This window comes from Bombina bombina, chromosome 2 (genome assembly GCF_027579735.1).
Source record: "Bombina bombina isolate aBomBom1 chromosome 2, aBomBom1.pri, whole genome shotgun sequence".
Lineage (NCBI taxonomy): Eukaryota > Metazoa > Chordata > Amphibia > Anura > Bombinatoridae > Bombina > Bombina bombina.
In genome coordinates, this window is record NC_069500.1 from 842699012 (window position 1) to 842987369 (window position 288358).

Genomic DNA, 288358 nt, shown 5'->3' on the forward strand with positions numbered 1-288358 from the left:
AGAACAATGTCCATACAAATACCCCTTTAGGGGCAATGGGTAGCTTAGGTTTTTTTAGAGTTAGGTTTTTTTATTTTGGGGGGTTTGTTGGGTGGTGGGTTTTAATGTTGGGGGAATATGTATTTTCTTACAGATAAAAGAGCTGATTTCTTTAGGGCAATGTCCTAAAAAAGACCCTTTTCAGGGCTATTGCTAGTTTATTTAGGCATTATTATTTTGGGGGGGTCTTTTATTTTTATAGGGCTATTAGATTAGGTGTAATTGTTTTTTTTTTATATAATTTTGTTTTTTTTGTAATCTTACGGCTAGATTTAGAGTTTTGTTGGTAACGACCCGCGTAGCTAACGCTGGCTTTTTTCTGGCCGCACCTTTTAAATAACTCTGGTATTGAGAGTTCACAGAATGGCTGCGTTAGGCTCCAAAAAGGGAGCGTACAGGCATATTTAACGCCACTGCAACTCTCAATACCAGAGTTGCTTACGGACGCGGCCAGCCTCAAAAATGTGCTCGTGCACGATTCCCCCATAGAAAACAATGGGGCTGTTTGAGCTGAAAAAAAACCTAACACCTGCAAAAAAGCCGCGTTCAGCTCCTAACGCAGCCCCATTGTTGTCTATGGGGAAACACTTCCTACGTCTGCACCTAACACCCTAACATGTACCCCGAGTCTAAACACCCCTAACCTTACACTTATTACCCCCTATTCTGCCGCCCCCGCTATCGCTGACCCCTGCATATTATTTTTAACCCCTAATCTGCCGCTCCGTAAACCGCTGCTACTTACATTATCCCTATGTACCCCTAATCTGCTGCCCCTAACACCGCCGACCCCTATATTATATTTTTTAACCCCTAATCTGCCCCCCACAACGTCGCCTCCACCTGCCTACACTTATTAACCCCAAATCTGCCGAGCGGACCGCACCGCTATTATAATAAAGTTATTAACCCCTAATCCGCCTCACTAACCCTATAATAAATAGTATTAACCCCTAATCTGCCCTCCCTAACATCGCCGACACCTAACTTCAAACATAAACCCCTAATCTGCCGACTGGAGCTCACCGCTATTCTAAGAAATGTATTAACCCCTAAAGCTAAGTCTAACCCTAACACTAACACCCCCCTAAGTTAAATATAATTTAAATCAAACGAAATTAATTAACTCTTATTAAATAAATTATTCCTATTTAAAGCTAAATACTTACCTGTAAAATAAATCCTAATATAGCTACAATATAAATTATATTTATATTATAGCTATTTTAGGATTTATATTTATTTTACAGGTAACTTTGTATTTATTTTAACCAGGTACAATAGCTAAAATAGTTAAAATAATTACAAAATTACCTGTAAAATAAATCCTAACATAAGTTACAATTAAACCTAACACTACACTATCAATAAATTAATTAAATAAAATACCTACAATTACCTACAATTAAACCTAACACTACACTATCAATAAATTAATTAAATACAATATCTACAAATAAATACAATGAAATAAACTAACTAAAGTACAAAAAATAAAAAAGAACTAAGTTACAAAAAAATAAAAAAATATTTACAAACATCAGAAAAATATTACAACAATTTTAAACTAATTACACCTACTCTAAGCCCCCTAATAAAATAACAAAGACCCCCAAAATAAAAAAATGCCCTACCCTATTCTAAATTACTAAAGTTCAAAGCTCTTTTACCTTACCAGCCCTGAACAGGGCCCTTTGCGGGGCATGCCCCAAAGAATTCAGCTCTTTTGCCTGTAAAAAAAACACATACAATACCCCCCCCAACATTACAACCCACCACCCACATACCCCTAATCTAACCCAAACCCCCCTTAAATAAACCTAACACTAAGCCCCTGAAGATCTTCCTACCTTATCTTCACCATACCAGGTTCACCGATCGATCCAGAAGAGCTCCTCCGATGTCCTGATCCAAGCCCAAGCGGGGGGCTGAAGATGTCCATGATCCGGCTGAAGTCATCATCCAAGCGGGAGCTGAAGAGGTCCATGATCCGGCTGAAGTCATCATCCAAGCGGGAGCTGAAGAGGTCCATGATCCGGCTGAAGTCTTCTATCAACGGCATCTTCAATCTTCTTTCTTCCGGTTCCATCTTGCAGACCTCCGACGCGGAACATCCTGCTGGCCCGACGGACTACCGATGAATGAAGGCTCCTTTAAGGGACGTCATCCAAGATGGCGTCCCTCGAATTCCGATTGGCTGATAGGATTCTATCAGCCAATCGGAATTAAGGTAGGAAAATTCTGATTGGCTGATGGAATCAGCCAATCAGAATCAAGTTCAATCCGATTGGCTGATCCGATCAGCCAATCAGATTGAGCTCGCATTCTATTGGCTGTTCCGATCAGCCAATAGAATGCGAGCTCAATCTGATTAGGAGCCTCTAACGCTGGTTTTCACGGCTACCGCCAAACTCTTAATCTAGGCCTTAGTGTTTTTTATTATTTTGGATTTTAGTGTTAATTATTTTTGTTAAACTTAGATTATTTAAATACATTTTTGTAGGATTTTCTTTAGTTGTAATTTTGATTTTGTATTTTTTTTTTAGTGTTAGGTTTTTTTAAATTTGTAATTTAGTTATTTTAATTGGTAGTATTTTTTATTTTATTATATTAGTTATGTTTGGTTAATTTATAGTTTAATGTTAGGTTTATATTTATTTCACGTTGGGGGGGTGTTAAGTTTAGGGATGTAATAGTTTAATTTAGTGTTTTGCAATGTGGGGGGCCAGCAGTTTAGGGGTTAATAGGTTCATGTAGTGGTGGAGATGTGGGAGGATGGAAGTTTAGGGGTTAGTAGCTTTATTTCGTGACGGCGATGTTGGGGAGCGGCAGAATAGGGGTTAATAACTTTATTATAGTGGCAGCGATGTCGGGGTGCGGGGGAATAGGGGTAATATATTTAAATAGTGTTGGTGATGTTGGAGGCAGATTAGGGGTTAATAACTTTATTGAATAGTTGCAATGTGGGTGGCAGCAGATTAAGGGTTAATAGGTTTAATTTAGTGTTTGTGATGCGGGAGGGTGGTGGTTTAAGGGTTAATAGGTAGTTTATGGGTGTTAGTGTACTTTGTAACAGTTTAGTTATGAGTTTTGTGAAACATTTTTGTTACACAAAATCCATAACTACTGCTCTCAGATGGCGGTATGGATCGTGTTGGTATAGGCTGTAACACAAGCATTTTAGCCTCTCCGCACAACCTGTAATACCGGCGCTATGGAAATCCCACGCAAAAACATCATTTTTTTTTTAAATGCCGCAACGCAAAACCCGTGTTCTAGGTGTATGGTTGTTAAGGAATGGCTTGTCATGGAAAAGTCATTTCTTTAAAATTTTCATGTTGGGAGTTCTGTTTGATTCTGAGAGTCTGAGCTTACCCCTAATGATTTGGGGCGCTTCCTGGAAACTTTGCTCCACTCTTGTCTTTGAGGTTTCTGCCTGAACTTTGATCTTAGAACAAGTATTCACTGCTTAAGGTTGCCAAAGTGGGTCGTGGGATATTGAGGCTACTGCAAAATTGTTCTAAAACTTCTGGTGAGGTATATATGGCCGTCACCTCTCCATTTTAAACCTTAATAGCAAAATGGAATCTCCAGCGATAAGAAAGTCCAAGGTCACATAGGTCGTCTGTTAGATACCTTTCTTCTCTTCGTTTAGATAAATCAGTAAACTAACATCCGCAAATACCTGGATCGTATTTCCCTTGGTGGTGCAGAGTCTTTTGGCGGTGGCCTCAATGTCCTGTGCATACGAACCAACTGAATATCGGGGACACTTTTCAAATCCAATAATTTTTTCAAACATACCTCTAAATCTGAGGTTCTACCTCCTACCACGGTTGTCTAGGTCCTCCACCTGAGATTGAAGTTGTTGAATCAAAGTAGACTGCTGTGACAGTTGCCTGTCTGTCCTCTCAGTTTAATTATTTATGTGATCCATGTTTTTATTAACTGTCCCACCTGCGTTAAGAAGAAAAGTCTGCTTTTGTGGCAAGAAACTGCAGGTCAGCTTTTGTTATAGGGATTGCATCTGTATTAGGAGATTATCTGATGTTAAAGAAGAATCAGAGTACTCTCAATAGGAAGGTTCATATGAGAATGGTAGATAAACAGGAATATATCAGAATTAAGATGGTAATGTATGCTGGTTTGATAGGAAGGAAATACACCTGATATACTCCCAAGACAAACCTGCAATTTATATAGACAATAGTACAAGCAACCTAGAGGTATGTAATAGGTTGTAAATATATATTAAAGTCAGGTGGCGAAAGGAGAGGAGCATAACAGTATGTAATCCACAAGAAAATATAATTGAGCTGGAGCAACTGAGCAGTCCAGTATACAAGCTCACAAATTAATTCGCAAAAGTTATTGGAGTAACAGATATACACAACCACTGTAGGCAAGAAATGGAGACAGATCCAAATACCTCTGATCCCTGAAAAGTTATCCAGATTGTGAGAAGTTGATAAGCAGAGGCAGTACTGTGGTTGGCAGCGGATAGAGCCAGGAGACTTGGAGCAGCAAGCAATGACAGAGATCAATGCACTACCTGGAAAATAGATCCGGTCGATGCAACAACACAGAAAGGAGGAATAGATCAAACTCAGGCAGAGAGGTCAGAGAGATCCTGATATCTAGAAATGGAGCTAGCACACGGGAAAGGACAAGGTAGAAAGGATATGCGATCCCAAGGAATTTTATAAGATTAGAATCCAATGCAGGAAGCAAGTAACACAGCAAGAGCAGAATACACAGCTTCAGTGCACAGCAAGACTCAGATATGAATGATGATATCCAAGTACCCCCCAAATGGTGCAGGTGCTATTTATTAGGAAGGTGCTGCCAGGTAAAAGTGAAAAGAGGTTTTAAAGGGGCAGGCAGCAAAATACAGAAAATATGTGACAGAGATACATAGGCCCCTAGTTATCAAGCCTTCAACCTCAAATACGCTGGAATTTCGCAGCGTATTTGTGGCGAGGCTGATTCGCTGTAGATATCAAGCACTACAGCCCGGCAAAAGTAGAATTTAGTCACGTAAGCTTCGATCCGCCGGACTCAGTCCGACACAGATCGATTCTTACGTCACTCCAGATTTTCTGAACTCAAGTTCGGCACAATCTGACTACTTTTGCTAGTTATCAAAAAACTAGCAGGTACGCTCTGCACTTTTCCGGCCCAGTGTACTTGGTTTTCAATCCGCCGCCCTGGAGGTTGCGGATCCCATAGGAATGAATGGGAGTCTGACCATAGCGAAAATTCATGTTCGCTGCTGCCTGACATCCCATTGATTCCTATGGGAGCTGTCTACACCTAACACCCTAACATGTACCCCGAGTCTAAACACCCCTAATCTGCCACCCCCCTACACCTCCGCAACTAAATAAATGTATTACCCCCTAAACCGCCGCTCCCGGAGCCCACCACCACTCTAATAAACTGATTAACCCCTAAACCGCCACTCCCGGACCCCGCAGCCACTACAATAAATATGTTAACCCCTAAACCACCACTCCCGGACCCCGCCGCCACTATAATAAATATGTTAACCCCTAAACCGCCGCTCCCGGACCCCGCAGCCACTACAATAAATATGTTAACCCCTAAACCGCCGCTCCCGGACCCCGCCGCCACCTACATAATACCTATTAACCCCTATCCTGCCCCCCTTACACCGACGCCACTGTAATAAATTTATTAACCCCTATCCTGCCCCCCCTACACCGCTGCCACTATAATTAAATTATTAACCCCTAAACCTAAGTCTAACCCTAGCACCCCCCTAACTTAAATATTAATTAAATACATCTTATTAACAAACGCCTAGATTTAGAGTTGGGCAGTAGCTGTCAAAACCAGCGTTAGGGGGTCCTAACGCTGGTTTTTACCGCCCGCTGGTATTTACCGCCCGCTGGTATTTGGAGTCAGTCATTAAAGGGTCTAACGCTCACTTTGCAGCCGTGACTTTTCCATACCGCAGACCCCCCTACGCCAATAGCGTATCCTATCTTTTCAATGGGATCTTTCTAAAGCTGGTATTTAGAGTCTTGGCTGGAGTGAGAGTTAGAACTCTAACGACAAAACTCCAGACGCAGAAAAAACCCAGGAGTTAAGAGCTTTTTGGGCTAACGCCGGTTCATAAAGCTCTTAACTACTGTGCTCTAAAGAACACTAACACCCATAAACTACCTATGTACCCCTAAACCGAGGTCCCCCCACATCGCCGCCTGTCTATTAAATTTTTTTAACCCCTAATCTGCCGACCGCACACCGCCGCCACCTACATTATCCCTATGTACCCCTAATCTGCTGCCCCTAACACCGCCGACCCCTATATTATATTTATTAACCCCTAATCTGCCCCTCAACGTCGCCGACAGCTAACTACACTTATTAACCCCTAATCTGCCGACCGGACCTCGCCGCTACTCTAATAAAGTTATTAACCCCTAATCCGCTTCACTAACCCTATAATAAATAGTATTAGCCCCTAATCTGCCCTCCCTAACATCGCCGATACCTAACTTCAAGTATTAACCCCTAATCTGCCGACCGGTCCTCACTGCTACTCTAATAAATGTATTAACCCCTAAAGCTAAGTCTAACCCTAACACCCCCCTAAGTTAAATATAATTTTTATCTAACAAAATAAATTATTTCTTATTAAATAAATTATTCCTATTTAAAGCTAAATACTTACCTGTAAAATAAACCCTAATATAGCTACAATATAAATTATAATTATATTGTAGCTATTTTAGGATTAATATTTATTTTACAGGCAACTTTGTAATTATTTTAACCAGGTACAATAGCTATTAAATAGTTAATAACTATTTAATAGCTACCTAGTTAAAATAATTACAAAATTACCTGGAAAATAAATCCTAACCTAAGTTACAATTAAACCTAACACTACACTATCAATAAATTACTTAAATAAAATACCTACAATTATCTACAATTAAACCTAACACTACACTATCAATAAATTAATTAAATACAATACCTACAAATAAATACAATTAAATAAACTAACTAAAGTACAAAAAATAAAAAAGAACTAAGTTACAAAAAATAAAAAAATATTTACAAACATCAGAAAAATATTACAACAATGTTAAGCTAATTACACCTACTCTAAGCCCCCTAATAAAATAACAAAGCCCCCCAAAATAAAAAAATGCCCTACCCTATTCTAAAATTAAAATAGAAAAGCTCTTTTACCTTACCAGCCCTTAAAAGGGCCATTTGCGGGGCATGCCCCAAAGAATTCAGCTCTTTTCACTGGAGAAAAAAAACATACAATACCCCCCCAACATTACAACCCACCACCCACATACCCCTAATCTAACCCAAAACCCCCCTTAAATAAACCTAACACTAAGCCCCTGAAGATCTTCCTACCTTATCTTCACCACACCGGGTATCACACCGATCCGTCCTGGCTCCGATGTCTTGATCCAAGCCCATGCGGGGGGCTGAAGACATCCATCCTCCGGCTGAAGTCTTGATCCAAGCGGGCAGAAAAGGACATCCGGACCGGCAAACATCTTCATCCAGGCGGCATCTTCTATGTTCTTCCATCCGATGACGAACAGCTGATCTTCAAGACCTCCAGCGCGGATCCATCCTCTTCTTCCGACGACTAGACGACGAATGAAGGTTCCTTTAAGGGACATCATCCAAGATGGCGTCCCTTGAATTCCGATTGGCTGATAGGATTCTATCAGCCAATCGGAATTAAGCTAGGAAAATTCTGATTGGCTGATGGAATCAGCCAATCAGATTCAAGTTCAATCAGATTGGCTGATCCAATCAGCCAATCAGATTGAGCTTGCATTCTATTGGCTGTTCCGATCAGCCAATAGAATGTGAGCTCAATCTGATTGGCTGATCCAATCAGCCAATCGGATTGAACTTGAATCTGATTGGCTGATTCCATCAGCCAATCAGAATTTTCCTACCTTAATTCCGATTGGCTGATAGAATCCTATCAGCCAATCGGAATTCGAGGGACGCCATCTTGGATGACGTCCCTTAAAGGAACCTTCATTCGTCATCTAGTCGTCGGAAGAAGAGGATGGATATGCGCTGGAGGTCTTGAAGATCAGCCGCTCGTCATCGGATGCCGCCTGGAGGAAGATGTTTGCCGGTCCGGATGTCCTCTTCTGCCCGCTTGGATCAAGACTTCAGCCGGAGGATGGATGTCTTCAGCCCCCGCTTGGGCTTGGATCAAGACATCGGAGCCAGGACGGATCGGTGTGATACCCGGTGTGGTGAAGATAAGGTAGGAAGATCTTCAGGGGCTTAGTGTTAGGTTTATTTAAGGGGGGTTTGGGTTAGAATAGGGGTATGTGGGTGGTGGGTTGTAATGTTGGGGGGGGTATTGTATGTTTTTTTTTCCAGGCAAAAGAGCTGAATTCTTTGGGGCATGCCCCGCAAATGGCCCTTTTAAGGGCTGGTAAGGTAAAAGAGCTTTTCTATTTTAATTTTAGAATAGGGTAGGGCATTTTTTTATTTTGGGGGGCTTTGTTATTTTATTAGGGGGCTTAGAGTAGGTGTAATTAGTTTAAAATTGTTGTAATATTTTTCTAATGTTTGTAAATATTTTTTTATTTTTTGTAACTTAGTTCTTTTTTATTTTTTGTACTTTAGTTAGTTTATTTAATTGTATTTATTTGTAGGTATTGTATTTAATTAATTTATTGATAGTGTAGTGTTAGGTTTAATTGTATTTAATTGTAGGTAATTTATTTAATTAATTTATTGCTAGTGTAGTGTTAGGTTAATTGTAACTTAGGTTAGGATTTATTTTACAGGTAATTTTTTAATTATTTTAACTAGGTAGCTATTAAATAGTTATTAACTATTTAATAGCTATTGTACCTGGTTAAAATAAATACAAAGTTGCCTGTAAAATAAATATAAATCCTAAAATAGCTACAATATAATTATAATTTATATTGTAGCTATATTAGGATTTATTTTGCAGGTAAGTATTTAGCTTTAAATAGGAATAATTTATTTAATAAGAGTTAATTTATTTTGTTAGATTTAAATTATATTTAGGGTTAGGGTTAGACTTAGCTTTAGGGGTTAATACATTTATTAGAGTAGCGGCGAGGTCCGGTCGGCAGATTAGGGGTTAATAATTGAAGTTAGGTGTCGGCGATGTTAAGGAGGGCAAATTAGGGGTTAATAGTATTTCTTATAGGGTTATTGAGGCGGGATTGAGATGGATTAGGGGTTAATAACTTTATTATAGTAGCGGTGAGGTCCGGTCGGCGGATTAGGGGTTAATAATTGTAGGTAGCTGGCGGCGACGTTGTGGGGGGCAGATTAGGGGTTAATAAATATAATATAGGGGTCGGCGGTGTTAGGGGCAGCAGATTAGGGGTACATAACTATAATGTAGGTTGCGGCGGTGTACGGAGCGGCAGATTAGGGGTTAAAAATAATATGCAGGGGTCAGCGATAGTGGGGGCGGCAGATTAGGGGTTAATAAGTGTAAGGTTAGGGGTGTTTAGACTCGGGGTACATGTTAGGGTGTTAGGTGCAGACTTAGAAACTGTTTCCCCATAGGAAACAATGGTGCTGCGTTAAGAGCTGAACGCTGCTTTTTTGCAGGTGTTAGGTTTTTTTTCAGCTCAAACTGTCCCATTGTTTCCTGTGGGGGAATCGTGCACGAGCACATTTTTGAAGCTGGCCGCGTCCGTAAGCACCGCTGGTATTGAGAGTTGCAGTGGCGGTAAATTATGCTCTACGCTCCGTTTTTGGAGCCTAACGCACTGAAAACCCAGCCATTCTGTGAACTCTAAATACCAGCGGTATTTAAAAGGTGCAGCCAAAAAAAAGCACGTGTAGCTAACGCACCCCTTCTAATGCAAAACTCCAAATCTAGGCCTATATTAATCCTATTTAAAACTAAATACCTTTAAAATAAACCCTAATATAGCTACAATATAAATAATAATTATATTGTAGCTATCTTAGGATTTATTTTTATTTTACAGGCAAATTTCAATTTATTTTAACTAGGTACAATAGCTATTAAATAGTTATTAACTATTTAATAGTTAGCTAGTTAAAATAAAGACAAATTTACCTGTAAAATAAAAACTAACCTAAGTTACAATTACACCTAACACTACACTATACTTAAATAAATTATTCCTATTTAAAACTAAATACTTACCTGTAAAATAAACCCTAAGATAGCTACAATGTAATTAATAATTACATTGTAGCTATTTTAGGATTTATATTTATTTTACAGGTAACTTTGTATTTATTTTAACTAGGTAGAATAGTTATTAGTTATTAACTATTTAATAACTACCTAGCTAAAAGAAATACAAAATTACCTGTAAAATAAATCCTAACCTAAGTTACAATTAAACCTAACACTACGGGGGGCGGAGCTAGCCACAGATCTGACTAGACGTGTGCAAGCTGAGCTCCGTAAGCAAAACACTTAAAAAAGATATATAAAGTGTGGATTTCGCTATAGTTTTAGCAAATGGACATTAATTTAACGTGGGGAGACCTCTTCCACCCATTCCCACTAACACTAATAGCCATTTTAGAGGAGGACGGCTATATCGTGGTGAGCGGACCCGTTTACTGCGGGAGAGAGTGCAGGCCAACGCCAACTCTAATCTAAGGGACTGGTGCTTTTCCTACAGGCTTGCTAATTACCATCAGCCTGGTCATCCCCATATAGCCACTCAACTATCACCATCACTATTACCGCCACCCGAGCGGTCATCGCCTACAGTAGTGCCTCACCGTTGGCCGCAGCAGTCTTCTTACTCCGGAGGGTCGGGGCTCCGCTCCGGAGTAACCGACACCCCTCACATCAGCCAACGCCTGATCTCCACTGCCAACAACTAACTCCGCTCCAGAGGGTAGGGGACCCGCTCCGGAGCGATCAACCGCCATCAGCTCCTGTGGAAGAGCAGCAGACCTCTGGCCGAGACTTGTACCTGGCAATCTTAAGGGACATCGGCGATCTCACGGGTGAGACACTCACCCCCCCCGCACACCTCAGGCTGCAGGCAGATCCAGGGAGAGTGCCGGAGCTGCAGGGACCCAGGAGTGCAGAAGCAGTCAGGCCGGACAGGCCAGTGAGGAGAAAAAGGGCGCGAACATCCGCCATCTTGAGGCCCTCTTATTCCTATGCCGGGCTAGAACAGGCATCCAGCAGACAGATCGATCCGCCGGCCCCTCTGCATCTCGTACCGGGTAAGATTTAGCCAAGTTGTTTGACACTCCACACAGCTCACTCAGACCCGGGGGTGTAAGCAGCACACTATCGACATTTGAGCCCTACACAGGCTAACATCCAGGCCCTTTTAGACACAAACCCCTTATCATCCTGCCTGTTAGCACGACTGACCACGGAAGGGGGAACTAGCTATACCCTTGGAGCACAGAGTTGGCCGTGATTACTGTTGGCCCCATAAGGCTCGCTACACAGGATTAGCCTTAGCAAGAATAACTCATTTAAAGAAGCCAGCCGGAACTATTTGACCATCTATACCTAAATATAGAAGCAATATTTCCCTGGAAGAAGCAGCCCCTATCACATATGATTGTCCATTGACCTTATTATATCTGGGGCCTACAACACACTTTGCAGTTGCTCTACATAGCAGGACATCTGTCTTCAGCAGTTAAGGAGGCAGCATACCGCTACCTCACCCCCCATATCTGAGGTATAGGTCTGTGGGACATATCCATAACTATAGGGACTGGGAACTAGACTTTGCAGCCACATTTTTGAATCAAAGTGCCTGCAACACTACACAATTTTCTTGTTGTGGCGGGAAGGTTTACAGCTCCTGCTTCAGGGATATTTTCAGTTTAATCTCTCTGTCATTTATACTGGCTGCTGCGTCAGCTTCATTGTACTTAGGCTCATAGCCTAAGGTGGAGTGTATTCTCGTACTTCTGACCTTTTTTCCTTTTCACAGGCTTATCAGTATGTAATATAACAAAGTGTTAATACAGTTTCTCATTCATATGGTACACCAGCAGTTAGGTTAGAAGACACTGCTCTTTTACTGCAGGGTACTGAACTCCAGACTAGTCCATATACCTGTCCAAAGCTATTCTATATTTCTGCATACCTGGGGCCTGGCAACCTGTGTTAATCACACAATTTCATCCCATATAATCAGCCCTAGAGTTAATTCACCATAAGGCTGGTATTGTGTTTGGCGATAAGTTATTTTTATACCCTATAAGTGAGTTAGAATTATTGCAGTTTAAGTTTCAGTCCCAACTCTAGTGCCCCTGCCAGGGCCCCTTACTGACTAGACTACTAGTCGCCACACTAACTCTTTACAACCAGCTTACTTAACTTAGCTGTAATATTAGTCTGTTTCTAAGTCTTAACTTCTCCATTATATGTCTGTGTTTATATCTAAAATGTGAGTGCTGCTACTTTTAAGGCGACCAGCCCCGCTCTGCAATTTCTAGAGTAATGTCTTAACCTTTGCGTATGTTATGATTCATTAACCATACTTCCTCCCAGCAGAATAGTGCAGCCTCTTGCAAACACGCCCTGAGTTCCTGGGTTTAGAGTATCTTGTCTCTATCTACTGGCAACAGTATGCCGCACATGGCTAGAAAACCCCTTAAATCTGCATCGAAATCTAAAAAGACAGTCTATGACCACTTCTCGCAGCAGCCTAAGGGCCCTGACATGGAACCCCAAGGAGAGTTGAGTGACCCGGACTCGCAAGATGAGGAGTCCCAATCTAGTATCCAATCCGCATCTGCCTCACAGCACTACATCACCGAGAAATCTTTAAAGAATTTGTTGGCCTCACAGACTAAATTCATCACGCAGGAAATTCAACAAAGTTCAGCAGAACTTAAAAAAGAAATTTCGGAGATTGGAGAAAGGGTGGATGCCCTAGAAAGGAAACAAGACGACGTGGTGGTAGATCAATCCAATCTATTAGCCTATTCGGAGAGTCTGGCTGACCAAATCTCGCAATTGGAACTCAAAGTGGCGGAGGTAGAGGACAGATCCAGGTGCAATAACATCAGATTCCGTGGCATACCGGAGTCGGTAGCGCCATCCGACCTCCAAGACTTCTTGAGAGAACTGTTCCACTCCTTGATTGGCAGCCCAGAGGGCCTTACCGCCACTATGGAGCGGGCACACAGGGCACTGAGCTCTAGAAACGTGGCACAAGATAAACCACGGGATGTAATAGTGTGCTTCCATAGTTTCCTATTTAAGGATAGGTTGATGCAGGCAGCCTTCAGGAAACCAACTCTGAGCGAGAGATTTCAAGATATTCAGCTCCTACCTGACCTCTCGGCTCATACTCTACAACAGAGACGCCACTATCAATCTGTCACTCTTACTTTGCGGAAGAACAACATTAAGTATAGATGGGGATTCCCGACCCGCCTTATCATTACCAAAGACAACCAAAATTATGTTGCCACTACCCTGAACCAGGGACTAACCCTCCTCACTAACTGGGGTCTTAGGCCGGAACCGCCTCCCCAAAGAGACCCTCCATACCCGAAGCTACGGGCCTCCGCCCCAGAGTGGACGGTCAATGACCAAAGAGCTAAAAGGGCAAAATTACCTCAGTCCACAACTGCCTTTTGACTCTTGAGGCCTGCCCTTTACAGCCATACTACGGGACGAATGTTATATCTATTTCTAGACATTTGGAGGTTCTCTGTTTTCTAGGTTCTTAGTTATGTGTTTGCAATACCTGTTAAATGTGTTTTATTTAAGTTTATTCTGCTGGTTACTATATCATTATTCTATAGTAAATTACTTAGTACAAATTCAATGTTGTTTTTTTTCTTATAGCAGAGCGGGGCTGTTGATATTGACACTAATGTTATAAATGATGCTCCTAATTTTGTGTTCCTTAGATTAATTTTCTCCTCTGCTCCGCCCTCGCATAGAAGTCCACCCTAGGACTCCTTGAGGTGGACTACTTCCACCACACTCTTGAGCGCTTTCTCTAGTGCTCTCTATCCCCCTCTCATTCTCTCCCTACCCCCCCTCTATTCTGTCACTCACTCTGCCCTCCCCCCTGATCTACAACACAGTCTAAGTCCCCCATAAGAGCTCCCGTGCCACACCCCCCCCTACTTACTATGACCACCATTAGGCTCATGACGCAGAATGTTAGAGGCCTCAACTCGCCCCATAAACGTAACCTTTTACTTAGGATGCACAACCCAGACGTGGTATTTCTCCAGGAGACCCACTGGCTAGATAAGGAGCCTCTCAGGCTCACCTCCAAGTCCTATACCCATATCGAGACCGCCTCTTTCACCAAAAAAGCTAGAGGAGTAGCGATATTACTACACAAGCGTCTGGCCTTTGAAAGTATACAAGTCATTAAAGACCCTCAGGCCACATTTATTATCCTTATCTGCAAAATTAACCATGTCACTTATACCCTAGTATCCGTGTATCTTCCAAATTCCAAGCAACCACGATACCTTAAACACATTCTCCACACTCTCTCTCAAGTCCGACAGGGGAGAGTCCTAGTAGCGGGTGACTTCAATATGGTATGGGACCATCTATTAGACAGAAGACCCAAGTTTACTGATTTAACGCCTTCCCCAGCTAAACAACTTTCACATAGCTTTAGGCAAATAATGTCGAACTCGGGCCTGTACGATATGTGGAGTGCCTTACATCCTAAAGATCGCGATTATACCCACTTCTCACACCCTCATAAGCTTTACTCAAGACTCGACTATATCTTTTCCACAGCTGACACCCTTGACTTAGTTCAGAGAACTAAAATTTCTCTCTGCGCCTGGTCTGATCACGACCTGGTTCAGGCCGACATCACTTCTTCCAACACTACTCACATTAGACCTAAATGGAGACTACCCGATCAGATTTTAGAGGACATACCCTTCAGAGAGGAACTCCGAAGAGATATCACCCACTTTATTGAAACTAACGACAACCTCAATGTCAGGGATGACACATTATGGGGGGCGGCTAAAGCCACAATTAGAGGTATTTTTATCACCAAACAATCGCACCTCAGAAAACAGGCAGGTCTCACCCTCTCGCAAGCCCATATTAAGTTGCGACAACTATAGAAGCATGCAACAGAAGTGCAGTTACAGCGGAGACCACATCTCAAATTATTGAGATTAAAGATCACATTGCTAGAATTGAACTCCGCAGAACCCAAATAAACCTCACTAAGCTTAAGCACATATTTTACCATAAAGGCAACAAAGCTGATACCCTGTTGGCAAATAAGATTAGGAATAGGTTGGGTGCTTCCCGAATTCATTCTATACGGTCATCAGGATCTCTACTTCAGATCCCGTCCCAGATAGGCAGCGCATTTGCCGATTATTATGCCAAGCTTTATAATATAGCCACCACCGAGTCTCTAGGGGCCTCCTCCCAGGAGGTCCTGGAGACTTACCTTAAGACCCTGTCGCTCCCTACACTTACCTCAGAACAACGAGATGCATTGAGCTCTCCCTTCTCTCTACAAGAGGTACTGAAAGTCATTAGGAATGCAAAGTCTTTTAAGTCTCCGGGTCCAGATGGTTACCCGGCGCACTTCTACAAGGTTTATGCTCAGGAACTGGCCCCGTTACTTCTAAAATTCTATAATTTAGCTAGAGAGGAGGGCCACTTTAAGAGTGAATTTTTAGAAACCAATATTGTCACCATCCTCAAACCAGACAAGGATCCATCGCTTTGTGCGAGTTACAGGCCCATTTCTTTGATCAATACGGATATCAAGTTTTATTCAAAGATACTTGCTACTCGTCTTGCTAAATTTCTTCCTTCCCTTATCGATTCGGATCAGGTGGGATTTGTCCCCCTTCGAGAAGGCCAAGACAACACAAGACGCCTTCTTAATATACTCACTTCTGCCTCACGACTCCGTAGACCGCTTGCGGTCGTATCTCTCGACGCCGAGAAGGCGTTCGACCGGGTCAGATGGCAGTACCTTTGGGCAGTCCTCCAGAGATTCCATTTGCCCCCTGACTTCATAGCGGCCGTTCAAGCCCTATATTCCACTCCCACTGCCTCTGTGTGCGGGTTGGGCTTTCATTCCTCACACTTCCCTATTACAAATGGCACCAGACAGGGGTGCCCCCTTTCGCCACTCTTATTCGCTCTCTCTATAGAACCCCTGGCTGAGCAGATTAGGACTGATCCCCCAAATTAAAGGAATTACCCTGTCGGGCACCCTGCACACAATAGCACTTTTTGCTGACGACGTAACTCTGTTCATGTCACACCCTGATCAGGGGATACCTAGGCTCCTGGATATCCTCACCGCTTTTGGGGCCCATTCTTATTACAAGTTGAACCTGTCAAAAACACAGGTGTATACGCAGGGGTTTACGAGGTCACAATTAGTTTCTCTCACGGAGTCTTATAAATTCGACTGGACGGAACATTCTGTCCTACACTTGGGAGTTAGGATCTCTAGTAATTTTCCTCAAACAATTAAAGACAACTATCTTCCTCTCCTAACCTCCCTCCGCTCTTTACGGAAGGACTGTAATCTCCAGCATGTATCTTGGTTGGGCAGGATCGCGGCGCTGAAAATGTCGTTTCTCCCCAAGTTAACGTACCTATTCCGCTGCTTGCCCATTAAAATACCGAGGCATTTGCTCCTTCAATTCCAAAGTGGGTTCACCAAATGTATCTGGTCGGATAAACCCCCTAGAGTCGCTCACAAAGTACTCCAACTTCCTAAATCTTTGGGGGGCACTGCTTCCCCATCAGTGATACGGTACTATGAGGGTGCAATGCTTACCCATGTCTCTCAATGGGGAGTAAAGTCATCGGATGCCAAGTGGAAGTCTATAGAACAGGCTTCGCTGCCCTTCCATATTTCCTTACGGGATCTAATTTGGACCCCGCCACATTGCCATAGGGAACTAGCCCTAACCAACCCAGTAGTCTGCGAATGCCTTGGCTTTTGGGATAAAATACGATATCATCCCCTTATAGCCCCACACCCTTCCCCAGTCACCTCCATAGCAGGCCTACTATCGGGCCTCCAAGACTCCCACCCTAATAAGTGGGTCCAACTGGGAATCAATAGTGTAGCGGACCTCTGGTCCACGTCTCCTCGAAACTCTTTTAAAAAATTATCTCAGATTGGGGAAGAGGGCCAGATCCCGTCGTATTTATCTTATGAACACCAGAGGATCAAGAGCTTTCTGAGCAGTTGGGGTTTTAAACCTAACCTAGACAGACCATTAACACTATGGGAGTCTACCTGGGCAAGGGGAGACAGGCTATGTAGGCCCCTGTCTAACCACTATATGCTGTTGGGTGGGCCCCAAGACCCAGAAACTCCTCCTCACCTCTCCCGATGGGAGACGTTGATTAGTAGGAGCACTACACCTGAAGAGTGGGAGCAAGCCTTCTCTCTGACCCAGAAAGCCATACATTGCACAACACTTTATGAAACCTTTTTTAAACTACTAACCCATTGGTACTACGTACCCACTAGGTTAGCGAAAATATTCCCGACAGTGTCCCCTAAATGCTGGAGGAATTGTGGCCACAGGGGTAACGCACTACACATATGGTGGGAGTGCCCCGCGATTCAGCCTTTATGGCTGAAGAGCTTTTCGGTACTGCAGAGTATGGGCATCAGGCTACCCAGGCTAGCTGACTCAGCCCTTCTTCACTTAAATCTACACTTCTTACCTAAAAATCAGGCGTTTATTTGCATATACCTATTCATGACTATTAAGTACTCTATTGCATGCTCCTGGAAAAAGGAAAGGGCTCCAAGCTGGGGGATAATCTGCAATAATATGGCATATATCTACACAATGGAAAAGGACATCTTTTACAAACTAAATAAAGCTGACCTCTTTGAATTGACCTGGGCTGACTGGAAGGAGTTTCAAAATACAGACTGGAAGCCTAACGCAACTGCCCAAGACGCATAGCTCCCCATCTATGTCCCAATTTTAGACAGTTACACACCCAATATAAAACATAACCCAAATTGGATGGCCTCCATTCTCCGTCTTCTACTATCCCTCCAACCTTTTCCCCTCTCCCCCCCTCCCTTACATTTCTCTCCCCACTCTCCTCTCTCCCTCCAGGTGAGTCATTTGTAATTTCAGTCACTATAAACCCCCCCCCCCATTCTCAGACCTGTCAGTTATGATTCAAGACATGACAGGTCGATCATGTTTGTTTTTTCTGCAAATGTTGAAATGATGTGTTTATGCGTTGGACGCAGTCCCACCCCTGTTATCTCTGTAAACTTTATGCTATTTATCCTTGGTTTATGTTTATTTCTCTCGATTAATCTCAATAAAAAAATCTTAAACTTAAACCTAACACTACACTATCATTAAATTAATTAAATAAATTAGCTACAAATAACTACAATTAAATACAATTCAATAAACTAACTAAAGTACAAAAAATAAAAAAAAATAAAAGTTAAAAACATTTCAAAAATATTACAACAATTTTAAGCTACTTACACCTAATCTAAGCCCCTAATAAAATAACAAAGCCCCCCAAAATAAAAAAATGCCCTACCCTATTCTACATTAAAAAGTTAACAGCTCTAGCGATATTCCTACAAAGGGTGGTGGAGTGGTCACATAACAACACGGACAAGGCTTGGATTCATCTCGTTAGGCAAATATTTAAACTAAATAATGTGGGTACTTTAGCATGGATTCCTGTAGCACATAGACCAAAAAGTATCTCTAAATTCCTAATAACTACAGAAACACTATCAGAATGGGATAAAACATTAGCAACTAGCACTCACATCTTGTCCAGAATCTCTCCTCTCACGCCGATTATTGAAAACCCTGAGCTTCCATACTGGAAACAGGGCTACCAAATCAAACATCCATACAGTCTCAGAGCAGGGTCAATGCATTTCCTTAGGGAGAATAACTTACTTAAAACTCAAGCACAAATAGCGGAGACCCACGCTGAGATTTTCACCTCATGGCTCAACTTTAACAGACTACTTCACTACATCTCACAATACAAATACAGGAAAGACCTGAGGAGGGATCCTACAACTTTTGAGGGCCTTTGTATCCTTCCGAACCCACCGAGACACCTCATTTCCATATTATATAAAATTGCATCCAACGATAAGGAAACACCACTTCCCTCCTACACCTTAGCTTGGAACACGGAGTTGTCCCAAGATATGGGTGCGGATGACTGGTCGAAGGCCTTTGAGCTCACAAAGCGCTCATCGATCTCCGCCAACATACAAGAGACAAATTTTAAACTTCTGAGCCACTGGTACCTCACACCGGTCAGGCTTCACAGAATCTTCCCCTCTTTGAGCAGCTCCTGTTGGAGAGGTTGTGGAGGAGAGGGCTCTCTGTCGCATATATGGTGGTCGTGCCCCAAGTTAGGAGGATACTGGGAAACCATCTTTAGCACTGTATCAAATATACTAAATATTCATATACCAAACGCCCTAGAAAGCATACTGTTCTGCTCTCTTCCCAATATCAAGGAATCGGCAAAACTGGCCCTATTGCTAATAATGATTACGGGGGCTAAGAAACTCATACCCAAAAGATGGAAATCCCAAACGACTCCCACAGTGGATGAGTGGAAAAGGGAGGTTTCGGATCTGATTTCCCTAGAAAGATACCATTTCCTCAAGATAAATAAGCTTGACACACATGAGATGATCCAAGCAATGTGGAATGGTACTATATAGATTGGGAACCTTCGGGAGTCTCTGGTATTTTCCTCTCCGCCCCCTTTTTTTTTTCTTCCTCCCTTCTACCTTATCTTGTCCCTTCTTTTCCATCTCCCCTTTCTATCTTTTTTTTGCTCTAGCTGATCTCACTAGCTGTATATAGTGCTCTATGTACATATCAGAGCATGTGGCAGTGGCAACGTTGCGGGTTTCACCACACACACTATATATATCATAAACATAAAATTAGATGGTTTTCAGAGAATGATACTTATTTTATTCGAGGCCAAAAACTTAAAGACAATGGTTTCAAATTATATAGATAAAGAGAAAGGCTTCTTATTGTATTGACAGGATTGAATCACATTATGTTGCCCCTGTGTGTAATGTAAATTTTGTTGTGAATATTGTAAACCTGTAAAATGCATAATAAAGCTTCTTTGAAAACTTAAAAAAAAAAAAAAAAAAAAAAAAGTTAACAGCTCTATTACCTTACCAGCCCTTAAAAGGGCCTTTTGCGGGGCATGTCCCAAAGAAATCAGCTCTTTTTCCTGGAAAATAAAAATACAAGCCCCCCAAACATTAAAACCCACCACCAACATACCCCTACTCTAACCCAAACCCCCCTTGAATAAACCTAACACTACCCCCCGGAAGATTATCCTACCTTTAGCCGTCTTCAGCCAGCCGACCACCAATGGAACAGAAGAGGACATCCGCAGCAGCCGAAATCATCATCCAAGGGGCGCTGAAGAAGTCTTTCATCCGATTGAAGTCATCATTCAAGGGGTGCTGAAGAAGTCTTCCATCCGATTGAAGTCATCATCCAAGGGGCGCTGAAGAAGTCTTCCATCCGATTGAAGTCATCATCCAGGCGGCGTCTTAAATCTTCATCCATCCGGAGCGGAGCCATTTTCAGACAAGCCGACGCGGAGCCATCCTCTTCTACCGACGGTCTAACAACGAATGACGGTTCCTTTAAGTGACATCATCCAAGATGACGTCCCTCGAATTCCAATTGGCTGATAGGATTCTATCAGCCAATCGGAATTAAGGTAGGAAAAATCTGATTGGCTGATTTAATCAGCCAATCAGATTGAGCTTGCATTCTATTGGTTGATCAGAACAGCCAATAGAATGCAAGCTCAATCTGATTGGCTGATTAAATCAGCCAATCAGATTTTTCCTACATAATTCCGAGCTGTTAACTTTTTAATGTAGAATAGGGTAGGGCATTTTTTATTTTGGGGGGCTTTGTTATTTTATTAGGGGGCTTAGATTAGGTGTAAGTAGTTTAAAATTGTTGTAATATTTTTTAAATGTTTGTAATTTTTTTTTTGTAACTTAGTTTTTTTATTTTTGGTACTTTAGTTAGTTTATTTAATTGTATTTAATTGTAGTTATTTGTAGCTAATTTATTTAATTAATTTAATGATAGTGTAGTGTTAGGTTTAATTGTAACTTAGGTTAGGATTTATTTTACAGGTAATTTTGTATTTCTTTTAGCTAGGTAGTTATTAAATAGTTAATAACTATTTAATAACTATTCTAACTAGCTAAAATAAATACAAAGTTACCTGTAAAATAAATATAAATCCTAAAATAGCTACAATGTAATTAATAATTACATTGTAGCTATCTTACGGCTAGATTTAGAGTTTTGTCGGTAACGACCCACGTAGCTAACGCTGGCTTTTTTCTGGCCGCACCTTTAAAATAACTCTGGTATTGAGAGTCGACAGAATGGCTGCGTTAGGCTCCAAAAAAGGAGCGTACAGCATATTTAACGCAACTTCAACTCTCGATACCAGAGTTGCTTACGGACGCGGCCAGCCTCAAAAACGTGCTCGTGCACGATTCCCCCATAGAAAACAATGGGGCTGTTTGAGCTGAAAAAAAACCTAACACCTGCAAAAAAGCCGCGTTCAGCTCCTAACGCAGCCCCATTGTTGTCTATGGGGAAACACTTCCTACGTCTGCACCTAACACTCTAACATGTACCCCGAGTCTAAACACCCCTAACATTACACTTATTACCCCCTATTCTGCCGCCCCCGCTATCGCTGACCCCTGCATATTATTTTTAACCCCTAATCTGCCGCTCCGTAAACCGCTGCTACTTACATTATCCCTATGTACCCCTAATCTGCTGCCCCTAACACCGCCGACCCCTATATTATATTTATTAACCCCTAATCTGCCCCCCACAACGTCGCCTCCACCTGCCTACACTTATTAACCCCTAATCTGCCGACCGGACCGCACCGCTATTATAATAAAGTTATTAACCCCTAATCCGCCTCACTCCCACCTCAATAACCCTATAATAAATAGTATTAACCCCTAATCTGCCCTCCCTAACATCGCCGACACCTAACTTCAAGTATTAACCCCTAATCTGCCGACTGGAGCTCACCGCTATTCTAATAAATGTATTAACCCCTAAAGCTAAGTCTAACCCTATCACTAACACCCCCCTAAATTAAATATAATTTTAATCTAACGAAATTAATTAACTCTTATTAAATAAATTATTCCTATTTAAAGCTAAATACTTACCTGTAAAATAAATCCTAATATAGCTACAATATAAATTATAATTATATTATAGCTATTTTAGGATTTATATTTATTTTACAGGTAACTTTGTATTTATTTTAACCAGGTACAATAGCTATTAAATAGTTAAGAACTATTTAATAGCTAAAATAGTTAAAATAATTTCAAAATTACCTGTAAAATAAATCCTAACCTAAGTTACAATTTAACCTAACACTACACTATCAATAAATTAATTAAATAAAATACCTACAATTACCTACAATTACACCTAACACTACACTATCAATAAATGAATTAAATACAATATCTACAAATAAATACAATGAAATTAACTAACTAAAGTACAAAAAATAAAAAAGAACTAAGTTACAAAAAATAAAAAAATATTTACAAACATAAGAAAAATATTACAACAATTTTAAACTAATTACACCTACTCTAAGCCCCCTAATAAAATAACAAAGCCCCCCAAAATAAAAAATGCCCTACCCTATTCTAAATTACAAAAGTTCAAAGCTCTTTTACCTTACCAGCCCTGAACAGGGCCCTTTGTGGGGCATACCCCAAGAAATTCAGCTCTTTTTCCTGTAAAAAAACACATACAATACCCCCCCCCAACATTACAACCCACCACCCACATACCCCTAATCTAACCCAAACCCCCCTTAAATAAACCTAACACTAAGCCCCTGAAGATCTTCCTACCTTATCTTCACCATACCAGGTTCACCGATCGATCCAGATCCAAGCCCAAGCAGGGGGCTGAAGATGTCCATGATCCGGCTGAAGTCATCATCCAAGCGGGAGCTGAAGAGGTCCATGATCCGGCTGAAGTCATCATCCAAGCGGGAGCTGAAGAGGTCCATGATCCGGCTGAAGTCTTCTATCAACAGCATCTTCAATCTTCTTTCTTCCGGATCCATCTTGGAGACCTCCGACGCGGAACATCCTGCTGGCCCGACGGACTACCGACGAATGAAGGCTCCTTTAAGGGACGTCATCCAAGATGGCGTCCCTCGAATTCTGATAGGATTCTATTGGCCAATCGGAATTAAGGTAGGAAAATTCTGATTGGCTGATGGAATCAGCCAATCAGAATCAAGTTCAAACTTAGGGGGGTGTTAGTGTTAGGGTTAGACTTAGCTTTAGGGGTTAATACATTTATTAGAATAGCGGCGAGATTCGGTCAGCAGATTAGGGGTTAATACTTGAAGTTAGGTGTCGGCGATGTTAGGGAGGGCAGATTAGGGGTTAATAAATATAATATAGGGGTCGGCGGTGTTAGGGGCAGCAGATTAGGGGTACATAGCTATAATGTAGGTGGCGGCTCTTTGCGGTCGGCAGATTAGGGGTTAATTATAGTAGGTAGGTGGCGGCGACGTTGTGGGGGGCAGGTTAGGGGTTAATAAATATAATATAGGGGTCGGCGATGTTAGGGGCAGCAGATTAGGGGTACATAAGGATAACATAGGTGGCGGTCGGCAGATTAGGGGTTAAAAAAAATTTGAGTGTCGGCGATGTGGGGGGGGCCTCGGTTTAGGGGTACATAGGTAGTTTATGGGTGTTAGTGTACTTTAGAGCACAATAGTTAAGAGCTTTATAAACCGGCGTTAGCCCAAAAAGCTCTTAACTACTGACTTTTTTCTGCGGCTGGAGTTTTGTCGTTAGAATTCTAATGCTCACTTCAGACACGACTCTAAATACCGGAGTTAGAAAGATCCCATTGAAAAGATAGGATACGCAATTGACGTAAGGGGATCTGCGGTATGGAAAAGACGCGGCTGAAAAGTGAGCGTTAGACCCTTTTTTGAATGACTCCAAATACCGGCGGTAGCCTAAAACCAGCGTTAGGAGCCTCTAACGCTGGTTTTCACGGCTACCGCCAAACTCCAAATCTAGGCCTTAGGGTTTATTTTACAGGTATTTAGTTTTAAATAGGAATAATTTAGTTAATGATAGTGTAGTGTTAGGTGTAATTGTAACTTAAATTAGTTTTTATTTTACAGGTAAATTTGTCTTTATTTTAACTAGGTAGCTATTAAATAGTTTATAACTATTTAATAGCTATTGTACCTAGTTAAAATAAATTGAAATTTGCCTGTAAAGTAAAAATAAATCCTAAGATATCTACAATATAATTATTATTTATATTGTAGCTATATTAGGGTTTATTTTAAAGGTAAGTATTTAGTTTTAAATAGGATTAATTTAGTTAATAAGAGTTATAATATTTAGATGTATTTAATTAATATTTAAGTTAGGGGGGTGTTAGGGTTAGGGTTAGACTTAGGTTTAGGGGTTAATAATTTTATTATAGTGGCGGTGGTGTAGGGGGGGCAGGATAGGGGTTAATAAATGTATTATAGGTGGCGACGGTGTAGGGGGGGGGCAGATTAGGGGTTAATAAGTATAATATAGGTGGCGGCGGGGTCCGGGAGTGGCGGTTTAGGGGTTAAACAATTTATTTTGTTGCGGCGGGGTCCGGGATCGGCAGGATAGGGGTTAATAAATGTATTATAGGTGGCGGCGGTATAGGGGGGGCAGGATAGGGGTTACTAGGTATAATGTAGGTGGCAAAAGTTAGAATGAGAAAGTTGGGATAGCGCTAAGACTAGCTTAGAGATAAAAAATATAAAAAATTGCAAGGAGCAATAATCCACTATATAGTGTTCATAAATTAATGCAAAAGGTTAAAAAAGGAAATTAATATTGATATGATATAAAATAAATTGATTTATGTGAACAAAAAAACTTCCAAATTCATAGCTAGGGACATATGAATTGATTATAAAATACACTAGTACTAAAGCCTGTGTACACGGGCCATTTTTTTCAGAACAGCGGTCCCACCCCTTGCTCTCTCCCCCCTCTCTTTTGCTCTCTCTTCCCCCCTCTCTTTTGCTTTCTCTCCCCCCTCTCTTTTGCTTTCTCTCCCCCCTCTCCTTTGTTCTCTCTCTCCCCTCTTTTGCTCTCTCTCTCCCCTCTTTTGCTCTCTCTCTCCCCTCTTTGGCTCTCTCCCTCCTTTCTTTTGCTCTCTCCCCCCCTCTCTTTGTTTCTCCCCCCCCCCCGCTTTGGCTCTCTCCCCTCTTTGGCTCTCTCCCCTCTTTTGCTCTCTCTCCTCTTTGGCTCTCTCCCCCCCACTTTGGCTCTCCCCCCCCCCCTTTGGCTCTCCCCCCCCCCCCCTTTGGCTCTCTCTCCCCCCTCTTTGGCTCTCCCCCCTCTTTGGCTCTCTCCCCTCTTTTGCTCTCTCTCCCCTCTTTTGCTCTCTCTCCTCTTTGGCTCTCTTTCCTCTTTGGCTCTCTCTCTCCCCCCTCTTTGGCTCTCTCCCCCCTCTTTTGTTCTCTCCCCCCTCTTTGGCGCTCTCCCCCCCTCTTTGGCTCTCTCCCCCCCTCTTTGGCTCGCCCCCCCTCTTTGGCTCTGCCCCCCCTCTCTTTGGCTCTGCCCCCCCTCTTTGGCTCTCTCTCCCCCCTCTTTGTCTCTCTCCCCTCTTTTGCTCTCCTCTTTGGCTCTCTTTCCTCTTTGGCTCTCTCTCTCCCCCCTCTTTGGCTCTCCCCCCCTTTAGCTCTCTCCCCCCCCTTTGGCTCTCTCCCCCCCTCTTTGGCTCACTCCCCACCTCTTTGGCTCCCCCCCTCTTTGCCTCCCCCCCCCTCTTTGGCTCTCCTCCCCCCCTCTTTGGCTCTCTCTCCCCCCTCTTTGGCTCTCTCTCCTTTTTGGCTCTTTTTCCTCTTTGGCTCTCTCTCTCCCCCCTCTTTGGCTCTCCCCCCCTTCTCTTTGGCTCTCCCCCCTTCTCTTTGGCTCTCCCCCCCTTCTCTTTGGCTCTCCCCCCCCCTTCTCTTTGGCTCTCCCCCCCCCCTTCTCTTTGGCTCTCCCCCCCTTTCTCTTTGGCTCCCCCCCCCCTTCTCTTTGGCTCCCCCCCTTCTCTTTGGCTCTCTCCCCCCCTTCTCTTTGGCTCTCTCCCCCCCATTCTCTTTGGCTCTCCCCCCCCCCTTCTCTTTGGCTCTCTCCCCCCCCTTCTCTTTGGCTCTCTCCCCCCCCTTCTCTTTGGCTCTCTCCCCCCCCTTCTCTTTGGCTCTCCCCCCCCTTCTCTTTGGCTCTCTCCCCCCCCCTTCTCTTTGGCTCTCTCCCCCCCTTCTCGTTGGCTCTCTCCCCCCCCCCCTTCTCTTTGGCTCTCTCCCCCCCCCCCTTCTCTTTGGCTCCCCCCCCCCCCCCTTCTCTTTGGCTCTCCCCCCCCCCCTTCTCTTTGGCTCCCCCCCTTCTCTTTGGCTCTCCCCCCCCTTCTCTTTGGCTCTCTCCCCCCCCTTCTCTTTGGCTCTCTCCCCCCCCCTTCTCTTTGGCTCTCCCCCCCCTTCTCTTTGGCTCTCCCCCCCCTTCTCTTTGGCTCTCCCACCCCCCTTCTCTTTGGCTCTCCCACCACCCCTTCTCTTTGGCTCTCCCACCCCTTTGTCTGTCTCCCCCCCCCCCTCCTGCTCCCTCTCTGGCTCTGTCTTCACATCGCGGGACCCCGCCCGGCCACGCCCCATCGCGGCAACACCCGCCGGCCACGCCCCTCGCGATGCCCGGCCACGCCCCTTGCGACGCCCGGCCACGCCCCTATCGCAATGCTCCCGTCGGCCACAAACAGCTGTGAGGTCTGGGGAGCGCGTTGCCGCTTCTCACGCAGCAGACCTCACACCTGTTGAGTAGCTCGGCTCCCTATCTCACAGCTGCTTGTATGCTGTGTACCTCGCGCTCCCTATCTCAAGGCCAAGTGTTTGTCTCTACTGCGCATGACGGCTTCAGACAAACACTTGGCCTTTTATAATATAGGATGTGCTTTTAGCCTTAATAAATTATCAAAGACCCTTATGGAACCAACAAGGCCAGTGAAGCGTGACTATTACCAATGTCATGTTAATAGTCAAAGGAGGTCCAAAGTATCAAGCAAATTAATTTATTGATATTTTTAAAGTAATATAATTAAACTTATAAAACCTAAAATGAAGATGCCGGCATCAAAATTAATTAATACAAGCTTGAAAGATTTACAATCTTATGTAAAAGTGCTACATGAAATGTGAATAAATACAAATATGTTAAAATGTAACAGGGCTAAAATACAGCAGATTCTATAAACCAAGTACCCAGCATTAATAACAATCGGATACTGTCTCTTGAGTATTATGAACCTGTGTCCTTTATATCGTAATAGTGTTTTCTCACAATTTGGACATTTTCTATGAATCAAAAGTAGCAGATAGAACCTGGTTTGTAAAGGTGAGATCCTCTCCGTATATCTGCGTTTTAGCAGATTAAATATCTCTTTAATGTTCCCTTCAAGCGGTTAGGGTAAAAAGCCTCTTTGTTTCTGATATCCTCAAACCAGGAGGTGGCTTGGAGTGATCCATTAGAGCTGCAATCCTCTCTGCGTTAGTAATAGATCCGGGTTAAAGTTCAGCAATGATTCCAATTCAAATTGCACTTTCAAAGTTTAAGCAGGTTTTTTTTCCAATGAATTAGTGAACAGAGGTGGGTTTGTAACAGCAGGTCCTGGGACAGGAATTACACATACAGAGACAGCTATGTGTATTGTAGTAGCTGCTCAATGTACCCTTCCTATCTACTGACGTGACCACACCAAGGTAGTGATAATAATACACAAGAAATAGGCAAATTCTACGCATTTCAACCGCCAGGGGCCTTTATCAAGATCTTGAGAGGATTGCAGCTCTAACGGATCACTCCAAGCCACCTCCTGGTTTGAGGATATCAGAAACAAAGAGGCTTTTTACCCTAACCGCTTGAAGGGAACATTAAAGAGATATTTAATCTGCTAAAACGCAGATATACGGAGAGGATCTCACCTTTACAAACCAGGTTCTATCTGCTACTTTTGATTCATAGAAAATGTCCAAATTGTGAGAAAACACTATTACGATATAAAGGACACAGGTTCATAATACTCAAGAGACAGTATCCGATTGTTATTAATGCTGGGTACTTGGTTTATAGAATCTGCTGTATTTTAGCCCTGTTACATTTTAACATATTTGTATTTATTCACATTTCATGTAGCACTTTTACATAAGATTGTAAATCTTTCAAGCTTGTTTTAATTAATTTTGATGCCGGCATCTTCATTTTAGATTTTATAAGTTTAATTATATTACTTTAAATATATCAATAAATTAATTTGTTTGATACTTTGGACCTCCTTTGACTATTAACACGACATTGGTAATAGTCACGCTTCACAGGCCTTGTTGGTTGCATAAGGGTCTTTGATCATTTATTAAGGCTAAAAGCACATGTATTTTATAATCAATTCCTATGTCCCTAGCTATGAATTTGGAAGTTTTTTGTTCACATAAATCAATTTATTTTATATCATATCAATATTAATTTCCTTTTTTAACCTTTTGCATTCATTTATGAACACTATATAGTGGATTATTGCTCCTTGCTATTTTTTATATTTTTTATCTCTAAGCTAGTCTTAGCGCTATCCCAACTTTCTCATTCTTACTTTTGCAACAGGTAACACTGGAGGTTTGTTTACCTAATCTGGGATAAGCTTATTAGAGACAGAGTGTTGCATCTTATTATCACTTTTCTTGTCTGCTTATAATGTAGGTGGCGGTGGGCTCCGGGAGCGGCGGTTTATGGGTTTATACATTTATTATAGTTGCGGCGGGGTGTAGGAGCAGCGGTTTAGGGATTAATAACTTTATTTAGTTGCAGGGGGCTCTGGGGGCGCCGGTATAGGGGGTAGAACAGTGTAGTTTAGTGTGGGTGCTTAGTGACAGGCTAGCAATAAAACTGGGAAAAAGCCGAAGAGCAGCGAGATCGGATGAGTGATAACTATCACAGTCCGCTGCTCACCACCCCGTACTTGGTGCGCGGCTTTTTGACAGCTTTATTGATAACTTTGGCGAGATTATTCAGGTCCGCGGCGGCGATGGTAGGCGAGCTTAGGTGGGCGTATTGGTCCGGCGAAGGCAGGTAAGTTGACACGTTGATAACTAGGCCTCATAATGTACCTCCATCTCTCCTGAAACATGTTTTTATGTTTTGTTACATCAACAGCAAAGTGCACAGCAACTTTGAACAGTATTACTAACACACGGCTAGATTACGAGTCTTGCGTTAGCCTTAAAAGCAGTTTCGAGAGGTCCCAATGCTGCTTTTTAACGCCCGCTGGTATTACGACTCTGGCAGGAGAGGGTCTACCGCTCAGTTTTCTTCCGCGAGTCGAGCTTACCGCAAAACCCCTTACGTAAATTGCGTATCCTATCTTTTCAATGGAACTTGCATAACGCCAGTATTACGAGTCTTGGAAGAAGTGAGCAGTAGACCCTCTCCTGTCAAGACTCCTACCGCATTTAAAAGTCAGTAGTTAAGAGTTTTATGGGCTAACACCGTAACATAAAACTCTTAACTAAAGTGCTACAAAGTACACTAACACCCATAAACTACCTATTAACCCCTAAACCGAGTACCCCCCCCCCCCACATCGGAAACACTTAAATTAAAATTTTAACCCCTAATCTGCCGACCGGACATCACCGCCACTTTAATAAATATATTAAACCCCTAAACCGCCGCACTCCCGCCTCGCAAACACTAGTTAAATTTTATTAACCCCTAATCTGCCGTCCCTAACATCGCCGACACCTACCTACATTTATTAACCCCTAATCTACCACCCCCAATGTCGCCGCTACTATATTAAAGGTATTAACCCCTAAACCTAAGTCTAAACCTAACCCTAACCCCCCTAAAACTTAAATTCAATTTAAAATAATCTAAATAAAATTACTACAATTAAATAAATTAATCCTATTTAAAACTAAATACTTACCTTTAAAATAAACCATAAGATAGCTACAATATAACTAATAGTTACATTGTAGCTAGCTTTGGGTTTATATTTATTTTACAGACAACTTTGTATTTATTTTAACTAGGTAGAATAGTTACTAAATAGTTATTAACTATTTAATAACTACCTAGTTAAAATAAAGACAAATTTATCTGTAAAATAAATCCTAACCTAAATTACAATTACACCTAACACTACACTATCAAATTAATTACCTAAACTACCTACAATTAATTACAATTAAATTAACTAAAGTACGAAAAACAACAAACACTTAATTACAGAAAATAAAAAAATAATTAAAATTTTTTTAAAACTAATTACACCTACTCTAATCCCCCTAATAAAATAAAAAGCCCCCCAAAATAATAAAAATCCCTACCCTATACTAAATTACAAATAGCCCTTACCTTTTGCGGGGCATTGCCCCAAAGTAATCAGCTCTTTTACCTGTAAAAAAAAATACAATCCCCCCCACATTAAAACCCACCACCCACCACCCACACACCCAACCCTACTCTAAAACCCACCCAATCCCCCCTTAATAAAACCTAACACTAACCCCTTGAAGATCACCCTACCTTAAGCCATCTTCACCCAGCCGGGCACAAGTGGTCCTCCAGAGGGGCAGAAGTCTTCATCCGATCCAGGCAGAAGAGGACCTCCACACGGGCAGAAGGCTTCATCCAGGCGGCATCTTCTATCTTCATCCAAGTCCAAGCGAAGAATGAAGGTTCCTTTAAATTATGTCATCCAAGATGGCGTCCCTTGAATTCCGATTGGCTGATAGCATTCTATCAGCCAATCGGAATTAAGGTAGGAAAAATCCTATTGGCTGATTGGATCAGCCAATAGGATTGAAGTTCAATCCTATTGGCTGATCCAATCAGCCAATATGATTGAGCTTGCATTCTATTGGCTGTTCCAATCAACCAATAGAATGCAAGCTCAATTTTATTGGCTGATTGTATCAGCCAATAGGATTTTTCCTACCTTAATTCCGATTGGCTGACAGAATCCTATCAGCCAATCGGAATTCAAGGGATGCCATCTTGGATGATGTCATTTAAAGTAAGCTTCATTCTTCGCTTGGACCTCGTTTGAAGAGGATGCTCCGCGTCGACTGATTTGAAGATGGACCCGCTCCGGATGGATGAAGACCTCTGCCGCTTGGAGACCTCTTCTGCCCAGATCGGATGAATACTTCTGCCCCTCTGGAGGTCCACTTGTGCCCGGCTGGGTGAAGACGGCTCAAGGTAGGGTGATCTTCAAGGGGGTAGTGTTAGGTTTTTTTTAAGGGGAGATTGGGTGCGTTTTAGAGTAGGGTTGGGTGTGTGGGTGGTGGGTTTTAATGTTGGGGGGTATTGAATTTTTTTTTTACAGGTAAAAGAGCTGATTACTTTGGGGCAATGCCCCGCAAAAGGCCTTTTTAAGGGCTATTTGTAATTTAGTATAGGGTAGGGATTTTTTTTATTTTGGGGGGCTTTTTTATTTTATTAGGGGGATTATATTAGGTGTAATTAGTTTAAAAATCGTGTATTTTATTTTTTTCTGTAATTTAGTGTTTGTTGTTTTTCGTAATTTATTTTATTTTATTTAATTGTAATTAATTGTAGTTAACTTAGTTCATTTATTTAATTATAGTGTAGTGTTAGGTGTAATTGTAACTTAGGTTAGGGTTTATTTTACAGGTAAATTTGTACTTATTTTAACTAGTAAGTTATTAAATAGTTAATAACTATTTAATAACTATTGTGCCTAGTTAAAATAAATACAAAGTTTCCTGTAAAATAAAAATAAATCCTAAGCTAGCTACAATGTAACTATTAGTTATATTGTAGCTATCTTAGGGTTTATTTTATAGGTAAGTATTTAGTTTTAAATAGGAATTATTTATTTAATTGTAGTTATTTTATTTAGATTTATTTAAATTATATTTAAATGAGGGGGGTGTTAGGGTTAGGGTTAGACTTAGGTTTAGGGGTTAATAACTTTATTATAGTGGCGGCGACGTTGGTGGCGGCAGATTAGGGGTTCATAAATGTAGGTAGGTTGCGGCGACATTGGGGGGGCAGATTAGGGGTTGATAAATATAATGTAGGGTTCGGCGATGTTGGGGGAAGCAGATTAGGGGTTCATAGGGATAATGTAGGTAGCGGCAGTGTCCGGAGCGGCAGAGTAGGGGTTAATAATTATAATGTAGGTGGCGACGATGTCAGGGATGGCAGATTAGGGGTTAATAAGTGTAAGATTAGGGGTGTTTAGACTCAGGGTTCATGTTAGGGTGTTAGGTGTAGACATAAAATTAATTTCCCCATAGGAATCAATGGGGCTGCGTTAGGTTAGGTTTTTTTCAGCCATCTCAGCCCCATTGTTTCCTATGGGGAAATTGTGCACGAGCACGTTTAGCCAGCTTACCACTACCGTAAGCAACGCTGGTATTGAGGTGAGATGTGGAGCTAAATTTTGCTCTACGCTTACCTTTTTGCGGCTAACGCCGGGTTTAAAAAAACCTGTAATACCAGCGTTGTCTTAAGGGAGCGTTAAAAAAAAAGGCTTGTTAGCAACGCACCCCTGTTACCGCAAAACTCGTCATCTCTGTGACAGTAAGCAGGTCTAAGCATTGTGATCAGCTTTATCCAGAAGCGTTTGGTTAATCCTAAGATTACCCGGGTAAAGCCCAAAGTATGATCTTTACATTTAGCTTTACACACAGCCGCTGGGCAATGTCCTTTTTACCCGGATTCAGACTTTTACCAAAAATATATATATACACCCTGTTCCAAATTATTATGCCAATGATATCTTTCTCATTTACCTAAATAATTGATGTAAACAACAGTCAGCATAATTCTCATGTTATCAACTATTAAGAGTACAATTCAAATTTTATTGAACAAACCTCCTAATGATAACAGTATTTTTTTTTCAAAATAAAAAACTTACAATGCACTGTTCCAAATTATTATGCACAGTAAGTTTTAAAACACTTTATACGTTGTAAAGAACTGACAATTGTCATTTGTTGTGTTTGCAGCATATTTACTGAAATCAAAAGCTATTTCAAACTTTGAACAACATTTTAACTTTTTAAACATTGTAATAGGTCACGTTACATTTTAACATAGGACCCTTTTGATAGCAGCTTCACAAGTCTTGCATCCATTGAACTTGTGAGTTTTTGGACAGTTTCTGCTTGATTTTGTTTTCAAGATGTCAGAATAGCCTCCCAGAGCTGCTGTTTGGATGTAAACTGCCTCCCACCCTCATAGATCTTTTGCTTGAGGATGCTCCAAAGGTTCTCAATAGGATTAAGGTCAGGAGAGGATGGAGGCCACACCATGACTTTCTCTCCTTTTATCCCCATAGCAGCCATTGATGCAGAGGTTTTCTTTGCAGCATGAGATGGTGCATTGTCATGCATGAAGATGATTTTATTACGGAAAGTATAGTTCTTCCTTCTGTACCAGGGAAGGAAGGGGTCAGTCAGGAACTCCACATACTTTGTAGAGGTCATCTTTACACCTTCGAAGACCCTAAAGGGGCCGACCAGCTCTCTTCCCATGATTCCGGTCCAAAACATGACTCCACCACCGCCTTGCTGACGTCGCAGCCTTGTTGGAACAGGGTGGCCATCCACCAACCATCCACTACTCCATCCATCTGGACCATCCAGGGTTGCACGGCACTCATCAGTGAACAGGACTGTTTGAAAATTAGTCTTCATGTATTTTTCTGCCCAATGCAGCCGTTTCTGCTTGTGAGCATTGGTTAGTGATGGCCGAATAGAAGGTTTATGCACAGTTGCAAGACTCTGGAGGACTCTACACCTTGATGTCCGTGGGACTCCAGAGGCACCAGCAGCTTCAAATATCTGTTTGCTGCTATGTAATGGTATTTTAGCAGCTGCTCTCTTGATCCGATGCATGGATCTGGCAGAAATCTTCCTCAATGTGCCTTTATCTGCACGAACCCGTCTGTGCTCTGAATCAGCCACAAATCTCTTAATAATGCGATGATCACGCTTAAGTTTTAGTGAAATATCTAATGTTTTCATACCTCGTCTAAGGCATTGAACTATTTAACTCTTTTCGGCAGCAGAGAGATCCTTTTTCTTCCCCATATTGCTTGAAAATGGTGCTCTGCTTAATAATGTGGAACACCCTCCTTTAGTAGTTTTTCCTTTATTTGGACTCACCTGGCAATCTAATTATCACAGGTGCCCGAGATTGTTTTCAGTGATCAAAAGAGCCCTGGGACTTAATGCCATCCATGAGTTAAACTGAAAAAAAAAATATTTAATCTTTGTGACACTGAAATAGAATTTGCATAATAATTTGGAACAGGGTGTATATATATATATATATATATATATATATATATATATATATATAATATATATAATATATATCCTTAAAAATATATTGTACCCAAACTATTTCTAACATCCAGATATGCTGATATTTTTTTTCTGACAAAAATTCAAGTAAAAGCTGTTTATTTCTAAACTGAAGCTTACACAGCTGTATCAATAACTCGTGTTTATTGGGTGACAGATACAATGAATGAGTCTTTTATCTAATTGCTATTAGAAGGAAGTTTACAACAGATACTGCAGTATTTGTTTCAGTTTTCATATAAACAACATTTACTTCACATGTTTTACAGACAAAAAAACTCCATAATTAATTCTGCACTTCCCTATGGATAATATAAAAATGTTCAGTACAGTGTTGTATATTTAGCCACAGAAATGTATGATATTCTAAGATAGAAAAACAATGACAATTTTGTTAACAGAATTACAGTATAAATGCTTATAAAACATAAGGGTAAAACTTTCTATACCTTTCCCTCTAGGTAATGACAATTCCCATACCCACACAATAACCCAAAATAATCACTCAGACACCAGTTATGGGAGAAAACCCCTTCCCCCTCCAGGTACAGGGGTTGCATTTATTTAAAACAATAACTTATTATTAACTTGCATATTTAAATAACTGAACGTTGGCTGACAATATCTTACACCTGTCCTACAACTCCTAAGTAAGGGGTGCGACCGCCCTAAAGGAATGGGGGTGCCCCTATTCCGTCAGCCTGGTGGGCTTGCCAGGAGGGATCGTGTAGGGAGACGAGCGTCAGCCCTTGTGGCTGGCGTTGAATGTGCTCTACGTGTCCCCCTCCCCTTACACCCCACCAGGCTGAGCTTAACCCTGATTTGTCACACCCGCTGCCGCCACCCAAAGAGGAAAAGGGACTCTTGTCACCATTAAATAAAAAGGGAAGCCAGGGAACAATGAATTTTTTGCAAAAACAAATCAGTGCCCCTATCTGACAGGCGGACCTCGTCCCTATGGAAGAGTCCAGGGCAGTCAATGCTAATGTTCTCGTGGGTTATAGCCTCTCCACCCACCACTAACACTGCCCTACCTACGTCCCCATTAAGCTTTCTCTTCACCCTGAATCCTGCCTGACTTGAATTCATGTGCCTCCACCCAGTACAAGATATAATGTATGGCCGGATCAACTTAACCCCTTGAAACTGAGCTGCCAACCATCTAATGTCTGCTAACCTGACACTAGCTAAATAACCCATGGGCATAGTCCCGACATCATTTCCTCTTAAGTGTAAAACAATCACATGGGGACAGCCCTGCCTCCTTCTGGCCTCCTCTACCTACATCAGCAAGTCCGACCATTTTACTCCTCTCTTTCCGAGCCAACAAATGCACAGCCTCTGCCATGGCAACCCAACTTTAAACCTCCTGAACTGGATGCCATAAGAATGTCCCCAAAACCATACTCTCTTGCACTGTAGCCTCATATCTGCAACACCATAAAAATTAAACCCTGGCTTCCCAAAACAATAAAACCATGAGCACAGAACCAAACAACTTCAGACCTCCCCTTGCTTCAAAGCCCCTATAAATTTTTAAACCTAGCTGATGTCCACCTGCCCTATGCCTAAATTACACCGTCTGAAGACCTTGACAAAGCCGCATCTATGGCGGCACCAATTTGAAAATAATGTGGAGCTACTACTGAAGGATTTCACCCCAAGCTCGTAACAACCCTGTTCAACACCATTCTAAACTGAAACCTCGAAAGGAAGGACCTATCCTGACGTACTAGCATTATGAATTGGGCAAATAGATGGCTCCATCTGCAAAAGCAAATTGAGCCATCTACTCTTACCCATCTGATCAGTATTGGAGCATGCTACCTATGCCAAAACCGCCCCCCTTATCTAATCTAACATGATCTAAAAGCAGTGCTGACCCTGCCAAACGCTTCGACGGTGCTAACAATTCCAAGAGAGCCCCCTTGTGGACAAAAATCCCTTCCCAATCACTGCAGTTCTCGACGTACAATTGCCAAGTCTTAGTAGCCAGCAACCCCTGGAGTAGCCTTAGCACAGTTCCCCCAGAACACACTCCCTGCCAGAGATAAGCAGGACAATCATCTCCCTTAGCCAAAGCAGCAGGCGCTACCTCCCTAAATCTGTCCAACTGACCCCTAGACAGTGTGTCCGCAATAACATTATTCGTCCCGGGAACATGCTTGGCTGTGAATGCGATGTTATGTCGCAAACAAAGCAAAACTAATTGGAACACTACATTAACTACTAGGGAGAAGAGGCAGACAGCCGATTAATGGCGTGAACCATGCTCAGATTGTCACACCAAAAATTGACACAGTTGAGGATGATAGGGGAGGGAGGAAAAAAGAATGAGCAGGGACAGAGGGAATCGAAGAAATCAAAGGAAAAGATAGAGAAGCAGAAAAAGAGACAGACGTAGCTGCAGATGTAGAAGAGAAGACCGATAAGGAGAAGGAAGAAGAAGAAGGAAGAGGGATGTAATAGGCAGGGAGAAAAGGAGAGCAAGAATCTTTAGAGGCTTAAAGAGAATAAGTGACAAAGGGAAATGGCATGGCAGAAAATACAGAAGGAGAAGGAGAGATAACATCACCCATTGTGGTAATAGGTGCTTTTTCCTTCCTTGCAGGAGCCTCTTGATCCACCACAAACCACCTTGGAGCCTTGGAAGCACGATGAGACCTCTCCATTGTTCCAACCTGCAAGACAAAAAATATGTTAGTGACCCTACTTCCTGCCTACAGTCACTAATATAGGCTCTGCAACACCCCCCTCTGCCAGATCAGTTGATACACTTACACAGACACCTAGCAGTTCAGACAAAACCCTTAAGCCTAGATTATGAGATTTATGTCTACACCTAACACCCTAACATGAACCCCGAGTCTAAACACCCCTAATCTTACACTTATTAACCCCTAATCTGCAGTCCCCAACATCGCTGACACCTACATTATATTGATTAACCCCTAATCTGTGTCTGTGTAAGTGTATCAGCTGATCTGTAGGGGGGGGGTGTTGCAGAGCCTATATTAGTGACTGTAGGCAGGAATTAGGGTAACTAACATGTTTTTTGTCTTGCAGATTGGAACAACGGAGAGGTCTCATCGTGCTTCCAAGGCTCCAAGGTGGTTTGTGGTGGATCAAGAGGCTCCTACAAGGAAGGAAATCTCAAGGTATCCTTCCTGGTAAAATATTTTATAAATAATAATTATAAATAATAATAATCTGCCGCTCCGGACGCTGCCGCCACCTACATTATACTTATGAACCCCTAATCTGCTGCCCCCAACATCGCCGACACCTACATTATATTTATTAACCCCTAATCTGCTGACCCTATCATCGCCGACACCTACCTACATTTATTAACCCCTAATCTGCCGCCCCCAACGTCTCCGCCACTATATTAAAGTTATTAACCCCTAAATCTAAGTCTAACCCTAACACCCCCCTAACTTAAATATAATTTAAATAAATCTAAATAAAATAACTATCATTAACTAAATTATTCCTATTTAAAACTAAATACCTATAAAATAAACCCTAAGATAGCTACAATATAATTAATAGTTATATTGTAGCTAGCTTAGGGTTTATTTTTATTTTATAGCCAAGTTTGTATTTATTTTAACTATGTAGAATAGTTATTAAATAGTTATTAACTATTTAATAACTACCTAGCTAAAATAAAGAGAAAAGTACCTGTAAAATAAAACCTAACCTAAGTTACAATTACACCTAACACTACACTATAATTAAATTAATTCCCTAAATTAAATAAAATTATCTAAAGTACAAAAAACAAAACACTAAATTACAGAAAATAATAAAAAAAATTCAAGATTTTTAAACTAATTACACCTAATCTAATCCCCCTAGCAAAATAAAAAAGCCCCCCCCAAAATAAAAAAGCCCTACCCTACACTAAATTACAAATAGCCCTTAAAAGGGCCTTTTGCGGGGAATTGCCCCAAATTAATCAGCACTTTTACCTGTAAAAAATAAATAAATCCCCCCCCCATAACATTAAAACCCACCACCCACACAACCCACCCTACTCTAAAACCCACCCAATCCACTCTTAAAAAAACGTAACACCTGGGGCGGAGCCAAGCCACGAATGGAGATGGCTGCCTGCTGAAAAAGCTCTGTTGTCCCTGTTGTTCTCACTATAAAACAAATACACCAATTATCACTTTTCACCCTATAATTAGCAATAGCCGAAGTCCTAAAAAGATTCCCCTGACAAAGAAATCATTTTTCTGTGGCGGATTGAAGGGGTCGGTGTGCTGTGAACTGCGAGCCTGTTTGCGGCCTAAAAACCTTACCCAGAGGACTAAAGGAGCAACTTTTGAAAGCTCAGATGTTAGCGATCAGTCGCCCCACTCTGCCCCTTCGCTGCTGTTGCTGACCTGAGATAAGCCGCTCTGACGGATTGCAAGTTCAGCTGCAGCCCCGCGGTAGAAAGTGACGTGGCGATAGCCGCGACGGAGACTCACTCGGAGGTTCACTGAAGGGAGACAGAAGCGGAGCAGTGAAGAAGTCCCCTAAGGGATACAAAAACCTGATAGCTCCGGACTCTGTGAGTACCCACGGCGGGAGGGGCAGAAAAGAAAAGAATAGCCGCAAATCACTGACCGGAGAGGTCGATCCTGACTCACTCACAAATAAGGCGACAGCTTGGGCCTGTAGTTGCACTGATAGATTAGTGGGGGACACTACACCATCGCTACTGAATTGACAAAGGGAAGAACTCCCTGAGTATTGCAGAAATTAGTGTCCTCACTGGTAGTGCACGCAGCTCCCTCAGAGATAGGCCGCACTGGGCCTAGAGCCTGAATCTGGTCCAGTGGGGATTTTCTGATTCTCACTGCGACAGAGTCAATATAGGTACTAGAGAGTGGCAGAAATAAGCTGTGGGATTAACCCAGTGATCTCGAGGGGGCTTCTATTTCATAAAGCACTATATCCCCCATATACTTTTCATTACCACAGAAGCCCTCAAAAATAATTTCATAACCACTGCATGGGGCTACCTCTGCCCTAGATATAAGGACTTAATAGCCTGACTGGGCACACTGCAGCCTCGGCCATAGTATACAGAAATTATTAATTGATAGCAGCGACAAGGGCTGCAATTGGGCTGTGGTGATGACTAGTAAAAGGAATTCTAAACCTGCAAAAAGTACCCAATCCTCTATGATGGAGAACTATTTAATTGCTACAGATCCAGCTACCCCAGCTACCAGGCCTGACCCACATATCATAGCGGCCACGGCACAAGTCCACTGTTCTGAGCCTGTTGTTGGGCAACAAAATTTTGTAACAAAAGAAGACATCAGACACCTCTCTTCTAAGGATGATATAAAGGAGGCTATGAAGGACTTTAAGTCCATGTTTGGTGAGCTGAAGAAAGAAATAGCTGCAGTTGACCATAGAGTTATTCAAATTGAAGAGAAACATGAGGCACTCAACTCAGACCTCCAGCTCCAGGCCAGCTTCATACAGGCTCAAGAAAGCACAGTACATACGTTAATGGACCGAATAGAGGACTTGGAAAATAGAAGCCGCAGAAATAACTTGAGACTGAGGGGAGTCCCAGAAACGGTAGAACCCCCGGCTATCCAGGCCTACATACAGGACTTTGTCAAGTACCTCAAGAATACTGAGGCAGGCCCTGAGATTCCAATAGAGAGAGCTCATAGGGCCTTGCGTCCTAAGCCGCCAAACAGGGCCCCTCCCAGGGACATAATATTAAAATTATTATCCTTTAGGGACAAAGAGGACATTTTATGGATGGCCAGCGCAAAACAACAAATAGAATTTAGGGGATCTGAAATACAGGTTTATTCTGATCTATGTCCTGCTACCCTACAGAAAAGACGTGACCTCCGTTTTATTACTACTACGCTGAAGGACAAAAAGATCCCCTATAGATGGGGCTTCCCTACTTGTCTCATCGTAACAAGGAACAATGCAACACATGTTTTTAGAAACATAGAAGACCTGCCTTCCTTTAATCAAGCCTTGGGACTTCGCATACTACCACCACCGAGAAGGCAGGGAGCCCCAGCGGACCAAGCTGATGGGGAACATGCTGAGATTCAACAACTTCATGGCTGAGTCAGGGTCCTTTAGTGAAAAGTTCCTTCTCTGGACTCGGAGTCAGGTTTGGTCTCAAAACTCCATTATTATGTCCCTCTTGGGATATATCAAGACACTAACATGATTCTGTACCTTTAAGATTTGGACAATTTCTATGTCTAAGCATATTTGTCTCACACATTTAAGCTACAAGTTACTATATAGTTAATGGTTTGTCTTATGGGGAATGTAGCACAGGATATTGAAGAGGACTCACTCAAAAGATAAAGTGGGGGGATGCTATAGACAGGCTTTAGGTCAGGATACACTCTGCAGTTACATGACAATAGCATAATGTTTGGTTCATTAGGGAGTTTAGCAGAGTACACAAGCTCATACACAACGTTAGACCCTGACCCTCTAAATATAGAACTATTACATCATATGACGGGGTCAGAGCAATGTGCAGAAGTAGTGTGACTTGACAAAAGTTTGGGGATCATTCCTGCATCTTATGCTAGTTTGTTACTATAATTTAGTTAGGAATAATAGGTTTAGAAAAACTGAATAAGGTTTAACCTGAAGAATGTATTTGTTAAATGTTTAATGTTTAAAAGTCTATAGGTCTTGTGAGAATACAGGGAACACTTTCCCTAATTGGTAAGTTTAATTATTTAGATCGCACTCGAATCTCTGATCGAGTCTGTATTGTGCCTTACAAGTTCAAGGATTGTAAATTGTTGTTTACATTGTTGCATTAGTCTTGCACTACTTAGCTATATTATTTTGCACTTTCAGGCGATTTTCTTCCTTGATTCTTCTCTTTCCTTTACCCTCCTCGATCACTCTTTCCTTTTTACTCTCTTTCTTCCAACTTCCTCCTCTCTCTCCCCCTCGCTCTTCTTCTATCCCTCACTTGTCTTCGCCCACTTCCCCCCCCCCTTTTTTTTTTTCTCCCCAGGTAACATGGCATATGTACGGCCTACGGCCGGGCACCAGCCCACTGAACTGATTTCTGTTAACGTCAAAGGTCTTAATAGTCCAGGTAAGCGCTCAATAGTGTTAATGGACTTACATAGAAGAGGGGGGGATGTCATATTTTTACAGGAAACTCATTTTTCTGCTGCTCATGAGCCTAAATGGTTCAGTCACCACTATCCTATAGCTTATTTTGCGTCAGGTCCCAAGAAGCAAAATGGGGTGGGTATCCTCATTAATTCAAAAACCCCTTTCCAGCTTCATCAGGCATACCGTGACCCTGAGGGTAGATACATCATCCTTACGGGGTTACTGTGTGGCACACTGGTCACACTTGCTAATATATATTGCCCCAATCAAGCTCAACACCTTTTTCTCCAGAAAATAACACATAAAGTGTTGGAAGTGCAATGTGGCCTTTTGTTTATGGGAGGTGACCTAAACGCATCATTAAACCCAGCATTAGACACTTCGAACGGCCTCTCCAGTGTCCCCCATAGAAACCTTAAACGGATGATCTCCTCGTTGAGAGAATTAGCATTACATGATATTTGGCGTGTACACCACCCTACCACAAAAAAATTTACATTCTATTCCCACCCACACAGGAAGTATTCTAGAATAGATTACTTACTCACAGACTCAGCAGGCCTTACCATAACGACAAGTAGTAACATACACAATATCACATGGTCTGACCATGCGCCAATCAGTTGTACCATCCTATGGCCTGATGTGCCGATCACTCCCTATATTTGGAAGTTGGACGACACTTTATTGGAAGATAAGATCTTTAAGCTGGAGGTTGAAAGGGCCTTAGTGGAATACTTCCGTATACATGCGGATACTGAATCTCAAGATACAGTTATCTGGGAAGCCCACAAATGTACGATTCGAGGTCTCTTGATAAAACAAAAAGCTAGGCTGATGAAACAAAGGAAAAAACAGTACCAGGCCCTGTTGTCTAGGGTGGACATCAATGAATGGGAGCACAAGTTGCACCCCACAGATGAGAAAATTCAGGGAGATTTAGCTTGTGCAAGGTCAGCCTTGCTCGAGTTCCTTCAAGTGGACTATAAAAAAAAAAGCACTGTTTCTGAAACAGCGTTTCTTTGAACAAGGGGATAAGGCGGGCAGGTTGCTGGCCAGAGTAATCTCGCGTAAATGAACAAAACATTATGTGCACCGAATGGTGAATCGGGAGGGTGTTTCCAAGGAAGATGGGAAGTCAATAGCAGAAACCTTTGGTGTATACTATGAGTCCCTCTATAATATTCAACCACGGGCGGAGGAAGATGGTACGATTCTCCCTTTGTCTGATAGAGTACAGAGGATAAAACATTACCTGCTGGAAGCAGACTTGCCCAAACTAACAAAACAAGACTCTGAGGCTCTTGAGTCCCCAATTACGTTAGTAGAAATTAAACAAGCCATAAAGGACCTTACTGCAGGTAAAAGTCCGGGGCCGGACGGCTATGGAGCTAAGTACTTTAAGCTCTTTGTTGATATTCTGGCCCCAGAGATGTTGAAAATGTTCAATTCCTTGACGGAGACCCCACTTTTGCCCCATACCATGTTGGAGGCGCACATAGCTGTGATCCCAAAGCCAGGGAAAGCGGAGGACAGACCGGAAAATTACCGTCCTATATCCCTGCTAAATTCAGACATTAAGATTCTGGCCAGGATCATCGCCAATCGTCTTAACAAGTTCCTCCCACAGCTAATCTTGACAGACCAAGTAGGATTTATTCCTGGACGTGAAGCTAGGGATAACACTATAAGAGTCATACAGTTAATCTCGTATGCCCATAATAATAAGATCCCAATGGCTTTGGTATCAACCGACGCTGAAAAAGCGTTTGACCGGATTGATTGGTCATTCATGCAACAAACTTTGGTTAAATTCGGTTTTGGGCCCAAATTTATTAATAGAACTATGTCACTGTACTCTGCACTGAACGCGAAAGTTAGGGTGAACGGAACCCTATCTAACACCGTCCCTATTAAAAACGGGACACGACAGGGCTGTCCCCTCTCTCCCCTCTTATTTGCCCTCACAATAGAAGTATTGGCTAGCAAAATCAGGGCACATCCACAAATAAAGGGATTGTCTGTGGGGGGCTCAGAACACAAACTCGCGATGTACGCGGATGACATACTCTTAACGATCACCGATCCCGGCCGGTCTCTTCAGGTCGCCCTAGATGAATTCACAAAATTCGGTAGTGTGTCCAATTTCCTGCTCAACCCCTCCAAATCTGAGATCTTTAACATCTCCGTCCCTCATAGGGAATTCGAGGCCCTTAGCCGAGACTGCCGATCAAAGTAGCACACCATACCTTAAAATATCTAGGTATCTCCATCACACCGAAAATAAATGACATAACAGAGATCAATTATAAGCGTATCAGGGATGAGGTGCTAGGATCTAGCAAGTTGGAAGAATAAAACCATCTCATGGTTGGGTAGGGTGGGGGTGGTTAAAATGAATGTACTGCCCAGGGTCCTCTACATCCTCCAGACTATTCCTTTGACATCGGCTTCGCATTATCTGCATCAAATCCAGTCAGCCATGGAGTCATACATATGGAATGGCTGCAGGCCTAGGATAAGGAAAAAAACTACTTACATGCCTACGGAGGGGGGGGGGGGGCATTGGAGTCCCTGATCTGCGGATCTACCAAAGGGCTATATCACTCTAAAGAATAGTGGAATGGTGCCAAAACTCACCGCATAAGGCATGGATTCAATTGGATAATGCAATTTTACAGAGGGGTAACACGGGGACATTAGCGTGGATATCCTCTGCTAACAGACCAAATATAATCAAAAAATGCCCACTACTGGACGAAGTGTTACTGGGGTGGGATAGATTAATTAATAAAGACACCGGATTGTCCACCCTTGACTCCCCCGTCACTCCAATAAGGGAGAACCCTGATATGGGAGTAGAAACAGGGCCATATTTCCCAAATAAGGTATACAACCTAATGGACGCAGCAATGCTTAATATCCTTCATTAGGACAGGATGATTGCTAGACCAGAGCTGATCGACTGGGATGATGCTCTTTTTTCATCTTGGTTTAGAGAGGCGCAAGTTAGACATTACTTTAATACACATAAGAATAGGAAAGCCCTGACCAGAGGCAGGACGTCTTTTGAGATGCTTTGTACCATGTCACACACCCCAACACACCTGATTTCACAGATTTATAAAATTTTGGTCCTGGGTAGCAAGATCCCCCTACCAACTTACACACAGGCCTGGCAGGAAGACCTGAGACAAGAAATTTCTGACAAGGAGTGGTTAAAGATATTTGAGAGAGCGAGGAAGGCATCTGTTTCAACCAAAATTCAGGAATCACATTATAAATTATTAAGCAGATGGTATCTCACCCCTCAAAGACTCAAAAAAATATATCCACAGACTAGTGGGGGATGCTGGAGAGGATGTGGTGAGGAGGGTACCCTCATTCATATCTGGTGGTCATGCCCATTTATAAAAAATTATTGGGAGGCGACCCTGGGGGAAATGAGCAGAATACTGGGAGTAATTATCCCCCCAAGTCCTAACTATTTAATATATCACCACCTGCCCAAGGTTATAGGAGAAGATAAGTATTTGCTTCTCCTCTTAATGCTGAATGCTGCAAAGGGTCTCATCCCCTTATACTGGAAAAAACAAAATACTCCGAATATGTTGGAGTGGAAGGCTAAAGTGGGAGAGCTACTGAGGTTAGAGAGGTATCATTATTTAAGAATTGGTAAGCTCTGTACTCACTAAATGATGCTACTGACCTGGGAGGGCCGTGGAATTTGATTCAGCGGACAGCGGTTGGGTAGTGCATATCAATTCTCCCCCCCCCCCCTTTTTTTTTTTTTTTTTTTTCTCCCTCTCTCCCCTCCGCTCCTTTCTTTATTCTTTCTTCACTCAACTCTTCACACTTCCTCCCTATTCTTTTACGAATTTTCCAGTCTGGTTGACTTTTTCCTTCTGCATCTGCAGAAGAGCTAATATCAGGTGTCCAGATACTCTCGGCAGTGTAATGAGTAAAAGCTGAGGGTCTGCTAAATATTACCTTTTCTATAATGCCTGATAAAATTTGTTTCTTTCAAAGTTTATCGTTTAAATCTTAGAAAAGATATTTATATGTATAGTAAAAGATTCAACTCTAATCATATAGCAGTACGCTATCAAAGAAACAATATAAAAAAGAAGATAAGCTAAAAATAATGTGTATAATTGTAAATGATACTATGTCGTAATGGTTTTCAAGTGCATGTATGCATTGTCAAATCTTTTACCAATAAAGCTTTATTTTGAAAAAAAAACAAAAAACAACACTAACTCCTTGAAGATCACCTTACCAGGATATGTCTTCATCCAACCGGGCAGAAGTGGTCCTCCAGACAGGCAGAAGTCTTCATCCAAGCCTGGCAGAAGTGGTCCTCCAGATGGGCAGAAGTCTTCATCCAGACGGCATCTTCTATTTTCATCCATCCGGCGCGGAGCGGGTCCATCTTCAAAGCATCCGACGCGGAGCATCCTCTTCTTCCGACGGCTACGACTGAATGAAGGTTCCTTTAAATGACGTCATCCAAGATGGCGTCCCTTCAATTCCGATTGGCTGATAGAATTCTATCAGCCAATCGGAATTAAGGTAGAAAAAATCCTATTCGCTGACGCAATCAGCCAATAGGATTGAGCTTGCATTCTATTGGCTGATTGGAACAGCCAATAGAATGCCAGCTCAATCCTATTGACTGATTGGATCAGCCAATAGGATTGAAAATAGGATTGAACTTCAATCCTATTGGCTGATCCAATCAGCCAATAGGATTTTTTCTACCTTAATTCCGATTGGCTGATAGAATTCTATCAGCCAATCGGAATTGAAGGGACGCCATCTTGGATGACATCACTTAAAGGTACCTTCATTCAGTCGTAGCCATCGGAAGAAGAGGATGCTCCGCGTCGTTTGATCTCTTGAAGATGGACCCGCTCCGCGCCGGATGGATGAAGATAGAAGATGCCGTCTGGATGAAGACTTCTGCCCGGTTGGATGAAGACTTCTCCCGGCTTCATTGAGGACTTCTGCCCAGTTGGATGAAGACTTCTCCCGGTGAGGTGATCTTCAAGGGGTTAGTGTTAGGTTTTTTTAAGGGGTATTGGATGGGTTTTAGAGTAGGGTTGGTTGTGTGGGTGGTGGGTTTTAATGTTGTGGGGATTTGTAATTTTTTTAAAAGGTAAAAGAGCTGATTACTTTGGGGCAATGTCCCGCAAAAGGCCCTTTTAAGGGCTATTTGTAATTTAGTGTAGGGTAGGGATTTTTTTATTTGGGGGGGGCTTTTTTATTTTGTTAGGGGGGTTAGATTAGGTGTAATTAGTTTAAAAATCTTGTAATTTTTTATTATTTTCTGTAATTTAGTGGGGGGGTTTGTACTTTAGATAATTTTATTTAATTTAGGGAATTAATTTAATTATAGTGTAGTGTTAGGTGTAATTGTAACTTAGGTTAGGTTTTATTTTACAGGTACTTTTCTCTTTATTATAGCTAGGTAGTTATTAAATAGTTAATAACTATTTAATAACTATTCTACCCAGTTAAAATAAATACAAACTTGCCTGTAAAATAAAAATAAACCCTAAGCTAGCTACAATGTAACTATTAGTTATATTGTAGCTATCTTAGGGTTTATTTTATAGGTAAGTATTTAGTTTTAAATAGGAATAATTTGGTTAATGATAGTTATTTTATTTAGATTTATTTAAATTATATTTAAGTTAGGGGGGTTAGGGTTAGGGTTAGACTTAGATTTAGGGGTTAATAACTTTAATATAGTGGCAGCGACATTGGGGGCGGCAAATTAGGGGTTAATAAATGTAGGTAGGTGTCAGCGATGTTAGGGACGGCAGATTAGGGGTTAATAATATTTAACTAATGTTTGCGAGGAGGGAGTGCGGCAGTTTAGGGGTTAATATATTTATTATAGTGGTGGCGATGTCCGGTTCGGCAGATTAGGTGTCAAAAAATTTATTTTTGTGCTTGCGATGTGTGAGGGCCTCGGTTTAAGGGTTAATAGGTAGTTTATGGGTGTTAGTGTACTTTTTAGCACTTTAGTTAAGAGTTTTATGCTACGGCGTTGTAGTGTAAAACTCTTAACTACTGACTTTAAAATGCGAAACCAGGCTTGACAGGAGAGGGTCTACCGCTCACTTTTTGGCAGACTCGTAATATCGGCAGTATGCAAGTCCCATTGAAAAAAGAGGATACGCAATTGACATAAGTGGATTTGCGGTATTTCCGCGTCTGGCTAAAAAAGTGAGCAGTACACCTGTACCTGCAAGACTCGTAATACCAGCGGGCGTTAAAAAGCAGCGTTGGGACCGGCTAACGCTGCTTTTTAAGCCTAACGCACAACTCGTAATCTAGCCGTGAATTTGCTGCGTGCTTAATCAGCCCTCTACTTTCCTTACATGCAGTGCTTAATTGCAGATATATTTTGTGCATATAAAAAAAATACTTAAATTTCCCTTAACTGTGACCATTCAGAATAAAAATTTAGGTGGAGATAATTAACTTTAATGATCTTTTGTACACAAGAGAATATTAGAAAATATGTCTAAAATAAAACTTTATTAGTTACAATTTTTGTACTTTCTCTAGTTTTATGTAGAATTCCAGCAAATAAAGTATATATACTGTATATTTTTTTCACATAAGGAGCCAGGGTTTTTTAACTGAGAGAGGGCCAGGAACAAACATTTTTTCAAAAATATATATTGAAACAAAAAAAAAAAAATATTCTTCTTACATGTAATCAACCTTTGAAGATCAATTTTTTTTTCTAAAAAATAAATAAAAAAAATTGGCTTTAATAAATGATAATACCTGTCCAGTAATATGTTGTGGTTGCATTTTTTACAGATCAAGAAAGATATATAAACACGCTGTCCCCGATTTTTGGATCTCTTGTGTATTAACAGTAGTACTTTAGTAAAAACAAATATGCTAAATCAAAGTAAACATAAATAGAAAAAACAGCAAATAGCTTACTAGTTTTCTTAAAAATGAACACTTAGAGATGCTCAGTGTAGCCACTGCCCTCAGGTTGATGAGAGAGCTGACATGTTGGTAACTTAAGTTGCATTCTGTTCACTTTCTGAGCATGGGCAAAACTGAGAACCTGTATATCTGGTATTCACTTTATAATAAACCAGCCCATGTTACTCTAGAAGGTTTATAATATCAAGTTATTTGCGCCTTCCTGTAGAGACCCCAGCCCCCTTGTAGGGCTGTGACAGGAAGTAATAGATCCTGCACAAATTAAGTTTAATAAGGTACAATTCTTTTAAAATGAATAATATATATTGCAATGATTTCTATTAAGTATAATACATTTGCTGAACAAAAATGGGCCGGCTCATAAGCTTTACATTCATGCTTTTTCAAATAAAGATACCAAGAGAACGAATAAAAAATGATAATAGGAGTAAATTAGAAAGTTGCTTAAAATTGCATGTTCTATCTGGATCATGAAAGAAAAATTTGTATTTCATATCCCTTTAAAGTGGCTTAAAAAGGACTATTGCTTAAATATTAAAATAATGAAAATATACCTTTTTATGACACATATTCAGTTTAGATGGGTCAAAAAATCCATTGTGGCCCTTAAAGCATTTTGTTTTTTCTTTTTCTTTTTTGTTTTTGCTTTTTGTTATTGTTTTATTTTTTTGGTCAACAGTAAGATTAACATGGGCATTGTATAATAATGCTCCACAAAACTAATTTACTAATGCTATGCCTGGCATTTTTATATTTTCTGCTTTTGTAATACATTCTTATATTCTTATTCTTTAGTTCCAATTCTATTGAAATAAGGATGTTGCTGTTAGTAATCCTTTGTGGTTGGTCCGATTCAGAAACCACGTATTTTGTTGGAAAGATAAAACAAGTTGGCTATAAATTGATACCTGCACATGTTCCCCTTGAGTTCGTTTTGAATTTGCACTCATTATCACGTATGAAACAAAAGATGTATCAATGTCAGACGTTGTCCATCAATTTGTTCCTTTTGTTGAACTGCAAAATTGACAGAGATGCTCTTACCAGATTTATGTCAGTATCTGAGTTAATATCAGACCCCAAACAAACACTGCACCATTTAACATTGAGGTTTGAGCTGTTATCAGCCTTGTTCTACAAATCACAGACTCAAGGTTGCATCTAACCTCTAATAAACAAGCAAACTGTGTTTCTCCCAATTCTTCACTCCCCAGCTGCTGTTATCTCTGCATGACACTGAAAATCAGAGGAAGGAATGACCTACTGATTGTCTAAATCAGTCCGGCTTTAATTTACTGGAATATGGTTTGAGCAGTTAATGCAGCCCCCACTGCGAAGAAGATGGAGCTATCACCAGGCAAGAAACATTCACTTAAAAGGCTCAGTTTGGCTGCAGCTCACTGGAGGGGCATTGCTCCACAGAGAGTCTTTTAACCCTTAAAGTTTTAAAATCAGGTCAAAGGAATTATGTCAGAAGTTAACTTTTCCCTGCAATAGTTGGTACAACTGCTAAATACAAACATTCACAAACTAGCACTAAATAGTTATAGAGTGAATACAATTATTATTATTTTTTTTTTTATTAAATGTATGTGTTATTCTCAAATTACTATACACATATAAAAGTATTATTATTTTTTGTATTATTATTAATATTATCATTATTATTATTATTATTAAAAATATAGACATATCTTTAGTAGAATTTTATTTGCAGAGGGCAAATTCCAGTTCCTTTGAATTGTTTTCCTTCCACAGTGACTTAAATGGAAGTGGAGGGTCCTCTAGTGGGCCTGTAACAAAATTAAGGGATCACTGAGTTGAAGTCTGGAGGGTACTAGGTGCTACAGTGTTGCAAATATGGGGGCGGTGCTTCTGCTTACCTTTATAGGTCCTGCTGCAGTGGATCCAGCCCTCTTTTGTTCCTGGTTCCAGACTTCAAAGGAGTTTTTTCCTGGTGTTGGAGTTTATCTTGGTGTTCTGGTGAAATGGAGCGTTCCAAGAGGAGATCTCAGCCACCATTGCGCTACAGGGAGGTCGTGCAGGAGGTTCCAGGCATGCGGGGAGCTGGAAGAGAGAGTGGATCAGCATCAGAGGATGTGGAACCCCCTTCCCCCCTGGCTAGGCCTCATGCTGCCCCCCTGCTAAAAAATAGGCCACCTGTAAGGAGGGGGCTGAGCCTTGGGGCCTGTGCAACAGGTACTGGGCTTCAGTCCTCTGTGCTAGTGCCACCTTCTAATTCGGATGCCCCAGCTTCGGTAGGGGTCCCCCTTTACTTACTCCACCAACCACAGCATTAGATCCCCTTTCCCCCAATGTGGGTCACTCAGGTCCCTCTGGTGGGCAAGGGCTAATGCCGCAATTGAGCGAAGCTGCTGCGACTGATGCTCAGTTGCAGCAGCTGCAAGCTCTACCCCCAGCAGCCTTGGCTTCTCTTATGGCCCTAGCGCAAACGCTCATGGGGACTATGTCCCCCGTGGTCGCGGGCGCGAATACCGCCATGATGGATGGATGGGCGGTGCAGGCCTGTGTCCATGGCTTCTGTCAGGGCATCGGGTCTTAGCCCCGCCCCTTCCAGCGCTGCGTCCCGTGCGTCCTCCACGCCTGACTCATCAGAGGGGGAGGAGTGCGGGCGCAGTCAAGCCCGGAAGAGGAACAGGGACAGGAGTGAATCTGCGCACGTAGCCGAAACTAGTAAGTTGGGGAAGGCTCCGTTCGGGTGATCACACTCCTGATGGGCGGGGGAGGCAGGTTGCGGGTGTGAGGGCGGAACGAAGGGGCGTGGCTCCGGTGTGTGAGGCTCATAATGGGGAGCATGAGGGTGTGGCGCAGGCATGTGTGGTGCAGAGGAGCATGGCTTCAGATGGTGTGGTGCCTGTGAGTATGTCTCAGGGGAGAGGGTCACAGGGGAGTGCAGCGCAAACGAGCATAGCGCTAGGTAAAAAAAAGAGTGTGAGGGGGAGACGTTGCACTTTGGCAAGGAGTACAGAACCGGGCAGGAGGGCAGCAATCCACAGGGTAATAACTGTGGAGAGGCAAGGGGCAGATACCCACAGGGGGATTACTGTGGAGAAGCAGGGATCAGCTAACCGCAGGGGAATAACTGTGGAAAGGCAGGATTCATCTTCCCACAGGGGGATAACTGTGGAAAGGCAGGACTGTAGGGACACACAGTTTATGGATGTAGCAGGGACTGCATCTGGGGTTCCTGAGTTTAGGAGAGCACAGAGTGTCATTCATGAGTCTGATATTAGGGGCTCAGGTGGGCCGCAGGGCTCTGCGTACTGCGTGACTGAGGATGTGATCAGGCAGGCAGTGGCGTCTGACCTGGGTGTGTGCATGCAAGGGGGACAGGGTAGGATGATGGGGTGCCCCTCAGGGGTACAATCAACCATGCAGAGTACTCCCCAAACTCTTTTGTTTCCCCAGGGTTTACCCATGGAGCAAGTCGCTACGGATATGGCATCTTCAGCAGGCCAAGTTGCGGGGACACTAGCTGCTCAGGATGCAGTGGCACCTTCTTTCTCGTCTCGTCATCAGGCCAAAGGAGCTGCGCTGCCAGTAGCACCCAGTGGTGAGTTACTATTACACACTTCTGCACATGTAGACATAGGTACATTTTCCAGTGGGTCAGCCTCAGAGAGTGAAGAGAATTTAGGCCTAGTGGGGAAAGGGCAAAAGGAGATGTTCAAAATGATCAAGAAGTTGGTCGCAGCGCAGGTAAAGGGTAAGAACCCAGCGGCTGTAGTTAGCCAGGTGGTTCCCGTGGTGCAGTCTATCAGCGTAGAACAGCCAGGCGTATGGTCGTTCACGGTATCAAGGAAGGCGGCAGCACATGGGGATACCTACCCATGCCTGGTGCATTCCTTGTATGGCCATTTGAGATCAAAGGTGGTGAAAAAGATTCAGGATGGGCGGTACGTCAACATCTTTGAACTTTCACCCGAGGCGTGCATGGCTAGGGAGAGGGCGGCCGACGGCACTGGACCTAAAAAAGTCCAGTGGCCAGAGACATACGAGGAATGGCAGAGGTGCTTTAGGGTGTTAGCCACGTGTTATGTGGACAAATGGCAGACCCAAGCACATAACTTATTCAAGTATGAGGATACAATTAATGATATCCACACTAGGTTTAGGGAGGGGGCATGGCGTGAGTACGACATGGCCTTCCGTAGGAAAATGGTGGGGAACCCTCTCCTGCATTTTGGTACCCAGGATCTACACCTGTGGTCTAAGTTAGGGCTGGAAGGGACGGCCGCGTCTGCCCCTGTACTTCACCAGGGGGCGGCTCGCGCATCCCAGTGCCAGAAAAAGCGTGGCAGAGAGTGCTGGAAATTCCAGGACAAGCAATGCGACAGAGGGGCAAGCTGCTCCTTTTGTCACATTTGCAAAATCTGCGGTGGGCCACATCCAGGAGCGGATTGTAATAAGAGAAAGGAGTCAGGTGCAGATAAGTCAGCCGCTAGGGGGGCCCCTGGACACAAGGGCCCCAACTCCGCTTAACCCAGTAGCCATGGCACCAAGGCTCGCGAACTATCCGGACCCAGTGGCGGCTCAGCTGCTAGGGTCTGGGTTGGTTGAGGGGTTTAGGATACCAGTGGGGGCCGCGTGATGGGTTCCACGGTCCACCGAAACCTTAAGTCAGCGTATGAATTTCCTGATAGTCAAGGAAAAGCTGAGTAAGGAAGTGGCTCTGGGCAGGGTTGCGGGCCCTTTCTGGGAGCAACCTTTGCCCAATCTGGTAACCCCGCTTGGGGTGGTGCCGAAGAAGGATACGGGCAAATTTAGGCTCATACATTACCTATCATTTCCAAAAGGGGCATCTGTGAACGATGCCATCGACCCGGACATGAGCTCGGTTCACTACCATTCCTTTGACGACGCGCTGGTGATCGTCAGGGGCAAGGGTAAGGGGGCATTGATGGCGAAACTGGATATAGAGTCCGCGTTTCGCTTGTTGCCCCTGCACCCGTCTGCATTCAGACTCATGAGCATGAAGCTAGAAGGGGGTTTTTACGTGGACAAATGTCTTCCCATGGGATGCTCCTTATCATGCGCGCTTTTCGAAAGTTTCAGCTCCTTTCTGCACTGGGTAATACAAAAGGCGTCAGGGGGTGGGGCGGTGGCCCACTACCTTGATGACTTTCTGCTGGTGGGGGAGGCTGATTCAGCCGAATGTGTGCAGCTGATGGAGGTCATGCAGGACATGATGGGGAGATTCGGGGTGCCGTTGGCGGAGGAGAAAACGCAAGGCCCTTGCACCTGTCTGACTTTTTTTGGAATAGAAATCGATACTCTGTCAGCAGTTTGCAGGCTCCCCAGGGACAAGGTCGACCGCCTGCTGCAGGTGGTTTCGTTTGTAGTTGGCGCAGACTCAATTTCCATCAAGGAATTACAGTCGCTGCTGGGGTTGTTACATTTTGCTGGTCGGGTGATACCGATGGGTAGAATTTTTAACAGGTGGTTGGAAAGACAACTGCAAGGGCCGAGAAGGGCTAGAGCTAGGGTGAAGATCTCAGCCGACATGAAGGTGGATCTAAAAGTTTGGGAGGAATTTCTGCTGAAATTCAATGGGGTCTGCATATGGCGGGGGGCCCATATTTCGATCAAACGCTGCACCTCTTTACGGATGCGGCGGGAGGTTTTGGGTATGGGGCTTACCTGGAAGGCAAATGGAGTGCTGCTCCTTGGCCTGAGGGCTGGGTAGAGGCAGGTCTGACTCGGAATCTTACACTATTGTAGATCTTTCCAATTATAGTAGCAATTGAACTGTGGGGTCAGAGATTGGCGAATCAGTCTGTAATCTTTTGGTGCGACAACATGAGTGTGGTGCATGCCATCAATCATCTGTCGGCATCGTCCCAAGGGTGGTCGTATACTTGAAACATTTAGTGTTGCGCTGCTTACAATTAAATATTAGCTTCATGGCGCGGCATGTGCCGGGGGGTCAGAAATGTAGTGGCAGACGCTTTGTCCAGGTTTAATTGGGAGCAGTTTAGGAGGGCTGAGCCAGGGGCAGAACAATCAGGTGTAACTTGCCCTCCTTTCCTTTGGCATATGGCAGGGGTTGGGAAAGTGTTCTCCCCCTCGTGAGAGCGTCTTTGGCACCTAAGACGTGGAAAACCTATGAGACTCATTGGAGGACGTGGGTCAGCTTTGCCATCCATCAGGGGTTCCAGGTACACTCTGCTACCCAGGTACATTTGCATTCTTTAACAAGGCGTTGGGGCTTGCAGATCATTCTGGTGCTTTCTTGGTGAGACAAGTACTGAAAGGATTGGGGCGGTTGACCCCATGCAGGCCGGATCACAGGGAGCCTATCACCCCTCTCAGATTGCGAGAGATGGTAAGGACACTGCAGTCGGTGTGCTCATCACAATATGAAGCCTTGCTCTTTAGGGCGGCTTTCACCTTTGCCCTGGTGGGGGCTCTGAGAGTGGGGGAACTGGTGTCTTCATCCAGGCATGGTGTTGTGGGTGGTGTAAAAGTGGAGCATGTACGTCCGTCAGAGGATGTATTATTATTGCTCGTCCATAGGTCAAAAACAGACCAGCAGGGTAGGGGCACATGGCTCCCATTGCACAGGCGCGAAATTCCAGAATGCTGTCCGGTAACAGGATTTGAAGAGTTTTGCTGGGTGCGTCCTCAAGGTTCGTCACAGTTGTTCATACATGAGGATGGCTCTTCTTTGTCGGTTTTTCAATTCAAGAAGGTACTAGCCAGGGCGGCTTCTGCCGCAGGCTTGGACCCGGCAAATATTAGGTCCCACTCCTTCAGGATAGGGGCGGCGACAAGCGCAGCTAGTGGAGGGACCTCTGAAGCATATATAAAGAAAATAGGGCGGTGGAAATCTGGCAGATTTAAGTTGTATATCCGGCCTTTGAAGGATGTGCTTCATTAATGTTATTCTCAGACTATGAGGGGTCTCGGGGTTAATTGGGTTTCACTTTTTGTGATTGAATTGATGTTACAGGGGTCTGGCGTGTGGGGCTTAGCCTTTTATCATGTTATTGTAGGCAAGAATGCGACCTCGATTCGTGTATGGATTGTAGGGCACTCATTTGTGTATTGGGCGTCCATTCGGGCTCTACGGTTGCCGAACGGTCAACAGTTGGGATTCCCTCCCTCCAGGGCCAACATTCGGTGGCTAGGACGTAGGGGTTTAACCTGGGACGAATTGCCTACCCTTCTTCAAGATGCGCATAGGAGGTGGGGGCAACCTCACATTATTGTTTTGCATCTAGGGGGAATGATATGGGGTCTGTCCCCGTATTGGATTTGATTAGGAAAATGACTTCTGACATCCGTTGGATGTGCGCTTGACTTAAAGACGTATGGATAGGGTGGTCTAACGTGGTTGCACGACTGCGTTGGAGGTCCATTTTTTACGCAGAGGGCAGCGTACAATGTGAGAAAGAAGCTGAACAGGGAGATGGCAAGAACGGTCATGGCGTTAGGCGGTTTTGCCATAAGGCATGATACTCTAATGGCCGATAACAAGGCACTTTATCGCCCCGATGGCGTCCATCTTACGGATGTGGGTTTGGACATTTTCCTTGGGGACATTCGGAGAGCTCTTATGTCAGTATTATAAATTTAAAAAAATATATATAAAACAAATAAATAAATTTCAAATAAAAAAAAAAATAAAAAAATTGTACATTGTTGAATATGTTAATTTATTAAATTTGCTATTTGGTATTGTTATATATTATGTGGCGGCAAGAGGCAGCTGACTCTTGTGGCGGTCGGTCAGGGCCCAGAGAGTGGGCAGGGAGAGTGAAGGGTGATGCCCTGGGATGGGGGAGGCGACGCCCACTAGGTGCTGACCTAGGAGTTACTGCCCCCTATGAATCCTACGACAAACAACTCTTTTCGCTTACAGCTCTCTCTCTCTCTGCCGATTGAGCGCGGCAATCCATGCCGCGCTGCAAACACCGTGTGGGACCCTGGCCGCCTGTCAGTAGGGGTTAGAATAGCTAGTTCATTGCCGCCATCAAATTATTGTAAAGAACTTTATACAGTTCTTTAAGTTATTGGGAGTAAGTTGCCTAAGTTGGCATATTTAAATATGCCTAATTAAGAGGTTTATTTTAATAAACGTGACCATGACCGGTCTTTAGCCAAAAACCTGTGTTGTGTGTTTATTGATTATCATTCTAGGAGACGTAAGATGAATAGGAAGTTTATCCCTTATGGACATCTAATAAATTATGGGCTAGATTACAAGTGGCATGCTATCGTTAGCGTGGGAGCGATATTGCAATATTGTGACCGTGTTATCTTGCGTGCATACTACAAGTTGAAAGTAAACATGTTTGCTCAAGCGCAATTGAATTTAATGCAGAACGAATTAGAGCTACTGAAGACCTTGCATAAAGGCTAAAATATAAAAATAAATATGCACCAAACACAGCATAAATACATTAAAATAAACAGTTACACTCATTTAAACAAAAGTATATGGCATATGGCCATGTATTTGACTGCAAAGGGCTATAATAAATGTGCATGTGTATATATATATATATATATATATATATATACATGTGTGTGTGTGTATGTTTAAATATGTGATGGATGATGATGTTAATTTAAAACACATATCTATACCTATATATCTATATGAATACATATACAGGTATATATATATATATATATATATATATATATATATATATATATATATATATATATATATATATATATATATTTAGAATTTAAAATAAAAATACAATTTCCCTTTGTGAAAAACAATGGAATGTGAAATATTAATAACTCTTGTGGGGTACAGCAATGCGGGTTTAATATGATGTTGGGCTAGCGTGGAATCAATAAGCTTTTTTTTTTAAAGCACACTCCATTGAAGTCTATGTGGAGAATAAACTAATGCGGTAGCAATATCCGAAGTCCTTTAGTAACTCAAAATTTTAACTTTCAACTTGTAATACAAGCTCTAACTCGCGAGCACAAAAACATTACTTCTGGCGGTGCTAAAGGTCAAGTGAAAAACACGAAATAGCGTGCCACTTGTAATCTGACCCAATGTTAGATATTAACCATCAAAAACCGCATTTCTAAAACATCTGCGTAAAAAAATCATTGTTAATGCTTCCTCCTGCTCATGTCGTTAGTCTTGCAGTGTGGAAAAAACACAATCACAATCACAAAGAGATTACACTTTTACAGTTAGTACTTCAATATTTAAATGTATCAGCATATATTACTGCAAGGCTAATATTTGCTTTTCATTCATCATCATATACTGATTTATTTAGGGCCAGATTACAAGTGGAGAGCTAAATATCATTTTAGTGAAAATGATATTTGCTCTCCACTGTGTAATACCAGCGCACGCTAATGCAAGCTCGCGTTCGCATTGCTGGGAACCATGAGCGCACTTCCATAGGCTCATATGGGAACCTCGTTCTCATGCTGTGACACACGGCATGAGAATTCAAGCATTGCTGGGGGTAAGTAGAGCAGCAATGGCAGCAAGTGTGTATATTTATGTGTTAATATGTGTAAATACACATATTAACACATAAATATATATGTATATAAGCATATTCATTTATATTTACTGGGAACACACAGTTCCCATACACCACTATTTAAAGGCACCTTTTCAATGCCGTTTGTTTTTTTCTAATACCCCACACCCGCCAGTCTTTAACCGCAAAATACTGCCTAGTGCAGTTATTTTTAAAAAAAATAAAGATGCTACTATCTTTATTTTTTATTTTTTTATAAAATACACTATACAGACAGTATATTGCGGGCATTTGGGGCACATTTATAAAATTAGCCAGAGATCTGATCTCTGGTTAATTTTATTAGTGATAATTGCTACCGTGAGCTTGTGGTATCAATAACCAGCCACTTGTAATGGCTGATTAATTATAGTGCACCCGCAAACGGGCAAATTTGAGGTTATTCCCTGCCTCCTTCTAGTGCATTTCAGTGCTGATGTGTTTGCTCATGTGCAGCAACTCTTCTTCAGGTACCAAAATAGAGGTACCCATGATTAGAGGGAGGTGCATAAATGTGTTATGATGCTGCACACCTGTTACTAAGGTTCACCTAACAATCTAAATGTATGGTTAGTAGGCATTCCTGACATTAACATTTATACAGTGGCATCTCCAAGACATAATTATTGGGTGGGCATTTCCCAGAGGCCAATCTATGTTTATTGGGCAGGGTTGTGACAGGAAGGGCTGTATAATGAATAGCTCATAATTGTGTCTTACAGTTGTTGTTGTCTATCACCTAGATTACGAGTTTTGTGTTATTAGTCAAATAGCAGCGTTGTGGCCCATAACGCATCATTTTTCCTAACGCAGCCATTACAAGTCTTGTCGTTATAGGTGTACCGCAAGCCTTTTAGCCTGTAACGCAATGTCAGTACCGTACTCGTAAAAATACATTTTTTTCATGGGATTCCCATAGAGCCGGTATTATCAGTTCTGCGGTGAGGCTTAAAAGCGAGCGTTACAGCCTAAAACTACAAGATCTGTGCTGCCATCTAAAGTCAGTAGTTTTAAGCTACAAAGCTGTAACATAAAACTCATAACTAAAGTGTTAAAAAGTACACTTACACCCATAAACTACCTATTAACCCCTAAACCGAGGCCCTCCTGCATCGCAAACACTATTTTAAAGTTTTTAACTCCTATTCCGCCCCTCCCCAACATCGTCACCACTATAATAAACTTATTAACCTCTAAACCGCCGCCCTCCCGCATCGCAAACAATATTTAAATATTACTAACCCCTAATCTGCCATCCGCTCACATTGCCCTCACTATACTAAAGTTATTAAGTCCTACACCCCCGCCACTATAATAAACCTATTAACCCCTAAACCAAAAGCCCCCCCCACAATAAATATATTAATTAAACTATTAACCTCTAAACCGAAAGCCCCCACATTGCAATAAACAAATTTAAACTAGTAACCCCTAAACCTAACCATAACCTAACCATAACCCTAACTTTAGATTAAAATTACAATTTCCCTAGCTTAAATGAAATTAAAATTTACCTGTCAAATTAAAAAAACTAAGCTTAAACTAACAATTAAACTAAACTACACATTAAAAAAAAACTAACACTACTCTAAAAAAGTCCCCCCAAACAGTAAAACCCACCACCCAACCAACCTCCCAAGATAACCTAATTCTAAAAAACCTAAGCTACCCATTGCCCTAAAAAGGGCATGTGTATGGGCATTGCCCTTAAAGGGGCATTTAGCTATTTTACTGCCCAGACCCTAAACTAAAAAATAAAACCCACCCAATAAACCCTTAAAAAAGCCTAATGAAACAGTGTGTTACACTGAGAAACGCGTTGCTGTTGTTTTTAACACTACAATACATTTTTAAAACCTTTTAACTCTCGACTTGCTGCTCGATTATTATTGCTGCTCCTGCAAAACATCCTCTGGACTTCTGGACACCTAGCACGGAGTCTCTGGACCGGCCGGCTGATCACTGCCATACAGTCTTATCTACTACTCCACTCTGGGCATCTATGGACTCTCCTTGGTGAGACGAGGATCCCCATTGGTGACTTCTTCCTCCGGTCTACCGGACGACGTGTGGTTCCGGACCGCTGGTATTGCACATCAGTGCTTTACACTGTGTGAGTAGGATTCTTTTGTTCCTATCGCTACCTACCCCAAGTTATATTTGATCTGCACTATGTGGCGCCCTCTATTCTGTTCTTTCTAGATAAATATGATTTTACATGTTTTCAGCTACTTGACTGCAAAGGGCTCCAATGTACTTGTATATATCTCTAAATATGTATACATATATACACATATAAATATATACATACATATGTACACACACACACATATATGTATATATAGATATACATACATATACATCTTTAGACATTTGTATGCATGTATCTGTATGTTAAAGCCCTTTTCATGCCTTTCTTTTACTAACACCTGAGACCTCATATGTTTGAACCCTTATAACTTTTTATTGCAATTTTTGAAAATATTTTATATTAGGTATTATTATTATAACTGTAAATGTACTTTAAAATGTATTTTGTTTTGTGATAGTTTTTAGTCAAGCGTAACAGTTAACCAGAGCTCTGAGGTCAGGCTATATTGACATGCTTTAAATTCAGTTGCACTCAAGCAATCGCATTTACTTTTAATCTGTATCACGCGTGCTACTTCCGACGCGCAAACAGACGCGATAAAACTAATAACGCTTGTGCGCATCATTTATAATGCCATTCGTAATCTAGCACAGAGTCAGTATCTAATTCGAACAATGTATAATAATATATGACTCAGATGCTGTTCCGCTGGCCCTTCCTTAACCAGGAAAAAGGTGAGGAGCTAAGCAAAGACAAAGGAAACAGAGTGCAACTATGATTCAAATGTATTTAATATTAAAAACTAAGCACAATATCAAATGCACTTACAGGTCAGTAAGAAAAACAAGGGTTAATGTGTATGCCCGGTTAACAGGACCCATAGTATGGATGCCGATCACCGGTTGCCACAATCGCCATCAAACAGTCCACAGGTGAGTGTTACGTCACACCTATCACTAATCCTGGTGTTCCCAGCTATGGAATCCAGAAGTGGAAATCTAAATTCTGAATGAGTAACCTTTTACTATGTTAGTGTATAAAAGGAACATTATACACAACTGTTATTATTTTTCATCAAAAAGAGTGCATGTCAAAATGTATTTCATGTTTTTATTTTTTTATTATGTTCCTAATAAATCAATATCATACTTTTAGGAGCATTTTTCCATTTTTTTTGTTTAATAGGGGCATGATTGTCAAGAACAAAAGTGAAGCTTACAAAATATGCTGGTGGGTTTTTCACATTTACTTCTGGAACTGCACTTTATTTGGATTTTTGAGTAGTTTCTTATGGTTAGATTCAGACACTGTGGTGAAAGTGAAACCTTTATATATATCTATTTTTAGCAAAGGTGACAGTGTGGGCTGGAAGGGTCTTGTATAACCATTTGAGAAATAAATGAAGAAGAAAAAGAATCAAATCTTCTCTCGAAGGGACATTAAATGATAAATAAATGCTACACAAAAAATAAATAAAAAGTTTTAGGGCGTTATGATCAAAAATCTCACCAACATGGAGAGAAATCATGCAATATCTTTGAGGACAATATTTGAGTTTAATTTTGCAATCTATGTGCATCTCCTTTATATCCAGAACCTGCATAAAGAGATCTCTCAAACTGAAATTTGCCCTTTTAAAATGTGATTATCTAAGAAGTACTGCTGACACTTCTTAGATAATCTCACCAGAGCAGAGAGCATTAAATCATCGATCACTAGGTCATAACTACAGTTGTCTCAGAGGTCTCAATTGTGACTGGGCCTGCAACTCTTGGGAGCCCATCTTGTCCCCTAATTGATATTGGTTTTACTACAGTGGGCTTGGTAGGGCCCATGCCTGAAAAACAGAGCTCACAGTCTAAGATAAGTGCTTGTATTAGCCTTTACACATATGGTGGCAGGATTCTTAAGATGGCCGTCATAGTGTGGCCATACAGAAAAACCCACCAGCATATTTTGTACAGGAAGACTGTGCAAGTACATATCTTCTAGGCAGACTAAACAAGAGGGAAGAATAACTCGTAATAACAGAGAACCAGCTCTACTTGCTGCAATGTGGCTAACGGCTCATCTTCTGATAATTTCAACAGCTAGAAAGAGCACAATTGTAATGGGGGCCCAGTAAGGTTTAGTTACGCCCCTATACATACATTAATGTGTGCCACTGCATTTTTACCTACATTTTCTAGTAGATTTAAAAGCATTAACAACAAGGATTTCATAGAATTTTTGGCATGGTACACCCACTATACAGTGCACAAGACTGATTCCAATACATCAGAAAACACTTTTCTGGCTCATTTTCTATTCGCCATTGTGGACTTTTTGAAAGCTCATTTTTATGTTGTACATTACAAGCAGCATTTCTTTTTGGTTAAACAGTTTGTGCTTGCTCGATTCTCTTATTAATAAACATAACCGTTTTTTGTTAAATACAATTTTAAAATTATAGCACAAATTACACATTTATTGTACACAAAATATATATGATTGTCAGAGTGTTAACTAATGAGTGCAATTAAGTGGTTGGAATGTTTAAACATGTAATTTTACAGTTAATCACAATGAAAAAATAGTATTAATTGCACATGCCATAAAGTGATAATTATAGGTATGTGATAAAACCTGCATTTAAACACTAGGTAGTCAATAGCAATATTTAATTATTTAGTCACAATGTTTAACTTATACTTGGCCTTCTATCTTTTGATTCCTTGCAAAAATCTAGAAATGCCTCTGTTTTATGATAGTTTTTTGTAATAGAATTGACTAATTCTAGTAGTTTTTTTCATATCAGATTAATATAAACAGTGCAAGATCATGTTGCTATAGAAATACATAGGGAGGCTGGGGCACTTGCTATTGGTTGTGCCACCTGCCTGTCAATTACTGAAATAAAGACTTTAGCAGGGAGGCAGCCAGAGGTTCAGTAAACAGGGGGATGTATTTATGCTTGTATTGCAAAATACTGTTTTAAAAGGTGACTTTATTATGAGTCACCTTAGCCTAGATCATTATTTTTCAACTCCAGTCCTTAAAGGGATATAAAAGTACTTTTTTTTAATAATAACAACTTTTGTTACTTTACTAGATTAAAGTCAATATAAAAAGAAACAGATTGTGTTAAAAAAAAGGCAAAATGAGCACATAGAAATTCTCAGTCTAGTCCCTGCCCACAGTTCAACAAGGAAGCAGACATTGCAAAACTTAAAGGCACAGTAAAGTCAAACTGTTGTGAAAAAAATGGGAGAACATTTGAATGTGTTTTTTAGGTCCCTGTGTGGAGAAATTGAGGAGAGAGAAAGAAACCAATTAACAAATGTTAAATAAGGAAGATGTTTTCCTCAGTTGTGCTTTCATGCATTTGTGAAACTGTGGGAAAGGACATAGGGGCCTAGTTATCAACGCGTCTACTTTACCTGCCTTTGCCAGCCCAATACGCCCGCCTAAGCTCGCCTCACATCGCCGCCGCGGACCTGCAAAAATTTGCCTAAGTTATCAAAAAAGCTGTCAAAAAGCCACGCACCAAGTACGGGGCGATGAGCAGCGGACTGTGATAGTTATCACTCATCCGATCTCGCTGCTCTTCGGCTTTTTTACAGCTTTTTTGCTAGCCTGTCACTAAGCACCCACACTAACTACACTGTTCTACCCCCTATACCGGCGCCCCCGGATCCCCCCGCAACTAAATAAAGTTAGTAACCCCTAAACTGCCGCTCCTAGACCCCGCCGCAACTCTTATAAATGTATTAACCCCTAAACCGCCGCTCCCGGACACTGCCGCAACCTACATTATACCTAGTAACCCCTATCCTGCCCCCCCATACCGTCGCCCTCTATAATAAAGTTATTAGCCCCTATCCTGCTGATCCCGCACCTCGCTGCAACTAAATAAATAGTTTAACCCCTAAACCACCGCTCCCTGACCCCGCCGCAACTATAATATATGTATTAACCCCTAAACCGCCGCTCCCGGACCCCGCCACAACCTATATTAAATTTATTAACCCCTATCCTGCCCCCCACTACACCGCCGCCACTGTAATAAAATTATTAACCCCAAAACCTAGGTCTAACACTAACCCTAACACCCCCTAACTTAAATATTAATTAAATTAATCTAAATAATATTTCTATTATGAACTAAATTATTCCTATTTAAAACTAAATACTTACCTTTAAAATAAACCCTAATATAGCTCCAATATAAATAATAATTATATTGTAGCTATGTTAGGATTTATTTTTAATTTACAGGCAAATTTCAATTTATTTTAACTAGGTACAATAGCTATTAAATAGTTATTAACTATTTAATAGCTTACCTAGCTAAAATAAAGAGAAATTTACCTTTAAAATAAAAACTAACCTAAGTTACAATTACACCTATTTAAAACTAAATACTTACCTGTAAAATAAACCCTAAGATAGCTACAATATAATTAATAATTACATTGTAGCTATCTTAGGATTTATATTTATTTTACAGGTAACTTTGTATTTATTTTAGCTAGTTAGAATAGTTTTTAAATAGTTATTAACTATTTAATAACTACCTAGCTAAAAGAAATACAAAATTACCTGTAAAATAAATCCTAACCTAAGTTACAATTAAACACTACACTATCATTAAATTAATTAAATAAATTAACTACAAATAACTACAATTAAATACAATTACATAAACTAACTAAAGTACAAAAAATAAAAAAAGCTAGTTACAAAAAATAAAAAAAATAAGTTACAAACATTTTAAAAATATTACAACAATTTTAAGCTACTTACACCTAATCTAAGCCCCCTAATAAAATAACAAAGCCCCCCAAAATAAAAAAATGCCCTACCCTATTCTAAATTAAAAAAGTTCAAAGCTCTTTTACCTTACCAGCCCTTAAAAGGGCCTTTCGTGGGGCATGCCCCAAAGAATTCAGCTCTTTTGCCTGTAAAAGAAAAATACAACCCCCCCAACATTAAAACCCACCACCCACATACCCCTAATCTAACCCAAGCCCCCTTAAAATAACCTAACACTAATCCCCTGAAGATCATCCTACCTTGAGTTGTCTTCACTCAGCCGAGCAGCGATGGAACCGAAGAGGAGATCCGGAGCGGCAGAAGTTATCCTCCAAGGGGCGCTGAAGAAATCTTCCATCCGATGAAGTGATCCTCCAGTCGGCGCTGAAGAAGTCTTCCATCCGGGCGATGTCATCTTCCAAGCGGCGCTGAAGAAGTCTTCTATCCGGGCGATGTCATCTTCCAAGCGGGGTCTTCAATCTTCATCCCGCCGACGCGGAACATCCTTCTTTCCCGATGGACTACTGATGAATGAAGGCTCCTTTAAGCGACGTCATCCAAGATGGCGTCCCTTCAATTCCGATTGGCTGATAGGATTCTATCAGCCAATCGGAATTAAGGTAGGAACAATCTGATTGGCTGATTGAATCAGCCAATCAGATTGAAGTTCAATCCGATTGGCTGATCCAATCAGCCAATCAGATTGAGCTCGCATTCTATTGGCTGTTCCGATCAGCCAATAGAATGCGAGCTCAATCTGATTGGCTGATTCAATCAGCCAATCAGATTTTTCCTACCTTAATTCCAATACGCTGATAGAATCCTATCAGCCAATCGGAATTGAAGGGACGCCATCTTGGATGACGTCCCTTAAAGGAGCCTTCATTCGTCGGTAGTCCGTCGGGAAAGAAGGATGTTCCGCATTGGCGGGATGAAGATTGAAGATTGAAGACCCCGCTTGGAAGATGACATCGCCCGGATAGAAGACTTCTTCAGCGCCGCTTGGAAGATACAGGTAAGTATTTAGTTTTAAATAGGAATAATTTATTTAAGTATAGTGTTGTTTTTATTTTACAGGTTAATTTCTCTTTATTTTAGCTAGGTAAGCTATTAAATAGTTAATAACTTTTTAACAGCTATTGTACCTAGTTAAAATAAATTGAAAGTTACCTGTAAAATAAAAATAAATCCTAAAATAGCTACAATATAATTATTATTTATATTGTAGCTATATTAGGGTTTATTTTAAAGGTAAGTATTTAGTTTTAAATAGGATTAACTTAGTTAATAAGATAAATATTATTTAGATTTATTTAATTAATATTTAAGTTAGGGGGGTGTTAGGGTTAGTGTTAGACTTAGGTTTAGGGGTTAATACATTTATTACAGTGGCGGCGGTGTAGTGGGGGGCAGGATAGGGGTTAATAAATTTAATATAGGTTGCGGCAGGGTCCGGGAGCGGTGGTTTAGGGGTTAAACTATTTATTTAGTTGCGGCGAGGTGCGGGATCAGCAGGATAGGGGTTAATAACTTTATTATAGAGGGCGGCGGTATAGGGGGGCAGGATAGGGGTTACTAGGTATAATGTAGGTTGCGGCGGTGTCCGGGAGCGGCGGTTTAGGGGTTAATACATTTATTATAGTTGCGGCGGGGTCAGGGAGCTGGCGGTTTAGGGGTTAATATGTATAGAGTAGCTTGCGGTGGGCTCCGGGAGCGGCGGTTTTTAAAGTTTAAATAACTTTATTTAGTTGCGGCGGTGTAGGGGGGACAGATTAGGGGTGTTTAGACTCGGGGGACATGTTAGGGTGTTAGGTGTAGACAGCTCCCATAGAAATCAATGGGATGTCTGGCAGCAGCGAACTTGTACTTTCGCTATGGTCAGACTCCCATTGATTCCTATGGGATCCGCCGCCTCCAGGGCTGGGCCGAAAAAGTGCCGAGCGTACCTGCTAGTTTTTTGATAACTAGCAAAAGTAGTCAGATTGTACCGCACTTGTGTGCGGAACATCTGGAGTGACGTAAGAATCGATCTGTGCCCGGCAGATCGAAGCTTACGTCACAAAATTCTACTTTTGCCGGTATCTAGGGTTTGATAACTAAGGCGAATCAGCCTCGCCACAAATACGCTGTGGAATTCCAGCGTATTTGAGGTTGACGGTTTGATAACTAGGCCCCATAGAGTCAATGAACCTTGTAATGCAAAATTAATAAGAGCATGTACTTTTTGCATTACTGACCACAAACAGGTTAAACACATAGATAAAGTTCCACTCAGATAGGGTTGCCACCTTTTGTCCAGCCGATTCCTGGACACTTTTTAAATGGAGTGGTGGGGGCGGGGTTTGGGGTGTGGCTTGGTGGGTGTGTCTTAGGCGTGGCTTCACACCATCTCATGAAAAAATATGAATAATCTACTACATGTCATAGTATCTATAGGGTAACAAAAATATATGTTTTTTTTTATAACAAAGGGATACTGGCTGGATGCTATAGTTTGTATGGTGAGACAACTTATTTTATAGAGCAGTCTTTTAGGTCTTATGATGCATATATATAAACAATATTGTACCTTTGATTTTTGCAGTTGTCACTTAAATAAAGTGGTAAGACTTTACTGGCATCATTTGCAATTAGAGTGGGTTACAGACAGCAACAAGTGGGGAGATTGTTACAGAGAACCTTTACCTCTGTTTCTGTTTTATACACATTTAAGCCCCAACCCCAGATATGACAAATCCCTGCAGCACTAAAACATGTAGAAAGAAAAAAATTGTGATATATGTGCAGCTTCTATTCTCTGCCTGTTCAGAAAAGGGTTTTTAAGAAAAGAAAGGCTCCATTTTGGGGGGTTTTAAACAGGGGAACATAAAGGACTTAGGATCTGTAAGAGGCCTGCACCATCCTAAAGATTTATTACAGCTATGGTTCAGTAAACCTGAGCCGGCAGGTGAGAATGAGATGTGAGGACGGCATCAGGGCTCTGCAAACTAAAATGTGGAATTTGTACAATTCTGTTTAAGTGCTCACAAGAACACCCACCAAGAGAACTCATAGATAACAGTGCCCCACAGTGTTGCCCTCCCTCCAAATATATGTGCTCCTACCGCTCTCAAAATACTGCTGCTATCCTCTCCCTAAACGTACGTTCTTCCTAAATGCAGGCACTGAACACACTGAGCTGCCTAGTGCCTACAGAAATGTGCAGCGTGCTACATGTTATGCTGCCCCGCCTTCTTCCCTCTTACATAACAGAAGTTCTATTATGTTCTCTGAATGTCCCGGACTCCTCCATTCGTTTTGCAGTGATGCTTTTTTTCAATTTTTGCAATAAAAGCTTGCACACACGCAAGTTCTATAATATGTGTGTGTGTGCAAGCTTTTATCGCAAAAATTGAAAAATAAGCAATTACTGCAAAGTGAATAGAGGAGTCCGGGACATTTAGAGCGTGACCCGGGAGACGGGACATACCTCCTGATTCTGGGGCTGTCCCGGCCATGCTGGGGTGGGTGGCAACCCTACACTCAGAGCTAGAAGTATTGCAGCTCCTGAGTAGGACAGGTCCTACGACTGCCACATCTGATTGGCTCATGTGTAATTTACTGCTCTGAAACTAAAATACTTGGAACCTTATGCAGGAGTTAAACACATAGGGGTTAATTACAATCTTGCTGATATTTTTGTCCAATATCAAGTTCTGAATTTCTTCTGATATTGTCAGCATGGATTTCAAGTGATCTCAATGGTTCTGCTGATAAAATGCTTCATCCACAAAATAGTTTTTCACAGATAGTGCAAGAATTCCCCCCCCCCTTGTTAAAGGGATATAAATCAGTGCTTCTTTAGTAAAAACAAATATGCTAAATCAAAGTAAACAACTTACTTGTTTTCTTGCAAAATTAGTATTTAGAATGTGTCACTGTAGCCCCTGCCCTCTGTGTGATATGAGTGGAACATTTTTTAAACTTAAGTTTCATTCTGCCAGTTTTGAGCATGAGCAAATCTGGCTTCCTGTTTATCTAGTCTATTCACTTAATACTAAACCATAGTTGGCAATCAATTGGACAATCCCAGGATTTTGCTTAATGTACCAGGTATTTGTTGTCTCTGAGATTTGTGTACTATTTGACTGTCCTGCTACTCTGATTGCTGCTATATTAGTAGAGTATAAGTCTGACCCGCATGAGGAACCCCACTGTGGGCTGCGGCAGCTTTCACTCCCCTGCCCCTCCACTCCTGGTGTTTATTGCCACAACTTCACTAAGCTCACAAATTATATGTGGCAATCTAACAAAATATTACACAGAGCCCAGTTGTTTCATTCTAACTTGGCAGCCCATTTTAATTTAATTTGGACTGAGCCGGTCAGGTGGTCTGGAGAGGGATGTGCATCTCACATGGCACTCTAGCAACAGCAGGTGTTGGTTACGGTGTGCTCTCTCAGTTTCTTGGACCCCCCTCTGTGGCCATCACTCTGCATACTTCTTAATGGTGCTTGCTTGTGCACAAGGCCCCCGACGCTCTGACTGTCCTTCCGCATGACAAGTTGAGGGATACACAATTCTGCCACACACAAGGTAGGGGGTTGCTGGCCCAGCTCCAGCAAATTTTAGTTTTTTATAGCTTCAAAACATTTTAAATTATTGAATCAAAACAATAAAATATATGAATGTGGCTCATTGGATGATATCTATGTATAGTTGAACCATGCATGATGCCAGCCCTGGATCATTATGGGTTAATACTTTTGCGCTAAGGAAATAAGAGTTACAATAATATTTGTATTGTGCCAGATTAATTATAGAAAAAAAACAAAACGCATTAAAGACTACCCGATTAGACGTGGAGTAATTGTAAAGGAGATATTGCATTTTTTCATATTCATATATGATTGGTACAAATAAGTAAATCTGTTTATCAGTTGTCACATATAGAAATATAAACATTTTGTGTACATTTATTTTACCTTTCTCTACACGCTTGTGAAAAGGGTCAGTTTGAAGTTTTAAAGGGACATAAAAGTGCAAAGGTGTTAAACACAAAGTTAAAATCAGCTTCAGAGTGCAATGCAATAATGGGCCTAGTTGAATACAACTGGCGAGCCAATGACAAGAGGCACATGTGCATATTAACCAGCCACCAGCTAGTACCCATCAGTGCATTGTTGCTTTTGAGTCTAATTTGGTATGCTTTTCAAGAAGGAATATTAAGAGAACAAAGTCAATTTTATAATAGAAGTAAACTGAAGAATCTCTTTAAATGCTCTTTCAAAACATGAAACTTTAATCTTGAGATCTTTAGGGGGCTGTTTTTTAGTGAGATCAGAGAGAAAATATTAACCACTTCAGTGCCTAGGACATGCATTATCTGTGTTAAATTGCCCACCTTGCATGTTTCTTATTGAGTCAATGGCAAGGGGTAGAAGGTGATGCACAATGATATATTCAGAGGCATAGGCACTTCTTCAAGCTTGTGATGTAGGGTGTCTTATTCCAGAGCCCATATTTTGAGTCCTACACCACTAAGCTAAAACATGTACCCCCCTATTTAAAAGAAATTGAGGGGTATTATGTCCCTGCCTGATGCAGATGATCACCATAAACAAACCTGTCCATTATCTGCAGTAGGGGACATCAGAGTTTTTGGATAGTGCTAGGCAGTAAGATAATTTTGGTAGCACATACAGGGGCATTACTTCCTAATCTGCAAAAGCAGTATACATATGAGTCTGTGATTGGCTGATGGCTGTCACATGATACAAGGGGCTAACAAATTGAAATACATTTTGCAATTTGTCTTAAATTTTCTGATGCTGCTCATTTAGAATTCAGAGTAAGTGATATTACATTGCCTTTTATTATGATCTTGATTATTCAATAATGCTGCATTTAATGGTCCTTTAAATACAAATACTATTTATCTGCCTAAATGTGGTTCTAAGGGATTAAATGCTTACCGGATCCTTCTTCACAGAGGAGAGGATTTAACATAACTTAATTAAATAACTATGTACATGAGAATGTAGTGCATAATAACGACAGACAAACTTTTTATGGGAAAATTTTGTGACCGTCACAGGCCATAAAATTTTATTAACCTAACAAACTAGATAGAACTGATAGAACTGAAAATATATGGCGGCATAGAGATCAGCTAACCCAGCACAGCAAGGAGATCACCGGCCCAACGGGAACAGCAGCAGAGGGGTCTCTGCCCTAAGGAGATGACGCTGAGGGGTTGCAGAGATCACGTGACCATCCCTCAAAAGGGAGGAAGGAGGGTTACCGTCACGTGCACCTGAGGGCCTACCCTCCTCCCCGGAAGTCTGGTCATCACTCACCCCTAGCGACCTTCTCCTGCGCAACCGGGCCGAGGATCTCCCGCCGCCAGGGTGAAAGAAGATCTTCCACCTAAGATAAGGATTCCCTGTTACCAAGCTGTGTAAACCGCATAACAGGGAGAGGAGATCCATATCCTACAGTAATGGCTTATTGGGCCTAGGGTGAGTAGCCATAGCCCTGCCATTAAGGTGCCGTCAAAATACAACATCATTAACATCATTAACAAAAGGGGAAGGGAGGGAGGGGAAAAACTGCTTCAGCCAGGATCCGGAGAAGAAGAGGAAGTTGCAAGGGGGGAACTCGGCTTATCTACTGGTAAGGAGTGGCCTACCCTAAACTTGCAACAATGTTGCACCCAGCACCTTCCCTCTCTCTTCTAACCCACTCTCCTACAGCCTTAACCCTTAGACTGCTCCAGGCTTATACTAAGCCCTACACTGCATTAAGGGATTAAATGCTTACCGGATCCTTCTTCACAGAGGAGAGGATTTAACATAACTTAATTAAATAACTATGTACATGAGAATGTAGTGCGAAATAACGACAGACAAACTTTTTATGGGAAAATTTTGTGACCGTCACAGGCCATAAAATTTTATTAACCTAACAAACTAGATAGAACTGATAGAACTGAAAATATATGGCGGCATAGAGATCAGCTAACCCAGCACAGCAAGGAGATCACCGGCCCAACGGGAACAGCAGCAGAGGGGTCTCTGCCCTAAGGAGATGACGCTGAGGGGTTGCAGAGATCACGTGACCATCCCTCAAAAGGGAGGAAGGAGGGTTACCGTCACGTGCACGTGAGGGCCTACCCTCCTCCTCGGAAGTCTGGTCATCACTCACCCCTAGCGACCTTCTCCTGCGCAACCGGGCCGAGGATCTCCCGCCACAAGGAAGCATTTTAATGGTACCCTTGCCGCCAACCCACAACCCGATTTACAGGAGGGGTAACAGAGCTCTCTGAATATCCCCTATGAATAAATCCAGCCCCACATCTGAAAGGTGAACTTTATCCCTTCTATACAGCTCGGTTCTATCAGCCGAAATGGCTTCGTGCCGTACCATGAAGCCACCTGACCCAGTGACGGTTTTCGCTAAAGACGCATTGATCTTCTTCCTAACCCGGTATGCCGCCGTATGGGCCGACATATGCCTCCAGTGGAGACGGGGTATTATATGGGACCACCCTATCATGACCCCCGGGATGCGTACTCTTAGCCACCCAATGTCTGCCTGCATAACCTTGATCAACTGTAAAACTGGTATGGCCCCCACATCGTTACCCCCTAGGTGAAGAATAAGAATGTGAGGCTTACCCCAGCGTACCAGGGCCTCAGATATGGTTCCTGCTAATTGGGGCCAGCACATCCCCCTATCACCCAACCACCTAACGGATGCCTTGTTGGGAGGGAAGCCTAGGGATTGGCCAATTGGGAGGGACGCACAGCGTAGGGAGGCCCAGTGGACAAAGGAGTGGCCCACAATCCAGATTCGCTTCACTCCGGGGGTAGTGCCTGTGGAGACAAACATTTTAGTATCCTGAATTAACATCTAAACAATTGGACGGACATAGGTTCTGAAACAATTGGACCGCCAACGCCCAATACGTTTTATGTCCTCGCTCGAGGAGCCTGCTTGCGCTGCGTTAGTCGCGGCCCCTATGCGAAAAGAGTGCGGGGCCAGTCTGCTAGCGTCCAGCCCCGCCTGGACTGCCGCCAATTTTAGGACCCTACCGAACTGAAATTTTGAAAGGGATCTGCCGTCTGCGTGGACCAGAAATTGTCCCGGGCCAGGCGGCCTTTGAGCCAGGTAAAGGTTAACGCAGTTAACCGGGCAGCATGCGCTGTTCACCTGAGGGTGAACGGGGATCCAGGTTCCCTTTCCCTCCTGATCTGTCTTTGATCGCGGAAGGAAAAGAAGTAAGGAATCAGGGGCTGCTCTAATATGCTGCAGTTGTATACCTGCCCCTGACGCCTGCTTGGAGGGTGCTACTACTTCACTAACTCTAAGAGCGGCGGCAAAGGCCAGATTAAACGCAGTTTTGAAGAGAAGAGCTTCAAAATCTGATCTACAGACCACGTCGAGTGCCAGGAGCAATCGCTCCAGGTGCTCGCGGGTGATGGGTTCGCGCGTGTCTATTTTTCGCTGCTGCGATCTGCCCCAACCCTTGATCACCTGTCTAATAAAAAAGGAATTGGTTGGGTCAGGAATGGCTAATGCCCTATAGAAAAATGAGAGGGCGGCCAATTTGGATTGGATTGCCCCCTGACGGACCCCAGAGGCATGCAAACTCACCAGCCAATCATGTAAGGTGTCCCTAGACCCCTGAGCAGCATCGGCTCCCCTGGACGCACAGAAATTGTCCCATTCAGACCACATGCGGGCATAGGCGTGCCAAGTGGATGGTGCTAAGGAGGAGCGGACCAACGGAAGCAAGGCTATCCAGGAAGGACAAGCTGCCAAAGGAAATCAGGACAGCGTAAACCCACGGCTGCAGCTTTGGGGGCTAACTGGCGAAATGTCACCCATTCGAATCGTGACAGGGCGTCAGCTACAACATTGTTAACGCCCGGGACATGACGGGCCTGGAACTGGATGTTAAGGTCCAGACAGCGCAACACCAGGTGGCGCAGCAAGTTAATGACCTTTGCTGAGGTGGCTGACAAGTTATTGATCGCAAAAACCACACTGATGTTGTCTGTCCAGAACACAACAGTCCCGTTCGCCAACTTCTCACCCCACAGCTCGACCGCCAAGACCACGGGGAATAGCTCGACTCTCCCTGGAAATAGGCCCCGTAACCGTGCGATCCAGCTGCGTCAGTGAAAAGGTGCAGTAACTGGCTAGACATGGGAGGGGTACGCCAGACCCGAATCCCGTTAAACCGCGTGAGAAATTGTTCCCAGACTACTAGGTCAGCTAGCAATTCACTCCCTAGGGTTATCTTTGACTTCGGGTTCGACCTACCACTAAGCTGTCTTTCCAATCTACGGTTAAAAACCCGACCCATGGGGATAACTCTGCATGCGAAATTAAGCAAACCTAACAGAGATTGTAACTGTTTCAGGGAAATAACTGCATTAGAGACTGCCGCTCTGACCGCCTCAAGCATGCTCTGAACTTTATCAGGTGGCAACCTACAGAGCCTAGCCTGGGTATCGATTTCGATTCCCATGAAAACTAAACAGGACGCGGGGCCGTGCGTTTTGTCCTCTGCCAGGGGCACCCCAAAATGCCTCATGACGCTGCGCATGATGTTCATTGTGGATAAACAATCATCGGAGCCTGCTCTCCCCACAATGAGAAAATCGTCCAGGTAGTGTGCTATGGGATCGCTGCCCACTTCTGAAGCTACGACCCAATGAAGGAAACTGTTGAAAGCTTCAAACAAAGCGCATGACAAAGAGCAGCCCATGGGCAGGCAGCGATCCACGTAGTACACACCTGCAAACTTACAACCCATTAGATGGAAAACTGAAGGGTGGAGTGGAAGAAGAGTAAATGCCGACTCAATGTCTAGTTTCGCCAATAGAGCACCATGACCCGCCCTCCTGACCAGGTCTAGTGCGCTATCAAAGGATTGATAGCGCACTGAGCTGAGTTGGGGGTCAATGGCATCATTGACTGAGCTACCTTTTGGGTACGACAGGTGCTGAATGAGGCGAAACTTCCCCGGATCTTTCTTGGGAACCACCCCCAACGGGGAAATGACCAAATCAGGTAAAGGTGGGGCAGCAAAGGGGCCATCCATTCGCCCTAAAGCCACTTAATTTTATCCCTCACTACTTCGGGGTGTTGGTATGCTGAAATAAGGTTCCTATTAAATTTCTTACCCCTGATTTTCCTAACTGTGGGGATATGAAAACCAAATGAAAAACCCTCCCATAACATACGTGCCGCAGCCTGGTCTGGGTAAGCCCACAACCAGGGAGCCATCGCATGTACCTTAACTGGCGTTTCCGCCTTTCTGGCCCAAGCTTGCTGAAGGGGGCTTATTGGTATGGTCCCTTCGTTTGATGCAGTCACTGCCAGGGTGTGGACCGGAGCAGTACCTGCAGACATGTCTGAAGGTGCAGGCGCTACCCTTGTCACATTTTTTATCCTGGAAGGGCCAGCAAGTGCCACCCCGTTTCCTGCTTCTAGTGTTGCGAAAGGACTGCTGCGCTGGTTGCTGAGTTGAAGTTACAGCAGCGGGTGCGCCCCCTTTTGGGTCCATCCGCTGCCACAACTGGTTGTCAGTAGAGTCAAAAGTCAGGGAAGGATTTCCTGCCATTTTCCTCCTGAACTCAGCATCATATTCCCTCCACACACCTTCACTGTGATTACGCTGAATCCAGTGAATAGTGTCCGTGTATTTTAGGATAGGCAAACTCTGGGAGGGGTACTTTTCTATATAACAGGAGGAAAAAACTCAGAAGCACTGGAGCCACTCATCAAAAGTGTCTGGGCGTTTAAATTTTTTAGGCCCTGTTCCCTCAGCGCTCCTCTCTCTCTGTCTATACGCCTCCACCGAAAGGTCAAATATATTAACATATTTTCCACGGTGAATCCTACTGACCACCTTTTTGCGTAGGTGTCTATGCAATGAGTATATTTTTCCTGGGCTTGCGTCCCCATAAAGGGCTGCTCGCCTTTCAGAGATGGCCCTGGTAGGGAGAGGTTCAGCTGGCACCTCTGTAGAGGTAGATGGATTTTGCGGGGCGGTGTTACTAGCGCTGTCCTGCTTATTATCTGGCGCGACCCCCCTCTTTAAAATTTTCTTAATCATTCTAAACATTTTCTTCTGACCTGACCCCTGTAAACCCAAGGAAGAGTCAGTCTCAGACCCTGAGTCAGAGGAGGATGAGTCAGAGGAAGAATGGTCATTGTGTGTAAATAAAGCATTCTCACCGTGACTAATGGCAGGAGGTCCCTGACCCATGCTGGTAACGGGCTGGCCTGCTTGCTGGTTTTGGAGGGCGACTCCTGAAGACCCTTGCTGTGCAGTGGAAGTGGTGGCTGCTGCTCCTGCTGTAATGCTGCCTGCTACTCCTGCATCTGCCCCACTCATGACTGTGGCAGTGGTGGTCCGTGTTTTTGCTGCACTTTGTGATCCAATTGCTCCCTGCAAAAGAGATAGAATTTTGCGAGCACTTTGCCCAATGGATGTGTCTGGATTATCAGTAGCAAGGGGTGGATGAGCTATATGAAGCGTGTTTGCAACCTGAGTATTATTTGCAGACATCACCATAGGTGTATGAAATCCCTGACTCGCTGACTGTCCATTCGCAGATGTCTGTGCATTCACACCCTGCTGGTCTACAATAGGGTTATGGCTAGCCTGGCTTATTGATTGTGCATGGCTTAATGAATGTGCATGAGCGCCCTGCGTGGCTGCAATGGGGGAGTGGAGACCCTGAGCAAGGGCTTGTACTCCATGTATGCCTGTCATAATGGGATATTGTACCTGGCCTAAAGATTGCACACTTGCATTATGCATGCCAACCAGGGGTGTATTATGTCCCTGAGTTGCTGCTTGTACATTCACACCATGCAAAACGGCATTCACACCAATGGGGGATGGTAAATGATGAGACGGTAAATGATACTCAATGCTCTGATTCACATGCATACTGCGATCATTGCCCTGAGTCACATGCAGACTATTATCAGACATTTGTGTATTAATGACAATATCCTGCGGCTGAGCGGCCGCTTGAACTAAACCACTATCAGCCCTGTGTGGGTTAACAATATCGGGAGCGGCCTGCTGAACGGCATTTGCGTTATCTCCCATTTGTAAAAACTGTAATGGCCTCATTGCCCTGGGAGGGTTAACACTGCGTGCCCTACCCCTATTACTGGCTATCTGCCTGGTACTACCTCTTATGATGGAGCGACCCCTTTGATGCCCCTGAGGATTAACGTTCAAATGTGTTGGTCGCTTGCGCTGTTTGCTTGCGCTGCTAAGGCCCCTCCGACCCCCCACTGATAACCCGCCAACGGCCAAGGACGGCTCTCGGTGCTCACCTGCAAGTGGCGTTGCCCCGGGAGCCGATGTCCTTGCGACCGCGCGGGAGTCTGCCAAGCCGGAAGTGCCGATGGCCGCTTCCGGTGACGTCACTAACATGGCGTTGACACCGGAAGTCGGCCCCAGACCACGCGGCTGGCGAAGGAGATCGCTAGGCCCTGGGGAGTCCAGCATAGGCCCTGGGGTAGTATGGGCCTCGGGTATGGTGCGCCTGTGGGCAAGTGGACCGGGTGTTGCGGGTTGAGGGGCAGTTACAGAGGCCATGTCCCGGCCGGGCTGGGGACCGCGTGTTGCCACGTGTGGTGCCTCAATGAGAGGTGTGAAAGGGCGATGCCTGCTGGGGGTAGATAAAGCAGGATCCTGATCCTGACTAGAAGGATCAGGAGGGAGAACAACTGGTGTCACGCTGGGCCCTGGGAGGCTGCAGCCATTGCGGATATTATGTTTTGTAACAGGTCAGAAACTGCTGACATAGCAGCAGGGGGTACTGCACTAAGAAATGAGGCCTGTACACTATCAAGGGGTAAATTAACCTGCTGGGTCTGCAATGCTTGCGGTCTGGGGGATTCCTGAGCTAACTCAATATCAATAGGTCCCTGCTCTTCCACATTATGAACCTGGGCTGACACAACAGTAGTATATTGAGTTGGGGGAATGATATCTAAATCATCCTCAGTAACGGATGGAACACTTATCTTTATTTTTTCTTTTGCAGGTCCAGGAGGTTCCTGCTCCGACTGGTAACGTCTAGGAGGCAGAGTAGAACGCCTGGAACGATGCATAGCTGCACTGGTGATGACAGAACTGCTAAGAAAAACTGCTTCAGCCAGGATCCGGAGAAGAAGAGGAAGTTGCAAGGGGGGAACTCGGCTTATCTACTGATAAGGAGTGGCCTACCCTAAACTTGCAACAATGTTGCACCCAGCACCTTCCCTCTCTCTTCTAACCCACTCTCCTACAGCCTTAACCCTTAGACTGCTCCAGGCTTATACTAAGCCCTACACTGCATTTTTGACTAGTAGGTTGTCAATAATCCGATAACCTGCTTGCTTGTTCGTCCTTGGAAAAAAAAATTAAATGTTGGCAACTATACTAAACCCCAACTCTAGAAGTTTTATGACATCATGCTAGATAAGCTTCCTATAGAGCCCACAGTCTCCTTCAGAGGCTGTGAAAGGAAGTAACGGACACTGCACAAGTTTAAAAAATTAATAAAAAGTAAAATCCATTTTACATAGATGAATAATACATATTATTAAAGGGATAGGAAACCCAAATTATGATTCATATAGAACATACAATTTTATACAATTTTCCAATGTACTTCTATTATCAAATTTGCTTCATTCTCTTGTTATCCAGTGCCAAAGGAACAACATTGCACTACTGGCAGCTAGCTGAACACATCTAGTTAGCCAATCAAAAGAGACAAATGTGTGCAGGCACCAATCAGCAGCTCCCACTGGTGTATGATATGTGCGTATTCTTTTTCAACAAGGGATACTAAGAGAACGAAGCCCATTTGAAAATAGAAGTAAATTTAAAAGTGTATTAAAATGACATGCTCTATATGAATTAGGCAAGTTTAAAGTGATGGTAAAGTCATCTGTTGTGCAATACATAATCCTTTTTCTTTTACCATAACTAGCACATCGATGTGCTTATATAAATAAAAAACCATTTATTCACGCTGTAATGCCGATTTTATTTCCCTCTCCGTACAGTGTTTCAAACAGCCTCTCTATATTTTTTCACCGGTGCAGCTTTGATTGACAACGCTTTTAGCCAATCATCAGCTCACCATGCGCCCTATGTGAAATTTGTACCGCACGCTCCCGACATTTACACTAAGTCTTTGCTACTTACTGCGCATGCGCACCGCTTACGCTAACTGCGCATTGCTATATGAGAATACTCATCTCCTGGTTTTAGCCGATCGGTGTGTAGTGTCATATAGCAATGCGCAGTTAGCGTAAGAAGTGCATTTACTGCATTGAAAGAATGGACCCACTTAAATCTTACCAAATGTTACTGTACAGAAAAGGGTTTAGCTGTGTAAGATAACAGAAATACATTATTATTAATTTTTTTTAAATTAAGAAAAAATAAAAAATTTCCCCCAAATGCTACAACACCCTCTTTACAAAAATCTACTCTAACATCTGGATATTTTTAATATTTTTTTTAAGGAGATACCTCACAACGGCTCGGATTACAAGTTGTGCGGTATGGCTTTACCATTACCACTTGAAAAATGGCTTTTGCGTGCGGAATAGTCAGCTACTTGACATTACAAGTAGCGCAGTATGGCTTTGCCGCAATCGTTATGGGCTATACCGCAACGATCCATTCCGCATTCAAAGACCTGTAGTAATGTGTTTTGCGAAACAAAAAAGTTTCACAAAACACATAAAAAATATGTTACAAATTACACTAACACCCATAAACTACACTATTAACCCCTAATCCGCCCGCATTACAACTAAGAAATAAACATATTAACCCCTAATCTGCCATCCGCACGCATCACAACTAAGAAATAAAACTCTAAACCGGCGTCCCCCTACATCGCCAACACTAAATAAACCTATTAACCTCTAAACCACCACCCACCCACATTGCCAACACTAAATAAACATATTAACCTATAAATTGCCGTCCCCCCACATCGCCAACACTAAATAAACGTATAAACCACTAAACCGCCACCCCCCCACTTTGCAACTACCAAACTATTAACCCCTAAACCTAATACTCTCTAACTTTAACATAATTATAATACACCTAAATTAAAGTTACAATATACTAACTACCTTAAAATAAATAAAAAACTTACCTGTGAAACAAAAATAAAACCTAAGCTTAAACAAAAAAAACTAACATTGCTTGTTTTAAAAAAATAATACAAAAAAAAAACCTAACATTACTAAAAATAATAAAACCTTACATAACAAAAAATAAAATAAAAACTACAATTACAAAAAATAATAAACACTAAAATGTGTAACACTAAAATAAAAAAAGCTACCATTACAAAAAATAACACAAAATTATCCTAAATAATAATAAATCATTCCTATTCTAATATCCCTTGTTAAAAAAACCCACCACAAAATAAAAAACACCCTAATCTCTAAATAAACTACCAATAGCCCTTAAAAGGGCCTTTTGTAGGGCATTGCCCTAAAGTTAACAGCTCTTTTGCAAATAAAATAAACAAATTAACCCCTAACATTACAATCCCCCACCCCCAAAATAAAAAAAACCTTACTAAAAAAACCTAATCTAACCATTGCCCCATAAAGGGCATTTGTATGGGCATTGCCCTTAAAAGGGCAATCAGATCATTTTAAACCCATAAAAAATAAAAAAACACCCCAAGACCACCCCAAAAATAAAAAAAACTAACACTAACCCCAAAATCAGTTCTCACCATTGACAAAGTCTGGCAAAACATCTTCATCCAGGAGGCAAAATAAGTTGATCCAGGCAGCTCCATCTTCATCCATCGCAGGTCCATCTTCTATCTTCTTGGCTGAGGCGCGGAGGCGGATCAGTCAGCAGAGTGATTGGCGACACAGAGGTTCTCTTTATACGATCGTCCCCTGCACACTGAAGATTGAATGCAAGGTACCCCTTTTATATGGGGGTACCTTTGTATTCCTATTGGCTGAAAAATTTAAATCAGCTATAGGATGAGAGCTGCTTACATCCTATTGGCTGATGTGATCATTGTTCTCTATGGGGGAATACCTGCACAAGCACGTAAAGTTAGAACTTTTTTTTTGTGTGGTATGCAGCTTACCACACCATACCGCGCGAGAAAATAACTTTTTATGGTGACTTGTAATGGCAGCACAATGGAAATAGCGGTATGGCCCCATTTCCCACGGTATGTACGCAATGGGTTTAACGCACAACTTGTAATCTGGGCCAACATTTCTATTAGCTACACAAGATACTATAGAAGGAAAATTGTTATTTTTTTTTAATAACTTTTATTTTTGGTCTTGTTTTTCAAAAAAAACGTACTAGACTGCTAACAAACTACACAGAACGCCAAATGTGAGTGCTGCGATAAATCACGTTCTCAAAAACTAAAGTACTGAAACTCAACATTACGTAGATTCAAGTATTAACTCAATACAGGCATATTAAGAACACATTTACCAAATGGGTTCTCTTGATGTTGCAGTCATGTTTTCATGTTTTTGTTTTCTCACGTTTCTAGCGGTTCTCATTTGCTGTTCAAGATATCATGAATTTTGCCAGTTAATACAATTATACAGACATAAAAGTATACAGACATAAAAGCCAACAAATTTCTAATTTACTTCTATTATCAAATGTTTTTCGTTTTCTTGGTATATTTTGTTGAAAATCAGGGAAATAAGCTCAGGAGCGTGCACGTGTCTGAAGCACTAAATGGCAGCAGTTTTGCAAGAATGTTATCCAGTTGCAAGAGCACTAGATTGCAGCACTATTGCTTGTCATGTAGTGCTACAGATGACTACCTAGGTATCTCTTCAACACAGAATATCATGAGAACAAAGCAAATTTGATAATAGAAGTAAATTGGAAACTTTTTTTTTTTTTTTTAAATGGTATGTTCTGTCCCGAATCACAAAAATATTTTTTTTGGGTTTCATTTCATTTTAAAGTGAATGTAAAGTTAATGCTATTAGCTAAAGTGAAACGATAGAAGTTACAAAATTAATGAGACTTTAATTCATGAAATCTTTAGTATATATGAAAATATACATATATATATATATATATAAACGCTATACGGATAAGAGACAATCCGCCACCCGCCATATTCAGCAATTGATTGACAGATGACTCATCTGCAATCAACTAGTTGTTGTTTCCTCCCCCCCTCCCCTCGGCGTGTTCAGCCCATTTACACAAACGTCACTGCCCTGGGGGGAAACAACTATTAGTTGATTACAGATGAGTTGTCTGTCAATCAATTGCTGAAAATGGTGACCGGAGGTTCAGCTCTTATCCGTACTTCTATTGTTTCCCTTTAGCTAATAGCATTAACTTTACATTCACTTTAGAGGGGCATTAAACATTTTGCAATGTTAATATAAAATAATAAATTGTATATATAAAAAAAACTCTGCAGTATACTTTCATTATTTATTTTGTCCCCTTTTTCTGTAATTCCACTCTGAAATTGTGAGCTTTTTAGTTCATGTTAGAGATGGAAGTGCAGAACACTGTTAAATCCAGCACAACCATTGGCTGCACACTCTAGTGACCTATTTATAAAACTGTCTCTAATTGGCCACAGCAGAGAAGGTAACCTAAGCTACAACATGGCAGCTCCCATTGTTTTATAGACACAAAAACTTCACACTTATTTTGTCAATATTTAAACAGCTAATGAAACTTTAAAAAACACATCTACATGTTATTCTCAGACTAATCTTTTCTTTGAGTGCATCATTATATCTAGCATTTATTTAGTGTTTAATGTCCCTTTAAGTATGTCAATTACAGGAATGTCTACTTATGGAGTTCTGTAAAACAGAGGTGAGTCTCAATGAATCTAGAGCATTACTGCATAATTTCTTCCATTATAGCTATTTCTTTCATGTAATTGGCAAGAGTCCATGAGCTAGTGATGTATGGGATATACAATCCTACCAGGAGGGGCAAAGTTTCCCAAACCTAAAAATGCCTATAAATCAACCCCTCACCACACCCACAATTCAGTTTTTACAAACTTTGCCTCCTATGGAGGTGGTGAAGTAAGTTTGTGCTTGATTTTCTACGTTGATATGCGCTTCTCAGCATTTTGAAGCCTGATTTCAATCAGAGTACAGTGAATATCAGAGGGATGTGAAGGAAGTATCACCTATTGAATTCTATGGTTTTTCTCGCGGGAAATCTTTTTCATAGGTTCTCTATTATCGGTCGTAGAGATTCATCTCCTACCTCCCTTTTTCAGATTGACGATATACTCTCATATTCCATTACCTCAACTGATAACTGTTTCAGTATTGGTTTGGCTATCTGCTATATGTGGATGGGTGTCTTTCGGTAAGTATGTTTTCATTACTTAAGACACTCTCAGCAATGGTTTGGCAATTTATGCATTAATATAAAGTTCTAAATATATGTATTGTTTCATATTTGGGAAAAACATATTTAGGAAAATAGTTTTCTTACCTGGGTATAGTCTTTTTTCAAATTGGATGCTTTTTCATTAAATTTTTGTATGCAAAATTAGGCTCGCAAGGTGGCAAAATGGTGATGTTTATTGCGTCATTCTTGGCGCGAGAATTTTTTTGGCGGGAAGGTACGTCCGGTGACGCAAATTCGTAATTTCCGGCATCTTAGTTGATGCTGAGTTTCCTTGCACAAGGTTGCGTCTGCAATGACGCGAGTGTGTCATTTCCGGATGTTGTTAGCGCCAAAAAAATTAATTTTGCTTTGTGCGTCATACTTGGCACCAAATTATTTAATTATTTAAAACCCCATTTCTATATGCCTCTTGAATTTTTCTATGTCATAGGGCTATGCTGTTTGAATTTTTTTCCCATTCCTGAAACTGCCATATAAGGAAATAGATCATTTTGCTTTATAATGTTGTTTTTTCTCTTACATTTGCAAGATGTCTCAATCTGATCCTGTCTCAGAAACCACTGTTGGAACCCTGCTGCCTGATAATAGTTCTACCAAAGCTAAGTGTATCTGTTGTAAATTTGTGGAGATTATATCTCCAGCTGTGGTATGTGTATGTAATAGTTGTCATGATAAGCTTTTAAATGCAGAGAATGTATCCATCAGTAATAATACAATGCCTGTTGTTCCTTCAACATCTAATGTACATGATATTCCTGTGAATATAAAAGATTTTATTGCTGATGCGAATCAGAAGGCTTTGTCTGCTATCCCGCCTTCTAATAAGTGTAAAAGGTCTTTTAAAACTTATCATAACGTTGATGGAATTTCAAATGACCGACAACATACTGAATTATCCTCCTCTGATGAGGATCTATCTGATTCAGAAGATCCTACCTCAGATATTGACACTGACAAATCAACTGATTTATTTAAAATGGAGTATATTTGTTCCTTGTTAAAAGAGGTGTTGATTACATTGGATATTGAGGAAACTAGTCCTCTCTTGATACTAAAACTAGTAAACATTTAAATTCTGTTTATAAACTTTCTGTGGTTACTCCAGAGGATTTTCCAGTTCCTGATGCTATTTCTGATATGATTTCTAAGGAATGGAATAGGCCTTGTACTTCTTTTATCCCTTCTTCAATGTTTAAAAAATTGTATTCTTTGCCAGCAGTTAGATTGGAGTTTTGGGAAAAGATCCCCAAAGTTGATAGGGCTATTTCTACTCTTGCCAAACGTACTACTATTCCTATGGAAGATAGTACTTCCTTTAAGGACCCTTTAGATAGGAAACTTGAATCTTATCTAAGGAAAGCTTATTTATATTCTGGCTATCTTCTCAGGCCTGCCATTTCTATGGCTGATGTTGCAGCTGCATCAACTTTTTGGTTGGAAAGTTTAGCGCAACAGGAAATGGATCCTGTGATATGTGTGATAATTTTGTCTCACCAAACTTTAGAGAAAAATAAAATAAAGGAAATGTAGCTCTATTCTTGTAAACAGCAGGTATATATAACTTAATATACTAGCATGCACAAGGTGAGCATTTACTTTTAGTAATTGAAATGAAAAGTATGGATTATACCTCTATGAATAATAATAGTAATTCTTATGTGAGAAACTTATTAAGCTTCTAATATATAAACAATGATTCGTTTATGCAAAAAGAAAAAAATGAGAAAAATTCCTTTATATTCAGGATATGAAATGAGTTGATAAAGTTCAATTCTTAGTAAAGTAATGTTCAAGTAACTTTCCTTAAGTTTCACGCACTCACACAAACACTCTAAAATATATATACAATGTTCCACGCAATATTGACCAGCAAGGAGGAGGTTAATTCAGTGAGATACAGCTCAGGTAAGTAATGACACTTAGCGTTATGTTTGTAAACCTTAAACTTTGTATATAATACGATACCAATACCAGCGTGGTGATAAGACCAGATTTCCCCAGAAATGATGGTGAAGCGTGGAGAGCGGTATTAACAGCAGAGAAAATACTAAACCGGAGAATAATAGAGAGCGGCGTCCGGTAGCAGCTTGTGTGAGTGCGGCTTCAGCTGAGAGTGAATGAGTTCCGGAAGCGTAGGAATATGATTTGAAGTAACGGTCCAAAAGGAATCAGGAAAGAAGTGCAGCAAACTTTGAGATACAAACAGCCTTCAAAAATATAAATTGCTTTAGACCTGAAAGGGAAAAATAAACTGCTTGAAATGAGCAGTAGCACAGGATGAGAGAATCCACTTTAATTTTCAGGCACTGAGTAATGGAGAAGCACTTCCTTAAATAGGAGGAAGTGCTGATAGTCAGAAAGTCTTAAAGGGATATCACAGATCCTGATTTGTCTAGCATTGTTTGCTTGCTTCAACATGCTAATCATTTTATCTGTGATGCCATTTTTATATCATCAAAATTGATGTTAAATCTATGTCTTTAGCTATTTTAGCTAGAAGAGCTTTGTGGCTCAAATATTGGAATGCTGACATGGTATCTAAGTCTAGATTACTATCTCTTTCTTTCCAAGGTAATAATGTATTTGGTTCTCAGTTGGATTCGATTATTTCAACTGTCACTGGGGGAAAGGGAATTTTTTTGCCTCAGTATAGAAGACCTAAGGGTAAATCTAAAGCTTCTAACCGTTTTCGTTTCTTTCAACAAATTAAGGAACAGAAACTCAATCCTTCCCCCCAAAAAATCTGGTTCCAATTGGAAACCTTTTTCAAGCTGGAGTAAATCCAAGCCGTTTAAGAAACCAAAGTCAGCCCCCAAGTCTGCATAAAGTTGCTGCCCTCATTCCAGCTCAGCTGGTAGGGGGCAGATTAAGATTCTTCCAAAGCATTTGTCCAGATTCTGTCCAAAATCAATGGATTCAGAGTATTGTCTCTCAAGGGTATCGAATAGGATTCAGAATAAGACCTCCTGTGAGAAGATTTTCTCTCTCACACATCCCAGCAAATCCAGTAAAGGCTCGGGCTTTTCTGAAGTGTGTTTCAGACCTGGAGTTTTCAGGGGTAATCATACCAGTTCCGTTTCAGGAACAAGGTCTGGGGTTTTATTCAAATCTATTCATTGTCCCAAAGAAATAAAATTAATTCAGGCCAGTTCTGGATCTGAAATTTTTGAATCGTTTTTTAAGAGTGCCAACTTTTAAAATGGTGACTATAAGGACTATTCTGCCTTTTGTTCAGCAAGGGCATTATATGTCCTTGATAGACTTACAGGATGCATATCTTCATATTCCGATTCATCCAGACCACTATCAGTTTCTGAGATTCTCTTTTCTAGACAAGCATTACCAATATGTCGCTCTTCCATTTGGCCTAGCGACAGCTCCAAGAATGTTTTCAAAGGTTATCGTGCCCTACTCTCTGTAATCAGAGAACGGGGTATTGCGGTGTTTCCTTATTTGGACGATATCTTGGTACTAGCTCAGTCTTTACATTCTGCAGAATCTCACACGAATCAACTAGTGTTGTTTCTTCAAAGACAGGGTTGGAGGATCAATTTACCAAAAAGTTCCTTGATTCCTCAGACAAAGGTCACCTTTTTAGGTTTCCAGATAGATTTAGTGTCCATGACTCTGTCTCTAACAGACAAGAGACAATTAAAATTGGTTTCAGCTTGTCGGAACCTTCAGTCTCAATCATTCCCTTCAGTAGCTATGTGCATGGAAGTTTTAGGTCTCATGAATTCAGCATCGGATGCGATCCCTTTGCTCGTTTTCATATGAGACCTCTCCAGCTTTGTATCCTGAATCAATGGTGCAGGGATTATACAAATATATCACAATTAATATCCTTAAATTCCAATGTTCGACTCTCTCTGACATGGTGGTTAGATCGCCATTGTATAGTTCAAGGGGCTTCTTTTGTTCATTCAACCTGGACTGTGATCACAACAGATGCAAGTCTTTCAGGTTGGGGAGCTGTCTGGGGATCTCTGACAGCACAAGGGTTTGGAAATCTCAAGAGGTGAGGTTACCAATCAATATTTTAGAACTCCGTGCTATTTTCAGGGCTCCTCAGGTTTGGCCTCTGTTGAAGAGAGAACCATTCATTTGTTTTCAGATAGACAATATCACAACTGTGGCATATGTCAATCATCAGGGTGGGACTCACAGTCCGCTAACTTTGAAAGAAGTATCTTGGATACTTTCCTGTGTGGAATTCAGCTCCTGTCTAATTTCTGCTGTACATATCCCAGGTGTAGACAACTGGGAAGAGGATTATCTCAGCCGTCAGACTTTACATCCGTGGGAGTGGTCGCTCCATCCAGATGTGTTTTCTCAGATTGTTCAGATGTGGGGTTTTCCATAAATAGATCTGATGGCTTCCCATCTAAACAAGAAACTTCCCAGGTACTTGTCCAGGTCCAGGGATCCTCAGGCGGCAGTGGATGCGTAGCAGTTCCTTGGTGTTACCAACCTGCTTTTACCTTCCCACCTCTTGTTCTTCTTCCAAGAGTGATTTCCAAGATCATCATGGAACAATCGTTTGTGTTTCTGGTAGCTCCAGCATGGCCTCACAGGTTTTGGTATGCGGATCTTGTCCGGATGTTCAGTTGCCAACCTTGGCCACTTCCTTTAAGACCAGACCTTCTGTCTCAAGGTCCGTTTTTCCATTAGGATCTCAAATAATTAAATTTGAAGGTATGAAAATTGAACGCTTAGTGCTTAGTCATAGAGGTTTTTCTGACTCAGTGATTAATACTATGTTACAGGCTCATAAATCTGTTTCCTAGGAAGATTTAATATCGAGTTTGGAAGACTTATATTTCATGGTGTTCTTCTCATAAATTCTCCTGGCATTCTTTTAGAATTCCTAGAATTTTACAGTTTCTTCAGGATGGTTTGGATAAAGGTTTGTCTGCAATTTCCTTGAAGGGACAAATATCTTCTCTTTCTGTTTTATGTCACAGAAAGATTGCTTAGCTTCCTGATATTCACTGTTTTGTACAGGCTTTAGTCCGTATCAAGCCTGTCATTAAATCAGTTTCTCCTCCTTGGAGTCTTAATTTGTTTTTGAAGGCTTTACAGGCTCCTCCTTTTGAGCCTATGCATTCTTTGGACATTAAACTAATTTCTTGGAAAGTGTTGTTCCTTTTGGCCATCTATTCTGCTAGAAGAGTTTCTGAATTATCTGCTCTTTCTTGTGAATCTCCTTTTCTGATTTTTCATCAGGATAAGGCAGTTTTGCGGACTTCATTTAAATTTCTACCTAAGGTTGTTAATTCTAACAACATTAATAGATAAATTGTTGTTCCCTCTTTGTGTCCTAATCCTAAGAATTCTTTGGAGAGATCCTTACATTCTTTGGATGTTATAAGAGCTTTAAAATATTATATTGAAGCTACTAAAGATTTCAGGAAAAAGTCTAGTCTATTTGTTGTCTTTTCTGGTTCTAGGAAAGGTCAGAAAGCTTGTGCCATTTCCTTGGCATCTTGGTTAAAGCTTTTGATTCATCAGGCTTATTTGGAGTCGGATCAGGCCCCACCTCAGAGAATTTCAGCTCATTCTACTAAATCAGTCTCCACTTCATGGGCTTTTAAGAATGAAGCTTCAATTGATCAGATTTGAAAAGCAGCAACGTGGTCTTCTTTGCATACATTTACGAAATTCTACCGTTTTGATGTATTTGCGTCTTCGGAAGCAGTTTTTGGTAGGAAAGTTCTTCAGGCAGCTGTTTCAATTTGATTCCTCTGCTTATGTTTAAGTTTTTTGCTTTTTCAACTATGAGAAAAAAACTTATATTTTTTTGGTTGTGGATTAATTTTTTTCAGCGGAAAATGGCTGTTATTATTTTTATCCCTCCCTCTCTAGTGACTCTTCTGTGGAGTTCCACATCCCATATGTCAATAGCCCATGGACTCTTGCCAATTACATGAAAGAAGACATCATTTATGTAAGAACTTACCTGATAAATTCATTTATTTCATATTGGCAGGAGTCCATGAGACCCACCCTTTTTATGGTGGTTATGATTTTTTTGAGGTTTGGGAAACTTTGCCCCTCCTGGTAGGATTGTATATCCCAAACGTCACTAGTTCATGGACTCTTGCCAATATGAATGACATGAATTTATCAGGTAAGTTCTTACATAAATTATGTTTTTCAGTTTGTGTTACTCATGCGTCAAACCTCTGTTCCATTCAAAAAGGTCTTTAAATACTCACTAACAAGTTGGAAAGGCCAGTTTGAGATTTTATCAAGTCCCTTTATCTGTCAAATTCAGTAAATGAAAATGGGCTCATAAATGTGTTGATAGCTATGGTCATTTTAGATTGTGATCGTATTGATCAAGATCGTCCCATTCTTTAGCCATCCGATAATAATTTTTATGTGCAAAAAAGCATTTTTGTGATTGCGCTTACATTGAAAAGTTTGTTTTGAGAGCCAGTATGCCAATGACAATTATAATAGTTTGGGGAAAAAATAACATGCTCTAACAAATCAGTGCATATCAGGTTCATTAGAATGTCTTTTTAAATTTCCACATGTGGGCAGGTAAATCAGGAATTTTATGATTTGTATACTTTTCAGTAGAATTGAAAAATTATTTATTTATTTATTTATTTTGCCATTTAATGTAAAAATATCAGCTTTTGATTGTTTCTGTTTTAACAATTTGGAGACCTGTTAATCTTAAATTACATCATAAGCATTTTCTAACATAACGTTTTTTTTTCTTTTTCTGACCATAATTATCTGTGACATAGAAGTCACAATTTTCTACTATTTTCAGCTTTTACGTAATAATCCTTCTACTTCCCACCCTCTGCCACTGGTTACTGTAATCCCAGACTAACCTCTATTCTCAGTACAGTTGTGTACGGTATTTCATCTTATACCTCAAAACTCACTTCTCCTCAGCTTTGGCACAATAACTACTTCCATATCACACAACTAGTCCATATCACACACAATTTCTTCAGTATAAATTTACAGTAAATTATCATCCTAAATATTTCCTTAAAGGGCCAATTTGTGTAAGTACAACTCCTTAATTTAACTTACATACTAACCATTCCCTAAAATAAGAGACACCAACAGAGAGATGGGCATATCATGGTCACATTTATTAAACAATTTCAAGAAATTAACTTAGACTTTAAAAAGTCATCATAGTAATAATTGGTGGCGGCATTCGAGACCCTAACAAAAAATAATTCCATATAACTCGAGGTCAAGGCCCATGTTGGAATTCAAGTTTTTGGGGGAGCTTAGTTAGACTCCACCCTCATCATTAGTCACAGATGCCCTACGAGGGTCGTTAGCCAGCAGACCTACACAACCTGGGGACATCACCTGCCCATTAGCATGACTGTACTCCACAAATTAGGGCCATGACCTCCCAAAAACAAGAGACTAACTTTACAAAATTAAAAGAGGGACTCTTGCCACCACCCAACTAAATTTGAGTAGAGAAATCCAATTTGAGGTCCGCCTCTGTTCATCTGACAAGTGGACCCCATCAAGGTAAAAGATGTTTTCTATCGGCTGAGATCCTATCATTGTGGACTACACCCCCCCCATGGCCATAACAGCTCTCCCCAGCTCTCCACTGCAAACTGGCTACTATGTTGGACCAATGTCACCCCGTGAAATGTCATGCAAATCCACAGAACATCAGACCTCATGATGTTGAAAAGGGCTAATGCCAGGGTGAGATACCTATGTTGTTTCCTCCCAAATGTAAGAGGATAACGTGGGGCTGTCCCTAACTACTGAAGGAGGATAGGCAATCTGTTCCATTGCAGTCTATTGCAACCCAGCCATCTCAACGAAACTCAACAAAACTGGAAATCCCAACTGCTGCCCATTTAGAAGGGAAAGTGACCGAATAGCTGCCCAATGAATATAAGAGTGTCCTACAATCCAGATGCCTGTGGGATCTCTGGTTAAATCTAAAACAAACAATGCAAATTATAACACTCAAACTCATAGGAAAAACAACAACCTAGAACTACCTATATCAAATCCCCTAGTCTAACTAATCTCAAACCAGAGGAAGCACATACAGCTTGTATCTCTGCGATCTCCATCTGCCTAACCCTCTAATAGAGTCCACAGACCAACCTAACGCAGCCATACTAGTGGCTGCCCCGATACGGAAAGAATGTGGTGTATTTCTGCAAGCATCCAAGCCAGAGTTCGCAACCACCTTACTTAACACCACGGCAAACTGAAAATGTGACAGGTTGGAGCTGTCCATATTCACCAAAAACTGTGGGGACAACTTCGATGGAACCTTGATATATGCTCGAGATAAAGAAACCTGGCACACCCTGTCTGAGGAGGCTGGGAACATCAACCACACACCCCTAGCCTCCTGATCCATTTTGGAACGCAGTACAAAGAGCAACAAAGCACTATCAACAATTCTCATATGATCTGCTTTCACACCCGTACCTTCCGCGGACATAGATGTAGCCACAATCTCACCCGGGAAAAGCTCCCAAAAAAATGCCAAGGAATACGTGCATTAAAACAATCACTTCTCGTACTCACACATGCACAATTCACGCAATGTATCTAACCAGGACACCAAATGCTGCAAAGCAACTGGTTCGCTTGCACCAGGTTAAGGATACTCCTAACACCCCCAGCCTTTCACAATCTGGCACACCACAAAATCATGTGATACATTTTGGAAACCTAACACTTTATTAAAAAAAGGATAGGGTGGCCAGCCGGCTACACACTGCCCCCTTTTTAAAATCCTGATCTTTCAAACAAGCCAGCCACTCCAACAGTATATGTGACCCTTGCACAGCTGAAGCCCTACTCACCAAGCAAAGACCTTCCTATTCTTGCCAATGCTGCGGAAAAGACTGCCAGTAGAGGGAGGAGGAAAGACCATGCCCCACCATTTGCCAAAAATAAGGTGGACAAATCAACCCATGAGCTGCAGCTTGTGGTACTAACCTATGAGAATGGTCCCACTCTCGCAAAGCGCATCCGCCAATATATTATTCACCACGGGAACATGCTTGGCCAAAAAGTGAATATAGTACTGTAGGCACCAAAGGACCAAATGCCTGAGGTAACGAACTACCGTTGGTGAGGAGGTGGACAGCCTATTAATGGAAAAAACTACTCTAGTGTTGTGTGTCCAAAATACTACGAAACCTTAAAGGGACACTGCACCCAATTTTTTTCTTTTGTGATTCAGATAGAGCATGCAATTTTAAGCAACTTTACTCCTATTATCAATTTATCTTCGTTCTCTTGCTTCTTTCATTGAAAAAGAAGGCAGCTAAGCTTTTTTTTGTTTCAGTACTCTGGACAGCACTTTTTTTATTGGTGGGTTATTTTTTCCACCAATCAACAAGAACAACCCAGGTTGTTAACCAAAAATGGGCCGACATTTAAACTTACATTCTTGCATTTCAAATAAAGATACCAAGAGAATGAAGAAAATTTGATAATAGGAGTAAATTAGAAAGTGGCTTAAAATTTCATGCTCTATATGAATCACAAAAGAAAAAATGTGGGTTCAGTGTCCCTTTAACCCCTCAACGACACACATCGTACAAAGTACGTCACACACAAACTGACCCTGTACGTCATTAGGGGTTTAAAGCTTTCAAGGTATTGCCGTGATGCCTCGATATTGAGGCATCACTGCAATACCTTTTTTCCAAGACCGATGCAGAGAGAGCCACTCTGTGCCGGGAGCGTGCGGGGGGGGCCTGCAAGGTGCGCGTGCGTGCACGTGTGTGTGTGCGCATGCTCAGCAACCACTGCCACCAATGTAATTGAATAGGAAGGAGGGAGAAGGAAGGGGAAAACATAATGATTAAAGGAGGGGGAGAGGGGGGGTATTGAGGGGGGGGGGGCAGCTACACTACAGAAAAAATGGAAATTGTATAAAAAAAAAAAAACTTTTTTTTGGGAGGCAAACTGGGTACTGGCAGACAGCTTCCAGTATCCAAGATGGCAGCAAATAGGTAGTGGGGGGAGGGTTAGAGAGCTGTTTGGGGGGGGATAAAGAGGTTGGGGGCGAAGGGGGGGTCCATCACAGCTGAGCAGATATTTAAAAAAAAAAAAATTATAAAAAAATAAAAAGCCTTTTATTTTAGTACTGCCAAACTTGTGGGGTAGGGGAGGGAAGAGAGATGTTTGGGAGGGACCAGTGGGTGGGATGTGTCAGGTGGGAGGCTGATCTCTACACTAAAGCTCCCTACAAGCTTCTAATTAACCCCGTCACTCCTGGGCATAAGACAAGTGTGGTGCGCAGCGGCATTTAGTGGCCTTCTATTTACCAAAAAGCAATGCCAAAGCCATATATGTCTGCTATTTCTGAACAAAGGGAATCCCAGAGAAGCATTTACAACCATTTGTGCAATAATTGCACAAGCTGTTTGTAAATAATTTCAGTGAGAAACCCAAAGTTAGTGAAAAAGTGAACAATTTTTTTTATGTGATCGAATTTGGCGGTGAAATGGTGGCATGAAATATATCAAAATGGACCTAGATTAATACTTTGGGTTGTCTACTACACTACCCTAAAGCTAAAATTAACCCTACAAGCTACCTAATTAACCCCTTCACTGCTGTGCCTAATACAAGTGTGGTGCGCAGCTGCATTTAGTGGCCTTCTAATTACCAAAAAGTAATGCCACAGCCATAAATGTCTGCTATTTATGAACAAAGGGGATCCCAGAGAAGCATTTACAACCATTTGTGCCATAATTGCACAAGTTGTTTGTAAATAATTTCAGTGAGAAACCTAAAGTTTGTGAAAAAGTAAACGTTTTTTCATTTGATCGCATTTGGCGGTGAAATAGTGGTATGAACTATACCAAAATGGTCCTAGATCAATACTTTGGGTTGTCTACTAAAAAAAAAATATATACATGTCAAGGGATATTCAGGGATTCCTGACAAATATCAGTGTTCCAATGTAACTATAGCTAATTTTGAAAAAAAAAATGGTTTGGAAATAGCAAAGTGCTACTTGTATTTATTGCCCTATAACTTGCAAAAAAAGCAAAGAACATTTCTTCTGTTAAGTGTGATCAGTCCACGGGTCATCATTACTTCTGGGATATTAACTCCTCCCCAACAGGAAGTGCAAGAGGATTCACCCAGCAGAGCTGCATATAGCTCCTCCCCTCTACGTCACTCCCAGTCATTCTCTTGCACCCAACGACTAGATAGGAGGTGTGAGAGGGCTATGGTGATTATACTTAGTTTTATATCTTCAATCAAAAGTTTGTTATTTTAAAATAGCACCGGAGTGTGTTATTACCTCTCTGGCAGAGTTTGAAGAAGAATCTACCAGAGTTTTTGCTATGATTTTAGCCGGAGTAGTTAAGATCATATTGCTGTTTCTCGGCCATCTGAGGAGAGGTAAACTTCAGATCAGGGGACAGCGGGCAGATGAATCTGCATAGAGGTATGTAGCAGCTTTTATTTTCTGACAATGGAATTGATGAGAAAATCCTGCCATACCGATATAATGTCATGTATGTATACTTTACACTTCAGTATTCTGGGGAATGGTACTTCACTAGAATTACACTGTAAGAAGTACATTAAGCTGTTTAATAACTAGAAATTATGTTTAACGTTTTTGCTGGAATGTAAAATCGTTTTCATTTACTGAGGTACTGAGTGAATAAATGTTTGGGCACCATTTTTCCACTTGGCAGTTGCTTAATCTGTTTTCTGACAGTTTCTGTTCTCTCTCACTGCTGTGTGTGAGGGGGAAGGGCCGTTTTTTTGGCGCCTTTTCTATGCATCAGTTATTTCAGTCAGCAGCTCATTGTATTTCCTGCATGATCCAGTTCATCTCTACAGAACTCAGGGGTCTTCAAACTTATTTTGAGGGAGGTAATTTCTCTCAGCAGAGCTGTGAGAATTATAGTTGACTGTGATAAAAAACGTTTATTCTGTAATTGTTTCCTGCTTTCAGAATTTGTTATCTTTGCTATTGGGATTAAACCTTTGCTAAAGTTGTGTTGTTTACAAGGATTGAGGCTATAACTGTTTCAATTTATTAATTTTCAACTGTCATAGATTTTCTGTGCTTCTTAAAGGCACAGTACGTTTTTAATATTATTCTAATTGAATTGTATTCTAAGTTGCAAGTTTATTTGCTAGTGTGTTAAACATGTCTGATTCAGAGGAAGATACCTGTGTCATTTGTTGCAATGCCAAAGTGGAGCCCAATAGAAATTTATGTACTAACTGTATTGATGCTACTTTAAATAAAAGTCAATCTGTACAAATTGAACAAATTTCACCAAACAACGAGGGGAGAGTTATGCCGACTAACTCGCCTCACGTGCCAGTACCTGCATCTCCCGCTCGGGAGGTGCGTGATATTGTAGCGCCGAGTACATCTGGCCGGCCATTACAAATCACATTACAGGATATGGCTTCTGTTATGACTGAAGTTTTGGCTAAATTACCAGAACTAAGAGGTAAGCGTGATCACTCTGGGGTGAGAACAGAGTGCGCTGATAATATTAGGGCCATGTCAGATACTGCGTCACAGGTTGCAGAACATGAGGACGGAGAACTTCATTCTGTGGGTGACGGTTCTGATCCAAACAGACTGGATTCAGATATTTCAAATTTTAAATTTAAACTGGAAAACCTCCGTGTATTACTAGGGGAGGTGTTAGCGGCTCTGAATGATTGTAACACAGTTGCAATACCAGAGAAAATGTGTAGGTTGGATAAATATTTTGCGGTACCGACGAGTACTGAGGTTTTTTTCTATACCTAAGAGAATTACTGAAATTGTTTCTAAGGAGTGGGATAGACCCGGTGTGCCGTTCTCACCCCCTCCGATATTTAGAAAAATGTTTCCAATAGACGCCACCACACGGGACTTATGGCAAGCGGTCCCTAAGGTAGAGGGAGCAGTTTCTACTTTAGCTAAGCGTACCACTATCCCGGTGGAGGATAGCTGTGCTTTTTCAGATCCAATGGATAAAAAATTAGAGGGTTACCTTAAGAAAATGTTTGTTCAACAAGGTTTTATATTGCAACCCCTTGCATGCATTGCGCCGATCACGGCTGCAGCGGCGTTCTGGATTGAGTCTCTGGAAGAGAACATTAGTTCAGCTACTCTGGACGACATTACGGACAGGCTTAGAGTCCTTAAACTAGCTAATTCATTCATTTCGGAGGCCGTAGTACATCTAACTAAACTTACGGCGAAGAATTCAGGATTCGCCATTCAGGCACGCAGGGCGCTGTGGCTAAAATCCTGGTCAGCTGATGTTACTTCTAAGTCTAAATTGCTTAATATACCTTTCAAAGGGCAGACCTTATTCGGGCCCGGGTTGAAAGAGATTATCGCTGACATTACAGGAGGTAAAGGCCATGCCCTGCCTCAGGACAAAGCCGAAACTAAGACTAGACAGTCTAATTTTCGTTCCTTTCGTAATTTCAAAGCAGGAGCAGCATCAACTTCCTCTGCACCAAAACAGGAAGGAGCTGTTGCTCGCTACAGACAAGGCTGGAAACCTAACCAGTCCTGGAACAAGGGCAAGCAGACCAGGAAACCTACTGCTGCCCCTAAAACGGCATGAATTGAGGGCCCCCGATCCGGGATCGGATCTAGTGGGGGGCAGGCTTTCTCTCTTCGCCCAGGCTTGGGCAAGAGATGTCCAGGATCCCTGGGTGCTAGAAATAATATCTCAGGGATACCTTCTGGACTTCAAATACTCTCCTCCAAGAGAGAGATTTCATCTGTCAAGGTTGTCAACAATCCAGACAAAGAAAGAGGCGTTTCTACGCTGCGTACAAGAGCTCTTGTTAATGGGAGTAATCCACCCAGTTCCACGATCGGAACAGGGACAGGGGTTTTACTCAAATCTGTTTGTGGTTCCCAAAAAAGAGGGAACTTTCAGACCAATCCTGGACTTAAAGATCCTAAACAAGTTCCTAAGAGTTCCATCGTTCAAGATGGAGACTATTCGGACAATTTTACCTATGATCCAAGAGGGTCAGTACATGACCACTGTAGATTTAAAAGATGCTTACCTTCACATACCGATTCACAAAGATCATTACCGGTACCTAAGGTTTGCCTTCCTAGACAGGCATTACCAGTTTGTAGCTCTTCCATTCGGATTGGCTACAGCTCCAAGAATCTTTACAAAGGTTCTGGGTGCTCTTCTGGCGGTACTAAGACCGCGGGGAATCTCGGTAGCTCCATACCTAGACGACATTCTGATTCAAGCTTCAAGCTTTCAAACTGCCAAGTCTCATACAGAGTTAGTACTGGCATTTCTAAGGTCACATGGATGGAAGGTGAACGAAAAGAAAAGTTCACTCGTTCCACTCACAAGAGTTCCCTTCCTGGGGACTCTTATAGATTCTGTAAAAATGAAGATTTACCTGACAGAGGACAGGCTAACAAGACTTCAAAGTGCTTGCCGCACCCTTCATTCCATTCAACACCCGTCAGTGGCTCAATGCATGGAGGTAATCGGCTTAATGGTAGCGGCAATGGACATAGTAGAGTCTCCTGCCAATAAACATTCCTTCTCTGAATCTGGATCAAGAGACCAGAAATTCTCTTCTTTGGTGGCTTTCTCGGCCACATCTGTCCAGGGGGATGCCATTCAGCAGACCAGACTGGACATTTGTAACAACAGACGCCAGCCTTCTAGGTTGGGGTGCCGTCTGGAATTCTCTGAAGGCTCAGGGACAATGGAGTCAGGAGGAGAGTCTCCTGCCAATAAACATTCTGGAATTGAGAGCAGTTCTCAATGCCCTCCTGGCTTGGCCCCAGTTGACAACGCGGAGTTTCATCAGGTTTCAGTCGGACAACATCACGACTGTAGCTTACATCAACCATCAGGGAGGGACACGAAGCTCCCTAGCTATGATGGAAGTATCAAAGATAATTCGCTGGGCAGAGTCTCACTCTTGCCACCTGTCAGCAATCCACATCCCGGGAGTGGAGAACTGGGAGGCGGATTTCTTAAGTCGTCAGACTTTTCATCCGGGGGAGTGGGAACTTCATCCGGAGGTCTTTGCCCAAATACTTCGACGTTGGGGCAAACCAGAGATAGATCTCATGGCGTCTCGACAGAACGCCAAGCTTCCTCGTTATGGGTCCAGATCCAGGGATCCAGAAGCAGTCCTGATAGATGCCCTGACAGCACCTTGGGACTTCAGGATGGCTTATGTGTTTCCACCCTTCCCGATGCTTCCTCGATTGATTGCCAGAATCAAACAAGAGAGAGCATCAGTGATTCTAATAGCACCTGCGTGGCCACGCAGGACTTGGTATGCAGATCTGGTGGACATGTCATCCTGTCCACCTTGGTCTCTACCTCTGAAACAGGACCTTCTGATACAGGGTCCCTTCAAACATCAAAGTCTAACTTCTCTGAAGCTGACTGCTTGGAAATTGAACGCTTGATTTTATCAAGACGTGGGTTTTCTGAGTCAGTTATTGATACCTTAATACAGGCTAGGAAACCTGTTACCAGAAAGATTTACCATAAGATATGGCGTAAATACCTATATTGGTGTGAATCCAAAGGTTACTCTTGGAGTAAGGTTAGGATTCCTAGGATATTGTCTTTTCTACAAGAAGGTTTAGAAAAGGGTTTATCCGCTAGTTCATTAAAGGGACAGATCTCAGCTCTGTCCATTCTGTTACACAAACGTCTGTCAAAAGTTCCTGACGTCCAGGCTTTTTGTCAGGCTTTGGCCAGGATTAAGCCTGTGTTTAAAACGGTTGCTCCACCATGGAGTTTAAACCTTGTTCTTAATGTTTTACAGGGCGTTCCGTTTGAACCCCTTCATTCCATTGATATAAAGTTGTTATCTTGGAAAGTTCTATTTTTAATGGCTATTTCCTCGGCTCGAAGAGTCTCTGAGTTATCAGCCTTACATTGTGATTCTCCTTATTTGATTTTTCATTCGGATAAGGTAGTTCTGCGTACTAAACCTGGGTTCTTACCTAAGGTAGTTACTAACAGGAATATCAATCAAGAGATTGTTGTTCCTTCTTTATGCCCAAATCCTTCTTCGAAGAAGGAACGTCTTCTGCACAACCTGGATGTAGTCCGTGCTCTAAAATTTTACTTACAGGCAACTAAGGAATTTCGACAAACGTCTTCTCTGTTTGTCGTTTACTCTGGGCAGAGGAGAGGTCAAAAAGCTTCTGCTACCTCTCTTTCTTTTTGGCTTCGTAGCATAATTCGTTTAGCTTATGAGACTGCTGGACAGCAGCCTCCTGAAAGGATTACAGCTCATTCCACTAGAGCTGTGGCTTCTACTTGGGCCTTTAAGAATGAGGCCTCTGTTGAACAGATTTGCAAGGCTGCAACTTGGTCTTCGCTTCATACTTTTTCCAAATTTTACAAATTTGACACTTTTGCTTCACCGGAGGCTATTTTTGGGAGAAAGGTTCTTCAGGCAGTGGTTCCTTCTGTATAAAGAGCCTGCCTATCCCTCCCGTCATCCGTGTACTTTTGCTTTGGTATTGGTATCCCAGAAGTAATGATGACCCGTGGACTGATCACACTTAACAGAAGAAAACATAATTTATGCTTACCTGATAAATTCCTTTCTTCTGTAGTGTGATCAGTCCACGGCCCGCCCTGTTTTAAGGCAGGTAAATATTTTTTAATTTATACTCCAGTCACCACTTCACCCTTGGCTTTTCCTTTCTCGTTGGTCCTTGGTCGAATGACTGGGAGTGACGTAGAGGGGAGGAGCTATATGCAGCTCTGCTGGGTGAATCCTCTTGCACTTCCTGTTGGGGAGGAGTTAATATCCCAGAAGTAATGATGACCCGTGGACTGATCACACTACAGAAGAAAGGAATTTATCAGGTAAGCATAAATTATGTTGTTAACATTGGGTATTTCTAAACTCGGGACAGAATTTAGAAACTATTTAGCATGGTTGTTTTTTGGTGGTTGTAGATGTGTAACAGATTTTGGGGGTCAAAGTTAGAAAAAGTGTGTTTTTTCCATTGTTTTTATCATATTTTTATTTAAAAAAAAATATGGTAAGTTATAAGATATGATGAAAATAATAGTATCTTTAGAAAGTCTATTTATTGGCGAGAAAAACAGTATATAATATGTGTGGGTACAGTAAATGAGTAAGAGGAAAATTACAGCTAAACACAAACTCAGCAGAAATGTTAAAATAGCCCTGGTCCTTAAGGGAAAGAAATTTAAAAATGGCCTTGTCCTTAAGGGGTTAATTTCTGTCCCCAAAGCTTTATGGCTCCCACTATTGGAAACAACTCCAAAAGGGTAAGGTTCCTACTCAGCCCTGAATGCACCAAGGAAGAATGCCTAGCCTTTGCGTTCCATGTGCCATACAAATATGTGCAAAGCCTGACTTGACACAGGAGGTGAACGCCACAGAAATCCATTGAAACCCTTGAGGAATATTTATTAAATTTGCAAATCATTGTGCATCTCACCTGTTTCTAATACCTGGCACTTCTTCAATGCCTGGCCCTTAAGGGGCTCCTCAAACCACAAATTAAACACCCTACCCTTCGGGATAACTTTGCAAGCGAAATTCAGGAGACCTAAAACTGACTTCGGTTGCTTAAGATGCAACCAACCATTGCCAGCCATTTTATGCCAGAACTCATCATCATAAATCCTCCTCATGCCCTCGCTAAACCTGTTATGGATATATTCAATTATAGCCAAGGACTTCCAGAGCCTGACCTGGCCTGTGCTCCAGATAACAGGAAGCAAAAAATCTGAAGCAGCACCACCACTCCTCGTAGGTGTTGGGCCACTTCAATTTTGGGCCCTGGCCCCTGTCCCATCTTCACTACACTCCCTCTTGCGATATGCCTCCACTGACAACTCAAAGAAATTGATATATCTGCCTTCTCTAATTGTATGTATAATTTTAGCCTTTAAATTTGCTTGTATGGAATGCACCAAGCAAGGATAGGAAGTCCCTGAACCACTACCTTCCTAGCAACCACCAGCTAGCCTGACCTCTGTGTAAACTGTTGCTCAACAGCTTCTGCACCCACTGCAGGCACTGAAGATGAAGGAAAGGCACATGCGATAGCACCCCCAAAGTACTAGTGGCCCTAGGCTGTCCTATACCCTGACTTTGCCGGCAACTAAGCTCTTGAGCATGCAAAACATTTTTCTATGCCCTTTGCTAGATAGACCTAGAGCTCTACCACCATCTAAATCCAAATCTCAGCTTGAATCCCCACTAAATGTCTAAATTAGCTTGCACTGTGCCAGTGTCACCTCCAGATTGCCACAGCTCCCTGTTGATCGGATTGACCTGACATAGCTGCATCCCTCAAAGATTGCACTGATGCAGAAGGGCCAGAAGTAATGGATGACATCTGCATACTGACCTGGAGGGGAGACAAAAAGGAGAGGGGTGTATATAGGCCAGCCCCAGGCAACCACTTCCCGCAGGAGGGAGGTAAGCATCTCCTGCATAGATTCCACAGCCATGTCACTCACATCACTCACTCTCAATGAAGCATCTTTGGTTGTTGTACTAGAAATGTTAACCCTTGCAGTGCTAATGACCCTATCAACCCTTTTGCCTTCATGCCTGCACCTGCCTAAAGCCTTAGATGCCAGACTCTGACTAGGTAAATGTCCAAAGCTCGCAGCCAAACCAGATGAAAAAGCCCTAGCCATACTCTCAGCCGCACCAAAGGGCTTATGAAGCCTCCCTCTGCTCTATCAACATTCTTTCAAGCTGCGCAGAGCTCACTTGCAAGCCAGATGATGGAGCCCCAGCCATGCACTCACCCTCACTGAAAAGCTTATGACATGCCCCCTTAGGCCTACTGACACTCTGTACACACTGCCCCGTGCGCACACTCAATCTGGAGGATCAAGCTCCCTCAGTATCCTCAGCCACCCTGCTCATCACACGCTGCACTGAAGAGCCACTTCTAGCCAATGAGGATACCCCAACCGCATGCTCAGCCACCTGCACCCACACAGCCTTCTACCTAAAGACCACACTTGTTGCCCACTATTGCAGAGCGGAGAGCAGCAGAACTGTCCGACCCAGGTACCCCCTTTCTGCAGCAGAGCTACTCCACCTCTTCTGGTCATGCATCCCCTTCACTGCTAGTCCCGAAGTTCCTCCCCCTCACAGAGGAACTTGGGAACCCAGGACCAGTAGTGGAGGGGAGGGGCTGGGTGCCATATTGGGACCTACACTAACACACTGCACCAGAACCACTAGGAGTCTCTCCCTGCTCACCGGAAGACACCAGAATAGAGCATGAAGAGGGAGCAGGAGCCCCCAAAGCACCCGACCCAAAGAAAAGGACCACCAAAGACATGGCCCAAAAAAGGTCTACGACCGCTGCCCCACCTCTGCTGAGAGAATCCATCATTTGACCAATATCCACATACCCCGGCACCCCCTGCACTTCAAGCCCCTTAGCTGAGGACAAAGAAGGAGCAAGCTCCTGGGCCTGCTAATGATAGGCCAGCTCAGGATCAAAGTGGGGTACCAGGCAAAGGGGGACCCTGCGCAAGGGGGGAGGATGGAAGATAAGAAGATCGCTGCCGGGATGGAGATAAGAAGATGGATGAAGATAGCCGCTGGATAAAGATAAGAAGATGGACTGCTGCCAGATTAAGATGAAGCGCCACCGCACAGATTATGCTTTGGTGAGTACCATCTTCAGACTTTAGTGTTAGGTTTTTTAAGATTAGTTGTTTTGCTTTTTTATTTCCGGGGCAGCAAAAGAGCTAAATGCCCTGCCAAATGCCTTCCTCATTGCACTTTTTAGAGTAGTTTTTTTTTTAGATAGACTTTTTGGGGGGATTTTGAGGTATAATTGTAGAGGTTTGCAGTTTTTTTTTCTCAGAAAAAGAGATGACACTTTAGGGTAATGCCCTACAAAAGGTTCTTTTAAGGGCTATATCTGTAGTTTAGTGTTGTTATAGGTTTTTTATTTGGAGGTGTTTTTTCTCAGTGGGGTTTTAGAATAGATATTTTTTTTTTTTTTTTGATAATTTGTTTGTTGTTTTTTGGTAACGGTAGGTTCAGTCCAAACATAATAGAACAGACAGATCAGTCTGTGAATATGACAGACCTAGAATACCTCAAAAAAAGGTATGACATAAGAGTACATATATGAAATGTCACATTAAAAAGTGTGTAGGAAGCGCACCAAGTAGCAGCAGAAAGCATATAAAAATTAAATGTATGACAGTAAATGCAAGAAGCATGATGGGTAAAATGTGGGTGCTGGAGCTCTTAATTGCAGAAGAGGATTATGATATTATCTGTATAAATGAAACCTGGTGGGATGATTCACATGACTTGGCATTACTTTATTTAGGAGGGACAGGAGTAATAATAGGGGCAAAGCAATTTGCATGTATATTAAACCTGACCTTAAACCTACAGGGCCAGATTACAAGTGGAGCGGTATTTACCGCTTCCACTAGAGTGCGGTAAATCTTTTTTTAAACATGCATATGTACTGTATATGTATGTATCTCGATGTTAAAGCCTTTTGCCTGCCTGAGATCTCATATCTTTGAGCCCTTATAACATTTTTGTGCAATATTTTATTTCAATAATTGTTATTAGACAGTGTTATTATAAGTGTAAGTGTACGTTATAATGTATTTTTTGTGTTTTGTGCAATTTTTTAATTTCGTGAAACAGTTAACCCCAGCTCTGAGATTGAGGTAATGATTCTAACGAAAATCACAATTGTTCTCAAGCGATTGCCCTCAACTTGTAATGTGTGCGCAATTTAACCTGCGTGCAAATGATCGCAGAAAACGTTGATGAAACAGGTGATCATCTAGAGAAAAATCTTAAAAAAATATTACTAGGAACATGCTACATGCCCCCCAACATTAGTGGCATGGAGGAAACTCAACTACTAATGGAAATAGGAAAGGCAACTAATAATACCAGTGCTGTAATTATGGGAGATTTTAACTACCCCAACATAAACTGGGCCAATGAAACAATTAATACACCTAAGGGAGATAGATTTTTTAAATGTTCTCAAAGATAACCTCATGTCATAATTAATTGAGGAGCCAACTGTCACGAATTCCTCGTGATTTAGCTGTCAAGGGATTAATTCTCTTTAGCCTGTGAGCTAAAAAACATTTGTTTTTTCAAGAAGAACTGTGTCCTGTGTTTATGTTTGTTTTTTGTGATAAAACCAGACCCCATTATAATTAATTTTTATTTAAACTGACTTTATTGAAGAATAATAAAGCTTACAGAAGGAAAACACATCTTAAAGTATACAATATGCATTTTGGGGGACGCAGCCCCCGTCGAGGTGGATACAATTGTCAGTTACATTTTGTAATAAAACAAGTGATAGTCAATGAAAATAAAAGTTGTCCCTTCCTCCTATGATATGTGAATCCAGTAGGGTATTTTTAACTTTGTTAAGGGTTTGAGGAGGAAAGGAGAAAAAAGGGAAGCAAAGGGGAAGAGAAGGGAGAGGGAAGAAGAAAAGAGTAAAAGAGAAAGAGAAGAGAGCCGACCAGCCCGCCACTGAATAAATGCCGCAAAGGATGAGGAATTTTCTATTGCCAATGTCACTTACTACCACATTATGGATACACAAATGACTCTTATATAGCTGAGTCGAGATGAGGGGTGCAAATACCTTTAAGTACAAGACTTTCCCATCTATGGGTAGTGAATTGTGGGTATTAGTCTACCTGAGTATCTAATTTTTGACTGTGTTTTTTGAGGTATTCCTCCCAAGTGGCAAGCATTTCCGCGTACACGTCCATTTTATCATTTTTCATATAAAAATATTCCTCTAATTCTAGAAGCTCCGACACTCTGCGAGACCACATTGCTAATGTAGGGGCCGACCTACTTTTCCAATTTTTTGCTATTAGGAATTTAATACTGTTCGAGAGCACATTAAATAGTTTTTTAAAGGGTTTGTATTTTATTTTAGGAGGGCAGCAAAGCAGCCACATAAGTGGGTCTAGGGGGAACTGAGTATCTAGTATTAACTCTATTTCAGTGATTGCCAGTCTCCAAAATGTTTGAGTTGTGTTACACCACCACCACATGTGGGCCAAGTTACTGCCCCCATGGCCACATCTCCAACATCGGTCTGACTTTTGGGGGTATAGGCGGTGGATTTTTTTTGGCGTGAGGTACCAGCGGTGTAATATCTTTAAATTTAGTTCAATTATTGAGAGCGAAATTGATGTTTTTGTAATGTTTTGAAAGATTGTTGTGCCAGTTTGGGGAAGGATTATGATACCCAGTTCATCTTCCCATTTCTCTAGGAATTGTGGGACGTGGCCTGGGGGGTTAGTTGTTAGCAATTTGTAGATTAACGATAGGGTGTGGGAAATCGGGGGCTCTCGGAGGCAAAGCGCTTCAAAGTTTGTTAGTGGTCTAACCATATTTCTGCTCTGTTCGTGCGAAAGGATAAATCGGTTAACTCTGTGGTAGTTAAACCAGTTATGAAAGTAGGAGTAACCTTTGTCTAATAGCTCGTTTTGGGAGAGGATCCTGTCACCCGCGATGATCCTATAAATGGGGAAGTCACGCGTGTTTGAGTCTGCAAAGTCCGAAAGAATACTATGGCCTATTGTGAATTGTCCATTTACTATGAGTGAAGTGAGGGGTGAAGGTTTGGAGGAGATGTGTGTGGTATTAGAGAGTATGCGTTCCCAAACCTCGTAGGTTTCTCTAACTAGTGGGGAGCCTTGTATCTTTTTATAGTGTGATTTCTCTAGGCTCCAACAAACTCTGCCCAGGTGGGAAACCCCAGAAATTTGGTGCTCTAGTTGTACCCATCTTTTGTGGTCATAGTGGATATGCCAATCCACTATTCTTTGTAAGAAGATAGCCTGTCTGTATAACGTTATATTAGGGATACTCAAACCTCCCTGAGATTTAGGTTGTTGCATGGTATGGTGATTGATTCTAGGTTTTTTTTTAGCCCATACAAAATCACTAAACGCTTTTTGGACACCCGCTATGTAAGAAGTTGGCACTAGGGGAATAGGCAGCGTTTGCATGATATACAATAGTCTTGGAAAGACATTCATTTTAAGGGAATTTATTTTACCTGACCAAGAAAGTCTTTTTGATAGCCAGGAGGATAGGTCTCTAATAATAGTTTTTTTAATGGGTTCATAGTTTCTGGAAAAGGTCTCCTCTAGTGTAGTTGCTAGTTCTATACCTAGGTAGTGTAACGAATGTTTGCACCAGATAAAGGGGGTCATTTGTTTGACCCTAAGGAGGGTAGAGGTATCTAGGTTTATGTTTAGCACTTCAGATTTAGTGGAGTTGATTTTAAAATTGGAGAGCATGTGGAATTGTTCAAAATCTCTTAGTAGTGGGGGGATAGAGTGTTCCGGGTCAGTAAGGGTAAATAGAATGTCGTCTGCGAATAGGGAGAGGACATATGCTTGGGACCCTATCTGTATCCCTTTTATGTTTGGATTCTGCCGAATCCTGGCTGCAAGGGTTTCGATAAAGCAAGCAAATAAAAGGGGAGATAGAGGACAACCCTGTCGGGTACCGTTGGTTATCTTAAAAGGGTCGGAGAAAATTCCATTCATTAGGATCCTGGCGTTAGGGTGCGAGTAGAGGGAAAAAATTATATCTAGGATCTTAGGGCCAAAGCCCATAGTTTCTAGTGTAGCCCGTAGGTATGACCAGTCAACACGGTCAAAGGCCTTTTCTGCGTCTATAGACAGTAGGATCCCTTGGATACCTCTGTCTTGTAGGTATTGGATAAGGTTTAAGGCCCTGACCGTGTTGTCTTTGGCCTCTCTCTGGGGGATAAACCCCACCTGATCCCGGTGGATTATGTCTGGTAGTAGAAGATTTATACAATTCGCTAACACTTTAGCGTAAATTTTTAAGTCTGTGTTGAGGAGTGATATAGGCCTATAATGTGATGGGTGGTCTAAGGGTTTGTTGGGTTTGGGCAGTAAAATGATGTGGGCCTCTAGAGCCCTAGGGGATAGTGATTTAGATTTGTCTATGTGATTGAAGTAGCGAGTGAGATGGGGTAGTAGTTCCTCTTGAAACAGTTTATAGTATTTGTTACTGAATCCGTCAGGGCCCGGTGTTTTGCCGTTTGGGAGGTCTTTGATAACTGCTTTGACTTCTTCTAATGTTATAGGTTCATCTAGCTGAGACTTTTGGTGAGATGAGATTTGAGGGAGATGGAGTTCGGCTAAAAATCCAGCTATAGCTTGGGATTTAGTGTCCTGATCTAGGGCTGATCTGGTTGACGAGTCGTGTATGTTGTAAAGTTTTTGGTAAAAGTCCCTAAATGTGCTTGCAATGGATTTAGAGGTAAAATGTTCTCTATTAAGATCGTCTTTTATATGAAGAATGTATGATTTGTGTGCTTTTTGTTTTAAATAGCGTGCCAGCATACGGCCCGATTTATTCCGTCCTTCATAGTTTAGTTGTTGTAGTTTTAGGGATTGTTTTTTATGTTCTTTGTTGTAAAGGGCTGCAAGTTTGTCTCTTTCTGACTGAAAAGCAGCTTGTAGGTGGGAGTTTGATGGAGATTTCTTGTGGTTCCGCTCTAATGTGTCTATGCTGGCTAGGAGTGAAGTTAAGTATATGCGCTTTTTTTTCAAGAGGGAGGCTTTTATACCTATAAATTCCCCTCTCAGCACACATTTGTGAGCTTCCCATATATTATCCTGTCTTAAATCTTGGTTGGTGTTAAATGTAAAATATTCTGTGATGGTTTTTACTATGTGCTGAGCTACCAGGGGATCTGATAATAATTGGTCTTCTAGTCTCCAAATAAAGTCGCGGATCGGCTTAGCTGGCCATGCGAGAGTGCCTAACACTGCCGCATGGTCAGACCAAGTGAGGGGAGAAATCTTCGTGTCATGGAATAGTGCCAGTCCCGTAACGTCTGTAAATATATAGTCAATGCGAGTGTAGAGTTTGTGGGGGTATGAGTAGAAGGTGTAATTTCTTGTCTCCGGGTTTGAAACCCTCCAAAGGTCGTGGGCAACTAGTTTCCTAAGGCAAGCTGTAGTACGATTAATCTGGGAAATTGGTATTGAGGAGAGTGAGGATGAGCAGTCTAGTTGGGGGTTTAGTGGCATGTTCAGGTCTCCGCAGAGTATCAGGACCCCTTTTTGGTGCTCTAAAATTATGTTAACGACTGATTTAATGAATTTGGATTGGTTGGAATTTGGAGTGTAGATGGAGACTAGAGTTATTGGGCGACCATAGAGGAGGCCTACCAGAATAATATATCTGCCCTGCTTATCTTTGATTGAGGTTATAGTAGAAAATGGGATATTTTTCTTGATTAGAATCCCAACCCCATTCTTTTTAGAGTGTGGGTGTGATGCATAAAAGCAGGTACCAAATTTAAACGAGAAGGTTTTAGGTTCTTTACCTTTTAGGAAATGGGATTCTTGTATGAACACAATATCAGCTTTATGCCTTTGGAAGTCTTGCAGTGCTTGGGACCTTTTTGCTGGAATGTTCAGCCCTTTAGCATTTATGGTTTGGACTCTTATAGAGCCTGGCGGTTTGGAAGTTAAGAGATGGGCAGACATGGGAAGGTGAGTGAGCATGTACTATGGGTGTTACTGACGGAAGGGTCATAGGGGAGAGATGTGTGAGTTTCAATTGCTACGTGGCATTTCAGGGCCAGCTGGTCGGCATGAAGAAAAGGAATAAGGGGGAAAAGAAACATGGAAAGAAGACATAACAGTAATCTTGATTTCAACAAGACTAACATTTTGAGGTTGCGTTTCACAGTTTTAGGCACTTAATAAAACAAAACGAGGTGTCGTGTGTATTTCAAACTACAATAACTAACATTTCTGATTATCTAAAGAGACAACGATCATTGAGAATGCAACAGACAGGAGTGTAACAGTTCCCACTCCAACTTCAGTAAATTAGGCTACTTTGCCTAACAACCTTCCAATTAACTGTGTTGTATAAGGGGAAAAGAAGCAAAAGGGAAAGGAAGGGGGAACTCCTAGAACTCATAACTAAATATGCTAAAAAGGCTAGATGACCACAAAGACTAAGTGCAAAGAAGTAACCATACAATGTTAGTGTCTTTGAGATTCCCGTAATTGCCTTACAATACGTATAGGTAAAATAAGGAGGAAAAACATATCAAAGGTCAAAACATTAGTTATAAACAATTAACATACGACCTGTATTTCTCAGCGTCCATGGATTCTAGTGTAGCAATGTCCCATATAAATTTAAATCCTCACTCATTTAACAGCAGAATCCTTAAAGGGACACTAAACCTTGAAATAAACTTAATCTCTATCGATCTACACATATATAACAATAATATGTATAATATGCTTGCATTTTCGTATTTCAAGCGTTATAGAGATATTCTGATTCAAAATTTAATTGTTTTCCAAACCCACACTTAGAAGCTCTGTCGTTCCTAACGAATAGCGACGGATAACCTGCGTTATCAATATGGCCGCAAACCTCCGTACTGCGCATGCGCGATCTATCTAACGCGTCATATGCAACGTCACCGTCCTGTGGAGCAGCTGACAGTCTGAATCTATCCTTCTCCTCACAGATGTTACAGCGGTCTCTAAGAGGTAAGATCACAACGCTTAGCTGCGAGAATTCCCCTAGTAATAACGAGCATACAATATTTATTTCTGAATGTAACTTATATTTAAAAGAGATATATGATTAATGCTATATACAATTTTGACATTATTCTGAAGCCAAATCTTTATATCGATGACAATTAGATAGCAGCGCTTAGATCCGAGAAATCCTCTAGATATAACGAGCATAAAATATTTATGAATGTAAGCCATATTTAAATAAGAAATATGATTAATGCTGTATATAATTTTAATCATATTGTGAAGCCAAATGTTGATATCACTGACAACTTGATCGCAACGCTTAGCAATCAGAATTCCCCTAGAAATAACGAGCAGTAAATCTTATGCTTTTAAAAGGCAAATTTTTATTATGTTAAAATAAGAGATACTATTTCGGGGATTGTTAATTTTCATGAAACTAGGAAGCCAAATATTGATGAATTGCGCATGCGCAGGGTGACGGATCCATACGTTAATTATATGCACGATAACAGACTGCTATTGGACACACGATATTGTAATTCAGGAGGAGTAAAAGGGGGTTTGGCTTGGATGACGTGGTTTGAAGCAAATAATATATAGTTTTATTGCGGAATAAACGCTCGTTTACAGTTCAGACCAGGTACAGTTTATTTATTAAGTTGTTTTCAATTGATTTCTTTAATTTAAGTAGATTGAAAAAACTAAAGTTTTGGAATCCTTTAAGCTTCTTTTTTGGCCACCAGCATCCACCTGTCCTCACGGTGGCCGTGGCGGGATTCTGAGGGTTTGTGGTGGGAGTCTTGCAATTGTTGGTTCGTGGTTGGAAAAGTCAGGTTGAGGTTTTTGGACAGAGCTTCAAGATCATCCAAGTCTTTATAGATGAAAGTTTTACCGTCTTTTTGTACTAGGAGACTAAATGGGTATCCCCATCTATATCGAATGTTGTTTTCCTGTAAGACGGATGTAAGAAATTTGAGTGCACGTCTCTTTTCAATGGTGGTGGGGCTTAGGTCTTGGAAGATTTGGAGGGTTTTTCCCTGAAAAATTATGGGGCTTTGTAATCTGGCCTGTTGCCAGATAGTTTCTTTGTGTTGGAAAAAGGCGAACTTCATAATAACGTCTCTGGGGGGGCTTTCTGGTTTGGGCTTAGGCCTCAGAGCTCTGTGGGCTCTCTCAAGTGCAGTTGGTGTTAAGTCCAGAGATGGTGCCAGCATTTTGAAAAGCTGAAGAAGATATGTAGGTATATTTTCGTGAGTGATGTCTTCAGGAATTCCCCTGATCCTCAGATTGCTGCGACGGTTTCTGTTATCAAGGTCCTCTACTTTTGTTTGTAAGTCTCGAATCATGGCGTCCTGACAGTTAATATGTTGGGTATTGTCGCTGACAATGGACTCCAGGTTTTCCTGCCCCTCTTCCAGGCATTCGACCCTGGAGCCCAGTTCTCCAATATCTTTTTTAATGGACGAAAGTTCAGATTTGATAAACGATTTTAGGTCGGCAATGTCCGATTTGGATGGGAGAGCAGCTATAGTTGCTTGGATTTGAGTTAGTTGTTCTGAGGAGGATTGAGGTGTCAATTGAGGGGATTGAGATTCCATAGTGGCGGATAGTGGATAATTTGGTGTCGCAGGGTGTGGGGTTTGCTCCAGCGAGGAAAAGTAGGAGCTTACTGATGGTGTTGCCAACTTATTTGCCCCTTTGGTCTGTCTGTTAGATTTCCTCGCTGCCATATGCAGAGGAGGTGAAGGTAGGGGGTGTTATGTGCAAATGCAGCAGTCGGTGACTGTATGAGGCTTTACAGTTGTTGCTTGCAGTGAAATTTGTAAGGGTAACTTGTATGTGCATCCACACCCTGAGAAGGAGTAGTCAAGAGTTATAACTTTGTGTCCCAAGTAGACTGTGGATTTATATGCAACGCTTTAAGTATCCAGCGCTTGTTCTGATCACCATTAAGCCAGCCCAAAGATTTTAAAATAAGCTATTGTGAGGCATATCCCCTATATTATTAGGGCTTCTGCAAACCAAAGCTGCCCATGTGTGTGGGGATAGTTGTGAGGTGATTAACGCTATTGTTTGAGCTCAATCTTTTGCCCAGCACTGCTGTGTAGTGGTGGGAGTTGGGGCAATGTGGCGATCTGCAAAGCGCAGCGCAGCGTTGCGGTATTTTCTTACCCCACTCCGTTTATGGTCCGGTGCTTCCCTGTTGTTCACTCCTTCATCTGTGGCATTGTTGTAGCGGTGCCTGTCAGGGTTGCTTATGCTGCTGGTCACAGACGCTGTACAAGATGCAGGGCCGATTTTCAAGATGGCGACCGGAACTTCTGGGTGTGCGGCTACTTGTCAATTTTTCGGCAATCGGCTACATGGGGTAGTTGATCCTTGTCCCCACTCCTCGGCGTGAAGGTTCTTGAGGGTAAAATGTGCTATGCACCTGTCTGATTGAAAGTTATGGGCCCAAGAACTGAGAAAGGCTACGGAGCTACCCGCTCATGCGACTGTCTCCACGAGCGGTCACGCCCCGCCTCAGACCCCATTATAAATTTTTTCAGAGTTCCACTTGAATAAATGTTATGATATAGGCATTGGTGCATTCAGGCCGTAAAAGTGTCGGTTTTAGAGACACAGAACAGTGCCTCTTCACAGAAACTGATAAGGTCAATAAAGGGACATGGGTATATGGTAGATATGTGTTTAAAACATGTTATGACATTAGATGAAGGTAAATATGACAACCATGTCATATTTGGAGGCTGAATTATCAAATATCTGTCGGACCTGATCCGACAGTGCGGATCAGGTCCGACAGACATCACTGAATGCGGAGAGCAATACGCTATCCGTATTCAGCATTGCACCAGCAGCCGTCAGGTGTCAATCAACCTGATCATACACGATCGGGTTGAATTATGGCAATTCCTGTCCGCCTGCTCAGAGCAGGTGGACAGGTTTATGGAGCAGCCAACTTTAGATACGGAGCTTGATAAATGGGCCTCTTGGTATCAAATTGATAATCTTGATGCAACTAAGAGATTTCCTTTCTGCTTATATGAAAATGGATGCATCCAGCAGAAATTATAATGTGTTCTATAATTTCAGGCAAAGACTTGGGGCTCTATTTAACAAGCTCCATATGGAGCTTGATGGCCCCTGTTTCTGGCGAGTCTTCAGACTTGCCAGAAACAGCAGTTATGAAGCAGTGGTCACAAAGACCGCTGCTCCATAACCTGTCCTCCTGCTCTGAGCAGGCGGACAGACATCGCCGCAATTCAACCCAATCAAGTACGATCGGATTGATTGACACCCCCCTGCTGGCGGCCTATTGGCCGCGAGTCTGCAGGGGGCGGCGTTACACCAGCAGCTCTTGTGAGCTGCTGGCGCAATGCTGAATACTGCGAGCGTATTGCTCGTCGTATTCAGCGAGGTCTGGCGGACCTGATCCGCAGTGTCGGATCAGGTCCGCCAGACTTTGATAAATATGCCTCTTAGAGTCTATTGACGGTCGTTAAAGGATAAGGGGCTTCTCAGCCCCTGCAAAAAGGGTTGGGCAAGCATCCTGATCTCCTGAAAATTGTATAAAGTTTTTGTGTTTTAACATGTAAAGTTGTCATTCTTACAAGGGAGGCTATGACAAAACAGAGTAAGGACCCATTGCTTCATGCCATCTCTCTGGCAACAGATTCCAAAGACTAGTACAGTATATGGTTTCTATTTTCTTCTTTTTATTTTAACCTGTTTGCTGTCTGTAATTTTACTTGTAACAACTTTTTTATTAATAATGCATTGTGCATAATATTTTTGGCATAATAAATAATTAATTTATTAAGCTTTGGCCTTTGTCTAATAATTGAACCACGTTATTGAAAGAGACTGGATTATTAGAACTGTAATATTTTAGGTTATTTTAGGCTAAATTGTATTCTGAGAGTTAATGTGTAAGTCTGGGTTTTTCCTTAGGATTTTCCCTTTAATAAATCATAAGTGGTGGCAGCTTAGATATTATAGTTAGTTTAGTGTGGGTGGCATTAAAGGGGAGTTTTGGGCATTTCTTTTACGTCTAGTACAGAGTAAAGAGTATTGTTAACCCTTGCACCCACTGAACTAAGTCATAAGCTTGCCTGACGTGGCAAGATTGTGACATATTAGTGACAGTAGAAGGGGTCTGATAACCCTTTCTGTGCCAAACAAGTGACTGGCGCAGGGTTGGTTAACCTTGGTCATCACACCAACTAGTAATAAAGCTATATTGGATTTAGTGCTATTAAACAATATAGAAATAATATCAAACATTGAAGTCTAAGAACATTTAGAAAAGAGATCATAACATGCTGAATAATGAAAGAGTCCGGAATCCCATCCATAGATACGTTTAAAAGTCAAACTTTATTCTTCCATAGAGTTAAAAACAAGACAGGTAAGACAGGAGGGTTACAAGGGTGCAGTGGATCTTTGTATAACTTAACAAGTACTCATCAGATTCCAGGAACGTTTCTGTTCTTTTTCACTACAAGATCATAACATGGTCACGTCTAAAATCACTTTCCATAAGCAGTGTTATAAGAGTTCAACTACGATTTTTAATTTTAAGAAAACAAAATTCATTGATTAATGGAAATTGTTAAATAACATAAATTGGGACAAAGTATTCTCTAACAAAAATACAGAGGATAAATAGATAATATTTAAAACGTTGTTAAACAAATATACACATCAACACATACCACATGGTCATAAAAGTAATAGAAATAAATACAAGCCAGTGTGCAAAGTAAGAATGTGTTAAGAGAAATTGGGAAAAAATGTAATGCATTTAAATGATTAAAAGAAAATAGTACAGACTCAACTCTCCAAATATATCAGGAATGGAACAAAGCATGCAAAAAAAAAATCAAATCAGCCAAAATGTTAAATGAAAGATTAATTGCAAAGGATTTTAAGTCAAACCCTAAAAGGATTTTTAAATACATAAATGGGGAAAACATATAAGTACATTAAAATTTGTGAAGGGTAGCATGATTAACAGTGACAAGGAGAAGGCTTAGGTACTAAACCAGTTATTTTCTTCAGTATACAAAAGAGAGGAACCAATGGGAGATACCTTGAAACAAACTAGAACATAGAAGCCCATATCATTAACTGGGTTATCTCTAGAGGAAATCAGGGAAAAAAATGGATAATATCAAGGTACATAAAACTCCAGGCTTAGATGGAATACACACAAGGGTTTTACGTGAATTTAGCACTGTTATAGCCAAACTACTACTCTTAATTTTTCAAGACTTATTATCTTCAGGCATAGTACTTGCAGGAATTCTAAGGGATTATATCTATGAGTATATTCATGTGAACAAAATTATGAGTATAAATTAGCATGGTTTTATAAATAGATCATGTCAAACTAATCTAATTAGATTCAACGAGTAAGTAAATATATAGATAAAGGGGAAACAGTTGATGTGATATACTTGTATTTGCAAATTTGTTTGATACAGTGCCACATGAGAGATTAATGTACAAAATTAAGGGACTGGGAATAGCTGGAAATGTTAGCTCATGGCTAAATAACTGGATTAAAGACAGGGAAGAAGAGTAATAGTAAATGGATCATATTCAGATTGTACAAAGATAATCAGTGGAGTCCCCCAGGGATCAGTACTGCGCCCTGTTATTTTTAATATTTTTTATTAATGACTTGAAGCAAAGGTAGGTAAATGGAAAATGAGATTTAATACTGGAAGTAAAATTAAGCAGTCAACCTATTGATTAAATTGGACTAGATTTAGCAAAATAAAGGAGGAAAGGGATTATGGATTACTTATAGATACCAAGCTAAAGGTGGGTGCACAATGCAAAGAGGCATTGATGCAAGGGAGGAAAGCATAATTCTGTCACTATATAAATCCCTGGTAAGACCCCACTTTACCAGTATGTAGTGCAGTTTTGGGACCACTTTAAAAAAACTTACAAAAAAAAGTTCAGAGAAGGGCCACAAAACTAATAAGGGGAATGGAGAATTTAAGATGTGAGGAGAGGTTAGCCAAACTGGGTCTGTTTTTTCTAGAAAAAAAGTGCTTGAGAGGCGACATGACTACTTTATATAAATATATTCAAGGCCCATATACAGAGATGGCAGAAACTCTGTTTATTCCAATAAAATTATTTGTGAGATGATTTCACAATTTAAGGTTGGAGGAAAGGAGATGTAATCTCCAGCAACGTAAACTTTTTGACATTGTAAGAGCAATTCAATTGTGGAGGAGTAAATGCCAATACCTTATATAGATTTAAACAATTTTAGATACATTTCTGGCTAAAAACAGAGTTCAGGGATATGATTGCTTGTGTTAAATGGGTCACCTTTTTAATGGGATTAATTTAAGATCAGGTCACTGAAAAAAGTAGCAGAGCACCAGCATAGTAAAAGCAAAAGTCTTTATTAGTCCATACATGGATAAAAACAAAGTGATGCAAAATAGAAGAACAGTGGTGTCATTGTCCAAGATAGAAGTCAGCTCATATAGCTGTATGAGCTGACTTCTATCTTGGACAATGACACCACTGTTCTTCTATTTTGCATCACTTTGTTTTTATCCATGTATGGACTAATAAAGACTTTTGCTTTTACTATGCCGGTGCTCCGCTACTCTTTTCAGTGACCTGCAGTTTTTGACCAAATGAGCGAGTAGCACGGTTTATTCCCTGGGAACCCAACTAAACACGCTGCATCACAACCAGCAGCCAATAGTGAGCCAGGAACCTCATGATGCACATGCCCCCCAACGTAGACACCTGACGAGGGACCTATCTGGATTGGCTGAGCACTGTACCTGGAAGACTGCACGAATGCGAGATAGCGAGACAGATTCGGCAGCAGTGGCATCTGTCATTAAAGAAGCATTAAGGACACAGCTTTCCTGGTTTCCCGAGGACCGGACCGAGCGCTACACAGAGCGCAGAAGAGGGGGTAAGAGTGTGAGGAATTCCTCTTGGTTTCTGAGTATCTCGTTGAACTGTTATGGTTGCAGGATTGGAGCTATTTGCAGCATTGCTGAAATTCAGTAAGGGTGTCTTTTTACAGGAGCTAGAGCTAAACGAGCAAGGGGGAGAGTCCACTACCACAGTTAATTTAAGATCAACTGGAGCTTTTATTGTAAATAAATTAATATTTGTATAGGTATCGATAAACTTCTGTCTTTTTTTTTTTTTTTTCAAAGGAGCTTTATTGGAAAAAAATATGTACAAACATATAGTCATTAAAAATAACGTTGGTTATAAACACAACACATTTAAGCATAATAACAACCTGATCATCTCATTGGTAGGCCTTAGACAAGGCGTGTGTGGTCAGATGTAGATCGTGCCCAATGAGTTAGTGACCTGCTAGTTCCAGATTATCAGGCTCCAAATTTTCTCTTTTTCTTAGAGTTATACTGTGCATAAATTATTACATCAATCCAGGTGAAATACAGAAATATTATCATTAAACATAACAAAGAACAGATCAGATGTAAGATAAACAACTTACAGTTGATACACAAGATAAACTCGTAACAATATTATATAATCCTACTATAATTGTATACTGCAAACAGCTAATCAAAGCCATGTTATATTATTAAGGCATGAATTTTAACCTCCAGTCTGTTGTTTCTGTGGTTCTATATACAAAATACTCTATTTTTTGCATAGTCAAGAAGGCGGGGGGATTGAGGGAGGGGAGGGGGATCATAGCAGGGGAAGGGAAAAGGAGAGGGGAAAGAAGAGAGAGAAGAAAAAAAAAAAAAAAGGGAGGAGAGGCATATCCAGAGGCGCCTCAGTCTCAGAATTAGTCAGTTCCTCACAGGGAGCCAAATTTCCAAAGTTGGATTAACATTTCATGAGTATCCAATTTCCCGACCCGGGCATAGTGGTACCTTTCCAAGCTTATCAAATTATCCACCCCCTGTCTCCATTCCGAAATCTGGGGAATCCTGTCTGATTTCCATCTGGCCGGGACTAGGTTTTTGGCACTCGTCAACATTAGCAACAGTAATGCTTTTTTAGTGGAGTCTAAGATCTGAGTGGGGAAATGAAACAGTAATGTCTCCATTGATTTTGGAACCTCCATACCTAGTATGGTCTGGATGTGGTCCCACACCCCTGCCCAAAACTCTTCTAGTCTTGGGCAGTCCCACTAGATATGTGTTATGGAGCCCGTTCCACCACAGCCCCTCCAGCACCTATCCGTGGATTTAGGATATATTTTTTTTAGACGGGATGGTGTCAGGTACCAGCGGCTTAGTAATTTGTAATGTGACTCCTGGATGCGTGCAGAGACCGACACATTCCTAGAGGCCCGGAAAATCCGCTGCCATTCTTGCGAGTCCAATTCCATGCCCAGCTCTGAGTGCCACTTCCCAACATAAGTCGGGAGGTCAGACTCCCCTCTCAGAATTATACCATACAATTTCGAGATTAGGTGCCCTGGGGGGACACTCTGAGTGCACAACCCCTCAAAGATCGTTTGGTTCCTGAAGAATGACTGCCTATGTTGGTGTGTTGTGATGTAGTGACCTATTTGTAAGTACATAAACCAAGGCATCTTAAAGGCAGGCTCCTCCTCTAGCAAGTCATCCCTACTTTTCAGTCTCCCACTAGCAATGAAGTGACCGACCCGATTGTTGGCAAATTGAGTCTGCTTAGATGGTAACTGTGCCTGTATTGGTATCTCTGTGTTCCCATATACTGGGGACAATGGGGAGTGTATGGTTGATATGTGTGAGTCTGTTCATAAAGTCTTGTCCCATTCCTCCAACATCGTGTCTATCAAAGGGTAATGAGTTATTGTCCTGGGCCTATGTCTTTTGGCTGTCCACAGGAGAGAGGCGAGATTCCCCACCCCGAGTATGCTAGCATCTAGTCCTATCCAATCCTTCTGAGGACTGTTTTGACACCACTCCACAACCCTCTGAAGCAGGACCGCCTTTCTGTAATGGGGGAGGTTCGGGAGCCCCAACCCACCGTCGTCCCTGGAAAGAAACATGGTCTTCCTATTTACCCTTGGCCTTATATCCTTCCAGATATAGCTTTCTATCATCCTCTGTAAAGAGGGAAGGAAGGAGTGCGGTAGGGGGATTGGCAGGGTCTGCAGAATGTACAGCACCCTTGGAAGAATATTCATTTTAAAGACGCTGATTCTCCCCAGCCATGATATAGTTTTGTGTTTCCACGCCGATAAGTCATGTGAGATGTCTTTTTTGAGAGCAAGATAATTTGTCTCAAAAATATCTGTCATATTGGCTGAGAGTTTAACACCAAGGTACTTCAGGGTTGTGGAGTTCATCACAAATGGACTGTAGGTCTTAAGCCATCCAATAGAATCATTATATAGATTAATGCTTAACAGCTCTGACTTGGTGTTATTGAGGAGGAAGTGTGACACCTCTCCATATTTGTTAAATTCCTGCAGCAATGCAGGGATAGAAGATTCAACGTCAGTAACTGTAAACAGTAGGTCGTCCGCGTACATCGCAAGTTTATATTCTCTAGTTCCCACATTGATACCCCGTGCTAGTCTATTGGCTCTAATGCTGCACGCCAAAGTCTCTATAGAGATGGCAAACAGTAAAGGGGACAGGGAACACCCCTGCCTAGTGCCATTGGAGATCCTGAAGGGTTCTGAAAGGGTATTGTTGACCTTAACCCTAGCATTTGGTGATGAATACAAAGCAAAGACCATCCCCAAAAACCTCTCACCGAAACCTATTTTTCTCATTGTGCTTTTAAGAAATTGCCAGTTTACCCTGTCAAAAGCCTTTTCGGCGTCAGTTGACAGCAATGCCAATGGGATGTCGTTGTTTTTAGAATATTCAATCAATTGCAGCACCTTAAGGGTGTTATCCCTCGCCTCTGTCCCGGGGACAAAACCCACCTGATCTTGAGAGATCAACATGGGGAGGATTGTATTAACTCTATTAGCAAGGGCTTTGGCCAAGATCTTAACATCTGTATTCAAAAGTGAGATTGGTCTGTAACTCTGGGGTGCGTCCACCGGTTTACCCAGTTTAGGTAGTACCGTGATGTAGGCAGTCAGCATAGAAGGGGGTAAAGACACCTGTTCTGACAGTCTGTTAAACAAGTTTTGCATGTGGGGCATCAGGATGGGTAGGAAGGTCTTATAGTATTTGGCTCCAAATCCATCTGGGCCCGGGCTTTTCCCATTTGGAAGTGCCGACACTGCATGCTGTATCTCCTCTTGAGTAAGAGGTGATTCAAGAAACTCCACAGATTCCTTTGCCAGGGTAGGTAATTGTAATTTATTTAGGTATTCTGCTATTTTAAGCCTTTCTTGGTTTTCATCTGGGGCAGGGATAGGTAAAGAAGTCTTTAAGTTATATAGGTGACTGTAATATTTGCAGAAGGCCTCCGCAATGTGTGGGCTGTCTTTTAAAACTTTATCATTTTTGTCTTTTAGTGTGTAAACGTAAGACTTCAGTTGTGAACGGTGGAGGGCTCTCGCTAGCAGTCTCCCCGCTTTGTCGCCCCCTTCATAGTATGTCTGTCTCAATTGCAGGGCCTTTCTTTGATTCTCCTCCTGCAGTAGTTGTTTGAGATCTAGTCTGGCCTGAGTCAGTTTAGTCAGCAAAGTAGTGTCCGTAGGGAGTCGTTTGTGTTGGGCTTCTAACTGTGTTATTTGCAGGAGGATATGGTTATATTTTTCCTTAGCTTGTTTCACCACTCTACTTTTATGTGTAATAAAGAGTCCCCTGATAACGCTTTTATGAGCTTCCCACACTGTTGACAGTGGTACGTCATCTGTAAGGTTTATATGAAAATATTCTGTCATCTTGGAAGTAATATCCTCCTTTACAATCGGGCAACTTAACAGGGAGTCATCCAAACACCACAGAAATGGCGTGGACGGGGTATCCGGCCATTCCATTACACAAGTAACCGGAGCGTGGTCCGACCATGTAATGGGAGATATAGCGCTATGTGTCACATATGCAATCCCTTGTGAGTCCGTGAAGAAATAGTCAATCCTTGAATACTTCTTATGTGGACTAGAATAATATGTAAAGTCAGCTTCAGTCGGGTGCAATGTACGCCAGATGTCATGCAAGAGGTGTGTTTTCATAGTGTTATTGATATGCTTCAGAGTGTGGTGTGAAACACTGGAGACCCCATTAGAGGTATCTATCCTTGATATTAGAGGAGCGTTGAAATCACCCCCAATATCACAATACCCCTAGAAAGTTCGAGGAGCCTGCTTGAAAGGGACCTGAAGAAAATGTGTTGTGCGGAGTTCGGTGCGTATACATTTACCAAAGTTACGTGCCTACCATATAGTAGACCCACTACTATGATGTATCTACCCTCCTTGTCTCGATCTACTGTTAGTGTTTGGAAAGGGATTCTATGATGCAAAAGAATTCCCACCCCGTTGTTTTTACGTGGCCCTGAGGCAAAAAGAGCAGTGGGGTACCTGTGATTATGCCACTTAGGTTCTTTATGTTTGGCAAAGTGAGTCTCCTGGAGGAAAAGCAGGTCTCCTCATAGTCTGTGTAATTTGCGTGTTACTATAGAGCGCTTCCCAGGGCTATTTAGTCCTTTTACGTTTATCGTGAGAAGGTTGATCGGGTGGATTCTCGGTTCTGAACCCTGAGGCGCCATCTGGGGAGAGATTAAAAAAAAAAAAGGAAGGGAGTGGGAGCAGAAGGGGAAGAAAGGGATTGTAGAAGGGAGATCAAGAAAGGTGAGGTGGGGAGTAGACCTGAAAACAGATTTTGTGAGTAGAGTAAATATACAAATATGCAGGTACAACCTATGTCAGTTAGTTTCTGTATATAGGCTAATCGAAACTCAAATGTAATTCAACAGTCTCTTGCAATACAAACAATACAACAAAATAAACTCTATAGGGAATGTGCCTTAAGCTAGTTTTGCATTAAGAATAAGTAATGGGCTAATTTTTAGAAATTTTTGGAAATATTGAGATAAATTAACCAAATACCTCTTTTTTTTTTTTTTAAATTATTATGAACCAGGGGGGGGGGAGGATAAGGGGCAAGTAAGTAGTGTAGGGGGATTGCTAGGAAGACAGGGAGAACCACAGGGAGTTCCCACTGCCTGTCAGCAACAGTAGGCATTCACTGCAAACCCTGCCTCTGATAGGAGAAATCATTATTGTGAAAGATATCATTCTCAGAGGTCGCAACACTCACTAGGTATTTAAAGTTGGGTGGATATAGCAATGACATATTAGTTAATCATTATCATACATCATACAGGACCATAGGGGTAACCATCTATTAACCAGATACCTGAGCTGTTCCTTTAGCTTGACAACAGGAACACATCTGTCTCTATTGGTTTCCCTGTGGAGTAAAAACGGTTAACACAAATATTTAGGGCCATATATTTATGTTTGCTGCTGTGTGTCTTCCTGAGGTCTCTCAGGCTGCTGTAGATTTTCTGGATCTGGGATAGCTATTCCCAAGGTAGTACAAAAAGTATCCAAGTCCTCTACAGTTCTGTATATGGCTGTGTTGCCATTGTTGGAGGCCAGCAAGCAAGTTGGGAAGCCCCATCTGTATTGAATGTTATTACGCTGTAGCGAAACAGTAAGGAATCTCAATTCCCTGCGTTTTTGAAGGGTTGCTGGACATAGATCCGAAAACAGTTGAAGGGTGATTCCCACATGTTGGATTGGATGTTTATTCCTACTATGGCGAAGAATCTCCTCTTTATCCTTGAAATTTAAGAGCCTGAGGATCACATCTCTGGGTGGTGCTTTTGCGGATGGCTTCGGGCGCAGCGCTCTGTGAGCTCTTTCTATGCAAACTTCTGGCGCCATGGGAGTACCTTTGATCACTCTAAATAAATCCTGCAAATATCCCTGTAATGCGTTAGGGTGTACACTTTCCGGGATTCCCCTAATACGCAAGTTGTTCCGTCTTCCACGGTTGTCTAGGTCTTCAATTCTGTCCATTAAGTTTTGGATCATATTGGTATTGTGTTGTACTTGAGGGATAGTTTCTTTTAATTGGCCTTGCATCGTATCTTGGGCATGTTCAATAGAGGTAACCTTTTTATACAATTCTGTGACATCTCTACGTAATTCTCCAAATACATTTTTAATTTCGCTGACCACCTCTTTGATGTCCTGCTTGGAAGAGAGGAGTTTAATATCATCTTTTGTGACATATTGTGCCAATGAAGTGTTCTCAGGGGTAATGCGGCCAGGATCTGATGTGGAGGGGTCATGTATAGATGGGGTATCATCTGAAACCTGGGGGTCTGGACCTTTGAGATAGTGATTCATATTTCTAGTCTTAGAGCCCTTTTCACCCAGGCCAGACTTCTTATTTACCATGATAGAAAAAGAAAAAAGGAAGCATTATAATACCTTTTGAGAGTCTCTGTGATGCACTCTTCCTTGTGTGTTAGCTGATAGTGGGCCTTGTTGATTCTGTGACCCTCTCACACCCTCTCTGTCTTGCTGCTTGAGTATAAGTCCAGTTTATAGGCCCTCTAGTGTAACTGATTTTAAGGTGATAGCGGGTTATAAGTTAAGGGCAATTAAATGCTTAATCTGGTATAGGTGTTATGTCAGCATCCACCACACTCCCGTGCCTGATATAGATTATATACCTGGTTACTCACGTGGCCTGAATGCTCCCTCTTGTATGCAGCTTATTCAGCTACCTTCTGCTGCAGCCCGCTTATGTCCCACTGCTTTCCGTGATCTAAGGGGGAGAGTCGGCTAAGTCTGTGCAGCTGCGGTGAGCAATATTCTCTGCTGATATCTCCGCTGTGCCGCCACGTGGGCTCTATGCAGGCCCACTCTCTTCCAAAGCAGCGCAGCTTATCGTAGGCCTCCGGTTTGCCTATCACTGGGACTCACGTTCTGTCCGACCACCGCTACTCCCAGATATTAAACTTGTAGAGTCAGCTCGCTCGTTGCACTTTGCTCACGTTAGGGCATGGATTCCGGTAGGCCCCAGATTTACTCTGCACCGACACGTAAGTTCTGGCCAGTCGCCTCCGATCTGAGGGTATATCCCTGTTGGGTCTGTTCGTTTAAAGTGCCGAGCTTACACCAGAGCGATTATGGCTGTTTGAGTCAGCGCTCAGCTGCTGCCTGTTAGTGTCGATTGCTCCTCAGGCCTATGGCCCACATGTGCCACAAAACGGAAAGTCACTTGTCTCTTGAAAGCAGGCTCATCGGTAGTACAGGTGATTAGTATAAGTCCCCCCTGGTTCATGAGAGGTATTTTTAAGTATAACTTAACCCATTTGTGGGTCTTGAAATAGTTTAAACTAGCTGTTGGCTCAGGAGCTCTACTCTGCTGCGGCCATTCTCCTGCACAGCCAGACTCCGCCCCCAAACTTCTGTCTTTTTTTTAACCTCATCTACTATGTTACTATGTTAAACCATCTACAAAAAATAGCTGTATCTCTCTCCAACTGTCTGGTCTCAGCTCTAATTCATGACTGTTAACATTAAGAAAAATACTACATGAGTAGGGTTTGTACCTGTGAGATACAGTGGATAATAAAGTGTTTCATCCCCTACACTATTTGGAAACCTGGTAATGTTTTCTGTTTTCTAAAAGCATCACAAAGAGAATACACATTCGCCTAGATTTAGAGTTTTGTCGGTAAAGACCCGCGTAGCTAAAGCTGCTTTTTTTTCAGGCGCACCCTTAAGACAACGCTGTTATTTAGAGTTGTCTGAGGGGCTGCGTTTTGGCTCCAAAAAGGGTGCGTTGAGCGTAATTTACCGCCACTTCAACCCTCAATACCAGCGTTGCTTATGGTAGAGGTAAGCTGGAAAAACATGCTCATGCACGATTCCCCATAGGAAACAATGGGGCAGTTTGGGCAGAAAAAAAACCTAACACCTGCAAAAAAGCAGCGTTAAGCTCCTAACGCAGCCCCATTGTTTCCTATGGGGAAACAGTTTCTAAGTCTGCACCTAACACCCTAACATGTACCCCGAGTCTAAACACCCCTAACCTTACACTTATTAACCCCTAATCTGCCGCCCCCGCTATCCCTGACACCTGCATTACACAATTAACCCCCAATCAGCCGCTCCGGACACCACCGCAACCTACATTATACCTATATATCCCTAATCTGCTGCCCCCAACATCGCTGACACCTACATAATATTTATTGACCCCTAATCTGCCCCCACCAACGTCACCGCTACCTACCTACACTTATTAACATCTAATCTGCCGAACGGAGCTCGCCGCTACTCTAATAAATGTATTAACCCCTAAAGCTAAGTCTAACCCTAACCCTAACAACCCCCTACGTTAAATATAATTTTAATCTAACTAAATAAATTAACTCTAATTAACTAAAGTATTCCTATTTAAAACTAAATACTTACCTGTAAAATAAACCTTAATATAGCTACAATATAACGAATAATTATATTGTAGCTATTTTAGGATTTATATTTATTTTACAGGCAACTTTGTATTTATTTTAACTAGGTACAATAGCTATTAAATAGTTAAAATAATTACCAAATTACCTGTAAAATAAATCCTAACATAAGTTACAATTAAACCTAACACTACACTATCAATAAATAAATTAAATAAATTAACTACAAGTACCTACAATTACCTACAATTAAATAAACTAAACTAAATTCCAAAAAAAAAAAGCACTAAATTACAAAAAATAAAAAAAGATTACAAGAATTTTAAGCTAATTACACCTACTCTAAGCCCCCTAATAAAATAACAAAGCCCCCAAAATAAAAAAAATTCCCTATGTGTAAGATTGACTAAGGACTTAATTTATCAAGGTTTCAATCCTCAATCCGCCTGAGTCCGCATGTCAAAATACGTGTGTAATTCGGGTTTTAGTATTATCAATATATGAACCCTTCCAAGCCGCGACTTTTCCATACCGCAGATCCCCTTACGCCAATTTCGTATCCTATCTTTTGAATGGGATCTTCCTAACGCTGGTATCTAGAGTCTTGGCTGAAGTGAGCGGTACACCCTCTACCGACAAGACTCCATCCGCAGAAAAAAGTCAGCAGTTAAGAGCTTTATGGGCTAACGCCGGTTTATAAAGCTCTTAACTACTGTGCTCTAAAGTACACTAACACCCATAAACTACCTATGTACCCCTAAACTGAGGCCCCCCACATCGCCGCCACTCTAATAAAAAATTTTAACCCCTAATCTGCCGACCACACATCGCCGTCTCCTACATTATCCCTATGAACCCCTAATATGCTGCCCCTAACATCACCGACACCTACATAATATTTATTAACCCCTAATCTGCCCCCCCCAATGTAGCCGCTACCTACCTACACTTATTAACCCCTAATCTGCCGAACGGAGCTCGCCGCTACTCTAATAAATGTATTAACCCCTAAAGCTAAGTCTAACCCTAACACCCCCCTAAGTTAAATATAATTTTAATCTAACTAAATAAATTAACTCTAATTAACTAAAGTATTCCTATTTAAAACTAAATACTTACCTGTAAAATAAACCTTAATATAGCTACAATATAACGAATAATTATATTGTAGCTATTTTAGGATTTATATTTATTTTACAGGCAACTTTGTATTTATTTTAACTAGGTACAATAGCTATTAAATAGTTATTTACTATTTAATAGCTACCTAGTTAAAATAATTACCAAATTACCTGTAAAATAAATCCTAACATAAGTTACAATTAAACCTAACACTACACTATCAATAAATAAATTAAATAAATTAACTACAAGTACCTACAATTACCTACAATTAAATAAACTAAACTAAATTCCAAAAAAACCCCCACTAAATTACAAAAAATAAAAAAAGATTACAAGAATTTTAAGCTAATTACACCTACTCTAAGCCCCCTAATAAAATAACAAAGCCCCCAAAATAAAAAAAATTCCCTATGTGTAAGATTGACTAAGGACTTAATTTATCAAGGTTTCAATCCTCAATCCGCCTGAGTCCGCATGTCAAAATACGTGTGTAATTCGGGTTTTAGTATTATCAATATATGAACCCTTCCAAGCCGCGACTTTTCCATACCGCAGATCCCCTTACGCCAATTTCGTATCCTATCTTTTGAATGGGATCTTCCTAACGCTGGTATCTAGAGTCTTGGCTGAAGTGAGCGGTACACCCTCTACCGACAAGACTCCATCCGCAGAAAAAAGTCAGCAGTTAAGAGCTTTATGGGCTAACGCCGGTTTATAAAGCTCTTAACTACTGTGCTCTAAAGTACACTAACACCCATAAACTACCTATGTACCCCTAAACCGAGGCCCCCCACATCGCCGCCACTCTAATAAAAAATTTTAACCCCTAATCTGCCGACCACACATCGCCGTCTCCTACATTATCCCTATGAACCCCTAATATGCTGCCCCTAACATCGCCGACACCTACATAATATTTATTAACACCTACATAATATTTATTAACCCCTAATCTGCCCCCCCAATCTACCCTAATCTAAATTAAAAAAGTTAACAGCTCTATTACCTTACCAGCCCTTAAAAGGGCTTTTTGCGGGGCATGCCCCAAATAAATCAGCCAATAAAAATCAGCCAATAGAATGCGAGCTCAATCTGATTGGCTGATTGGATCAGATTTTTCCTACCTTAATTCCGATTTGCTGATAGAATCCTATCAGCCAATCGGAATTCGAGGGACGCCATCTTGGATGATGTCACTTAAAGGAACCTTCATTCGTTGTCTAGTCGTCGTGCAGGAAGGATGTTCCGCGCCGGATGATGGAAGATGGAGCCACTCCTTCTCGGATGGATGAAGATAGAAGATGCCGCTTGGATGAAGATGTCTGCCGGTCCGGATGTCCTCTTCTGCCCGGATAGGATGAAGACTTCTGCCGGTCTGCATGTCCTCTTCTGGTCCATCGGATGAAGACTTCGGCCCGGTTGGGTGAAGACGACTCAAGTTAGGGAGATCTTCAGGGGGGTAGTGTTAGGTTTATTTAAGGGGGGTTTGGGTTAGAGTAGGGGTATGTGGGTGGTAGGTTGTAATGTTGGGGGGTGGTATTGTGTTTTTTTTTTACAGGCAAAAGAGCTGATTTCTTTGGGGCATGGCCTGCAAAAAGCCCTTTTAAGGGCTGGTAAGGTAATAGAGCTGTTAACTTTTTTAATTTAGATTAGGGTAGGGAATTTTTTTTATTTTGGGTGGCTTTGCTATTTTATTAGGGGGCTTAGAGTAGGTGTAATTATCTTAAAATTCTTGTAATCTTTTTTTATTTTTTGTAATTTAGTGGGTGGGGTTTTGTAATTTAGTTTAGTTTATTTAATTGTAGGTAATTGAAGGTACTTTTAGTTAATTTATTTAATTTATTTATTAATAGTGTAGTGTTAGGTTTAATTGTAACTTATGTTAGGATTTATTTTACAGGTAATTAACTAGGTAGCTATTAAATAGTAAATAACTATTTAATAGCTATTGTACCTAGTTAAAATAAATACAAAGTTGCCTGTAAAATAAATATAAATCCTAAAATAGCTACAATATAATTATTCGTTATATTGTAGCTATATTAAGGTTTATTTTACAGGTAAGTATTTAGTTTTAAATAGGAATACTTTAGTTAATTAGAGTTAATTTATTTAGTTAGATTAAAATTATATTTAACTTAGGCGGGTGTTAGGGTTAGGGTTAGACTTAGCTTTAGGGGTTAATACATTTATTAGAGTAGCGGCGAGCTCCGTTCGGCAGATTAGGGGTTAATAAGTGTAGGTAGGTAGCGGCGACATTGGGGGGGCAGATTAGGGGTTAATAAATATTATGTAGGTGTCGGCGATGTTAGGGGCAGCATATTAGGGGTTCATAGGGATAATGTAGGAGACGGCGATGTGTGGTCGGCAGATTAGGGGTTAAAAAGATTTAATAGAGTGGCGGCGATGTGGGGGGCCTCGGTTTAGGGGTACATAGGTAGTTTATGGGTGTTAGTGTACTTTGGAGCACAGTAGTTAAGAGCTTTATAAACCGGCGTTAGCCCATAAATCTCTTAACTACTGACTTTTTTCTGCGGATGGAGTCTTGTCGGTAGAGGGTGTACTGCTCACTTCAGCCAAGACTCTAGATACCAGCGTTAGGAAGATCCCATTCAAAAGATAGGATACGCAATTGGCGTAAGGGGATCTGCGGTATGGAAAAGTCGCGGCTTGGAAGGGTTCATATATTGATAATACTAAAACCCGAATTACACACGTATTTTGACATGCGGACTCAGGCGGATTGAGGATTGAAACCTTGATAAATTAAGTCCTTAGTCAATCTTACACATAGGTGAAATATGTTGACAAATAAGGTGTCAATGAAAAAATAGATATATTTGAGCTTAAAACTTTCACAAAAAGTAATTCTAATTGTCCCCTTATTGCCATAAAAAATTACAAAGGTCCCTTTAGTGCAAATAAATCAATGTTTAGTAGATATATATATAGCAAGTAGACAGATTATTTACACTATATAATATGGCTGGCCTTTCTTGTCTGGCCTGGTCAGTAGCAATCTCAAGCATACTGGGATTGAACTAAATGTGCAAGATCAGAATAATAAAATTAAAAACTAATTGTAAACTATAACTATTCAATTAATAATATCTAGTTTAGAATAACCATCAAAATTACTATCAAATTTATTTAAATCTGGTATTGCAAACAGAATATGCACTAAATTTTTTTCAGCATTTTTTTCTACAGTACAAGCAACATCAAACTATGGTTACTTATACATTTTATTAACTCTAGTTAGGATAAGAAGGACAAACATAGTTCCCAGCTAAGGAATCTGTACACCCATCTTCTATCTGAGCAAGCAGCAGAAGCTGTATGTCCAATGACAGCAGTTGTCCTTGTGCGTTGCTATCTCCTGCTCTTATGCAAATCAGTCAATCACCACAAACAAACTTCAATGGTGGCAGAGAGGTTAAAAAGCAGCAGTGATATGATTGTTGCTTCTTAAAGGTACAGTAAAGTCAGAATTAAACTGTCATGATTCAGATAGAGCACACAATTTTGAACAGCTTTCCAATTCACTTCCATGATCAAAAATGGGCCCATTTTTTAATATGCACACTTTCTGCAGCACCCGCTCCTAGTGAGCATATGCAAGAACTAATCTTACTAGAGTATGAAATGAAGTTGAACTTAACTTAACTTACCCTTAACAAATATATATCATGAAACAAGTAATCAAACTACCTACAACTATAATAAACAGTTCTATTTTAAATTATAGTACATATATAATATATACATTGAAAGAAAAGTAAGTATAAAAAAAATATGTAAGCCTAAATTTTTCAGGAAAGGATTTTGTATGTAATGTATAATAGAGTTTTTGTTATGTCCACTTTACAAATAATAGTTTAGTATGAAAAATTACAGCCAAGGGTAAATTCTAGTTAAAAATTCAGTGCACCGCTGAGTAAAATTTAAAATCCACATATCTCTGTGCAGAAATTGATTTTCCAATTATTTTTCCTATAACTATTTTTCTTGTTAATATATTTTTCTACTGTTAATGCGTAAAAGTATATTGTGTTTGATAATATTAGTCATTTTAATTTTCTATTATACAGGCTTGAAATGTTTTTTATGTTCTTGCAACATTATACAAACCCAGAAACTACAGTGAATTATTATTGGTAGTAAACTATTCTACACCGCTTGAGATTTTTTTTTATATCAAAATGTATTTATATATAGTCCTGGCTTATTATATACTGTATTTCTCCAACATAGGTGTGTCCGGTCCACGGCGTCATCCTTACTTGTGGGATATTCTCTTCCCCAACAGGAAATGGCAAAGAGCCCAGCAAAGCTGGTCACATGATCCCTCCTAGGCTCCGCCTACCCCAGTCATTCTCTTTGCCGTTGTACAGGCAACATCTCCACGGAGATGGCTTAGAGTTTTTTAGTGTTTAACTGTAGTTTTTATTATTCAATCAAGAGTTTGTTATTTTGAAATAGTGCTGGTATGTACTATTTACTCAGAAACAGAAAAGAGATGAAGATTTCTGTTTGTATGAGGAAAATGATTTTAGCAACCGTCACTAAAATCCATGGCTGTTCCACACAGGACTGTTGAGAGCAATTAACTTCAGTTGGGGGAACAGTGAGCAGTCTCTTGCTGCTTGAGGTATGACACATTCTAACAAGACGATGTAATGCTGGAAGCTGTCATTTTCCCTCTGGGATCCGGTAAGCCATGTTTATTACGATTGTAAATAAGGGCTTCAAAAAGGGCTTATTAAGACTGTAGACTTTTTTTGGGCTAAATCGATTCATTATTAACACATATTTAGCCTTGAGGAATCATTTTATCTGGGTATTTTGATATAATAATATCGGCAGGCACTGTTTTAGACACCTTATTCTTTAGGGGCTTTCCCAAATCATAGGCAGAGCCTCATTTTCGCGCCGGTGTTGCGCACTTGTTTTTGAGAGGCATGGCATGCAGTCGCATGTGAGAGGAGCTCTGATACTTAGAAAAGACTTTCTGAAGGCGTCATTTGGTATCGTATTCCCCTTGGGGCTTGGTTGGGTCTCAGCAAAGCAGATACCAGGGACTGTAAAGGGGTTAAAGTTCAAAACGGCTCCGGTTCCGTTATTTTAAGGGTTAAAGCTTCCAAATTTGGTGTGCAATACTTTTAAGGCTTTAAGACACTGTGGTGAAAATTTGGTGAATTTTGAACAATTCCTTCATGTTTTTTCGCATTTGCAGTAATAAAGTGTGTTCAGTTTAAAATTTAAAGTGACAGTAACGGTTTTATTTTAAAACGTTTTTTGTACTTGTTATCAAGTTTATGCCTGTTTAACATGTCTGAACTACCAGATAGACTGTGTTCTGAATGTGGGGAAGCCAGAATTCCTATTCATTTAAATAAATGTGATTTATGTGACAATGACAATGATGCCCAAGATGATTCCTCAAGTGAGGGGAGTAAGCATGGTACTGCATTATTCCCTCCTTCGTCTACACGAGTCTTGCCCACTCAGGAGGCCCCTAGTACATCTAGCGCGCCAATACTCCTTACTATGCAACAATTAACGGCTGTAATGGATAATTCTGTCAAAAACATTTTAGCCAAAATGAACACTTATCAGCGTAAGCGCGACTGCTCTGTTTTAGATACTGAAGAGCATGACGACGCTGATATTAATATTTCTGAAGGGCCCCTAACTTAGTCTGATGGGGCCAGGGAGGTTTTGTCTGAGGGAGAAATTACTGATTCAGGGAACATTTCTCAACAAGCTGAACCTGATGTGATTGCATTTAAATTTAAGTTGGAACATCTCCGCATTCTGCTTAAGGAGGTATTATCCACTCTGGATGATTGTGACAAGTTGGTCATCCCAGAGAAACTATGTAAAATGGACAAGTTCCTAGAGGTGCCGGGGCTCCCAGAAGCTTTTCCTATACCCAAGCGGGTGGCGGACATTGTTAATAAAGAATGGGAAAGGCCCGGTATTCCTTTCGTCCCTCCCCCCATATTTAAAAAATTGTTTCCTATGGTCGACCCCAGAAAGGACTTATGGCAGACAGTCCCCAAGGTCGAGGGAGCGGTTTCCACTTTAAACAAACGCACCACTATACCCATAGAGGATAGTTGTGCTTTCAAAGACCCTATGGATAAAAAATTAGAAGGTTTGCTTAAAAAGATGTTTGTTCAGCAGGGTTACCTTCTACAACCAATTTCATGCATTGTCCCTGTCGCTACAGCCGCATGTTTCTGGTTCGATGAGCTGATAAAGGCGGTCGACAGTGATTCTCCTCCTTATGAGGAGATTATGGACAGAATCAATGCTCTCAAATTGGCTAATTCTTTCACCCTAGACGCCACTTTGCAATTGGCTAGGTTAGCGGCTAAGAATTCTAGGTTTGCTATTGTGGCGCGCAGAGCGCTTTGGTTGAAATCTTGGTCGGCTGATGCGTCTTCCAAGAACAAGCTACTTAACATTCCTTTCAAGGGGAAAACGCTGTTTGGCCCTGACTTGAAAGAGATTATCTCGGATATCACTGGGGGTAAGGGCCACGCCCTTCCTCAGGATCGGCCTTTCAAGGCAAAAAATAAACCTAATTTTCGTCCCTTTCGTAGAAACGGACCAGCCCAAAGTGCTACGTCCTCTAAGCAAGAGGGTAATACTTCTCAAGCCAAGCCAGCTTGGAGACCAATGCAAGGCTGGAACAAGGGAAAGCAGGCCAAGAAACCTGCCACTGCTACCAAGACAGCATGAAATGTTGGCCCCCGATCCGGGACCGGATCTGGTGGGGGGCAGACTCTCTCTCTTCGCTCAGGCTTGGGCAAGAGATGTTCTGGATCCTTGGGCGCTAGAAATAGTCTCCCAAGGTTATCTTCTGGAATTCAAGGGACTTCCCCCAAGGGGGAGGTTCCACAGGTCTCAGTTGTCTTCAGACCACATAAAAAGACAGGCATTCTTACATTGTGTAGAAGACCTGTTAAAAATGGGAGTGATTCATCCCGTTCCATTAAGAGAACAAGGGATGGGGTTCTACTCCAATCTGTTTATAGTTCCCAAAAAAGATGGAACGTTCAGACCAATCTTAGATCTCAAGATCTTAAACAAGTTTCTCAAGGTTCCATCGTTCAAGATGGAAACCATTCGAACTATTCTTCCTTCCATCCAGGAAGGTCAATTCATGACCACGGTGGATTTAAAGGATGCGTATCTACATATTCCTATCCACAAGGAACATCATCGGTTCCTGAGGTTCGCATTCCTGGACAAACATTACCAGTTTGTGGCGCTTCCTTTCGGATTAGCCACTGCTCCAAGGATTTTCACAAAGGTACTAGGGTCCCTTCTAGCTGTGCTAAGACCAAGGGGCATTGCTGTAGTACCTTACTTGGACGACATTCTGATTCAAGCGTCGTCCCTTCCTCAAGCAAAGGCTCACACGGACATTGTCCTGGCCTTTCTCAGATCTCACGGATGGAAAGTGAACGTGGAAAAGAGTTCTCTATCTCCGTCAACAAGGGTTCCCTTCTTGGGAACAATAATAGACTCCTTAGAAATGAGGATTTTTCTGACAGAGGCCAGAAAAACAAAACTTCTAGACTCTTGTCGGATACTCCATTCCGTTCCTCTTCCTTCCATAGCTCAGTGCATGGAAGTGATCGGGTTGATGGTAGCGGCAATGGACATAGTTCCTTTTGCACGCATTCATCTAAGACCATTACAACTGTGCATGCTCAGTCAGTGGAATGGGGACTATACAGACTTGTCTCCGAAGATACAAGTAAATCAGAGGACCAGAGACTCACTCCGTTGGTGGCTGTCCCTGGACAACCTGTCACGAGGGATGACATTCCGCAGACCAGAGTGGGTCATTGTCACGACCGACGCCAGTCTGATGGGCTGGGGCGCGGTCTGGGGATCCCTGAAAGCTCAGGGTCTTTGGTCTCGGGAAGAATCTCTTCTACCGATAAATATTCTGGAACTGAGAGCGATATTCAATGCTCTCAAGGCTTGGCCTCAGCTAGCGAGGGCCAAGTTCATACGGTTTCAATCAGACAACATGACAACTGTTGCGTACATCAACCATCAGGGGGGAACAAGGAGTTCCCTGGCGATGGAAGAAGTGACCAAAATCATTCTATGGGCGGAGTCTCACTCCTGCCACCTGTCTGCTATCCACATCCCAGGAGTGGAAAATTGGGAAGCGGATTTTCTGAGTCGTCAGACATTGCATCCGGGGGAGTGGGAACTCCATCCGGAAATCTTTGCCCAAGTCACTCAGCTGTGGGGCATTCCAGACATGGATCTGATGGCCTCTCGTCAGAACTTCAAAGTTCCTTGCTACGGGTCCAGATCCAGGGATCCCAAGGCGGCTCTAGTGGATGCACTAGTAGCACCTTGGACCTTCAAACTAGCTTATGTGTTCCCGCCGTTTCCTCTCATCCCCAGGCTGGTAGCCAGGATCAATCAGGAGAGGGCGTCGGTGATCTTGATAGCTCCTGCGTGGCCACGCAGGACTTGGTACGCAGATCTGGTGAATATGTCATCGGCTCCTCCTTGGAAGCTACCTTTGAGACGAGACCTTCTTGTTCAGGGTCCGTTCGAACATCCGAATCTGGTTTCACTCCAGCTGACTGCTTGGAGATTGAACGCTTGATCTTATCGAAGCGAGGATTCTCAGATTCTGTTATCGATACTCTTGTTCAGGCCAGAAAGCCTGTAACTAGAAAGATTTACCACAAAATTTGGAAAAAATATATCTGTTGGTGTGAATCTAAAGGATTCCCTTGGGACAAGGTTAGGATTCCTAGGATTCTATCCTTCCTTCAAGAAGGATTGGAAAAAGGATTATCTGCAAGTTCCCTTAAGGGACAGATTTCTGCCTTGTCTGTGTTACTTCACAAAAAGCTGGCCGCTGTGCCAGATGTTCAAGCCTTTGTTCAGGCTCTGGTTAGAATTAAGCCTGTTTACAAACCTTTGACTCCTCCTTGGAGTCTCAATTTAGTTCTTTCAGTTCTTCAGGGGGTTCCGTTTGAACCCTTGCATTCCGTTGATATTAAGTTATTATCTTGGAAAGTTTTGTTTTTAGTTGCAATTTCTTCTGCTAGAAGAGTTTCAGAATTATCTGCTCTGCAGTGTTCTCCTCCTTATCTGGTGTTCCATGCAGATAAGGTGGTTTTACGTACTAAACCTGGTTTTCTTCCAAAAGTTGTTTCTAACAAAAACATTAACCAGGAGATTATCGTACCTTCTCTGTGTCCGAAACCAGTTTCAAAGAAGGAACGTTTGTTGCACAATTTGGATGTTGTTCGCGCTCTAAAATTCTATTTAGATGCTACAAAGGATTTTAGACAAACATCTTCCTTGTTTGTTGTTTATTCCGGTAAAAGGAGAGGTCAAAAAGCAACTTCTACCTCTCTCTCTTTTTGGATTAAAAGCATCATCAGATTGGCTTACGAGACTGCCGGACGGCAGCCTCCCGAAAGAATCACAGCTCATTCCACTAGGGCTGTGGCTTCCACATGGGCCTTCAAGAACGAGGCTTCTGTTGATCAGATATGTAGGGCAGCGACTTGGTCTTCACTGCACACTTTTACCAAATTTTACAAGTTTGATACTTTTGCTTCTTCTGAGGCTATTTTTGGGAGAAAGGTTTTGCAAGCCGTGGTGCCTTCCATTTAGGTGACCTGATTTGCTCCCTCCCTTCATCCGTGTCCTAAAGCTTTGGTATTGGTTCCCACAAGTAAGGATGACGCCGTGGACCGGACACACCTATGTTGGAGAAAACAGAATTTATGTTTACCTGATAAATTACTTTCTCCAACGGTGTGTCCGGTCCACGGCCCGCCCTGGTTTTTTTAATCAGGTCTGATGATTTATTTTCTTTAACTACAGTCACCACGGTACCATATGGTTTCTCCTATGCAAATATTCCTCCTTAACGTCGGTCGAATGACTGGGGTAGGCGGAGCCTAGGAGGGATCATGTGACCAGCTTTGCTGGGCTCTTTGCCATTTCCTGTTGGGGAAGAGAATATCCCACAAGTAAGGATGACGCCGTGGACCGGACACACCGTTGGAGAAAGTAATTTATCAGGTAAACATAAATTCTGTTTTTTCACACAAAAAATTAATTTAAACTGAAGGCTGCGTTATTATATTTTTATTTTTTTCACCAGTGCCATTTGAATTGCAGTTTGAAAATAACTGATTCACAAAACTGAAATAAATCAATAAAATGTTGTAGACAGATTTGAAATAATTCAAATTATTATGTTTACTTTGCCTAGCACATTAAATATTGTCTTAGCAGCAGTTGTGATTGTCAGAAATTGTATAATATAATATAATTTAGAGAATATAATATAGTTTGTTTGCTTGACTGTTCAATGTTTAACTTGTAAATTGTTACTTTGCATTATGCAAAAAACAAACGGCTAGATTACGAGTTTTGCGGTAAGCTGAAAAAGCAGTGTTAACAGGTCCTAACGCTGCTTTTTCACTAACGCTGCTATTACGAATCTTGCATGTTTAGGGGCACCGCACACTTTTTTGGCCTTACCGCAAACTGACACGTAAAGTTCGTAAACCCTTTTTTCTATGGGACTTCCATAGCGCTGGCATTACGAGTTTATCCTAGGAGGCTAAAGAGTGAGCGGTACAGCCTATACCTCCAAGATTCCTAACGCATTTAAAAGTCAGTAGTTATGAGTTTTACGCTACAAAGCTGAAGCATAAAACTCATAACTAAAGTGCTAAAAAGTACTCTAACACCCATAAACTACCTATTAACCCCTAAACCGAGGCCCTCTCGCATCGCAAACACTATAATAAAATGTTTAACCCCTAATCTGCCGCTCCGGACATTGCCGCCACTAGAATAACCATATTAACCCCTAAACCGCCACACTCCTGCCTCACAAACACTAGTTAAATATTATTAACCCCTATTCTGCTGCCCCTAACATCGCCGCCACCTACATTATACTTATTAACCCCTAAACTGCCGTCCCAAACATCGCCGCCACCTACATTATACTTATTAACCCCTAATCTGATGCCCCAACATTGCCTCCACCTACCTACATTTATTAACCCCTAATCTGCCGCCCCCAATGTCGCCGCCACTATTCTAAATTTATTAACCCTTTAAACCTAAATCTAACCCTAACCCTAACAACCCCTAACTTAAATATAATTTAAATAAATCTAAATAAAATTACTATCATTAACTAAATTATTCCTATTTAAAACTAAATACTGACCTATAAAATAAACCCTAAGATAGCTACAATATAACTAATAGTTACATTGTATCTACCTTAGGGTTTATTTTTATTTTACAGGCAAGTTTGTATTTATTTTAACTAGGTAGAATAGTTACTACATAGTTATTAACTTTTTAATAACTACCTAGCTAAATTAAATACAAATTTACCTGTAAAATAAAACCTAACCTATGTTACACTAACACCTAACACTACACTACAATTAAAGGGCCATAATACCCAAATGTTTAAACACTTGAAAGTGATGCAGCATAGCTGTAAAAAGCTGACTAGAAAATATCTCCTGAACATCTCTATGTAAAAAAGAAAGATATTTTACCTCAAAAGTTCCTCAGTAGCCACCTCCCATTGTAAAGGATTTCTAAGCAGCATTTTAGTGTGTTTGTCCTGGGACATCTGAAGGGACTAGCATCGTGCACTCTCATATTATTTCACCAATCAGGTAAAGGAAGCTTACTATGAAATCTCATGAGAGTTAAGTCAAATCTCAGGAGATCACAGTAAGAGTTCATGACCTCAGCACTGCTGATGCTGATTGGCTGCTGTTCATTTCTTCATTTTTTTTAAAAAATTTACCTGCAGCTGGGAGCAGCTGAGTATAACTTTTTACACAGAACTTACTCTGCTGAGCTGAGGAAATTGTGAGGTAAAATATCTTCCTTTTTTACATAGAGATGCTCAGGTGATATTTTCCTGTCAGCTTTTTACAGTTATACTGCATCAGTTTTAAGTGATTTAGCATATGAGTATTATGTCCCTTTAAATAAATTCCCTACATTAAATACAATAAAATAAATTAAATTAAATTAGCTAAATCACAAAAAATAAACACTAAATTACAGAAAATAAAAAACAAATTACAAGATATTTAAACTAATTACACCTAATCTAATAGCCCTAACAAAATAAAAAAAAAAAACCTCAAAATAAAAAAAAAACCCTAGCCTAAACTAATCTATCAATAGCCCTTAAAAGGGCCTTTTGCGGGGTATTGCCCCAAAGAAATCAACCCTTTTACCTGTAAAAAAAAATAAAACAACCCCCCCAACAGTAAAACCCACCACCCACACAACCAACCCCCCAAATAAAAGCCTAACTAAAAAAACCTAAGCTCTCCATTGCCCTGAAAAGGGCATTTGGATGGGATTTGCCCTTAAAACTGCATTTAGCTCTATTGCTGCCCAAAGCCCTAACCTAAAAATAAAACCCACCCAATACACCCTTTAAAAAATCCTAACACTAACCCCTGAAGATTCACTTACCGGGAGAAGTCTTCTTCCAAGCGGCAAGATGTCCTCAACGAAGCCGGCAGAAGTGGTCCTCCAGATGGGCAGAAATGGTCCTCCAGATAGGGCAGAAGTCTTCATCCAGATGGCATATTCTATCTTCATCTGTCATGTTCCGGTGTACATGTGCTCAGGACACAGACCCTCAGGGCAGTGGTAGGGATTTGAAGGCACCGACCCCTGACCCGGGGAAGAGTATCCTGGACGTGGATAGATGATATTCTGTGATTCATAGTTGCTAGAAGTTATTGTAGAATAAATGGAGAGTGCAACATTTGTATACAATATATTCTGACTTCACTGTGACTTATAGTTAGTTAATAAGAGTAGCTACAGGATTCAATGAGAGAAAAATATAGCAATGTAGAATGTTCAGGCTTCAGAGTAAACTGGTAAAAGATTGACACTTAGATGCAAACTAAGGTTTGTTGCAGGTTCACAGTACATACTATTATATAGAGCTGTATGTCAGAATTAAACAGAGCAGCACATGTGATAGACAAGTTGCAAGTTTTAGGCATTAATTACATTTGTGCATATATATGCAAACTAAGGTTTGTTGCAGGTTCACAGTACATAATATTATATAGAGCTGTATGTCAGTAATAATCAAAGCAGCACAGGTGATAGTCAAGTTGCAAGTTTAAAGCATCAATTACTGTTTGTGCATATATTGGAGAATCACATGAAAGCTTTTAACTGAACACATAGATGCAGAGTTCTGAATATGTTAACATATTTGTAGAAGGATATTTCAGCTATGACAACTTGTTGCAGTGAATAGTTATAAAGTTCTGAGTAAGATGCTGTTGTTATAATTAGAGAGTGATGATAACCAAAAGTATGCTTGATTTATAATAAAGTTCAGAGTTTGTTAAGTAGCAGTGTCCAGGTAACAAAATGGAATTATTTGGATACTTGCGATTTGATGATTTTAGGCAGAGGAAATAGGAAAAACTGAAGCTTGAATATGTTGGTAGGATTCATGCAGGATCAACCACAGACCTTAGTTGTTTTCAGGAACACAACTTCAAAGTTAATGCAAAGCACATTAGACCTGAGAAGGCTTAAATATAGTGACATTAGGCTGAGATATGTTACAGAACCCCCTCCTTAAAGGTGACCTCCGGGCGCCAAATGCAATCCAAAAAGAGAGAGAACAAAAATGATATGAAGAGCCGGTAGTAGGTGTATGGAGGTAGTGAGTCCAATCAGAAATCAAGAAAGGTGGGTTGGAGAATGAGATCTCTTGAAAAAGTAAAATGACAAAGCAAAGGCCATGGAATTCAGGTATCAAAAGATCTTGACAATGATGAGAGTAAAACTTGAAGTCATCTTTCTTGTAGTCATTGTGAGAATGCATGAACGTGACATACAATGAGTTTCCTACAACAGAATCATCCTAAGAGTTGATAGGCGGATGTTCTTCATGATAGATGACCATGTACACAGCCAATGAAAAGGCACCAAGTCCTAGACATATGAATAGGCTTTCCTCAACTTCAGAAATAGAGATGGAGCATTCTGGATTGATAACAAGATTAACCACCTTTGGGTCGGAGATTTGAGTATCCTCAGAATTAACCTCTTGGCTGAGGATTAGATATACTCCAAAAGAAAAAGCTATAGCCACTTCTAACCCAATAGCAGGGCTTTCTTCAAAGTAGGAGATAGGAGTGTAGAGAGCAAGAGTTGACCAGTTCTTGCCTTCTTCTGGTTCAATATCAAATGTGTTTTACTGGATTCAGAATCAAGTGTGTCCTCACTAGGATCAGGTATATGAATGCCCACACCAGGGCAAGGTTCAGGAATACCCACATCTGGGCAAGGTTCAGGAATATCCTCAGTAGGATCAGGTGAAGGAATGCCCACACCAGGGCAAGGTTCATGAATACCCACATCTGGGCAAGGTTCAGTAATATCCTCAGTAGGATCAGGTGAAGGCATGCCCATGCCAGGGCAAGGTTCAGAAGTACCCACATCTGGGCAAGGTTCAGGAATATCCACATCTGGGCAAGGTTCAGGAGTATCCTCAGTAGGATCGGGTGAAGGAATGCCCATGCCAGGGCAAGGTTCAACTATAGAAAAAGAAAAAGAACCCACTTTAGAGCCAGGAACCATACTCTCTTCTGAGCAGAGGGCAAGGCTTTCTTCAGGGTTCACAAATGAAGAATTTACAAGATCCACTTTAGAGCCAAGAACCATACTCGCTTCTGAGCAGAGGGCATGGCTATCTTCAGGATCAAGTATTATTACACCCATTTCTGGGTTAAACAAAGGAATACCCATACCAGGGTCAAAAACAGGAGAGTCCACCTTGATGCCAAGTTTAGTAGTATCATCATGGAAAACAGGGACAGGAATAGCCACTGGGCAATCTTTTTGAAGAACTTTTGTACAAGTTTCAGGGTCAAGTACGTCCACTTGCAAACTAGGTTCAATGTTGTCCTCACAGGGTTCAGTATCAGGAATTCCTGTACAGGGAACAGATGTAGTAGAAAATGTAGGTTGATGCGCAGTATCTCCCAAGGAAAACTTTTTCTTAGATGCAGTAACAGAAGAATTTTGAAAAGGTGGAGTGTACTGAAATATGCCACTCTCAGGTAGATGCGGAGGAATTGCGATACAAGATTCTGACTGAGAGGTTTTCTGGGGTTCAGCAGGCATACTTATTTTAGTTTGAATTACAGGGTTAAATTCTCCAGGGACTACCTCTGGAAAACTGAAAGGTTGTATATCTGGAACAAAATTATCTTTTGCTTCTAGCACAGGGTTTACAGACATTGAGGCAGCATGAGAGGGATGTAAGGAATCAGTAGTTGAAAGCAGTGTTTGTAATTGTAGTGTTTGAGAAGATAAACCATTAAGTGCTTCAAAAACAGATTGGTGGCGACTAGAGACAACATCCAGCTTGGTGTGGAGTGTATCATGAGACAATAGAGGATCTGGCACAACAGAAAATGAAACAGGAGATTCAGGCTGAGTTTCCTCTTTACGCTTCTGATTTTCTGTAGGAAGAAATATTTTCTTTTTCTTCTTTTTTTTTAGAGAGCTTAGATAACTGATATTTCTTCCCAATATGAGGCTTCTTAGGGTGGTGCCACTGTGGCCTGGAGTACCTTATATCAGGTTGAGAACAGAAATCCACTTCATCACTGGATGCATAATTCTGAAGTAATAAATCATCATAGTAGTTGAGGGGACCATTTCTCCAAACAGCAGTCTGTAAACCAGATGTCTCTTCTTCCAGCTCTGAATCTGTCCAATCTAACAAATCCATGGGAAAATCAGAAATAGGAAGATCAGTATTTCCATGAGAGGTTTCATGATGGGAGCTGTCTGTATAATCTATATTGTATATATAGCTACCAAGGATGTCATTATAGCCAATAGGTTGAGGTTTAGTCTGAGTTTGTGGCGAATTAAAGTTGCGCTCATACTAGTCTAGTGCCAGTTCAGCTGGATCTATGAAGTCATCCTCCTCATTGACATATTCAAACTCAGAGTCAGTATCACCAGGATGGGAATCACAAACAGGAGGAGTAAATGGTATTCTGGAACAGTAGTCCTGTCTCTTTAAATCTTTAAAGGTCTGATTTTTTTTCTGCTAAATCTATGAATACATCCTCTTCATTTACATAGTCAGACTCAGAATCAGTTTCACCAAAATGGAAGTCACAGACATGAGTAGATGAAATACTAGAAAAGTGGTCCTGTCTCTTTAAATCTTTAAAGATCTGAATTTTTTCTGCTCAATCTATGGATACATTCTCTTCATTTTCATAGTCAGATTCAGGATCCGTTTCACCAAAATGGTAACTACGAACATGAGTAGAGGATAGTCTAGAATGGGAGTACTGTGTCTTTAAATTTTTAAAAGTATGAAAATCTTCTGTTTTTCCTTTAGGGATAGCTTGGGTCTGAGATAGGTTGTAATTTTTTATTTTCCTTTGAGGGTCGGTGCATCCACTACCACTGCGGATCTTTTTTTAGGCATTAACTTTCTGTCATGTTCCGGTGTACATGCGCTCAGGACACAGACCCTCAGGGCAGTGGTAGGGATTTGAAGACACCGACCCCTGACCCGGGGAAGAGTATCCTGGCATGGATAGATGATATTCTGTGATTCATAGTTGCTAGAAGTTATTGTAGAATAAATGGAGAGTGCAACATTTGTATACAATATATTCTGACTTCACTGTGACTTATAGTTAGTTAATAAGAGTAGCTACAGGATTCAATGAGAGAAAAATATAGCAATGTGGAATGTTCAGACTTCAGAGTAAACTGGTAAAAGATTGACACTTAGATGCAAACTAAGGTTTTTTGCAGGTTCACAGTACATAATATTATATAGAGCTGTATGTCAGAATTAAACAGAGCAGCACAGGTGATAGACAAGTTGCAAGTTTTAGGCATTAATTACATTTGTGCATATATATGCAAACTAAGGTTTGTTGCAGGTTCACAGTACATAATATTATATAGAGCTGTATGTCAGTAATAATCAGAGCAGCACAGGTGATAGTCAAGTTGCAAGTTTAAAGCGTCAATTACTGTTTGTGCATATATTGGAGAATTACATGAAAGCTTTTAACTGAACACATAGATGCAGAGTTCTGAATATGTTAACATATTTGTAGAAGGATATTTCAGCTATGACAACTTGTTGCAGAGAATAGTTATAAAGTTCTGAGTAAGATGCTGTTGTTATAATTAGAGAGTGATGATAACCAAAAGTATGCTTGATTTATAATAAAGTTCAGAGTTTGTTAAGTAGCAGTGTCCAGGTAACAAAATGGAATTATTTGGATACTTTTACGATTTACGATTTGATGATTTTAGGCAGAGGAAATAGGAAAAACTGAAGCTTGAATATGTTGGTAGGATTCATGCAGGATCAACCACAGACCTCAGTTGTTTTCAGGAACACAACTTCAAAGTTAATGCAAAGCACATTAGACCTGAGAAGGCTTAAAAAGAGGCTGAGGGAATCAGGTGCATGAATGATTAATCAGGCAGGCAAGCTGAATGTAAATACTGCCCAAAACAGAGTGTCAGAATCAGGAAAGGCAGTCTTAAAGGGATAGTGACATTAGGTTGAGATATGTTACATCATCCTTCCGGCGCGGTGCGGGTCCATCTTCAAGACATCCGACGTGGAGCATCCTCTTCTTCCGACGGACTGTTGACGAATGAAGGTTCCTTTAAATGACGTCATCCAAGATGGCGTCCCTTAGATTCGATTGGCTGATAGAATTCTATCAGCCAATCGGAATTAAGGTAGAAAAAATCCTATTGGCTGATTGGATCAGCCAATAGGATTGAACTTCAATCCTATTGGCTGATTGGATCAGCCAATAGGATTGAGCTCGCATTCTATTGGCTGTTCCAATCAGCCAATGGAATGCAAGCTCAATCCTATTGGCTGATTGGATCAGCCAATAGGATTGAAGTTTAAATACAGAAAAAAGGAAAGTCTGTGAATAGGATATCACAGAGATCCTATAGGAGGCGCTACAACTAGATATACTGAAATGATAACACTATGATATATAGATACAATTAGTATAGTACAAGCAAGATCAATGTATAAATATAAAATATACAGAATGATGTATAGAATATACTCATAAAACCGGCCAAGAAAATAGTGGAAAGTCCAACAAAATTCTCAAATGTCCATAAGCAGCTGTCTGTCTTCACCCAAAGGGATGATGAACTTCTGTAGTAAAAAAACAAAAACAAAAACAGAGGCGCCACATGTGTGGATCAATAAAAACCACTAAAGTCCAAAAAGTGAATAGATGCAGGGTACTCACAAAAGTAATGGCACTCTGTTGTGCCAATAGAGACGGACTGGTATTCTACAGCAAACCAGCTGGAATAGCGTTTAAAAACAAATATTTGTTTTTAAACACTATTCCAGCCTGAGGGAATCTCTGTCATTGAGACTGATGTCCTGAGGGAGTCTTTGCCATCGAGACTGATGTCCTGGTGATTCGGTGCCATTGGATTCCAGTGCTGACTACATCTGTTGGCGATTCCTCTGATCAGCCAGCTGGTTTGCTGTAGAATACCAGTCCATCTCTATTGGCACAACAGAGTGCCATTACTTTTGTGAGTACCCTGCATCTATTCACTTTTTGGACTTTAGTGGTTTTTATTGATCCACACATGTGGCGCCTCTGTTTTTGTTTTTTTACAACAGGATTGAAGTTTAATCCTATTGGCTGATCTAATCAGCCAATAAGATTTTTTTCTTCCTTAATTCCGATTAGCTGATAGAATTCTATCAGCCAGTCGGAATCTAAGGGACGCCATCTTGGATTATGTAATTTAAAGGAACCTTCATTCGTCGTTAGTCCGTCGGAAGAAGAGGATGCTCCTCGTCGAATGTTTTGAAGATGGACCCGCTCCGTGCCGGAAGAATGAAGATAGAAGATGTCATCTGGATGAAGACTTCTGCCCATCTGGAGGACCACTTCTGCCCGTCTGGAGGACCACTTCTGCCGGCTTCGTTGAGGACATCTTGCCACTTGGATGAAGACTTCTCAGGGTAAGTGAATCTTCGGGGGTTAGTGTTAGGATTTTTTTAAGGTTGTATTGGGTGGGTTTTATTTTTAGGTTAGGGCTTTGGGCAGCAATAGATCTAAATGCCCTTTTAAGGGCAATGCCCATCCAAATGCCCTTTTCAGGGAAATGGGGAGCTTAGGTTTTTTTAGTTAGGATTTTATTTGGGGGGTTGGTTGTGTGGGTGGTGGGTTTTACTGTTGGGGGGGTTGTTTGTATTTTTTTTACAGGAAAAGAGCTGATTTATTTGGGGCAATGCCCTGCAAAAGGCCCTTTTAAGAGCTATTGATAGTTTAGTTTAGGCTAGGTTTTTTTTTATTTTGGGGGGCTTTTTTTTATTTTGATAGGGCTATTAGATTAGGTGTAATTAGTTTAAATATCTTGTAATTTGTTTTTTATTTTCTGTAATTTAGTGGGGGTTTATTGTGATTTAGCTAATTTTAATTTATTTTAATTTATTTAATTGTATTTAATGTAGGGAATTGATTTAATTGTAGTGTAGTGTTAGGTGTTAGTGTAACATAGGTTAGGTTTTATTTTACAGGTACATTTTTATTTATTTTAGCTAGGTAGTTATTAAATAGTTAATAACTATTTAATAACTATTCTACCTAGTTAAAATAAATACAAACTTGCCTATAAAATAAAAATAAACTCTAAGCTAGCTACAATGTAACTATTAGTTATATTGTAGCTAGTTTAGGGTTTATTTTATAGGTAAGTATTTAGTTTTAAATAGGAATAATTTAGGTAATCGCCTAGATTACGAATTTTGCATTAGAAGGGGTGCGTTAGTTAAGTGTCTTTTATTTCCTTAGCACACTTTTCTTAACGTAGGAATTACGAGTCTCAAAACAACCTCCTAACGCGTCGTGGTAACACGACTACAGCGTTTATTTTATACGCGTAATCATGCCCGCGTTAAACAGATCAATGAGAAATCAAAGAGATCAATGAGAAATCAAAGAATCACGCATTTTTCAGCTAACACTTGATCTCACGAGAAATACGCACTGCTCTGTCATATTATGTATACCACATAATGCACAACAAAAACACACAGCAAATGTACTAACAACAATCACGCAACATAGCACAGACGCATTACACATTCACAATCAGAAATAAATAATTTAAAAAAAAAATACACTAAACGAGGACTACAGATATACCTTATGATCCTGCAACACGAAACAAAACAACACGAAAAAACATTTGCACACTCATACACAAACAAAACCTTTGCATTCAACATTACGGAATATCAGTACAAACAAACATTTACAACACTTCACAAATATGACACAATCACAAATCAACATTTATATTTACACATAATACTTTTGGACAATGTTATGCAAAACGATCACTATGACATCATCGCATTCTACACATTCCACAAATACTAAATCAATATGAGCATGCGCAAATTCACACAACTAATACACATTGCACACATACTAATTACTAACAAAGCACCCCTGGACATAATTTACAAGGCAAACCAGTACATCATTAAACATTTACATAGGGTATATAAGCATGCCACAAGCATGGCTTCTTTGACTGTGTTGCTGGAGGGTTTTTGGAGATTAGAGAGGAGAGAGATTTAGTGTGTTATTGTGAGAGTTAGTATTAGTGAGAGTTACTGTTATTGTGAGAGAGTGAGTTAGTGTTATTGTGAGAGTTAGTTAGTGGTAGTGTGTGTTAGTGTGAGTTAGTTAGTGGTAGTGTGAGTTAGTGTTATTGTGAGAGAGTGAGTTAGTGTTATTGTGAGAGTTAGTTAGTGATAGTGTGTGTTAGTGTGAGTTAGTGTTAGTGTTAGTGTGAGAGTTAGTTAGTGGTAGTGTGAGATAGTGAGTTAGTGGTAGTGTCAGAGAGTTAGTGAGAGTTACTGTTATTGTGAGAGAGTGAGTTAGTGTTATTGTGAGAGTTAGTTAGTGGTAGTGTGTGTTAGTGTGAGTTAGTTAGTGGTAGTGTGAGTTAGTGTTATTGTGAGAGAGTGAGTTAGTGTTATTGTGAGAGTTAGTTAGTGATAGTGTGTGTTAGTGTGAGTTAGTGTTAGTGTTAGTGTGAGAGTTAGTTAGTGGTAGTGTGAGATAGTGAATTAGTGGTAGTGTGAGATAGTGAGAGAGTGGTAGTGAGCGAGAGTTGGTTTGGGTGAGTGTGCGAGTGGTTTTTCTGTATACGTAACACATTTACATGCAAACACATTCAATACATACATACACTTATCAATAACACTACATACACTCCATACCCCATCCCCTCTCATACTGCACTCCATAACCCATTCCCTGTAATCCCATTCCCTTTCATCCCATACCCCATTCTCATTAAGCCCATACCCCATTCCCTGTAAGCCCATACCCATCCCATAGTTAGATTTTGTTTACATATCCTCATTTTAGTCTTCTTATACATTTTGTTTGGTTAAATACTCCTTACCCTCTTTTATTTATATCCCTTTCACACTTTGAGCACTTTTTAATGTTTGTTATTTATTTTGACCCCCTTTCATTTGGGCACATTCACTTTTTGCTGGAGTATGTCGGGAGGGGGGGGGGGAGGGGGCATATTAGCCTGGAACTATTAGAGTTCCTGAGGATTCAGTTCAGGGAAGAGGTTATAGAGGAGGTCAGGCAGGAGCTTAGTCAGGAGAGGGGGAGAGGGAGGGGGAGAGGGAGAGGAAGAGGAACAGGACAGGAAGGGGGGGAGGAAGCGGTGGGTGGACCTACCACTTTGTGCAAGATGAACAAGTGACTGGGCCCAGTGGCTGTCAGCGTAGAGCTTCACAGTCCGGGAAACAGAGGACATCATAACAGGGGAAAACCAAGCTGACTAGGGAGGCGAGGTATACTATGGAGGAGAAGGAGGCCCTCTTACAGGCTTATATGGACAGGGCTAAGAGGCTGCAGGCTCAGAAGGCCACCCCTAGGGAGAAGAGGAAGCTATGGCTGGAGATCACGGATGCAGTTAATGCAGTAGGGGCCCATAACAGGGATGTCGAGTCTATAAAGCATCGCTACCGGGACTGCAAAATGGAACTCAAAAGAAAGATCTCCAGGGAGTACCAATACGCAACAGGGACTGGTGGTGGGCCTGAAATGACTGTGGTGTATTCCAAATGGGAGGAAATGTTGCATCCCAGCATCTCCAAGGTGGCCATAGTCGGGATCGGAGGAGTCGATACCGGGAACCTGCCACTCTCATCTGACGGTAAGCTCATTTAATAATCTCTTTACATCAAAAATAAAGAATGTATTCAAGGATATGATTAATGCAATTACGCTTTTTTACACATTATTACGTAAACGCATTCACAATTACCTTGCGATTACATTAGTATCTAGGCTACAGGTTAGGTGTGCATTTAAACAGACTGAAAACAAACGCAAAAACACATTCAGATTGACCAGATAGATATCAGAAACACGGTTTGGAAAATGTGGAAATCGTATTGATTGTTATATTTCAAAGTGGATTAATGAGGCTGCATTTGTAATTCTATTGTAAGCAAAAGCATTTACAATTTTATTTGGAACTATGCTAATATATACATTTCTTTATTTTTATAATATACAGAGTATGGGGAGGAGGCAGCACAGCAACTACAGGCTCCTCCTTTACCCAGGTATGAGAGTGGTGGAGATGACTCACCACCTCAGGGAGACATGGAAGACATCCCTCTATACTCATCCTCAGAAGAAGCCCCCACTGCCCCAGCAGCCCCTCCTGCCCCAGCAGCCCCTCCTGCTCCAGCAGCCCCTCCTGCTCCAGCAGCCCCTCCTGCCCCAGCAGCCCTTCCTGCCCCAGCAGCCCGCCGTGCACCAGCAGCCCGCCATGCACCAGCAGCCCCTCAGGAGGAGATAGCAGAGGTGCAGATATTACGCGATTTTCTGGAACAGATGCGTGCCTCCCAGAGGGAAAATGTTGAAAGCAGAATCCAGCTGATAGAAGAAATTCATAATATTCGACAAGACCAAACAGAGCTTATCCAAGGACAAAGAGAGATTATCCAAGGCCAAGCAGAGCTTATCCAAGGCCAAAGAGAGATTATCCAAGGACAAAGCGAGATCTTGCATACTCTCAGGGATATATTGCAGGTCCTCCGGGAGGCGCATATCGCGCCATCTGCTGCTGGGCCATCTGCTCTTGAGCCATCTGATCCTGGGCCATCTGATCCTGGGCCATCTGATCCTGGGCCATCTGCTCTTGGGCCATCTGATCCTGGGTCATCTGCTCCTGGTACGCCTCAATCTCCTCCTCAGCCGGGTCATCCCAGTACTCCTCCTTCCCCTCTTCCCAAAACATCTCTGATGAGAACTCGTCGGAGGGGGCAGTTGCCCCCCAGAGCCTCAGTCTCATGGGAAGAGGGGAAGGAAGAGGAAGTAAGTATTTTTTGGTATATATATTTTTTTTTATTTACATTGATTGGTTTCTGTGATGTGATGTCCAAACTGTTTCCTTAATCTCAAACAAAATGACCATTACAATTATACATGATGACATATCACTGTTTGAATGCCAACAACACAGCTTAAAGGGACAGTCAGAACATTATTGTTGTTTACAAAGAAAATACTTTATTACGCATTATCAAGTTTTGAAAAACAACACTTAAAGAAATACACGTTTTACTTCTGCGATTAACCTTGTATCTATGCCTCTGAAAAATTACCACTTATTTATGTTCTTTTGACACACCGCCATTTCAGCCAATCACTGATCAATCCAATGTTTTCTATATTTTTATTCTTCATCCCTTTATTAACCTGATCCTCCTTGTCAAAATGTAGTTCTTCTCTTTTCACCTTTCAATATGGCAATATAGAGTATTAAAAAGGGGTAAATATATTCGGCTAGATTTAGAGTTCTGCGGCCAAAGGGGTGCGTTAGCTACGCGTGCTTTTTTTCGCCCGCACCTTTTAAATACCGCTGGTATTTAGAGTTCACAGAAGGGCTGCGTTAGGCTCCAAAAAGGGAGCGTATAGCATATTTACCGCCACTGCAACTCTAAATACTAGTGGTGCTTACGGACGCGGCCAGCTTCAAAAACGTGCTCGTGCACGATTCCCCCATAGGAAACAATGGGGCTGTTTGAGCTGAAAAAAAACCTAACACCTGCAAAAAAGCAGCGTTCAGCTCCTAACGCAGCCCCATTGTTTCCTATGGGGAAACACTTCCTAAATCTGCACCTAACACCCTAACATGTACCCCGAGTCTAAACACCCCTAGCCTTACACTTATTAAACCCTAATCTGCCGCCCCCGCTATCGCTGACCCCTGCATATTATTATTAACCCCTAATCTGCCGCTCCGTACACCACCGCAACCTACATTATACCTATATACCCCTAATCTGCTGCCCCTAACACCGCCGACCCCTATATTATATTTATTAACCCCTAATCTGCCCCCCACAACGTCGCCGCCAGCTACCTACAATAATTAACCCCTAATCTGCCGACCGGACCACACCGCTACTATAATAAATGTATTAACCCCTAAAGCTAAGTCTAACCCTAACACTAACACCCCCCTAAGTTAAATATAATTTAAATCTAACGAAATAAATTAACTCTTATTAAATAAATTATTCCTATTTAAAGCTAAATACTTACCTGTAAAATAAATCCTAATATAGCTAAATTATAATTATATTGTAGCTATTTTAGGATTAATATTTATTTTACAGGCAACTTTGTATTTATTTTAACCAGGTACAATAGCTATTAAATAGTTAATAACTATTTAATAGCTACCTAGTTAAAATAATTACAAAATTACCTGTAAAATAAATCCTAACCTAACTTACAAATAAACCTAACACTACACTATCAATAAATTACTTAAATAAAATACCTACAATTATCTACAATTAAACCTAACACTACACTATCAATAAATTAATTAAATACAATACCTACAAATAAATACAATTAAATAAACTAACTAAAGTACAAAAAATAAAAAAGAACTAAGTTACAAAAAATAAAAAAATATTTACAAACATTAGAAAAATATTACAACAATTTTAAACTAATTACACCTACTCTAAGCCCCCTAATAAAATAACAAAGACCCCCAAAAAATCGGCAGATTAGGGGTTAATACTTGAAGTTAGGTGTCGGCGATGTTAGGGAGAGCAGATTAGGGGTTAATACTATTTATTATAGGGTTATTGAGGCGGGAGTGAGGCGGATTAGGGGTTAATACATTTATTATAGTAGCGGTGCGGTGCGGTCGGCAGATTAATAATAGGTAGGTGGCGGCGACGTTGGGGGCGGAAGATTAGGGGTTAATAAATATTATGTAGGTGTCGGCGGTGTTAGGGGCAGCAGATTAGGGCTACATAGGGATAACGTAGGTAGCAGCGGTGTGCGGTCGGCAGATTAGGGGTTAAAAAATTTTAATAGAGTGGAGGCGATGTGGGGGGGCCTCGGTTTAGGGGTACATAGGTAGTTTATGGGTGTTAATGTACTTTAGAGCACAGTAGTTAAGAGCTTTATAAACCGGCGTTAGCCCAGAAAGCTCTTAACTCCTGACTTTTTTCTGCGGCTGGAGTTTTGTCGTTAGATTTCTAACGCTCACTTCAGCCACGACTCTAAATACCGGCGTTAGAAAGATCCCATTGAAAAGATAGGATACGCAAATGGCGTATGGGGATCTGCGGTATGGAAAAGTCGCGGCTGGAAAGTGAGCGTTAGACCCTTTTCCTGACTGACTCCAAATACCAGCGGTAGCCCAAAACCAGCGTTAGGAGCCTCTAACGCTGGTTTTGACGGCTACCGCCAAACTCTAAATCTAGTCGATTGCCTTTTGACATTCACAGAGGCGAACTAAAAATGTGTAAAACTAGACCTTTTTTTAAATAAAATGAAAGCACAGATGACAATTGAACAATATGATGGTCTGCTTAGTTTGGAAATAGATTTTACTTTTTTTTTGAAGTGGGAACTTTTTCTAACATCTAATTCCGAATTGAGCAGAAAATTATATTGTTCAATTGTGCTTTAATTTTATTTTAAAAAAGGGTCTAGTTTTGCACATTTCTTTAGATTTCCTACATGCAAAGATTATATTTCTGCCACAATATATTGTAAAATTAATAAACCTTAAATTAGCCAATACCTGCGCCCATTCTTAGAAAAAAGATATCTTCTATTTGTAAACAGATAATTATTTTGCTATTTTAGCAAAAAAGAAATATTATTCCAAAACATGTTTGTTTTATGGCAATTCGAAATGCAGTGGGACAAATTAGCAGAGGGGAAACTAAATCTACAAAAAAAACATTTATAGGATTTTTTCCAATAAGGCCATTTATCAAAGGCCAGGTGAATGAGGTTTACTGTCTTGAATCTTGTCTGCCAAGCCTCAAGGCAAGCGGACAGCAGTTTGCTTCGCTGATTTTGTAATGCTGCCCCTCTCAGTAACGATCAGTGATCTGCCTTCATATAGTAAGGGAGCGCGATCAGTCTCTGCTGTCTAAGCTGACAGTGGGGACTGCAGCATGTGCCTCTGTGTTGGACATGGAAAGCGCTCCTATTTGTGTATAAATAAATATATATATGTGTGTGTGTGTATATATGTGTGTATATGTGTATACATTTGTATTTATGTTAATATATGTGTACCTATGTATGTGCACACATACGAATATATATACACATAGATACACACTTTTGAGCCCTTCCCAGTCAAATACCTTGAAACAAGCAATATAATTTTCATTCATTTTAATATGCTTTTATGTGTTTTGAATAGAAATAATTTAAATACATATTTTTAAATACATATTTATATTTAAATACAATGGGGCCTATGTGTCAAAGGTCTTGCGGACCTGATCCGACAGTGCGGATCAGGTCCGCAAGACCTCGCTAAATGCGGAGAGCAATACGCTCTCCGTATTCAGCATTGCACCAGCAGCTCACAAGAGGTGCTGGTGCAATGCCGCCCCCTGCAGACTCGCGGCCAATGGGCCGCCAGCAGGGAGGTGTCAATCAACCCGATCATACTTGATCGGGTTGAATTGTTGCGATTCCTGTCCGCCTGCTAAGAGCAGGCGGACAGGGTTATGGAAAAGTGGTCTTTAGACCGCTGCTTCATAACTGCTGTTTTTGGCGAGTCTAAAGACTCACCAGAAACACAGGCCCACAAGCTCCATACGGAGTTTGATAAATGGGCCTCAATATCTCTCTCTTATATATATATATATGTTTTTATTCATATATATATATACATTTAAAAAAATGATATATACTGTATATATGTATATATATATATATATATATATATATATATATATATATATATATATATATATACACAGTATATATATTAAAAAGAGCATTTTCTTCTATGTGAAAAACATAGGAATCTAAAGTATTCATAACGCACCTTCGGCTTTAGAGTGGTTGATCTAGTGCAGTGTCAGGTTAGCGATCAATAACTAAAAGGTATTTCTTCAGTGCGCCCCATAGAAGTTTTTGTTAGTGCGGTCGCAACATGCCTCGATCTTTCACTCGCACGTTAACCTTTTACTTTCAACTTGAATACTCGTGCTAATGCGGCCACACACATTTTTTAACTTTGAGTGCAGTTGACACTTAAGCAAAAAAAATTAGCTTGCCACTTGTAATCTTGCCCAAAATGTTTCTGAGAAGGCATATATTTAAAATTGTAGCATTCCTGCTATTTTTTTTTAATAAACTAGAATGTTCATTTACTTACAAGTTTACTGCAATGATGTGTATTCTAAGGGGCTTATAACTACAGCTTAATGTCCTTTAATGTTTAAACTGCTGCCTATTCATCCTTTCTTCTCATTTATTTGAAATTCCTTCTTGTGAAAACTATACATCCTGCTCTCATTTAATTCTCTTTACCATCATATTTTGGTATCATTAGAAACTATGGAGACAATTTCTAAACCAACCTAAAGACCACTAGGGGACACATTGGATGGAATATGGGTCCCAGCAGAACTCCACAAAAAATATATCCTATTAGATTATATTTATTTTACAATAACTATAAACTAACGTGTCTTATAAAATAATATCCCATGTTACACTATATCAAAGGCAGCATCTCACTTGATTGTAACAAAAATTGCTTTAGTCATGAAAAAATATTCTTCACTTCAGATGTTGCTGCACTCATATTTAGCGATGGCACAACTCGGGTACTTTATGTAATAATATAGAGTAAATATAGAAAGATGTGTCCTGTTGTGGTGAAACTAAGAAATGTAATATAATCTGAAATAAATTATCATCTAAAATCAATCCTAACATTTTAAATTGACATTAAACTGCTGTTCACAACTACAAAATAATAGTTAATTCTCACTTTCATCCTGTTCTTGCAGCTCTTTTCAATTCAGTTCTCCTGTTTTAATAGCTTAAAGGTGCCAGATACTGAAGCTCCGCCTCTTTACACTGGGTGCCACCATCTTGGAGCTCAGGTATTCTCACAGCCTGTGACAGAAGCAGTTTGCACTTTCATATTAATGAGGTTGTTAACATTTTGACAATTGCATAAAGTGCTTCAGGTTAGGGTGCATGATAAAAAAAGCAGGAGCTGCGCATTTTTACAGCTGCTGCATTGCTCTATATTATTGTTGAGGGCTTTTTTAAATATATGTTGTGTAACTGTAAAACTGTAACAAAATCCAAAAAATGTAAAGCTCACATTATGTATCATCATGCACACTAAATCCAAGCAAATGTTACAGCTGTAAAAAAACTGGCCAGTATTTCTGACCTGTGAGTTTGCACTCACACTGTCCTTTGTCTTCTAAGTTGTTTGCCTGAAGGAAAGATACACATCTTTCCTTTAAAAGAGTTTTCATTAATTTCCCTGCAATTGAGGTCAGATTGACTGGCCTACAGTTAGCAGAATCTTCCCTACTACCCTTCATAAAAAGGGTAGTAGGGCATATTATGCTAACCATAGGCCAGTCAGTCGGACCTCAATTGCAGGGAAATTAATTGAAACTCTTTTATCTTTGTATCTTTCCTTCAGACAAACAACTTAGAAGACAAAGGACAGCATGGTTTCACTGCTGGAAGATCATGTCAGACTAATCTAATTGATTACTTTGACCATGTAACTAAAATAATAGACCAGGGAGGAGCTGTAGATGTTGTATATTTAGACTTTAGCAAAGCATTTGACACCGTCCCACACAACAAACTTATTCACAAAATGTATTGCCTTGGAATAGATGCTGAGATTGTTAAGTGGGTAGATTGCTGGCTTAAAGATAGACGACAGAGGGTTTCAATTAATGGAGAACATTCACATTAGACGAGCCTGAAGGCTCGCCGGAAACAAGGGGCCTCAAGCTTGATAAATATGCCCCTATGTTTCTATGCACGGCTTCTGTTACAGGCTGTGAGAATAATTGAGTGCCAAGATAGCGATGCCCAGTATGAAGAGGCGGAGCTTTAGTATCTGTCACTTTAAGATATTAAAACAGGAAAACTGATTTGTAAACGCTGCAAGCAGAGGATAGAATGTAATAACAAAGTGAGTAGTTACTATTCTTTTGTAGTTGTTCACAGCAGTTTAATGTCCCTTTAAAAGTTTACTTTTCTGGCTTAAAAAAATGGCAAAGTGTTAAACAAATCAGCTTTTGTAAAGTGTTCTTGCCTTCTGTTTTTTACTAGGTTTACATTCTCCCTCATTCCATTTTACAGTTGCATTAACATTTTGTCAGGTTTTAGGCATAACCCTACCCCTCCATTAACACTTAAAGGGACATTACACATTAATTATATGCTAGATAGAAAGATGCATTCAAAGAAAAGATACGTCTGAGAATAACATGCAGATGTTTATTTATTTTTTATTCCATTAGCTGTTTAAATATTGACAACAATAAGTGTAAAGTTGTAGTGTCTATAAAACTGCCACCCTCACCTGTGACTGGCTCAACCACAATAGATAGGCCAATATATTTGAAAATATTTAAGAAACAAATTAATTTACATGTATGTCAGAATCTTATGTTTAGTTTTACTTCATAGTGTTAAACAATATCTTATTTAAATAATTATGAAAATGTATTGCTTTAATATATAACATTTCTGGATTAATTATATTTTATATTCATATTTATAGGTACCTTTTATTTATATATATATAACATTAGTCAACATAATTAAATATTTATATGATTTTATTGAATATGTCTATGTTTTAAACATGTTTTACATTTGGCATTACTAGTTGTAAAGGGTATTCTGACCCTTTATGACTAGTAGGTAAAGCCTACAATTTGAATCTATGAACTTTGCCGACATAAAAGTAAAAGTTGTAAACTGAAAAAAAAAAAAAAACAATTTCCATCTCCTATTGACTTCATGATGGTGTTATCTTTTTAGGTACCTATCGGACAAATAAGAATGATGATACCCTCAACAAAAACTCACCCTTATAGTTATTCTGCATAAATATTTAAGCTAATTAACATGGCTGGTATTTTTTTACAGGATGGTTGGAAACCCTACACAACATTTGACTGCATTTTTATTATTAAATTTGTTTGCATTTTACTTTTTCATTTTATAGTACATTATGTTTAGCTATAACTATATAATCAGCCAAAAGGTTTATATTATATCTGTACATCATTGCAATAGTCTGTTATGTTGTTTACACTGTTATATTTCAGCACATTGAATTTATTTTAAGAAAATGCTGCTAGATAAATCTGAGTTTATAGATCTAATGTAAATTATAATTTTTGTAATATCAAAGAAAACTAGCTTACTCTGTTATGAGCAAGCTATACAGCAAATCTATTTGAATTGAATGAACCAGTATAATTCTTCTTAAGTTTATGAGTGAATATGTTATCGTACGTGAGCAACTAAGATTTATGGCCTGTCTTTTTTTCTGACAAAGCATCTGAAACAATTTTTAGCTCCACTGCACCTAAATCATAACATCAAGTTGTTATATTAATGCACAAAGTTTTATTTCCTCGGCTTTCGCAATACATAATCAAAACATGTGGTGTGTAAATATTGCTTAAGGAAGAAAAGTCTTGTGAAAATAATTATATTTGTAATGGGTCTCAAAAAGCTAAACCTAAGGGGTAAATTGAGGTTAAGGGGCCTACTTATTATGATGTGAGCGGACATGATTCGATATAGCGGATCATGTCCGCTGCACATAGATAAATGCCGACAGCATATGCTCTCGACATTTATCATTGCACCAGCAGTTCTTGTGAACTGCTGGTGCAATACCGCCCCCCTGCAGATTCGTGACCATTTGTCCGCTAGCAGGGAGTGTCAATTAACCCAATCGTATTCAATCGGGTTGATTTCTGTCCGCCGCCTCAGAACAGGCGGACAGGTTATGGAGCAGCAGTCCTTAGACTGCTGCTTCATAATAGACATGTGCATGGCAAAAAAATTCGGTACGGTACGGATCGATTCTGATTTTTTCGAATTTCGGTTCGGATCGATTCGAGTTCGGAAAAATTTGAATCAATTTGGTTCAGATTTGTTTCGGATTCATTCGGATTTGAATAAATTCGGTTTGAATTTGTTTCAGATTCATTCGGATTCGAATAAATTTGTCTGGATTCGGTTCGGTTCGGAAATTCGGAAATTGCGGTAAGTGTTAGGTGGGATTAGACTAGCATTATGTACTGTACATTAGGTGTAACCCATAGCAGAATGATATAACCTAATATACTGTACAATACTAGTGTAATCCATGGCCATCCGAATCTACCAAATAAATCTGAATAAATCCGAATAAATCCGAATAAATCCGAAGTCAGGTTTCTGTGATGTAAAAAAATGAGACAAAGATAAATCATTTCAAAACTTTTTCCACCTTTAATGTGACCTATAAACTGTACAACTCAATTGAAAAACAAACTGAAATCTTTTAGGTAAAGGGAAATAAAAATAAAAAACTAAAATAATATGGTTGCATAAGTGTGAACACCCTTTTATAACTGGGGATGTAGCTGTGTTCAGAATTAAGCAATCACATTCAAAATCATGTTAAATAGGGTCAGTACACACCTGTCATCATTTAAAGTGCCTCTGAGTAACCCCAAATAAAGTTCAGCTGTTCTAGTAGGTCTTTCCTGACATTTTGTTAGTCACATCCTACAGCAAAAGCCATGGTCCGCAGAAAGCATCTAAAACATCAGAGGGATCTCATTGTTAAAAGGTATCAGTCAGGAGAAGGGTACAAAAGAATTTCCAAGGCATTAGATATATCATGGAACACAGTGAAGACAGTCATCATCAAGTGAAGAAAATATGGTGCAACAGTGACATTACCAAGAACTGGATGTCCCTCCAAAATTGATGAAAAGGCGAGAAGAAAACTGGCCTGGGGGGCTGCCAAGAGGCCTACAGCAACATTAAAGGAGCAGCAGGAATATCTGGCAAGTACTGGCTGTGTGGTACATGTGACAACAATCTCACATATTCTTCATATGTCTGGGCTATGGGGTAGAGTGGCAAGACGAAAGCCTTTTCTAAAAAAAAAAAACATCCAAGCCCGGCTAAATTTTGCAAAAACACATCTGAAGTTTCCCAAAAGCATGTCGCAAAAGGTGTTCTGGTTTGATGAAACCAAAGTTAAACTTTTTGTCCATAATTCCAAAAGATATGTTTGGCACAAAAACAACACTGCATATCACCAAAAGAACACCATACCCACAGTGAAGCATGGTGGTATCAGCATCATGCTTTGGGGCTGTTTTTCTTCAGCTGGAACTGGGGCCTTAGTCAAGGTAGAGGGAATAATGAACAGTTCCAAATACCAGACAATATTGGCACAAAACCTTCAGGCTTCTGCTAGAAAGCTGAACATGAAGAGGAACTTCATCTTTCAGCATGACAACGACCCAAAGCATACATCCAAATCAACAAAGGAATGGCTTCACCAGAAGAAGATTAAAGTTTTGGGATGGCCCAGCCAGAGCCCAGACCTGAATCCAATTAAAAATCTGGGGGTGATCTGAAGAGGGCTGTGCACAGGAGATGCCCTCGCATTCTGACAGATTTAGAGTGTTTTTGCAAAGAAGAGTGGGCAAATCTTGCCAAGTCAAAATGTGCCATGCTGATAGACTCATACACAAAAAGACTGAGTGCTGTAATAAAATCAAAAGGTGCTTCAATAAAGTATTAATTTAAGGGTGTTCACACTTATGCAACCATATTATTTTAGTTTTATATTTTTATTTCCCTTTACCTAAAAGATTTCAGTTTGTTTTTCAATTGAGTTGTACAGTTTATAGGTCACGTTAAAGGTGGAAAAAGTTCTGAAATGATTTATCGTTGCCTCATTTTTTACATCACAGAAACCTGACATTTTAACAGGGGTGTGTAGACTTTTTATATCCACTGTATATAATATATATACACACACATACATATACATATATATATGTATATAATTATGTTTATTTTCTCCCTTCCCCCCGCGCCCCGTTGATCAGTCTGGTATTTTTGTGGCTAACACCTGGCAACCCTACTACCATTAAAAGTTTTTAAAAAGCCGCCATGTGTGTGCGATATGGTGGCGAGGAGCTCTATACCGCACAAAATCCAAGGGCTGCTTTGACATGCTTATGCACGCTTTCCCCATAGACTAAAAAAAAAAAACTAACACCTGAACCGCGGAACAAAAAAGCTCAGTAACGCAACCCCATTGATGTCTATGGGTAAAAAAAAGTTTTGTTTAAACCTAACACCCTAACATAAACCCCACTACTAAGCAGGAAAAAAGGAAGGAGAAGAAAACACAGGGCACGCAGGCACAGGAACAGGCTGAGAGCCTGGAAAATTAGTAACTACAGGAACGACAGAAGAAGTAAGAGAGATATCACCACTAACAGTAATTACAGTCTTTTTCTTTCTTGCAGGGGCATCCTCCTCCTCAACAAATCTACGTGGAACCTTCGCAGAACGCTTGGACCTCTCCATGATGCAACCTGCAAGACAAGAAACAGGTTAGTGGTTTTACTTTCAGTTCTGCAGCTCTATTATCAGCTCTGAATAACTGCCTCCTACAGCTCCCCCCCCCCCCCCCATGCCCTGCAGAGAACACTTCCTTTTAATCCATTAACATTATCTCCTTCATTTAAAAAAATACCCCTTAAATTGTTGCATACCTAAATAGGTCTTCCACTTTCCAAAGCTTGGACATCCATTAAGTAGGTGTCATGCCAGGTGGGACAGCAGGACAGGACTTCTAACAAGTTTGCAATATATGGTTCTGGTCTGGGAGAATATGTAGCCTCTGTTATTGGTAAAAAGGGCAAATAGAAACAAACAGAAAACTTCATCAGTAAGATAATTGTGGTGCAGGTAGTAGCAAGAATTCACTGCTAGGATCACAAAGTCAGCAGGGAGTTCAAGTTTGTTGTTTCTGGAGGTTGTGAAATGAACAGATTACATTTAATTAAACTGCTTCAGGGAGATATAAGCAGGAATAGAACTGGTGGCAAGAGTTTGAAAGAGGTAATTTTTTAAGGGCTAGTCTGAAAGGCTCAACAGCTAGACATCAGGTCAGGAATGGATAATATAACGTCCAGTGCATGTAGAAATTTCATCTTTATATATAATAGTGTAGCTGTATGAAAATTAAACAAAATGTACTAGCCCCCCCAAAAGATGCAGTATATAGCAGATGTGCACCCCTCTGTGTATTAACGAGTTAACGAGTGGTTAACATTAGACATGTGCGGTTCGTTTCGGATTTATTCGGAAATTCGGAAAATTCGGTAAATTCAGAGATTCGGATCGATTCGGATTTCCGAATTAAAATACTTCCGAATCTACCGAATGAATCCGAAATAGCTGCCGTATCTCCGAATAAATCCGAATTAGCTCGGTAAAATTCGGCATTTCCCCATAGGAAACAATGGGAGTTTCGGCTGAAAAAAAAAATAACACCGCAGCTCGATTGTTTCCTATGGGGAAACACTAAGTCTGCACCTAACACCCTAACATGTACCCCGAGTCTCTAAACACCCCTAATCTGACACTTATTAACCCCTAATCTGCCGCCCCCGCTATCGCTGACACCTGTATTATTTTATTAACCCCTAATCTGCCGACCCAATATCGCCACCACCTACATTATAGCTATTAACCCCTAATCTGCTGTCCCTAACATCGCCGACCCCTACATTATAGTTATTAACCCCTAATCTGCCCCCCCCAACGTCGCCGCAATCTAACTACAAGTATTAACCCCTAATCTGCCGACCCAATATCGCCGCCGCCTACATTATAGCTATTAACCCCTAATCTGCTGTACCTAACATCGCCGACCCCTACATTATAGTTATTAACCCCTAATCTGCCCCCCCCCCAACGTCGCCGCAATCTAACTACAAGTATTAACCCCTAATATGCCGACCCGATATCGCCGCCGCCTACATTATAGCTATTAACCCCTAATCTGCTATCCCTAACACCGCCGACCCCTACATTATAGTTATTAACCCCTAATCTGCCCCCCCAACGTCGCCGCAATCTAACTACAAGTATTAACCCCTAATCTGCCGACCCGATATCGCCGCCGCCTACATTATAGCTATTAACCCCTAATTTGCTGTCCCTAACACCGCCGACCCCTACATTATAGTTATTAACCCCTAATCTGCCCCCCCCAACGTCGCCGCAATCTAACTACAAGTATTAACCCCTAATCTGCCGACCGCAAATCGCCGCCACTATAATAAATGTATTAACCCCTAAACCGCCGCACTCCCGCCTCGCAAACACTATAATACATTTTATTAACCCCTAATCTGCCCTCCCTAACATCACCGACAACTACCTACAATTATTAACCCCTAATCTCCCGCCCCCAACGTCGCCGCTATAATAAGGTTATTAACCCCTAAACCTAAGTCTAACCCTAACACTAACACCCCCTAATTTAAATATAATTTAAATAAAACGAAATAAATTTACTATAGTTAAATAAATGAATCCTATTTAAAACTAAATACTTACCTGTAAAATAAACCCTAATTATAGCTGCAATATAACTATCAATCACCACCACTAAATAAAGTTATTAACCCCTAAACTTCTGGCCTCCCACATCACCGCCACTAAATAAAACTATTAACCCCTAAACCGCCAGCCCCCCACATCGCAAAAAAATAAATTAAACTATTAACTGCAGCTGCCACTAATAATCCAGGATAGAAACACGACTTCATTCCCACAGCCTCTGTACTGACACTTAACCATATTCTGTTACTCTTTTCCAATCCTCATTTGCCCACTCACTACACACTTTTTCTTATTGTTTGCTTATATCACTACTCACTCTGAGTTTACAATGCCTTATATCAGACATATTTCCCTTCTCCTTTCCTTCTGTGTCCATTCCCTCTCCTTTAGATTGTAAGCTTGAGAGCCTCTCTACCTGTAGGCCACTACTACTAGCAGGGGCGGTTCTACATAGGGGTTTACAGGGGCCTGGCCCCCCCCTGTGGGCCCCCCCTGAGCTGGCCACTGAGCTGACTGAAAAATACCAGACAAGATCAAGGATATTTATCTGCTTCCCTGTCCCAGAAATATATGTGTGTGTGTGTGTATGTATGCATGTGTGTATATGTATGTATGTGTGTTTATATGTGTTTGTGTACAGGGAGTGCAGAATTATTAGGCAAGTTGTATTTTTGAGGATTAATTTTATTATTGAACAACAACCATGTTCTCAATGAACCCAAAAAACTCATTAATATCAACTTAACAAAAAACAAATATATACCCATTTCAATTATTTATTTTTACCAGTGAAACCAATATAACATCTCAACATTCACAAATATACATTTCTGACATTCAAAAACAAAACAAAAACAAATCAGTGACCAATATAGCCACCTTTCTTTGCAAGGACACTCAAAAGCCTGCCATCCATGGATTCTGTCAGTGTTTTGATCTGTTCACCATCAACATTGCGTGCAGCAGCAACCACAGCCTCCCAGACACTGTTCAGAGAGGTGTACTGTTTTCCCTCCTTGTAAATCTCACATTTGATGATGGACCACAGGTTCTCAATGGGGTTCAGATCAGGTGAACAAGGAGGCCATGTCATTAGATTTTCTTCTTTTATACCCTTTCTTGCCAGCCACGCTGTGGAGTACTTGGACGCGTGTGATGGAGCATTGTCCTGCATGAAAATCATGTTTTTCTTGAAGGATGCAGACTTCTTCCTGTACCACTGCTTGAAGAAGGTGTCTTCCAGAAACTGGCAGTAGGACTGGGAGTTGAGCTTGACTCCATCCTCAACCCAAAAAGGCCCCACAAGCTCATCTTTGATGATACCAGCCCAAACCAGTACTCCACCTCCACCTTGCTGGCGTCTGAGTCGGACTGGACTTTACCAATCCAGCCACGGGCCCAGCCATCTGGCCCATCAAGACTCACTCTCATTTCATCAGTCCATAAAACCTTAGAAAAATCAGTCTTGAGATATTTCTTGGCCCAGTCTTGACGTTTCAGCTTGTGTGTCTTGTTCAGTGGTGGTCATCTTTCAGCCTTTCTTACCTTGGCCATGTCTCTGAGTATTGCACACCTTGTGCTTTTGGGCACTCCAGTGATGTTGCAGCTCTGAAATATGGCCAAACTGGTGGCAAGTGGCATCTTGGCAGCTGCACGCTTGACTTTTCTCAGTTCATGGGCAGTTAGTTTGCGCCTTGGTTTTTCCACACTCTTCTTGCGACCCTGTTGACTATTTTGAATGAAACGCTTGATTGTTTGATGATCACGCTTCAGAAGCTTTGCAATTTTAAGAGTGCTGCATCCCTCTGCAAGATATCTCACTATTTTTGACTTTTCTGAGCCTGTCAAGTCCTTCTTTTGACCCATTTTGCCAAAGAAAAGGAAGTTGCCTAATAATTATGCACACCTGATATAGGGTGTTGATGTCATTAGACCACACCCCTTCTCATTACAGAGATGCACATCACCTAATATGCTTAATTGGTAGTAGGCTTTCGAGCCTATACAGCTTGGAGTAAGACAACATGCATAAAGAGGATGATGTGGTCAAAATACTCATTTGCCTAATAATTCTGCACTCCCTGTATATATATATGTGTGTGTGTTCATGTATGTATGCATGTTTGTATATGTATGTGTGTGTATATGTGTGTGTGTATGTATGTGTTTATATATGTGTATGGATGGTGTGTGTGTATGTGTATATATATATATATATATATATATATATATATCTAATTTGTTTCCGTTTTTTAATGTGCCCCCTAATTAAACACTGGCCCCACCTTGGCCCCCCCCAGTAAAATTTGTTTAGAACCGCCACTGACTACTAGTGATTGTGCTCAAGGGCAGGGCATTCCTCTCCTTTTGTATAACTCAAATATTGCACCTCCAACTGTAATGAACCCCAATATTGTACGTGTTTGTTTGTGTATGTAATGCATCCTTGTAATGTTTTATTATTACTTGTATAGCGCTGCGCAATCTGCTGGCGCTTTCTAAATACCTGATAATAATAATAATAATTAACCCCTAACCCTAACAACCCCCTAACTTTATATTAAAATTACAATATCCCTATCTTAAAATAAATAAAAACTTACCTGTGAAATTAAAAAAAACCTAAGTTTAAGCTATATATTAAACTAACTACTATTATACTAAAATTAAAATAACTACAAATAAAATAAACTAAATTACGCATTAAAAAAACATTGCACTACTAAAAAAAATTAAATCTACAATTACAAAAAATAAAATATACTAGATTTCCAAAAATACAAAATTACTGGGGGGCGGAGCTAACGCTTAAGCTGTTTGGATGCACATTACTTAAGCTCCGGGAATTGTATATGGTTAACAGCTGATTATCACTACTATATGTTATGCAATGAGACTCTAATGCTGACCCATAACCCAAGAAAGATTGTGATGGCACCTCTGGACCTTGGCAACTTCTGCATTGCTGTTTAATTGAACTCTCCTCAACACGCACTTGCGGCCTACCTTTTAGTCTGGGACAACATATTGCACTAAAGACGCACCTAGGCATCTCTCTTCATATGATCTTCCCTCGTGAGCATGGAGAGGATACCCCTGAATGCAGTCTGTCGCCCGAACACTTTGAAAGAATACACGATTGCTGGGCAATGGAATGGAGCAAGTTGCCCACGTGTAGTATGCTGGGAGTGAATGGGACGCAGACAGAGGAGAAAGCGGTGGACAGGGAAACCACTGCAGAGGTACATGCAAAGTTGGGAGACAAAGTGAAAATTGAAATTTATTGTGATGCCCAAAACGATGCTGCACAGAACAAGAGACCGGCAAGGGAGGTTGATGGCGCTACAAATTGGAGGCCAAGCAGAACTAGCAACCTGCTGGAAGTGAGGATTGCATCATAAGACCTCTCAGATCAGCTTGAATCACGGCAAGACATAAGTCTATTCAATTTGACCTGCAACTAATGCCTGAGGTGTTCTGGTCTATTAAGGTTAGGCGACAATGGGAGATTCTTTCCCTAGTAATTATGGAGGGTCAGATTTTCTGGCTTTCTTTCAAGGATCCCTGTAGACTTTACACGTTTGGCAATACAAACATTGCAACCTGGCGAGAGGGGGTTGGTTAGTGACTCACTCTTGTTGTGAGACTTTTAAGATCAGCGGTTGATCTTTCCAACCCTATGTATATAACCTCACTATATCTGACCCTAATTGTGTGCATTTTACATTTTGGCTTTAAGATTTGTTTGCTATTCTGCTTTATAGCATTGGCAGTTTCATTGTATATATATTTGACCTACACTGCCTCTATATGATTATCGCTATAGATCTCTATGAAGTAAGATAGTTGTTGTTTAGAGAAGTTAGAGTTTCCATGTGTTAGAATATGTATACAGGTCTTTCCAGATTCATTTTATCCCTACTTGTCTAATAGATCTGTTCACTCCAGCTGGTATTGATTTAAACCAGGTTAGACACAGTACAGGATTGACCCACTATGTTTGTGAGACCTGGCATGGATTAGAACAGCGCTCCTCTAGAGGAGAGCTGATAGGCTAATTAGATGTGAACACAGTGCAGATTCAATTATTGTATGACTAAACTGCTTTATCCAGTTAAATAAGGTTCTATGACAGGGGCATTTGTTATACTTAATTATATAAAAGTTGGTCTAAGCATTTTCAACTTTATAATAACCTTGTTTATTTGATCCTATACCTTGTAGCAGAGTTTCCCCATATTATTACTAAATAAATTATATATTGCCCTCTGTTTTGGCTCCAATTGCATAGCTGTTATTCGTTTCTTGGAGACTACCTTATGATTGCTATTTGTTATTCTATGTTTAAATGGACGTACCACATCACTAATTTAGAGTGCCTCACACTAACAGTTTATTCCCATACTGCAAACTTGGAATAGGTTAACTTTAGTAACTTTACCTGCCATGGATACAAGATCCCGAAATAGTTTGAATCTTTAATTTTGTAATTTCTATATAGTTTTTCAATAGTTCCTAGTGTTACTATTGAGTTATATAGCAATGTCTCTAATTTAACACATAAGACAATGTATAGGGACAATTTTAATATTATATTTAGTCTTTTTAGTTATTGCCTGCTTTATGGTTCTGATAATACAGTATATACTGTTTGTGGACAGCAACCTAGCCCTAGGTTACATAACCTTAGCCGCTACCAATATGTTAGATGTTTTTTGTTAATCATTATTTATCCTTTTAAACAGCACGCTGCTTGGGTATAGGACCCATAACCGGGTGGTAAGGCACGTCACTAAAAGATTATCAATAGTTGATTCCTCCCATATTACAGTATTGGTAGGGCAGATTTGTGATGGCATTGTGCAGACTTAAATACCTTAAAAGTACGTCACCAACACAAGCAAGTCTAATTTATAAGGAACTAGAAAAATAAGAATGTTCACATTTATTTGTCCTAAATACATGGACACTCATCTTGGATGCAGATGCTATACATTAACGTTGAGTAGGATGTTTTGATAGTAACGTGACTGGGTTTAGGTTTTATGATATATGACGGCTTGCTAGCCTGATCTACCTGTCTGCATAATCCCTAATATTGAAAGGCTATATTGCTTTGTTGGTTATTACTATGAGGTTTTAATTATTTTCTAACTTATTCAACTCAGAACCTTTTCCTTTATAGTTTTAGATAATGGCTAATAGATAACAATCCAGTAATGTTTTGGTATTAGAGAATATATATGGATCTTGCCCAGTGATTATAATTCCCATAATAGTAGCTCCGCCCTCCCCTAGATTTTGTTTACCGGTTAAACAAAGGAACACCGATTCCATAGAACTTTTCCCTGATACCTATTATTTACTTATATCAATATTGCGGCCATTAATAATCCCTCCGTTATTTTATCTACTACTTCCTCTATATTGATTCATTTGAGTAACTAGGCCCACAGGTTTCCATACTTGATCTAAGGGGAATAGATAGTAGAGAACATAAATAAAGCTGAGGTTTCACTTTTATAATTCAATTTAAAATGTAGACTATTAGTTCAAGCAATGCTGCTGATACAAGATATGCTCTTATTTGTTTAGTCTAGTTCTTTCATTTACTGTGACATGTCCCTTGAAAATAATGGAAATTGAATTTTCAATGTATATTATATGTTTTGAAAACTTCAATAAAACATTTTTGAAAAAAAAATAAAAATGTAAAGATGGCACTGTGTGCTGATGAGGTATGATAAAAAAATAATAATTAAAAAATACAAAATTACAAAAAATAACACTAAATTACGAAAAATAACAAATGAAATGATCCAAAATAAAAACAATTACACCTAATCTAATCCTATATAATAAAAAGTGTGTTTGTCCGACGCTTTCATGCGCAGTAGAGACTGTGCGCGAGGACAAACACACCTGGCCTTCCAACTGACCTGGCATCTGGAGTCAGCGTGTGGTGGAGTGGGTGTGGCTGGGCGGGTGTGACATGGGCATGGCAGGGCGGGTGATATGTAGGCGGGGCCTGGCATGACATGGGCGGGGCCGGGCGTGACGTCAGCAGGGCAGAGAGCTCTAAAGAGGGGCCTAGAGAGAGCTGAAGAGGGGGGATAAAGAGAGGGAGAGAGACAGCAAAAGAGAGGGGGGGAGAGTGCACAAAAGAGAGGGGGGAGAGAGCACAAAAGAGAGGGGGAGAGAGGGCAAAAGAGAGGGGGAGAGAGCGCAAAAGAGAGGGGGAGAGAGCACAAAAGAGAGGGGGAGAGAGCACAAAAGAGAGGGAGGAGAGAGCACAAAAGAGAGGGGGAGAGAGTGCAAAAGAGAGGAGGTGAGAGCGCAAAAGAGAAGGGGGAGAGAGCGCAAATGAGAGGGGGGAGAGAGCGCAAAAGAGAGGGGGAGAGAGTGCAAAAGAGAGGGGGAGAGAGCGCAAAAGAGAGGGCAAGAGAGCGCAAAAGAGAGGGCTAGAGAGTGCAAAAGAGAGGGGGAGAGAGGGCAAAAACGCAAAAGAGGGGGATAGAGCGCAAAAGAGAGGGGGAGAGAGTGCAAAAGAAAGAGGGAGAGAGGGCAAAAAAGAGGGAGAGAGACAGCAAAAGAGAGGAGAGAGAGATCAAACAAGAGGAGAGAGAGAGCAAACGAGAGGAGAGAGAGAGAGCAAACAAGAGGGGGAAGAGAGAGAGCAAAAGAGAGGGAGAGAGAGCAAAAGAGAGGGGGAGAGAGAGAGCAAAAGAGAGGGGAGAGAGAGAGCAAAAGAGAGGGGAGATAGAGAGCAAAAGAGAGGGGGGGAGAGAGAGAGCAAAAGAGAGGGGGGAAAGAGAGTAAAAGAGAGGGGGAGAGAGAGAGTAAAAGAGAGGGGAGAGAGAGCAAAAAAGAGGGGAGAGAGAGCAAAAGAGAGGGGAGAAAGAGAGAGCAAAAGAGAGGGGAGAAAGAGAGAGAGCAAAAGAGAGGGGGATAGAGAGAGAGCAAGGGTTGGGACCGCTGTACTGCAAAAAATGGCCTGTGTACATGGGCTTTAGGACTAGTAGCCCTATAAAAAAGTCCACCCCAAAATAAAAAAAAACCCTAGCCTACAATAAACTACCAATAGCCCTTAAAAGGTCCTTTTGTAGGGCATTGCCCTAAAGAAATCAGCTCTTTTCCCTGTAAAAAAAATACAAATACCCCCCAAACAGTAAAACCCACCACCCAACCAACCCCCCAAAATAAAAAAGCTAACTCTAACAAAAGCCTAAGCTACCCATTGCCCAGAAAATGGCGTTTCTATGGGCATTGCCCTTTAAAGGGCATTCAGGCTCGCCAAAAACACGGGGCATCAAGCTCCGCATGGATCTTGATAAATTGACCCCCTAGAGTGATCACAGTTTAGTTGATTTGCTTAAAGCTCTTATTTGTTCTATTGTTTAAATTTAGCACATTATATCATGCATTTAATGCTTGTCTTATTGATTAAAACCCAAACAATGATTTAAAAAATAGTTTTCATGATGTGTTAAACTATACTTATGATTTAATTACATGCATCTTTAAATCTTTAATAAAAATTGAGGACATAATCGTGTTCCTTTAAATTGCACTTCTTGTTGATTTGTGGCAGTTACATCAAAAAGGACATGACTGTCACTTTATATTCTTCCCATCACTGCAACAGCATCATTAATTGTCAGTGCCTACGGCAATCCTGTCCAATCCCAAAGCTTTTTTATGTGGTCCTCTATGTACTCAAATAATGTTTTTATATGAATGAAGAAGGTATATTGCTGCAAGTGTAACAGGGCTCCATGTCACCCCAAGGTTCTTGTGTTATGTTACAATAGTATTCCTCTGTGATACTGCACATCTATTTATCTCTTGCAACTGATAACAAAGAGTGTTTCCCATGTTACTAATCTTTAGAGCTAAAAAGGGACGTTAGGAAAGTGTATTCCTCTCATTCCTGGAGAATCAAATGTATTTTTTGTGGGTCTGTGTGTATATGGATTGTAGATTTGTGACATTGGGGCCGATTTATCAATGTGTATTATGTCCACCAGACATCGCTGAATGCCAACAGCATACACTGTCGGCATTTATCATTGCACAAGCAGTTCTGGTGAACTGCTTGTGTAATGCTGCGCCTTGCAGATTCGCGGTCAATTGACCGCTAGCAAAAGGTGTCAATCAACCCGATCGTATGAGATCGGGCGGATTGATGTCCGTCGCCTCAGAAGCGGAGGAGGAGTTAAGGAGTAGCAGTCTTAAGATTGCTACTTCTTAACTCCTGTTTCCGGCGAGCCTAAAGGCTTGCGTGGAAACAGGGGTATTTGGCCCATTTCGGGCCATTGATAAATCGACCCATTGTGTAAGCATAAGCATTAGTCTGGGATATATCCAGCTTGGAACTCTCTCCATTACCTAAGAATGTTCAACCACCTGAAACCTATACAGAGAAATGCCCTTCCTAGTTTCTGTAATGCCCAACCATGTCTCCAGATTGGCTTCATACCTCCAATGCATTGTGCTTCTCCACTGCCAAGCCTGACTCTAGCAAGCCAAGTATAGCAATGCACTTAAAAAGACTATTTCCAAAAACTATTTTTTGGCTTTGCATTGTACATCATATAAAATGTATCCTTTAGGTGTGAGTGGTCAAAGAAGGGCATATTGGGAATAAATTTGAATATTAAAAATTGTTATAGATACTGTAAAAAAAAATCTAAATAATCCATAGAATATATATATATAATTTTTATGTCTAATTTTTTTCAGAGAGTGTTTATATGAGTCCAAGGGGCCAATTTATCATGGCCCAATGGGGGGACCAAGTACATCTGTTTCCGCGCAAGCCTTTAGGCTCGCCGGAAACAGGAGTTAAGAAGCAGCGGTCTCAAGACTGCTGCTCCTTAACTCGTACCTCGCCTCTGAGGCTTGCGGACATCAATCTGCCCGATCGCATATGATCGGGTCGATTGACACCCCCTGTTTTAAAGGCAAATAATATTTGCAATTATATCTTAAAGCCATGCTGACTATTTCTAAAACCATGCTCATAATCTAATATTAAATTATGTTAGCAGTAAACAAGAAAGTGCTGCGACCATGATACGTTTCTATACTTTAAACTGTGTTGAGACTAGCTTTAAATCTTCTAGTTTATAGCTGGAATCAAGCATCAATAAATCTCAAGACCTGTCCTTTTGTTTGCAGGGGATAATTTGGATCAGTTTGAACCTCTTTAGTGTTGCCTCAGCCCCTAGTATTCCAGAGAAATAGAGACCATACTGGATAAGGCTACCCAATTATTGGCTAGATTACAAGTGGAGCTCTAATTTATCCGTCGCACAATAAATAACCAGCTAAATTTGGTTAATTTTATAAATGTGCCCCAAATGCCCCCAAAATCAAGTGTTATTTTTCTTTCTTTTTTTTTTTTTTGAAATATAGTTTTGTTTTTTAAAAGACTAAAAAAAAGAAAACTGCACTTAGCAGTTTTTAAGGGTTAAAATCGGCGGCTGAGGGGGGTTAGAAAAAAAAAAACAGCACTGAAAAGTGCCTTTACATTGCGGTCTATGGGAGCTGTGTGTTCCCAGTAAATATATATGTATATACATATATATTTATGTGTTAATATGTGCATAGTTGCCAACATTTCAAAAAATGTTCCAGGGACACTTTGTAGCAGAGCAAGCAAGAGGGTTACTGAAGTACTGACAACCTACTGTTCAACTGCTCCGCCCACTCAGTTCTGTAATCAAAACACACCCATTTGAAAGTAATAGTATAATTTAGACTTATCCATAGTTTATTATACCGATTACAGCACCAAGCTCTTACACCTACCCAGTCTCTGGAACACATTCTGGGCATATGGTTATTTTTACAACACAGCATCAAAATTAGAAAGACAAATAATATGTGAACCCATTCAATAATAATAATATTCCATTAGGAATTAATTATATTTAAATAATACACTGTATCTAATTATCATCTATCTATCTGTATATATGTATGTGTGTGTATATATATATATATATATATATATATATATATATATATATATATATATATATACGGTATATATATATATATATATATATATATATATATATATATATAATACGGTATATATATATATCAAATATATATACTGTATATATATATATATATATATATATATATATATACAGTATATATATATATATATATATATATATAATACGGTATATATATATATATATATATATATATATATATATATATATATATATATATCAGGGACGTGCACTCATAGGAGGCAGGGGAGGCAGTGCCTACCCTGCCATATGTGGCCAAAGCTTAATTCAATTTTAATTAAAACAAAAAAAAAAGTCACCAAAAAAATATTTTCCCCCATGTAATGCTATGGAGAGGCAGGTACAGGAACGCTTCTCTCCATTGCAGTACATGGGTCAAAGGAAAAGCTGTGCTGCAGCGCCACCTGTGTTCTGTAAATATATTAGCAGCAGAAATTGGTACCAATAGGAGGAACCCCTCTTGATGCCTCCTAACAAGTGAAGGATATATAGATTAATCAGCAGGATGCAGTGAGCAGGGTCATGTGACACAACTGGAAGCTGAGGTAACCTAAGAACAGATGACACCAAGCAGAAGAGTAAAGTAGTATTCTACATCTCTTGTGATTCACAAATTGTGTTCAGATACAGCTCATTAACAGGGGGGGACAGTAAGTGAGCATAACCCAATACTGACAGGAAGTCAAAGGGTCAATTCAAATTTAAATCCATAATTTGAAACCCAGAGTTTGAAGTTAAGTGTGCAGTGTCCACATTATTTAAACTAAAGTTTTTGACATTGAATATTGCTAAGCCTCCCATTTTCATTGTTATTTGATTTAATTAGGTACAAACTCCATATATGTTATGTCTGTTCAGTCAGAGGATGCAGTATCTATTTTTATTTTTCTCTGTGTCTCCATTTATGTAAAGACTTGTAATTCACAAATCAATTGAAAGCTGTTGCATTGTGTTTTTAATATGTGCTGCTTTTATACAAGTTTATATTAATAAAATGGAGATAATGAGTCATTTAAAAAATATATGTAATTATTGCAGTTAAATGTTTTTAGAAATAATGCCACTGTAAAGTAACTGGTTAAACACATAGTCAAAGGGAGACATTTAAAATTAAACTTTCATGATTGAGGTAGAGCATGCTATTTTAATAGACTTTTCTAGTTATTTATATTTCGAGAATTAGCATTAACTGTTACTGGCCCCATGTCAGCAAATCAAATAAGTTTTTGAAAGGAACATGAAAGTCATAATTACATTTACATCATTCAGATAGAAATTGCACAAACAAAATAAATAACTTTCTATTTTACTTTTATTATTATGTACTTCATTCTTTTGGTATCCCTTGGTGTCCTTTGTTGAAGAGCATACCTAAGTGGGATGTGCACGTGCGTTTCTTGAACACCATATTGCAGCAGCTGTGTTGGCAGTATTGATAACTTGTCCTTTGTGTAAAATTTGTATGGTAAATTATTTCTATTTTTACAATACAGTAGTGAGTAGAGAAGAGATTGGGGATCATTCTAATTGCTCAGTAACTGGCACTGTGCCACAGAATTGTGTGAGTGTGTATGTGAGCAGAGTGTGTGTGGGTGTCAGTGAGCAGAGTATGTGTGCTTTATTCTCCAGGTAATCAATACATTTCTGATGAGCTGGTGCTTTAGTGCAGTGTTCCTCAACAATGGTCCTCAAGTACCCCCAACAGGCCAGGTTTTCATTATAGCTGAATCAGTGCACAGGTGAAGTAATCAGCTGATCAGTAACTCAGTGGTTACTAATTTGCTCTCACCCATCACCTGATTATGTTACCATTGCACTGGTTCAGCTATCATTTAAACCTGCCCTGTTGGGGGTACTTGCGGCCATCTGTACATGTGTTTCTCCGGCGTATCATATCTAGTGCCTCACCAGCCTCTGACCTCACTGCACGTCACTGATATATATATGCAAACAACAAATGTTGTGCAAAAGAGATTTTCAGGGACATTTCCAGGGACAAAAAAATCCAGGGACATACAACAAAATCCAGGGACTGTCCCTGGAAATCAGGGACTGTTGACAACTATGTATGTGTATATAAACATATTAACACATAAATATATATGTTTATAGTTATATACATACTGTATATATTTACAATCTGCTGCCATTACTGTGCGACTTACCCCCTTTGCATCTCTTTAGTTCTGTGCCGTGTATGAAGGCATCAGAACAATGCTCCCATGGAAGCACGCTCTCATTCGCATTCGCATTGCTGTCAACCTGTAATACCAGCACACATTAGCGTGCACTGGTATTACTCAGGGGAACGCTAATATCGCTTTTGCAAAAGCAATATTTAGTGCTCCACTTGTAACCTGGCCCTAATATTGCTATGCTGATGTGAGTTCTACATGGAGACAGGCATCTAGAAAATTGCCTCCTGGAGTTGTCTCCTCCTAAGACTGTTGTTACTGAGTGGAAACTGTGCAACATTTAACTAATTCTTTACATTGGGCCTAACACGTATTCAAACATGGAGAGGATGGAACTACAAGTTCAATGGATCCTTAATTTTTACTTGCCAGGTCTGAATTGGTGCTCTAGGAGCAACCCATAGTCTATTTATATGTCTGCAACCCCAAAAAGGGAATCAAGCTCAAGAAGACCTTATAGATTTTTACTATATATGCTGTCATGTGGGATGTATTAAGCTAATGGACTATTCAACTTTCAATTTACCTGTAACAGATATAACAATTTTTCCCACACCTGGACATTTTGGAATAGCTGCTTCTGGATACAGGTTGCCCTATCATGATACCTAAAAGGCACATTTTGTCTTTCATGATTTAGACAGAACATGCAATTTTAAACAACTTTTTAATTTACTTCTATTATCTAATTTGCTTCATTCTATTGATATTCTTTGCTGAAAAGCATATCTAGATAGGCTCAGTAGCTGCTGATTGGTGGCTGCACATAGATGCCTCGTGTGATTGGCTCACCTATGAGGATTGCTATTTTTCAACAAATGGTATCTAAAGAATGAAGCAAATTAGATAATAGAAGTAAATCGAAATGTTGTTTAAAGTTGTATTCTCTATCTAAATCATGAAATAAAAATTTGGGGTTTAATGTCCCTTTAAGGCTTATTTCGAATGTGGCTCCATTATGCAAGACCTTTTAGTTATCTTGCAATAGGATGTCTTTTTACATGGGATTGACCTTATATTTACCATAGCCCCCTACAGAAAACAATATGATAAATAATTGGGTTTGAAGTTATTTGGATCCCTCATTAGTTTTGCTTAAACTATTCTGAAGGGGCTTTACTATGTCCCAAGCTTTCAGATTCCATGCTGCTGCCTATTATGGCGGCCATCTCTAATTATTTATTAGTGCGTGCTCTACCTAACCTTCCGCTTGCCTTTTTAATACGTCAGCTGCACTTGATGTTTTAAGCCAGACCTCTTCCGCAGAGTCTATACACATTTTCTTTTAGCTATATTTGTGTAAAAGAGTTTTGTACTACACATGTTTATAGGAGAAATACAGTTTACTTTGTGCATTGTTGGTATATACACAAATCTAAGGGCCCACAAGCCACCGTTGAGGTAACTGCTATCTGATATGGGTGTCAGTCACATACATGAAGGGGTCTATAAATGACCAGCTGAGCAGTTACACTAAGTTAGATTTGAAAATGTGAGGAAAGTAGAAGGAAAGGTGTCAAATGAATTGTTTATGAGAAGTATTTACTTAAAGGGACAGTCTACTCCAGAATTGTTATTGTTTAAAAAGGTAAATAATCCCTTTATTACCCATACCCCAGTTTTGCATTATCAACACGGTTATATTAATATACTTTTCAGTTATTTTGACAGAATTGCATTTTAGCCAATCAGTGCTGACTAATAAATAACTCCACGGGAGGGAGCACACTGTTATCTATATGGCACACATGAACTAGCACCGTCTAGTTGTGAAAAAACTGTCAAAATGCTCTGAGATAAGAAGCGGCCTTCAAGGGCTTAGAAATTAGCATATGAGCCTAACTAGGTTTAGCTTTCAACAAAGAATACCAAGAGAACAAAGCAAATGTGATGAGAAAAGTAAATTGGAAAGTTGTTTAAAATTCATGAAATTTTGACTACACTGTTGCCTTAAATTGTTTGTTAAATTTACAGTATATACATGGTATACAATAGCCAGCTTCCTAGCACATGGGGGCCACAGATCAATATTGTATAAGCCTTAAAGGCAGCATATAAGTTTATGGCTATTTAACAAACAAAATGTTCAGTGGCAGAGGGTCAGATTTAGTTAAGGTTGCAGGGTACCCTTTGCCTGCTGTTCTTCCTTCCAGAGGGCTCTTCTGAGTTGTGGTTGCCCCAAAGCACACAGTTTTTAGTTCAACTTCTCACTAGAGCCACAAAACTATGGCAAATATTCAGCTAGATTACAAGCGCTATAGAGAAATTAAAGAACGCAACAAAAGTTATGTTATTTAATTTTCTATAGCGCTGCTATTACAAGTTCTCAAACATACGCCTTTTGCGTGCGATATGGTTGTGTTGAGCTCCATACCGCACACAATCAGAGCTCTGCTGAGACGTGCTCGTGCACGATTTCCCCATAGACATCAATGGGGAGAGCCTGCAAAAAAAAACTAACACCTGCGATCGCGGAAACAAAAGTTCAGTAACGCAGCCCCATTGATGTCTATGGGGAAATTAAAATACAGTTTAAACCTAACACCCTAACATAAACCCTACATCTAAACACCCCTAATCTGCTGCCCCAACATCACTGACACCTGCCTACAGTTATTAACCCCTAATCTGCCGCTCCCGATATCGCCGCTACCTAAATAAAATTATTAACCCCTAATCTGCTGCTCCCGATATCGCTGCCACTATACTACATTTATTAACCCCTAAACCGCCAGCCCCCACATCGCAACAAGCTAAATTGAACTATATTAACCCCTAAACCTAACCCTAACGTAACCCTAACACCCCCAAACTTTAACATAATACAAATATAGCTAAATTAAATTTACACTTATTAACTAAATAAACATATTAACCCCTAAACCGCCAGCCCCCGACATCGCAACAAGCTAAATTAGACTATATTAACCCCTAAACCTAACCCCCCCTAACTTTAACATAATTAAATTAGAAAACACACACCAAAAGAACGTTCTGCGCTAAAATCCCATAACACATACAAAGAATAAAATCATAATGTGACCTATACAAAGATATGAAAAATAAAATATATCTATCTCTCACATGGATTAAATAGTGTCAGTATTGTCCAATTACAGTGTATCAGTGTTTGCCAAGGAATAGAATGAATCCTAGAAACATGAAAGTGGCCTAAAAACAATGTTCTGGTGTGAAATAATTTTCATAGAGTTGATCCAGTTGTGAGGTTAAAGCCAGAATATGTGAATGTATAATGGCACAACGTTTCACACCATATAGTTGTGCCTAAATAGGCTTCTGAAAAGTCCCAACCTATAGAAAAACTCCGGATCCCAAGAGGTGTTCCGTTGGCGGCATAGACCTCCGACGTTGTGAGTCTAAACACAGTGCAGCCGGGTGATGACGTCACTCAGTGTCAGGTACAGTGTCCGAGATGCAGTTCCACTGATGCTGAGTTCTTCTCCTCTCAGCCGATGCAGATATAGAAAACAAAAAGGGGAAAGGAGCGCAAACTCGATTCAAGTGAGTTTATTCAAAACAAACATCTAAACAGCTCAAGACATATATGCACTTACAAGAGACAATACTTAAAACGGCACAATTGATATAGCATACAAATGAGCAGGAACCAAATTCACCACCCGGATACGTTCACCAAAATCCCACAGGGTGACCTCCGGACCGGACCCCAGTGTTTCTGGTCCTTTTCGAAGGAATGGGAATGGAATAAAAAGCTGAGTGTCTTAAGTTCACACACAGTTAAAAAACCTCAACGCGTTTCCCCCGTTTTATGAACGGGCTTTCTAAAACCCCTTAAGCAGCTCTCTTCTATTGGCTAATTTGAATTAGCCAATAGAATGAGAGCTGCTTAAATCCTATTGGCTGATTTGAATAGCCAATAGGATTTTAGCAGCCCTAATTCCTATTGGCTGATTCAAATCTTTCAGCCAATAGGAATGCAAGGGACGCCATCTTGGATGACGTCACTTGCATTGAAGTTCCAGTTTACGGCGGAGACCGTATTGTCTTGGGGATAGTGTTAGGTTTTTTTAGGGGTTTTTTGGGTGTCTTTTTTTTTATTTTAGGGTCTGGGCAGTAAAATAGTTAAATGCCCTTTAAAGGGCAATGCCCATACAAATGCCCTTTTCATGTCAATGGTTAGCTTAGGTTATTTTAGAGTAAGGGTTTTTATTTGGGGGGTTTGGTTGTGGGGGTGATGGGTTTTACTGTTGGGGGGGGATGTTTGTATTTTTCTAATAGGTAAAAGAGCTGATATCATTGGGGCAATGCCCATCAAAAGACCCTTTTAAGGGCCATTGGTAATTTATTGTAGGCTAGGGTTTTTTTTTTATTTTGGGTGGGCTTTTTTATTTTGATATGGCTATTAGTTTAGGTGTAATTCTTTTTTATTTTTGATCATTTCTTATTTTTCATAATTTAGTGTTTGTTTTTTTGTAATTTAGTTAGTTATTATTTTTTGTAGGTAGATACTTTTTGTAATTTTAGTAGTGTTAGGATTTTTTATTGGTAGTTTAGTTTAATTTAATTGGTAGTTTAATTTTAGTTTAATAATTATAATAGTTTAATTGTTTAAATTTTTTTTAATTTGACAGGTAAGTTTTAATTTAATTTAAAATAGGGAAATTGTTATTTTAATATAAAGTTAGGTGGTCATTAGATTTAGGGGTTATTAGTTTAAATTAGTTTATTTCATTGTGGGGGGGCTTTCAGTTTAGGGGTTAATAGTTTATTTTAGTATATTTCATTGTGGGGGGCTTGAGGTTTAGGGGTTAATAGGTTTATTATAGCGGCGGTGTGGGTGGACGGCAGATTAGGGGTTAATAATATTTAAATAGTGTTTTTGATGTGGGAGGGCGGTGATTTAGGGGTTAATAACTTTAGTATAGTGGTGACGATGTTGGGGAGCAGCGGAATAGGGGTTAATACATTTTTTTAGTGGCGGTGATATCGGGAGCAGCAGATTAGGGGTTAATAAATTTATTATAGTGTTTGCGATGCGGGAGGGTCTTGGTTTAGGGGTTAATGGGTAGTTTATAGGTGTTATTGTACTTTGTAGCAGTTTCGTTATGAGTTTTATGTTACTGCTTTGTAAAACTCATAACTACTGACTTTAGATGGCGTTACGGATCTTGTGGTTTTAGGCTGTAACGTTCACTTGTTAGCCTCACCGCAAAACTTGTAATAGCAGCGCTATGGGAATCCCATGAAAATACGTAATTTTTACGTGTGCGGGACTGACGTTGCGGTACAGGCTAAAAGGTGTGCGGTACACCTATACCGACAAGACTTGTAATGGCTGCAGTGCTGTTTTAACGCTGAAAATACCATATTTTCAGCGTTATTAACTGCAACGCAAAACTTGTAATCTAGTTGATTGTTAGTTATGCTTTTCCGAAAAGGGCCGTAAAAACTAGTGCCAAAGCTGCACCCTCAGGCTGCCAGTTAGCCATACCTAGTATTCACCTTTATAAAAAAAATGTAGTCACTTATTATGTTATGCCTTTCCTCTAAACAAAATATATAAATATCACATTCTATAAGCCACCAAGTCTTAATAACTTTCAAAATATATGCATGGGTCAACAGTCAAAAATACGTTTTAAATTGAAAAGCGCAATTCTTATAGGACAAAATTAAAGTTTCATGATTCAGATACAGCATGCAATTTAAAAAAAAATTCCAATGCACTTCCAGTCTTTTCATATGCACACTTTCTAAGGCTCCAGCTCCTACTGAGCATGTGCAAAAGTGTGCAGTATATATGTATATGCACTTTGTTATTTGCTGATGGCTGTCACATGATACAGTGGGAGGGAGAATTTTTATTTGATTAAAGTGATAGTAAACTCTCCTCTTTTTAAAATCAGTTTTTGTAATGTAATTTTGTAATTTTGTCAGTTGCAATGAAATTACGCTATAACTTGCTTTTTAATGTAGATGTGAAATTCAAATTCTCCATCGCCCACTTCAAAAGTCAGTTTTTCTGTGTGCTAAAGGTTTGAATTATTCTCCAATCATCACTTTAGTTACAACAAAAGTGCCATATGGGGAGATTGCTGATTGGACAAAAATTCCTACTGTTAGCTTACAAAAAATGGACTTTTGAAGTGGGCGGCGGAGCGTGGGGAATTTCAATTTCATATCTATATTAAAATATAAGTTATAGCACATGTTCGTTACATCTGATGAATTAAACTTCATCTAATATATCACTAACGGTCCAGAGAGTAGGAGAGTTTACCATCACTTTAACTTTCAAAATTTGCTCACTTAAAAAAGTAAGTTACATGTAATTTATGTAACACATTAAACAATAACTGCCAAGCAATTGCATATCCAATTCAAAGTTGATACTCTTATGGTTGTCTAAAGTATTGTATATAGCTATAGAGCAAAGGTATTTAATGATGCTTTGTATTATTTTAAACATAGACATATATTTTTGAATATATATTTATGTTTTAAATAATAGTAAGCAAACATTAAATCCCTTTTAAGATATCTACAATACTTTAAATAATCTACATTGTACATGACAATGCATATTTTGTCAAGGAGATGAGGTAAATGCCGGAGGGCCCACAAAACCTTGCCAGCCTAGCCGAGCTCCTGTAACTCATCTCCAGACCGGAATTGAGCCCCAGTCCTACGCTTTTTAAAAGGGGTGCCGATCAATCAGGGTGCAGGAGATCAAGTCACCCATTTAGTATGCTGTCAGCAATTTGATGAGACACCTAGGGATACCACTTGTTAGGAGGTGCTACCTTCTCTGGAGGAAAGGGGGATACTTCAAATCCCGTCCACTTTTAAAGCAGCAAAGTGCAGGTTGCGAGGAGGGTAACAGCCATGTTTGTTTTGCCAGCTATCAGTTGTCAAGACTACATTGCCTGAGCTAGTTAGTGTAGGTGTTATAAAACTTAGGTCCCCATGGCAGTATTTGAAGTGTGCCTACACTGAAACTATTTTTAGTTTCAGTGAGCCCACTAAATTGTGTCAAGTAGCGATGGCAATGTGGGTGGTGACGTCACGCTCCCATTGAGTTCTATGGGAGAGACATCGGCGCTTGCCGGCATTGCTTGGGCACGCCCTTTTTCTTTGAATATCTTAACAGACCGTCGGACTGTGAGGCCTACGAGAGCCAGCGACTCAGTTTCCCAATGGTCTGTCAATGCTTTGAATATCGGGGCTCTAGTTTTATCAACTAATGAGTCATTGAGGACCATTTATCAAGCTCTGTATGGAGCTTGTGGGCCCGTGTTTCTGAAGAGTCTTCAGACTCGCCAGAAACAGCAGTTATGAAGCAGCGGCCTAAAGACCGCTGCTCCCTAACCCTGTCCGCCTGCTCTGAGCAGGCGGACAGGAATCGCCACAATTCAACCCGATCGAGTACGATTGGGTTGATTGTCACCTCCTTGCTGGCGGCCCATTGCCTGCGAGTCTGCAGGGGGCGGCGTTGCACAAGCAGCTCTTGTGAGCTGCTGGTGCAATGCTGAATACAGAGAGTGCATTGCTCTCTGCATTCAGCGAGGTCTTGCGGACCTGATCCGCACTGTCGGATCAGATCTGACAGACATTTGATAAATAGGCCTCATGATGTGAACAGCTTCTGCTGCATTTAATTGTGTACAATAGCATGCAGAGCATCAATACAAAGAGGAAACCTGTGAACCAACAAAAATATCAGAGGCTTAGCCAGTAACATCTCATGCTAGCAGTTAGGCAAACATAATACAGGTCGTCAATGGTCAAAACTAAGGAATAACAATATAATACTATGTATATTAAAGGGACATTAAACTGCTAAGCAAAACTACAATAGAATGGTTACTACTCACCGCCTTTGTCTGATGCTCTTTTCAAAACATTTCTCCTATTTTATTATCAGATGCTGAAGCTCCTTCTCTTTATACTGGGCACCGCCATCTTGGAGCTAGGTATTCTAATACCCTGTGATAGAAGCAGTGCATACTCACAGATCAGTGATGATGTTGGTTCTGAGAATATGGGGTCAATTTATTAATGTGCGAGCGGACGTGATACGATGTAGCGTATCATGTCTGCTGCACATTAATAATTGCCGACAGCATATTCTGTCAGCATTTATCATTGCACCAGCAGTTTTTGTGAACTTCTGGTGCAATACCACCCCCTGCAGATTTGCCGCCAATCGGCTGCTAGCAGGGGGTGTCAATCAACCCGATAGTATTCGATCAGGTTGATTTCTGTCCGCCGCTTCAGAGCAGGCGGACCAGTTATGGAACAGAGGTCTTGATAAATTGACCCCATTGTGTGTTCCAAGATGGTGGACCCAAGTATGAAGAGGCAGAGCTTCACCATCTGGTAACTACAAGGGGTTAAAATAGGAAAAAGGCTTTGAAGTTAGCTGCAGGCAAAAGAGGAAAAGCAATACTATAATTAATAGTAACCAATATATTGCAGTTATGCCCAGCAGTTAAATCTCCCTTTAATGTAGAGAAAATAGAACACATGAAGTCAGATTCTCAGAGATTTTAGAAGTAAATTGGAAAGTTGTTTAAATTGTATGTTCTACCTAAAGCAGTGATTGTGCCTGCATATGCCAGATACTTGCTCTCTTGAAAGTACCGGGACTAGCTTCCTGATCGGATGTTTAAAGTCTCTTTAAACAGGGACATGGCTACTGAGGAAAATTTTAGGTAAAATATATGTTTCTACATAAGAAGTTCAAGTAATATTTTATAGTCAGCTGTTTACAGATATGCTATATTATGTTCAAGTGATTCAAAATGTGGGTATTCCATCCCCACATAGATAGATAGACAAACAGAGAGACATGCAGACAGACACACTTATAGATAGATAGATAGATAGATAGATAGATAGATAGATAGATAGATAGATAGAGAATGATAGCTAGAGAACGATAGATAGATAGATAGATAGATAGATTAGAGAGAGGAAGAAAGAGACAGATAGAGAATGATAGATAGATAGATAGATAGATAGATAGATAGATAGATAGATTAGAGAAAGAAAGAGATAGAGAGAGAACGATAGATAGATAGAGATAAATAGATAGATAGATTAGAGAAAGAAAGAGATAGATAGATTAGAGAAAGAAAGAGATAGATAGAGTAGATAGATTCGAGAGAGAACGATAGATAGATAGATAGATAGATAGATAGATAGATAGATAGATAGATAGATAAGAGAGAGAAAGCGATAGATGATAGATAGATAGAGAACGATAGATAGATAGATTACAGAAAGAGATGGATAGAGAACAATAGATAGATAGATTAGAGAAAGAGATAGATAGATTAGAGAGAGAACTATAGATAGATAGATAGATAGATAGATAGATAGATAGATAGATGATAGTTATATAGATTAGAGAGAGAAAGAGATAGATTAGAGAGAGAACGATAGATGATAGATAGATAGATAGATTAGAGAAAGAGATAGATGATAGATAGATAGATGATAGATAGATAGATAGATAGATAGATAGATAGATAGATAGATAGATTAGAGAAAGAAAGAGATAGATGATAGATAGATTAGAGAGAGAACGATAGATAGATAGATAGATTAGAGAAAGAGATAGATAGATTAGAGAAAGAGATAGATTAGAGAAAGAGATAGATAGATTAGAGAAAGAGATAGATAGATAGATAGATAGATAGATAGATAGATGATAGTTAGATAGATTAGAGAGAGAAAGAGATAGATAGATTAGAGAGAGAACGATAGATGATAGATAGATAGATAGATAGATAGATAGATAGATAGATAGATTAGAGAAAGAGATAGATGATAGATAGATAGATGATATATAGATAGATAGATAGATAGATAGATAGATAGATTAGAGAAAGAAAGAGATAGATGATAGATAGATAGATTAGAGAGAGAACGATAGATAGATAGATAGATAGATAGATAGATAGATAATATAGATAGAGGTAACTTTATAACTCAATCTATGAGACCTTGCACTTTAATTCCACATAAAATATTAGTTTTAAGCAAGGATAGATGGACTGGTGAATGCCCTTATGTTTCATCTCCTGTAGTGCATGCACAGAAGAAATATTTTACAAGCAAAGCTATAGCGGATAATGTGTCTCGTATCTGTGCAAATATTTATAATGAACAAATGAAAAACAAATTTTGCTTGCAAAGTGTGAAATGTAATTGGCACATACTACATTATATAAGATTTATTTTGTGCTGGGACTTCTTTATAAAAGCTTTAAAAAAATGTTTAAACAAGTAAATACTACGCAGCCCACAATTACATTTACATATTGTTAAATAAAGCTATTATCTTGGTGTCAGAATTTCAAAATTTACAGAACACAAAGCAATTTGTTTGTGAAGAGTACAGAGAAAGAAAATGAAGAGCTCATATGTTTCGTGTTCAGAGGATACACTGCAAGGTTGAAGGGACATTCCAGCCAAAATAAAACGCATCAGAGACCAGAGTATTTCAGTTTTGGACTAAAGTATTTTCCTATTCCCTTGCATTAGCAAAAAATGCTACTGGTAAAAGCTGCCACTATTTCAGTAAGTGATTTTACTGAGCATGGGCATGTGGAGCATATCTAGATATGCTTGGTGCAGCTGCATTTTAAACGGTGTCTTTTTATGTAATTAAGTGTTATCACTATTTTGATAGATAAGAAAAAAAATAGTTTTCATAATTTAAAAAGAGACAAAATATCATGGATTATATTGATACTTTAGCCATCACATTTCCATGCATCCATCTTGTTCTTTGGATGCACATCTTGTTCTTTGGATGCACATCTTGTTCTTTGGATGGCATTTTCACACATGCTCAGTTAATATTTAAAAGGGAAAGTCTGGTCAAAATTAAACTTTCATGATTCAGATAGGGCATGCGATTTTAATCAACTTCCCAATTTACTGTTATCATCAAATTTGCTTTGTTCTCTTGGTGTTCTTATTTAAAAGCTAAACCTAGGTAGGCTCATATGTAAATTTCTAAGCCGTTGAAGGCCGCCTCTTATCTCATCTTTTCACAGCTAAGCAGCGCTAGTCCGTGTGTGCCATAAAGAAAACAAATAAACATTGTGCTCACTCCTGTGGAGTTATTTATGAGTCAGCGCTGATTGGCTAAAATGCAAGTCTGTCAAAAGAACTGAGATAAGGAGATAGTCTACAGAGGCTTAGATACAAGATAATCACAGAGGTAAAAAGTATATTAATATAACAGTGTTGGTTATGAAAAACTGGAGACTGGGTAATAAAGGGATTATCTATCTTTTAATCAATAACAATTCTTGAGGAGACTATCCCTTTAAACAAAACTTGATTGTTATTTTAATGATAATAACTATATAACAATAATGCAGCAAATGACAGCATAGGACTAAAAACTTTTGTAATACCAGCTTCATTTTAGCAATCTGGCCAATCTCGCACCCCAACTATTATTTAGCAAAAGTTTGAAAGGTGCAGGTCACTAAAAGGTTTCAAAGCCTAGCAGCTATAATGGAAGAATCTTTATTACATAGGCATCAAATTAACCCTAGCTGTGAGCTCCCCTGCCATTGCTAACCCTAACCTCCACTGTGACAAGATAAGGTTTATATGTCATTGTGTTCAGATTGACCTCTAGTGATATGCTACTGAGCTATTTTCACAGCTTACTATTACACTGTTGCTTAGAAACAAGTATAACTTATGTATCATATTTATGGTTTAAGACTGGATATTCTGTTAACCTGTTATAAATATTATAAGACTGTGTAAATCTAGAGGTATGAGAGACTTCATGCAACGGTCTGTGTTATGCCTAACACATGAATTGTCTCACCATTAAGACCAGTAAGTTTTCAGAATCTCCTGCCAGTCATAAGATAATAATTTACTGTAAGTATCTGTTAAAGGGAAAGTCTATTGATTTTTCTTTGCTTAAAAAGTTAGCTAAACCCTTTATTATCCATTCCCCAGTTTTGCATAACCTACACTGTTATATTAATACACATGTTACCTCTGTGATTACCTTTATCTAAGCCTCTGCAGACTGTCCCCTTATTTCAGTTCTTTTGACAGACTTGCATTTTAGCCAATCATTGCTGACTCCACGGGAGTGAGCACAATGTTTTCTATATGGCACACATGGACTGGCGCTGTTGTCTAGCTGTGGAAAACAGTCACTTTCAACACCCTTTCCTCATCTGATACGACCTGCTTATAGTTGACAACCTCCGTAGGCAATCCTGGTCTGGCGATGAAGCCCTCTAGTCACAGCTGCAGAAAATGTCCTCAGGCAGGGTCAGACTCCTTCCATCGGAGTGGGCATGTCTCCTCACTCTTTGGCTCCCGAAAGTGATGTTAGTGATTCTCTTTGCCTACGATAGGCTCCAGATGTGGGAATAGGCAAAACCGGTAATGGCTGGCAACACCAATCAGGATGGGGCAGGGCTTGAGACTTGAAAAATTGTGAATAAGCGGAGTTCCCAACCGCATGAACGTCTATTTGATCCAAAGGAACAGCAAATATGATTTCAGTCAAAAGCTAGATTGCTCAGAGGCTCTGATGAAGCACATCTCCTCTTACTATGCCCAACTAATTTTCCTAGTAGCTGTGTAGTCACTCAATAATTAACTAACTTTACCATCCCTACGTTGGCTCCCTGTTTAGGTAGACATATAGACTTGATTCAGATCACTAACCTCCAGAGAGCGGACCTCTTATAAGTTTGCTACTCCTTAGATAAGATTTATTAACCACTATAAAGAAATCCATCTACTACCCAAATTCTCCCTAAAAACTGAGTAAATTTAAAGCTTTATTGTTCATAGCCTCCCCTAGGGTGTTAGCTTCCCTAGTGGCCCATTTTGATATATTCCAACTTATCTCCCCCCTATAAAAAAATTTACTTTAATCCCCTTTAATATGGATCGTAATGGTCGACTTAGTACCTTAGTCGTGCCTCCACTTTAGGTGGGATAACCTTCCACCTTCCTAACAATATTCACAAGACTTTCCCTATTATAGATTCCTCCAGTATAGAACCCATTGTGCCTTATCACAATTATGATACCTTACCAGGTTGATATTGAACTTAATCGAAACTTACTTTGAGGTCAATCTCTGTCTCCTATCTCTTTACCAGCATATGTTGATTTTATTTCTTTACTGTGATTGTGATTTATAACATACGGTTTTGTTTGATTGTGTAGAGTGACTTCTCCCTGTCCACCCTGTTTGACTACTGTGTCCGGGTGTCAACGCACTGGTCTCTTTCGGTCCTTCATAATCTTGATTTGGTGCTCCTGCTTTTAGGATCTCCAGGTGAGGTAAGCGCCCCCTTTACCTTTTTTCTCCTCCATGATCTCAATTTCCCTATCTTGCCCATTCCCCTCCTTCCCAAAGTTTGATAACAAGACAAAACCAAGAAACCCTGACGTTTACGTCCCTAAATGCAAAAGGGCTCAATTTCCCGACTAAAAGGAGTAGCTAAATAACTCTATGAAATCCCTTAATGCAGCAGTCCTCATTGTACAGGAAACACATAGGCCCTCATCACTTTCCAACCCATTCCAGACCTTTTCTTTTTCTTTTTAGTCTGGAGGCTTGGTTCATGACAGACGCCCCCTCCAAAAAGCGCACTCTGGGTGCTCAAAGCCTGTTAAAACACCTGAAGAGCAGTTTTACGAATCAGTGTTCCATTTGAAGCCCTAATACATTCAGATGAAATTGATTCTTTCCTTGGAACAGCTGCCTGAGTTTGGGGGCCCATAGAAGATTCCACTGTAGGCATAACAAGAGATGAAATAAAAAGATCAGTTTGATCTGGAGATAATAGATTTATTTAAATAACAGAAAACTTAAAATGAGCATATGCTTGCAGGGTATTTTATATATGTACTATTCAGGTATGTTATGTCCACTCCTGGCGTATGTGGACATAACTGTCAGGGTGCCAGGAATCAGACTGAGACGAGGAGTGCAAAAATAAACACACCTTTATTAATAGCAAAAAATAATAAACAGTCCACAAGTCAAATAACAAGCCAGGAGTCAAAACCAGAGCTGGTAGTCAGGCGAGCCGAGTCAGGAGCCAAAGCGAATAGTCAGATGAGTCGGAATCATGAACAAGGAAAACAGCAGAGTCTGGAACAAGCCAGGGATCAGGAACCAGGAAGGACATCAGGCAGCCAGGTAATACACAGGAACTCTCATAAACAGGTCTGAGACAACGCAAAGGCAAAGCATACTGAACAGAGGCCCTTTAAATAATAAGTGATGACATCACAATTCTGAGACTGCATCCTGTCTCACATGGATGATGCACACCAGTCTGGCCATAAAAGGAAGTGCAGGAAATGAGCACCATCCCCCACAATGCACCATAGTCAGGAAGAGAGATAAGTAAAATGGCTGCCAGCAGCACATGGCAAACAAACAGGGAAAAAAACCCTGACAGTACTCTCCCCTCAACGACCTCTCCCCCGCGGGAGGACAAAAGGCTTATTGGGGAAATGGGCATGGAAGGCACGGAGGAGGGCGGGAGCATGAACATCAGAGGAGGGAACCCAATAACGCTCCTCCGGACCGTAGCCCCTCCAGTGAGCCAAATACTGTACACGGCCCCTGGACATACGAGAGTCAATAATGCTGCTGACCTCATACTCCTCATGGTTGTCAGCAAAGATAGGATGGGGACAAAGCAACACAGTGATAAACCAATTACAAACCAATGGTTTCAAAAGGGAGACATGAAAAACATTGGATATGCACATAGCAGGAGGAAAGCCAAGAGCGTAGGCCACAGGATTAACCCGTCGGAGTATTCGAAAAGGACCAACATAACGGGGAGCTAATTTATTGGAAGGCACATAAAGGTTCAAGTTGTGGGAGGACAGCCAAACTCTCTCACCAACCTGGTAGGAAGGTGCGGGCAGACACCTACGATCATCCTGGAACTTTTGGCGCTGCATAGAACGATGAAGGCAATCCTGAATCTGCACCCACATGGAACGGAGTTGCCAGACATGCTCCTCCAAAGCCGGAATACCCTGAGACATGAATGAATCGGGCAACAAGGATGGTTGAAATCCATAATTCGCCATGAACGGGGGATAACTTGGAGGAAGCATTAATAGCACTATTACGAGCAAACTCTGCCCAAGGTAACAGTTCAGACCAATTATTGTGGTGATCTGAGACATAGCAATGGAGGAACTGTTCCAGAGCTTGATTAGACCGTTCCGCAGCCCCATTGGATTGAGGGTGATATGCCGAGGAGAAGGAAAGCTGGATCCCCATGTGAGCACAAAAGGAAAGCCAAAATCTGGAGACAAACTGGCTACCCCGGTCCAACACTATCTCCTTGGGTAACCCATGTAAACGGAAGACCTTCCAGGCAAAAATTGACGCAAGCTCCTGAGCGGTAGACAGCTTCATCAAGGGAATGCAATGTGACATTTTAGAAAAACGGTCAACCACCATAAGGATAACAGTATTGCCATTGGAAACAGGGAGCTCGACAATAAAGTCCATGGAAAGATGTGTCCAAGGACGCTCACCATTAGCAATTGGTTGAAGAAGACCCACAGGAAGACGTCGAGAAGACGTTGAGGAGTCTTATTCTGTGCACAAACTGAGCAGGAGGCAACATTCGCAGCAACATCAGAACGAAGACCTGGCCACCAGAATTGTTGAGTGACAGACCAAATCATTTGGTTCTTGCCTGGGTGATCTGTGGCTTTATGAAAGTGGTAAGTGTGCAAAAGTTTAGTTCGAAGATTCTTAGGAACAAAACACTTACCACTAGGTATCTCAGGAGGTGCATTGGTTTGTGCAGCCAGGATCTCCTCCCCCAAGGGAGAAGCCAAATTAGTACGTATGGTAGCCAAAATATGGTCAGGAGGTATAACAGGAGTAGGTACAGACTCCTCCTTGGACAGAGGCGAAAATTGTCTAGAGAGGGCATCAGCCCTAACATTATTACTGCCAGGCAGGTAGGAGACCACATAATTAAACCAAGACAAAAATAGCGCCCATCTGGCCTGTCGGGCGACAAACGTTTTGCTTCAGATAGATAAGTTAAATTATTGGGGTCAGTAAGAATGAGCACTGGCACGCTAGTACCCTTGAGAAGATGCCTCCATTCCTTGAGTGCCAAAATTATGGCCAGTAATTCCCTGTTGCCAATTTCATAATTTCACTCCGCTGGATACAATTTCTTAGAGAAGAAATCACATGGATGCAAGGAACCATCAGGCGTAGGACGTTGAGACAAGAGGGCACCTACTATAATCTAAGATGCATCGACCTCAAAAACGAAAGGCAGGACAGGGTTAGGATGAGCCAGAACTGGAGCGGCAGCAAAGGCAGTCTTAAGACTATCAAAGGCCTTAATGGCAGTAGGTGACCAATGGAGTGGATCATTCTCTTTACGGGTCATGTCTGTGATAGGTTTGACTAAAGAAGAAAAGTTTTTAATAAACTTTCTATAGTAATTGGCGAACCCCAAAAAACGTTGAATAGACCGAAGACCAACTGGGCGAGGCCACTAAAGAACTGCAGATAACTTGTCAGGATCCATGGAGAACCCTGCAACGGAGATAACATAACCTAGGAAGGTTACTTGAGTCTGGTGGAACTCACATTTCTCGAGTTTACAAAACAGGCCGATCTCACATAGTCTCTGAAGAACCCGTGTAACATCAGAACGATGAGCCTCAAGTGTGGGTGAGCGTATGAGGATGTCGTCTAAGTACACCACAACACACTGTTGCAACATATCTTGTAGGACATCATTAATGAATTCCTGAAAAACAGCAGGAGCATTACATAGGCCAAAGGGCATTACAAGATACTCATAATGCCCGCTCCTGGTGTTAAATGCTGTTTTCCATTTGTGGCCCTCCTTAATCCTAACGAGATTTTATGCTCCTCTCAAATCAAGTTTAGTAAAGACCGTAGCTCCCTTGAGGCGGTCAAAGAGTTCCGTAATGAGCGGAATAGGGTAAGCATTCTTAATGGTAAGACGATTAAGACCCCTATAATCGATGCATGGTCTTAACTCACCACCCTTTTTCTTCAGAAAGAAGAAGCCAGCCCCTGCAGGAGAGCAGGATTCGCAGATGATCCCCCACGACAGAGCATCGGCAACATACTCCTCCATAGCACAATTCTCTGCAACAGACAGAGGGTACACCCGGCCCCGAAGAGGAATGGCTCTGGGTTGCAGGTCTATGGCACAATCGTAAGACCGGTGAGGAGGCAACGTACCTTGTCAAAAACGTCTAGGAACTCTCGGTACTCCTCTGGCAATTGAGATACCGAAGAAGTGCACAAGACTTTAACTGGTTTCCGAAGACAAGTGGAAATACATTGCGGGGACCATGACAAAATTTCGGACCTGCACCAATCGAGACTGGGATTGTGCTTTTGGAGCCAGGGATAACCCAGAACAACCAGAAAATGCAGAGAGTTTATCACCTGGAACTGGAGGGTTTCAAAATGGAGAGCCCCAACAGCCATGGACAACGGAACAGTTTCGTGATTAACAATTGCGGGCTGAAGGGGCCTGCCATCAATGGCAATAGCCATTGAACCGAGGCAAAACAGGAATGGAATGCTTTGATACAAAAGCACTGTCAATGCCCGCAGCACCGGAGTCAACAAGAGCCTGAGTGACTATGGAGGAGTCCACCCAGGAAAGGACAACCGTGACCAAAGGTTTCTCCTTAAGCGGTTCCAGGGACGAGGATAAACCACCCACAATAGAGGCAGAGTCCCTCCCTCTTCCTAAAGGCCCTTTCCGCCGCGGAGAGACGCGTGAATCCCAACTGCATCGGCTCAGCAGTACCTGGTGACTCAGGACCAGGAGGCATGGGAGGAGAGGGAGGCATGGGTGGGAACGAACGCGTAGGAGACAACGAAACAGGAGGCTTCCGCAAGCGCTCCTTGAAAGAGGGCCTCTCTCTGAGTCTGATGTCAATTAGGATCAAAAAAGACACCAATGCCTCGAGATCCTCTGGTAAATCTCTGGCAGCAACTTTGTCTTTAATTGCATCAGAGACCCCATGAAAGAAGGCGGCAACAAGGGCTTCATTGTTCCAACCTACCTCTGCGGCAAGCATACGGAACTCAATAGCATACTGAACAAAAGATCTTGTACCTTGCTGAATGGACATGAGTCGTTTAGCAGCAGAGGAAGAGTGAGCCAGAACATCAACTACCCTTGGAAAGGAGGCCACAAATTCAGGGTAATTTGAAATCACAGGTTTATTAGTCTCCCACAAGGGATTAGCCCAGGCAAGAGCTGTGTCAGAGAGTAACGAGTTGAGAAATCCCACCTTAGCTCTGTCAGAGGGAAACGCCTGAGGTAACATCTCAAAGTAAATGCCCACCTGGTTCAAAAACCCTCTGCACTAAATAGGATCACCTCCATATCGCTGTGGTAGAGGTGCAGAACTGGACATGCTCCTGGTAGGCATAGGTGCAGCAGCAGAAACAGGAGCAGCCATAACTTGCGGGACACTTTGGTCCAAATGTGCAGTGCGAGTCAGCAGGGTTTGCAGGGCTAGTGCAAATTGATCCAAGCAGTGATCCTGTACATCAATCCTGGAAATGATGGCAGGTAAAGGTGGATAATTAGCACCATCAGGATTCAAGGCCTTTGCGTAATGTCAGGGTGCCAGGAATCAGACTGAGACGGGAAGTGCAAAAATAATCACACCTTTATTAATAACAAAAAATAATAAAAAAGTCCACATTTCAAATAACAAGCCAGGAGTCAAAACCAGAGCTGGTAGACAGATGAGCCGAGTCAGGATCCAAAGCGAATAGTCAGATGAGCCGGAATCAGGAACAAGGAAAACAGCAGAGTCAGGAACAAGCCAGGGATCAGGAACCAGGAAGGATGTCAGGCAGCCAGGTCATGCACAGGAACTCTCACAAACAGGTCTGAGACAACGCAAAGGCAAAGCATACTGAACAGAGGCCCTTTAAATAATAAGTGATGACATCACAATTCTGAGACTGCTTCCTGTCTCACACGGATGATGCACACCAGTCTGGCCATAAAAGGAAGTGCAGGAAATGAGCAGCACCCCCCACAATGCACCATAGTCAGGAAGAGAGGTGAGTAAAATGGCTGCCAGCAGCACATGGCAAGCAAAACAGGGAAAAAACCCTGACAATAACATACCTGAATAGTACATATATAAAATACCCTGCAAGCATATGCTCATTTGAAGTTTGCTGTTATTTAAATAAATCTATTATCTTTTCAATCTATATGGCTTCTACTAATCTTCATTTAAAGCAACTGTTCCAGACAATGAGGCTCTCAAAAAATATCCAGAGACAGAACATGACAGACGCTCACACTGTCCACAAATACCCAATCATCTACTCTACCATCTTGGAAACTTCCTAAAGGTCTCTGGAAAGTCCCAGAATTTAATCCCGCAGACTTCATATCACATCCTGTGGGGCTCCCTTAAAGCATTTCTCAGAGGAATCTGCATTCAAAAACAGGCCTCGATTCGATCACAGAAGAGTGCCCCTCTGGGCTTTTAGATTTCGAGTCTGAGAGCCAAAGAATCGGTCAATAAATCCAATCCTTCCCCAGTAATTGCTGTAGAAATAACATCCTTAAAGGGACAGTCTAGTCCAAAAAAAACTTTCATGATTCAGATAGGGCATGTAATTTTAAACAATTTTCCAATTTACTTTTATCACCAATTTTTCTTTGTTCTCTTGGTATTCTTAGTTGAAAGCTTAACCTAGGAAGTTCATATGCTAATTTCTTAGACCTTGAAGGCCGCCTCTTAAGAATGCATTTTAACAGGTTTTTCACCACTAGAGTGTTAGTTCATGTTTTTCATATAGATAACACTGTGCTCGTGCACGTGAAGTTACGTGGGAGCCATCACTGATTGGCTAAACTGCAAGTCTGTCAAAAGAACTGAAATAAAGGGGCAGTCTGCAGAGGCTTAGATACAAGATAATCACAGAGGTAAAAAATATATAAATATAACTGTGTTGGTTATGCAAAACTAGGGAATGGGTAAACAAGGGATTATCTATATTTTAAAACAATAACAATTCTGGTGTAGACTGTCCCTTTAAGGACACAGATTAAAACAAAGGAATTGGAGAGAGTCCGGGAGGCCTGTGATAGATTTAAACAACTCCTCTATTATCAAGGCAATAAAGCCTCAGCCATTTTAGTTTACAAACTTAGAGATAGAGCTGCAGCTTCGAGGATACTAGCTATTGAAAAGGGTGGCAACTTGGTCACTTCCCCTAAGGATGTCGGAGAGGCCTTTGCCAGCTACTACACTAAACTGTACAATCTAGGCAACTGTAATTCTACCCCTGAATTACCCCTAGACTCCATTTCAACATTTCTGCATAATTTAAATCTTCCCTCACTAGAGGACCCAGTTAAAGAGGACCTATTGACCCCATTTACTCCCAGGGAACTCCAGATAGCAATTAAACACATGCAGAATACAAAAGCACTGGGTTCAGATGGATTCACAACAGTCTTCTATAAATCATTCTGTCCTCTTCTTCTCACCCCTATTCTCCTGAATCTCTTCTCTGAGGCTCGGAAACTAGGCTCTGTAAATAAAGAATTTCTCCAAGCCACCATCCTGACAATTCCTAAACAAGGGAAAGACCTAACTCAATGCAGTAGTTATCGTCCCATTTCCCTGATCAATCTAGACATGAAGCTTTACCCTAAACTCTGGACAAACTGCCTGTGTCAACTACTCCTAAAGCTGATCCATCCGGACCAGGTTGGGTTCAAACTGGGTAGAGAAGGCCCGAACAACACTAGAAGGGTCCTTAACATCTTCTCGGAAGCAAAGAGATTGGGTCTACCCATGCTGGCCCTGTCTTTAGAAGCCGAAAAAAGTATTGGACAGGGTCAGATGGGTCTACTTATGGGAGGTCCTTAAGCAATTTGGCTTCCCAGTGGACGGGCTTTGCACTCACCATGCATGCTAGGGTCAAGGGAATGGGATTTTCGTCCCAGAAATTCCACATCATCAATGGGACTAGGCAGCAGTGTCCCATCTCGCTGTTGATCTTCACCCTAGCTATTGAACCTCTAGCTCAGGCAATTCATAACTCTATGAGACTCTATGAGACTCCATGGTGTGAGGGTCAGTGGAGAGGGGGAAAATAGCCTTATTTGCTAATGATATTACCCTATTTCTGACAAATCCAATAGGCTCACTTCCAGAGGTCTTTGAAATTATCGAACATTTTAGTAGCTTCAGTTACTACAAAATAAACCTCTCAAAAACTGAAGCTCTTCTCATTAATATACCTAAATTCGAACTGGAGATACTTCAATCCACCTATGACTTCAAGTTCAGTTAGGCCCAGACATTAAATTAGTTAGAGACATTAATTACAATCTCCTACTACGCGAGATTTAAAATATCCTAACCTCTTGGAATTTTCAAGTCTCCTAGCTAGGCCGTATAGCTTCACAAAAAAATGACTATCCTCCCAAAGGTACTCTATTATTTTAGATGTCTACCTCTTAATTTGCCAAAATACACCCTCCATACCCTTCAATCCATGTTCTGGAGATTTGTTTGGCAGAAAGGCAAACCAAGAATATCTGGTAAGACCCTACACAGAAAGATTGAGAGGTGAGGTGTCTCTATGCTGAACATAGTAGGCTACTATAAATCAACTAGGCTATCACATGTCCTGAGTTGGGCTAATTCTGAGAGGGCTCAGAGATGGAAGGGAGTAGAACAACACTCACTTCCAGTTGGTGTTAAGCTCCGTGACTTACCCTGGATCCCAACATATAAATGGAAGAAATCTAAAATAAATAACACCATTGTCTTGGAGTGCCTTGAGGCCTGGAAGGACTTGAGGCATTATTCCAGACTCCCATGGTCCCCAATGTAAATCAAGGAGACTACATTCCACATCCCATCTACCAGCTATACTTGCTGAGCTCCCTGAAAACCCCAGACCAGATCCACCTGGATGTCCCCACTAATTCTCCCTGGTTCGTATTCGAATACTCCAGAATCTGTAGCCTCCTAGTCTCCTGGGGGTTCCCTAGATCAGGTCTGAGAAACCTAACACCGTGGGAAAAGATCTGGGAGTCTGGGACAAGACCTAAAGCTCTCTCATGGCATTACAAAGCTATTCTCTCATACTCTAGCTCAGACAAGCTTTGGCAAGTCAGAGCCTGGGAGTCTGACTGCTCTAGACCTCTCTCCGACAAAGAGATCCATAGAGCCATCTCATGAACAAAAAAGACCCTACACTGCACTAACTCGTTGAGTTATATATGAAGGTCTTAATTCATTGGCACTATACACCTCTCAGACTTTCCCTAATGTTCCCCTCGCACTCTTCTCTATGTTGGAGACAGTGCGGAGAAAGAGGCTCAGATCTTCATATCTGGTGGTCCTGCCTGGTCTTGTCCCTGACCTGGAAACAGGTGTTCCTGCTCTGCAAGAAGCTGGGTGGAAATGTTGAATTGAAACCAGAGGTAGCTTTGTTTAACTTTTTTCCCCACAAAATGTCAAAGGTCATCTTGAGACTACTAATTGTTGTTTTTGCTGCAATGAAAATTTGCATTGCGAGAAACTGGAAGAATTCTGCTTCCCCTGCCTTGTCTACTGAGACGGACTCAGTTAATCTATTTGCTAAGATGGAAAGGGGCTTCTGCCGAAACCTAAACAAAGAGCAGGCGTACTGGTCCACTTGGGAGATCTTGTTTATGTACCAGGAGGCCCAGGATTTTACAAGGACCCTCTTACAACCCTAATACCCATTAGATACTTATGTCCCACCTCCCTTCTGTTTCTGTCTCTCCCTCTTACTTTACTCCTTTTTACCTACAACTTATCTTTCCACTTACTTGAAGATCCACGGCCGAATCTACACTTCAAAAACCTATAGATAAACCTCTGGACGGAATTTGTCTGGACCTATGCCTTGTTCATCCCCTCAGTGAGTAGCCAAACTTACGTAAACTTGCAACTTATATACACATCTAAAGCATGACAAATATCTAGTTGTTATACTTCGACCCCTTTTCAACAACTTTAGATGTTATGGATGTTTTATGTCAACATTTAGCTGTGGCCCTAAATAATATTAGAGATGGAACTCTAGTTCATAGCCACCATCACCTGGATTGCATATTTGTAAACCTTAGAGCTTTCCATTAAAAAACCTATACTACCCTAGGCCCAATTACCTGATAATGTATTGATCTCATCATTACTATATATTATGAATGTTAATATAGCATCGGACCATGTTTGCTGTTCTCGTATGTTTTCATATGCTGTTATTTAATGCTACCTTGTTATGTTTTTTTTCTCATTATTCTGTTAACATATGAAAAAGTTTTCAACAAACGTTCTGAGATTACAATAGCAACCAAGATAACCACCCAAAATAACAATACGAGGAGAGAATACCTATCTCATCCATAGATAAACAATAGACTTATGACATAACCTATTTGTAACTATAAAGATTGGTTGACCGTGTTTTTTTGTAGCACATTTATTTTTACATTCTTTAATAAAGCTCCTTGAAAGAAAAATAAAGTAAATTGGAAAGATGTTTAAAATGACATGCCCTATCTAAATCATGAATGTTTTCTTTTGATTTGACCATTTAATTAATATGTAACTTAACTATATGTTAATGATCTGTTAATTATATAATTGCCCAAATGTCTACTTATATTTTAACCTAAAAAGATATTTTTTTATCTTTAATAACAATTTCTATTTTATTTAAGTCAATGGGGCCTACTTATCAAGCTGTCAACTTACGTACATTCAACGGCACCAATACGCTAGCCTGACATCGCCTAACATTGCGGCTGCGGATCTGAATACGCTCTCCATATAAATATAAAAAGCTGTCAAAAAGCCGCACACCAAGTACGGGGTGATGAGCAGCGGACTGTTGTTAACTAGCAGTCATCGATCTCGCTGCTCTTCGGCTTTTTCACAGCTTTATTTGTATACTGTCACTAAACACCGCCACTAAACTAAAATGTTTAACCCCTATCCAGCCGCTCCCGGAGCCCACCGCAACTCTAATAAAGTTATTAACCCCTATCCAGCTGCTCCTGGACCCCGCCGCCACCTACATTATGTTATTAACCCTTAATCTGCCGCCCCCTACACCGCCGCCACCTACATTATGTTATTAACCCCTATCCCGCCACTCCCGAAGCCCACTGCAACTAAATAAAGTTATTAACCCCTAAACCCCTGGCCTCCCACATCACTAGCACTTACTAAAGCTATTAACCCCTAAACCACCAGCCCCCCACATCACCATAAACTAAATTAAACTATTAACCTCTAAACCTAACAACCCTCTAACTTTATATTAAATACTAACTCATCCCTATGTAATAATAAATTTAAACTTTAGATTTAAATTAAACTATATTAAACTATTAATAAACCTACCCTAACTATTATACTAAAATTAACTTAAACTATAATAAACTATTAATTAACCTACCCTAACTATTATACTAAAATTACATTAAACTATATTAAACTAATAATTAACCTACCCTATTATACTAAAATTACATTAAACTATATTAAACTATTAATTAACCTACCCTAACTATTATACTAAAATTACATTAAACTATATTAAACTAATAATTAACCTACCATATTATACTAAAATTACATTAAACTATATTAAACTAATAATTAACCTACCCTTACTATTATACTAAAATTACATTAAACTATATTAAACTATTAATTAACCTACCATAACTATTATACTAAAATTACATTAAACTAACAATTAAATTAACTATATTACATATTTAAAAACCTAACCCTACTCAAGTTATTTAAATCTACAATAAAGAATTACTACGTTACAAAAAAAAAATAAACACTAAGTTACACAAAATAAAAAATAAATTATCTAATATTTAAACTAATTACACCTAATCTAAGAGCCCTAAGAAAATAAAAAAGCCCCCCCAAAATAAAAAAACCCTTACCTACAATAAACTACTAATGACCCTTAAAAGGGCATTTTGCGGGGAATTGCCCCAAAGAAATCAGCTCTTTTACCTGTAAATAAAAAATACAAATACCCCCCAGCAGTAAAACCCACCACCCACACAACCAAACCCCCAAATAAAAACCTAACTAAAAAAAACTAAGCTCCCATTGCCCTGAAAAGGGCATTTGGATGGACATTGCCCTTTAAAGGGCATTTATCTCTATTGCTGCCTAAACCATGATCTAAAACTAAAACCCACCCAATAAACCCTTAAAAAAACCTAACACTAACCCCTGAAGAGCCACTTACAGTTTTGAAGAGCCGACATCCATCCTCAATGAAGCCAGGAGAAGTCCTCATCAAAGTCGGCAGAAGTCTTCATCCAAGCCCGCAGAAGTCTTCACCCAAGCCCGCAGAAGTCTTCACCCAGACGGAATCTTCTATCTTCATCCATCCAGTGCGGAGCGGCTCCATCTTCAAGACTATTGATGCTTAGCATCCTCTTATTACGACGTCTTCTTCGGAATGAAGGTTCCTTTAAATGACTTCATCCAAGATGGCGTCCCATAGATTCTGCTTGGCTGATAGAATTCTATCAGCCAATCGGAATTAAGGTTGAAAAAATCCTATTGGCTTTCAGCCAATAGGATTGAGCTCGCATTCTATTGGCTATTCCAATCAGCCAATAGAATGCGAGCTCAATCCTATTGGCTGATTGGATCAGACAATAGAATGAAAGCTCAATCCTATTGGCTGATTGCAACAGCCAATAGGATTTTTTCAACCTTAATTCCGATTGGCTGTAGGTTAGGGTTTTTTTATTTTAGGGGGGCTTTTTATTTTCATAGGGCTCTTAGATTAGGTGTAATTAGTTTAAATATTTGATAATTTATTTTTTATTTTGTGTAACTTAGTGGGGGGGTTTTTGCAATTTTTTATTGTAGATTTAAATTATTTGAGTAGGGTTAGGTGTTTAAATATGTAATATAGTTAATTTAATTTGTAGTTTAATTTAATTTTAGTATAATAGTGTAGATTAATAGTTTATTATAGTTTAATGTAATTTTAGCATAATAGTTGGGTAGGTTAATTAATAGTGATTAATATAGTTTAATTTAAATAAAACGGTAAGTTTAAATTTATTATAAGATATGGATGAGTTAATATTTAATGTAAAGTTAGCGGGTTGTTAGGTTTAGGGGTTAATAGGTTAAGTAAGTTCTAGTGATGTGGGAGGCCAGGTGTTTAGGGGTTAATACATTTATTTAGTTGCGGTGGGCTCCGGGAGCAGCGGGATAGAGGTTAATAACTTTATGTAGGTGGCGGCGGGGTCCGGGAGCGGCAGAATAGGGGTTAATAACTTTATGTAGGTGGCGGCGGGGTCCAGGAGCTGTGTAATACGGATTAATAACTTTATGTAGGTGGCGGCGGGGTCCGGGAGCGGCGGAATAGGGGTTAATAACTTTATGTAGGTGGCGGCGGTGGTGGGCAGCAGATTAGGGGTTAAACATTCCATACTAAGGGCTAGATTATGAAGGGAGCAGTATTTTGCGCTCACGTTCGAGCGTTAAACCTGCTAGAAGTAATTTTTTTGCCCTCTGCGATTCACCTATTTATTATGATTCGAAAGTAAAAAGTTTGTGCTCTCACATTGGCAAAGTCAATATAGACTTTGAGAAGTCACAAGCGCCAAATCGCATTCCCCCTCCAATGGAGAAGAAAAAGATGGAAAAAAAATAACACCCACAAGTCACACAAACACGATTGTGGTTATTTAAAAGCCCAACATAAGAAGATAATATTGCATATTTAATAATACAATGTTCTGCACATCACAGATTATGTTCAAACAACATTTAAAATTAGGTTGAGGTAAAAGGTGAGTTTAAAATCCTTCACTACGCACGTTAAGGGAATCTGCTGAAAAGCAGCCTTGAAGTAAAAAGGTGTGTCATTGTGAACCTAATTTGCATATCTTACCCAGAATCCTTTGCTGCATTGGAAACAATGTATTCCAGAGGTTTTCTGTGGGAAAAACAAGCCTTCTGGCCTGTCTAGATTTGTTAATGAGCAACACAATGAGTTATTTTCTCTATTTTTTGTGCGTAGTGGAGGATTTTAAACTCACCTTTTACCTCCCCCTAATTTTAAATGTTGTATTTTGACGGAAATCAACATCACCCAGTAGTAATTCAAACCTTCTCCAAGCTGATGAGTAGCAATAACTATGAAACAGTCTGTCCTGGGATGGTTATGGATCACTGCACTAACCCTAGCTAAGTTTATAAGCTGTAGGAACAGTGATGCTTTGGCGTTAAGGGATCTGCTGAAAAGCAGACTTGAAGTAAAACGGTGTGTCATTGTGAATCTAATTTGCATATCTTACCCAGAATCCTTTGCTGCATTGGAAACAATGTATTCCAGTGGTTTTCTGTGGGAAAAACAAGCCTTCTGGCCTGTCTAGATTTGTTAATGAGCTACACAATGAGTTATATTCTCTCTCTCTCTCTCTCTCTCTCTCTCTCTCTCTCTCTCTATATATATATATATATATATATATATATATATATGATATAGGTATAGATATATACAGATATGTATAGGAATGTCTATTTAAAAATACATAAAACATATTCTGCTATGTGCAAAAAATTGGAATGAGAAATATTTACAGTAAATACACAGTATAACACTTTATTATATATAAATATTAGAGAAATATGCTTTTACATGTTTTCATCTACTTTCAACTGCAAAGAGCTCCTATACACTTACACTTGTACATATGTATTTATGTGTATATATGTCTGTAAATAAATAAATACACATAAAAATACATAAACACACACACACACATATACATATATATATATATATATATATATATATATATATATATATATATATATATATATATATATATATATATATATATATATATATATATAAATCAATGTAAATATTTGCATAGAAAATTAGTACATCTAAGCAAGTATCCCCGCTTGCCCCCAGAAATTCTTAATATGCAATGTTTCCAAAGCACAAGAGAATTGTGGGTAAGATATGCAAATTAGGTATGCAAATTCTCAGTTTTTTTGCTTCAAAATACTGTTTTAACACAGCGATCCTTTTAAACAGGAATATGACAGCAAACCAGAAATCACTCACTATACAAGCCTGTTTCGTTCTTTTTAGAACTCATCAGTAGGAGATAGATTTCTGATTGCTGCATTGGAAAAGCTATTTTCATGGTTAAACCAAAATTCATTAAAATTATGGGGGGGGAGATAAAAAACTGAAATTAAAATCCTCCATGTCTCAAAATTAAATCAATGTAAATATTTGCATAGAAAATTAGTACATCTAAGCAAGTATCCCCGCTTTATATATATATACAGTGGATATAAAAAGTCTACACACCCCTGTTAAAATGTCAGGTTTCTGTGATGTAAAAAATTGAGACAAAGATAAATCATTTCAGAACTTTTCCACCTTTAATGTGACCTATAAACTGTACAACTCAATTGAAAAACAAACTGAAATCTTTTAGGTAAAGGGAAATAAAAATAAAAAAATAAAATAATATGGTTGCATAAGTGTGAACACCCTTAAACTAATACTTTATTGAAGCACCTTTTGATTTTATAACAGCACTCAGTCTTTTTGGGTATGAGTCTATCAGCATGGCACATCTTGACTTGGCAAGATTTGCCCACTCTTCTTTGCAAAAACACTCTAAATCTGTCAGAATGCGAGGGTATCTCCTGTGCACAGCCCTCTTCAGATCACCCCACAGATTTTGTATTGGATTCAGGTCTGGGCTCTGGCTGGGCCATCCCAAAACTTTAATCTCATTCTGGTGAAGCCATTCCTTTGTTGATTTGGATGTATGCTTTGGGTCGTTGTCATGCTGAAAGATGAAGTTCCTCTTCATGTTCAGCTTTCTAGCAGAAGCCTGAAGGTTTTGTGCCAATATTGTCTGGTATTATCATTATTCCCTCTACCTTGACTAAGGCCCCAGTTCCAGCTGAAGAAAAACAGCCCCAAAGCATTATGCTGACACCACCATGCTTCACTTTGGGTATGGTGTTCTTTTGGTGATATGCAGTGTTGTTTTTGCGCCAAACATATCTTTTGGAATTATGGCCAAAAAGTTCAACTTTGGTTTCATCAGACCATAACACCTTTTGCAACATGCTTTTGGGAAACTTCAAATGTGTTTTTGCAAAATTTAGCCGGGCTTGGATTTTTTTTTTTATAAGAAAAGGCTTCCATCTTGCCACTCTACCCCTTAGCCCAGACATATGAAGAATACGGGCGATTGTTGTCACATGTACCACACAGCCAGTACTTGCCAGATATTCCTGCAGCTCCTTTAATGTTGCTGTAGGCCTCTTGGCAGCCTCCCAGACCAGTTTTCTTCTCGTCTTTTCATCAATTTTGGAGGGACATCCAGTTCTTGGTAATGTCACTGTTGCACCATATTTTCTTCACTTGATTATGACTGTCTTCACTGTGTTCCATGGTATATCTAATGCCTTGGAAATTCTTTTGTACCCTTCTCCTGACTGATACCTTTTACAATGAGATCCCTCTGATGTTTTAGAAGCTCTCTGCGGACCATGGCTTTTGCTGTAGAATGTGACTAACAAAATGTCAGGAAAGACCTACTAGAACAGCTGAACTTTATTTGGGGTTAATCAAAGGCACTTTAAATGATGACAGGTGTGTACTGACTCCTATTTAACATGATTTTTCTGAACAAGCTACATCCCCAGTTATAAAATGGTGTTCACACTTATGCAACCATATTATTTTAATTTTTTATTTTTATTTCCCTTTACCTAAAAGATTTCAGTTTGTTTTTCAATTGAGTTGTACAGTTTATAGGTCACATTAAAGGAGGAAAAAGTTCTGAAATGATTTATTTTTTTACATCACAGAAACCTGACATTTTAACAGGGGTGTGTAGACTTTTTATATCCACTGTATATATATATATATATATATATATATATATATATATATATATATATATATATATATATATATATATATATATATAAAAGTCATTTGCAGTCCTATTTTCTAACAGCTGAGACCTCATATCTTTGAGTCCTTAAAGATAATAATTTTTATCAGATAGTATTATTATGAGTGTAACTGTACTGTTAAATTTATTTTTTATGTGTTTTATGCATCTTTTTGTCTTGCGTAACAGTTAACCAGAGCTCTGAGGTTGCAGTAATCATTCTAACGTAACTCGCGATAGCGCTCGTGTTCGCATCTACTTTCAACTTGTAATATGGGCAGAATTTAACTTGCGCACAAACAGCCTTGAAAACCCAATATCGCTATTGTGCAAAAGACTTGTCATCTAGCCCTAAGTAAATCCTATAACTCCCCTCCAACTAAACATAACAGCTTCATTCATTATCCCTTTCCCATAGAAAAAAACATGTGATTCCCTCCCAACTCCTGGCACCCAAATAAAAAAAAAAAAACAACTAACTTTCAAAATCACCTTACCTGAAATTGAACTGTAGACTCTTATGCGTTTTATGTCCTGAGCCTTCTCTGAATTAATAGAAAAAGAAAGAATCCAGCACAACAGTCCAATTGGTTACAACCCCCTGGAGTTACTACCAAAGCTCCCAAATATAAAAGAATAAAATAATGTGGAGGGTATCAAAAATATGCCAAAAAAATGTATTTAATGAAAAACTCAAATCATATCAGAGTCAAGAAAGCACAACGTTTCGGGGAACATGCCCCTTAATCATGTGTTAACAAACTACATAGATGCACCTGTTTAAATAGGCTCCTGGGGATTAACCCTTACAATCAACACATCAAATTCATGTTGAAACAAATAGCGCCATCTAGTGAAATTTACACAGGAAAATCTAGTTTAACAAACAGCTATGAAACCTCCAGAACATATTACCTACACATAAGTGAAATAAAATAAAATACACCATACCCCCAAATATGCTTAGTATAAAATAATACATAGCAAGTAGCCAATACTCAAAAAGAGGGAGGACATATTAAACATCCACTGTAATACGTCCTAGGAATTTCTGTACTTGTTTATATGTAACAAATATCAAATACCTATACAAAGGGAAAAGAGAAACTCTCGGCTAGATTACGAGTTGTGCTTTAGGGTAAAAAAAGCAGCGTTAAGAGATCCTAACACTGCTTTTTTACGCCCGCTGGTATTACGAGTCTTAGAGGTTTAGGGGCACCGCACACTTCATTGGCCTTACCGCAAAATGACTTATGTAAACTTTGTAAAGTCTTTTTTTCTATGGGACTTCCATAGCGCCGGTATTACGAGTCTGTCCTGTGAGGCCAAAAAGTGAGCAGTACACCTTACCCTGTCAAGAGTCCTAACGCATTTAAAAGTCAGTAGTTATGAGTTTTATGGTACAATGCCGTAACATAAAACTCATAACTAAAGTGCTAAAAAGTACGACACCTACATTATATTTATTAACCCCTAATCTGCCCCCCAATGTCACCGCAACCTACCTACACTTATTAACCCCTAATCTGCCGCCCCCAATGTCGCTGACACTATAATAAACATATTAATCCCTAAACCACCACACTCCTGCCTCGCAAACATTAGTTAAATATTATTAACCCCTAATCTGCCGTCTCTAACATCCCCGCCACTACCTACATTTATTAACCCCTAATCTGCCGCCCCCAACGTCGCTGCCACTATATTAAAGTTATTAACCCCTAAACCTAAGTCTAACCCTAACCCTAACACCCCCTAACTTAAATATAATTACAATAAATCTAAATAAATATTAATTTTATTACCTAAATTATTCCTATTTAAAACTAAATACTTACCTGTAAAATAAACCCTAAGCTAGCTACAATATAACTAATAGTTACATTGTAGCTAGCTTAGGCTTTATTTTTATTTTACAGGCAAGTTTGTATTTATTTTAACTAGGTAGAATAGTTACTAAATAGTTATTAACTATTTACTAACTACCTAGCTAAAATAAATACAAATTTACATGTAAAATAAAACCTAACCTAAGTTACAAAAACACCTAACACTACACTATAATTAAATAAATTAACTAAATTTATTTATTTATTTATTTATTTATTTATAAAATATTTTACCAGGAAGGATACATTGAGATTTCTCTCGTTTTCAAGTATGTCCTGGGATCACAAAACATTGCATTGATACAATAGGGTACAATAAAATACAAAAACAATAATAAAAATACACATTATATGCAAACATTTAACATAGAGCAGGTATGAAATATTTATCCATGACAGGAGCATTCTGTTTTGAGATATGTATAGAGGGATCTCTTAAAGGATTTTAGGCTTGGGGAAGTTTTTAAAGTGTGAGGGAGGTCATTCCATAATTGTGGCGCTCTGTAGGAAAAGGAGGATCGAGCTGCTTTTTTTTTGTATTGAGGCAAGCTAAATAATGTGCTGTTATTGGATCGGAGGTTATAGGAGGTGGGAATAGCAGGATCTACCTTTTTGCAAAGCAGGGGCACAGCTGAGATAAGTTCTGTATTTTCTTGCAAGGCTTGGGTAGATATGTTTAAAAATCAGACTAAAGGAGAGAGATAAATTAGCGTCAGATTGGGCTGCAAACATTTAGAGGAATGGGGAGGGAATATCTATGAACATTTGAGCTAAGGGTCATAAAAGCAAAAACACAGGGAAAGTTAAAATTACAGAGATAACACAGAGGTATTCATGTAGGGGAATAAAACCATTAAAGTCCAAAAAAGATACATGGCCTTAGCTGATTAAACTAACTTTTAACATAATGGTCAGACATAATGGTAATAAAATATGCATTTTAAATCATAAAAACAAAACAATAAATAGCCAATACATATAACAATACACACATCAGAAAATAACAGGGTAGGTTAAATATAATGATATAACTATCTTGCAGGATCTACCTTTTTGCAAAGCAGGGGCACAGCTGAGATAAGTTCTGTATTTTCTTGCAAGGCTTGGGTAGATATGTTTAAAAATCAGACTTTTTGCAAAGCAGGGGCACAGCTGAGATAAGTTCTGTATTTTCTTGCAAGGCTTGGGTAGATATGTTTAAAAATCAGACTTTTTGCAAAGCAGGGGCACAGCTGAGATAAGTTCTGTATTTTCTTGCAAGGCTTGGGTAGATATGTTTAAAAATCAGACTTTTTGCAAAGCAGGGGCACAGCTGAGATAAGTTCTGTATTTTCTTGCAAGGCTTGGGTAGATATGTTTAAAAATCAGACTTTTTGCAAAGCAGGGGCACAGCTGAGATAAGTTCTGTATTTTCTTGCAAGGCTTGGGTAGATATGTTTAAAAATCAGACTTTTTGCAAAGCAGGGGCACAGCTGAGATAAGTTCTGTATTTTCTTGCAAGGCTTGGGTAGATATGTTTAAAAATCAGACTTTTTGCAAAGCAGGGGCACAGCTGAGATAAGTTCTGTATTTTCTTGCAAGGCTTGGGTAGATATGTTTAAAAATCAGACTTTTTGCAAAGCAGGGGCACAGCTGAGATAAGTTCTGTATTTTCTTGCAAGGCTTGGGTAGATATGTTTAAAAATCAGACTTTTTGCAAAGCAGGGGCACAGCTGAGATAAGTTCTGTATTTTCTTGCAAGGCTTGGGTAGATATGTTTAAAAATCAGACTTTTTGCAAAGCAGGGGCACAGCTGAGATAAGTTCTGTATTTTCTTGCAAGGCTTGGGTAGATATGTTTAAAAATCAGACTTTTTGCAAAGCAGGGGCACAGCTGAGATAAGTTCTGTATTTTCTTGCAAGGCTTGGGTAGATATGTTTAAAAATCAGACTAAAGGAGAGAGATAAATTAGCGTCAGATTGGGCTGCAAACATTTAGAGGAATGGGGAGGGAATATCTATGAACATTTGAGCTAAGGGTCATAAAAGCAAAAACACAGGGAAAGTTAAAATTACAGAGATAACACAGAGGTATTCATGTAGGGGAATAAAACCATTAAAGTCCAAAAAAGATACATGGCCTTAGCTGATTAAACTAACTTTTAACATAATGGTCAGACATAATGGTAATAAAATATGCATTTTAAATCATAAAAACAAAACAATAAATAGCCAATACATATAACAATACACACATCAGAAAATAACAGGGTAGGTTAAATATAATGATATAACTATCTTGCAGGATCTACCTTTTTGCAAAGCAGGGGCACAGCTGAGATAAGTTCTGTATTTTCTTGCAAGGCTTGGGTAGATATGTTTAAAAATCAGACTTTTTGCAAAGCAGGGGCACAGCTGAGATAAGTTCTGTATTTTCTTGCAAGGCTTGGGTAGATATGTTTAAAAATCAGACTTTTTGCAAAGCAGGGGCACAGCTGAGATAAGTTCTGTATTTTCTTGCAAGGCTTGGGTAGATATGTTTAAAAATCAGACTTTTTGCAAAGCAGGGGCACAGCTGAGATAAGTTCTGTATTTTCTTGCAAGGCTTGGGTAGATATGTTTAAAAATCAGACTAAAGGAGAGAGATAAATTAGCGTCAGATTGGGCTGCAAACATTTAGAGGAATGGGGAGGGAATATCTATGAACATTTGAGCTAAGGGTCATAAAAGCAAAAACACAGGGAAAGTTAAAATTACAGAGATAACACAGAGGTATTCATGTAGGGGAATAAAACCATTAAAGTCCAAAAAAGATACATGGCCTTAGCTGATTAAACTAACTTTTAACATAATGGTCAGACATAATGGTAATAAAATATGCATTTTAAATCATAAAAACAAAACAATAAATAGCCAATACATATAACAATACACACATCAGAAAATAACAGGGTAGGTTAAATATAATGATATAACTATCTTGCAGGATCTACCTTTTTGCAAAGCAGGGGCACAGCTGAGATAAGTTCTGTATTTTCTTGCAAGGCTTGGGTAGATATGTTTAAAAATCAGACTTTTTGCAAAGCAGGGGCACAGCTGAGATAAGTTCTGTATTTTCTTGCAAGGCTTGGGTAGATATGTTTAAAAATCAGACTTTTTGCAAAGCAGGGGCACAGCTGAGATAAGTTCTGTATTTTCTTGCAAGGCTTGGGTAGATATGTTTAAAAATCAGACTTTTTGCAAAGCAGGGGCACAGCTGAGATAAGTTCTGTATTTTCTTGCAAGGCTTGGGTAGATATGTTTAAAAATCAGACTTTTTGCAAAGCAGGGGCACAGCTGAGATAAGTTCTGTATTTTCTTGCAAGGCTTGGGTAGATATGTTTAAAAATCAGACTTTTTGCAAAGCAGGGGCACAGCTGAGATAAGTTCTGTATTTTCTTGCAAGGCTTGGGTAGATATGTTTAAAAATCAGACTTTTTGCAAAGCAGGGGCACAGCTGAGATAAGTTCTGTATTTTCTTGCAAGGCTTGGGTAGATATGTTTAAAAATCAGACTAAAGGAGAGAGATAAATTAGCGTCAGATTGGGCTGCAAACATTAAATGCAATTAACTAAATTAAATTAAATTAGCTAAAGTACAAAAAAACAAACACTAAATTACAGAAAATAATAAACAAATTACAGATATTTAAACTAATTACACCTAATCTAATAGCCCTATTAAAATAAAAAAGCCCTCCCAAAATAAAAAAAAAAACCTAGCCTAAACTAAACTACCAATAACCCTTAAAAGGGCTTTTTGTGGGGCATTGCCCCAAAGTAATCAGCTCTTTTACCTGTAAAAAAAAAATACAAACAACCCCCCCAACGGTAAAACCTACAACCCACACAACCAACCCCCCAAATAAAATACTATCTAAAGAAACGTAAGCTCCCCATTTCCCTGAAAAGGGCATTTGGATGGGCATTGCCCTTAAAAGGGCAGTTAGCTCTTTTGCGGCCCAAACCCTAATCTAAAAAATAAAACCCACCTAATACACCCTTAAAAAAACCTAACACTAACCCCCTAAAGATTGACTTACCAGGAGAAGTCTTCATCCAAGCCGGGCAAAGTGGTCCTCCAGACGGGCAGAAGTCTTCATCCAGATGGCATCTTCTATCTTCATCCATCCGGTGCGGAGCGGGTCCATCTTCAAGACATCCGACGCGGAGCATCCTCTTCATCCGATGACTAAAGCTGAATGATGGTACCTTTAAGTGACATCATCCAAGATGGCGTCCCTTAGATTCCTGTTCCAATCAGCCAATAGAATGCGAGCTCAATCCTATTGGCTTATTGGATTAGCCAATAGGATTGTACTTCAATCCTATTGGCTGAGTGCATCAGCCAATCGGATTTTTTCTACCTTAATTCCGATTGGCTAATAGAATTATATCAGCCAATCGGAATATAAGGGACGCCATCTTGGATGACGTCACTTAAAGGTACCTTCATTCAGCTTTAGTCGTCGGATGAAGAGGATGCTCCATGTTGGATGTCTTGAAGATGGACCCGCTCCGCGCCGGATGGATGAAGATAGAAGATCCCGTCTGGATAAAGACTTCTTCCTGTCTGGAGGACCACTTCGCCCGGCTTGGATGAAGACTTCTCCCGGCTTCGTTGAGGACTTCGGCCCGGCTTGGATGAAGACTTCTCCCGGTAAGTTGATCTTCAGGGGTTTTTTTAAGGGTGTATTGGGTGTGTTTTATTTTTTAGATTAGGTTTTGGGCCGCAAAAGAGCTAACTGCTCTTTTAAGGGTAATGCCCATCCAAATGCCCTTTTACAGGTAAAAGAGCTGATTACTTTGGGGCAATGCCCTGCAAAAGGCCCTTTTAAGGGCTATTGTTAGTTTAGTTTAGGCTAGGGTTTTTTTTTATTTTGGGGGGGCTTTTTTATTTTAATAGGGCTATTAGATTAGGTGTAATTAGTTTAAATATCTGTAATTTGTTTAATATTTTCTGTAATTAAGTGTTTGTTTTTTTTATGTACTTTAGCTTATTTATTTTAGTTGATTGTATTTAATTTAGTAAATTTATTTAATTATAGTGTAGTGTTAGGTGTTATTGTAACTTAGGTTAGGTTTTATTTTACAGGTAAATGTGTATTTATTTTAGCTAGGTAGTTAATAAATAGTTAATAAATATTTAATAACTATTCTACCTAGTTGAAATAAATACAAACTTGCCTGTAAAATAAAAATAAATCCTAAACTAGCTACAATGTAACTATTAGTTATATTGTAGCTAGCTTAGGGGTTATTTTACAGGTAAGTATTTAGTTTTAAATAGGAATAATTTATTTAATGATAGGAATATTTATTTAGATTTATTGTAATTATATTTAAGTTAGGGGGTGTTAGTGTTAGGGTTAGACTTAGGTTTAGGGGTTAATAACTTTAATATTGTGGCGGCGACATTGGGGCGGCATATTAGGGGTTAATAAATGTAGGTAGGTTGCGGCTACATTGGGGGCGGCAGATTAGGGGTTAATAAATATAATGTAGGTGTCGGCGATGTTGGGGGCAGCAGATTAGGGGTTCATAAGTATAATGTAGGTGGCGGTGGTGTCCGGAGCGGCAGAGTAGGGGTTAATAATATAATGCAGGTGTTGGCGATGTTGGGGGTGGCAGATTAGGTGTTAATAATTGTAAGATTAGGGGTGTTTAGACTCAAGGTTCATGTTAGGGTGTTAGGTGTAGACATAAATTTTATTTCCCCATAGGAATCAATGGGGCTGCGTTAAGGAGTTTCACGCTGCTTTTTTGCAAGTGTTAGACTTTTTTTCAGCCGGCTTTCCCCATTGATACCTATGGGGAAATCATGCACGAGCACGTATGACCAGCTCACCACTGACTTAAGCAGCGTTGGTATTGGAGTGCGGTAATGAGCAAAATTTTGCTCAATGCTCACTTCTTGTCTTTTAACGATGGGTTTCTGAAAACTTGTAATACCAGCGCTGCAGGTAAGTGAGCAGTGAGTGAAAACTGCTCGTTAGCACCGCATAGCCTCTAAGGCAAAACTAGTAATCTGGGCCAATGTTAACATCCAAACATGTAAATTTTAGCAAACTTTACTAAAAAACAACTATAGAAAATTACAAGTATGAACAAGCTTAGAAAGTTTAATAAAAAGGTTAATAAAAAAGGTTAATAAAAAACTGACCAATGTATTTCTCTATTAATACCCTTCGGTTCCAGAGCATCCAGTTTAAAGATCCAAAAGGTCTCATGTTGTTTTAGCAATAGATCCCTATTGCCCCCCCTTCAGGGGATTTTGACCTGCTCTATGATCTGGAATCGGAGTTTATTTATTTGATGACCCGCAGATAAAATATGATGCGCTACAGGAGCTGTTATGACATTACATCTGATATTACTTTTATGTTTGGTGATACGATCACAAATCCTCCTAGAGGACTCACCAATATAGGCTGCCCACATGGGCACTTGATCATATACACCACATAATTAGTATTGCATGTGAAGTGATCTTTATAATAATATTTATGGCCAGTGTGGGGATGTGAAAAATATGGACTTCTAATAATGGAGCTGCAGTTGCCGCATCCAAGACAGGGAAACAACCCTAAGTTTTTCTTAGTAATATACTGTTGAGACAAATTTTTGCCAGAACCAATGTCAGCTCTTACCAAAGCATCTCTCAAATTTCTACTACGCTTATACGTGGCATTGGAAATTGGCAGAATTCCTCAACATTAGGATTACACCTATTTAAGACACCCCAATGTTTACGGATAATCTTATGTACAGCTTGACTCTGTCTTGAAAACTCAGACACAAAAACAATTCTCCTATCCTGTTTCTTCTTTTTATATTGTTTCAAGAGGGAATCCCTATTCATAGGTAATATTGTTTCAATAGTGTCTTTTATAAGATCACTGGGGTACCCCTTTGCAAAACATTTTGCCCCATCTCAGAGAGTCTGATGGAAACTTTAGATTCCTCAGTTACAATGCATTTAAACCGCAAAATCTGACTCTTGGGAAGTGATCTTACAAGTGACGGATGATGAGTACTATTAAAAACCAGCAAGTTATTCCTATCGGTATCCTTTCTGAAAATGTCAGTCTTAAAACCAATTCCGTCTTTGAAAATAGTCACATCTAGAAAATCAATCCTGACCTCACTGTGAGCTAGATTGAATTTAATGTTAAATGTAGAATTATTCAATTCAGAAATTAATAGCACAAGGACCCCAACATCACCCAGCCATATCCCAAAAATATCGTCGATATAACTCCACCAAGTGGCGCCATACCAACGAAACAAAGGATTTTAAAAAACAAACCTTTCTTCAAATGAATTCATAAAAATGTTGGCATAATTGGCTGTACCCTGTAACTGTAAATAAAATCAATCCTCAAAAAAAAAATAGTTATTATACAAAATGATCTCTAACAATTGCATAATAAATACAATCTGTATTCTTGAGTGCAAACCCGCAGATGACAAAGCATGCTGTACAGCTCCTAATCCACTGACATGTGTAATCGATGTATACAGGCTGGCAACGTCAAGACTGAACAAAATAAATTTATCAGTCTGAAGCTGTAAGTCAAAGTTTCAAAAAGAAATCATTAGTATCCCTCACAAACGTACTTGACTGCTCCACCAGGGGTCTCAATATTTTATCCAAAAATATGGAGTTATTGGAAAAAATGGAATTAGTCCCGGCCACAATGGGACGTCCTGGTGGAGAAGTCAAGGACTTATGAATTTTGGGCAAGATGTAAAAAACAGGGGTAATGGGATCCTTCACTGTCAAAAAAGCAGCAGTTTTATCATTAATGATGCCATTATTCAAACCATATCTAATGGTCATCTGTATCTCCTTATTAATTTTAATAACAGGGTTACCATGAATCACCATATACACATTGGCCATATTTAACTGTTGATAAATTTCATTCTTGTATTCTGTCTTGTTCAATATTACAGTAGCCCCACCCTTGTCAGCAGGTTTCAAAGTTAATTGATCATTGGTTTTTAATGTTTTAAGAGTCAACTGATCAGCCTTTGTAAAAATTAACCAAATTTGGCTGCTTGGTGCATTTCTGATGACATACTCTGGATTGTAATTTGTCTAGATCTGATAAAACTAGTTGTTCAAAAGTCTCTATGCTATGATGGACATTAGATGGATTGAACAAACTCTTATTAAACAAGCCAACATTTTTAATATTAATGGATGTCGACAATTTTGTGTCTATGTTATCTCTCTCACATAATGCCTTACCCTTCAGGTTGCCAGATGCAAGCAAAACTTTACTTGAGTCCTTATTAGGAAAAGTGTCCAATTGATGATTCGCATGCCAACATTTCAATCTTACATTACGAAAAAATCTATAGATATCTCTCCTAAGATTGAAAAAATTACAACCGCTATACGGGCAAAAAGAAAGGCCCTTTTGTAGGATCGCAGACTCTCTCTTGTTGAAAGGGTAGTCGGAAATATTCACAACTATATTTTGTTGCGGAATCTGGCCATTCTGTTCGCTGTCAGTTTGCTGTTTTCTGGGTTACCTGCGCAGCCTTGGTGGAAGTTGCGATGTTTGTGGCCCCTCCGCCTGTGTTGTCTTCCGCTTCTCCATAAGAAAAATCAGCTGAGGAGTCTGAGCTACTTCCTGAGACTGCACCCCGTCGGTGTTGTCTCCTACGTGAACTGGAAGTGATGTAACGCTCTTTGCACTGCGGGTCATACACCCAAGGGTATACCCTATTGGAGGAATAATCTTCTGCGTCCCTCTGGAACTTTAACCTCTTCCTCTCCTCAATGGTTTTCCTCATCTCGGACAGTAATTCTTTGTTGCTTGTTATTAATTTGTCAAAGTACGCCGTTTGGCATATTTCCTCCTCCAACTTGGCCATAGACTCTTTCAAACTGTCTAAATCTTTATGCAGGTACTCGACCGTCAGCACTATCAAATCAAAGGAACATTTGTTGAGAATATGTCAAAACTTGCGACAATAATCCTGACTGTCCTTAAGCAAGGTGGGCGGATATTCATGCGTAGCCCACGGGGAATCCGTTTAACACGATGGTTCTCTGAATTAAGACAATGTAAAGTAATGCCCACAATGTAGCCAATATAGGTAAGGTTACCTTTAATACTTAAAGGGATGGTAAACCCCCATATTTTCTTTTATGATTTAGATACAACATACAACTTTAAACAACTTTACAATTTAATTCTATTATCAAATTTTCTTCATTCTCTTGTTATCCATTGCTTAAGGGACAGCATTGCACTACTGACAGGAAGCTGAAAATATCTATTTAGCCAATCACAAGAGACAAATGTGTGCAGGCACCAATTAGCAGCAGCTCCCACTAGTGTATGATATGTGTGTATTCTTTATTAACAAGGGATACTAAGAGAACAAAGCACATTTTAAAATAGAAGTGAATTTATAAGTGTCTTAAAATGACACGCTCTATCTGAATCATGCAAGTTTAATTTTGACTTTCCTATCCCTTTAAAACAAAAAGCACAACAAATAGTAATGCTCGGCTGTCTCTTAAAATAAGGAACTGCTAAAGGTTAGATATATACTGCAAGTGCCAATACATACTTTTTTAGTTATACAACATATATAATAAAACCAACATAATACAACTTGTAAAAAAAATGAAAGAAAATAAGAAGATAATTCCAAAAACAGCATTTTAAAACTCCATACTTGATCATTCCAAGATGTTCTCAAAATGTTCTTTAAATTGCTCCCTGGGCCTTTTTAATATTCTGATTGATCACCACGGGTGACACAAAATATGGGTGCGGAGATTAGTTGCCCAAACCATCATGCTGTGTAAACAGCATATTATCTGTTCCATAAGCAGATCAGATCTGTGATTGTGATCTAGACCATTTAGGTGGCACTTTTAAAAGTTGTTTCACACAACCTGCTAAAACATGATAACACTCTGGGCGAGCCTCCTCCTGATCAAGATTATGAAGATAAGATGGAACATCCAATGCAATAAGTGATACATCAGTTTCTCCAATGTACAGTACACAATGAACTTTCACCTAGATTATGAGTTATGCGTGCTATAGAGAAATTAACAAACACAACAAAAGTTGCCTTATTTAACCCCCTATAGCGCTGCCATTACAAGTTTTCAAAAACCCGGCTTGTGCGTGCGATCTGGTGCTTTTAAGCTCCATACCGCACCAAAACTAAGCGCTGTTTTGACGTGCGCGTGAACACTTTCCCCATAGACATCTATGGGGAGAGCAGGTCAGAAAAAGTCTAACACCTTGCGATCGCGGAAAGAAAAGCTCCGTGACGCAGCCCTATTGATGTCTATGGGGAAAATAAAAATAACGGTTAAACCTAACACCCTAACATAAACCCCACATCTAAACACCCCTAATCTGCCGTCCCCGACATCGCCGGCACCTACATAATGTTATTAACCCCTAATCTGCCGCCCCGATATCGCCGCCACCTAAATAAAACTATTTACCCCTAATCTGCTGCTCCCAATATCGCCGCCACTATACTAAAGTTATTAACCACTATTCCCCTGTACCCCAACATCACCCACACTATAATACATTTATAAACCCCTATTCCGCCACTCCCTGACATCGCTGCAACTAAATAAAGCTATTAACCCCTAAACCTCTGGCCTCCCACATCACTACCACTAAATAAATCTATTAACCCCTAAACCGCCAGCCCCCCACATCGCAACAACCTAAATTAAACTATTAACTGGTACACCTACCCCTAAACCTAATCCTAACCCTAACCTTAACACCCCCTAACTTTAACATAATTAGATTTTATTTTTATTTTACAGGTAGGTTTGTATTTATTTTAACTAGGTAGACTAGTTAGTAAACAATTATTAACTATTTACTAACTACCTACCTTACATTACAAAAAAAAAAAAGAAATTATCCAAAAAAATAAAAAATATTCCTTTTCTAATACCCTTTAAAAAAAAAAAAACCTACCCCAAAATAAAAAACCCTAATCTAGAATAAACTACCAAGGGCCCTTAAAAAGGCCTTTTGTGGGCCCTTAAAAGGGCTTTTTGTAGGGCATTGCCCTAAAGTTAACAGCTCTTTTGCTACAAAAGAAAACACACATCCCCTAACAGTATACAAACCCCCACCCCCCAAACTACCAAGGGCCCTTAAAAGAGTCTTTTAGGGGCCCTTAAAATGGCCTTTTGTAGGGCATTGCCCTAAAGTTATCAGCTCTTTTGCAACAAAAAAACAAAACAAACACCCCCTAACAGTATACAAACCCACACCCACAAAATAAAAATAAAGTAAAACCGAATCTACCCATTGCCCTGAAAAAGGCATTTGTATGGGCATTGCCCTTAAAAGGGCATTTAGCTCTTTTGCTGGCCAAGCCCTAATCTAAAACTAAAAACCCAACCCAAAACAAAAAAAATATACTACACAAAATAACAAACTAATTATCAAAAATAATAAAAAATATTCCTATACTAATACTCATTTAAATAAAATCCACCCCAAAATAAAAAACCTCATCTAGAATAAACTACCAATGGCCTTTAAAAGGGCCTTTTGTAGGGCATTGCCCTAAAGATATCAGCTCTTTTTCCGAGTGGCTGGACTCCTTCTTGCAACCCCTTATTCTTAACCTCCCCTCCTACCTTAAGGATACGACACATATACTCAGACTGCTTAACGACTTTGAATGGAGAAGTTAATACAGCTGGCTTACTGTCGACTTCGTATCACTATACTCAACAATACCACATGCTCTGGGTTTACAAGCCATTTCCTTCTTTTTGGATAATGAGACAAATTTCTCTAGAAGTAATACATTGTTTCTTTCTAGGGTGACATAATTTCTGCTCAATCACAACTATTTTCTCTTCGAGGGGACTTTCTACCTGCAGAGACGTGGGACAGCGTTGGGGGCCAAATTTGCCCCTTCCTACGCAAACCTATTTATGGGTTGGTGGGAGCTGTCCCATGTCTATGCGGGTGGAGACCCCCTCGAGGAGAGAATAGTTTTTTATAGAAGATATATTGACAGTCTAATACTAATCTGGAAGGGTGACCAACGTGATGCTGAATCCTTTGTGAACCATCTAAATAAAAATGACAACGGTCTATCATTTACCCACACTTGGGACAAGAATGAGGTGATCTTCTTGGATCTTACCCTCGCCGCTAAAGCTTCTACAATAGGTGTAATTTCTAAACTTTATAGGAAACCGTACTCTGGTAACCAGTTGCTTCATGCTGATAGCAACCATCCAAAACATGTCTTTAAAGGCATAGTGAAAGGCCAAATGCTCAGAGTGAGACGTAATTGCTCAGAACAATCACATTTTGAACGAGAAGTTGAAACACTAGAGTAGACGCTTTGCGGATAGAGGGTACCCCAAGCAAATCATAGCGGAGGCCCAGAAAGAAATAGCCAAAATAGATAGAAATAGTCTTCTCGAAAAACGTACAGATAAACAAAAATGGAAGAATGGTTTGAAATTCATTACGAAATATTCAAACCAGTTCTATAAAATCCGGAACATTATAAGAAAGTATCTCCCCATTTTATATGGAGATGATATACTTAAGCAAGAGGAGGGCTGTAATTTTGATGATAGGGGAGGGCTATAATTTTATCTATGCTAAAAATCTAACCTTGGCCAACATGATCTCACCTAGTATGCTCCCCAAAACTTCTGGTAACAGCACGTGGCTTCAATGTTCAGGAACATACAGGTATGGTTATCCACGCTGTAAAGCTTGTGACTTTCTCAGTCAAGGCACCCAATTCCAGTCTCACGTAACAGGGAAGGTGTATTCTACAAAAGGTTGCGTTAACTGTTCCAACAACTTTGTTATCTACCTAATAGATTGTAATCTGTGTCTGAAACAATATGTAGGTCTTACTACTAGAGATGCCAGCACGCGAGTGAGGGAACACTTAGGCTACATCAAAAATAAACATTGTTGTTCAGCCCTTTCAGAACATTTTATCTATGAACACAATCAAAAGGTTATCGAGGTTGTATATACTCCCTTTAAAGGTGGAAATAAAAATACACTTTCTTTCATGTAATTGGCAAGAGTCCATGAGCTAGTGACGTAAGGGATATACAATCCTACCAGGAGGGGCAAAGTTTCCCAAACCTCATAATGCCTATAATTACACCCCTCACCACACCCAGAATTCAGTTTTACAAACTTTGCCTCCTATGGAGGTGGTGAAGTAAGTTTGTGCTAAGATTTCTATGTTGACATGCGCTTCTCAGCATTTTGAAGCCCGATTCCTCTCAGAGTACAGCGAATATCAGAGGGACTTGGAGAGTATCACCTATTGAATGCAATGATTTTCCTAACAGGGGTCTTTTTCATAGGTTCTCTGTTATCGGTCGTAGAGATTCATCTCCTACCTCTCATTTCAGATCGACGATATACTCTCATATACCATTACCTCTACTGATAACTGTTTCAGTACTGGTTTGGCTATCTGCTATATGTGGATTGGGTTTTTGGTAAGTATGTTTTTATTTCTTAAGACACCTCAGCTATGGTTTGACACTTTATACATTTATATAAAGTTCTAAATATATGTATTGTACTTACAGGTATATTTGCCATGAGTCAGGTTCATGTATTTCCTTTTGCAGATTGTCAGTTTCATATTTGGGGAAAGTTAATATTAAGAAATATTTTTCTTACCTGGGGTTTAGTCCTTTTTTCAATTGTCAACTTTGTTTCAAATTGCGGGCTGACTTAGGCTCGCGGGTGCGCCAAATGCTACACTTTATTGCATCATTCTTGGCGCGATAATTTTTTGGCGCGAAAGGCACGTCCGTTGACGCAAGTTCGTAATTTCTGGCATCGTAATTGACGCAGAGGTTTCACACAGGGTTGCATCATTAATGACACGAGTGTGTCATTTCCGGACATGGTTGGCGCCAAAAAAAAATTGCAGTTACGTTGTGCGTTATACTTGGCGCCAAACTTTTTTTCATTATTTATTACCCCATTGCTTTTGCCTCTTGTCTTTTTCTATGTCAGAGGGCTATGCTATTTGCATTTTTTCCCATTCCTGAAACTGTCATATAAGGAAATTGATAATTTTGCTTTATATGTTGTTTTTTCTTTTACATTTTGCAAGATGTCTCAATCTGATCCTGCCTCAGAAGTATCTGTTGGAACTTTGCTGCCTGACATCGGTTCTACCAAAGCTAAGTGCATTTGTTGTAAAAGTGTGGAGATTATATCTCCTAATGACATTTGTATTAGTTGTCATGATAAACTTTTACATGCAGATAGAGTGTCCATCAGTAATAGTACATTGCCAGTTGCAGTTCCTTCAACTTTGAATGTACATGATATACCTATGAATTTTAAAGAATTTGTTAGTGATTCTATTCAGAAGGCTTTGTCTGCATTTCCACCTTCTAATAAGCGTAAGAGGTCTTTTAAAACTTCTCATAAAGTTGATGAAATTTCAAATGACCGACAACATAATGAATTATCCACCTCTAATGAGGATCTATCTGATTCAGAAGATCCTTCCTCAGAGATTGACACTGACAAATCTACTTATTTATTTAAAATGGAGTATATGCGTTCTTTGTTAAAAGAAGTGTTAATTACTTTGGATATTGAGGAAGCTAGTCCTCTTGATATTAAAACCGGTAAACGTTTAAATTCTGTTTTTAAACCTCCTGTGGTTACTCCAGAGGTTTTTCCTATTCCTGATGCTATTTCTGATATGATTTCTAAGGAATGGAATAAGCCGGGTACTCCTTTTAATCCTTCTGCAAGGTTTAAAAAATTGTATCCTTTACCAGCAATTTCAATAGAGTTTTGGGAAAAGATCCCCAAAGTTGATGGGGCTATTTCTACTCTTGCTAAACGAACCACTATTTTTGTATGCGGATTTTGTTCGGATGTCCAGTTTCCAACCTTGGCCACTTCCGTTAAGGCCGGACCTACTTTCTCAAGGTCCATTTTTCCATCAGGATCGCAAATCATTAAATTTGAAGGTATGGAAATTGAATGCTTAGTACTAAGTCATAGAGGTTTCTCTGACTCAGTAACTAATACTATGTTACAAGCTCATAAATCTGTTTCTAGGAAGATTTATTATCGAGTTTGGAAGACTTACATTTCATGGTGTTCTTCTCATAAATTCTCTTGGCATTCTTTTAGGATTCCTAGAATTTTACAGTTTCTACAGGATGGTTTGGATAGGGGTTTGTCTGCAAGTTCCTTGAAGGGACAAATCTCTGCTCTTTCTGTTTTATTTCACAGAAAGATTGATAATCTTCCTGATATTCACTGTTTTGAACAGGCTTTAGTTCATATTTAGCCTGTCATTAAATCAATTTCTCCTCCTTGGAGTCTTAATTTGGTTTTGAAGGCGTTACAGGCTCCTCCTTGAGCCTATGCATTCTTTGGAAAATAAACTACTTTCTTGGAAAGTGTTGTTCCTTTTGACTATCTCTTCTGCTAGAAGAGTTTCTGAGCTATCTGCTCTTTCTTGTGAATCTCTTTTTCTGATTTTTCATCAGGATAAGGCGGTTTTGCGGACTTCATTTGAATTTTTACCTAAGGTTGTGAACTCTAACAACATTAGTAGAGAAATTGTTGTCCCTTCCTTGTGTCCTAATCCTAAGAATCCTTTGGAAAGATCCTTACATTCTTTGGATGTGGTGAGAGCTTTGAAATATTATGTTGAAGCTACTTATGATTTCAGGAAGACTTCTAGTCTATTTGTTATATTTTCTGGTCCTAGGAAAGGTCAGAAGGCCTCTGCTATTTCCTTGGCCTCTAGGTTAAAGCTTTTGATTCATCAAGCTTATTTGGAGTCGGGTCAAGCCCCGCCTCCGAGAATTACAGCTCATTCTACTAGATCAGTCGTGGGCTTTTAAGAATGAAGCTTCAGTTGATCAGATTTGCAAAGCAGCGACTTGGTCCTCTTTGCATACATTTACTAAATTCTACCGTTTTGATGTATTTGCTTCTTCTGAAGCAGTTTTTGGTAGAAAAGTTCTTCAGGCAGCTGTTTCAGTTTGATTCTTCTGCTGATGTTTTTCTTTTCTTCATGAGAATAACTTATATTTTGGGTTGTGGATTATTTTTCCAGCATTTGGCTGTTGTTTTTTTTTTTTTTTTTTTATCCCTCCCTCTCTAGTGACTCTTGCGTGGAGTTCCACATCTTGGGTATTGATATCCCATACATCACTAGCTCATGGACTCTTGCCAATTACATGAAAGAAAACATAATTTATGTAAGAACTTACCTGATAAATTAATTTCTTTCATATTGGCAAGAGTGAATGAGGCCCACCCTTTTTATGGTGGTTATGATTTTTTTTTTTTTGTATAAAGCACAATTATTTCCAAATTCCTTTGTTGATTCTTTTTACTCCTTTCTTTATAACCCCACTACTTGGCTATTCATTAAAACTAAATTGTGGGTGTGGTGAGAGGTGTATTTATAGGCATTTTGAGGTTTGGCCCTCCTGGTATGATTGTATATCCCATACATCACTAGCTCATGGACTCCTGCCAATATGAAAGAAATTAATTTATCAGGTAAGTTCTTACATAAATTATTTTTTTAGGCCACCAGGAAGTGTACTGGACACACAAGTTGCAAACCCTGGTACCCAATGGGTTTAACTCGCAATATGACATAATCAACTATTGGGCATGATTTCTATGATCTATCCCAATGAGCTGATTCAAGTTTTTTTTTTTTTTAAGATAATTTTTATTGTTTTTGAAAGATGAATGAACATGAGAGCATCAAAAGCATGTACACACATATCAATAGTACATATTACAATATTAACAGAAAATTATAATATGTAAAGCAATCACAGATAATAAGGAGCACAAGAGAGAATGCTGAGTGTTAGAGTCAATGCCAGTTGCTTGTGGATCTCCAATCTTACCCTCACCTCTCCAGGTAAGAGCGCTAAAATTCAGTTGCTGCAAAAGGACAAACACATTGCTATCTATCCAGATAAATCAGCATTCTCCAGAGAGTGTAGAGGTTTAATCATAGTTGTGCATACCAATATCATAACTTAACCATAAAACATTACAAATCAGGTATATTAGTCAAAACAAATGCAGGCTGTGCCAAGCTATCTAATAGGTGGGGGAAGGGGAAAAGGGAGAAAAAAAACAAACAAAACACACACAGACCGGCGAGAGATATAGGAGTGGAATTTTAGGGAGGGTTCAGTAAGGGGGGGAAGGGATGAGGGGGGGGGTAGAAGTGTTCATGTAGCGTTAGGAAGGTCCATCACCAAAGAACCACAACCATATTATTTGCAGGAAGAATTACTTTGGGCAATATGCCCAGGTTTTGATCTGGAGGTCCACTGACCCATGGATGTGAGAGACATAGGACTCCATTCTCTTAACAAAGTCCAAAATGTCGGTCACTTGCTCCCAAGAGGGTGCAACACGTTGTAGCCACATATGGGCCACAGCCAGTTTAACGGCCAGGAACAGGTAGATACAGAATAGTTTTTGAGGTAAGGTCAACTTACCGGGCAAAATGTGAAACAGACATGAACTTGAGGACAGAGGTATAGGAATACCCCCCGAAGAGCAATACCGGATTGCTCTCTGCCAGAGCGGCTGAATCTGTGGGCAAGACCACCAGATATGCTGAGGAGTTCCTATGTCCTCGCATCCCCTCCAGCATTTAGGCGAGTTGACTGGCGAAATCTTAAACAAGCGAATGGGCGTCATATGCCATTGGAGCACGACCTTGAGAAACAACTCATACAGAGTTGTGCAGTGTATAGCTTTCTTAGTGAGTTGGACTGCAGTCCGCCAGTGCTGTGGTTCATGTGAGACCGCCAGGGAAGATTCCCAGTGCCGAATTGGGGGAGATTTGTAGAAAACTGGGGGCTTCATGAGTACAAGATACAAAATGGATAAGAGTCTGGTAGGAGGGGCCAGAGAGTCCCATCTCACCTCCCAGGTAGTTTTGGTTCTCAAAGAGCTTGTATCAAAGCCCCATGATATGAGGAGGCTACGTAGTCTCCAAAACTCAAAGTGCAAAAGAGGGGGTGGGCTAAATTTCCGAAGGAAACTTTGATAAGTGAGTAATTTGTCTCCTGCATAGAGGTCTGCTATCTTGGTCAAACCCAAAGCAAGCCATAAGTTAGGATGAGAGTCTGGCAGTGACAATAGTAATCCTCTTAAGGAGTGTGACGGTGAGGGGTGAGGCGCTATGGACGGAAGGCTACAAACCTTATCCTAGAATCTCAAATTCGACTTTATAATAGGGTTAGCCAGAAGGGCAGGCGGTCTAGAGTGCTTGGGGATCCACAGAAGATCTCTCAAGGTGTACCCAGCCGGAAGAGACGCTTGTTCAATCTCTGACCGGCTCTCCAGTGTCGAATTCCATTGAGTTACGTGGGAGAGTCTGGCTGCTTCGTGATATTTCAAAATATTGGGGGCAGCCGCACCGCCAGCTAGTAAGGGCTGTTGCAGGATGTTAGTAGCTAGTCTCGGGACTTTATTGCGCCATATAAATTTATTGCACAGTTGCTGGAATTTATACATTTTAGACCTAGGGATCGGAATAGGGAGCGAACGAAACAAATAGGTAAGCTTCGGTAAGAGGCTCATTTTGAAAGCTGCTATCCGACCCAGCCATGACAGCGATGGAACATTCCATGTGTCGGTAGACTTTTCGATATTTGATAGCAGAGGAGTAAAATTCAAGTCAATCATCTCCGAAACACTATGGGAGAGATAGACTCCGAGATGTGTAATATGGGATGTGGACCATGAAAATTTATAGGTAAGTTTTAGCGTATTGAGAGTCTCTTCCGAGATATTGATTGCGTAAGCCTCTGTTTTAATAACATTTAATTTATAGTAGCTAGCTAAGGCAAATTTGTCCAGCAGCGAGAATAGATGGGGGAGATAGGTAAGAGGGTCCGATACAAGTACTGTTAGGTCGTCTGCAAATAGAGCTGTCTTCTGCTCTGTGCGATGAATGCAGACCCCTTTAATCAAAGGGCAAGACCGGATAGCCTCGGCCAAGGGCTCCATCATAAGGGCAAAGATGAGCGGGGACATTGGACACCCCTGTCTCGTGCCGTTCGTGATCATGAAAGGCCTGGAGCAGAACCCCAGGCCCTTGACCACTGCTGACTGGGTAGAATATAACGCCGCGATTGCCGTGATGAAGGATTCCGGAAGGCCAAATTGTCGCAGCACAGTGAACATATATTCCAAGTTCACCCTGTCGAAGGCTTTCTCGGCGTCCAACGACAGGGTGACACAGGGCAGACATGAACCATGAGCTTCAAAATAGACATTCAGGAGTCGTCTTGTATTATCCGGGCCCTGCCGATGTAAGACAAAGCCCACCTGATCTGAGTTGACCAGGATAGGTAATAAGGAGTTAAGGCACGAGGCTAAAATTTTGGCATACAGCTTAACGTCAAGGTTCAGCAACGAAATTGGTCTATAGCTTCCACAAAGCGTTAAATCTTTCCCTTGTTTCGGGAGAGTGATGATAGTGGCCTGCAAGAATTCGGCCGGGAAGGTTCCCTGCTCACTTGCCAGTGTAAAAAGACGCCCTAGAATGGGAAGTAGCTGAACTTGAAACTTTTTATAAAATAAGTCAGAATAACCATCCGGTGCCGGTGATTTGAATGCTTTGAAGGATGTAATAGCTTTTTTAATTTCCATTAGCGAGATGGGACTCTGCAATGAGGCAATACGATCCTGAGGAACCACAGGAAGATTTAATGGAGTTAGAAATGCCTCAACAATTTCAGATGTTGGGGGGAAAGTTGAGCCGTCCTGTTTCAAATTATAGAGAGAGGCATAATAGTCCGCAAAGGCATTACCAATATCTGTAGGTTTCAAAATGCACCGTCCATCCACCTTCAACAGGGGGATGCGTGCCGCTGCAGTTTTTTGATGTAGCCTATTGGCCAGTAGTCTGTCTGCTTTATTACCTTTGTGGTAGTATATTTCTTTAAGCCGTAAAAGTCTCACGGCTGACCTCTCGGTCTCTAGATGAACTATCCGTGCCTTAAGGTCCATTAGTTGTTTGGACAGCGTGATTGTGGGGTTCACTTTATGTTCCTCAGAGATCTTACGGAGGCTCATAGTGAGTTGTGCTAGGGTTTCCCCTTTGTGTTTTTTCTCGGCTGCTGCTATTTTTATGAACGACCCTCGAATATACGCCTTCAATGTTGCCCACAAAGTGAAGTCATCTACTTCATTGGTATCGTTTAAAGTTAGAAAGTCTGCAATGTCCCCAGCAATAGAAGCTTCTGTTCCAGGAGCTGAGAACAAGTGAGGGTGTAAGAGCCATGTAGAGGATTGTTGGAGTTCTATAGAAGATCGCAAATTAATATACACAGGATCATGGTCAGACCATGAGCATTGGGGGATCCAAGCACGAGTTACCCCATCCAGCAGACCCGGGTCACAAAAGAAAAAATCTAAACGCGAATAAGAGCGATGCACCGAAGAAAAGTAAGTGTAATCACGAGCAGTCGAGTTAAGGGCGCGCCATATGTCAAACAGGTTAAAGCGATAGATCAAATTCCGGAATTTGTGCGACAATTCAGCCAGTGGCTTAGGGGATTTGCGAATGGTATCTGATCGCCTATCCAAATTGGGATCCCAGATAATATTAAAATCACCAGCGAGAAGCAAGAGGCCTTGGCGCAGAGCTTCCAGTCTCTGGAGGAATTTACGCAATGACCGGATATGTTGTTTATTGGGTCCATAATAGGAGGCCAATGTATACATAGCACCATCCAACTTACAAACAAGAATCAAATATCGACCCTGAGGGTCAGCTTCAACAAAAACACTCTCATATGAGACATCCTTGTGTATAAGGATAGCCGTTCCTCTTGATTTCTGGGAAAAGCTAGCAGTCTCGACTATCGGGTACAATTTAGACTGAATGGGTGTCTTTGCACCTTTAACCCAATGGGTCTCTTGGAGAAAAACCAGGTGGGCACCAGACTTGGCTAAAGACCTAAGGCAGATGCTGCGCTTAGTCAGGGAGTTGAGTCCCCTCACATTATGAGTGACACAACAGAATGGCATACTTGCAGTTACGTTTCTTCCTTACGTAGGTAGGGGCCAGACAAGCTAACAAGAAGGAGGTGGGGTACGCTAGGGAAAGGAGGGTAATTGAGGGGAGGAGAAATAGGGTGAAGGGTGAAAAGGGAGGGGGAGACCAACAAACAAAAAAAAAAAAAAAAAAAAAGGTAGTTAAGGTAGATAAATACACTTAGCACAGTCTCAAAATGTGAGAGAAAAAAGGACCGCTGGTGCGGACAAAATCTGAGATAAAATATACAAATCAAGCAAAACAAACAGATTCGAGCACAAAGGGTGCGGTATATAAACAAGGTAAACCGCGTGTGTAGCCTCTGGAACACGTTTCCAGAGTACTTTAAATGGGGGGAGGGTAGCTAGTACTAGCCAGTAACTTGGTTATTAGATTATACAAAAGAGAGGAGGGAAAAGATAATATGAAGTGAGAGTAGGGGGGAGGGGGAAGCACATAGACTCCGGATCAAGGAAAGAATGAGCAAGAGGGTAGAGGGGAGAGAGAGGAGAAAGGACCAGAGTGGAAAAGGGAGCGAAGGGGGGGGAATAAGGTAGAGCCATTTGTGGGCCAGAAGTACGAAGGCAAAAACAGTAATTAGGAAACATCAGCATAATAATAATAATCTAAACGGATAGAGTGAGTGAGCCAGCTGTGTAGCACCACACCCCCACAACACTGTAAATCACAGATATCTCATTGGCCTATCCAAAAAGAGGTAGGCTTAGTAGCATAGTAATGACAGAGGAAGGATGCATCACAGAATGGCATAAGCATTATCATGCATATCACTCGGGGTGGAGTTCAGACAAACAAATAACATATAGGGAATAATATTATGGAAGAAGATATCAAAACCAGTGGTAGATCAGTCAGTTAGTTACCATAATATGTCCACCCCACCGATTAGGCAAACACTTGCAGTACATAAATATAACAGTAACATATGCAATAAAAACAGTAACATATGCAATAAAACTAACATATAATCTGCAAACTCAATGGCTGTGGAACATCATTGAAACATTAACAATCAAATCAGAGAGATAAAGTATGCCAGTTGTGGAACACAACACCTCCCTGCGCTGTGAGTCATAAGCAGCGCACAAGCCCATCTCAAGATAAGTGGGGAAGTATGTCACCGAAAAAGGCACCATGAAACACAAATGGCATATGTATTACAGTATACATCATCTAAGATATAATTCAACTGGAAAACAAGTGGTATATCTAAAATAATAGTGCACATGAGAGCATCATGACCACTAATTGGTGGACTCAGTAGTATACTGCCAGTATGTGGCCATCCCACCATCTAGGCAGAATACAGCACACTGACAGCAGTACCTTACAGATACAAATACATTCCTGAAAACTCAAGTACATCCTTAGTTCCTAGTTTAAGTGAAAGAGGGTATCCCCGTTTGAGAGGGGATGAGGGAAAAAGAGAGGGAGAAGAGAAAAGCTGGAAAAAGAACAGAGAGAGGGGGAGGGGGAAAGAGAGAAGGGGGAGTAAGGGAGGAGATAGGGATGGGTGGGTACGGTAAGGTATGGACACATATACACTTAAGATTAAAGTCTTTGCGTATAGCAAAACCACCAAGAAAAAAAAAAGAATATTTATCAATAGAAAAGTGCAGTTTATATGTAGAGGTGGAGAGAAAAAAAAGTGAAAGAATGTAGCTATTTCACCTCTCCTGCGTCTCATGTTCAGTCATCACCATCCTCTTGGATCTGACTGGTTGTAGCTGAGTCTTTAGGAAATCTTTGAGGAAGTGGACCCCATTGTGGGACCAAAGGATTCAAAGAGCTTTGGGGGGAGTATCATGTGAAGATGAAGATGCAGAACTCCATCTCTGTAGAAGATTCTGACTTTGTTCAAGTGTGGTGACAATATATTGCTGATTATCTTTTAGAACAAAAAGTCATGTCGGATGACCCCATCTGTATTTTATACTGTGCGCTCTAAGAAACTTAGTGAAGTTTCCAAAAGACTTTCGCTGCTGAAGGGTGAAGATGATGATGCCCTTGAACTGCTCTGGTAGAGTAGGCTTGGACATGGAGGCTCTAACAAGCCGCTCCTTATATGTATAGAAATGCAGTCGCACAATGACATCCCTTGGTTTATCAGTTGCTAGGCTTCTAGGACGAAGGGCCCTATGTGCCCTATCAATAAGTCCCTCATTGGGATTCACCGGTGGCGCCAGAAAGTTAAAGAACTCAGACAGGTGGGTAATTAAGTCACTTGAGGCTACACTCTCAGGAATCCCCCTAAGACGTAGATTATTCCGACGGGATCGGTCTTCAGCATCCACCACTTTATTTTCTAACATGATAAGCTGTTCCGCCAAACTCTGGGCATATGCTAGTACATTAGCCTGTTCAACTACCATGTCCTCCTGCTTCCTCTCAAGTGTGTCCACTCTTTCTGAGGTAGAGGTCAGGTCTCGTCGCATCTCTGCCAGTGAGGCAGTAATTTGAGACTGAAAGGAGGAGTGGTGTGCCTCAAGTAAAGATTGCAGAGAAGATAGTATAAATGAAGGTGTTACAGTTGTAGGAGCAGCTTCTTGAAGGGCCTGAAGAGTAGTGGTCACCATGTCTGATCCTGGCGTTGATGTGTTGGAGCTGTCTTGTGAGTCTTCATTTGTAGATAGTAGCATAGGGTTGAAATTATCCACCACAGTCCTTTTAGGGCCAACTGATGGCTTGGGTTTTCTTTTGTTGGCTTGTGCCATTCTCAGAACTGAAGGTGGCACAACCTGTGAGCAGAGACTCAGCCCAAGGCCAGAGGAGAAAGAAGTTGAAAATTGGCGTTGCAAGATGGACTAGAGCAATGTGTATATGTGTTAAGATCCAGAGCCTTAAGAGCGCCCCCTCCCCTGAAGCAATGCAATTAGCAGAACATTTGTAGAATAGGAGAGTGCCTTTGGGCTTTACAAGGTATTCTTTTACCTCTCACTTCATGAGATTAGGAGGAATTTAGAACTTGGAGGCAGCCCTTCGCCACATATGCTGCTTTTTATAGGGTATGTATTCTCAGGCTTCTACCAGGATATCTTTGACTTAGAGGTATAGTAGCCTTAATGTGGCCAGAGTATTAGCGGCAACACAGCAAGTTCAATGTCCATGTATGGCACCCTCCCAGGGGAGTGCCCCCTTTTGGGCGAAGCAGGAGAGGGAAGTAGAGTATGACCCGCTGTCACTGAGGGCAGCGGGAAAGGGGGGAGGGTATCCAAACCTGGTGAGAGGTATCAGTGAAGGCTGGTGCTGCAACAGAACATTAAAGTAACATCCGCCTTTAATTTAGGTGTTGGAGGCCCTTTACAGGGGTATACAGTTATGCAGTAACTTATATCACGAATAGGCCACACTTTTCTGGAATTTAGAACAGGGAGCTCTGTGGAATATTAGTTGTGATGTGGGACTGGACTCCAAGCTAATTCCTTTTTGAGCTACTCAGTATAAATGCTGGCAAAGGGAGAAAGTTCTTTTTATTTCTCAAGTAACCCTGTAAATCACAATTGCTCAGGTGTTCTCACTTAATATCGACAAGTGCAGGGCTCAAGAATCAGTCCTAAGGGTTATACAAAGCAGTCTTAGCGTGCAGTACTTGTAGTTTTATGCCTGACACAAGGTGGAGTGATAGAAGCAAAGGGGGTAGATGGAGAATTGCAGCAGTGGAACTCACTGGTATCTGTGTCACGATATTCGGAGGTGTAGGGGTAGGTTACATCAAACATAGATAACAAAGTCTTACCTGATTTAAGTTTAATATAATCAGTCTAGTTTAATTGATTTGTCACCATAAGTAATTGAAAATAAACATAGATTGTATGTATTTAGAAATATTTAAACCATACCACATTAGTATGTGAACTGAAATCTGATCATGTAAGAAAGGTCTCTGCCTTAGGACAACTAATCAGTTTGTTAATAGTGTTATGACTAGCATTACGTTTAGGGTATGAACTTAGGATCCTGTTTAAAAATTAACTTGTGCAAACTATGATATTAATATCTCCTGCCAATTGAGTCTGCAAATACTTGTCTAAGCTCTAAAGTCATGTCATTTATTACTTTTTATTTAAAGTTTAATTGTCTAGTATGTCACAGATAAGCCTGTTAATGCACTATTTATATAAAGAGTTTAGTGTTATACTCTATTTCTATTATTAAGGCACTCCATGCTCTCTTTTATTGCTTTAACTCTATTAACTTCTTCTTATCAAGATAATTATATGAAAGTATTTCATTAGAAATTACTCTGTAAATGTGTATATATACTAGTTGAGCACTCAGTTCAAAAAAGTTTTATTGTCTTTTTAATCAAGTCTTAATGTGAGGGGTTAATGTCCATTTTAAAAGCATACCTCTGACAAGGAGGTTTAGATCTATGATTATGGCCAACGGCTGAAACGCGTAAGGTCATGCTTATGCTCATCTCATGCTGATGTCTTCACCATGCTTTTTATGTATTTTGGAATAAAGAATACCTTTTAAATTATTTTGGGAGCCAATATCCGAACTCTTCTTTTGCAAGTTTTAATTTAATTTAAGCTAGGGAAATTGTAATTAGTTAGGGGGGCATTAGGTTTAGGGGTTACTAGTTTAATTTAGTTTATTGCGATGTGGGGGGCTTTCAGTTTAGGGGTTAATAGTTTACTTTAGTATATTTCATTGTGGGGGGCTTGGGGTTTAGGGGTTAATAGGTTTATTATAGTGGCGGAGTTGTAGGGCTTAATAACTTTTAGTATAGTGGGGGCTATGTGGGCGGGACAACAGATTAGGACGGCAGATTAGGGGTTAATAATATTTAAATAGTGTTTGCAATGCGGGAGGGTGGCGGTTTAGGGGTTAATAAGTTTATTATAGTAGTGACAATGTCGTGAAGGATAGGTAGTTTATGGGTGTTTAGTGTACTTTGTAGCAGTTTAGTTATGAGTTTTATGTTACATATTTGTAGCATAAAACTCATAACTACTGCTTTTCAATGGCGTTACGGATCTTGTTGTTTTAGGCTATAATGCCGTTTTTTTAGCCAGAACGCAAAACTTGTAATACTAGCACTATGGGAATCCCATTTAAAAACATATTTTTTACGAGTGCCGTACTGACGTTGCGTTACAGGCTCTAACTGTTGCTAGGGGTGTGGCGTCTCCTTCCCTGCCCATTCCCAGGCGCTGTGTCGGGTTTGGAGGTGTGCGGCGCTGACGTCATCACCGCACGCTCCTCTCTCTCATTTCGGTCCTGACACCTGGGCGTGAACCCTACGCCTAGTTAAATGTTGTCTTATCGATCTATCACTTCCCAAGTATAGGTGTTTCCTTGTGTGCTTCTGGGTGTGATAGATCATTAATACTCTGATTGATTTACTGCTGCTGAACTCTGCTTGCCTGACTACTTTGCCTGTTAACCAACAAAATTGATGGATTTATTTACTGATGCTGAAAATCTGCTTGACTGACTACTCTGCCTAGTAACCCCTAAATTGCTGGACTGATATACCGCTGCTTAACTCTGCTTGTCGGACCACTCTGCCTCTTTGACCCCTATTGTCCTGGACTGCTTTACTGTTGCCAATCCCTGCCTGCCTGACCATTCTAGTGGTTGGCCCTTGGACTGCTTTACTGTTGCCAATCCCTGCCTGCCTGACCATTCTAGTGATTTGCCTTGGACTGCTCTACATCTGCTGCTGGGGACTGTCCTGCCTGTGGTGAGTGCTATCTTCCTCATCTTCCTAACTTTCTCTGCTCTAGGATATTCCCTATCATTCCGACTCAACGCTGGGATAACAAGACTACTGGCTGAGTTCGGTCTGATTGAGGAGTATCCCACGAGCATTACATTATACTTGGCCATGGAACCAGATGAGGTGGCACAAGCTGTCTACCTTCAGGGACAGATGTTGGGAACCCATACCACACAGTTGCAGAATATGGATTCCAAGCTAGAGGCTATTACCGCTCAACTCTCCTTACTAGTTACAGCAAGGAATACTGCTCCTGTTGTTTCACTGCCAGTCCCTATTCCTAGTTCTGCTACTTCTTCCTCTGGAAGAATACCCCGGATACCTTTGCCTGACAAGTATGAAGGTACTACTGATTGCAGGAGTTTCCTTAACCAATGCAGGCTGCACTTCCGCAATGATCCTCACACCTTTCAGTCTCACCAGTCAAGGGTCACCTTTATCATTTACTTGCTGACAAGACAAGGCCCTAGCCTGGGTCTCTCCTCTTTTGAAACAGAATGCTCCACTCCTGCATGGTGCTGATGATTTCATTTCTGCATTATCTTCTGTGTTTGGGACTTCTGACCGTACCTCTGCTGCAGAATATTCTCTCCTGGATCTCCACCAGGGCAATAGAACTGTGGCACAATTTTCCATCGAGTTTCGCACCTTGGCACTTGAAACCACTTGGGATGGCAGTGCTCTCAAGGCAGCATTTAGGAGGGGTCGGCATGAACGCATCAAAGATTAACTCACTTATCATGATATTCCTTCTTTTTTGGATGACTATATAGTGCTTTGAATCAGTCTGGACTCTCACTTTCAGGAGAGACAAGCCGAGAGAGACAGAACAAGGAGGGTCCTCTCCTCCCGTCCTCCTGTACGTCCAGTTTCGGTAGCATCCTCTACCCCTTCAGCAGCTCCAGTTACCCCAGTGGAGGAACCCATGGATCTCTCCTCCTTTAAACCTTCAGAGACGGAAAGACATAGAAGAAGGAGATTGAGACTATGCTTGTATTGTGGTTCTAACACTCACCAACTAAAGGACTGTGACATTCGGCCTGGAAAAGCCAATGCTTAGGGGATAACACAGGGGTACCTTTAAGCATGATCTCTACTAAATCCCCTCACTCCTCTCGGATCCTGGTACCTTTTACCCTTACCTTCCTTCAGAATACTGTTCACACTCAAGCCTTCATTGATTAGGGGGCAGCTGGAAACTTCCTGGATCACCGTTTCATGAGTCAAGCTGCTTTGCCTCTTTTGCAGAAAAGACATTGTCTCAAGATAACTACTCTGGATGGCACCCCCCTTGGTTCAGGGTTGATCCATTTTGAGTCAGAACCCCTGACTGTTGGAGTTCTTTATACCGAACAGCTGCTGTTCGAGGACATTCATTCCACAGCCCAGCCTGTCATCCTTGGTCTTCCTTGGATTTGGGTACACAATCCACAGTTCGACTGGGCTGAGGGACAACTAGCCTGGGTCTCTGGCCTCTGGGGGTACCTCCTGTTTCCACTAAAGTCAATCCTCTGCTCTGCATTCCCATTGCCAGTATACAGACTCCTCCAAACCTTCCTTCAGTATATGCTGACTTTGCAGATGTGTTTGAGAAAAAAGCAGCTGACGTACAGCCACCCCACCGTCCTTATGACTGCAAGATCAACCTCTTTCCCGGATCCCCACTTCCTAATGGAAGGACTTATCCACTCTCCAAAGCTGAAACTAAATCCATGGAGGAGTACATCCAAGAGAACCTAGCTAAAGGTTTAATTTGCCCTTCCTCCTCTCCTGCTGGGGCAGCCTTCTTTTTCATAGTAAGAAGGATGGTGGGCTCAAACCCTGCATTGACTACAGGGCCTTGAACAACATAACTATCAAGAATTGCTATCCCATTCCATTGATCACAGAACTGTATGACTCGCTTCAGGATGCTCGCTTTTTCACCAAGTTGGATTTACATGGGGCATACAATCTAATTCGTATCTTTCCAGGCCACGAATGGAAGACCACCTTCAACACAAGATCAGGGCATTATGAATACCTTGTAATGCCCTTTGGGCTGTGTAACGTCCCTGCAGTCTTCCAGGCATTTGTCAAGGATGTCTTCCGTGACCTCCTCAACCCCACTGTCATCGTCTATCTGGATGACATCCTTGTTTTCTCTTCCACTTTAGAGGAGCATCATAAACACATGAGACAGGTTCTCCTACGTCTCAGAGACAATTCCTTGGTAGCTAAGCTAGAAAAATGTGAGTTTGATCAAGTTCAGATCCATTTCCTTGGTTATGTCATCTCGAAGGAGGGTTTTGCAATGGATCCGGCTAAACTCACTGCATTTCTAGAATGGCCCCAACCTACTTCTTTAAAGGAATTACAGAAGTTCTTGGGGTTCTCCAATTATTACCACAAATTTATAAAAAAAACTTTTCTCAAACAGTCACTCCTCTCACTGAATTAACGAAACAGAACAAAGACTATAAACATTGGCCTCCTGAAGCCATACATGCTTGTCTGAAAAAGGCTTTCTGCTCTGCTCCTGTGCTCCGCCATCCTGATCCTGACCTACAGTTCACTTTAGAGGTCGATGCCTCCAAGATAGGGGCTGGAGCAGTTCTAACCCAAAGGGATCCTTTGACTTCCAAGTCACACCATGTAGCCTTTTTTTCTAAAGGCTTTACTCCTGCTGAGAGGAATTACAATGTGGGTAATCGTGAACTCTTAGCCATTAAGATGGCTTTGAATGAATGGCATCCTTGGTTAGAGGGCATCACCAATCCCATTCAGATTCTCACTGACCACAAGAATCTGACTTACCTAGAGACTGCCTATCGACTCAATCTTCGACAGGCCAGGTGGGCCTTGTTCTTTTCCTGTTTTAACTTTGTGGTCTCTTATCTTCCTGGGACGAAGAATAAGAAGGCGGACACCCTTTCCCATCAGTTCCCTCACTCAAGTGACTCCTCTGAAACTCATTTTGAACATATCATACCCCCCTCCAGTGTGGTTGCTCAACTAAATACCACCCTTCTGCAAAGATTGCAACATGCCCAGTCTAGTAAACCTCCTGGAGCCCCCCTGGGCTCTGATATCCTCTTTATACCTCTGAACCTTCGCACCCCTGTGCTATCCTGGGCTCATGATAGCAAACTCTTAGGACATCCTGGTTTGACTAGGACTTTCAAGCATCTTTCCCAACATGTATGGTGGCCTACTATGAAGTCTGACGCTCAGGATTATGGGAAAGCCTGCACAACTTGTGCTGCCAACAAAACTCCCTGATCCTTGCCTCCTGGCTTGCTCCAACCATTGTCCATTCCCAAACAACCATCGACACACATAACAATGGATTTCATTGTGGACCTTCCTCCTTCTGACCACCATACAGTTATCTGGGTTGTGGTGGATTGCTTTTCCAGACTGGCTCATTTTGTACCCCTAACCAAACTGCCTTCTGCCCAATAATTATTGTCTCTTTTTCTCTTGCATGTGGTACGACTTCATGGTATTCCTGTGAATATAATTTCCGACAGAGGTCCACAGTTCATCTCTATCTTTTGGAGAGCATTCTGTAAGTTGATTGGAACCACTGTTTCTTTGTCTTCTGACTACCATCCTCAGACCAATGGACTAACTGAGAGAGTAAACCAGGATCTTGAAGCCTACCTTAGAGCCTTTGTTAACGCTCACCATACCAACTGGTCTGAGTTGTTACCCCTAGCTGAACTGGCAAGAAACACTCATTGGCACTTTTCTCTTTGATGCTCTCCATTTCAAGCCGCAGCAGGGTATCAACCTCATGTCTTCCCTCTTTCTGCTCAGTCCACTGGGGTTCCTGCTGCAGACCGACACGTCATTGGACTCACCACTCATTAGCAATGTATTCGCTCTCTGCTATGTTCAGCTGTCTCTAGATATAAGAAGTTTGCTGAAAGCTATAGAGCTTCTGTTTGTGCCATCCCAGTGGGTGAATGTGTTTGGATCTCTACTCGACATATTCGTCTACATCAACCCTGTCACAAATTGGGGCCTAGGTTTATTGGTACTTACAAGGTCCTGAAAAAACTGTCTCCTGTTGCCTACAAAGTGGCCTTTGCTGAAAACCCTGCGCAAACACCCAGTCTTCCACATTTCACTACTCAAACCTTACATCAAAAATATATATGCCCAGCTCCAAGCTCCTCCTCCTCCGCTCCTGATCCGTGGTGACCCTGAATATGAGGTAGCTAAGATCCTGGACTCCAGATACAGACTCAGACAACTGCAGTATCTGATACATTGGAAAGGTTACTCTGTGGCAGATCTGTTCTGGGTTCCTGCCCGTAATGTGCATGCTCCATCTTTAGTCTCCAGATTCCATGCTGCTCATCCTTTGAGGCCAACTCTGGTTCCCGGAGGGAACCCTTGAGAAGGGTGCTATGTCATGCTGTGCCGTTTTAGCCATTGCTAAGGGTGCAGCGTCTCCTTCCCTGCTCATTGCCAGGGGCTGTGTCAGGTCCGGATGCATGTGGTGCTGACGTCATCGCCGCACGCTCCTCTCTCTCATTCCGGTCCTGAAGCCTGGGCGTGAACCCTTCGCCTATTTAAATGTTGTCTTATCGATCTATCACTGCCCAAGTATAGGTGTTAATGTGTGTGCTCCTGAGTGTGATAGATCGTTTATACTCTGATTGATTTACTGCTGCTGAACTCTGCTTGCCTGACTACTCTGCCTGTTAGCCCACAAAATTGATGGATTGATTTACTGCTGCTGAAACTCCGCTTGCCTGACTACTCTGCCTGGTAACCCCTATTGTCCTGGACTGCTTTACTGTTGCCAATCCCTGCCTACCTGACTATTCTAGAGGTTTGCCCTTGGACTGCTTTACTGTTGCCAATCCCGGCCTGCCTGACCATTCTAGTGATTTTTCTTGGACTGCTCTGCCTCTGCGGCTGGGTACTGTCCTGCCTGTGGTAAGTGTCATCTTCCTAATCTTCCTAACTTTCTCTGCTCTGGGACATTCCCTATCATTCCGGTTCGACACTGGGATAACAAGACTACTGGCCGAGTTCGATCTGATAGAGGAGTATCCCACGAGCATTACAGCTAAAAGGCTTACGGTACACCTATACCGACAAGACTGTGGTGCTGTTTTAAAGCTGAAAATACCATATTTTCAGCGTTAAAAGAGGAACACACAGAATTGTAATGTAGCTGATTATAAATAAAAAAAATAGTTACACATAGATTTTTTTTTTAAATAAGCATGCTCCACGAATTAAAATACGTAAATTTTACATGTCGTTTGAATGTATTTTTATAAACGGTAAAATAACATAATAGTGAGAAATGGAGAAACATAGGCCAGAATTTGATAAGTAAGAATATATAGTTGGGTACAAGGTTGTTGATAGCTTTGTTAATTAGGTTTAATATTTTGAATTGTATTCTAAAGCATATGGAGTAGGTGAATGAGTCTAACCAAAGCATTCATGATAGATTGGGGCTGGTGGTCCATCTGATACCCCTTGTTCCTCACGACGGTGCCTCTCCAAACAGTCCCTCTCACGTGTCAGAAAATGGTGGGTAATCAGCAGGGGCAGAACTATCGGGGGTGCAGAGGTCGCAGCTGCTTCTTTTTTTTCAATAAAAAACGTTGACCTGGAGCTGCCTGCACTGATATCATGTGAGTGTGACGTGATGCTTAACTAGTGTCTCTGACTTACCGGGGTTAGTGTTTCTGTTTTACCCATTGGTGTTTATGTGTGTGTGTGTGTGTATGTATGTATGTGATTGTGTGTGTATTTTTGCATATATGTGTATGTGTGTGTGTATGTTTTTGGAACCAGCAGATTACAGACATTAATGACACAGTCTGTAATGTGCCGGTGAGATGGCTGGCCTGACCCTACATGCCCCAATACCTTATAGTGACCACAGTAGTATACAGTACTAGTGGGATAAACAGTGTCACTATATACCGTAATAAGGGGTCAGACCATCTCACAGACTGTGGGCACAGAGTACCCCCTTTTGCAGACAATTTTCTTTCTGTGTTAAATGTAAAAAAAAAAAGATATGTATCAAATTCACATTATTTGGTGGTGGGGGGCCCTTCTTAGATTCTTGCACCTGGGCCCTGTGCATTGTCTGTCCTGTGTTTTAAGGCTGCAGGTGAAAGGTTGTGCTGTTTGTGATTGGTTTGACATACATGCAGAGGGCGGATGTTGTTTTGAATAATTAAAGGGACATGGAAAAAAATATTTTCCTTTTTCTTATTTTTCATGTTTCAAATAGAGCATGTGATTTTAAACAACTTTCCAATTTACTTCTTTTATCCAATTTGCTTTATTTTCTTGGTATTATTTTTTGAATGAGCAGCAATGCACTACTGGGAGCTATCTGAAGACATCTGGTGAACCAATGAACCGGGGCATTTTTATGCAGCCAACAATCACCAGCTCGTTGCTGCTCCTGAGCCTACCTATATATGCTTTTAAGCTTAGGGTACAAAGAAAATTATTCAATTTAGATAAAAGAAGCAAATTGGAAATGTATTCAAAATCACATGTTCTGTCTGAATAATGAAAGAAAAATATTGGATTTCATGTTCCTTTAAGTGACCAGTCAAGGTTTAACTGTTTGAGATGTGCAACTTAAATGTATGTTATTGCGCCTGAGATAGGTGTTTGTTAAGCCTTCAAGGGAGTTATGGTTCTTTTTTACAATGCACAAGCGTTGCTGTGCCTGCCGTTGTATGGTGAGGTAAAAATGGAGTAAAATATCTCCATTCTGCACGTGTAAGTCCTTGCGCCGCATGTGATACCAACTGCCGACGCCAGTTCTATGTTAGGCTATGGGAGTAAAAAATGTGCTGGCCGTCAAAAAAATATGCACGTAATGTGTCTGCTGCACTTAGGTATGTGATCGCTCGAGTAGATTAAAAATTGACGACGATGGTTTTTGCGCATGTCGCCAAGTATGTGAGGGTGTTTTTTTCTGATTGATTGGAATACAGCAGTTATTTGGCAAGGTACTGGGACAATGATTGTGCAACTAATTTAATTACATGGATTATTATGTAGTTTGCAAACATTTTAGAATAATTTAAATTTGAAACCCAAATGAAGCACTTCAAAAGGAAATTATGATTTACTGCATTTGTTTAACTCTAAAATATTTATATATTTTTTTTACCTAGATTTTTTTTAATATATATTAGTTTATTTTTTGCATGTATTTCTTTTCATTGTATAGATTAGTATTCTATTTATGCACTGGCTAGTGATTTTCTTTAGACTTTTCCTCTCCTAGCGGGTTCATGATTTTTTTTTGCAAATATACCAATTTTAAGAAGAAGAAAAAAAAAATCCCAGTCTTATATTAGTTATATGCCTCCATCTATTGGTCATTTCTAGTACTGCACATTTATCCTATTTAGTGCTAGATTACAAATGGATCGCTAATTTATTGTGCGCCCGTAAATGGGCAAATTCGCCCATTTACGGGCGCTCAATAAATAGCCGGCCATTACAAGGTTATGGCTGGTTATTGCCCCCAAATTTTTGTCTAGTGTGGGCTTTGAAAATAAAAAATTACTTGTATTTTTTTTTTTTTTATGCACTAAGCAATTTTTAGGGGTTAAAGTGAGTGGGTGTGGGGTGTTAGAAAAGTGCCTTTAATTGCAGTCTATAATATATATATTTATGTGTTAATATGTGTATATACACACAGGGCTCAAAATTTCAAGTACTGAGTTACTATCCAGGACAAAATGTTACTCTCCACTTCTAATCCCACCCTTACCACACCCACTACTTAACCCCCCCTTTTTTCAGCCATTGTGAAACATTTTGTAATATTGTTTTGATTTTATGCCATATCAAATTAGATAATGCTACATACAGTAATAAATTAACAAAAATAAGTTCATAGCAGTTAGAGATTCTAGGGACGACCACAGCTGGATAGAAAAAGTAAGTTGTTGAACATAAAGAGTGCAGAGAGTGCTGACAGTAATGGAAGATCATAGCAGACCTGAATTATTTTTTTTAATAATTATCTCTCTCTTCTCACTCTTAACTATCTTTCTTGTCTCCCTCCTCTCAATCTCTCTTTTTACACTATCTCTTCTTTATATCAGGCCATATCTTATCTTTACACTCTTTCTTTCCCCGCTCTCATATCTCTTCACTCTTTCTTTCTCTATTCTATCTTAAAGTGAAGGTAAACTTTGATGAATGAAAGCCCGTTTTTTTAAAAAATACTATTAAAAACAGGAGCACTTTCATTCATCAAAGTTTAGAAGGCAGCCGTTTTGATTAAAAACTTACCTTTGTTTTTTTCACAGCCAGAGCAGCTTCCCTCAACTGGAGATCCTTTCTTCACACGTCATCAATGGCTAATCCAGCTTCCTCAAATCACGGCTTTCCCCCCCAGGGTAGTGATTGCCTGAGGCCATGCCGTAATTGGAGGAAGCTGGATTAGTCATAGATGACGTGTGAAGAAAGGATCTCCGGTTAAGGGAAGCTGCTCTGGCTGTGAAAAAAAACAAAGGTAAGTTTTCATTCAAACCGTCTGCCTTCTAAACTATGATGAATGATAGTGCCCCTGTTTTTAATAGGATTTTAAAAAAAACAGGCTTTCATTCATCATAGTTTACCTTCACTTTAACTCTACCTTTTTCTCCACTTTCACTTTTCCTCTACGGTCTTCTCTCTCTCTGCCCCATTTAGCCTCTCAGAAGTAACAGTCTAAGCACTTAATGGGGTCCCTACAGTCCTATAGGAATAACATATCCTTGCACTTTCATGGCTATATAATATCCCTTTAGATAATAGTTTTAGCACATAGCCCAAAATGTGTGTTTGTCAGTGCTGCAATAGGAATGTACATCCTGCCAATACAATGTGCCAACTTTGCTACTTATAACCTGCCACCAGACCTAAGACTCAACATTCACTAACTAACTAATGGCTAGTGGGCTAGTGCAATTTTTGAGTCCTGTATACACATATAAACACATAAATATGTATGTATATATTCATATACATATATATTTACACTTTGCTGCCCATCGCTGTGTGACTTACTCCCTTCACTGCGCTTGGTTCTCAGCTGTGTCTGACGGCTTCAGAACGCGGCTACCATTGGAGCCTAAGGAAGCACGTTCTCGTGAGCGCAAAGTTTCTCAGCAATGCGAACACTTTATGGAATTGTGCAGTCTTTTATATGCACACTTTATGAGACACCTGCTCCTACTGAGCATGTGGAAAAGATCATATTGTATATGTATATGAGTCTCTGATTGTCTGATACCTGTCATTTGATACACGGGGCAGTAAATACATTTTGGCTGAAACAAATCTACTGCTCATTTAAAATCCAGCCTAAATGCTATTGCATTGTCTATCTACTATGTACTTGTTGATCATGCAATAATACTGTATTTAATGGTCCCTTAAAGAGACAGTGTATTGTAATGTATTCTTTCCATTAATGTGCAAACCCAATGATCCATTTTAATTGCTAGAGTGCATTTAATTGTTTACAAACAGCTCCTTTTTTTTAATCTGACGTTCACCTAGATTACGAGTTTGCGCTAAACAGGGTAACTCCATACCACACAAAAACCAAGGGTTGCTTTGATGTGCTTGTGCGCTTTTTCCTACAGGCATCAATGGGGAGAGAATGTTAAAAAAAAAAAGCGATTGCGGAATGAAAAATCTCTAACGCAACCCCATTGATGTCTATGGGGAAAAAAGTTACATTTAAACCTAACACCCTAACATAAACCCCAAGTTTAAACACCCCTTATCTGCCGCTCCCAACATCGCCAACACTAATAAAAGTTATTAAAGGGACAGTCCAAAAAAAACTTTCATGATTCAAATAGGGTATGTAATATTAAACAACTTTCCAATTTACTTTTATCACCAATTTTGTTCTCTTGCTATTCTTAGTTGAAAGCTAAACCTAGGAGGTTCATATGCTAATTTGCTAGACCTTGAACGTCACCTCTAATCTAAATGCAATTTGATAGTTTTTCATCACTAGAGGGCATTAGTTCATGTGTTTCATATAGATAACATTGAGCTCATGCACATGAATTTACCATGGAGACAGCTCTGATTAGCTAAATTGCAAGTCTGTCAAAAGAACTGAAATAAGGGTGCAGTCTGCTGAGGCTTAGATACAAGGTAATTACAGAGGTAAAACGTGTATAATTATAACTGTGTTGGTTATGCAAAACTGGGGAATTGGTAATTAAGGGATTATCTATCTTTTAAAGCAACAAAAATTCTGGTGTTGACTGTCCCTTTAACCCCTATTCCACTGTTCCTGACATCACCAGCCACTATAATAAAGTTATTAACCCCTATTCTGCAACTCCCCAACATCGCCGACACTATAATTATGTTATTAACCCTTAAACCTCCGGCCTCCCACATCTCCACAACTAAATAACATAATTTATGTAAGAACTTACCTGATAAATTCATTTATTTCATAGTGGCAAGAGTCCATGAGCTATAATGCCTATAAATACACCTCCCACCACACTCATACCTTAGTTTAACGTATAGCCAAGTAGTAAGGTGTAAAAAGGAGTAAAAAGGCATACAAAAAGAGGAACTAGAAAAAATAATGTGCTTTTATACAAATGAATCATAACCACCAAAAATAGGGTGGTCTCATGGACTCTTGCCACTATGAAAGAAATGAATTTATCAGGTAAGTTCTTTCATAATTTATGTTTTCTTTCATGTAAGTGACAAGAGTCCATGACCTAGTGACGTATGGGATATAATACCTAAGATGTGGAAATCCACAGATTCACTAGAGAGGGAGGGATAAAATACAGCTATTTCTGCTGAAAAAATAAATCCAAATAATAATTACGTTTTCTTAAAAAAATTTAAAAAATTCAAATCATAGGCAAAAAAATCAAAGTGATACAGCTGCCTGAAGAACTTTTCTACCAAAGACTGCTTCTGAAGAAGCAAATACATAAAAATGGTAAAATTTAGTAAATGTATGCAAAGAAGACCAAGTTGCTGCTTTGCAAATCTAATCAACTGAAGCTTCATTCTTGAAAGCCCAGGAAGTGGCAACTTATCTAGTATAAAGAGCTGTAATTCTCTGAGGCGGAGACTACCCCACCTCCAAATAAGCCTTGTGAATCAAAAGTTTCAACCAAGATGCCAAAGAAATAACAAATAGACTAGAAGTCTTTCTGAAAATCTTAGTAGCCTCAACATAGTATTTCAAAGCTCTTACCTCATCCAAAGAAGAGATCTCTCAAGAGAATTCTTAGGATTAGGACACAAGAAAGAAACAACAATTTCTCTACTAATGTTGTTAGAATTCACAACTTAAGGCAAAAATTTAAACAAAGTCCGTAAAACAGATTTATCTTGATGGAAAATCAGATAAGGAGACTCACAAGGGAGAGCCAACAACTCAGAAACTCTTCTAGCAGAAGAGATAGCCAAAAGAAATAACACTTTCCAAGAAAGTATTTTAATATCCAAAGAATGCATAGGCTCAAAAGGAGGAGCCTGCAAAATCCTTAAAACCAAATTGAGACTCCAAAGAGGAGAAATAGACTTAATAATAGGTTTGATATGAACCAAAGCCTGAACAAAACAGTGAATATCAGGAAGTTTAGCAATCTTTCTATGAAATAAGACAGAAAGAGCAGAGATTTGTCCCTTCAAAGTATTTGCAGTCAAACCCTTATCCAAACCATTCTAAAGAAACTGTAAGATCCTAGGTATTCTAAAAGGATAAACAAAGGTAAGCGGTGCCCCGCCGACTCTCCAATCCGAACTGCTAGCGGTGAATAAATTAAAAAACAAACAAACAGATGGTCTCACCTTCTCCGGTTAGTTCCACAGTCTCACCCTTCTAATCATGGTCTTTCCTTAGCCTCGGTTCACAGCTACACCACACATCCGTGATCGTGGGATTCCTGCGATGGCGTCTGACGTCACTTTACACGTGACCACTTCTGACCAATTGCGGGACGGACTCGATAATCCTGATAGACCAAATGTTAACTGCTATAGAAAATATTCACCGATCCTGGCAGTAAAATTAAGTGTAAATCACCGGAGCTCCAATGGGTGATTAGGGCTGCACACCCAGTTGCAGCAAACAACGGCCCTCTCCTCTGCCGTAGTAGCTTCGAAAAAATGTGTAGAATGCTGCTGTTTATAAAATGTTCATATTTATTGGATATAATTAAAAACTTGAAGCAAACATGCAGTAACAAGTACTTAAAACATCTGTTCATGTCACAAACAGGCCAGTCTGGCGCGTTTCGGCTGATTTGCCTTATTCATAGACTCAATATTCTGAATTCACCTGTGGAGCTATATAAGCCCCCTCACAATCTCATTGGTTGCCTGTATAGGTGTGTGAATTCCCTCCTCCCCCCCTTGGCTCATCTGTCATTGGTTGTTGTCCTCCCACTATCATCAATTCCTCCTTTTCAATACAGTTACAAATGTGGTGTTTGTACAAAAAACATAATTTATGCTTACCTGATAAATTCCTTTCTCCTGTAGTGTAGTCAGTCCACGGGTCATCATTACTTCTGGGATATTAACTCCTCCCCAACAGGAAGTGCAAGAGGATCACCCAAGCAGAGCTGCTATATAGCTCCTCCCCTCTACGTCACACCCAATCATTCGACCGAGAACCAAACGAGAAACTATAGGGTGCAGTGGTGACTGGAGTATAATTTAAAAATTTAGACCTGCCATAAAAATCAGGGCGGGCCGTGGACTGACTACACTACAGGAGAAAGGAATTTATCAGGTAAGCATAAATTATGTTTTCTCCTGTTAAGTGTAGTCAGTCCACGGGTCATCATTACTTCTGGGATACCAATACCAAAGCTAAAGTACACGGATGACGGGAGGGACAGGCAGGATCTTTATACGGAAGGAACCACTGCCTGAAGAACCTTTCTCCCAAAAACAGCCTCCGAAGAAGCAAAAGTGTCAAATTTGTAAAATTTGGAAAAAGTATGAAGAGAAGACCAAGTTGCAGCCTTGCAAATCTGTTCAACAGAGGCCTCATTCTTAAAGGCCCAAGTGGAAGCCACAGCTCTAGTAGAATGAGCTGTAATTCTTTCAGGAGGCTGCTGTCCAGCAGTCTCATAGGCTAAACGTATTATGCTACGAAGCCAAAAGGAGAGAGAGGTAGCAGAAGCTTTTTGACCTCTCCTCTGTCCAGAATAAACGACAAACAGGGAAGAAGTTTGGCGAAAATCTTTAGTTGCCTGTAAATAAAATTTCAGGGCACGGACTACATCCAGATTGTGTAGAAGTCGTTCCTTCTTTGAAGAAGGATTAGGACACAATGATGGAACAACAATCTCTTGATTGATATTCCTATTAGTGACTACCTTAGGTAAGAACCCAGGTTTAGTACGCAGAACTACCTTGTCTGAATGAAAAATCAGATAAGGAGAATCACAATGTAAGGCCGATAACTCAGAGACTCTTCGAGCCGAGGAAATAGCCATTAAAAACAGAACTTTCCAAGATAACAACTTGATATCAATGGAATGAAGGGGTTCAAACGGAACACCCTGTAAAACGTTAAGAACTAAATTTAAGCTCCATGGTGGAGCAACAGTTTTAAACACAGGCTTAATCCTGGCCAAAGCCTGACAAAAAGCCTGAACGTCTGGAACTTCTGACAGACGTTTGTGTAAAAGAATGGACAGAGCTGAGATCTGTCCCTTTAAGGAACTAGCAGATAAACCCTTTTCTAAACCTTCTTGTAGAAAAGACAATATCCTAGGAATCCTAACCTTACTCCATGAGTAACTCTTGGATTCACACCAATGTAAGTATTTACGACATATTTTATGGTAAATCTTTCTGGTAACAGGTTTCCTAGCCTGTATTAAGGTATCAATTACTGACTCCGAAAATCCACGCTTTGATAAAATCAAGCGTTCAATTTCCAAGCAGTCAGCTTCAGAGAAGTTAGATTTTGATGTCTGAAAGGACCCTGAATCAGAAGGTCCTGTCTCAGAGGCAGAGACCAAGGTGGACAGGATGACATGTCCACTAGATCTGCATACCAGGTCCTGCGTGGCCACGCAGGTGCTATTAGAATCACTGATGCTCTCTCCTGTTTGATCCTGGCAATCAATCGAGGAAGCATCGGGAAGGGTGGAAACACATAAGCCATCCCGAAGGTCCAAGGTGCTGTCAAAGCATCTACCAGGACCGCTCTCGGGTCCCTGGACCTGGATCCGTAACAAGGAAGCTTGGCGTTCTGGCGAGACGCCATGAGATCTATCTCTGGTTTGCCCCATCGTCGAAGTATTTGGGCAAAGACCTCCGGATGAAGTTCCCACTCCCAAGGATGAAAAGTCTGACGACTTAGGAAATCCGCCTCCCAGTTCTCCACTCCCGGAATGTGGATCGCTGACAGGTGGCAAGAGTGAGACTCTGCCCAGCGAATTATCTTTGATACTTCCATCATCGCTAGGGAGCTTCTTGTCCCTCCTTGATGGTTGATGTAAGCTACAGTCGTAATGTTGTCCGACTGAAACCTGATGAACCTCCGAGTTGTTAACTGAGGCCAAGCCAGAAGGGCATTGAGAACTGCTCTCAATTCCAGAATGTTTATTGGAAGGAGACTCTCCTCCTGAGTCCATGATCCCTGAGCCTTCAGGGAATTCCAGACAGCGCCCCAACCTAGTAGGCTGGCGTCTGTTGTTACAATTGTCCAATCTGGCCTGCTGAAGGGCATCCCCCTGGACAGATGTGGCCGAGAAAGCCACCATAGAAGAGAATTTCTGGTCTCTTGATCCAGATTCAGAGTAGGGGACAAATCTGAGTAATCCCCATTCCACTGACTTAGCATGCACAATTGCAGCGGTCTGAGATGTAGGCGTGCAAAGGGTACTATGTCCATTGCCGCTACCATTAAGCCGATTACCTCCATGCATTGAGCCACTGACAGGTGTTGAATGGAATGAAGGACACGGCAAGCATTTTGAAGCTTTGTTAACCTGTCTTCTGTCAGGTAAATCTTCATTTCTACAGAATCTATAAGAGTCCCCAAGAAGGGAACTCTTGTGAGTGGAAAGAGAGAACTCTTCTCTTCGTTCACCTTCCACCCATGCGACCTTAGAAATGCCAGTACTAACTCTGTATGAGACTTGGCAGTTTGAAAGCTTGACGCTTGTATCAGAATGTCGTCTAGGTACGGAGCCACCGAAATTCCTCGCGGTCTTAGTACCGCCAGAAGAGAGCCCAGAACCTTTGTGAAGATTCTTGGAGCCGTAGCCAATCCGAATGGAAGAGCTACAAACTGGTAATGCCTGTCTAGGAAGGCAAACCTTAGATACCGGTAATGATCTTTGTGAATCGGTATGTGAAGGTAAGCATCCTTTAAATCCACTGTGGTCATGTACTGACCCTTTTGGATCATGGGTAAGATTGTCCGAATAGTTTCCATTTTGAACGATGGAACTCTTAGGAATTTGTTTAGGATCTTTAAATCCAAGATTGGTCTGAAGGTTCCTTCTTTCTTGGGAACCACAAACAGATTTGAGTAAAACCCCTGTCCGTGCTCCGACCGCGGAACCGTGTGGATCACTCCCATTAGTAAAAGATCTTGTACACAGCGTAGAAACGCCTCTTTCTTTATTTGGTTTGTTGACAACCTTGAAAGATGAAATCTCCCTTTTGGGGGAGAGGTTTTGAAGTCCAGAAGATATCCCTGAAATATGATCTCTAACGCCCAGGGATCCTGGACATCTCTTGCCCAAGCCTGGGCGAAGAGAGAAAGTCTGCCCCCCACTAGATCCGTTCCCGGATCGGGGGCCCTCAATTCATGCTGTCTTAGGGGCAGCAGCAGGTTTTCTGGCCTGCTTGCCCTTGTTCCAGGACTGGTTAGGTTTCCAGCCTTGTCTGTAGCGAGCAACAGCTCCTTCCTGTTTTGGTGCAGAGGAAGTTGATGCTGCTCCTGCCTTGAAGTTACGAAAGGCACGAAAATTAGACTGTCTAGCCCTAGGTTCGGCTCTGTCTTGAGGCAGGGCATGGCCTTTACCTCCTGTAATGTCAGCGATAATTTCTTTCAAACCGGGCCCGAATAAGGTCTGCCCCTTGAAAGGTATGTTAAGTAATTTAGATTTAGAAGTAACATCAGCTGACCAGGATTTTAGCCACAGTGCTCTACGTGCTTGAATGGCGAATCCGGAATTCTTAGCCGTAAGTTTAGTCAAATGTACTACGGCATCTGAAATAAATGAATTAGCTAGCTTAAGGGTTTTAAGCTTGTTTGAAATCTCATCTATAGTTGCTGAGTCAAGAGTCTCTTCCAGAGACTCGGACCAAAATGCGGCCGCAGCCGTGACAGACGCAATACATGCAAGGGGTTGCAATATAAAACCTTGTTGAACAAACATTTTCTTAAGGTAACCCTCTAACTTTTTATCCATTGGATCTGAAAAGGCAAAGCTATCCTCCACCGGGATAGTGGTACGCTTAGCCAGAGTAGAAACTGCTCCCTCCACCTTAGGGACCGTCTGCCATAAGTCCCGTGTGGTGGCGTCTATTGGAAACATTTTCCTAAATACAGGAGGGGGGGGAAAGGGTACACCGGGCCTATCCCACTCCTTAGCAATTATCTCTGTAAGCCTCTTAGGTATAGGAAATACGTCAGTACTCGCTGGTACCGCATAGTATCTATCCAGCCTACATAATTTCTCTGGGATTGCAACAGTGTTACAATCATTCAGAGCCGCTAATACCTCCCCTAGCAGTACACAGAGGTTTTCTAGTTTAAACTTAAAATTTGAAATGTCTGAATCCACTCTATTTGGATCAGATCCGTCACCTGCAGATTGAAGCTCTCCGTCCTCATGTTCTGCAAATTGTGACGCAGTATCTGACATGGCCCTATTATTATCAGCGCACTCTGTTCTCACCCCAGAGTGATCTCGCTTACCTCTAAGTTCTGGTAATTTAGACAAAACTTCAGTCATAACATTAGCCATGTCTTGCAAAGTGATTTGTAATGGCCGCCCTGAAGTACTCGGCGTTACAATATCACGCACCTCCCGAGCGGGAGATACAGGTACTGACACGTGAGGCAAGTTAGTCGGCATAACTTCCCCCTCGTTGTTTGGTGAATGATGTTCAACTTGTACAGATTGACTTTTATTTAAAGTAGCATCAATGCAATTAGTACATAAATTTCTATTGGGCTCCACCTTGGCTTTTGCACATATAGCACAGAGATATTCCTCTGAGTCAGACATGTTTAACAAACTATCAATTAGACTAGCAAGCTTGGAAATACTTTTCAACTCAATTTACAAGTAATATGCAAAACGTACTGTGCCTTTAAGAAGCACAGAAAAGAACTATGACAGTTGAATAACAATGAACCGGAGAAGTTATAAAAACCAAATTTTTCCCGGTAAAGGCATAAATTTAGCAAAGGATTGCCCCCATTAGCAATGGATAACTAACCCTTAATAGCAGAAAAAAATGTACAAAATATAAACGTTTTTTATCACAGTCAAAGCACAATCTCACAGGTCTGCTGTGAGTGATTACCTCCCTCAAAATAAGTTTTGAAGACCCTTGAGCTCTGTAGAGACGATCCGGATCATGCAGGGAGAGAAAACAGACTTGTGACTGAATTTCTGATGCGTAGCAAAAGCGCCAAAATAGGCCCCTCCCCCTCACACACAACAGTGAGGGAAGTTCAGTGAAACTGTCTTAAATTTAAAATAAACGACAGCCAAGTGGAAAAACAGTGCCCAAAACAATTTTTCACCAAGTACCTCAAATAATTAAACGATTTAACATACCAGCAAACGTTTAAAATCTAATAATATGAAATGTTATTAAAAAGCCTGCTGCTAGTCGTTCCCACTGCAAGATAGGCTAAAAGTTATATGCATACAGTATTGTCCCAGTGAAGTGCCATTCCCCAGAATACTGAAGTGTAAACATATATATACATAACAGCCTGATACCAGTTGCTACTACTGCATTTAAGGCTGAACTTACATTATATCGGTATTGGCAGTATTTTCTTAGTCAATTCCATTCCTCAGAAAATAATATACTGCAACATACCTCTTTGCAGGTGAACCTGCCCGCTGTCCCCTGATCTGAAGTTTACCTCACTCCTCAGAATGGCCGAGAACAGCAAAATGAATCTTAGCTACGCCGACTAAGATCATACAAAAACTCAGGTAGATTCTTCTTCAAATTCTACCTGAGAAGGAACAACACACTCCGGTGCTGTTTAAAATAACAAACTTTTGATTGAAGATATAAAAACTAAGTATAATCACCACAGTCCTCTCACACATCCTATCTATTAGTTGGGTGCAAGAGAATGACTGGGTGTGATGTAGAGGGGAGGAGCTATATAGCAGCTCTGCTTGGGTGATCCTCTTGCACTTCCTGTTGGGGAGGAGTTAATATCCCAGAAGTAATGATGACCCGTGGACTGACTACACTTAACAGGAGAAATAGACTTGATTGTCATATTATTATATACATAGACTTTAGTACATTTTGCCCAGTTGTATTTGCATATGAACATTATATAAGTGCATAGACTAGGGTCATGCCTACTACTTAATGAGCACCTTAAACTGCAACAATTCAGTCCTGGTGGGAAAATAGCCTCTTCTCGTAAAGTATTCGCTTTAGCCCCATGAAATATATGCATTCATATAAACATCAACAAACTTCTTTGGGGATACCATATGCTTATGTAAATACAGGGTGATAATAGTAAACCACATTACGTGACGTCTCCTGTAAATGCATATTGTTGCAGTGACCATTATCATACTATCTGCTGTCGGTAATAGTGGAAATGCCTAACTCTTTTAACCATAATTTGCCACACAAAAGACCTAGTTCTAACTATGGGTTACATACTTTGTCTAATTTACCATATCAGTTAGTTGTACTTAATAGGTACACTATTATTTCTAAGTCAGATACTGAAAATATTTTTCATATATATAATATGATAAACATACTATTTCAAATTGAGATGTAATGCCCCTCAAAAAGCCCTCTGTCTATTCAACTATGATATCCTGCTGATATTCCTGGGTAGGATAATATATCTATCCTCGGTGCTCAACTGCACTGCCTCTAAGGAGATCACCTAAGATACCTTCTCAATGTTGAATATAAAATATGAAATCAATTACTGCTATCATTACTATGTAATATGGTTATAATAGGGTCATAGCAGGACCATCTATTGTTATCCGGGCAAGAATTAGGGAGCATCTAAATGACATAGAGAAAGAGAAGACCAACACAGGAGTTGCCAAGCACTTTTTGTATGAACATCAGGGCAATGTAAGCACCCTTAGATAGATGATCATTGATGTGATTAAGAAAAAACCGAGAGGGGGTGATAGGGTTCAAGAGCTCTTCCGCAGTCATAGTCATATAATAATAATAATAATATATCTATCCTCGGTGCTCAACTGCACTGCCTCTAAGGAGATCACCTAAGATACCTTCTCAATGTTGAATATAAAATATGAAATCAATTACTGCTATCATTACTATGTAATATGGTTATAATAGGGTCATAGCAGGACCATCTATTGTTCAGCCCGTGTGTGACTATATCTTGTTATAAAGTGTCACACATATATGCAAATGCTATTTTAGCACTATGACTATGATCATCATTTTTCCCAGAAATTAATAATGTCATCTGTTATATTCATACCGGCTGGTCTACGTGTGTTGAGTGTAAAGATCCAGTATGCCTCCCTGTGGAAGAGCTCTTGAACCCTATCACCCCCTCTCGGTTTTTTCTTAATCACATCAATGATCATCTATCTAAGGGTGCTTACATTGCCCTGATGTTCATACAAAAAGTGCTTTGCAACTCCTGTGGTGGTCTTCTCTTTCTCTATGTCATTTAGATGCTCCCTAATTCTTGCCCGGATAACAATAGATGGCCCTGCTATGACCCTATTATAACCATATTACATAGTAATGATAGCAGTAATTGATTTCATATTTTATATTCAACATTGAGAAGGTATCTTAGGTGATCTCCTTAGAGGCAGTGCAGTTGAGCACCGAGGATAGATATATTATCCTACCCAGGAATATCAGCAGGATATCATAGTTGAATAGACAGAGGGCTTTTTGAGGGGCATTACATCTCAATTTGGAATAGTATGTTTATCATATTATATATATGAAAAATATTTTCAGTATCTGACTTAGAAATAATAGTGTACCTTTTAAGTACAACTAACTGATATGGTAAATTAGACAAAGTATGTAACCCATAGTTAGAACTAGGTCTTTTGTGTGGCAAATTATGGTTAAAAGAGTTAGGCATTTCCACTATTACCGACAGCAGATAGTATGATAATGGTCACTGCAACAATATGCATTTACAGGAGACGTCACGTAATGTGGTTTACTATTATCACCCTGTATTTACATAAGCATATGGTATCCCCAAAGAAGTTTGTTGATGTTTATATGAATGCATATATTTCATGGGGCTAAAGCAAATACTTTACGAGAAGAGGCTATTTTCCCACCAGGACTGGTTTGTTGCAGTTTAAGGTGCTCATTAAGTAGTAGGCGTGACCCTAGTCTATACACTTATATAATGTTCATATGCAAATACAACTGGGCAAAATGTACTAAAGTCTATGTATATAATAATATGACAATCAAGTCTATTTTTGTACAAACACCACATTTGTAACTGTATTGAAAAGGAGGAATTGATGATAGTGGGAGGACAACAACCAATGACAGATGAGCCAAGGGGGGGAGGAGGGAGTTCACACACCTATACAGGCAACCAATGAGATTGTGAGGGGGCTTATATAGCTCCACAGGTGAATTCAGAATATTGAGTCTATGAATAAGGCAAATCAGCCGAAACACGTCAGACTGGCCTGTTTGTGACATGAACAGATGTTTTAAGTACTTGTTACTGCATGTTTGCTTCAAGTTTTTAATCATATCCAATAAATATGAACGTTTTATAAACAGCAGCATTCTACACATTTTTTCGATTCTAAAAGAATGCCAAGAAAAATTATGAGTGGAACACCATGAAATATAGGTTTTCCAAACCTGATAAAAAAATCTTCCTCGAAACAGACTTATGAGCCTGTAACATAGTGTTATTCACTGAGTCAGAGAAACCTCTATGACTAAGAACTAAGTGTTCAATTTTCATACCTTCAAATTTAGAAATATGAGATCCTGTTGGAAAAACGGCCCTTGAGACAGAAGGTCTGGCCTTAAAGGAAGTGGCCAAGGCTGGCAGCTGGACATCCGGACAAGATCCGCATACCAAAACCTGTGAGGCCATGCTGGTGCTATCAGAAACCCATGAGATTGTTCCATTATGATCTTGGAGATCACCCTTGGAAGAAGAACTAGAGGCGGAAAAATGTAAGCAGGTTGGTAAAACCAAGGAACTGCCAAAGCATCAACCATCTCCGCCTGAGAATCCTTGGATCTGGAAAGATATCTGGGAAGTTTCTTGTTCAAACAGGAGGCCATCAGATCGATTTCAGTCTGATGACTGAGATAATCCACTTCCCAATTGTCTACACCTGGAATAGGAATTGCAGAAATTAGACAAGAGTTGGACTCAGCCCAAGAAAGTATCCAAGATATTTATTTCATTGCTAAAGAGCTGCGAGTCCTTCCCTGATGATTGACATATGCCACTGTTGTGATATTGTCTGCCTGAAAACGAATGAAAAGTTCTTTCTTTAATAGAGGCCAAGCCTTAAGAACTCTGAAAATAGCACAGAGTTCTAAAATACTAATTGGTTACCTCGCCTCTTGAGGTTTCCAAACTCCTTGTGCTGTCAGAGACCTCCAGACAGCTCCCAAACCTGTAAGACTTGCATCCCTTGAGATCACAGTCCAGGAAGGACGAACAAAAGAGGCCCCTCGAACAATACGGTGATATGTATATCAATTGTGATATCTGAGTATAATCCTTGCACCATTGATTCAGCATGCAAAGCTGCAGAAGTCTTAAATGAAAACGAGCAAAAGGGATTGAGTCCAATGCTGCAGTCATAAGACCTAAAACTTCCATGCATATAGCCACTGAAGGGAATGATCAAGACTGAAGGTTTAGACAAGCTAAAACCAATTTCATTTGCCACTTGTCTGTTAAAGGGACAGTAAACACCAGAATTTTTGTTGTTTAAAAATTTAAATATTCCCTTTATTACCCATTCCCCAGTTTTGCATAACAAACACAGTTATAATAATATACTTTTTACCTCTGTGATTACCTTGCATCTAAGCCTCTGCAAACTGCCCCCTTATTTCAGTTCTTTTGACAGACTAGTATTTTTAGTCAATCAGTGCTGACTCCTAGGAGCTTCACGTGCCTGAGCTTAATGTTATCTATGTGAAACACATGAACTAACGCACTCTGTGGTTATTAATTAAAAGGTCTCCATTTTTTTCCAAAGAGTTTATTAGGAATTAATATATGTTAATAGTAAGAGAAATATTTACAGGTATATATACACATCTATTTTACAGCAAAACAGTCCAAATAATTAATACAGGGCAACTCTACCAACCCCAATTTGTACAACACTGCTAAGATAAACACAGAATTTTATCCAAGGAGTATACTACTTAGCCACATTCTCCAGTGTGTCCCAACATCTGCCATCTTTCCAGCAGGAACAGGATAATAAAAAAGAGAGAGAGGTTTTGGTATTCCAGTTTTTTATACCCCAATTCAATAGGAAGTGGTTTATCAAATGCCACCCAAAGGCTATTGGGAGTGTCCTACGTAGACAGACACTAGGCCAAAGAACTACTTGAATATTCAACCCACTAAGTACCCACTAGTACAGAAGAACACAGTGGGAGTGAAAACCTTACAGGGAAAATTCTCCCACCATCCCTTCGGAATCATTCCCTCGGCGATACAAGCTCTTCTGTACTTTTCTAGGACTGTCAATTCCTAGTCTAACTTTATACAATTCATTAAAAAAAATGCATTCAATATTATACATAGACGCAAAATCCTATGCTAAACCCCATTAGCAACATTTATACAATGGTCTTAAATTTGGGAAAAATTTAAAGTTCATGTATGAGTGCGTGAGTGTGGGTATACACTAGATGGGTATACGTGTAGTAAAATCTTTATTAATAAAGTGTGAATTGTGTCTGTAAAACAAAAGGTTTTAATGGTTCACTGAAGTTCTTTGTTGTCATCTTTTGATATCTGGTCCTTGCTTTTTCTTTACTAATCATCTCTCTCTTTGAACCACCTTGTTTTTTTTCCCAGACCCTCAAATGAATGAAAAGAGATTAAAACCAGGGATATATTTACTTCACACTACAACACTCCATCTGCAGTAGAAACCACATTCACAGTTATTAACTTCAAGTTGGGATGTGCCTCTATCATTGAATCATCCCACTCGCCCCCTTACTTAAACTCATGTTGCTTGTCCTATATTATTATTTACCCCTTTATGCCATATATTATTTTACATCTCCATTGTGATACATTTTATACTTATTTAATCTGTCCAATGCCACCATCATAGATTCATGGTTAGTTCAGTCCTGATGACACCTAAAATACAACAATCTATAATATGTGTTATTGGGAAAAGCTGGGAGGAAAGGTGAGAAGCTTTCTATCTTCATTGGTTTTCTTCCTGCAAAATAAGACTTCAGACAGTTTACATGGAAATGTTCTTGCATGTGGCCTCCCAAAAGTAATCACAATGGAGGTATCTGTTTGTTTGTTTTTTAGAAAAAAAATGCACGAATTAACTATGCATTCTAAATATTGGCATATTTAAAACTTAATAATAGAAACACTTAAAACTAAAGTACACATTACATGATACAAATGCACTGCAAACAAATATGCGTATAAACAAAAAATAATGATTTAATTTGAGCACTCCAGCTCTGTCAGCTGTTTCTTTAGAAACCCAATTTCATCTCTAATTCTCCTGTTTTGTTGTTTGAGTTCCCAATAACTTAAGTTGGCCTTATTGCTTAATTCACTTGGCCTCAGCCTCCAATTTGTATACTTATTTTCTCCTCTTTTAATATCGCAATTTAAATTCCTGTCTCTCCAGTTTCCTGTATTTGATCCTCTACTATTCTGATATCCCCAAATTCCTTATCCCTTTTTGATTCCTGCCTGTGAATATTCAGATTGTTCTCTATTGATTGTTTCACTGCAGAAATTGCCTTAATGGTGTATGGGTGATAATTCCACCACTTCTGAGCTCTAGTGAACACCAATTCTAAGTTTGTGGAGTTTGGATCATACAGCTTTACAAACTCCCCTCTGTATGTAAGCTGGTGACCCCCAGACCATTTAGGTATGTGGCTGGTGCAGCACACACCAGAATGTGGCCCCTATTTATCAAAGGTCTTGCGGACCTGATCCGACAGTGCGGAACAGGTCCGCAAGACCTCGCTAAATGGGTAGAGCAATACAGTCTCCGCATTTAACATTGCACCAGCAGCTCACAAGAGCTGCTGGTGCAATGCCAACCCCTGCTGGCTCACGGCCAATCAGCAGGGAGGTTTCAATCAACCCGATCGTACTCGATCAGGTTGAATTGCTGCGATCTTTGTCCGCCTGCTCAGAACAAGCAGAAAGGTTATGGAGCAGCGGTCTTTAGACCGCTGCTTCATAACTGGTGTTTCTGGCGAGCCTGCAGGCTCGCCAGAAACACGGGGCCTCAAGCTCTATCCGGAGCTTGATAGCTAGGCCCCTAAAACTCTTTTTGCTACTTCAAATGGCCCATCTAGAGGTCTCATGGTAATTTTACTAATCTCTTTTTCTAGACTAGTAGAATTAAAAAAGGTTTTAACTATTCTCCCAGCCTGATCAGATATGCTTGAGTTGAATCCTAATAACCTGTTGGCATAGGGGCCCATGGCATCTTGAAGCAAATCTGTCCATTCCTGCATGCTCATACATATTGTATGACTTTTTCAGACCCCTTGTGAAACCAATGTGAAAAGTTATTAAAGCTGTTTGTGGGGATTGTGCCCCACCATTTCTTAAAAATATCTTTATCTGCTACAGTCATTGGCCTAGACTTGAAAAACCTGTAGGAACTTTCGGGGTGTTAAAATGTTCAGATATTATGACAGGGGCAATTGGAACAGAACTTTGGTTTTTAGTGGGACCCAGCGGCATATTATCTTGTTTTATCACTTGTTTTGGCTGTCTACTTTGTGACAGTAAGTGATCACAATCTGCATTGTTCCCAGAAATATCACTAATTATTTTTTTCTTCTTGTTCAATTTTCATCTGTAACTCAGTAATTTTATTTGAGTATGCGTTTCTGCTGTGTTCTGTTAATTATAATTGACGTTGTAATTTGCAGATCTGTATGGTATTAGTTAAAGCAGAAAGCCTAATACAATCTCTGTCAGACTGTGTTTTATCTAACTTTAATTTAAGATCTTTATTTTGCTCTGTCAAGTCTCCAATAATCTTTGTTAGTCCCCTTATTGTTGAAATCACTGCCTGTGCTATCATACATGTTCTTTTATTATTAATAATCTTTTTAATAGATACCACCTGTGTTAGTATCTCTAAGAACTTTCACAGTTGGGGTTCTTAGCTTCTGGGATGAGGAATGGACCATTATATTTATGGATATAGTTTTTAAAGTAGTTACAAACCTCTTGTGAAATAAAGTTTTTCACAGGCATTTTTAGCAGATCACAGGTAACACACGAAAAGAGAAAAAATATATATATATATATAATTCTCTTTTGAAAGGTGTTTAAACCATCAATAATACTAACCTAAATAATTGAAGGAGATAAAAGGGGGGAAAATAAATAAGTGAACAAAGTAAAGCAAGGAAGCCTTTTACTGATATTTTTCCAAAACAATTAGCTAAAGCAATGGAAGCATACAGTATTAAATTGAAGAAAAACTATAATAATAATTTAAATTTTGATTGTTTAGAAGAGGGGAGGTGGGGCAGATTAATCTAAACTTATATTTTAAGAAAAGCATATAAATGTTATGTATAACTTGAAACTTAAAACCTTTGGTTTAAGGTAGTTTTAAGTAGTTTCTATAGAACTTTTTGAAATGCTAATTTCAACTGTAGCTTGGTTCCAGTATCTACTTCAAACACAAGATATATAAAAAACAACAAGTTGCTCCTAGCAAAGATTTTTCTAAAAAATGGAAATTTTAACTTTTTGTTACTCAAACAAAGGTTACACCTTGTTTTGTATTCCTTAAAAACCTAATTAAAAATCTGACTGCAATGTAACAATACCCACAAAAGAACAACATATATACCTTGTATTTTTACTGCCCACTATTGTATTTTAAATGCAAATTTTAACTGTGTTTTTGGTTTCAGCCTCTGCTCCAAACACAGGATATATAAAATAGTAAACAAGAAGTTTCTACCAATGGTTGTTTAAGAATGTAATTTTTTTTTTAAACTTTGTTACCCAAACAAAGGTTACACCTTGTTTTGTATTCAATACAAACTTAATTTAAAAATCTGAACCATCTGCTCACAAATATTTAAACAATGTAATAAGCATTAAGAAAAACAAGAGAATTTGAAAAAGAGAGGGAAAAAGAAAATGAATAAAACAATAAAGAGATTAGAAAGTCTTAAATCACTTTTAACTTCTACTTAAGCTTAGCATATACCCCAAGAGTTAAGCTATTTGCTTTCAAACAAAGTTTCAAACATAAATATTGAATTAGAGTTGTTTATGCTTTAACTGCTGATGGCTTAGCATATTCCCCAAGTTAAACTTATTTTTCCTAACTTTAAATTCTACACAATTTCCATACAATCTGAAACATTTGCTCACAAAAGTGAACATTTAAACAAAACCAAATTTGAATTGAACTAGACTATCTATTTTAAGTTCAAATTCCATGCAAATTTAAACAAACACAAATTTCAGAATAAAATTCAAGATTTAAAATAAAAAAACATATAGAAATTTGATAAGTAATATTTAGAGGTAAATCACTATATATAGCAGGTCAATAATTTTAAACTGGACTAGGACAACTCTTAAAGAAAGGCTGGTCCTCTCAGCAAACAACCTTCTTATTTATAAAGTAACAAAGTACTGTAAAGCTTTCTTTTTGTAAAATAATAAAAAAAAAAACAACAACATTTAGATGGGACCAAAACAACAAGTAAATATAACGTCTCTTAAATTCATTAGATTTTTACAGAAAAGAAGATTCGAAAATATTTACTCTCAAAATGTAGGCCTATCACAAAACCACAAGAGTAACAAAATGCAGGTCAAATGTAAACTATAATTCCAAGCTACAGACAATGTCTACATCCCAGCAGTAAAAATAAGCAGGATATGTATACAACCATTCTAAAAATTGTTACAAAGTTTTCCAAACCTAGTAACCATAAAAAAACCTCATCTAAAATCAAATCAACATATCTGATTCCTGCAAAACTAAATGGCATATGGATTTGTCTACAACTTCATGGCCGCCAAAATGTGGTTAATAATTAAAAGGTCTCCATTATTTTCCAAAGAGTTTATTAGGAATCAATATATGTTAAAAATAAGAGAAATATTTACAGGTATATATACACATCTATTTTACAGCAAAACAGTCCAAATAATTAATACAGGACAACTCTACCAACCCCAATTAGTACAACACTGCTAAGATAATCACATAATTTTATCCAAGGAGTATACTACTTAGCCACATTCTCCAGTGTGTCCCAACATCTGCCATCTTTCCAGCAGGAACAGGATAATAAAAAGAGAGAGAGGTTTTTTATACCTCAATTCAATAGGGAGTGGTTTATCAAATGCCACTCAAAGGCTATTGGGAGTGTTCTACTTAGACAGACACTAGGCCAAAGAACTACTTGAATATTCCATTTTAAAACCAGCTATGTGAATTGCCAGGTATAAAATCTGTGAGCTATATTTTAATATTCCAGTGATAAAATGTCACCACACCCTCTAGTGGGGAAAACTGTCAAAATGCTTTCAGATTAGAGGCGGCCTTCAAGGTTTATGAACCTCCTAAATGTAGCTCTCAACTAAGAATACCAAGAGAACAAAGCAAAATTGGTAATAAAAGTAAATTGGAAAGTTGTTTAAAATTACATGCCCTATGTAAATCATGAAAGTTTTTTTTACTTGACTATCCCTTTAAAGACAGAGTCATGGACACTGAATCTATCTGGAAACCTAAAAAGGTGACCCTTGTTTGTAAATTGATCCTCCAACCATGCCTTTGAAGAAACCACACTAGTTGTTTCGTGTGAGATTCTGTTAAATGAAAACACTGAGCTAGTAGCAAGATATCATCCAAATAAGGAAACACAGCAGTACCCTGCTCTCTGATTACAGATAGAAGGGCACCGAGAACCGTCGAAAAGATTCTTGGAGCTGTCGCTAGGCCAAATGGAAGAGCGACAAATTGGTAATGCTTGTCTAGAAAAGAGAATCTCAGAAACTGATAGTGGTCTGGATGAATTGGACAATGAAGATAAGCATCCTGTAAGTCTATTGTGGACATAAAATGCCCTTGCTGAAGAAAAGGCAGAATAGTCCTTATAGTCACCATCTTGAAAGTTGGGACTCTTACAAAATGATTTAAAAACTTCAGATCCAGAACTGGTCTGAAAGAATTCCTCTTCTTTGGGACAATGAATAGATTTGAATAGAACCCCAAACCCTGTTCCTGGAGAGGAACTGGTACAATCACCCCTGAAAGCTCCAGATCTGAAACACATTTCAGAAAAGCCTGAGCCTTTACAGGATTTGTTTGGACATGAGAAAGAAAGAATCTTCCCATGGGAGGTCTTACTCTGAAACCTATGGGATACCCTTGAGACACAATATTCTGAATCCATTGATTCTGAACAGAACCTGTCCAAATTTCCTGAAATAATTTCAATCTGCCCTCACCAGCTGAACTGGATTGAAGGCCGTACCTTCAGGCAGTCTTGGGGACTGGATTTGTTTTTTTATAGGGCTTGGTCTTATTCCAATTTGAAGGTGGTCTCGAACTGGAACCAGAGGCCTTAGGGGAAGGAATGATTTTTTGTTCTTTATTCTGACAAAAGGAACGAAAACGATTAGGAGCCTTAAATTTACCCTTAGACTTTTTATCTTGGGGTAAAAAACTCCCTTCCCTGCAGTGATAGTGGAAATAATAGAATCCAATTGAGAACCAAACAAATTCTTACCCTGAAAAGATAGAGATAGTAATCTAGATTTAGACACCATGTGAGCATTCCAAGATTTAAGCCATAAAGCTCTTCTAGCTAAAATAGCTAAAGACATAGATTTAACATTAATAATGTCAAATATAGCATCACAAATGAAATGATTAGCATGTTGAAGCAGAAGAACAATGCTAGACAAATCAGAATCTTCTACCTGACGAGCTAAACTGTCCAACCAAAAAGTTGAAGCAACAGCCACATCAGCCATAGAAATGGTAGGTCTAAGAATATAACCAGAATGTAAATAAGCTTTTTTGAGTTAACATTCAATCTTCCTGTCTAAAGGATCCTTAAAAGAAGTACTATCTTCCATAGGGATAGTAGTACGTTTGCCAAGAGTAGAAATAGCCCCATTAACTTTAGAGACTTTTTCCCAAAACTCTAAATTAGCCACAGGCAAAGGATACAGCTTCTTAAACCTAGAAGAAGGATTAAAAGAAGAACCAGGCTTAGACCATTGCTTAGTTATTATATCAAAAACATCATCTGGAATAGGAAAAACCTCAGGAGCAACCTTAGGAGCTAAAAAAACTGAATTTAAACATTTACTGGCTTTGTTATCAAGAGGACTAGACTATTCAATATCCAAAGAAACCAACACTTCCTTCAACAAAGAACAAATATAATCAGTCTTAAACAGAAAGATTTGTCAATTTCAGAATCTGATTCAGGATCCTCTGAACCAGAGAGATCCTCATCAGCAGAGGATATTTCAGTATGTTGACAGTACACAATACAAATTTCATCAGAATTATGAGAAGTTTTAAAAGACCTTTTGCATTTACTTGAAGGTTGAATAGCAGACATAGGGGCCTATCTATCAAGCTCTGAAAGGAGCTTGATGACCCGTGTTTTTTTATAACCCAGTTATAAAGCAGCGGTCACAAAGACCGCTGCTCCATAACCTGTCTGCTTGCTCAGAGCAGGCAGACAGGAATCGCCACAATTCAACCCGATCGAGTACGATCGGGTTGATTGACACCTCCTTGCTGGCGGCCGCGAGTCTGCAGGGGCGGTGATGCACCAGCAGCTCTTGTGAACTGCTGGTGCAATGCTGAATACGGAGAGCATATTGCTCTCCGCATTCAGCGAGGTCTTGCGGACCTGATCTGCACTGTCCGCAAGACCTTTGTTAAATAGGGGCCATAGCCTTTTCTATAGCTGCAGCAATATAATTCTTTACATCTGCAGGAATATCAGGTACATTAGATGTTGAAGGAACAACAGACAATTATCAGCATTCAACAGCTTGCCATGACAAATGCCACATAATTGAGCTGAAGAAATAACATCAGCTATTTTACAACAGACACACTTAGCTTTGGTAGAACTGTGTTCAAGCAGCATGGTTTCTACAGCAACATCAGAGGCAGGATCAGATTGAGACACCTTGCAAAATGTAAAAAGATAAAAACAACATTTAAACAAAATATCCAATTTCCTCATATAGCAGTTTCAGGAATGGGAAAAAATGCTTATACTAAAGATGCAGAAAAATAAGCATCATAACTCTTAAAAATATAAAGAGAACCAGAAGCATTAAAGGATGAGGGGGTTATATACCAAATAAATTTTGGCGATACGTATGACGCATGACGCAAAAAGAAATGAAAAATTATATGGCGCCAAAGCTAACACCAGGAAATGACGCAACTCGCATCATAACAAGCGCGACTTTGCGCCAAAAAAACTAACGTCAACAAAGACGCAGGAAATGACGTGACTTGCGTAACCATAGACGCAACTTCGCGCCCAAAAAAATGTAGCACCAAGAATGACGCCATAAAAAGCGGCATTTTGCGTCCTCACAAGCCTAGTTTGCCCATGAAAATTTTGGAAAACACAGTCAAATTGAAAGAACTGGAACCCCAGGTAAGAAAAAAAATTAAAATAATCTTCCCAAACATAATTTCCATACTGAAACTGATAGTCTGCAAAAAGGAAATATAAATAGACCTGACTCATGGCAAATATAAGCAAACACATATATTTAAAACTTTAAATATAATATATATATGGTACAGGAGTATTAATGTCCATCTGAAAAGGGAGGCAGGGGATGAATCCCTGCGACCGATTACAGAGAGCCTTTGAATAGATTTCCCATGGGTGAAACCATAAAATCAATAGGCAATACTCCCCTCACATCCGTCTGACAAACACTGTACTCTGAGAGAAATAGGGCTTCAGAATGCTTAGAAGCACATATCACAGAAGAAATCAAGCGCAACTTACTTCACCACCTCCATAGGAGGCAAAGTTTGTAAAACTAATATATGAGTGTGGTGGGAGGTGTATTTATAGGCATTTTGAGGTTTGGAAAATTTTGCCCCCTCCTGGTAGGAATGTATATCCCATACATCACTAGCTTATGGACTCTTGCCACTTACATGAGAGAAAAACCTTTTAACCCCTAAACCTCCGGCCTCCCACATCTCTGCCACTAAATAAACCTATTAACCCCTAAACCGCCAGCCCCCCATATCGCAAAACACTAAATTAAACTATTAACCCCTAAACCTAACACCCCCTAACTTTAAATTAAAATTACCATATAACTATATTTAAATAAAAATAAACCTAACATTAAACTATAAATTAACCTAACCTTACTATTCTAATAAAATAAAAAATGCTACCAATTAAAATATCTAAATTACAAATTTAATAAAACCTAACACTACGAAAAAAACATTTAAAATCTAAAATTACAAAAAATAACAAACACCAAATTACGAAAAATAAAAAACTCTAAACTTACAAAAAATAATAAACGAAATTATCAAAAATAAAAACAATTACACCTAATCTAATAGCCCTATAAAAATACCCCCCAAATAAAAACACCCCCTAACCTACAATAAACTACCAATAACCCTTAAAAAGGCCTTTTGTAAGGCATTTCCCTAAGTTAAACAGCTATTTTATCTGTAAAAAAATACAAAGTCCCCCCAACAGTAAAACCCACCCCCCAGCCAACCCCCCCAAAATAAAAACGACTAACTCTAAAAAAAACCTAAGCTACCCATTGAGGCCTATTTATCATATGTCTGTCGGACCTGATCCGACAGTGCGGATCAGGTCTGACAGACACCGCTGAATGCGGAGAGCAATACGCTCTCCGTATTCAGCATTGCACCAGCAGCTCTTCTGAGTTGCTGGTGCAATGCCGCCCCCTGCAGACTCGCGGCCAATGGGCCGCCAGCAGGGGGCTGTCAATCAACCTGATCGTACTCGATTGGGTTGAATTCTGGCGATTCCTGTCCGCCTCATCAGAGCAGGCGTACAGGGTTATGGAGCAGCAGTCTTTAGACCGCTGCTTCATAACTGGTGTTTCTGGCGAGCATCCATGCTTGCCAGAAACACGGGCACTCAAGCTCCGTACGGAGCTTGATAGATAGCCCCATTGCCTCTAAAGGGGCATTTGTATGAACATGGCCCTTAAAAGGGCATTCAGCTCTTTTTCATTGCCCTTTAAAAAGCATTTAGCTCTTTTTCAAAAGCCCAAACCCTAATCTGAAAAAAAAACACCCCAAAAAAATAAATAAAATACTAACACTAACCCCAGAATATCTACTCACGGTTGCTGAAGTCCGGACATCCAGGCAGCGAGAAGTCTTCATCCAGGTGGCGACATCTTCATCCTTCGCGGGGGCGTCTTCTATAATACAGTATATAATAATATAATATAATACACTCTGGGATCGGCCCTCCATCTTTCTACTTCTTTTCTTCCCTCTACATTCTCTATCTCTTCACCTTTCTCTCTTTACACTCCCCTCCTATCTTCTCTTTTCTCTCTCTCCCTTTCTCATCTTACTACCCTTAGGTCTCTTACTATCCCTTTACTCTCTCCTTATACCTCTTTATACCTTTTTGACTAATCAAAGATGATTTATTATTGTATTGTATGCATTTTGTTACCAGATTAGCTATTTTATTATTGTTAAATATAGTTAAGAGACATACCTTAGCAACTTTTGAAAGGACTTTAAGTTTTTGGCAACTATGCCATTCATGGGCATAGACTGGACTTAGTACGACTTGCATAATTGCCAACCATAATTCTTTCTAGTCTATATAACTTAATATAACCATAAGTTAATTTATTGTCATTTCCAATGTCTTACAAATAAAAAATAAAATAAAAAAAATTAACAGTATTTGACAGTAATTATGTTTAGGATTGTCAATGAGGTCTAAAATGTTGCTTCATTTGATATTGGCAACAGTGAAGGATGATCTATCATGTTGGTATAGGCACAAACATGACATTAGGGCAGGAAGACTTGTCTCTCCATGTCTGGGTATTTCCAAACATGCAAGTGTGTGGACAAAGCTTGTCATGTTGGGGGCATCCATGTAGGTTTGATGCTAGGAGCTGAAGTCTGTTAGTTTTTAAGTGATGCGTGAATAGATTTTATCTAGATATGGAAATACAGTGTTCAATTGGGTGTTTTACAAATGAACAGTGTCATAAACAGAGCTAAGGTGTTATTTCCTCTATGATTAAAGCACTTAGGCCTAGTTTTGGAGTTTGGCGGTAGCCGTGAAAACCAGCGTTAGAGGCTCCTAACGCTGGTTTTAGGCTACCGCCGGTATTTGGAGTCATTAAAAAAAGGGTCTAACGCTCACTTTTCAGCCGCGACTTTTCCATACCGCAGATCCCCTTACGTCAATTGCGTATCCTATCTTTTCAATGGGATCTTTCTAACTCCGGTATTTAGAGTCGTGTCTGGTTGAGCATTAGAAATCTAACGACAAAACTCCAGCCGCAGAAAAAAGTCAGTAGTTAAGAGCTTTCTGGGCTAACGCCGGTTCATAAAGCTCTTAACTACTGTGCTCTAAAGTACACTAACACCCATAAACTACCTATGTACCCCTAAACCGAGGTCCCCCCACATCGCCGACACTCGATTAAATTTTTTTAACCCCTAATCTGCCGACCGCCACCTACGTTATCCTTATGTACCCCTAATCTGCTGCCCCTAACACCGCCGACCCCTATATTATATTTATTAACCCCTAACCTGCCCCCCACAACGTCGCAGCCAGCTACCTACAATAATTAACCCCTAATCTGCCGACCGCAAAGAGCCGCCACCTACATTATAGCTATGTACCCCTAATCTGCTGCCCCTAACACCGCCGACCCCTATATTATATTTATTAACCCCTAACCTGCCCCCCACAACGTCGCAGCCAGCTACCTACAATAATTAACCCCTAATCTGCCGACCGCAAAGAGCCGCCACCTACATTATAGCTATGTACCCCTAATCTGTTGCCCCTAACACCACCGACCCCTATATTATATTTATTAACCCCTAACCTGCCCCCCACAACGTCGCAGCCAGCTACCTACAATAATTAACCCCTAATCTGCCGACCGCAAAGAGCCGCCACCTACATTATAGCTATGTACCCCTAATCTGCTGCCCCTAACACCGCCGACCCCTATATTATATTTATTAACCCCTAATCTGCCCCCCTCAATGTCGCCTCCACCTGCCTACACTTATTAACCCCTAATCTGCCGACCGCACCTCACCGCTACTATAATAAAGTTATTAACCCCTAATCCGCCTCACTAACCCTATAATAAATAGTATTAACCCCTAATCTGCCCTCCCTAACATCTCCGACACCTAACTTCAATTATTAACCCCTAATCTGCCGACTGGAGCTCACCGCTATTCTAATAAATGTATTAACCCCTAAGCTAAATCTAACCCTAACACTAACACCCCCCTAAATTAAATATAATTTTAATCTAACGAAATTAATTAACTCTTATTAAATAAATTATTCCTATTTAAAGCTAAATACTTACCTGTAAAATAAATCCTAATATAGCTACAATATAAATTATATTTATATTATAGCTATTTTAGGATTAATATTTATTTTACAGGTAACTTTGTATTTATTTTAACCAGGTACAATAGCTATTAAATAGTTAAGAACTATTTAATAGCTAAAATAGTTAAAATAATTACAAATTTACCTGTAAAATAAATCCTAACCTAAGTTACAATTAAACCTAACACTACACTATCAATAAATTAATTAAATAAAATACCTATAATTATCTACAATTAAACCTAACACTACACTATCAATAAATAAATTAAATACAATATCTACAAATAAATACAATGAAATAAACTAACTAAAGTACAAAAAATAAAAAAGATCTAAGTTACAAAAAATAAAAAAATATTTACAAACATTAGAAATATATTACAACAATTTTAAACTAATTACACCTACTCTAAGCCCCCTAATAAAATAACAAAGCCCCCCAAAATAAAAAAAATGCCCTACCCTATTCTAAATTACTAAAGTTCAAAGCTCTTTTACCTTACCAGCCCTGAACAGGGCCCTTTGCGGGGCATGCCCCAAAAAATTCAGCTCTTTTTCCTGTAAAAAAGCACATACAATACCCCCCCAACATTACAACCCACCACCCACATACCCCTAATCTAACCCAAACCCCCCTTAAATAAACCTAACACTAAGCCCCTGAAGATCTTCCTACCTTGTGTTCACCTCGCCGGGTTCACCGATCGATCCAGAGTCTTGATCCAAGCCCAAGCGGGGGGCTGAAGAGTGATGTCCATCCTCGGGCTGAAGTCTGGATCCAAGCGGCGGCTGAAGAAATCCATCATCGGTCTGAAGTCGGAAGTCCATCATCGGGATGAAGTCTTCTATCAAGCCGCATCTTCAATCTTCTTTCTTCTGGAGCGGAGCAGAGCCATCTTCTTCCAAGCCGACGCGGAACATCCTCTTCAACCGACGACTAGACGACGAATGACGGTTCCTTTAAGGGACGTCATCCAAGATGGCGTCCCTCGAATTCCGATTGGCTGATAGGATTCTATCAGCCAATCGGAATTAAGGTAGGAATATTCTGATTGGCTGATGGAATCAGCCAATCAGAATCAAGTTCAATCCGATTGGCTGATCCAATCAGCCAATCAGATTGAGCTCGCATTCTATTGGCTGTTCTGATCAGCCAATAGAATGCGAGCTCAATCTGATTGGCTGATTGGATCAGCCAATCGGATTGAACTTGATTCTGATTGGCTGATTCCATCAGCCAATCAGAATATTCCTACCTTAATTCCGATTGGCTGATAGAATCCTATCAGCCAATCGGAATTCGAGGGACGCCATCTTGGATGACGTCCCTTAAAGGAACCGTCATTCGTCTAGTCGTCGGTTGAAGAGGATGTTCCGCGTCGGCTTGGAAGAAGATGGCTCCGCTCCGCTCCAGAAGAAAGAAGATTGAAGATGCGGCTTGATAGAAGACTTCATCCCGATGATGGACTTCCGACTTCAGCCCGATGATGGATTTCTTCAGCCGCCGCTTGGATCCAGACTTCAGCCCGAGGATGGACATCACTCTTCAGCCCCCCGCTTGGGCTTGGATCAAGACTCTGGACCGATCGGTGAACCCGGCGAGGTGAACACAAGGTAGGAAGATCTTCAGGGGCTTAGTGTTAGGTTTATTTAAGGGGGGTTTGGGTTAGATTAGGGGTATGTGGGTGGTGGGTTGTAATGTTGGAGGGGGTATTGTATGTGTTTTTTTACAGGAAAAAGAGCTGAATTTTTTGGGGCATGCCCCGCAAAGGGCCCTTTTCAGGGCTGGTAAGGTAAAAGAGCTTTGAACTTTAGTAATTTAGAATAGGGTAGGGCATTTTTTTATTTTGGGGGGCTTTGTTATTTTATTAGGGGGCTTAGAGTAGGTGTAATTAGTTTAAAATTGTTGTAATATTTTTCTTATGTTTGTAAATATTTTTTTATTTTTTGTAACTTAGTTCTTTTTTATTTTTTGTACTTTAGTTAGTTTATTTCATTGTAGTTATTTGTAGATATTGTATTTAATTAATTTATTGATAGTGTAGTGTTAGGTTTAATTGTAGGTAATTGTAGGTATTTTATTTAATTAATTTATTGATAGTGTAGTGTTAGGTTTAATTGTAACTTAGGTTAGGGTTTATTTTACAGGTAATTTTGTAATTATTTTAACTAGGTAACTATTAAATAGTTCTTAACTATTTAATAGCTATTGTACCTGGTTAAAATAATTACAAAGTTGCCTGTAAAATAAATATTAATCCTAAAATAGCTACAATGTAATTATAATTTATATTGTAGCTATATTAGGATTGTAAGTATTTAGATTTAAATAGGATTAATTTATTTAATAAGAGTTAATTTATTTCGTTAGAATAAAATTATATTTAACTTAGGGGGGTGTTAGGGTTAGGGTTAGAATTAGCTTTAGGGGTTAAAAAATTTATTAGAATAGCGGTGAGCTCCGGTCGGCAGATTAGGGGTTAATTATTGTAAGTAGCTGGCGGCGACGTTGTGGGGGGCAGATTAGAGGTTAATAAATATAATATAGGGGTCGGCGGTGTTAGGGGCAGCAGATTAGGGGTACATAGGGATAATGTAAGTAGCAGCGGTTTACGGAGCGGCAGATTAGGGATTAATAATAATATGCAGGGGTCAGCGATAGCGGGGGCGGCAGATTAGAGGTTAATAAGTGTAAGGTTAGGGGTGTTTAGACTCGGGGTACATGTTAGTTTGTTAGGTGCAGACGTAGGAAGTGTTTCCCCATAGCAAACAATGGGGCTGCGTTAGGAGCTGAACGCGGATTTTTTGCAGGTGTTTTTTTTCAGCTCAAACAGCCCCATTGTTTTCTATGGGGGAATCGTGCACGAGCACGTTTTTTAGGCTGGCCGCGTCCGTAAGCAACTCTGGTATTGAGAGTTGGAGTGGCATTAAATATGCCTCTACGCTCCATTTTTGGAGCCTAACGCAGCCATTCTGTGGACTCTCAATACCAGAGTTATTTTAAAGGTGCGGCCAGAAAAAAAGCCAGCGTTAGCTACGTGGGTCGTTACCGACAAAACTCTAAATCTAGCCGTAATTGACTACAGCTCAGTAGGAAATGAGTTACCTTGTTCAAGGGTAGGATGTGATGTTACATTAGTTTGTAAATACCACGAAAACAAATTTCTATTGAAATATCATCACATTACAAAAGGACTACGAGAAGTTCAATTATCAAAGAAAAAGAACTATCCTCTAAAACTTGTCCCTGGTAGGTCACTGTGTTCCACCTGCTACAAAAAAATGTTTATGATTGAAAAAGAAACATGTATGGAGCAGAGAGAGAACTATCTATTTCCCAAAGATTTTCTTCAGAAGGTTGACTCAGCTTCTGCTGCGCTTGGAGTATCCCCTCCATCCAATATTAGGGAGATAAGTGCAGATAAAGTGCTTTGAGAGCTAATGTTGGAAAGATTTCTGAAACTTTGAAAAGAAGTCTACATTAAAAGCAAAGAACTGAACTTCAGGTTCATTAAGTGTGAGAGAATTCTAGGTATAAGAAAATGTCACAGTTTTAAGGTGGTATCAGAGAGTACTATCAGGTGCTTCTTTACATCTGTATCTCAAGAGTTTTAAGAACATGCAGTTATGAAATCTGTCCCCTTGATCCTACGGAATAATGGTTTTGTCGCCTGTGTCTATGATGATCTAGCGGTGGTTAGGCTTGATTGAGGACTTCAGTGAGGAAAACTGTGATGTTTTTGTAAAATTTCTCTACCCACCAAGACCAAGACTATCATTCAATATATCTGCTGAGGATATGCTGTGGTATGACAATCATAAACATAATTACTGTAAAATACTGTTCATTTTTATTATATTATGCTTATATTACATCTGTTCATTTCTCAAAAGGATTAAATGATGTAGGCTTTTCCCCAGATTTCTACTAGCCCTAGCTCTTTAACCATTGGAATCTCAAACTCACAATTTTTTCAGCAGAATGATACCATAGAGCTTCCTATCTGGTCCCCCGCCAGAGATAATCAACACAAAGTTGAGGGGAAAGGTTAAAAGATTGCACGTTCTCACCCCCATAAAAATAAAATAATAGAAGTCTCAAACCTGAAATGTTCTGCATGCACACTATTCTTACCTAGGTACCCCCTAAAACATTTAGGACTTACACTCGAACCCTGTGGATTTTGATCATTACATTGGAACTTAACTCATAAGTCTATGGAACAAGAATTGGCAACATGTTTATATAAGTGTACCCTGTGTAATGTGCTCTAGACATCAGTTTTTGTTTCAAGGAGCTAAGACCATCCTGAGCTGAGATATTGATGTTTCCATAAACATCTGTATAAACAACATTTTTCATGCACCATAATACAAAGATGGATGCAGTGGTTAAACTAAGTAAAATTAAAAATGGTGGTTTTGCAATGGCAATACATAGAGGTAATCACTCAAAAGAAAAATTAGGAAAATTAAAAATGGTCAAGCAACCAACTTGACAATTATTGGACCACTTATGATGGATTGACCCTCAGCTGTTTTTTGTTTGCTTAAACCCCCACCTATACTGGAAATATAACACACAAAACTAAATGCTCCACAAAATGTGAGAGTTATTAGCCTATAACTCTTCTTAAAATGTCCCTTTTAATCAATAAGTCATTAGGGTTTTTGGGCTGCTCCTCTTCCAAAATCTCTATCCCCTCAAAAAGGATTTGATCTATAGACAACTTAAACACAAGAGAGTGCCACGTTGGTGTAGATTCTTCAAATCTCAAATTGTATTGCACTCAAAAGGTGTTATTTTCTTGTGCTTAACTATTAGAAGTCGTCCAGCTAACTCTATAACTGGTAACAGGATTCCTCCCTGAACGTGGGATTTCACAGATGTGAATGTTAGAGTTGGTAAAATGACCCAAAGCAACACTGCAATCTGACTATAGGATCCTGCGTTGTCACCTTTACAAAATCTCAAACCGCCTATTGAATATAGTTGGCAAACTTGCACATGAACCCCCCAAATATCCAGCTTGGCAGTGTATTAAAAGTGCAGCAGTGAATGATACACAGGATACTAGGAATATATTTGTGTTAGCCAGATTAGATAAAAATTATTAAAAAAAAAACTTGCTGTTATGGAGAGAAATCACATAATATCTTTGGGTTTATTTTTTGACCTTATATTGTAGTTTAGGATTCTCTCCTGCACATACAGAACCTGCATAGGGAGTTACACATCTTTCAAGGTAAAATTTGTATTTCTAAAGTTATTTGAGGAACTTTGCAGCACTGACGAGACTTCTTAAAGGGACAGTACATTATAAAATTGATTTTCCCTTAATGTATTTCCGATGACTTGTTATACCAGCTGCAGAGTATAAATATATGAGAAAATGCATTTTCAGGTTTATTTGTGTAAATGAAATTGCTGGTTTTGTGCTTTGAAGCCACAGTCTATTACAATGGGTTGAGATTGCAAGTAAAATTATATCTCAGTATGTTATAACTTTATGTACACAGACTTGCTTCCTTATCTTATGTCTGTTTGTAAACCAAAGCTCAATACTAAGGTGCATATTTATCAAAGTGCTTGATAATTTGGCCCCTTAGAGAGAACAATGGAAAATTATCATTTTATTGCTTAACTATTCTGCACCCCACTTGGAGTGTAAATTAAACCTAAAGGAGCAACAAAAACTTATAAAATAACAATAATATAAGAAATGTTATTACTGCACTATTGATTGAGCAGAACTATGTGTTTAACCCCTGCAAATCGGTTAAACACATGGGGCCAGATTACAAGTGGAGCTTTTTGCATGTGTCGAGTTGAAAGTAAACTGTCTTTGCAAAAAGCCAAAATTAGAATATTGCACGCTCGATAACCTATTCCCCTATAGAAGTCAATGGAGAAAAAAAAGTGGGGGAAAAAAACACCCAACCTCTGCGCAAACCTGATCGCATATTCTCAAGTGCGCTAACCTGACATGAAAATAGGTGACTATTTATAGGTATAGATATATACAGAAATAATTAGGAATTTCTATTTATAAATGATAAGAACATATTCTGCTATGTGCAGAACATTGGAATGTGAAATATTACAGTAAATATTACAGTAAAAACATAGTTAAAAATTAATATTGTATAAATATGTTTAATCTACTTAACTGCAAAGGGCCCCAATGTACTTATATAAATGTCTATATGTATATACATATGTATTAATGTGTTTCTATGTGTATATAAGCTCTACGGAATTTGGCGGCGCTATACAAATAAATGATGATACAGTAATAATAATATATATGTCTGTAAATACACATGTACACATACAGTATATACATACTGTACATACATACATATATTTAGACATGTATATGTATATATATCTCTATGTTAAAGCCCTTTGCCTGCCTTTTTTTTCTAACACCTGAGACCTCATATCTTTAACCCCTTAAGGACCACAGCACTTTTGGTTTTCTGACCGTTTGGGAACAAGGCTATTTTTACATGTCTGTGGTGTTTAGCTGTAATTTTCCTCTTACTCATTTACTGTACCCACACATATTATATACCGTTTTTCTCGCCATTAAATGGACTTTCTAAAGATACCCTTATTTTCATCATATCTTATAATTTACTATAAAACGTTTTATAAAATATGATGAAAAATTGAATAAAACACACTTTTTCTAACTTTGACCCCCAAAATCTGTTACACATCTACAACCACCAAAAAAACACCCATGCTAAATAGTTTCTAAATTTTGTCCTGAGTTTAGAAATACCCAATGTTTACATGTACTTTGCTTTTTTTGCAAGTTATAGGGCAATAAGTACAAGTAGCACTTTGCTATTTCCAAACCATTTTTTTTCTCAAAATTAGCGATAAATACATTGGAACACTGATATCTGTCAGGAATTCCTGAATAACCCTTCACATGTATATATTTTGTTTTAGTAGACAACCCAAAGTATTGATCTAGGCCCATTTTGGTATATTTCATGCCACCATTTCACCGTCAAATGCGATCAAATAAAAAAAATTGTTAACTTTTTCACAAACTTTCACCTAGATTACGAGTTTTGCGTTAGAGGCTGTGCGGTGCTAATGAGCAGTTTATGCTCACCGCTCACTTACAGACAGCGCTGGTATTACGGGTTTTTACAAACCAGGCAAGAAGTGAGCGCTGGGCAAAATTTTGCTCATTACCGCACTCCAATACCAGCGCTGCTAACGTTAGCGATGAGCTGGTGTAACGTGCTTGTGCATGATTTCCCCATAAGAATCAACGGGGAGAGCCGGCTGAAAAAAAGTCTAACACCTGCAAAAAAGCAGCGTAAAACACCTAAACGCAGCCCCATTGATTCCATTGGGGAAATAAAATTTATTTCTACACCTAACACCCTAACATGAACCCCGAGTCTAAACACCCCTAATCTTACACTTATTAACCCCTAATCTGCCGCCCCAACATCGCCGCAACCTACATTATATTATTAACCCCTAATCTGCCGCTCCGGACACCGCCGCCACCTACATTATACTTATGAACCCCTAATCTGCTGCCCCCAACATCGCCGACACCTACATTATATTTATTATCCCCTAATCTGCCTACCCCAATGTCGCCGCAACCTACCTACACTTCTTAACCCCTAATCTGCTGCCCCCAATGTTGCCGCCACTATAATAAACATATAAACCCCTAAACCGCTGCACTCCCGCATTGCAAACATTGGTAAAATATTTTTAACCCCTAATCTGCCGTCCCTAACATCGCTGCCACCTACCTACATTTATTAACCCCTAATCTGCCGCCCCCAACGTCGCCGCCACTATTCTAAATTTATTAACCCCTAAACTTTAGTCTAACCCTAACCCTAACCCCCACTAACTTAAATATAATTTAAATAAATCTAAATAAAATTACTATAATTAACTAAATAATTCCTATTAAAACTAAATACTTACCTATAAAGTAAACCCTAAGCTAGCTACAATATAACTAATAGTTACATTGTATCTAGCTTAGGGTTTATTTTTATTTTACAGGCAAGTTTGTATTTATTTTAACTAGGTAGAATAGTTATACTATTTAATAACTACCTAGTTAAAATAAAGACAAATTTACATGTAAAATAAAACCTAACCTAAATTACACTAACACCTAACACTACACTATAATTAAATTAATTCCCTAAATTAAATACAATTAAATACAGTTAAATAAAATTATCTAAAGTACAAATCCCCCCACTAAATTACAGAAAATAATAAACAAATTACAAGATTTTTAAACTAATTACACCTAATCTAATCCCCCTAACAAAATAAAAAAGCCCCCCAAAATAAAAAGCCCTACCCTAAATTACTAATAGCCCTTAAAAGGGCCTTTTGTGGGGCATTGCCCCAAAGTAATCAGCTCTTTTACCTGTAAAAAAATTACAAATCCCCCCCAACATTAAAACCAACCACCCACACAACCAACCCTACTCTAAAACCCACCCCTTAAAAAAACCTAACACTAACCCCTTGAAGATCACCTTACTGGGAGAAGTCTTTATCCAACTGGGCTGAAGTCCTCAACGAAGCCGGGAGAAGTCTTCATCCAAGCCGGGCGAAGTGGTCCTCCAGACGGGCAGAAGTCTTCATCCAGACGGCATCTTCTATCTTCATCCATCCGGCGCGGAGCGGGTCCATCTTCAAGACATCCGACGCGGAGCATCCTCTTCTGACGACGGCTAACACTGAATGAAGGTTCCTTTAAATGACATCATCCAAGATGGCGTCCCTTCAATTCCAATTGGCTGATAAAAAAAAAAGCCGGGAGAAGTCTTCATCCAAGCCGGGCGAAGTGGTCCTCCAGACGGGCAGAAGTCTTCATCCAGACGGCATCTTCTATCTTCATCCATCCAGCGCGGAGCTGGTCCATCTTCAAGACATCCGGCGCGGAGCATCCTCTTCCAACGAAGTCTTCTTACTAAATGACGGTTCCTTTAAGTGACGTCATCCAAGATGGCATCCCTTCAATTCCGATTGGCTGAAAGAATTCTATCAGCCAATCGGAATTAAGGTAGAAAAAATCCTATTGGCTGATGCAATCAGCCAATAGGATTGAGCTGGCATTCTATTGCTGTTCCAATCTTTTTTTTTTCAAAAGATGTTTATTGGATGAAATAAGACAATACAGAGCAATGCAATGGAGTTACATTTTTCTTAAAATTTTGAAAATATCAATACAGCCCTTGCATTTAGTAATATACCATCATCCAGTATTTCTTATATTTGCTTAACTTACAAAACATGATTAATCTGAAGATATTAAAACTCAGGTTGATCACCTTAATGGTAGTTCAATTTGTTCAATACTGCTCATATTTAATTTTAGTCCTTCCATTCCATATCTAAGTACATTCCTGGTCTAATTTAGTTTTCCCATCCCCCTTACTCTTCTCCTCAGAACACACTTTTTTACACAAGTTTCTTGCATATGACACGCTTTGGATCTTTAACTACATATAAAACTCTACTAATCATTACCTATATATAGCATCATAATGACGAGTACCTTTATGTTATCCCTGCTTGGCCCTGCCATCTGCATCTGTTCAGTTGCTCTTGATGTTCATGCCTGCGAGCCATACAAACGTATCTCATCGGCTTGTCTTTTATTCCTATGTGCTGATAGCTATTCCAGTTTCCTCACTGTAGTAGACTACTACATTGTTTCTCACCTCTGGTCCTCAAATACCCCTAACAGGACAGATTTCCATGATATCTGAACAAACAAGTAGGGATGGGTAAATGTTTTGGCAACATTCAAAAAATGAAATGAGTTTTAACACATTTGTTCATTTGTTTTAAATTTCTAATGTTTGTGCAACATTCTAACATTCATTTAATGTAATAGTATTTCTAATGCTGTCCTTAAATGTAACATTTGATTCAAACTTTTCTAATGAGTTGATTCGAATTATGCAATATTTAAATTCAAATCATTTGAATCACCACCGCCTAGATTACGAGTTTTGAGGTAAGGTAAAAAAGCAGCATTAACAGGTCCTAACGCTGCTTTTTTACGCTTGCTGCTATTACGAGTCTTGCAGGTATAGGTGTATCGCACCCTTTCTTTCATGTAATTGGCAAGAGTCCATGAGCTAGTGACATATGGGATATACAATCCTACCAGGAGGGGCAAAGTTTCCCAAACCTCAAAATGCCTATAAATACACCCCTCACCACACCCACAATTCAGTTTTACAAACTTTGCCTTATATGGAGGTGGTGAAGTAAGTTTGTGCTAAGATTTCTACGTTGATATGCGCTTCTCAGCATTGTTGAAGCCCGATTCCTCTCAGAGTACAGCGAATGTCAGAGGGACGTGAAGGGAGTATCACCTATTGAATACGATGATTTCCCTAACGGGGGTCTTTTTCATGGGTTCTCTGTTATCGGTCGTAGAGATTCATCTCCTACCTCCCTTTTCAGATCGACGATATACTCTCAAATTTACCATTACCTCTACTAGAGAACTGTTTTAGTACTGGTTTGGCTATCTGCTATATGTGGATGGGTGTCTTTTGGTAAGTATGTTTTCATTTACTTAAGACACTCTCAGCTATGGTTTGGCACTTTATGCAAATTATATAAAGTTCTAAATATATGTATTGTACTTATATTTGCCATGAGTCAGGTTCATGTATTTCCTTCTGCAGACTGTCAGTTTCATATTTGGGAATATAAACACTTTAAGAAATTTGTTTCTTACCTGGGGTTTAGTCTTTTTTCAATTTGACTACTTTTGCATTTGCGGGTATTAGGCCCGCGGGTGCGTCAAATGTTAGACTTTATTGCGTCATTTTTGGCGTAAACTTTTTGGCGCGGGAAATTACCTTTTTGACGCAACTTCGTCATTTCCAGCGTCATACGTGACGTCGAGACCTTTCACACGGCGGCGTCATTAGTGACGCAAGTGTGTCATTTCCGGTCATTTTTGGCGCCAAAAAACTTTACGTTACGTTGTGCGTCATACTTGGCGCCAATTTTTCTTCATTATTTCTATACCCCATTGTTGTTTGCCTCCTGCTTTCTTTTCTATCAAGAGGCCTATGCTTTTGCATTTTTCCCCATTCCTGAAATTGTCATTTAAGGAAATAGATAATTTTGCTTTATATGTTGTTTTTTCTTTTACATTGAGCAAGATGTCCCAATCCGATCCTGTCTCTGAAGTTTCTGCTGGAACATTGCTGCCTGACATGGGTTCTACAAAAGCTAAGTGCATTTGTTGTAAAATTGTAGAAATTATTCCACCGAATGTCATTTGTAATAGTTGTCATGATAAACTTTTACATGCAGATAGTGTTTCTATCAGTAATAGTACATTGCCAGTTGCAGTTCCTTCAACTTCTAATGTGCATGATATACCTGTAAATTTTAAAGAATTTGCTTCTGAATCTATTATGAAGGCTTTGTCTGCATTTCCACCTTCTAATAAACGTAAAAGGTATTTTAAAACTTCTCATTTAGCTGATGAAATTTCAAATGACCAACAACATAATAATTCATCCTCTTCTGATGAGGATCTATCTGAAACAGAAGATCCTTCCTCAGATATTGACACTGACAAATCTACTTATTTATTTAAAATAGAGTATATGCGTTCTTTATTAACAGAAGTGTTAATTACTTTGGATATTGAGGTAACCAGTCCTATTGACGTTCAGTCTAATAAACGTTTAAATGCTGTTTTTAAACCTCCTGTGGTTTCTCCAGGTGTTTTTCCTATTCCTGAGGCTATTTCTGATATGATTTCTAGGGAATGGAATAAGCCAGGTACTTCCTTTATTCCTTCTTCAAGGTTTAAGAGATTGTATCCTTTACCAGCAAAATCTATAGAGTTTTGGGAAAAAATCCCCAAAGTTGATGGGGCTATTTCTACTCTTGCTAAACGTACTACTATTCCTATGGAAGATAGCACTTCCTTTAAGGATCCTTTAGATAGGAAGCTTGAATCTTATCTAAGGAAGGCCTATTTATATTCAGGTCATCTTCTCAGACCTGCTATTTCTTTGGGTGATGTTGCGGCTGCAACAACTTTCTGGTTGAAAAATTTAGCGCAACATGAATTGGATTCTGACATATCTATCATTGTTCGCTTACTGCAACATGCTAATCATTTTATTTGTGATGCCATTTTTGATATTATCAAAATTGATGTTAGATCCATGTCTTTAGCTGTATTAGCTAGAAGAGCTTTGTGGCTTAAATCTTGGAATGCTGATATGACATCTAAATCTAGATTACAATCTCTTTCTTTCCAAGGTAATAATTTATTTGGTTCTCAGTTGGATTCTATTATTTCAACTATCACTGGAGGAAAAGGAGTTTTTTTGCCTCAGGATAAAAAACCTAAGGGTAAATCTAAGGCTTCTAACCGTTTTCGTTCCTTTCGTCAGAATAAGGAACAAAAACTCAATCCTCCTCCCAAGGAATCTGCTTCCAGTTGGAAGCCTTCCTCAAATTGGAATAAATCCAAGCCATTTAGGAAACCAAAGTCCGCCCCTAAGTCCGCATGAAGGTGCGGCCCTCATTCCAGCTCAGCTGCTAGGGGGCAGATTAAGGTTTTTCAAGGATTTTTGGATAAAATCTGTCCAAAATCATTGGATTCAGAGCATTGTCTCTCAAGGGTATCGAATAGGATTCAAAGTAAGACCTCCTGTGAGAAGATTTTTTCTCTCACACATTCCTGTAAATCCAGTAAAAGCTCAGGCTTTTCTGAAGTGTGTTTCAGACCTGGAGTCTTCAGGGGTGATCATGCCAGTTCCTCCTCAGGAACAAGGTTTGGGGTTTTATTCGAACCTATTCATTGTACCAAAGAAAGAAAATTTGTTCAGACCAGTTCTGGATCTGAAAATTTTGAATCGTTATGTAAGAGTACCAACTTTCAAGATGGTGACTATAAGGACTATTCTGCCTTTTCTTCAGCAAGGACATTATATGTCCACAATAGACTTGCAGGATGCATACCTTCATATTCCGATTCATCCAGAACACTTTCAGTTTCTGAGATTCTCTTTTCTAGACAAGCATTACCAATTTGTTGCTCTTCTATTTGGCCTAGCAACAGCTCCAAGAATCTTTTCAAAGGTTCTGGGTGCCCTATTATCTGTAATCAGAGAACAGGGTATTGCAGTGTTTCCTTATTTGGACGATATCTTGGTACTAGCTCAGTCTTTACATACTGCAGAATCTCACACAAATCAACTAGTGTTGTTTCTTCGGAAACATGGTTGGAGGATCAATTTACCAAAAAGTTTCTTGATTCCTCAGACAAGGGTCACCTTTTTAGGCTTCCAGATAGATTCAGTGTCCATGACTCTGTCTCTAACAGACAAGAGACATTTAAGATTGGTCGTAGCATGTCGGCTCCTTCAGTCTCAGTCATTCCCTTCAGTGGCTATGTGCATGGAAGGTAGGTCTCATGACTGCAGCATCGGACGCAATCCCCTTTGCTCGTTTTCACATGAGACCTCTACAGCTTTGTATGCTGAATCAATGGTGCAGGGATTATACAAAGATATCACAATTAATATCCTTGAATCCCAATGTACGACACTCTCTGACATGGTGGATAGATCACCATCGTTTGGTTCAAGGGGCTTCTTTTGTTCGCCCAACCTGGACTGTGATCACAACAGATGCGAGTCTTTCAGGTTGGGGAGCTGTTTGGGGGTCTCTGACAGCACAAGGGGTTTGGAAATCTCAAGAGGCGAGATTACCAATAAATATTTTAGAACTCCGTGCAATTCTCAGGGCTCTTCAGTTCTGGCCTCTACTAAAGAGAGAACCGTTCATTTGTTTTCAGACAGACAATATCACAACTGTGGCTTATGTCAATCATCAGGGTGGGACTCACAGTCCCCAAGCTATGAAAGAAGTATCTCGGATACTTGCTTGGGCGGAATCCAGCTCCTGACTAATCTCTGTGGTGCATATCCCAGGTGTAGACAATTGGGAGGCGGATTATCTCAGCCGCCAGACTTTACATCCAGGGGAGTGGTCTCTCCATCCAGATGTGTTTTCTCAGAATATTCAGATGTGGGGTCTTCCAGAGATAGATCTCATGGCCTCTCATCTAAACAAGAAACTTCCCAGATACCTGTCCAGGTCCAGGGATGTTCAGGCGGAAGCAGTGGATGCGCTGACACTTCCTTGGTGTTATCAACCTGCTTACATCTTCCCGCCTCTAGTTCTTCTTCCAAGAGTGATTTCCAAAATCATCATGGAACAGTCTTTTGTGTTGCTGGTGGCTCCAGCATGGCCACACAGGTTTTGGTATGCGGATCTGGTTCGGATGTCCAGTTGCCCGCCTTGGCCACTTTCGTTACGGCCGGGCCTACTATCTCAAGGTCCATTTTTCCATCAGGATCTCAAATCATTAAATTTGAAGGTATGGAAATTGAACGCTTAGTTCTAAGTCATAGAGGTTTCTCTGATTCAGTGATTAATACTATGTTACAAGCTCGTAAATCTGTCTCTAGAAAGATTTATTATAGAGTTTGGAAGACTTACATTTCATGGTGTTCTTCTCATAATATCTCCTGGCATTCTTTTAGAATTCCTAGAATTTTGCAGTTTCTTCAGGATGGTTTGGATAAGGGTTTGTCTGCAAGTTCCTTGAAAGGACAAATCTCCGCTCTTTCTGTTTTATTTCACAGAAAAATTGCTATACTTCCTGATATACACTGTTTTGTACAGGCTTTAGTTCGTATTAAGCCTGTCATTAAGTCAATTTCTCCTCCTTGGAGTCTTAATTTGGTTCTGAGGGCTTTACAGGCTTCTCCATTTGAACCTATGCATTCTTTGGACATTAAACTACTTTCTTGGAAAGTGCTGTTCCTTTTGGCTATCTCTTCTGCTAGAAGAGTTTCTGAGCTATCTGCTCTTTCTTGTGAGTCTCCTTTTCTGATTTTTCATCAGGATAAGGCAGTTTTGCGGACTTCTTTTCAATTTTTACCTAAGGTTGTGAATTCTAACAATATTAGTAGAGAAATTGTTGTCCCTTCTTTATATCCTAATCCTAAGAATTCTTTGGAGAAATCCTTACATTTTTTGGATGTGGTAAGAGCTTTGAAATATTATGTGGAAGCTACTAAAAATTTCAGGAAGACTTCTAGTCTATTTGTTTTATTTTCTGGTCCTAGGAAAGGTCAGAAAGCTTCTGCTATTTCCTTGGCTTCTTGGTTGAAACTTTTGATTCATCAAGCTTATTTGGAGTCGGGTCAAACCCCGCCTCAGAGAATTACAGCTCATTCTACTAGATCAGTCTCTACTTCATGGGCTTTTAAGAATGAAGCTTCAGTTGATCAGATTTGCAAAGCAGCCACTTGGTCCTCTTTGCATACATTTACTAAATTCTACCATTTTGATGTATTTGCTTCTTCGGAAGCAGTTTTTGGTAGAAAAGTTCTTCAGGCAGCTGTTTCAGTTTGATTCTTCTGCTTTTTGATTTAAGTTTTTTTCTTTCAAAAGTGAAAATAACTTATTTTTGGGTTTTGGATTATTTTCTCAGCGGAATATGGCTGTTTTTTGTTTTATTCCCTCCCTCTCTAGTGACTCTTGAGTGGAAGACTCCACATCTTGGGTATTGATATCCCATATGTCACTAGCTCATAGACTCTTGCCAATTACATGAAAGAAAACATAATTTATGTAAGAACTTACCTGATAAATTAATTTCTTTCATATTGGCAAGAGTCCATGAGGCCCACCCTTTTTATGGTGGTTATGATTTTTTGTATAAAGCACAATTATTTCCAAATTTCCTTTGTTGATGCTTTCTACTCCTTTCTTTATCACCCCACTGCTTGGCTATTCGTTAAACTGAATTGTGGGTGTGGTGAGGGGTGTATTTATAGGCATTTTGAGGTTTGGTAAACTTTTCCCCTCCTGGTAGGATTGTATATCCCATATGTCACTAGCTCATGGACTCTTGCCAATATGAAAGAAATTAATTTATCAGGTAAGTTCTTACATAAATTATGTTTTTTTGGCCTTACCGCAAAACTACTTACGTAAATTTCGTAAAGCCTTTTTTCTATGGGACTTCCATAGCGCTGGTATTATGAGTTTGTCCTGGGAGGCCAAAAAGTGAGCGGTACAGCCTCTACCGACAAGATTCCTAACGCATTTTAAAGTCAGTAGTTTTACACTACAACGCCGTAGCATAAAACTCATAACTAAAGTGATACAAAGTACACTAACACCCATAAGCGACCTATTAACCCCTAAACCGAGGCCCTCACGCATCGCAAACACTATAATAACATTTTTAACCCCTAATCTGCCGCTCCGGACATCGCCGCCACTATAATAAAATTACCGCCTCGCAAACACTAGTTAAATATTATTAACCCCTAATCGGCTGCCTCCAACATCGCCACCACCTACATTATACTTATTAACCCCTAATATTCCACTCCGGACATCGCCGCCACCTACATTATATTTATTAACCCCTAATCTGCTGCCCCCAACATCGCCGACACCTACATTATATTTTTTAACCCCTAATCTCCCTCCCCCAATGTCACTGCAACCTACCTACATTTATTAACCCCTAATCTGTTATTTTAACTAGGTAGAATAGTTACTATATAGTTTTTAACTATTTTATAACTACCTAGCTAAAATAAATACAAATTTACCTGTAAAATAAAACCTATCCTAAGTTACAATAACACCTAACACTACACTACAATTAAATAAATTCCCTACATTAAATACAATTAAATAATTAAATACAATTAGCTAAATTACCAAAAAAAACCACTAAATTACAGAAAATAAAAAACAAATTACAAGCTCTTTAAACTAATTACACCTAATCTAATAGCCCTATCAAAATAAAAAAAGCACACCCAAAATAAAAAAAAAACCCTAGCCTAAACTAAACTACCAATAGGGCCTTTTGCTGGGCATTGCCCCAAAGAAATCAGCTCTTTTACCTGTAAAAAAAAATACAAACAACCCCCCCAACAGTAAAACCCACCACCCACACAACCAACCCCCCAAATATAAGCCTAACTAAAAAAACCTAAGCTCCCCATTGCCCTGAAAAGGGCATTTGGATGGGCATTGCCCTTAAAATGGCATTTAGCTCTATTGCTGCCCAAAGCCCTAACCTAAAAAATAAACCCACCCAATACACCCTTAAACAATCCTAACACTAACCCCCAAAGATTCACTTACCGGGAGAAGTCTTCATCCAAGCACAAGATGTCCTCAACAAAGCCGGCAGAAGTGGTCCTCCAGACAGGCAGAAGTGGTCCTCCAGTCGGGCAGAAGTCTTCACCCAGACGGCATCTTCTATCTTCATCCTTCCGACGCGGAGTGGCTCCATCTTCAAGACATCCGGCGCGGAGCATCCTTTTCAATCGACGGCTTCTTCGGAATTAATATACCTTTAAGTGACGTCATCCAAGATGGCGTCCCTTAGATTCTGATTGGCTGATAGAATTCTATCAGCCAATTGGAATTAAGGTAGAAAAAATCTTATTGGCTGATTGCAACTTCAATCCTATGCAATCAGCCAATAGGATTGAGCTTGCATTCTATTGGCTGATTGGAACAGCCACTAGAATGCCAGCTCAATCCTATTGGCTGATTGCATCAGCCAATAGGATTTTTTCTACATTAATTCCAATTGGCTGATAGAATTCTATCAGCCAATCGGAATCTAAGGGACGCCATCTTGGATGACGTCACTTAAAGAAACATCCGCGCTGGATGTCTTGAAGATGGAGTCGCTCCACGTCGGAAGGATGAAGATAGAAGATGCCGTCTGGATGAAGACTTCTGCCCGTCTGGAGGACCACTTCTGCCCAACTGGAGGACCACTTCTGCCGGCTTCGTTGAGGACATCTTGCCGCTTGGATGAAGACTTCTCTTGGTAAGTGAATCTTCGGGGGTTAGTGTTAGGATTTTTTAAGGGTGTATTGGGTGGGTTTATTTTTTAGGTTAGGGCTTTGGGCAGCAATAGAGCTAAATGCCCTTTTAAGGGCAATGCCCATCCAAATGCCCTTTTCAGGGCAATGTGGAGTTTAAGTTTTTTTAGTTAGGCTTTTATTTGGGGGGGTTGGTTGTGTGGGTGGTGGATTTTACTGTTGGGGGAGTTGTTTGTATTTTTTTTACAGGTAAAAGAGCTGATTTCTTTGGGGCAATGACCTGCAAAAGGCCCTTTTAAGGGCTATTGGTAGTTTAATTTGGGCTAGGGATTTTTTTATTTTGGGTGGGCTTTTTTATTTTGATAGGGCTATTAGATTAGGTGTAATTAGTTTAAAGATCTTGTAATTTGCTTTTTATTTTCTGTAATTTAATGTTGTTGTTTTTTGGTAATTTAACTAATTGTATTTAATTTATTTAATTGTATTTAATGTAGGGAATTTATTTAATTGTGGTGTAGTGTTAGATGTTATTGTAACTTAGGTTAGGTTTTATTTTTTAGGTAAATTTGTATTTATTTTAGCAAGGTAGTTATTACATAGTTAATAACTATTTAGTAACTATTATACCTAGTTAAAATAAATACAAACTTGCCTGTAAAATAAAAATAAAACCTAAGCTAGATACAATGTAACTATTAGCCAGTCAACCACAGAGAAGAATCATGTAAAACATTATGTGCATTATAGTTGCGTTGTTAGTAATCAGGTTTAATGCTTAATACTAATCGCCTAGCATAAGAGCTGTAGCATACTGAAAAGCTGTAATCTTATAAGTGTATCAGCCAACAGCCCACCTAAATGGATGTGAACACATTAGCTAAAGGAATATACAACTTATTAATAGGTATATAACTGCTAGAACCCGATCTAAGAATACATACGGCTAGATTTAGAGTTGGGCGGTAGCCGTCAAAACCAGCGTTAGAGGCTCCTAACGCTGGTTTTGGGCTACCGCCGGTATTTAGAGTCAGTCATTAAAGGGTCTAACGCTCACTTTCAAGCCGCGACTTTTCCATACCGCAGATCCCCTTATGTCAATTGCGTATCCTATCTTTTCAATAGGATCTTTCTAACGCCGGTATTTAGAGTCGTGGCTGAAGTGAGCGTTAGAAATCTAACGACAAAACTCCAGCCGCAGAAAAAAGTCAGTAGTTAAGAGCTTTCTGGGCTAACGCCGGTTTATAAAGCTCTTAACTACTGTGCTCTAAAGTACACTAACACCCATAAACTACCTATGTACCCCTAAACTGAGGCCCCCCCACATCGCCGCCACTCTATTAAATTTTT